Genomic DNA, 263648 nt, shown 5'->3' with positions numbered 1-263648 from the left:
CGCATGTGTTAAAACTACACAGAATGAGGCAACCAATGCAGGACTGGCTGGCTGAGTGAAAATTCTGTGTAAGTCGCACTCATGCTATGTGTTACCGATGTGTTGGCCATAGGCTGTGCGCGGATCGATGGAAATGGAACTGTCAGTCATCTCCCGCGCGGCAGCAAACAGTTGGCCATTGGTAGGATGCGAAGTTTTCCGGGATTTTTTCAGGCGAAAAGTCGGAAAATGGTCGCAAATGTGAAAGTTTTTTCCCCATTTGCTTCCGCTTCGGCTGTTCGAATGAAAAAAATCTCTGAAAACATGAAAATTTGAATGTTTTTTTCATGTTTTCAGAAGCAAAATAAAAATGGAAGCGAATTCCGCATTCCAAGCGTTCCTCCTCTGTACGCATTTTACTCATTCGGTTTGTTTACCACCGTTTACACAAAACTGTGTACAGCCCCCTTTGTACAGAATCTGTGCTGTATGAAGAGAGGCTGATTTTGTGTACTCGGCACTCATTTTTGAGCGTGGCAAGTTTAGCGTGTTTATTTTGTTGTTTGAGAGTGGGTCTTTCTCTTGGCCCATCCGCCCAGTTCTTAATATCACAATACCTTTTTTTCATAGTGGCAGCTTGCCAAGTCTGGCCAGAACAGCACAGGTCTATTATGTTGCTTCAGAAATGGTAGCAGCCGCTTTTTGAGACACTTCTAGACGTAGATCTCTTGATTGATGGTTCCCGTAGCGATGAACATGTCACTTTTGAGACTACACGTGAAAATGTAATGCCGGACAAGGTATTGTTTAGAAATTCAGATAGTTTGATGGTTTTGAAAATTTCGGCCTCCTTACCTTTTTCTGATGCGGTACAAAAATCGTGTCCTGGAAGCTGCTTGAAATCCGCCTTCACATAAGTTTCGTGCGAGAAGGTCGGATTCTCTTGCTGCGCGAGCAAAATTATGACACGCTGCTCCTCTTCATTTTTTTAAACTGCAAAACGTGAAAACACATCAGAGCGCAACCATTGTATATACACTCTCGTGCATAAGTTTGGGTTCACCCCCTCAAAAACATACAAAAGTATTCTGATCATATATCTGTGATTACACGTTTAATTGAAACCCTTTAAGATTCATTCAAAACGGCAAAGAGTTATTTTCTTACTTCGTATGTATTTTTCCAAAAACTTTTTTTGTATTTTGTATACTAAACTTGTTGCGACCAGAGCGTTAATGATTGATCATAAATTTAATCATGATTAATGATTAATGATTATGATTAATCAAAAATGTTAATCATTAATCACAAAAAATCAAAAGTTAATCATTAATCACTAATCATAATCATTGCAATTTTATGTTTTAATCATTAATCATTAATCATAATCATAAAGATCGTTAATTTTATTCAGTAATCATAATCTTAATCATAAGTCAAACATTTAATCAATCATCAATCAATCATTGAACAAAATTAAACAAATTTTACAACATTGCCTTCTAATGTATAAATAAATTTTACATTTCTTATATCTTGTGGCACGAACAATGAGAGTTTATGCCCAAGGAACGTCGATATCCAACCAGGTACAGCATGGCTTTGCTTTGTATCCGAAGACTCTTAAATATTTCCTCCATGTAAGACGGTGCATTTCTTAGTTGTATATGATCCGAATCCGAAGACGCGGTTGGAAGCTTGTGAGTTGTTTGTGAGCTTGTGAGTTGCTGTTTATAGGGGCAGATCACAACATTTCGACCTAGCACTAGTTTCTTGGCCGTTCATAAGATTGTTGTATACTTTGTATGAAAATCCGAAAATTGGCATAACATTTTCAAGATCAAAAATTAGTCCTTTTCCCCTAGTAGGTGGTATTTCTGTCAATACTTCCTCGCTGTTTTTGTTCACTTTTGATGTTTGCAATCTAACATCGCCTGCAGAAATTCACTGAATGTAGCAGTTTTCTTCAATAATGAGTAAAGCCATTCATTTTCATGTTTATGGCCCATTTGTTACACACTTCAAGGCGTGTAAGTAGCATCCATTCATTACGTAGCGCTAAAAATTGAGTTTTTGAACCCTGGAAAAATGCTTTTTGTATGAACATTTTCAAAATTCTGTTTGAGTCACACCGTATGAGCCTCCCCCTCTCCCTTCGAGCATTACGTGATTTGTGGACGGTGCCTTAGGAAGATGCCATTTAATTATTTTTTTATCTTTTTTATTTTCGACTTTTGCAGTCAGCTATTTTTACTTTTAGGGGAAAGGTATTCAATATCGGCAGATAGAGATATGTTTGCCAAATTAAGTGTAATTGTGGTAACATTGTGCTAAAAGATTAATCTATAATAATTATGTAGCCGGCGGGACTTGAACCCACAATTTCCATTCTGTACACGGACGCATTACCAATTATACTACAGCTACGCTACGGTAAACTGAAGTATTTGGCTAATGACCTTTGTAGCATCCCCAAGCCCCACAATCTTACTAGTCCAATATACCACACTTATCCCTCACCATATCTCTATCTGCCGGCATTGAATACAGTCGGTGTGAGAAAACGCAACACTATTGTACCTACATCCCCATATGATCGCACGGGTTGTCGATTCGGCTGAGGAATAGGTGCGTGGCTGCTGCCGTACACACTGACCAACGACGGCTATGATACATCCGTATCAAAGGGGTTTACTCTTCTCTTTTTTATTTTCGACTTTTGCAGTCAGCTATTTTTACTTTTAGGGGAAAGGTATTCAATATCGGCAGATAGAGATATGTTTGCCAAATTAAGTGTAATTGTGGTAACATTGTGCTAAAAGATTATGTAGCCGGCGGGACTTGAACCCACAATTTCCATTCTGTACACGGACGCATTACCAATTGGTAATGCGTCCGTGTACAGAATGGAAATTGTGGGTTCAAGTCCCGCCGGCTACATAATCTTTTAGCACAATGTTACCACAATTACACTTAATTTGGCAAACATATCTCTATCTGCCGATATTGAATACCTTTCCCCTAAAAATTATTCTTTTATTAATAATCATTGATTAGTCATCCAAAAGCTAATGAATTAATGCCCAAAAGTATGCTCTAAACGCCTTGAAGTATGCAACAGACAAGGTATACATTATATAATGATGAATTTTTCCCTTGATTAGCAATAAATCTGATATAAAATCTTTTGAACTTCGTTACAGCAATATTATTAATCGCGAACCATTTTTACTAAAAAATTATGATTCAAATCTAGGAAATTTCTTGAAAAAATATTTATCCAAGTTTTTCATAAAGATCTCGTTAGGAAATACCTGCCAAATGTTCAAACTGATTTCGCTCAAAATTTCTCCAAGAATTGGGTTGTTTAGTGATGAAATATTTGCAGTGTTTCGTAGCCTGTTCGAAAGATCACATTTTCTAAGTATATCAAGTATATCAAAAAAGATTTCAATCTGTAGATGTTTTAATTTAAACAATGACAGCTCGCGCGAAACTAAATTTGCCGGGGGTGATTCAAAAGTTATTCCCATACTAATATCGAACGCGTTATTAAAATAGTTTCAGGGCACGAACGATTTTGAAATTTTGGGTTCTGGTTCAAACTTTAATGTAGGGTAAATGAAGATTCAGAAAATACAAAAAAAAAACTGGATACTTCTGAACAAGCCAATTCTTTCGAAAAGTCCGATATCAAATATTTCGATAATTCACTTGAGAATTAATTCAATGGCTTGGTTTGTAAAATTCATGAAGTCTAATATATGGAAAGCTAGATTTCAGAACTACCTATATAGTGCTTCACTTTCATTTTGGAGGAATTTTCGGAGTATGAATAAACAACTTATTGAATTTTAACATTTCGCTTTACAAAAAGAATACTGAAAATCACTAGAAAGGCGAGCAAATACCATTAAACTTTTATATGTATAATTATAATATAATCACATGATTAGCAGTATATTAGAGTATACCGGGGTTTGCTCGCCTTACTAATGATTTTTACAACACCAATATTGTGAATACTTTTCCCGGGAAATCGACAATCCTTAACGTGAAGATGCATCGAAGCCAAACCTCAAATTTTCAAAAGCTTAAATCTAGAGAACTAAACAGCCGTTACAGCGGAAAATTTAATTGATGGGTCACCACCAACGAGTGACCAACCGATTAAGTTTTTAGCTCAAACAGCTGTCCGTTTCTCTAGATTTGTGTTCTTGAAAATTTGAGGTTTGGCTTCGATGCAACTTCACCTTAACAACCCGGCATATATTCAAGTTTATCATTAACGTCTGAAACTTCCGCTTAAAGCTTAATAATTCATGAAGTTGGATATGTAGCAAGCTACGCTCCACAGAGCCGATATATTGACCACTACCTCCAGGATACTGGCTCTTGAATCAGAGCAATTAATCACGATTTGTGAATGAAAACTGTGATTAATTTGCCATAGCGAAGTTCAGAAGATTTTTATATATGATTGTTTGTTAATCATGAGTAATATTCATTATTTTCTAGTGTTAGTATATAACCCACTGGTTGCACACTTTAAGTCGTTTAGTGCATATTTTCGGGTATTTAATCATTCGTTATTGAATGATTAATGATTAATCAAAGATTAATCATAAAAACAATAATTAAATGACATGAGATGCCCAAAAAACCTTTAAGTATGCAACGAATGATCACACTCTTTAAAATTTATCGGTACACTTATGATTAAAAAAACTGAATCAAATAGCTCTCATCATGAATTCGGAACTATCGTAATTTACGAATCGATACCCGCAGTTTCAAAGACAAACTGCAATCCTAATATTTACGGAATTTCGTTAGAAGACGACTGAAAAACATAATTTTCAAAAACAACATTACAATTACTTCGCATATGGATTAAATGAAAAAAAATATGTGAAATTGGCGATAAAATTACACGTCTTCTTGGTGAGAATCGAACTCACGACTCCCTGTTCACTAGATAGGGTGCGTTATCCATACACCACGAGAGGACTCACGGATGCAGAAGTTAACCTGAATTCGATTCCATCTCAATAATCACACACTACTCGCCAACGACTTGTTTGATGAGATTTGTATAGTGCAAGCTCACAATGAGCTCACAATATAAATACGATAAATGATAATTAAAAAAAACTATTGTTTTGAAATTGAAAATTTTGATCAAATTTGACAATGCCTAATGTAAGGGTTAATCATAATCATTAATCATAATCACTAATCATACTGAGTTTAATCATTTATCATAATCATTAATCATCTAAAATTGTAATTTAATCATCATTCATAATCAAGGGGACGGACCTGGTGTAGTGGTTAGAACACACGCCTCTCACGCCGAGGACCTGGGATCGAATCCCATCCCCGAGATAGTCACTAAAAATTTCAGTGACGACTTCCTTCGGAAGGGAAGTAAAGCCCGAGATGAACTAGCCCAGGGCTAAAAATCTCGTTAATAAATATAGAAAAAAAAAATTCATAATCATTAATCATACTCTGGCTTAAAAATCAATCACAATCATTAATCATGACTTAAGAAATTTGAATCAATGATCATAATCATTAATCATGATAAAATTGAATGTAATCATTAATCACTTAATCAATCATTGCGACCCGTTAGTCATTAACGCTCTGGTTGCGACCCCTCGGTCGGCGCGACTCATCTAGACTATTGTTCTTAGCTGTACATTTCGGCTTTTCCTCACATCGTTTTGGTACTTCGCGTTTTGGTACCCACTTTCTGGTCAGTTTGCCCTAACCAGTCTTGGGAACTGTGACCACAATTCACCACAGTTCATCGATTCTGCCATTCAACCAAAACACAAAGTAGCAGCAGCATCAATATCATCAGGCGTTGCGCTGCCAACGGTTCACACACTGCTTGACTGTTTTTGTCTCTCCACTATGACCGTTTTCGGGCAGCCATTCCAAGGTGAATGATTGAAAAAAGTGTTAAATCATTCAATCGCTAATATTTCGCTAGTGTTTTCAACTAATTGAAATCTATTAGCTCTAACAGAAAGAGCACAATCATTCCTTTGCGATACATATAAACAAGTTCAATTTCATGCTACCTTTATCGAGCAAAAATGCAAAACCCCGAAAGCAGCTAAAATCGTGTCACCACTGTGCTCGAGTCATTTCGCATTCGGGGTTGAAAAACGTTAGGAAGAAAAAGATTACAGTTTTGAAGAGCCGTGACATTTTTTGGTTTTGAACGGTCATGGTTTGCTTTGGATTTTGATGGTCTTGTAGAAAGATGTAAATGTAGAGGCGGTAAATGTTTGCTCTAGTACTTTTCTCATCACTGGCCCTAACCTTGCTCCTGATTTTCGAGTATACGGCTCATACGCTGCTAGTGCTAGATTCTGGCAATTAAACATATCGCATTAAATCGTCGTATTTTAATACGCTTTTCATTTGTTCATAATTTTGTTTATTGTTTTGTGCATCAGCGAGGTATCATTGATGTCTCCTACCCATAAAAACTTTGTTTTGTCCATCCCAAAATAATCAAAACAAGAACACTGGACGCCATGTTGAATTGGTGTTGGGTTGGTAATTATTGGCTCTTGCCACCCCCTTGGTAATCACAGTGATATGGATTGACCACTTTTGTATGTTTTTTAGGGGGTGAACCCAAACTTATGCACGGGAGTGCAGAGGCTTGATAAAATTCATCAACATCATACGAGTTCGGTGACATACTCTAGAGCAGCGTGCTGCTTTTGCCTCTTTACGAGGCACGGTGTTTTATTTTCTCGATTTCATGCGCTTTTTGAATAGCTCCCAAACCGTTAATTTTAGCGACATAGTTTGTTCGGAGAAGTTTCTTGGTATATTAAAGCGCATTTTTTTGATGCAAGAAGTTTTGTGATCAATCCACCTAGCAGTGAAATAGAAAAACTAATTTTTCAAAACATTTAGATAGACATATGGTGTCTTCGGCAAAGTTGTAGAATTGGCAATTTGAAACAACTTTGTCGAAGACACGATTTTTCTATCTCTCATTCTTTTTGAGATGTATGCCGTTGTATGTTGAATTGCCGTTGAATGGCCCCTAAAAGTCATACTTTTTATCATAACTTTTTTCCAAGATTTTTAACATTTTTTGTGTTTTCTACAAAGTTGTTTGTCATGAAAAAATCCGTGTTTTTGCTGAACATATCTTCACCCTATCTTTTGAAGTAACAAAGTTATTCATGAATTACTCTTTTTAAAGGGGTAGTTTTACCCTCTATAACTGGCTTCGGCGCATAATGGCGCAGACAACTCTTACAAATCATGAAAGTACCGTATCTACCCTTGTGGCAGTTGATAAAAACTTTTGTCTATAAGCGTCTTTGCATGCGTTTTTACTATCAAACAAATAAGCCTTATTAAAACGAATTCGACTGATAATTCTTCTCTTGTAAGAGATAGAGAGGTGCGATGTTCATCAAAAACATGCGTTTTAAGATGATTAACAATTTTGTAGAAGACATGAAAAATGTTAAAAATTTAAGTAAAAAGTTATGAACAAAAATGATTTTAAACGAGTTTTTCCATACAAATTTGTGTACTTTATGTTAAAAAATGTGTTACTCCTTTACAAGATTTTTAACATTTTTCATGTCTTCTACAAAGTTGTTGAACATCTTAAAACGCGTATTTTTGCTGAACATAGGCTGACCATAAGCCAACCAGATAAAAACGGGACAAATAATAAACAAAAACGGGACAATTTTAAAAGACATAGATTATGCGATTGTGCTACTTTTCCCCGAATGGCCCGTTTCTCTGAAGCCATTTCCCCGAATAGCCCGTTCCCTTGTAAAGCAATTCAGCTCAAAAAAGTGCAATAATAGTCTTTACCCGAGCAGCTAAGTAATAGCAAATTTTGATATGGACATACAAAAGTTATATTAACTTGAAAGATATAAGAGATAAAAGATCCGAAAATAATATCTAAAATTTACTCCTGAACTACTATTAGCATATTATATTTAGCTTTTATAAGATCTCACCAATATCAGCGAGCTTTTCCTTACATCTTCCAACATCAAATTTAGCTATGGCTCAGAAGTTCTAGGAATAAAATTTTGACATTATCATGCTTTCATCTCTTATGTCTATCAAATCAATATCTCGATTTAATGGTCAGAACTTTGCTTCTGCTCGGGTAGTGAGATAGTGTTGAGTTAGAAAGATCGATAAGCTACCAAAGAAGGAGATATTTGATCATTCTGGACTAAATACATATTACCGAACATACATATTGTTCACCACCTTGAAATGCGAAAGGTTCTGACAATTATGAATGTTATGACTTTTCGGAGAACTGAGCTGTTCGGGGTACGGGGTTACAGGGAACTAGCATTCTGAGAACTGGCGGGAGAACGACATTCAGGAAACCGCCATCCGAGGGAAAGTAGCAGAACCAGATTATGCAATCCCAAGCTACATGTCTGTATGATTCAATAAAAATCACGTAAGAACCTTGAAGCGCAATCTTTGATTTCTAAGAAGCAGTATTTTGGAAATCCTCCAAAATTTGGCATAAATATGAGTAAAGAAATGCAAAAAAAAAATAAGCAGAAGCATGTACGGATCAAGTTTAACTCTGTTTGAGAAACTAATAATTGCTTGGAAAGTAGATGAGTAAGACAATATACTCTGAAATATTTCTAAAAACTGTTTGTTATGTTTTTAATGTTATTGTTTTACTGGTGTTGAAAATTATGTGCCGATTCTCCATTTCCTAAAATACGGGACAATTCGAGCATTTTCCATAAAACGACGGGACAGCCCGTCGAGGTGATGAAAACGGTACTGTCCCGTTAAATACGGTACGTATGGTCAGCCTAGCTGAACATCGCACCTCTCTATCTCTTACAGGAGAAGAATTATCAGTCGAATTCGTTTTAATAAGGCTTATTCGTTTGATAGTAAAAACCAATGCAAAGACGCTTATAGACAAAAGTTTTTATTAACTGCCACAAGGGGAGATACGGTACTTTCATGATTTGTAAGAGTTGTCTGCGCCATTTTGCGCCGAAGCCAGTTATAGAGGGTAAAGCTACCCCTTAAAAAAGAGTAATTCATGAATAACTTTGTTACTTCAAAAGATAGGGTGAAGATTAGAGTGATGCAAATTTTGAAATGTTTGCTTCCCTATGCTTGAACGATTTTAATTATGGTAAATAGCATCCTCCGAAAGTTTGAAGTGATTCGGAAGAAATTTGACTGTGCACACGCCATTTGAAGTTTATATGGAGATTACTACAGAAAACGCCAATCTTTTGTGTTCAGCCCTCCATCTCTTCGTCATAATATTTTATGGAAAAGTGAACAAATTCTTCTAATGTGAAATCTTCTCAGTTACAACTTTGCCGAAGACCACTTTTTGATAGAACCTCAGGATAAATTGTTATTCATCATCATAAAGTTGGTTTGCATGTAGCATGCTTCACCAACTGTTCGGCAGGCAACATTGGAGCTTCTGACGGGAAGAATAGATCAAAGTAATCCAGGCTACTATGTTCTTCAGCAAAAAAGCAGTGTTGCTCTGCAAATAATTGAATGATCATCTCAGCATGATTTAGACTTTGTTATCAATAATAACAAATTATCCTTACGTCCCATCGAAATGTGGTCTTCGGCAAAGTTGTAGCTGGGAAGTTTTTACATGAGAAAAGTGTGTTCACTTTTCCATAGATTATTATGACGAGCAGTTAGAGGACTGAACACAAAAGGTTTGCCTTTTCCATAGTAATTTCCCTATAAACTTCAAATAGCGTGTGCACAACCAAATTTCTTCCAAATCACTTCAAATTTTGGAAGGATCATTTTCATGATAATTGACATCGTTTAAGCATAGGGGAACAAAAACTTCAAAATTTGCATCAGTCTAGTGAAGATATGTTCAGCAAAAACACGGGTTTTTTCATGACAAACATATTTGTAAAAAACACAAAAAATGTTAAAAATCTTGGAAAAAAGTATGATTTTTAGGGGCCATTCACATACATGTATGCATACATGAATAAGAGATAGAAAAATCGTGTCTTCGACAAAGTTGTTTCAAATTGCCAATTCTACAACTTTGCCGAAGACACCATATGTCTATCTAAATGTTTTGAAAAAAACAGTTTTTCTATTTCACTGCTAGGTGAATTGATCACAAAACTTTTTGCATCAAAAGATGCGCTTTAATACACCAAGAAACTTCTCCGAACAAACTATATCGCTAAAATTAACTGTTTGGGCGCTATTCAAAAAGCGCATGAAATCGAGAAAATAAAACACCGTGCGAGGGAACGAAACAAGGAAACCAACGAAAAACGAGGACTGTCTAGTTCGCGCGGGACACTAAGAGTTCTTTTGAAGCATCGAGAGAGAGATAGAGAGAACCTCGCATTTTTTGCACCTTCACTCGAATCGCTTGAGGATACATGACAGCGAGGGACTTAACAGAGTACACGGCAGCCCCCGATCTTGAGTTCATATTGACGGTGATGAAATCGAGCGGGTCGAAAAATGCGTGTACTTGGTGTTTTCGAACGGAAGGTGTTGCGGACCATCTACGGCGGAGTGCAAATGGAAGACGGAACATGGAGAAGGCGGATGGACCATGAATTGCACCAGCTGCTGGGAGAACCAAGCATCGTCCATCCCGCACAAATTCGAAGGTTGTGGTTGGCCGGGCATGCCACCAGAATGTCGGATAACAATCCGGTAAAAATGGTTCTCGAAAACAATCCGACCGGCACAAGACGACGTGTTGTTACTGAACAAACGAATGGATTTATGCGATACTTAACAATGCTTAGATGAAGAGAAAATCCTTCTCTATCTCCCAGTGGTTATAGTTTTTTTTCATTGATTTGCTTAAAAACGACGAGCTACACACTCGGTTACCAATGGATTTTTGGGCGAGATCAGAATGCGAAAATTATTCTACCTCCGTAACCATATACGAGAGAAGGGAATGTTTCGGATCGATTGAATACGGAAGATGATGCTCTAGAATTCATGTATTCGTTTTTATTTGTTTACGACCTGTTTCTGGGGAAAAGAAAACAAAAACAATTTTATTCACAAATACATGTTTTTTTTATGGTAGCCATTGTTTGCTTGAATGTTATTTCAGAACTCTGCGCTGGGATGTGAACGCGTCTGTCAATGTTCCAAAAAACGGAGTCTATTTTCATTGTCTCTTTTTCTTTCTTTATGGATAGCTTAAATGTGTGTGTGTCTGTTTTATATTATTATTTTTTTCAGTTTAACTCTCTGTCTCAATCAGGTTCTAAATTTAAATATTATTCGTTCTGAATTTCTGCTCGCGTTCATACTCGCACGTCTTTTTTTTTTTTGCGCGTGTTCTATTCCTTTTCACGTTATTTAGATTTTTTTTCTCCTAGAAGTTATAGTATATATATTGTATAGCTAGTTTTTTTTACTTCAATAATTCTATTTCTTGCTTTATGTATAAAAAATAATATTTCACGTGTCTTTTCGGCAACCCTCCACATTTGATAGTTCGAACTTCCCATAAAGTTATGGTGAATTTCAACCTTGAAACTACTTGTTTTTTCCCCGTTCCATTTTGCTTTTATCGGTAATATTACGCAGGTTTGCAATAATAATTATAATAAAATTGATGTTAGTCTTCAAAAATAAATAAGAGTCGGTTTCTCTCGGAACGCGGATTGTATCTCTTGTCCTCTATAGTTGTACACAACCGAACAGCACAAGGCGGTTAAAGAGAACATTTGCAGCTAAGGAAGGTTATAAATGAGGTGGTAAACATTGCTTACCAGATTATAGTACTACGGATGTTTTGTTCTGTTAGTTGCTGTAGTATGATTGCTTGGAGTTTTAGGGTTTATAAGTTAGACGAACCATTACTCTTCAAACGTTGTAGCTTTGTTCTATTTGGGAAGCGATAATTTTAAAATCAACTTGAGTAGCCCCTTTTCTTCAAAAATCAATTGGTCGTGCATCTATGAGGAATATTAAAACCTACTGCATACCCTTCGGCAACGCTGATTTGCACAAAAAACAATAAGTCCAACGAGTGATATTTTGAAGATAATAAATTTGTGTATGAAGACTGAGGCTAATGTTTCGTGTGAAACTTGAGTATTCAACTTCAACATCCTATTTCACAAATTTGATATTTGTTTCGAATTTTGAGATATGCATCTCTTTAAGTAGTACTTGAGAAGATCAGATATTGGATCACGCTTTCAAATATTAAAAGTGGTTCTTGGCGTTCAAAAACGATCAAACATTGCGAGGGACAGTTTTCATGCGAAGGGCACTGAACGCAACGTATGGAAAATAATCAATCAGAAATCAACCATCGTTTATAAAATCAATCAGCAGCTTTCCCTTCATTGCTGTTCCAGAGGAGTATATGTGTTTTATTTCGTTCAGTTAACATCCACAATTGTTGGGTCAATGTAATTATTGTAAACAATAGTAAAAAATCAAGCTGTACTTATTTTTAAATAATAGTTACTCACAAAAATAACGTACAACAGTAATTTTCTTATTTGCGACACTGTGAACAAAATGCAATTTAACATAATATACTATAAATTGATTCTTGAATTACTCTCAATCTTCAGAAGGTCCTATAAAAATAATATTGTTTCTTCCACTCCACCGAATGGACTTCTACAATTCTGGAAGTGTTGCACTTCCCCTAGCTCATTACGTTAACCTATTGCAGCTTTCGACGGATGCCTTCTTCTCTCCTACCCGCGGTTTCCATGATCCGTTCAATATCGCGTAAAAGCAAATCTAAGTGGAGTTTGGGTGTACATACTTCTATTGTTCGTTTTTTTTTTTTTTGTAGGAAACGCCTGTCTGTAGGAGCAAATAGGAATGAAACTTGCTTTCGCTGCGCAGATAATACGTAGGTCAGAACAACCTCGAGTGTCAACTATCTACACATAAAGACCGGCTTTTAGTGCAATGTTTTGCGTTACTCGTCGCTACTTTGCATCGGAAGAGGCGTTCTAGAGTTTGGTTCAAGGAGCAAATGCTGTGCCGAGGGTGGGACATTTTTTTCCGCGACTCAACTGAGAGGGGAGGGCGAGGGAAGCTGTGGAAAGGGATTTGTGTTGGGAAAAGGCTCAAGTGATTTGAAGGTATAAAAATATAGTCTGGAGAAACTAGTCAAAAATAATGATGATTTTCGATAACTTTGTATCAGTCCTCTCACCTCAGTGGTCTGAAAAGAAGGGAAAGAAATAGAATGTGAGAAAACACGGGTCTAATTTTTATTTGAAGAAATTAAGGTTGACTTAGAAGCAATCCTATCGTTATGAACAAAATCGACCAACGCGAATCCGGCACTCAATTAACTGAAGGAAATAAAAAAGATCAAATCTAGACCAACATGTGAGAATAACGAAACAACCGCTTAAAACTGAAGCTTCTTCCGTCTTTTAAAGACGCATTTGAACTAAATCATGTAAATTCTCATCATTAAACGATAGAGCTGGCTTTCCTCTAGGAAAAGTTACAGTTAACCATTTTCAATTATTTTCATTTAAATACGTATGTGGTGGACAGGAGAGGTGTTGGTTTGTAAACAATTTTTCGTTCTTTTCACACATTAATCTAGAAATATAAGGTAGGAGTGACATGATTTTGTATAAAAAATCGCGTTTCATTAACGTTGAAAACGTTGGTCTTGAAATGTTCGAAATGTATGTGGCTAATAAATAGATAGATAAGCAGGGCTGATAACTATTGAGTGTCTAAAAATGCGAACTGTAGAGACCAAGAATAGAAACCTCAAGAAGAAAGGACTCACAAAAGAGACCCAAAAGGAACCACAGAATATTCCAAAAGCAATTTTATAAAGATTTCTTAGAGAACCCCAGCATACTATTTTTAGAGGGTACTTCCTTCTAATAATTCCTCATGACATTGCGCCTGGTATTACACAAGGACTTTTTTAAAACTTGTTCAAGAATTTCATCAGATGTACATTCAGGCTTTTTGGACACAAATTTGGAAATTGGAGGAAGAATTCATGGACAATTTCTCAAAGTACTCACCAGAAGAATTTTTGAATTCGTTAAGGCCGCACGGGACGACACCCTATCCATTTCAAGAAGCAAATCCCAAGAACCACTCCATATATCGATGCGAAAATGTATCACTATGATTCTAAACATGTAGTGCACAACCCAATAAATTTTCAGCTTCATCGGTTCACTAAAACTCGAGATTTTCTTCCACAAAGTTTTGATGATAATTGTTAGAGTGAGACAAAAGATAGGGAAAATAACACGGTCTCCGGTGTCACCTTAAAGAATTCTACCAATTAGAACTCAAATTGCAGAAGTTATACCCTGAATGCCTTTAGGGATTAGTACCGAGGATTTCTATAGGATTTTTCACCACTCCTGGTAATTATTCTGGGATACCATGACTCCAGAAGTCCCACCAAAAATCCATCCCACAGATCTCTTTCTCTAGAGATTAGTAATGAAATGTATCTCCAAAATTTGTGATACCTCTAAGAATCCATCCGAGGGTTTCCTTCAAACATTACTTAAAGCATATCTTTATGCCTTTATGATGTTCTCGCATGAATCGTAGATTCTCTGAAGTTATACCTGGAGTGATTCCTGGAAGAATCCAACAAGGTATGCATGAAAAAACAATCAGGAGAAATAGCTTGCTTAAGAAATTCCAATTATATGATAAATCCTGTCAACTTCCTGTGAGAATCAAAAAGTCTCTGAAAGAATTCCTGGTGTAATTCCTCACGTTTTCACCAAGACTTTCTATACGGGATCCTTCAACAAATTGTTCAAGAGTTCGAGTAGGAAAAATAACAAGTCAAATTGTCCCATAATGAAAGGTAATCGCATATCAGTCCCACTCCAGATTGCCACACCGTGTAACACAGAAATGAACCGTGTTTTGATCATCTTAATATTTTTTTTAGATAGATACCGTAGTGAAAAGCAAATTGTGAAAGTTTCTTTAAGATTTGAACATGTTCCAACCCTCTGATTTTTTTTACTATTCGTATGAAAAACGAGTTTGGAAATTTCACACCCCATCTTCTCAATTCCTACTTTTTACAGATGGGACTGACTTGCGATTCACGGCAGCTTAGTCCTATAAAAATCTACCGGGAGAACTTCGATTGCATTGTAAGGTAGCAGTTTCAGGCAAAATATTGGGTATGAAGTGCATGAATTCAGATATGTGAACAATTTTGTAAATGAAACCACACAAGAAGGTCCATTATTAGCATTCCCAGGTGAAAAGATTCAAAGATGTTCCGAGAGATTTTTTCAGAGATTTCTTAAGGAGATTTTGTTATCTACTCCTCTTGCTCAATTGCAAATAAGGATACTTCTAGGACTTCCTTCAGAGTGTCCTGCAAAAAATTCTAAAGATTCCGAGGACCTTTTCCTTTTGGCTTTATCATATTTTTTCCAAGGATTCTCCCAGGGACCCTTTCTAGATTTTGCCCAGGAAGGTATATTAAATGATTTTTCAAGGATCCTCCATGAAATTTATTCAAGAACAATTTCATGAATTCTCACCATGCGTTCCTCAATCAAACTCTGCAGATACATAACAAATTCCCATAGTAATTTACCTAAGATTTTGTCAGTTATTTTGAGAAGTTCTATCAATGAGAAATCCTTCTTTAGAGGTTTTAACACATATTTCTCCAAGAATTGTTTCATACTTTGGTTCAAAAATACTTTTTTTTTTTCAAAATAAACAAAATTATTTTAAGGTAACCGAAGTCAGAAAGGAATTTTTAACAGACTAACAAGCTTGCACTCTGATCAAAAATATTTCTAGTATAGTTTTGTGATACATGCTTTGTTCTAAAACAAATTCTGCATTGAATTTTCAATTGATTATTCCTTATATGAAAAGATATTCAATGATAATTATTGCTCATATCATTTGATGAAAGCTCGAGTAGGAGAAAAGAAGCACGTATTCGCAACAACAAAAAAGGTCGATTATGACTTACCTCTACTCCCTGGTGATATCACTGCGATTACTACTAAACGCACAGACAATACACCACAGCACCAGGCGTTCATTTTCCGCGTCATTCTGCATCTATCCAAATTCTCTCAACTGCCCCTCCCGCGGCACCGGCTGGCAAATCCACACTGGTAGGTTAACCACCGGGGTTCTGTTGTTTTTGTTGTTGTTGTTGTCATTACTACTAAGATGGTTGTTACTACAAACTACTAGTACTACTGCATCGCACCGGCCGATTTGAGCAGGTTCAATTCTTTCTCCTTCGCTTGCACCACCGACCTCCAGTGGATGTCCTGTTCGATTACCTTCGACTCTAAGTTTTTCAGTATGATTTGCTGTATAGGAAGCGAAAGGTAAGTTAAATAGTTTGCAAAAAGGTGTTCCAATGTATAGTGGTCCAAATCGACAATTCAACAGGAAGAAAAAGCAAAAACAAAATTTATTATGAACAACTTTGACGATGACAATTTTGATCTAATTCCTCATATGAGCTTCGTTATTCTTGTCATTTTGAGGTTTTTGCCAAATTGTCGATTTGAACCATTGTGCAACGTGAAATACTTACAGTATCAGCTATAATTATCTTATATTGATCTACTGTTTTTTGCAGCTGCTCGTTCCTCAGCGCCAGTGCCTGCTGATCCTCGGCAGTGTCCGCCAACTCCGGTGCACCATTTTTGCTACTGCCCTCGTCGGTTTTCCCGTCGTGGGCATCATTTTGTTCATTTAAACTACTATTATTGTTAGCACTATTGTTACTACTCCTACTAGTGTTGTTGAAATTGTGGTGCACCGATTCGGTGCTGTTATTACTGGGGGTGGTGGTGGCCGAGAGGCGAACACATTCCTGCTGCTCCCGGATGCAGGTGACCGCCGATTCCAGCCAACTATGGAAGTTGGTGGCGTCCAGTGGCAGTGCCGAAACTATTTCCTGCGGGAGCAGTTTCACCAGCAGGTCCTTTGTTCGGTTCTGTTCCTCCAGTATTACCTTGTCGATGTCGACCTTCGGGGCTGGAGGTGCTTCTGCAACATGGTTAGACTTTTGTTGTGCTTTGCTAGCGGCCGCAGCGAGTTCCTGAACATAGGAAGAAATACACATTTGTTAAGCATTAACAATACCTAAACTAATTTAAGGATAAGGACAGTATCGAAAAGTAATTACCATCAGTGCACCAGATTCCGCTTATTTAAGGAAAGTTATGTGTTCAAATGTTGATTACAAAATCACTGTAGAGTCGATCAATACTATTTTTATGTCACGATGTAGTGTAAAGTATAGGCAATCAGCGACAAAAAAAAAATAAATTTGAAAAACATTCATAAAATACATATTTTATTGCATTTGTTACTGCATCTGTTCCTATTTTTGCTCACAATAAACAGTTTTTATGATGAACATACTAAGGTAATTTAGTTTTTTTGCATTTGCATTATTTCGAAATTATTTATTTATCCTGACATTTTTTTATGGTCAAACCATCACTACAACAGTAACACTGCATACTAAAATCGTCAGTATTTTTCATAAATTGTTTGCATGAATGGTTATTGAAACACACTAAGATTCTTACTGCTCCAATAGCTGCTCACAGAGTATTGTGCTTGTAATGTACCGTCAACGTACCAGTATCCGCTCATGTTCCAGTAGCCCGCTCACGAGTTAAAAAAGTAAGGTAATTTGAGTAAATACACAATAAAATGACCACAGTGTGATTCAATTTGTCGATTTGAACCGTATAGCGGCTATAGTTTTCAAATTAACTTTGTGTAAACTTATCTTTTTTCAGTGTGAGTGGATACTGATGCATTGATGGTAGGTAAATGATTATTCAACATGTGAAAATAATGGCAGATGACATCATTGGAAATTTGTTGATGTTACTAGACGATATCCGTGCGAAAAAGATAGCATTGTCACACGAAATGTCAGTTTTTACACTAGTGAGTGATAATAGACTCTATTAAATAGAGGCATGAGCGGCTAACTGGTGCACTAATGGTAGCAACATTCAAGACGGTCGTTCGCCAAACATAATGCATTTTTTGTACTGAAATCTCTGGAAACCAGATCCTCATCCAGATAAGGTAGAAAGTTCGTATCTTCGGCAAAGTTGTTCACTGCCCATAACTGCATAACAGTCACATTCGACATTTTTGACAAATTGGAGGTAATACCATGTAGAGTCATCAAATGATAAATACTTTCGATCAACGTACTGAAATCTGTGAGAATGTTCTAGAAAATTCGAAAAAAATACCAAGTTGTTTTGTCACATTGGTAATTATAACCGCATAACAGTCACATTAAGATTATAAATGAGCCTCGTAATGTAATAGCGATGAAATTTCTATCAGAATTATTTTCTGACTATTCATCTAGTATGCGATATGAGTTGTACAAAATATCAGCCTCAAATAAGCACTTTTGAATTCCTGGTTATTTTTAGAAATTTCAGTTTTCTCCCATACTGCCATTAAATGCAAACTTGGTATTCCATTTACTCAATGCCTACTTTTGTCGAATGTTACAAATATGCAGTTATGGGCAGTTCAGGAAGTCAAGGAAATCGGAAAGGCAAACCGTCCTTAATTTTACCGTTAAGTTGCATAAGTCAGCATATTTAATCAAATTCAATCTTGTGAACCAGATGAGATAGAAAGTTCGAGTTTTAGGCAAAGTTGTTCGGAAAATCAAGGACATCCGGGAAACAGTTTGATTAATAATTTTGGCATCAGGTGGCGCTATTGATCATGTTTAAATGGGTAGGTACTTTATTCTAGTTTTATCTCATGATTTTGACAAGAAAAAAGTTTTTTGCAAGGTTGTTCAGAGGGTCAAGGAAATCCGAAAAGCACACAGATTAGTTCATAATTTTGCACTAGGTGGCGGTAGTGAACATGTTGAATCTGTTGAATTGACAATTTTAAGCTAGTTCTGTATTGTGATCCTGATGAAATAGCAAGGACGGCAAACAGTTTGATTTGTTATTCTCCCTTTGGGTAGCGCTAATGAGCATGTGAAATTGAGCGTCTTAAGCTTGAAATTAAAGGGATGATCCCGTTATAAAACACATAATCATTGTTACTACGGTTCAATATAGCCATGAAAACCAACTTTTACTCTTGTTCTCCAACTCAATATCGAATGGAACATCCAGTTATGGAAAGTTGACCGTACCTAAAATTCATGATTTATCTACTAGTGATTCTGGTACGATTTACTTCATGTGAGAGTGGGTGAACTAACATCATATTCAAAGTCTTCAAGTCAAAACCTCCTCATATTCAAGTGATTTAGGATTGATTCCTTCATATCCACGTGATTCATGTTGATTCACTTCATGCCCAAGTGATTAATGTGTGATTCTCTTTATATTTATGTGTTTCAGGTTTGATTCACTTCATCTTTGAGTGATTTAGGTCTGACTCACTTCATATACAAGTGATTCAATTCCATTCGCTCTATACTTAAGCAATACAGGTCTGAATTACTTCATATTCACGTGATTCAGATTTGAATTACTTCATTCACATTCAAGTAATTCAGGTCTGATTCATTTCGAGTTTTATTTTTTTTTGTTCAGCTCCATTTCCTAGTGATGCATGTCTTTTAAGCAGTTTAGGACTGATTAACTTAATTTACTTATTACATAATTAAGTAATCCAGGTTTGACATCATATTCAAGAGTTTTAGGTCTGATTAACTTCATTATCAAGTGATTCAGTTCTGATAAGCACTTGAATTCCTAATGTTTCAGGTTTAAATCATTGGATATTCAAGACTCCAATTTTCTATCTTATCTAGATCAGACGATATAACTCGCTTGAAATCTTTAATTTTATTTGCTCACTAGCGACACCAAGCATTGAAAGGTCTGCTTTCTGGATGACCTTGACATCCGGTGCAACTGACTCGAACTTTCTATCTCATTTGGATCATGAGATAGATGCTTATTTTATATGTTCACTAGAGCCATCTAGCGGCAAAATTGCGAACCAAATTGTCTGCTATCCGGAAGTCCTTAACTTTTTGAACAACTTTTCCGAAGATTCGAACTTTTCATCTCATGTAGAACACAAGACAACACATGCTCAAAATGCTCAATTTGACATGCTCACTAGCGCCACCTAGCAGCGAAATTGCGAACCAAATCGTCTTTCTTCCAAATGTTCTTGGGGGTCGTCCATAAACCACGTGGACATTTATGGGGGGAGGGGGTCTCTGGCCAATGACAACGGTCAATACATTTTTTTTTTAATTGACAAATGACCACGAGAGGGAGGCGTCTGATAATTCATTTTTTTTTTATTTTCAGACCCCTCCCTCTCGTGGTCATTTGTCAATACAAAAAAAAGCCCCTTGGCTTTCTGGACAACTTAGCCGAAGACTCGAACTTTCTATGTCATGTGGATCAAAACAATGCTCAATTTTACATGCTCACTAGCGCCACCTAGCGGCAAAATTACAAACTAAATTGTTTGCCTTCCGGATTTCCTTGAGCCGTTGAAAAACTTTGCTGATTTTTCCTGTTTCCACCTCAAGGTGTTGTAATACTTATTTTTGTGAGGCCGTATTTATGACGGGTAGTGTAATTCAGAAAATTTCGCCTCAAAATGGATGAATCACCATTGTTTTTGTATTAGAGATGGGTAGTAGTATAGTACTGAGTTGTGTTTGATCCTTCGACTTTGACGCTTGCTCCTGCGGGAGCTGGCGATTGGGGCAGGATCAAACATGTCGCGCGTCGGTAAAGTGAAAGTGAAAAAAAACCGCGATCGTTTAGTTGTGTTTGATCCTTCGACCTTGACGCTTGCTCCTGCGGGGGCCGGCGATGAGGGCAGGATCAAACATGTCGCGCGTCGGTCGAGTGAAAGTGAAAAAAAAACCACGATCTCTTAGTTGTGTTTGATCCTTCGACCTTGACGCTTGCTCCTGCGGGAGCCGGCGATGAGGGCAGGATCAAATATGTCGCGCATCGGTCGAGTAAAGTGAAAAAGTGCCGCGTTCGATTAGTTCTTTTTGATCTTTCGACGGTGACGCTTGCTCCTGGGCAGTGCGTCAAGAAAACCCGAGCAGTCGACAGTTGTTTTCCCTCACGGGTCGCGCGCCTATTTTCTCTGAGTGCTTTTATATAGCCGAGCAAACGAGTGTAGCTGAAAGAGGATTGTTGTTGCTCAAGGATGACGGATCAATTGGTGAGCTCGTTTCATGCTACTATTTCTAATGTATAAAATATGTATGACTGCACCTTTAATCGTTGCAACGGTGAGACGTAAATATAATTTTTCAACAAACTTTGAAAAGTTCGTCACTGTGAGTGTCGACATAAACTCTGATTCATAAATTATTTATGTCTATTTTTTTTTTCAAAACACCTTTTTCCTTTTACCTTTATTTTTGTAATTAAAAAAAAACTTTGAATGGTTCGACACTACGAGTGTAGACTTGCGAAAGGTTCACTTTATTCAACAAACTTTGAAAGGTTCGTCACGTCAAGTGTCGGCATAATTTTTCTCTACATAGATATTGTTCATATCAAATGAGAATGTTATATTTACATATAAGCATGTTTATATCTCACCAATAATTATTTATCATGGTCTAATCGCTTATCAAAGTGAATCCTGTGACCCAACGATCCTCCCCATTAACAAACATCCCTCCCAGTAACCTTTGTGGAGATGCAGAGGCAAACACGGTCTCCAAATAGCAAAGGTTACACACTAACATTCCTTCCCCCAATCCCACCTGACTGCAAGGACGTGGCCGGCGCCGTTATTGACCATGTATAAATAGAGGCACTGAAATATGCACACTGAAGAAGATTATGGCCAATCCCAGCCGATCTTCTAGTTGATTCTTTGTGCATTTTCACTGACTTCGGTCAATCACGGAATAGCAACCATTGATATGTGTAGTCAGTCTAAGCTAAGCTAAGCTAAGCTAGAGATGGGTAGTAGTATAGTACTGGCAAGGATAAAGTATACAAAGGTAGATTTTCATACAAAATGGTCAAGTTTCGAGTTTGGCCTGTCTTCTAACTAACCGATTGACCTAAAATTTGGGCTGTTTTTTTAATAATTCAAATCCAACAGTTTTGAAGTTCTTGAAAAAAAAAATTGAGAAAAAATCTGAATTTTTTGAAAAAAAATTCTGATATGTTTGATTTGAAACATTTTTAAAATGTGTATATTTAGAAGAAAGCATGCCTTTTTTAGTTTGTTCTCTTAGATGAAATTCAAGACTTTGAAGAATGAACACTTGTGTCGATCAATACTATTTTATGTCACAATGTAGGTACATCGAAGTATAGGTAATCAGCGGCAAAATAAAAATAATTTGAAAAATGTTCATAAAAAAATATTCAATTGCATTTGTTACTGCATCTAAGTGTTCTTTCGCTCATGGTGAACAGATTTCGTGACGAACTTACTAAAATTTGTTATTTCGAATTTAGTTTTTTATCCTGATATTTTTTATAGTCAAACCATAACTACTACTGCAATAAAGAAGGCTTCATACTAAAATCGACATTTCTTTAAAATTTAGTTTAATTTTTTGCATGAGTGGTTATTGGAACACACAAAAATACCTAGCGATCCAATAACCGCTCACGAGGTCTTGTGTTTTCAATATAAAGAATTATTTTATCAAACAAAAATAATGTCAGACGACTTCATTTGAAATGTGTTAATATTTCTAGAATTGCTATATCCGTTCGAAAAATGTTGGTTTTTGACACGAGAAATCAATTTTTAAGGCGCAAGAGAAAATGGCACGAAAGTCAGAAATGAAAAAGCAGTTTTCTCCTTTTAAAACAACAAATTGATGAAAATAAAAACATACAGCCTTTTTATTTAGCAAATAAAAGAGTTGTGTTTTTATTTTTTTCGATTTGTCTATTTAAAGAGAGAAAACTGCTTTTTCAGTTTTGACTCTTGCACCATATTTACTTGGGTCTTAAACTTGTGAGCGGAAATAGGGGCTTGAGCGGATACTGGTGCACTGATGGTAGGTACAACAGTTAACATTTATATTTTGTGGTCTTGCTGATTGGAAACATGTTTGAGAATATATAATCGTAATTTACTGAAAAATGTTTAGTCATCTTTGCAGAGTTTTTGCTATTTTTAACATTTTGAGGTGTGTGCATTTTTTAAGACAAGTGGAAGTTAATTTAAAAAGCTTTTGTAACACTATATATAATGCAAAAATAGCACTTAGAGTCATAAGACAGTAGGTAGGATTGACCCAACTTTGCTGGATCAACTAAATATGTTGTCAATTACTTTTCGATACAGTTCTTAGAAAATAATAAAGGGTTGCTTGAAACTTACAACTTTACTACTTTCATTCGTGTTAGTGGTGCTCGATTTGGCGGTGTTATTTTGCGCAACTTGCAGTGCTTCTACCAACTTCCAGTTCTTCATGCGTAAATCCTGCAGCAGTTGAATCGGAACAGGCCAACGTAAGAGAGAGGACGTGGGAAGCGTGAGGGATGGTGCCGGATCCGGTTCCAGCGTTGTTTGTTGAAGGGACGCGGACAAGGGTTGGAAACAAAGAAAACAAAAGTACGCTGTAATTCCGTCTAACATAAGTCTCATACTGAGCGCGATAATTTACAAAAGCTTCCAGACGCGATTCTATAGCTGTGCATTTACAGCAAAATCAACACAAAGTTGTAAGTATCAAACATAAATCAATGGAAACAAGGAACGGTACTCACATTGTTCTTGGCCTTCTGCTCCTCGATTTGCTTCTGCAAATCTTCCTCGCGGGCACGCAGTTCCTTGGCCTGTTGCTCCTGCTCGGCCAGTTTTGTTTTATGCTCAGCAAGCTCGGAACGGCACACGGTCAGTTCGGTTTTGCTTGAATCTAAGGCATTCTGGAGATTTCGGATTTCCACCTTGCTGCACTCTTCGGCCTGGGTGTTGGCAGCGGTTGTTGCTGCCATCACAGCGGCAGCCTGCTTCTGCTTGTTCTGCAGTTCGCCGACTTGAGCCTTCACCTGTTCCAGCTCATAGCCTTGCTGTTGGCATGTCTTGACCAGTTCCTCGTTTTGGCTAGCCAGGATTCGCAGCTGCTTCACTTCGTTCTCATATGTGTTGAGCTCTAATTGAATAAACGTGTTTGTCAAATAAATGAACAATGATCAAGAAAGCATATTCCGTTTAACGTACCTTGCATGCGTTGGTTGATGATTTCGTCCTTCTGGTGTAGCAAAATTTCGTATTCAGTCTTCTTCTTGAGCAACTCCTGCAATACAAAAAAAAATCTTTGAGTTTGTACGCCAGTAACTACAACAGGGCTGGTAGTGAAAAATTATCTTCAAATAAGAACTTTAGAGACCAACAGGAGACCAAACAGGGACCAAAAAGAGGACATAGGAATTGAGAAGATACCAAACAGGAATCAAGAAAACTAAAAGAAGCAAATCAGGAGATAAGAATTTGATTTTCAAGATGTTCTGAAATATTACCCAAACCTTTTTTAAATTCCTCATGATACTCCTTTATGAATACGTTCAGTAATTGTTCCATCAATTTTAATAGGATTTCCTTCAAGATTTCTTGACAAGACCTCTTTAAGCATTTAACCAGTAATTCCTATCCATATATGATATGATATAATATGATCCAAGGAATGTCTTAGGATTTCCTCCAGAACTGTCGTTCAGGATTTCGTTCCTAGATTTCCTCCATAAATTTAAAGACAACAAAATTTCAAGGAAGTGCAGAAAGGAGTTTTTTCCAGGGATGTATCTAGCAATAGGGGGAAGTCTTTTATGGCCAGACAGTTTGAATTTTCCAAAAAACTAATCATTATATTAAGATTTCAGTATTCCAGGATGATATTCCGTGATTGACCAAGGTCAGTGAAGATGCACAAAGAATCAACTATAAGTTCGGCTGGGATTGGCCATAATCTTCTTCAGTGTGCATAATTCATTCTATTTATAAAGGATCAATAACGGCACCGGCCACGTCCTTGCAATCAGGTGGGAATAAAGGAAGTAATGTTAGTGTGTGACCTTTGCTATTCGGAGACCGTGTTTGCCTCTGCATCTCCACAAAGGTTACTGGGAGGGATGTTTGATAATGGGGAGGATCGTTGGGTCACATGATTCACTTTGATAAGACTATGGTAAACAATTATTTGTGAAATATAAACATGATTTTAAGTTTAATATTTTCAATTGTTATGAAAAATATCCAAGTAGACAGTCACCACTTGTAGACTACGGACGTGTTCAATATTTCTTCCCGCGATTTCAACGAGCTTTCTACAATGGCGAACGTTCGCAAAAATATTCTCGTCGTAGACTTTAGCGTTCTTCCAGTGCGGCCGGAAATTGCCAACATCGAGAAATTTTTGTGCGAGAATATTAAACTTGAACTGAAGGACGTCGCAACAATACAGTTTCATACCATACAGAACTGTATTTTGATCGAACTAAATAGTGCCGAATTAGCTAAACTGTATCAGAACGGTAATAATTTAAAGCATGTAATAGTTCACGAGGGAAGAAGTTTCAAGATACCGGTTTATGTTGATGATGCTGCGGTCACTGTTCGGATTCACGATCTGCCATCAGACATTCCTCATACAACTGTGAAAAAGTTTATGGAGGACAGATACGGTGTGGTACTTTCGATTGGGAGAGAGCGTTGGAAACATTATTTTCCAGGAATCCCGAATGGCGTTCGTTTGCTGAGGATGCATCTCTCCAAACCAATACCATCCTACATCGAAATCGAAAACCAGCAGACCCTGGTGACTTACGAGAATCAGGTTAAGAGTTGCCGGTTCTGCCAAAAAGAAACCCATCCGAATCGTAAGTGTTCGGAATTGGCACCAGAAACAATACCATCACTACCAGCAACCGAAACATCACTCTTCAACCAGATCGATTTCCCTGCTTTGACTGGAGCGGCAGATATCAACGGAAAAGAAATCACTCCACTAACACACAATGTCGCACCCATTGTCGCCTATCAAACTGGATCGCATTGTGCAAAAGAACCTATTGCTAATGCCAAAAAAGAGAAAACAGATACGGACAACAAAAGCGACACCGGCTCAACCTCAAGCGAAGTAACTGAAACAAAAAAACGGCGATTGTCAACTCGACCGCATAGAAACGACCCGAAGAAGATGTGTGTTCCACAGGGTTGCAAGAACGAGGGTATAACAGTTCATAGCGTTGAAAAAGTAAATCGAAAAATTGCTCAACAAAATGAAAATAATGTTGTATTATATGAAAATAATAGAGACGAACCAGCCTCTGGCTGAAATTCTCTCTAAAGCTAAGTACGCTGTTTCGCTCAAGAAAAGTAAAGAAATTCCTTGACTGAATGGGTCAAGAAATTTCCTACAGGGAGCCCCCTTTGAAGTGACATTTCTTCTCAACTGCGTACTGCGATCAGAAAAATGTGATTTTCTTGACCATTCCTTGGAAGAAATTTTCCACGCATCGAGATAGGCGATTCCTTTTCTTGTCAGTAGCAAACCAGCCTTAACAAAAAAAAAAATAAAATGTCGGCACTTGAAGTGGCGAACCATTCAAAGTTTGTTGAACAAATAGCTAAACACAATTTTCACAGCTGTCAGGAGGAAAGCATGTGTTACCATATTTTACTCATAAGAGAAGAAAAAAAATCTATTGGCTGGACCATCACAAAACACGCTTATGCCGACACTTACAGTGGTGAGCCTTTCAAAGTTTGTTGAATAAAGTGAACGTCTGGCAAGTCTCCACTTACAGTGTCGATCCATTCAGTTTTTTAAAGTACAAACATAAATGTTAAAGGAAAGGGGTGTTATGAAAAAAAAACGATCATAATTTATGAATGAGAGTTTATGGGGCCTATTTTGTAAATCGAGAAGATTCATGTGACTCGTCTATATTCATTGTCGATCAAAGCAAGCATGCATATTTCAGATGTCACCCGTCGACTCCCATAGTAATCCAGTCACATAGAGTGATAACTGTTTAAAAACTCGAGTGAAAGTGCTGAGTCGAGCAAATTTTCCGGTCGACAGTGACTCCAGTCGAGTCATTTTGATCGACTCGACTTATAAAATAGACCCCTATGCCGACACTCACAGTGACTAACCATTCATAGTTTGTTGAAAAATTATATTTAAGTCCCACCGTAATGATCAAATGTGCAACCATACATGAAACGAGCTCACCAATTGATTCTTCATCCTCGATTGAGCAGCCACAATCCACTTTCAGCTTTACTTGAAGCATATAGACAGACTAACTGAGAAACGCGATTTTTTTTTCGCACTCTTACAACGTTTCGGTACGCGTTTGGTCTTGATTCTGTCGCTCACCCTACAGGAGCATGCCATAGAATCGAACGACCACACACTACTAACCCTTTCACACTTAATTGATATTTTTTTCCAAAAATATTACATACAATCCCTGGATAATATTCTGCAGGATTTTCTGAAGGTATTTCTCGAAAAAATCGGATAAAATCCCTGAAGAAATTTGTGTAGAAATGATAAGAGGAAGTACTGAAATAACTGCTGTAGTAATTTTTAGTGTGAAACTTTTGATGAACTTTTGAAGAATCCACGAAGATGTTACTTGAGAAATGTTTGGAAAAACTACATAAGTCAGCGCTGAATCGAACGGTAGAAAACATTCTGAAGAAATGTTTGATTCCTACTTAGAGAAACTTCATGAAGAATCCCTGGTTGAAGTTATTAAGATATTCCTGGAAGATATTTTGATAGATTTCATCAAACAATGGATTTTCGGAGTGGATCCTGGGAAAAACGTGGACGTATTCTTGAACAAATCCACATGAAAATGACTAGAACTGGATTAAATCGGGTATAAACTGTGAGGAATTCTTCCTTTTAGGTACGGTTCTCCTTTAACGAATGTTATCGAAACTATGGAATAAATCATTTTTAATTTTCTTGGAAGAACTCCAAAAGAAAGATTCCTAGGGTCTCCTAGGGTATCAGCTGGAGAAATCTATATAAGAATCAATGGAAACATCTTTCGAGGAGATCCTGATACAATCCAGACATTTTTTATAAGAACACTGCGGAAATTTTTGGAAGTAGTACCGTTTTGATTCATATTACGGACAGCTTCTTATTTCGGACACTCTATTTTGTATGGGAAACATTTCACATGAAATGTTTCAATTTTTGCCGTTCAGAAACTCACACTTTCGAGGCTCATTTTAATCAAAATTTTCTATAGATATCTATAAAAATGTATAATACTCGACTACCTTAGACGCCTCTTTAGTGGTTTGTCAACTTCAAATAATGATTTTACTTGTCTTTTTATGATTTTCATGAGCTGTCCGGAATTTGAATCAAAGTGCCCGGAATATGGAGCAAGAGTAATGAAGCGCCCGGTATAAGAATCATGAACAGTCCACACATTTCTATTTATTTGAAATTATTCATGCATCAGAAACAAAATCTTCACCCACCATTCGAAAGTTAAGTGTTTTGAAGGCTCGATAGCGCCGAAGAATCATACAGATTAATTTAATTTATATGCTTCCTGATGGGTTATACTTCATTGAGGCCTTAAGTGTCCGTAATATGAATCAAAACGGTACCATTGGAGTTTTCAAGGATTTCTTGTAGCAAATTCTGAAGAAATTTCTATAAGCATTCCTTCAAAAACTAGTGGAGGAAATGATCGACGTGTTCCTGGGCGAATTGGTGGAGGAAGTCTCTGAAGGTATCCCTGAAAATATTCTAGTAGAAATCTGTGGATATGAGAATCATTAAAACTTTTCCTCGAGATATTTGAGAAGACATTTCTGAAGAACCTGTGGAATAGTAACGTAAAAGCTTTTGAAGACTCTAGCACATAAATATTCGGAGTTTTTGAAAACTTGCGTTAAAATAGAGATCAAGTCTCAACAAAGAAATTTCCTTGCAACCAGCCCTGCTACAACCCCCAGCAATCCCAACTTACCTCTTCGACCTGTAGTTTTTCATTCAACAACTGTCCCTTGGTCATCAGTTCACGTTGGAGCATTTGCATGTTCTCGTTCAATTGGGTGAGAGTGGCGGCGCTTTCCTGCGCAGCGGCATGCTTCTCGGAGAGTTGCAAATACTTAGCCTGCAGCTGTTGGAACTGGTGGGAGAGCGTTTGCTTTTCGGCAGCAAACTTTTCCGAAACGAGCTGGATCTGCTGGGTAAGGTTTTGAACTTCCAAGCGCTTAACGTTCAACTCTTCGGTGAAACTTTTCAGGGCCGCGCCATTGTGAGTTTTCTCGTTGTTCAACTCTTGGCGGAGTTCCTTCAACTTGGCATGCAATCCGGAAGCAGCATTCTGTTCTTCGAGCAATTGGTTTTCCTTTTCTTGCAACTGTTTCTTCAATTTCTGCAGCGGATCGGATGGATCGTTCCACTCGGACGGATCTTTAGTCAACGTGTCTTGCTGTTTGTTCAGCAGAAAGTCAATCAAGATTTGGATGTCATTACGAGGAAGGTCCGCTTTGCCAAGAATTCGAACCAACGATTGCACATTGGCAGCGTCCTGGACCTCAGCAGACAACTGTTGCGTGATGAGTTCATTTTTCTTTTTCTTATTGGACTTTTCCTTGTTGGATTGAACGTTGGCTGTTGCTGGTTTGGGTTCACTTACAACGGGAGCAACGGTAGCGACAGGGGCCACGACAGGAACAATGGGAATCTCTTCGACTGCACTGCCCTTCGGCGATGGCTTGACATGGTCCTTATTCTTGTTCTTGCGCTGCTCCTTGGGTGCCGGCTTGGCTCTGGATTCTTCCTCTTTCTGTATAGAATTAAAATGGAGAAATTAGGATTGTATCAAATTTGATCAGATAACATGTTTGACTACGTACATGCTGGCGGGCAATCTCGAGGGCGTCTTTGGGATGAATCTCTTCAAAATGATTGATCTCTTGAGCTGGTTCTTGCTTGACGAGAACGGGTTCCGTTTTGTTTAGAAGAATTCCTCCCTTTTGTTTGTTCTTTTTGCCTTGGTTTGGCTTGTCTTTTTTCTAGAAATAAACAGAAGAAATGTTTGTTTTTTTTTTCATTGTACTAAAGAATTATTTACTTAAAATATAAGTACTTAATAATTATTCCGCAAACATTAAATAAACGATAATGCAGCTCACAACTAAGGGTTCATGCTCGAAGAGCGACAAGACTTATTAAAGATTTGAGGTTGTGCATACACCACTGGAAATAGCTCTCAAGGATTGCAAGGGGTAAGGATTTGTTGAAGCATCTAGAGTAAAGCAACCATTGGATTCCATAGGAACGATTGGTTGGACAGGGAGTGTCAAGTCGCAATTTATCGTGTTAAGGGAGTTGATTGAAAGGTGGAAGAGCACTACCACGAACACCTGAATGGCATGACAGAAGTCATAACAGCATCGTTACGGTGAAAAAGGGCGATGTGCCGTCACCCACGTTAAGTTATCGAACAAGCAAAGTGAAACAACTTAAGGTAAAGATAAACCGAAAATAAGCTTTCAATTTAAAAACGTACGAATCTGGAAAATCAGATTCAGGTCACTCAATAGTATTCATAATTCGATCATTTTTTTATCGTCACCTCAAGAACAATAAGGTCAAAATGTATAGACAAACTTTGTTTATGAAGTCGAAAGAGACTAATATTTTATTTGACCTAAGAGTAAGGTAAGAAAGGTGGTACTGGCATGGAAATTATTAGGGTTGCAATGCTAGTAATGGACCCCTTAGTAGCTGAAATTCATTCGCGACGCTTTTCCGCAATGATATCTCAGACCGGTATACGTTTTGTGGAGTCTAACAACAAATTCAATGTCTTTACTTCATAGTACGCCTATAGAGCATACAAAATCATTCGATTTTTCCAGCGAAATATACATTTTTAAAACTGTTGTCCGAATGCCTATTATGGACCCTCCTGGGGTTCATAATAGGATTGTTTACAAATTTGACGTTTCGTATTATGGACCCTCCATTTGATTCCCATGTAATCCGGCTTGCTGCCGACGTGCCTATTGCGCCTAACCAAATATTTTGCCTGAAACTGCTGACTTACAATGCAATCGAAGTTCCCCCGGTGGATTTTCATAGGAATAAGGTTGGTTTGAGTGTTGTTTTTTTGTTTTTCTTTAGGGGGTCCATAATACGCAAAGGGTCCATAACCGGCATTGACTCCCTAGATGGGTTCGGATAAGTTGGCAATTTGTTAAATAATAAAACACGTTATAAAGTATTGTATTATTTCCAAAATAATACAATACTTTATAACGTGTTTTATTATTTAACAAGTTGCCAACTTATCCGAACCCATCTAGGGAGTCAATGCCGGTAGATGGGTTCGGATAAGTTGGCAACTTGTTAAATAATAAAACACGTTATCTGGGGGCCCAGATAGCCGTAGCGGTAAACGCGCAGCTATTCAGCAAGACCAAGCTGAGGGTCGTGGGTTCGAATCCCACCGGTCGAGGATCTTTTCGGGTTGGAAATTTTCTCGACTTCCCAGGGCATAGAGTATCTTCGTACCTGCCACACGATATACACATGCAAAAATGGTCATTGGCATAGTAAGCTCTCAGTTAATAACTGTGGAAGTGCTCATAAGAACACTAAGCTGAGAAGCAGGCTTTGTCCCAGTGGGACGTAACGCCAGGAAGAAGAAGAATTATCTCCAAAAAAAAAAAACGATCGAGATTTATCACAATCACTTATTGAACAATGCGTATTGGGTCGAGGATCTTTTTGCGTTGAAGTTGTTTTCGCAAGCAGTTGCGTTACGAAAATCTCAAATGATATGGGATCATGCTTGAGATTTTCACGCTTGATTTGTAGCTCACACAGCGCAACAGCCAAAACATCATGTATGAGACGTATGCACAGCACTTATCGTTTGTTATTCTACTAGACATATAACAAACCTTTGTAATGTGAACAACAACTTTGGGTTTTAACAGATTTTCGATGAGTTATGATTGAATCATTTTTTAAGGCCTGAGCGCAAACAAATTATTTTCCACCAATATCTCATGCGTGAGTTTCGAATAAGTTTGCTCTCGCGGGAGAACTCAATGATTAAAATTTGAGTTTGAGTCTACCAATACTACTTCTAAGGGCACAAAATATCCTCGATATGCAATGCAACAGTGGCAAAGAAAGCTCTGCTTTGGTGTTCATATAACATAACGCTATGAAGCAGACTCTGTCCCAGTTTGCTACGTAATGCCAGAAAAGAAGAGCACCTAATAAGTTTCTAAAATGAATCGTGGTATGTGGCAATCGCAACATTGATCCACAATCATTTTCAAATTTTCTTTATCTTCTTACCTTATGTTGAGAATCGGTCAGCGCAAATGCCTCGGTCTCCACATATTCCACACTGGCGTTAGTCTTCTTGCTAGCATAGGTCAACGGGTTGATCTCCTCTTCCATTTGACTCTCGGAAGAGTTCGAATCGCTTTCCGCTTCAGCCGCGTCGGATTCCTTCACAGCCGCAGCGCTCTTTTGCTTCTGCTGTTGCGGTTTCTTGTTCACTTTCTTGCCCTTCTTGTGCGCGTTGTCCTTACCGGTGGAAGCGGCCTTGGCCGTTCCGGCTGTACCCAGAATCTTTTCGCGCATCTCACGCTTCTCCTTCAGTTCCTCTTCAAACGATTTGCCCGACAGAGGCTTGAGCAGGAAGAAATGCAGTCCCAAAAGCGAGACCAGGGTCCCAACGAGGATTACGACAAAGATAGACAGATCCATATTTGCATGATTCGGTTCACGGACAACGGGTAATAGACTATTCCGGTCGAGGAATGAAGGACACTACCACACGAACACAAAATACGAAATGGCCTAAGCACTATGAACACGTTTGCCGATGCCAGTCACTGCAAAGAGATAGAAAGAGAAATAATTGATTAACTTTTATTTTTAATTTGATGATAACTTGTTACACAATTGAGCGAACATCACATGGCCCGGAAAGAAACGCGAAATTATTTGCAATCAAATAGAAAAAGCCGATGTGGGTGCGTTTAAGGCGGTAGAGAGGAATCGTTAGTAGCGGTGGTTTGATGGACATCCCAGTCGTTCGCCACTGATCAAACCAACTCTCGATCGCGAATTTTATTCATCAGTGTTTGAACCGAGATTTGGATCATTAGGCCCATTACATAATTTAAACAACACCCGAAGTGACTGAATCAATTTTTGTTACGGAGAGATTTCGAAAAGCGTAATATGTGTGTTATTTACTGCTTTCAAAAGTTTAAAAAAAAAACACAGAAAGTTAGACTGCGCCGTTTGTTCTTCATGGAACATTAACAATAATTGTCTTATATAATAAAATAAACCAAATAGAGAACAATCGTAGAGTAGAAGATACGAAACATGGCATACTCCAAGAGTAATGTTATAATAAGTATCTTTAGAGAATCTTAGCAGACTATTTTCAGAGCACACTGTTAAGGAATGCTTTGGAGATTCCTTGCGACTTAACGATTTTTATTTTAAATAAGTCATGCAGCAGGGAGTTATTTAACATATTTCGCCAGGAATTTCTTTACAAACTAATTGTGTCATTTGCACAAAATTTCATCCAGTTATTACCCCCAAGATTTGTCCAGGAATTCATCCATTCTATCACGGATTTATCTTCTTCTTGGCATTACTGGGACACACTGAAACAGATCCTACTTCTCAGTTTAGTGTATTTATGAGCACTTCCACTTTTATTAACTGATTTAAGAGATTTTCACCTTTATTAACATAATTTTGTTATTCGAAGTCCTAGAACTTTGGTGTCTTCGGCAACTTTTCTTATTTTTACACGTTCTAAAACTCTAGGACGTGAAATAAAAAAGTTTTCATCGCAGCGCCACCTATGCGTGAAAAGAAGTTTTTCCAAATTTCCAAAGCAGTTTTTCAGTGTTCTTCAGGATTTCCTTCAAAATCATTGTTCAGATGATACCTTTAGGAGTTATCCCAAAGATTTCTCCTGAGCTTCCTTCAAAAAAATCTACTAGAATAATTCATGCTTTATTTATGATCTCACCCTAAAGGAATTTTAATAGGATGTTTTCTTCTCTGGAAGAATTCTTGTAGAAATCCAATGAAAAACCAGTGCCGGTACCAATGGTTGTAATGGACTATGGAATAAAACGTATACTTTTGAGCTTGAGCGGAGGTCGTCCGTGGTTGCTACTCCAGTATCAGCTGCACTTACACAAGGAACCAATCAGATGAATGTTTGGGACTAACAGACACCCCCAGTGTATATGTGCTGGTGATCTTCTATGCTTAGGCAACAATGGCGCCTCCAACGTCCGAATGCAACCAATCAGGGGAAGGGGGAGAAATTGATGCAGCATTGTAATTATTTCATATTAGAACATTTCAACAACATTAAGGCCACGTGCATGATGGAGTATGGTCAGAGCATGAATTTAGGCAATTTTGCGCTCATTAGTATTGTGCACTTTGAAAGATTATAGGCAGTGTTCATTTAATAAGTAACGCTAAAATTTGGTAGTTTTCGACCCCTTGCCCCCAACCGTAACTCTTTTTGTATGAAAAATTTCAAATTTTTGTATGAACCATAACGCTTGAGCCTACTCTCCCCACTCCCTAGAGTGTTACGTAATTTGTAGATGGGGTCATACATAGGTTTTCGCTTTCAAATTTCGTTGAAACGTGGTTAGCCACGTAGGGTAAGTTAGTTAGACCATAAAAATTACATGCGCTATTTTGTATGGATAGATCGTCCCTAGTTTAGTCCAATTGCCAAATTTCAGCTTTTTATCTTATCAAAAAGTCATATGAATAATTCAGCTGTCGCTAGAATTTAGCTCACTTGCATCATTAGTGGCCGTCGTGTTGCAGTAGTCTAGTGGATCAAATGAGGGAAGCAGTTTTCTAAATAAAAGTATCAAAATGAAGAAATGTCACAAAGATGATTTTTAGACTCCATTCGAAAGATTTTAGTTGCTGCTCCGAGGAAAAAAATATTATGTAAAAATCAATTATTTTGTTTGAAATTCCTTGAATCATTGCCGAACGGCTATTACTGAACCTCTAGCGCGACTACTGGAGTATGTGTCCTAATAGTGGCTTAGGCGATTGTATGCTCAAAACAAAATTGGATCTCTCTTTTTATATTTTTTCCTTATAGTAGAGGTTGAAATCTTAGGATTGACACCGAAAGATCTCTTTTAGAATTTTCCGTTATTATGTCATGATTTTTTTGCTTAGATAATCCACTATTGGCACCGGCACAAATTGCTGGAGAAATCACTTGAGACTTGGATTTCTAGAGAGATCCCTACGTGTGTCCCAGAATGTATTTCTTGGGGAAACTCTGACACTGAAAAAAATATGGCTTTTCCTCGAAGCATCTGTGAAGGGGTTCTGCAGAACCGGTAGAAGAGCTATAAATGAATTTTTGTATTTTCTAGGATTTACATCAGGATTATTTTTAAGGAATCTTCGATATTTTTTTAGCAGAAATTCTGTTTTGATCAGATAACCAAGAAATTGGTCCATTATTGTATAATAGACTCTTTGAGAATTTCTTCATGAACCAACACAGCAATTTTCGTGGAATTTTCTTTAAAAAAAGATTCTGAAGGGTTCCATGGCGCAATATATGGAGGAAGCGTTCAAAAAGCTTTACCAGAAAAAAAGCTTTGAAGTTCTTTGAGAATTCCTCGGATAATATCTGGAAGTTTAATCAATCGATTCCGAAGCATTATTCCAATCAAGAGATTGAAACCGATAACTTGTCCCGCCGAGAAGGTGCACAAAAGCGAGATTTTCCAAAAATGTTGTACAAAATACAAAGGCGCGACTACAGAAGTGGTAATACCAAAAATCATGATAATCATTTAAACGCGGTTGAGAGATTAGTAAAAATTGTCTTTTTTGTTGAAATTTGTTTAAAATGCCAAATATTATATGACAATTTCTTCGGGAAATTAAAAAAAAAACTGATGTAACAAAAAACATCTTGTTATTAAAGAGACTTTAGAGTGGAAGGAGAGTTTTTGAAGAGTTGCATTAAAATCATTTGTGATCAAGTCTCTAAAATAAGACCTGCTAACACCCTAGTCTACATTGGTGAACGAGATAAAAGGGCAGTGCATGCCAGTGTTTATACAGACTGGTCAATGTTGACATGCTGTAGCTTTATTTTGTAATAATCTGAAGTTTCCACATAGAACTACAAACAATCTTCAATTTTGTAATAGCAACATTTCGATTTTCTTCAAATATCTGCCTCACTTTCAGACAGTGACTGAGAAAAAATATATGTTTGTGATCAGAAAATTAAAGATATTTGTAGTTCTGTGGACAAAGTTGTCCTCTAATGAAATAAAACTAGAGAGTGTTTAGGTTGACATTGTGTGTGAAATTTGACATACGTTGCTATTATTCCGAACAGCACTGTATATTTCTTTATCTGAGAAACCAGCATCCGGAAGTTCACTCCAGGCTATTCTTATCATTGATCTCACTACGCGTGTTAAAAACTAAGTCATGGCAAAAATACCATCGCATGACACAGAGCGGTACATATTCAAATATGTGCTTAAATTAGTCAGCAACACGTTTCTCTGGAGCATGTGAATAAATTCAATCAAAAAGCTATTTGTATTTGAAGATACAGCTGTTCCAGCGATCGTTTTGCTGTGCTCGATGAGGCAATCCAATAATTGATGTAACAGGCATGATTTTTAAAGACGATTGTGTTCAACATCCAAGCGCCACGCCAACGTAAGATTTGTTCTAAGCTTGTTCTAACGAATGTATGCGTAGGTACCCCATTGGAAATCCCGTTGCTCAATCAGTCAATGGACTGAACTGGTCAATTAATCTAGCAACTTCTCTCTCGCTGTTCTCCGCAGCTCGCTTACTGTAGGGTAACGCGGGGAAAGATGGGTCACAAGGCAAGATGGGTCAGTGACATGCTTGAGTGCAACATACCTTATTTGATGACATGAATAATTTTGTCAGCTGAGCAGCATGTTTTAATTCAACAGCCTATAAATTACTATTTTGTTTTTCGATCCGTTTCTTGCTTGTAAAATGTTTCCGAGAATAAATCTCAAAATTCGCGGTGATTTACGGAAACGTGTTGATTTCTATAGATATCTCAAACTTTGTCAATTCCACAGATGACGATCAGCGTGAGAGGAGGGGCCTCAAGGCTGGGATACAATGTTGTGAGTGGCAACGCGGCGCGGTTGGTTTTGACAGAAAATGTATAGATTAACTGTCAAAACTTGTAGCTCACATCATTGTAGCTCAATCTTTATTATATCGACTCATATTATGAATCAGAACACTATAACAGCAATTTATCTGCGAGGTAAAGGACATACCATACCACCGTTTTGGCCTTTCTTTCGAAATCATCTTATCTTTGATTAATAACAGTGGTATGGTTTTAAATGGCTCACAGTTATGGATCAACGCTTTTAGGAATTTTCATTTTCTTGGCATTACGTCCTCACTGGAAATTTTGTAAGCGGAAGCACTTCTCTAATCCCTTTTTAGTGTTGTAAAAAAAATATTTCGGAAGTATTAATTTTCGCGAAGTTATTGAGTAGAGGTAATGAGAGAATTGATGGAGTCAGATAACCCCTTATGAAGCAACAGTGTCGAAATATGCTTAAGCGTATTATAATTGATTGCGATGCTGTGTATATTTATGTTTCATGTAGGTAAAATGTGTCCTTCGTAATTGCAACTCTATTTGATGAGATATTCTCCGTTTAATCCAACTCTGATTCATAATTGTGGGTGACTACTGTTTTCAGTTACGAAGGTTCATTCCTCAAGTAACCCGCTTCGCCCCGGGTTACCCTATGTTCTTTATCGCTTTTCGCGCAACTCATCACGTCAGCCTTTTGCGTAGGACCTACCGGTCATTTCGGGGTATTGTTGGCCATAGGTTGTCTTCGTTGTCTGTTCGTACATTATACCGTTTCTTTAGCCGCAGCAAATCGCTTCGACTCTCCGGCTATTCGCGTTCTCCTTATACATACATACTTTGCTTACTTCATTTCTGTCTTGGAAGTATTTTCGTTAAAAGAGAAGACCGGTTACCGGTTACTGGGCTATAGCCTAGCTTTCTCGAAACAAGGCGACCTAGCCCAGTAGAAAAAAAATCTTGCATTTAGCTGATAACCGTTCCGAAAGGAATTTCTTATTATTTTTTGGCTATTTAAATTTTTTGAAAAGAGTGATCATTCAGAAAGTCACAATGGATAGATTTTCATACATTGATAAGTGGATCTAACTGTAAATATTTTAAATGAGTCATAGGAATAGGCTAATGACAACAAAATTCGCGATCACTATATCAGTGTTTCCGACCTATTAAGTACTATCTATGCTCGCAGTCAGTGGTTGAACTTGTAAATTTACGCTTAAACGAAATCTGATGACGACGACGGTTCTCTCTCGAGTTTTCCCAGCTCTTCCATTCACAGGCCGCACATTCAGTTCAGGCGATCCAGCTATAAGCAAGCGAATATAGCCATCGTGATGGTTGGTATACTGATTCGATTGTATGCGGCGACGACGAGGAGAGTTCATTCGCTTCTCCTGTCCGCTAACACCTCTCACTCGGTTAGTAACCGTTTTCATTGATCGGAGGTTCTCAACCGATAGGACGCTTACTGGCTCTCTACGGTTTTATTATGGTTTCATTTTCTTAAATATATTTGTATAAGGAAATAAAACATATTTTTGGCAGTGTTAGGCTATACTGTACACGTTTAGAATGAACTACACTACGAGTTTGTTAGTTTCAGTCGGAAAGAAGCGAACTATTTTTTTCTCTCATTCATCATGACCCTAACAGAGTATTTATATAATATTCTAGCCATGAGTTAATCCTCTTTGAGTGTTATTGTGAGTTAAAAACAAAATAAGTAATCATGCTGCTCAAACTGTAATTTATACATAAATACGGTGTAGATAAAGCTAACATTACTGTATAGCTACAATTAAAGTTGATTTAAAGTGGGAAAGGGCCCTAGTAGAGCCATATTGAAGTTATAATTTATACCATAACTTCGACATTTGTGGGGCCAGTCCCCAACTCAAATCAACTTGAAATGTTGTTATACAGCAATGCTTGCTTCATATATACCGTACTTATGCATAAATTGCAGCCTAAGCATCATGATTTCTTGGGATAAGCATCCCTCTGAGGGAAATAAACAAGCCAGTAGTGTACTTCATTCTAAGCGTGTACTTCTCGTGCTATTTCCTTGGTCATTAGACTGATGCAAATTTCAATAATGTTCTGTTCCCCTTCGCTTAACCCTTTCTTTCCCATTGTAACAAAAATTTACCATCGATTTTCGACGAACGCTAGCTAAATCTAATTGATGCGATTAGCTCAATAATGATTGGAATAGCTTAATACGCCTTATCAAACATCGCATTAAGTAACCTAAGGGTTAATCTATTGAAACACAATCAACTGGGAGAATTGATTTTTAGGCGTGTTCATTTGAATTGATGACATCTCTGGTGAAATTGTTTGTTCAGTCTCGGAAATCTTGTACAAGATAAAACAGAGTGACTACTAAAATAGTAAGTATAATAACTAGGCCTAAATTTTCAATTTGTTTGAAGAAGACTTTGAAAATAATCTCTTGTCAATCGAAACATTTATAAATTGATTTTCTTATACATTTTCAATCGTCGAAGATTTTTTTTAATGGGAAGAATTTCCTGAACAGTTTTAGAAGAGTGTAAAAAATGAATCATTTTCGTAAGAAAAACTCATTCTAAGATTGAGCAAGGAACCAAACGGATGAATGTTTGGGATTAACAGACACCGTCAATGTAAAAGTACTGGTGATTTTTTATTTTTAGGCAACTATGGTGCCTGCCATGTCAGAATGCAGACCAATGAGGGGAAGTGAGGGGAAATGATGATGCATTAAAATTGGCTCCCACAGTAGACCGTATATACTACTGCGTTTGCTCCAGTTCATGCGGGAAGGTGTAGGGGTGATAAATTTATGGCAGAGAGGCTTGCTAATTGGTTAGCAGACTGCCTATGTATTAGGCGTAAGAAAAGGCGTGCTATAATGATGGAGATTGGAAGCATAAGGAAACGGTTTTTTTGGCAAATGCTATGAACGAATAGATCAACTTTGATATATTAAGAGTGGGAATATAGAAGCAAGTGAAAGATACAACTACAAAGTACGAGGAAAGGGACGGGCCTGGGATTGAAACCGGTAAAGCGGTAGCAGCTTTGAAGGCATTATTTGGATAAAAAACTAGACGTAGCCCAATCAAACCCCAAAATCAAAACTCCTATACTGCCCATAACTGCATATTTGTAACATCCAACAAAAGTAGGCATTGAGTAAATGGAATACCAAGTGTAAATTTAATAACAGTATGGGAAGAAACTAAAGTTTCTAAAAATTACCAAGAATTCAAAAATGCTTATTTGAGGCTGAAATTTTATACAACTCATATCGCATACTGGGTGAACAGTCAAAAAATAATTCTGATGGAAATTTCATCGCTACTTCATTACTGGACTCATGTTTAATCTCAATGTGACAAAATAACTTGGTATTTTTTCGGGTTTTCTAGAACAAACTCACAGATTTCAGTGAGTTGATCGAAAGTATTTGTCATTTGATGACTCTCTCCGGTATTAACCCGAAAATTTCAAAAATGTCGAATGTGACAAATATGCAGTTATGAGCAGTATAGTAAATCGTGGAAAATTCACCTGTCAGGCCTTTTTTGAATGTTTCAGAACGTAAAGATATATGCTAAGAATGTACTTGTAGGGCACGTGTCTCATACTGCACATTTTCTGCCAATCAATATGCTGATGTCCAGGAGGGTGAAATGAGCCATTAATTATCTATCAAACATTGATTTAACATAGCGTCCAGTGTATTTGTTTTAATTATTTTTCGACTGACAAAACATATGATTTTTTGAATAGGAGACATACCTTACTGATGCGTAAAACATTCAACAAAATGTTGAAAAGAGGAAAAGCGTCATCAAATACGACGATTCAAAGCAATATATTTAATTGTCAAAAACTAGCACTAGCAGTACATGAGCCGTATACTAAAAAAACAGGACCAAGTAATGACAAACCGACCAGAAAGTGGGTACCAAAACGCGAAGTACCAAAACCGGTGTGAGGAAGAGCTGAAATGTGTGCAGGATGACAGCCGTGTCAGTCCTCTGCTGATGTCAGAGATTCAGCCTTACGTGTTCAGCAAAATGGACATTCAGTCTTTCGTGTTTCAGTCTTTTGTTGAAATCCCAAGAACACGAATCGGGCCATCGTCACGGCTACAGGTATTTGAATTCTATGATGTTTAACATTGCATTGAGGCAATCGCATATGAAGCATATCGGTGCCAACGATGAGCCCAATAACTAAAAAAACTGATGAAGGGATAAAAAAGAGCCCGGAATAGAAAACATTTTCCCAATGTTCTGGAAATAAATCGAGAACATTGACGTTTCCCTACTTTACTTTAATTCTGTAGAGACAAGCAGATGTACAGGCCTAGCATATAAGATTATAACTATAATTTAGTTTGTAGGAACGATACTCTGGCGATTTTTATCATTTTCAGTTCATGAAAAAATGTGTTTTAAGAAAACTACAGTTGGAAAACTATAAATCACAAAAGTAGCTACAAATAGTTCTTAAAAGTTAAAATGAATGTGATTCACTTCAACACAGGGATTTTCTAAAACATACATCTCCAACCTTTTGAACCGCGGGCTAGATTCCAACGTTTTCGTGAAATTGTACCAAAGACGAATGATGATAAAATACATAATGGAAAAAAATGTTACATGCGGATAAAACTCTGTAAGTACCTATCCCTGTATTCTGTGACAAACTTGTACAGCATTCAAAGTAAGTTGTGCTCAGAGCATTTCGTGAGCTTCTATCTATTTAAGAGTGCTTAAAAAAACAATCCAATCCAATCTCAAACTCCCTCCCTCCATAAGCCCTTACGTAATTAATGGACGACACCTGAGATCGCAACATGGAAAGTGAATGCTCAAAACGCTGTCTGAGATTTTCAAAGAATCCTTCTGAAAATGTTATCAAAATCTCGCCTTGCCTTTTCTTATTATAAAACTAGTATTATGTGAAAACCAGTCCTTGTAAGAATATTGTCCTAAATGTGTTAGTAATTCTGGTTAGGACTCTGAGGAATTCTGTTTGAGCTTCTGTGGAACCCTGTCTAAGTTTTCCACGACAATCAAACTCAGGGGTCTTTGCGTTCTGTTCCCAAGAGTTTGTGAGCAACACTCATGTAAAAATCCTGCAGAATGTTCTTTTTATGGAACTAATTCAGAAGATTAAGTTTGGCCAGTTTGTCCTTTTCAAATTTTGTCGCAACATGATAGCAATTCATTTAATTTTACTTTAAAACGCTCTATGAAGTAAGTCATAAGGAAAAAAATGCGTTGTTTATTGTTCGGCCACGTGGCCGTGCGGTTAGTGTCGTCAGGCATCTAAGCGAATCGTGTCATGGGGTGTGGGTTCGATTCCCGCTGCAGCCATTGAAACTTTTCGTCAAAAAAGTTTCTCGGCTGTGCATGATTGTCCGTTGTCTAGTGTTAAGTTACAGTCTGTGCAGCTAAATGGCTGAAGACAGTGTCCGTGTCTTTTTTTATATTATTCAAATTGATAAAAACTACTCGAATTTTCATTATCATGCGCTTCAAATCAGAAACATAAGTTAAAAATGATTCAAAAGTTGAAATTTGTGTCTTGGCATGTTATAACTGGACAACGGTCCAGATATGAGCAGTCTTCAAACTCTTCGCGGGCAGTACGTTGGGTAGGCCTGCTCTAAAACATAAACTCCATGACAGCATTAAGACAGATTTTGTTCAAAATTCAGACTAAGTAAATTATGGGTGAGTCCATTAAAAAATAAAGTATGTAATTCAAAGTCCTCATTTTTAAGCTTAGGATAAATTTATGAATGAATCTATAATTTGACATTTTCAATCACGATACACGAATCTTAATAACGATGTATGTGAATACTGGATCAAATGCTGAACTAATTCTAAATTTGCATTACAAGATCATTAAAGATTGGAAAATGACGTCGTTAGGAATTTCTTCCCTTCTGTCATGCATTTTCCAATGCCAAAAAAATACGCATTTCTGGACAAATTTCAGGAAAATTTGGAGAGCAAATCTACGATTTAGGAAGATGTTTGGCGGTATCCTTAAAAGAATGAAAATTGCTTTGGTAAAAATCTAGTGCAGTTCCTAGCAGAATGTACAATTCAAAAGTAAAGAAAGAAAATTTATTTATTTATTAAATTCATCAACAGGGTTTGTAGCCCCGATGATATTGTTTAAACTAAGGACAGCAATACAAATAAAAAAAAACTAAATCACAAACATAATCTTGGTCACGGTCTCAAACATTATCATAAACGTTGTCAGGCAATTAAAAAATAACATTTAACATATCAATACAGTACCAGAACAACGGCCTAACTGACAAATGTAAACAAATAAATTGAGTTTTGTTCACCTAACAGTTTATTTGATAAACTACAAACAATCATATAATGCACAACTGTTTCTGAAAAATAACGTTTTTCACAAAATAAGTAAGACAAACATAAAGGCGCATTTGATATTCTCTTTCGATACGAGCTCTGATGTCAATTTTGCTCACCTTCTCCCCCTGCGGTAACCGGGCGCATTTGCGATTGAGTGTTGCAGCAGGGTGCATTTAAAACTGAGTATGCAGAAGGTCGATAGTGAAGAAGGTTCGTGTGAAAGAGCGTAGCAAAACGGCGAAGCTGATGATAGTCAAACCAGAAGGATGAGGTAGAAAGCCGCAATCGCTGCTGTCAAACTGAAGAAGACGAAAAACCGAGGGGCGCAACAATCCTCAATTTTGATGAATGGCGCATGATGCTGTTTTATTTATTTTAACATGTTGTTCATAATATGAAAATAAATCAAATGGTTTGTTACAAAAGTAATATTGTAATGGATCATACAAAAATGCATCATGCGATTAAATCGATCGGAAACATAATATAGAATTGAAATTATATCCACTGAACTTCTAACCGATATTACTGACAATGTATTAGTGTTCACATTCGCCCTAATTCTGACTCTGTATTGATATAATCGTTTTCTTTATCCGCTTCTACCAGCAAAAAACTTCGAAAATCTTCGACGAAGCGATTCACGGGTGAGATGGAAGTCAAACAGTAGGGCAATTCTGTTGAAGACGCGCTGGATATCAATGATCGTCCCATGCATTCCGTAATTAGTTCTTTGTAGTGGCAAGCGTAGCATAACATTGTTCCGAAGTGATCGTGACTGGGCGTGTAAATCATTTTGTTTCCAGGATGTCCTTGTAGCGTGTCTGCAACCGTAAGAGCTCTGCAAACGTCCCTTCTGGTGCGAAGAAGCTCTAAATCAATCAGCTGGGATCGACTCTCGTAGCTTGGCAGTTGGAACGGGTTTCTGCATGGCAGTTTCCGAAGTGCAAACCGAAGAAAGCGTTGCTGCACGGACTCAATCCTTTCGGAGCCGTTGTCGTAAGCGGGGCTCCAGACCGCGGAACAGTATTTCAAAGTGGAGCGCACGAGCGAGCAATATAGGGACTTTAAGCAGTAGACGTCTGTGAAGTTCTTAGCAATCCTGAAGATGAATCCCAATGTTTTCGATGCCTTGTCGACAATGTACGAACCATGCGGCTTTAATGTCAGCTTTGATTCCAGAATCACCCCGAGATCCTTCACTTGGTTCACACGATCGATTGTAGTTTCCAGCAGACAGAGTCAAATATTATCGGTTGTCTTTTCCTCGTAAACGTTATAATGGAACACTTCTTTGGGTTAACTACCATACGGTTTAGGAAACACCAATCGGCAAAGTGATCAAGCTGTTGTTGCAAAAACCCACAGTCGGCAATGGAGTGGATCTTAAGAAACATTTTGAGATCATCTGCATATGATAGCCGAGGACTTCTGATGACCGAATGAACGTCATTAAAATAGATTAAGAAGATCAATGGCCCCAGGTGACTACCTTGGGGTATGCCAGACGTAGCATAAAAGCTACCAGATCTGCAATCTCCTTTCGCCACCTTCAACAGGCAACCGGTTAAATAAGTTTTGAACCAACTAGAGAGACTGGCACAACGTTGCGCTTGCTTCCTTTTTTTTCCACCGGAAACATGTGTGCAATCTTCCAGCTAGAAGGAAATATGCCGCTCGAGAGTGACGAACGAAATAAAAAAAGAAGGGGGGTCAGCAAGCCGGCGATGTCTTTAGAAGTGCGGACGGTACTTCATCAGATCCAGGATTGTTGGACGCTTTCAGTAGCTTTGCTGCTTCTGAGATCATTCCATCGTCTATTTCGATTGCACCTAATGCTTGGTCGTTCAAAGGAACATTTCTGGCTGCAAGTGAAACTTCATGACTGCTTAAAGTCTCGCTGCTGAAAACCATAGAGAACTTCTCTGTGAATAGCTGGCAAACCCGTTCTCCCCTTCAATTCCATTGAAGATATTGAAGATGGCAGCCCTTACGTCTTCCGCTGCTCGTTAACGTATTTCCAGAAAGATTTTGGCTTCAATTTGAATTTACGTTTGATTTCACGTTGGTATCGCATGAAACATTGACGACTTAAGCGTTGATATTCGATAATAATCATGTGAATATTGTGCCATAGTAAATAGGAAATACTAGTAAAAATCAATATATCATTCAGTACTTAAAGTACCTACAATAATCATATAACTAAAGACTAACAATTAATACTTATTTGAAATTGATTTCGAATGCTTGTTTAACCACTCTTTCGAACACCGTCTATTTGAATTAGAATTATTAACACTTCAGTCGTCGCGCTGTTGTATTGTGTACAACACAGGTGAAAAAACCTCGCTTTTCGTACACAGCAGCAGCGTGGTAGTTCTGACGGTGCATGCTATGTCTACACCAGCAGATTATGCAAATTGAATGTACCTCGGATTTTTTCTCGCTAGATATCAGTATTTGGTCTATAATTTCATAATCGAAAGGTTTCAAAATATTCTATCGGTGAAATTTTTCCCATACATTTTGTATGGGCTGAAATGTGTAAGAAAACGCGATTTTCATAGGCTGGCTGTATATGAAAAAAATAGCTAAAAAGTGGAAAAAATCAAAATTTCACCGATGGAATATTTTAAAACCTTCCGATTATGAAACTATAACCCAATTACTGAACTCTAGCGGAAAAAATCCGAGGCACATTCAATTTGCATAATCTGTTGGTTTAAACATAGCGTGCGGTGGCAAACCGCGCGTCGACTGGAAGGTTAATTCGCGAAATTTCAACAAATTGCCTGGCGCATTTGTTGATTTTTTTAGTAAAATTCTTGAATTTATTCAATTTCTGTGAGAGTTTATTGGAGAGCTAATTTATGGATAAATGTTTGGTGATTTTTTTTTAAAAATTATTGGTTGCAATGTCAAGGTTTTTTTCTTGAAAGACTTTTGTCGAGATTCCACGAAAAGGTAAGTCGAGAGATACCTTCTGGGTGTTGATTATTCCAGAAATTTCACATTTAATTCACTTAGCAGGTCTGTTCGGAATTGTTTTCTGTCAAACCACTTTCAAGTACATTCGCCAGTAAATTCAGCTAACATCAAAACATTCAAATTTTACCACAAATTCTTTCCAAAATTCAAACAAATGATTTCAGGCATTCAGTAGGAAATGTCTCGACATTTCGATATTCAAAGCAAAATAATGTACTAGAATAACAAACATCAGTAAACTGTTCTGCTACTTGAGTTTATGAGGTGATTTTTTTTTTCTGAAAAAGTGACTTTGAAGAGTTTTTGTTGCAAATAATGATTTTTTAGTGACCAGTAAAAAAGTCACTGAAAAGTGACAGCCCTGCAATACCTAAAACGATGGACGTCATTTGTGAATATTCCCTTAGTACCCTCAGGTTCAGGCAAACCAATTCATTAAGCTTTGTACGAAGCGCACGTATGTAATTATTGTACGGCGCCAGTCTAAGGCAGGTATTTTTGTCATTAGTAATACCATGGCAGCAGTTGAGCGCCTTAATCCTAATAACGACTTTTAAGGCTAAGTAGCCCGTCATTCGTTTTGATTTTGCAGCTTGGGATTCAAAGTGATAAAACTCAGTCATCATAAGTAGTATTGATTCAGAAAAGTATCCCTCATTGCGATAACATGCAGAAAGTATACTGATACTTTTTCAGGTATGTCAGTGCAAAACCAAGTGATTTTCTTTAATTCGCTCTTTAAAACTTCAATGACGGCCTAATTCGCCTTAACTGAAAAATTGCAAAACGAGCTAATATATTTGCGAATTTGAATTTTCCTAAAACGATTCTTTCATAACTTATCATAACGCCTTCAAAGTCATCGGTAATCAAAAGGGGAACTCGTTGTATCTGAGCAATTTAGATTGTTTGATAATGAAAAACTTAATTTTTGTATCTTGCTCGAAAAAGATCTTTTTTTTCTGAGTCCGATAGACTTTATTTACGCGTCAGTCTGAACTTTGCTATTGAAATAATAAAAAAAGATTTCAGTCTTCAGTTCACGTTTCGATTCACATTGACGGCTCATTCTGAAGTAAAATTTGTTGAGGGTGGGTGATTCAAATGTTTTCCATATAACCTTCAACAGCAATTAAATCCAGGGCATCAAAATTTTTGAAAACTGTGTTACTGGTTCAAATTTTTATCGTACATTCAGAAAATGTTAAAAATTAGATAACACTAAACATAATGTGAGAATTTAAATCTTCTTTCAAAAAATGAGTCGCCGATTCGGAAAAATTGCGAACCCCTGTCGATGATTATCGCGAGAGCACTCTTCTGCTTGATGAGTTTAGATCACACTTCACATGTCCAAATCGCAGATTTCCCAGAGCTCGAACCCATCGTAAAACTAATTCCCGAAAATCCCGAATGAAGCACACAGATTTCCGGTAACCGGATTTCTTCCGACAACTGCACGGATATATTTTTGTATGTCGGAACACGGCCGCCATCATGCTTCTTCCACGGTATACGGGGCTGTCTCTCTCTCCGGGATAGGCGAAAGAATTTTACCATCCGTCGTCATCAGCAAAGGCACCGTTTTCCGACGCTCGGAACTTACCCGGTTCTATGAATCGGACACTAAACTATGCAGCGAAATACGCTTCACTCGATTACGCACAATTCAATTAATCACCGGATCGCATTAATGCGAATAATTTAAAACTAAATGAGAAAAATGCTCGCAGCACACAGACCGAAAGTGGCACTGGAACTTTACATTCTCTTCTTCATTTTTTCTTTCACTGCTTGTCTTTCGGGGAGTGCTCTGAAGATGGTCAAAAACCCGGATTCATGTCGCTCACCTTCTACTGCGGATGCTTAATTAGCAGCACTTCCACGTCCTCGAAAACCACCGGCTAATCGCAATAACTATTTAAACTTGTTCTCCACCGTGGAAGCCAGGATTATTGGAACACACAGAGGAAAAAAACGGATGCGACGGATCGAACGCTAGTGACAAAATTACACTCGATTCAACTCAACTTCTCTCCTTCGTTCGCACCGCACAAGTAAATTGACCACGTAGCGCAAACACATTCACAGGCAAGTTGGTGCACGCACACAACTGAGCGTTATGGAGATGGATTCTGGAGACGTGACGTTTATGGTGGATCGTACGAAACGTACGATACGATAGCTGTCAAAGAAAGCAGATGTCTCGCATAACTTTTCAAAAAGTCTAAATTATGGACTACGGCATAAAAATTAACATGCTGTCCATGTTGTGTGATCGGGGTGAGGGCGGGACGCATACGCCACTAACGCCATCTGTTAGCTTATAGGCTAGGAGAAGTGGATGAACAAGGATGAATCTGTCATTCAAATACTTGTCAAATTTCATACAAAATCTACTTTTTCTCAGCGATAAGTTCATCCCTCATTCATGCTAGGTGAACCACTTCCCCTAGCCTATGGACCTACACTGAAACAAGCGTTGCAGTAATGAGAACCATGAACAAGTTAAATTTACTATTCCAATCATGATTGAGCTATCAAGAAAGCTTTTTATTTGCGTTTTGGTCCCTCTCAATCCAACCGCATCGATAGCGGAGCGGTAAGCGTTCGCGCTTGACAATCGCAAGATCCTCGGTTCGATTCTGGCTTGCTGCAAGTTTTTAACCATGATATAGTAATTTTTACTGTCGAAATGGTACCATGGTAAAATTGATTGCACAAAATATTAGAAATAAATGCAAATTTAGTGTGCACAAATCAAGTGGCGTTGTGTATTTAATTTAACCCTCTAATATAGTAATTTCAACTGCAACGCTGTTCTCAGTGTATGCACAGGTTCACTATTTGACGTTTTAGCGGTGCCGTGTTATTTATGTGACCATGGAAACCAGTGAATTCGGCACCGCTCAAACGTCAAATTAGTGAACTCGTGCATAGGTCCATTGCCACTTGGAGATTTGTGGCAGCCATGTTTTTACACATGTTGCTGAGTCTAACTTGAACGTCTGTCTGCTATTAAAGCATTCATTCACAATAAATTTGAAATTTGATGCCTTTCCCCATACAAAATTATATGAGAAACTTCTGCACACAATTTATACTTTTTCTCGGAATTCACTATACACTTGATTTCTAATCACTACATTTTTGATCTAATTTCCTAATTTCAAGTAATTTACGTTTTTCGTTATTTTCCATACGTTTCGACAGTTCTCCGACTACCATTCTTCCATGCGCTTGTGTTGAAAGTTTGAGAAATTTGAGAATCCAGCGTAGCGCGATCAGTGAGTGGAATACAAACAACAGTGTCGTCGCTCGGCGGCCAGTTAAAGAAACTGAATGTTCGAAAGGCTGTTGCCTGTACTTTTTCCTGCTGGCGCCAACTGTCAGCGTTTAAGAACGAAATAAACAGTCATTACCCTATTTAAAAACATAAACTATATTTCCTTCGAAAATGTACAGATCCAAGCAATGTTCATGTATGATTAATGGGATAAAATTGAAAAATTGGTGTTTGGAAACAGATGATATAAACTTCCGGATTCTTCGTTAGCGGTTAAATTGGTTGTGAAATAACGCGTATCGCAAGAATAGGGGTTTTTCACAAATTTCATAACGCCAAAAATGATAATTTTCGACACTCACCCACCCCCTCTTAACGCTTTTTATATGTAACATGCTAAGGATACCCACCCACCCCATTCAGCGTTATGAAATTTGTGAATAGGCCCATAATAGTTCAAAATGATTATGCCACTGGAAGTTTTTGGGTTGGAAAATTGAATTTTGCACGCAGACAAACATTTTCAGTGCGATTTCTCTCGTTGTTCCCCAGCGACCTCTATGATGGTGGCAAAGACAAATTAAAGACCTCGATGTCCCTTGCAGTTGCCCAAAATGTTATGACTCATAAGCTAATCTAGAATGCCGTGAAAAGTGTACTGCGATCTGTCAGACTTGGGTACCTTTTGTACTACCGAGGGACCAAATTCAGTACTAGAAGTGGTACACAATCTGAGCTCGAGTGTGACGGACCTGATGGTGGCGCATTATATTTGCCTATTGTACACGGAGAACTTTGGAAATACTATTTAGGGTATTATTTAATACAACTGTGGCATTTTAAAATTTTAAGCATTGTCCAGCGTATGAAATATGCATCATCAACATATGTTTTATACTTTACCATGCATTTTTGAAAATTATTACCTTCAATGGGTTTTGACTATTGCGTGCTATACTTGGGACTTGGTGATTTTTGTTATCAATTTCAGCTGCAACCATTCGCTTCTAAAAAACGTGTTCGTTAGTTTTTTTCTGAATTTGTCAGCATTCAGATTTACAAATCAATAATTCTTCGGACTCATAGTGTCCCAAAGTAAGTATTAAAAGCTATACTTAACAAATTGAGTACGATTAACAAACATCTGTAAAATTTCAGCCACCTGGCGCAGAAACTGTTGCAGAAACGGCGGATACAGGTGGAAATTCTATCTGACCGGGTGGGCCGCCTGGAAGACATAGTTCGACATCTTCCTCAATCGGTTGCGTGTGTTTTCGGATGGAGTAATGACGGCAATCTGCAGAATGTGACCGGACGGTACTGGTGCCAGAGCGCGTTGGCATTTAGGAGGTTGCGATGGCAGACATATCCGGAACTTTGCAAGACGTCGAAAGGATTCCGAGAATTCCGATCATACCTGGGTAAAGCAGCTGTGTTTAATTTCTAAAATGATCGGAGCACTGCATCGTCGTTCAGTTAAAAATGCGGTAATGAAGCTTGTTTTTGAATAAATGTAATATTTTTGATTAATTCTTGATTTTCCTATCTAATTTGCATATTTCTGGCCATGTGGTTTGGATGTAAACAAAAAACAACGGCCGCCAAATAATTTCGCACAATTAAGCATTATGATTGATAAAAACCGTTTATACTATGGGGGGTATAATTAAACAATATTTATTGCATGGGGTGAATAGACTGAATATGGTTTTAGTATGATCCCGCATAATCAGGAACTGTATTTCTACTGTTTCACAAACTGTTCATAACCATTTACAACAATTTTGGAACAATCCCTTTTAACATCCAAAATTACAATAAATCACCTGTACCCCAAACTGTTTTGACAGTTTGGCGAATGGTAATCCAGGAAATCACAATATGGGGAATAGGCGGTTAAGTTATGTAACAATTTGAAAACGTCGATTTTCTCGAACAAATTATTTAGTTTACAGTTTCCCAAATGATGGATATTGTCGCACCGCCACCAAACCGGATCGCGCCAGTGAGACTCGCGACGCGCCTCAACTCGCGCGATTTTGAAATCAGTTTTTTAGTGTGGCGCTGCATTCTTACGATTTTTATGAACACAGCGCACTATTCACATATTAGCTGCGACGCACGGGGCCCGAGAAAATAATAATTATAAATAAATGTTGGTCTTGATTTCTACCGGATACATAATATGTTGTTCATTTTTGCACCCATTTCACTATAACGCAAACAGTTACCTATAAAATTGGACTGAAAACGGAGAATGTTTGTGTAATTATTTAAATATGGTATGTTATAGTAATTTCACCGTATCCTGTACTGTACTGATATGTTTATATGTAGGTAAAATCCTTTTCGAATGAATCAAAATAATGAAACAATTAGATACGTGTAGAAAAATTAACTTCAATTGAAACGTACACAGATCATGCAATTTAATCACAATTTCAACTGTTTCTCTTCTGAAGTTGATTTATGCTACACGTTCTATTTGGTCCATTATTTCTGATTTGAAATAATTAAACATACTTAACTCAACTTTTTCATACCATGCTTTTATTAATTTAAAATGATTTCAATAATAAAAATAATTCTCAGTCGGAATTCAGAATTAAATAGTTAGGTGCCGTCCACATATTGCGTAACGTTCGAGGGGGGGGAGGAAATAGGCTCAAGCGTTATGACTTATTCAAAATTTTCGTACAAAAGACGTTATGAAGCGGAGGAAGGGGGTTCATCATTACGTAACAAATGGATGCTTCCTTAATCCTTGTCCCAGAAATGGTACACCACTTCAAGATCCTATATCTCATCGCTTCCCGATTAGGTTTCATATGTAGCCGAAGTTTTCCTGTTGCAGCTCTGCATTATCGCTTGTACCTCCGGTGATTTAGTAAAACTTGCGCTTGGATGACCTTCTGGTGGCGCTTGATTTTTCCTTGTGCGTAGATGAAAATCTGTTTCATTGGATCGATTACACAGCAACTGCAACATGAAAAAATCAGGTTTCACAATTGGAAATGACAATGTTCTCAAAACTTACTCGATAGTATAGAAACTATCAATGGTTCCATGGCTGTAGACTGTGGTTTGGCCGTGCCTCAGGGGGCCTGTTTTTCGTGTGGCACCAGACTGCTAGGTAATCCGGGAGCTGCAAAGGAAAAAGCGAATATGTGTATATTGTTATAAACTTAACTTACGTTTAAAAACTTAGAGCATCTTTAACGGGGGCGACTATTTGGGTGATTAAAATGATCACCCCCAGAGTTGTCATTTTAGTTTAGTCACTCATTCTCACACCGGTGGCTACCATATTTAGTAACTCGTTACCGTACCGGTCGTTGCTTTTTGGGTTAACATATGAGTTGTGAAAATAATGGTGATCAATTCAGGTTAGGAATTTTTGTAACTCTGCTGGAATATCTATTATATTCTGGTGCGGAATTATTAGAATTCCATCGGAAATTTTTGAGATTGTTTATGAATCCAACTGGATGCTAATTTGATTGGAACCCTTGCCAATTCTACCGGAATCCTTGTAAATCCTACAAGAAATATTGCAAATTTGACCGTAATTATTATTAATCTGACTGGAATCCTTGGGATTCCGACTGGAATTCCAGTCAGAATCCCGAGGACTCTAATCTGAATCCCGAGGATTCCAGCCGGAATCCCTAAGATTCCAGCCGAAATCCCGAGGATTCCAGACGATATCCCAAGGATTCCAGCCGGAATCCCGAGGATTCCAGTCGGACTTCCAAGGATTCCAGTCGGAATCCCAAGGATTCTAGTCGGAATTCGGAGGTTTCTAGTCGGAATTATAAGGATTTCAGTCGGAATTCAAAGGATTCCAGTCGGAATCCCAAGGATTCTAGTCGGAATCCCAAAAATTCCAGTCGGAATCCCAAGGATTCCAGTCGGTATTTTTATCAAAATCTCTTTCCATTCCAGTCAGAATCTCGAGGATTCCAGCCGAAATCCCGAGGATTCCAGTCGAAATCCCGAGGATTCCTGGCGGAATCCCGTGGACTCCAGTCGGAATTCTAAGGATTCCAGTCGGAATTCCGAAATCCCATAATACTCCGAAATCGATAAATTCTTACGAGGATTTTCGAATATTTCATAAACTTCTATCGGATTTCCAATAATTGCATCAGATTCCTAGTATTCTTATCAAAATCTTGAAGGTTTACCCGAATTCCCAAAATTTTGAAATTTCTACTTCATGCGCATCATGCATCAGATTTCCAAAACTTCGACCAGAATTTCATATCCCACACCGTATGCTTGAATTCAAATCGAATAGCAGCGCAACTATCGCGCTGCTAAATTTGCTCACCCGATGCTTTCCGAAGGCAGCGCTGTCATTTTGCTACCCCGGTTAGCAGCGCCCGGTACGGATCAGCGTAATGATACTGCGCTATGTAATTTAGTTTAGTCGCGCACCGTTACGGCTGCTCTTACAGTATTTCTTCTGCCAATTATGGGATCTCATCACTATTTCTCTGGAACACCGTTTCTGTCGTTTGGAAAAAACGGAGCAAACTGTCCGGAACGAAAATTCACTTTGTTTTTATTTTGATGGTTTCGGAAACGCTGCGGAAAAATGCACGCTCAAAAAACATACACCTCAGTGTCTGCATATTCATAAAAAAAAATATGTAAAAAATATGTTTTGTTCTTCTTTTTTTCTTATTTTGATACGAAAGTTTTGTAGAAATGGACACACGCATGCATCTTTTAGATAAAAAAAAATCCGTTATGTTTGACTAAAAGTTTCATTGATTCACAGATCCAGTCATTGATATTTTTCAAGCGTGCACAAGGGGGAGGTCACTCTACACACTTCAGTCGGCACAGCTGTGCCTTCAAAGCGCCAAGGTGCGCCAAACGCGCCAAACGTGCTATAATACTACATACCATAAAAAACAATGAACTGAAATTATGGAAAAACGATCTCAGCAATCTTTGACATATGTAAATTGAAAAATTCAGAATTTTTCATTACATATTCGGGAATGCATTTGACATTGTTACGAGAAGTTTACGGAATTTGCGATACAAAGCGTGAACAATTATGTACAAGGGCGTGGTGGGCGTGATATCGAGTTTGAAAAGAGGCAAGAAATGTACAGTCAGATCTCCTATAAGACGCTGCCATCATCATTCCTCCCACGGCAAGATAGCCGAGGAATTGCGGTGGGCGTAAAGTCGGTGGTAGCGTCTAATAGGAAGCCTGACTAATTCCAAGAAGATTTTGCTCATATTTGTGCATTCGCTGTAATATGGGTATTTGAACACGACGTGCAGAAGTACAGTTTTAGGACTAGGGAATGTTCAGAACCAGAGACTATCTAATGAAGGGAGAGTATGGACATTTCGCGGTCAGTGCGTTCGAGCCTTTAGACTGAAAAACCTTCGGAAATTTACTTGCTTTGTTAGGTTTCGAAAAGATGTTAAAACTTTTTGCCCATGCGATTTTTCGTGTAAAGAGTGGTATTGACTCATTTTTTTCGTTGGATTCCCCTACTTATGTTCTCCCAGTTACCCGGCTTTGATATTTACTATTAGTTGGTGTCTTGAATAGCAGAGTTAATGAAAAGTCGAACTGCTTCTTGTGACGGTATAATTGTAAGTGATCTTTATTTATTCCAATTACAGACATGATTGCTATGATTGAATATTTAACTAAAGCTACTACGATTGGTTTGCTCAGTCTTGACACCCCTCCTCAAACTGATCGTGGAAGAACTCCAATAGTTGAACGGTGTTTCCGGAACGGCGTCGTCGACAAACCTTTCGTCAGAAGATCTGCTTGCTGCTCATTCGTTGGCACATAGCGAACTTCGAGTTTCTTCATCGTTACACATTCACGCACAAAGTGAAGTTTGACGTCAGTGTGCTTTAGTCGCTTCGAAGGTCCAGCTGACTCCATTATGGCAATAGTTGATTGGTTGTCCTCGTACAACAGTGGCGGCTGCCCTTCTTGAACTCTACGATTGGTTTGCTCAGTCTTGACACCCCTCCTCAAACTGATCGTGGAAGAACTCCAATAGTTGAACGGTGTTTCCGGAACGGCGTCGTCGACAAACCTTTCGTCAGAAGATCTGCTTGCTGCTCATTCGTTGGCACATAGCGAACTTCGAGTTTCTTCATCGTTACACATTCACGCACAAAGTGAAGTTTGACGTCAGTGTGCTTTAGTCGCTTCGAAGGTCCAGCTGACTCCATTATGGCAATAGTTGATTGGTTGTCCTCGTACAACAGTGGCGGCTGCCCTTCTTGAACTCCCAACTCACCTAACACCTTTTGGATCCAGATTGCTTCGCATGCTGCATCTGCCAGAGCAGAACATTCCGCTTCGGTCGATGATAAGGACACGGTGCTTTGCTTCCGGGTACTCCAACAAACTGTGGCTCCATGCAGCTTGAACAGGATCCCAGAAACCGAACGCCTGTCATTGACATCAGTCGCCCAGTTTGCATCTGCGAAACCAATCACTTGGCGTTTTGATACGGTTGACCGTTCGTACACCAATCCGTAATCGGCTGTCCCCTGTAGGTACCGCAGAATCCTTTTGGCGTGCACCCAGTGATCTTCTGTTGGGTTACTCTGGAACTGGCTGAAGTAATTCACCGACGCGCTGAGATCCGGCCTGGATGTAACCATCAGATAGGTAAGGCACCCTATCAGCTCACGGTAGGGCTTATCCAGTTTCTCGCTAGTCTCGCTCTTCTTCAGCTGCAGACCCGCTTCCATTGGAGTTGACACGGGCTTGGACTTCTCCATCCCGAAACGCTTCAAAATGGACCGAGTGTAGTGCTCCTGGCTCAACGTCATTCGTCCCAGCAGCACGTCGCGGCTGATCTTCAAACCAAGGAACATCTTCGCTTCACCCATGTCTTGCATCGAAAATTCCGTCTTCAACATTTTCTTGATGACGCCAATCATGACAAAGGAACGTGATACGACGAGGATGTCGTCCACATACAGCAGCAGGAAAGCCTTCTCGCCACCGCGCTCACGAATATACAGACAGCTATCGCTCTCGCATCGTCGAAAACCGATCCGGGACACAAACTCGTGAAATCGGTCATTCCACGCCTTCGATGCCTGCTTCAAACCGTAGATGGATTTGTTCAACTTGCAGACTTGGTTCCCCTCCTCAAATCCTCGAGGTTGTCGCATGAATATTTCCTCCAAGAGATTTCCGTTCAGAAACGCCGTCCGAACATCCATCTGATGAACCAGCAGATTCTCCTGATTTGCTAATGCCAGCATCATCCGAACCGTCGACATTTTCACCACCGGAGCGTATGTTTCGGTGTAGTCGTATCCATATCGCTGCGAGAATCCTTTAGCGACCAGTCTCGCTTTGTACTTGTCGATGGTGCCATCCGGTTTCATCTTGAGCTTGAACACCCATTTGCAATCTACCGGTTTTCTTCCTTCCGGCAGGTCTACCAGCTCCCAGGTTTTGTTCGCCGCTAATGATTTCAACTCCTCTTCGATGGCTTCACGCCACCGTGGCCAATCCTCCCGAGACTTCATCTCCTCAACGGTATCCGGCAGGTCTTGCGCATAATTTTCAGCGTTCAGCGCGTACGCCAAACATGAATAATCGTCCAATCTTGCCGGGGGCCTCCGGACACGTGCACTGCGCCGTGGATTAACCTCTTCTTCTTCATCTTCCAGAGACACAAACCCATCATTGTCGTCATCCTGGTCGTCGATCGGTTGATCAATTTCGGCCTCCTGCTCATCACGAACTTCCACCGGCGATTCCGGTCGGATCCAAATTGATTGCTCTTCGATACCTTCAGTATTCTTGACCACTTTTGTCGATTCAAATCTTGATTCATCGACGATCACATCCCGAGCGAGGTACACCTTTTGTTTACGGCTGTCCCATAAACGGTATCCGTTGACACCGTAGCCCACGAAACAGCACGCTTGGCTACGTGAATCCAGCTTGGAACGTTTCTCCTTGGGGATGTAACTGAAGGCCTTGCTCCCCCAGATGCGGAGTTTGGACACGTCTGGTTTGTGCCCATACCACATCTCGTATGGCGTCTTCTTGTTCAACGCCACAGTCGGACTACGATTGATGATGAACACCGCCGCTTGAACGGCCTCGCTCCAGAGTTTCTTCGGAAGGCCAGAATCTTCTACCATGGCCCTCGCTTTGTCCAGGATTGTCCGGTTCAAACGCTCGCTTACGCCGTTCTGCTGTGGCGTGTACGGAACGGTGTATTCCAGCAGCATTCCTCGGTCTTTGCAGAACTGCCGAAACTCGTTGCCCACATACTCTCCGCCGTTATCACACCGGAGGCGGCAAATTTTGCTGTCGAAATGAGCTTCAGCCATGCTCGCGTACTGCTTGAATGCACCCAGTACCTCATCTTTCGCCGCAAGAATGTACACGGCGCTAAAATGAGTAAAGTCATCCGTGAAAGTAACAAAGTACCTTTTTCCGTTCCAGGATGACGGCGTGAAGGAACCGCACACGTCACTGTGCACCAGTTCCAACGGTTTGTTGGATCTCGGAACTGGGACGTCTCCAAAAGGTTGCCTTGCATGCTTTCCCAGCACACACGGTTCGCAAATGTCGTTCTCCCGGAAGGCTTCCTTGTTCAGCATCATGCCGTTGACCATCTCATCGCGCGCCAGAGTCTTCAGACCACTCTTGCCTATGTGGCCGAACCTCCGATGCCAAAGCTCGTAGTCGTTCACCGATAGAGTGACTAATGCGTCGTCCACCGGGCCACGTTCGACAATGGCGTTCAGCACGTACAACTTGCCGGATAGCTTACCAGTGGCAACGACCTCGTCGCCGCGCTTGATTTCCACTGCATCGTTTCCAAACGCCACACGCATCCCAAGCTTGCCGACACGCCGAATGGAAAACAGATTGTACTGCAGTTCCGGCACGTACAAAACGTCGTTCACCACGCTGTTAATCCGCCGGCCACCAACCATCGACACCATCTTGACGGTTCCAGAGTGCCGACCGTACACTACCTTGCCAGATGCGACTACAATCGGGACCGGTTGGTCCAACTTCACCACGTTTTGGAGGCAATTCGCTGTGTGCACCATGTGCTCCGATGCGCCCGAATCCAGAATCCATTGGAAATGATTTGCGTTCTTACCTCCGCCCGTCGCGTCACCATGCGGCTCCATCACGAATGCCACCTCGGAACCAGCAGCGTTTGCTCTTTCCTTCTTGGGCTTCCCGGACGGCTTCCGCTTCTCGGTGTCCTTCTTCGTTGGGCAACTTGCTTTCTTGTGGCCCACTTTCCCGCAGGCAAAGCATTTGAGTTTTGTTCGCTCACCATAGAACGCCGATTCGCCATCCAACGTGCTCTCCGTCTCGCCAATGTTCCGTCGCTTCACGTTCTCACTCAGCAACCGGGCCTTCACAAAGTCGAGCGTGCACTGTTCCGCCGGTAGCGTTTCGAGAACTGTCACCAGCTGTTGAAAGGATTTCGGCATGGTTTGTAGCAAATTGAACACCACCAGCCGCTCGTGCATCACGATGTCCGCCGCGGCCAACTCACGGATAATTCGCTCGAATCGCAGCAGGTGCTCTTCCATCGGTTCCGCTTCACTGTACTTCATCACGGCCAGTTGCTTCAGTAGGTAAAACTGGCCGGAAATTCCCTTCTTCGCGAACACGTTTTGTAACGTTGCCCAGATCGCCTTCGGAGTGGACTTGCCCTTGATGTACTCCAGCTGCGAATCAGCGATCTTCTCCACCAGCAACGACTTGCAACGTGCTTCCAGAAGCTTCCGCTCCGCCAGTCTTGTCTCCTTCTCAGCCTTCACCTGTGCCGTGTCTTCCTCAGCTACCTGGAACTCCGGAATTTCGTCCGCTTCCCGTCGAATGCAATCGGTCAGCTGCCGCTCCTCCAATAAAGTCTCCATCCGGAAACTCCAATTCGGGAAGTTCTTCCCGTCGAAAAGGTAGGGCTTTAATTCGGCTTGCATCTTCTTCGGTGAAAAAATTTCTTCAGCCTAACAATCTTCCGTCTCCAAGGTTACGATATCCTGGACCCATAACCTGTCTTGAATAGCAGAGTTAATGAAAAGTCGAACTGCTTCTTGTGACGGTATAATTGTAAGTGATCTTTATTTATTCCAATTACAGACATGATTGCTATGATTGAATATTTAACTAAAGCTACTACGATTGGTTTGCTCAGTCTTGACAGTTGGTGACAAGGCCACTGACGCTTTTTTATAGGTATATATTTTATCCTTTTAACTTTTTATTCACTTTAAATTTAGTAGCCATGACACAAAGCAGATGCCATCACATTCAGTTCAGTTCTATGGGCTTTGCAGGTTTGGTGCCACACGATAGCTTCATTCTGAAATAAGAAAAGTTTATAAATGTAAAATCGACACTTTTTAATTTTAGCAGGTTCTTTTGAATTCGAAACCAACTTGAAAATTTCGCGATATCCATGTTTGTCAGATAACAACAACTCAGAAAACTCAATGATTGCTGAGACGAAAATTTCAGTTCACTGCGATTTTTATAGCAACACACTATAAAACAAATCGTGCCAGTTAGTGCGCCGAAATGTGCCATAGCTGCGCAAGGCACATTGTGTAGAGTGACCACCCCCTTGAGCGTGCATAATGAAGATGAATACGTAAAACAGTTTATCAAACTGTTCCTAAATATTAATATATAGTGAAATGCACATGTGTATCTTTGTTGCGCAGAACAATTTTGGGTACAGTTGTGTTATATTTCCACCATAACCCAGGAGTCGTCATTCCTATATAATTCAACAATTTCTGTACACCTTGATGTAATGTTACTGTTTGGTGTAGATTATTGTTCGTTTTGTTGAGGAATAGATTCTCGTGCACATTTTGAACGTGGAAAAATAAATACTCACACGTCAGTTTCTATGGCACTTTCATAGAAGCACGCCACTTGCATTCAATGTACAATCCAACATAATGCGTTACATGTGCGTTACGTGTTAGTTTTGTTAGCTACGACGCCATCCAATATATGGCAAACATGGTGGGAGAATATTTTGGTGTGACAAAATTATTTCGGTGTGAGTCTATTAGAGGGCAAAATCCTCAATACATAAACGGCTTTTAATGGTATTTGACATCAGGCTTCATACTGTATCACATAATAGCGACATTTTGTGATACAGTAACCTTTACAGATAAATGAAGCTTACTGTTGGAAATGTGTGGCAAATTGTATTTTTCTATGCGGGATATTTAAGCCTTTTAGTATTGATTTATTTAAGCGTGTATAAGGGCCCATTCACATATTTCATAACGCTGAAGGGGGTGGGTGAGTGTCTTCCAGATGTTACAGGTCATACAACATTCGGAAAATATTCTTACAAAATGCGTAACGAGAAGGTGGGTGGGTGTTGAAAATTGCCATTTTGGCGTTACGAAATTTGTGAATAAACCCAAGTGCCCAATGAGCCATTTTACGAAGCAGGTCAAATGACAGGAGACCTGGGATTTTTCAATCATCGTCGTCAGTTATGGCGATGATGATGGTTGATGACTGCACTGAAATGAATTTTATTGTAGAAACTACTGAATCCATGGTAAAATTAAGAACTGCATCAACGATTTTCAACCGACTACATTAATCTGTTATCTCTACCAAAACATAGTCAACATAACTACACAAGAAAATTTTTTCTGTTGATTTAACCAGAGTTATAGTATTTTTGACTAGAAACATTCTAGATTTGAGAAGTTTAGCATCATACTTTTGACCACACTATGTTGTACGGTGGGTGTCACGGATTGAAATACAATGCTCTGAAGTGGATGCTACTATGGACATAGTCAAATTTACTGCACTGCCCGGATAAAAACGTACCATTCAGTGAATGGAATAAACCATTAATGTACAATATAACGTATTGGATACAATACAGCGTATTGTAATTGAATGTCGAAGCAACATTATTCTTGTTTGAATATACAATTCAAAAACAATATAATAAATTGTAACAGAACACTGTATTGTTTTTTATTGGTTTTATACCTTACAATTTTGGTCAAATTCCTATTTTCGCATAAAATAACTGTTGCTTTTTTCTGTGTAGCTTGTCTGAAAGAAGTAAACAAAACAAGTTCAAAAAGCAAGAAATGTTGGGTGAAAAATATTCAAAAAGTAAAAATAAGTAGTTTTAAAGAAGTCACTTGACATTAGCTGTAACGACGAATGCAACCATGATAAATATCTTTATTTCTATAGGAGTTAAATTATTTTACTACTGTTGGCACGAATATCCGGTAAGTTGGGGAACAATACATTCAAAATACATATTCTATGCTTTTCACCACTAATTGAAATACAGTTTGTTGAATTGTTTTTGTATTGTACAACAATACACGAATTGCTAATCAAGACAATACATGAACAATATATCGTATTGTATTTTCAAAATGTTTGTATGAGAAAATATCTGTATTTGTATTGTTACGATACTTAACCACCCATACATTATATTGGCAAAATCACATATACAATACAATGAACTGTTCAAAACAATATATTGTACTGTAATCGTATTGTCATTTTACAATATACTGTATTGTATTTCCAATATATTGAATGGTACTGTTTCAATACGTTATATTGTTTTTGTATTGTATTTTTTATCCGGGTGCTCAGTGATTTTCACCAGATTATAGTAAGCTTAACAGATTTTTGTAGTCGGTTGAAAATCGTTGGTGCAGTTCTTAATTCTACCATGGATTCGGTAGATTATACAACAAAATTTGTTTGCGTGTGTGCGCATTTCAAGCGTAGCTTTTCATACAGGCGAAAACTTAAATGGAGAAAAATTATTGAAATATTTCTGATCACAAAAGTGCTTTTTTATGTGCAATATGGGTAACAAAGAAGTAGCTGATACAATAACTAGGTGTAATCGCAGACAGACGTTCAAGTTAGACTCATCCACTTGTGTAAAAACATGGCCGCCACAAATCGCCAAGTGGCAATAAGCTAACAGATGGCGTTAGTGGCGTATGCGTCCCGCCACCACCCCGATCACATTTCGTTGACAGCATGACACACAACCGCTCCCACAGCCGACGTGCTCAACGCTAAAAACTATGCATCTTATTTTTGCGCTGGGTAGGTGATGTTTCCTTTTGGATAACATTTCTCATGTAAAAGTTAATTAAATCCATTGTAATTTTTACCACAAGTTGGCATTTAATTTACTCACAGTTTTATGCTAGTATAACACCCTTGAATGATCGTTACTCATGTAAAATAAATTGGCGTGAAAGTATCACAAGTGTGTAAATCATTTTTGAAGTGATTGTTTTGATAGTTTTGTTCAGTGGGTGGTGGACTGGGTGGTAAGCGAGAAGATGAAGCCACGTGCTTTTACGAACTGTCACTGTACTGTAGCAATTTGCTCCCTAGGTGACACCACGGTAGAATTTACACAGGAATTTTGAATAAATTTGTTCCTGCTTAAACGTCTGTCTGCGGTGTAATGTTGCAGTAAGGCAGCGTCCATTTATTACGTAACGCTAACATTGGAAATTTTTGACCTCCTCCCTCCCCCTAACACTTTTTGTATGAATTTTTTTGAATTTTTGTATGAGCCGTAACGCTTGAGCTTACTCCCCCCCCCCTCCCCCTAGAGCGTAATTTGTGGATGCCACCACGAACATTTTTGGATCTCATTTTTGTAATTTTCTCCATGTCCTCGTTTGGTAAGATGAGGCGTTATTGAAAATCACGCTGGATTTAATCCCAGGTCTCCTGTCAATTGACGCCGTTTCGGCGATCAGCTGTTCCGAAACGTCTCGTAAAATGGCTCATTGATTTTTTGCTTTAGTGATGATTCAAATATTACGTAACGTGAATTTTCCCCCACGTAACAGCTTCCCAATTGCGTTACGTAATATTTCAACGATTCCTTGATTGCGCTCCGCACATTGAGCTCTCGCCGAGCGGTTTCACGAACACATGCGCAAATTTGCTGGTTGAAGATATTGCCGTTTGATTTTGCTGGGAACAGCGTATCTTTGTTTATATTTTCCACCAGCACTTTTTAAGTAGTGTTGGTGACATGTAACGTGTATGTACACGAGCGCAGAAACCACTATGCCGCACATTGCACACGGAGCCACAAATTAACCCAATTTTTGTTGGGCAGAGGTGGACACACCACAACGCAGAACAGGGTCACCGAAGCGGAACGCGGAACCAGGATTTCGGTAGGAAAGAAACAACTACAACTTGACTACTGTACGCAACGAGAAAGCTTTAATAAACACGTCTGAACGGATCGAACATCACATTACGGATGAATGGCAAACTTTCCATTCTCTTTTCTTCCTTTGCTATTTGGCGCGCTCGCCGACTGCCCTACCGGCGCATGCGTCATTCGCCATTCTCTACACATCAGTGTTGCCGCTTTGCTTACGAGGCACAATCATTGCACACTCCAACACTCCTCCTCAATGTTGTCCTCGTACTCGTCCGCATCCTCTCTGCCTTCCTTGCTGGGTTGATCTCCTCCTGCTTCAAGCATCGACAACGTAATCTACCAACCGGCCGGGTCGGACTCCTCGATTGCTCCTCCTGGATCGTCTAACTTTCCTCCAGTCATCAGCATCCGTATCCGAGTTTCCACTGTGGGACTCCGCCACTTCCAGCGGCTCCACTTTCTCGCTTGAAGTGTCCGCATCGAAGTATTCTTCATCTTCTTCTGCTCTATTCGGTTCCATCTCCGAATACCAGTTCACCACACTGACTGGTGAACTTCTTAGCTTCGTTGTCTTCTTCTCTCCAATTATCGGCCGCTGGTCCTCCACTTTCTTCTCAACTTTCGCTAGCTTCAGCCGATACAATGGCCCTGACTTTTCTCCAATAACCACTTTCTTCCCGAATGTATCGCAAATGTCGCAACCATCTTTCTTAAATTTCACTGAGAACTCTTTCGCCGTCAATCTGTCCACTGACACAAGTCCACTCTTTAACGACGGAACATACAAGACGTTGGTAAGCTTCACCTCAACTCTGTTTCCATTTCCGTTTACACCATATACAACTCCTTCGCCACAACCAGCGGCGGTAACCACTTTACCATTCGCTAACACTACACTCGGGCCTTTTCTTCCTTTCAGCGATTTGAAAAAGTTTCTATCGCTCGTCATGTGCCGACTTGCTCCACTGTCAATGTACCAGCACTTTTGCTGATCCATTCCAGCCATAAAACACACACTTCTGGCACCACAATTTTCGTCCTTCGCTTGTCTCGCGTTTTGCCGCACACGCACTCTGTCGTCCGGCTTCTTCTTATCTTCGCACTCACTTTCTAGCTCCTGCTTCGCTAGCAAAAATGATCGACAGTTGCGACGCAAATGACCGGGCTTGTCGCAAAAGTAGCATCTTCTCACTGGTGTTCTATTGCCGAGTCCACCCACGCTTTGCACTTCGTTTTGCATTATCACACTTTTCATCGCTTTCGTCTCACATTGCAATTCGCCGGAACGCTCTCTCCGACGCTCGAACTCATCGATCAGCTTCGACTTCACAAGCTGCATCGTGATGTCCATATCGGCACGACTCTCTAACGCCGTGACCAAACCACCGTACGAATCAGGCAAGCTACGCAGGATCATCGCAATCCGCAGCGATTCCTCCAGCTGTTGGCCTGCATTCGTCAAACGGTCGAACAAATCGTCCAACACCACTAGATGACTCTCAAGGTCACCTTCTTCCGCGAGATTTAACGAGCACAGTTTCTTCAGCAAAGATACACGTGACGTTACCGTGTTCTTCTCGTGATATGCTTTCAAACCATCCCAGAAAGCTTTCGCACTGTCCGCTTCTTTCACCAAACCGAACTGATTGTCGTCTATACACAGTCCGATAGTGGCACGAGCTTTCCGATCGTCTTTCGTCCACTGATCGGTCACTACAGCCGGCCTCGCATCACCGACCACATACCACAGCTCCTCCCTGGTCAGGAGCATCTCCATCCGGAACTTCCATATTTGCCAATTCTGATTGTTCAGTCTGGCAAACGCAAACTTGTTCACATCCGCCATTTTGTCCTACTAAAATCACCACCGCGGAGAAACAACTCACACACACTCACACACGGCGTGATCACTTTCGCTCTCTCGGAACCTTTTTCCTACGCAATCCGGAACCTTCCCTTCGGCACTGCTGGGCCAATAACCTGTTGGGCAGAGGTGGACACACCACAACGCAGAACAGGGTCACCGAAGCGGAACGCGGAACCAGGATTTCGGTAGGAAAGAAACAACTACAACTTGACTACTGTACGCAACGAGAAAGCTTTAATAAACACGTCTGAACGGATCGAACATCACATTACGGATGAATGGCAAACTTTCCATTCTCCTTTCTTCCTTTGCTATTTGGCGCGCTCGCCGACTGCCCTACCGGCGCATGCGTCATTCGCCATTCTCTACACATCAGTGTTGCCGCTTTGCTTACGAGGCACAATCATTGCACACTCCAACAATTTTGACTTCTTTTGACACAATTCGGGAAAAAATTATGAAATTTGCGAATGAACCCTAAAGACTGATTTGCTGCTGACAAGAAAAGTCATCGCCTATCTCGATGCGTGGGAAATTACTTGCATGAAATGGTCAAGAAAATCCCATTTCTTTGATCGCAGTACGCAGTAGAGAAGAAATGACATTTCATATGGGGCTCTCTGTATGAAATTTCTTGACCCATTCGGTCAAGGATTTTTTTTTTTTTTTAATTGAGCGAAACAGCATGCTTAGCTTAAAGCCTGATTTGCTACTGAAAAGGAATCGCTAAATAAATTTCTCGCCGATTCCTTGCAGGAATTTTCTACAGCGAATCCCATTTGAACTGACATTTCTTTTCAACTGCGTACTGCGATCAGAAAAAAGCGCATTCTTGATCATTTCTCATGCTCAAGAAAAGGATTTTTCTTTGATCGCAGTACGCAGTTGAAAAGAAATGTCAATTCAAATGGAGCTCACTGTACACTGAAAATAATCCACACGTTCGATCCATATTCTTTTCAACGTGGATCTGTCGTGTCCAATGGCAAGGTGAAATAACGTGTGAAACTTGTAATTCTGTTAAGGTTCGCCTTTGGTTCGGTAGCAAAGGCTTTTACATACAAATTCAACGTGTTTTAGAATTGCGATATCAATCACTAATAGAACTAGTTGGCCTGACATGACAAGGACTTACATTTGCCATCCACGCGTGACATCTTTAATGACATGTTATTTTTGGGAAACCGTGCGCCCGTAATGGGTGCATGGTACCAGAAAACAAAGTAATCGCTAATAAATTCTACAGCAAATTTTTCGAAAATTTGTAAATTAACGTGTTTAACATTTGAATTTCGATTGCCAATAGCGACTAGTTTTACACCATCGATTGATGTGTTTTACAATTAGTGAAATTTCACGTGTAAAACACATTGATCGAGCTTGTAGAATGTTTTCAGTGTAGGAAATTTCTGAACCATTTCTTGGGCAGAAATTTTTACTTTTCTTGAGCGGAACAGCATACTTAGCTTAAAGGGTCAAACACAATGCAACGGCATTACAACGAGAACGGCAACACCGATGCGTGTGACATGCCAATGTTTTGAAGTCTCCGTATAGTGCGTTAAAACAACTTAACCAAGGTATCTAGAAGGGAGGTACCCAAATGTGTCAGATTTCCCGTTCCGCCATTTTGAAATACCAAATAACAGCTGGCTGGTTTGTTTTGATTCTGAACTAACACTACATAGAAACAACATACCACAGACAAAAACATACCATAAACATATTTGACTTGATTTATGTTTAATTTCACCGAATTCGTTTTTGTGATTCAGGGATATCAGGTGCAGGGCGTCACAAAGCAGGAATAGAATGTTACTTTCACTCTCACGGGGTACACATCACAGGTAATTCCTCACCATATTTTCAAGTTTGTGGTAGCACTCAACAGTCCATGCTTTGTCTTTCCGAATTTGAAAATAAATGGCTCTTAATCAGAACATCTTCTTCTGCGATTCATAGTACTGGAATATCACATTAATGACGACAGTTCGAGTTCCACTGTATTTATGTTTCTTGCAGTAAACAATGCTTAACAACGCCATAGACCATAAACATAGAGTGAAAAACAGTGTACACAAACCCGCCAGCTAGCCAACTCGCCAGCTATCACTTCCATCTCCCTACAGCTGACCTCACCTCGCACCCACTGACTGCTTAGATCGGTAAACCTGTCATTAGGGGTATTCACTTAAAGCTGTGTAAATTGAGTATTTGCGTAAATAGATTGATGAAACATTTCAAATGAAATGTTCCTGTTCTAACTCAGAGCAATGACAGATCAGATACTAATAATCTAGTTACCTATCACAACCTATCACAAACGACAGACATTTCAAAGATTGTATTGTCGCACCGCCACCAAACCGGATCGCGCCAGTGAGACTCGCGACGCGCCTCAACTCGCGCGATTTTGAAATCAGTTTTTTAGTGTGGCGCTGCATTCTTACGGTTTTTATGAACACAGCGCACTATTCACATATTAGCTGCGACGCACGGGGCACGAGAAAACAATAATTATAAATAAATGTTGGTCTTGATTTCTACCGGATACATAATAATTGTTTGAGCTTATTTTTTTTTCTTGGAATTTTTTGGTTTAGTTGATGACCGTTTGACCATGTCTATTGTACCTTGGCCATCATCGAAGATTGAAAACTATCTCGAATGTTAGAAAAGTTCCCCATTTATCATAAATAAAAGGACTCGATGGTTGTGTCTTGTAGTCGGATTTTATATTTTCCTTATGGTCATTGTTTTTGGATCGTTATGAAGGTCAATGATCACAAGCAGAAATATTTCACAGTTTCACATGAGTGAGTTATTTTATTCGACGGAAATCAATTGATATGAAACGATTGATGATGGTTGTTTTAAACTGGGTTGGGAATTTACTATTAGAATTAATTATCACACATAATGTTAGATACTGCACATTGATATAGGAAGGTAGCTTGAAAGTAATCCAATACGAAACTGTAGGAAAGTTTTCTAAATCAACCGTTTTTTGTAAATGAAAATGTGTTTGTTATTTTATGATGACAAGACGACATATAGCAACGAAAAACGCATTCTTGGATTGTTAGACTGCCAAACTTCAGCAACTTGAAATGTTTCGTGCGCAGTTAACACATTTCTGTGAAAGATTTAAAATACTCAGTTTAGCACGATACACGCAAAGTTTTACGCCATTTAGTGAATAGGGTCCTAAAGCCCTGTCCCAATTTTAGTGCCAAACGCTTAAGTAAAGGTCGAAAACACATATTTACTCAATTTTCTAATGTTTTACCACAGACAAACAGACGTCACACTCTCACCGATGTCCATCGACCACCTTTTTAACGGCCGATTCAAATATATGGTAGGTGGCCAATCCACCACCCGCAGCGCTCGCATCGTTTTTGTTCGCGTTTGACGTTTACACACTACCGCCATCTGTTGGCCCATGACCGATTTTAGCATTGGGCGTACATGTCATCGTGACTATGATTTTGATCGGGATTTGTTCTAAGTGTTACGTCTGTTTGTCTGTGGTTTTACGTTGGTTTAAGCCCAAAAAAAAACATTTTTTTAGAATCACATCCTTTGGCTTAAACTCAAATTTTGGGTGTATTTTGTTTTCCGTGTCCCTTACGAAATGTCAGATAGGAACAACCCCAGTGGTCGAACTAAAACCCCTGTGGTGTTTTTGTCGACTAAGCGAACGTCAAACATGATCTTAAGTGTCAAGGTTCATTTATGGATCCAATTTTTAAATTAAAGTTTCAATAAGATATCTCGCGTAACAATTCAAAAGGGCCAATCCTCAGATCGTTGACTCTGAGAAAATTCGATTTGAATATTATTCACAACATTTTCAATTCCTATTTTTCAGTATTCAATTCAATCAATGTGATTTCTTGCTAGTTGAGTGACGATTTACTATTACTACACGCTAATAATTGATTTTATTCTGAAAACTGACAAAAATGTGGAAAAAATGATAAGTTTAAATGCTTGGCCCATTTTCGATTTTCATCAAGGCATGGGCCTTTTTTATTGGCCAAAATAGAATTTTATTAGCGTGCTTGGCCCAAGGCTAGGCCTTTTCGGTTTTCAATGAATGAGCAAGAGAGAGTCATTGGCCTCTCACCATGCTAAGGCCAATGACAGTTTGCGAAATTTTCCGATTGTAGGCCCTCTTGATGGAGCGAGAACCAATCATTGGCCTTTTCGAGCGGAAGCCAATGAATGATTTGGAAAAAAGCGGTTATTGGCCGTTTTGAAAACCGAGTTTATAACGGTAAGTTTTATGATTATGTTGACAATGTTTGCATAGTTTGTGGGTGTTGGAAGATGCTATCGAATGGTATCAAAACCCGATTTGTTTACAATTTGATCATTGGCCCTTTAGAACTGTTACGCGAGATATATTTGAGCGGAAAAATTGCTAAAGTAGTTAGAGTAACATGCTTTTTCGTGTTATTAAATAAAAACAAGATTTCATTAAAAATTTCTACCGGATACATAATATTGTCGCACCGCCACCAAACCGGATCGCGCCAGTGAGACTCGCGACGCGCCTCAACTCGCGCGATTTTGAAATATGTTTTTTAGTGTGGCGCTGCATTCTTACGGTTTTTATGAACACAGCGCACTATTCACATATTAGCTGCGACGCACGGGGCACGAGAAAACAATAATTATAAATAAATGTTGGTCTTGATTTCTACCGGATACATAAAACACAGAGAAACAGACGTAACACTTAGAACAATTCGCGATCAAAATCATAGTCGCGAAAACATGTACGCCCAATGCTAAAAACACTGTAGGTGGCCGATGGACCAACAGGTGGCGGTAGTGTGTAAACGTCAAACACGAACAAAAACGACGCGAGCGCTGCGGGTGGTCGTTTAACCACCTACCATATATTTGAATCGAACGTTAAAAAGTTGGTCGATGGACATCAGTGAGAGTGTGACGTCTGTTTGTCTGTGCATAAAAGTTCTTTAACCTATTCTATTTTTTGGATAGTCTGTTTTCTACGTGCAGTGTACAGTGTTCTGGTAACCCTATTTCGCCACTGATGGATGCGTCAACTTTCTTTGTTTGCTCTCAAATCAAAACATCGCGTTGGTGTTCTGGCTTCGGGTCCACTCTGGGTGCAAAACTTGCTAGTGCAAAATACTATAAAAAAAACTGAAATTATTATCTAGTTCCAGTCTAATACACAAGGATTGATACAGATCAACATCCATTAAACTTCTGTTGCAAAAATGCCCGTAAGTATGCAGATTTTTATGTTGCTGTAAATTAGTCATCCGATTCTGTGCAGAGTAGGGTGTGTCTAAAATTTGATGATCGCTTATCTTCTTTATCTTTTATGTAGGCTTATCATTCCCAAATCAAGGACTACAGCCAATCCGTGGGTAACATGGCAATTCTGCCGCTGCGTACCCAGGCGCGTGGACCTGCACCAACAAACGCCAGCATCGAGCAGGACATCATCGATGAATCCTTGTACTACTTCAAGGCGAATGTGTTCTTCCGGACGTACGAAATCAAGTCCGAGGTCGATCGAGTGCTAATCTACATCACTCTCTACATTACCGAGTGTCTGAAGCGCCTGCAGCGGTGTTCCAACAAAAACCAAGGCCTGCAGGAAATGTACACGCTGGCCATTTCCAAGTTCGACATTCCCGGTGAGGCTGGCTTCCCGTTGAATGCCGTCTACGCCAAACCGTCCTCGACTACGGAAGCGGACTTGATGAAACAGTATTTGCAACAGCTGCGGCAGGAAATCGGCATCCGGGTTTGCGAAAAGGTGTTCTCCGGAGAGGATGGCAAACCGAGCAAGTGGTGGTTGTGCTTCGCCAAGAAGAAGTTCATGGATAAGTCGCTGTCGGGACCTGGACAGTAAATGGCCCCAAAATAAGGTATGCATGGTTCAATTAGGTATTACATACATTGTTCACTTGTCTAATAGGAACATTCTTCTATAAATGCAAACGAATGCTTAGAGTTGCTTCTTCGAAAATCCTTGCTTCAGAAGTTAGGTTCTCCGATGCTCCCAAACTGACTGACTTTGCAACAAATTATGTGAAAAAGTATTATGAAAAGGCAGCTGTAATGGACAAATCTATCTTCTATATATATACATATATATATAAATAAAAATGGAAAGGTGTTTGTATGTCACGAAATGGCTTACGAATGGGTCAATGGATTTGAATGATTCTCTCTCCATTTTGTTCGTCAAGAGTTCCGACGTGTTTGCGTGCATAAAAATCCCATGACATTCGCCGGGAAAGTTGAAAAACGAGAGAGTCATTTTGTATGGAACGATCCATAGTTTTTTCAACAGCCTACTTAATGGCAAGACGAAGTTTGCCGGGACCGCTAGTATATCATAAGACTTTTTTCCCTCTAATCAATGTTGTGAGTTTCGCGGAATATCTATTCAAGTCTACGATAGTTCTATGCGGTCGTATGCCACTTCATAATCAACGAAAAAGTGATAGGCAGGGATCTGATATTTCCGGCATTTTGAAAGATGTGTCGTACTTTATCTAATCTGATCTGTTGATGAGAACTTCTCATTGTGACTTGAGAATTTCCCACAAACTCATATGCTCAGAGCTCAGACAGACTTTAGGGCTGGTAGCAGGTCCCTTTTCAGAGACTTGATCTAATGGAAGTCTCTATTTTGATTATAGTATGCATCTTTTACAATTCTTCGATTGAATTGTCTTATGATAGTAGGCAAAACAACTTCAACAAGGCATTTTTCACAAATTTCAAGCGAAACAAACATATTTTATATTTTTCTAAGCCACCAAAAGCATTGTACAATGAACGAACAGTTCAATTTGTTGGCTGGATAATGGGGACAATAGGGGGCGTTCTCGTAGACTGAAGCCCCCACAGGAACCACGGGCGCAAGGCAGCAGTAACCCGTGGATACGAGTCGGAAAGAAGAAAGGAAAGAGAAAACTCATTATCAAAACGGAAGCAAATACGCCGAGGTTCTAAAGGCGATGGTAGGCTGGTCGGTTTGCCGATTGAGCATACAACAGCTTTCTAAAGTCTGCTTCAAGTGTTTTGGGAAGCGCCTTAAGTTGTGGAATTGCAATGGTCCCGACAGAAGTAAGATGTGCAGAAAATGCGGCACCGAAGGCCATAGGGCAAGCGATTGTAAGCAAATCGCTAAGTGCCTAATATGTGTCGGTCGACAGAGCAGACAACGGACACTCAACAGGCGGACCCAAATGTCCGAACACAAGCGGAACATCAAAGCAGCCAAAACGAATGCAACACAGTTTAATTTAAACCACTGTGAAGCAGCCCAACAGCTTTGGCAGTCAGTCTCGAAACTAAGATCGACGTGGTGTTACTATCGGACCCATACCGCATACCAGCCAATAACGGGAACTGGGTAGCATTTAGGTCTCAACAGCTAGCAGCTAGAGACGACAGGACGATACCCAATGCAAGAAGTAGTCTCTATCTCAAATGACGAAATCAACGGCGTATTCTATTGCAGTTGTTACGCGCCCCCAAGGATTGAGGAATTTTCCCACATGATCGACAGGATAATAGCCGAACTAGCTAAACAACAGCCAGTAGTGATAGCTGGTGACTTTAATGCATGAGCACTGGAGTGGGGTACTCGTTGCATCAACCAAAGAGGCCAACTATTGTTGGAATCAGGGCTGTGCATTTTCGAAAGCATTTTGTGAAACACGAAGGTTTGGTTGCGTCGTCTCGATGGTGACAAACAACTGCGTCGCTTCGTTCTTCTTTCACCATTCATTTATTTCGTTACCTGATTGAAAGCAGCGAACAAGAAAGGTGAAATGAAGGAGTAAGAACTTCGTTTCATTTGATTTCTTTGAAATCTATCAAAATGTTTCAAATTGGATTCTACCTATTTTTTGCAATAGTAATGTATATAATTTGTTGGGTAATAAATTAAGATAGAGAAAGTATGCGGGCCACCACGTCGTTCATTTGAATTAATCTGCTCCTAAAGTTAGAGACTACCGATTGAAAGACCAACTCACTGCGGTGAGGCTCTGATATATATACGCGCAACGCACAGGCAGCACGAAAGAAATGAAAGACTACGCTTGCTGCGATGAAAGGAAATGTTTGTCGGATTGAAACGAAACAGTAGAGTTTCAATCGAAAGGGAAGCTTGAGTCAGTCAGTTGGGGACTGAAAATGCTTTCAATGAATTGAAAATGGACGGCCCTGGTTGGAATCCCAGACCGCATTAAATTACAGTTGGCAAATGTGGGTAAGACGAGTACCTTTCGCAGAAATGATGCAGAATCGTTTATCGACGTGACGTTTTGTAGTCCTAACTTTTTTTTTTTAATCTAGTTCGTTTATTTGAGGCTCAATCGCGTTTAACGCTTTACGGAGCCAAAATTCATTTTTGTTTTATTTACAATGTATTGACTTTTTCAGTACCAAAAATTAGTACGGGATGGAGCCAGGGTACTCGTGGCAGCTCGAGGTTAGTGGTCACAATTTTAAAGGAATGGTAAGGATTGGTTTAGGGTTCTCTGCAGCTCATCCGGGAGGTATATCGTAATAGCTCGATTTTCGTTCTGCCGGATGGCCAGGATCCTCAATCCAACACAGAGGGGACAACACAGAAAAAAACTGGTGAAGAGAACATAAGAGAATTAAACTTTTATACCAGACAAGCGAAGGAAATCGTAAATTGCGACCATATACATGAAACCTCGGGTTCCCAACACATCTCTAACTGAAACATAGGGTTGTCTACCTCGGCCCGCAAGGGTATCCAAAAGTTGCGTTCTGGAGACGTCTATATCCGGGCACTGCCAAACTACGTGATCGGTGTCATCATAACCGGAACCACACCTATTAAAAATATCGCTCAGCACGAGTAATCCTGTCCAGATGTGCGTCTAGCGAGTAATGGTTGGACATAAGCCTTGACATCACGCGAATGAAATCTCGACTTACGTCCAAACCTTTCCACCAGGCTCGCAAAGAAACTCTAGGAATTATGGAATGTAACCACCGTCCCAGATGGCCATTTAATCAATCGCTTTGCCAACCGTGAAGAGAACTTTGACGTACTAAATGAAACAATTCATCGTGTGAAATTCTCCTACCATATATCTCAGCTTCCACCTTTCCGAGAGAGTCCGCCTTCTCATTGCCATGAACTAAGAAATGTGAGGGGACCCATACAAAGGTAATATGATCTTTCGACCAGTGCACACATTTGCTTTCTTATTTATGTAAGAAAGTAAGACGCATGCTTAACAGATTTCATCGACCAGAATGCCTCAATTGAACTGAGGCTATCCGAGAATATGAAGCAATGGTCTGCGGGCATGTTTGAGATTATCTCCAAAGCGAAGTTGATTGCTGCCAGCTCAGCAACATAAACTGTGCATGGTTACTGAAGTTTTCGGAAGGCTGACGAGTTTTCATTGAAGACACCGAAGCCAGTGGATCCAATAATACGAAACCCGTCAGTTGAAATATGTCCTGGTCATTTGCGTACTTTGCCGTAAAAATACGTTGGATAGTAATACATCGAAGTTGATCTGGAATTCCATGAAATGAATAGCTTGTTCCATGGTCAGATCGTATTTAACAGAGGAACTGTCATTGGTGAAGCGTCCACGTAGAGGGTTATAACATGGAAGGCTAATGTTAGATGACATGTAGTAGAGATAAACTCTCGTGAAGTTTGACTGAGTATTCAGTTTGAGCAATTCTTCGAAGTGTCCTAACCTTTTAGGTACCATGAACTGGCGCGTTGATGACGGTTATACTCAGCGATCACCAATCGATTCGCTATAGTATAATACCAGGCGGGCGGAAGGCAGCGCGATGTAACTCGAGCCAAGCACGAGGTTGGAAAATAGCGCGCTTCGACGGCGAAATATTCACTGAAGCCCTGAGGTGTGAACAGAACACTCTGGACCTAAACGGTGAAGAGCTAGTTGCTGTGATATCACGAGTGTGTGATGCTTCCATGCCGAGAAAAGCCCCTCCTAGAGAGAACAGGCCGCCGGTGTACTGGTGATGCGAATCAACTGCAAATTTTTGAGCAAGAATGCAACGCGTACGCACAGAGAAGAACGCGGTGCAACATGAATGCATGACAGGCAAAGTTGGCTCTCAAAAAGGAAATCAAGAGTCGAAAACGGACATGCTTTGATAATCTATGCGAGAGTACCAATTCGAGTCCGTGGGGTGACGCCTACAGAGTGGTAATGGCTAAGACCAAAGGTGTGATAGCGCCCCTGCGATCGATAATCGATGTACTCTTCCCGCATCATCCCACAAGCCCATGGCCCCCAGCGCCGTATGCGGCAGATGATGGAAAAGAAGTGGGGACGGTGACGAACGTAAACTGGCAGAAGTCCTGAAAAACAAGACACCGGGACCCGATGGTATCCCAAATGTTGCCTTAAAAGCGGCAGTGAATGCGGATCCAGATATGTTCAGAACCACGACGCAACGCTGCATAGATCAAGGAATCTTCCCGGATGTATGGAAGCGACAGAAATTGGAGCTACTACCAAAGGCGGGGAAACCACCAGGTGACCCGTCGGCATGTAGACTTATCTGTCTACTAGATACGATGGGCATGTTATTGAATAGGTTGATCCTAAACAGGCTAGTACCGTATACGGAAGGTGCGGACAGGCCAACAACCAGTTTGTATGCAGGAAAGGTAAATCTACTCTGGATGCTATCTAGTCGGTGAGATGACAATCGAGCATAAAAGGAACGGCTTCCGTTACTGCGCGGTTGTCAATCTGAATGTGAAGAATTTGTACAACAGCGCAAGTCGGGAAATGATAGCCCACGCACTTCACCGTCTCAAGGTACCGGTGCAGTTGTGTAAGCTATTCTGATGGTAGGATTCTACTGTATGATACAGAGGAGCGGCAGTAAAGCGTTTGAATTACCGCGGGAGTACCTCAAGTTTCAATTCTGGGCCTGCTGTTGCTGTTATGAAATGCGACGTACGATGACGTACTGAGGCTGCCCCTTCCGACTGTTGTTAAGATTTTTGGCTACGCCGACGATATCACCCTAGTGGTCTATGGTGAATCGATGGAGGAAGTAGAGTTGACAGCAGCGCACTCTATTTCCATAGTTGAGGAATGGATGAAGTCTAGGAAACTAGGACTGGCCCTTCACAAGATTGAGGTGGTCAACAATCGCAAGTCCGAGCAACGGGATGCACCATAGAGTCCAAGCGATCCCTTAGGCATCTTGGGTCATGTCAAGCTTAGCTTCGCTAGCCACGTTGAATATGCCTGTAAAAAGGCATCTATGGCTATAGCGGTGCTTTCGAGTATGATGTCTAACAGCTCTGCTGTAATTGCAAGCAAACGTGGCGCTATACATACTAAGGTATGGAGGACCAATCTGGTCAAAAGCGCTTAGAACGAGCAGAAACGTACAGGATAATGTAAGAGTACCAAGTGCATATCGGACGATATGTGCATCATTGCCGGGATGACGCCCATCGGGCTCATCATCAAAGAAAATGTTCAATGCATGAACCAAAGAGGTACCAGGGGAATCCGCAACACGTGTAAAGAGGAAACGCTCAGAAGTTGGCAGCAGGAATGGGATTACTCCACTAAGGGTAGATGAACCCATCGGCTAATACCAAATGTGTCAGATTGGTATGGAAGAAACCATGGGGAAATGAACTTTTACCTGACGCAGTTTCTGTCAGAACATGATTGCTATAGACAGTATCTGCATAGGTTCGGGCACTCAGAATCTCCTGCGTGCCCCAATTGTGCTGGTGTGGAGGAAACAGCGGAGCATATCGTGTTCGATTGCCCCCGTTTCATTGATGTGAGAGCTCGCATGCTCGCTACATGCGGAGGGGACACGTCCCCCGACAATATTATAAGAGAGAGTGTGTGCGGATGCTGAGTGCAGGAATGCAGTAACTACGCCTGTCACTCAAAATATGTTAGAATTGCAACGCCTATGGCGCGCCGACCAAGAGTTGGCTGCAGAGAATTAGCACTGCCGATGCTGGTCCCTTGTAACATTGTTAAAGTCGGCTAGGAGAAGCAGTTTGCCTAGGCTACTTCTGCTACATGTGTTGTTCTATATGCACTGGCCCCTCCCCGAAGAAATACCGTAAGGTGGTCCCGGGGAGATAAGGGTCTATGACCAAGGGTAATATCGGTGCAATGTACACCACTTGAGCAATTCAATAAGAATTGCTCAAGTACAAGTACATCGGCTGGTTTTAGTGGGTCGTCGTTGGTGCGACATCCCCATAGTCCCTGAGTTACCTTTTCAGGGGGTCTGTTTGCTGATTTCCCCCTTGTAAAAAAACAAAAAAAAACGACGTTCGTCCCATCCTTGCGTGGCACAGCTGTTCTATCTCCTCGACTCCGTCTCCTCCAGGCGAACTTTTTTCTCCCGAAAGAGGCGGGTCTGCTGTTGCCGTTTCCATGTCATTTTCCTCCTCCAGAATCTACATTCCTCATTGAACCAATCGTTCCGTCAACTCCGTCCTATGTACCCTACGTTGCCCTCAGCTGCATCGTTGATGGCTGCTTTCACTGTACTGCAGCAGTCCTCAAGAACGGCTTCATCCAGCTTACTCTCTTCCTTCTTGATAAATTAAGCAAAGGAAACTGAAATGCATTGTTATTATAGGTATAATTAAATAATTTTATTTTGTATGGGAAAAGACATCTAACATCAAATTTGCCGAAAATGAGAGTATTAAACGAAAAAAATATTTGGTAATTAGGAATGATAGCCATCATTATAATGCATACTCGGAACCAAATATGAAAAAAAGTTTAGAGAAAGAATTTTTCAGATACATTTCGGTTTGCAAATATTTTCCGCGTTACGTTTTAACTATTTTTCGTGCATAGACACTTGCGCTGTGCATTACCATGTAATGAGAAGTGAATTCGGCGATGCAACCCAACCCATTACAAATATATGAAATGGCTAGATATTTCTTTAGTTCAGCAAGATAATTGTACCCCCATACGAGAAAACATAGGTGTTTATGTTAAAATTTTAAATTTAAAAAATTTTGATTTTTAGTCAAAATTGCATAGGTGTTGATAAGAAACGACCTAATAAATATGGCTACCGAAGGCTAAGCAGCGCCTTAAATGTTCAATAGTGAGACGATCAGACAGGGCTGAGATAGGAAGTGCTGGAAACAAACTACAGTGTGTTATCTATTTGTTACATTTATTGCCTCTTGTGATTTTGTTGTCCTTAGAAGCTAGTTTCCTCCTAGACTAAGTGTTGTTCATCAATGTTCAGTCCTTAGGGTTCGATTAATAAAAATCGACGCTTTTTATTTTTTGTTTTTCTTCAAAAGAGTACACATTCAGGTTATTTTTCAATAAATAGTTTAGAATCAATTAAAATAAATTAAACAAATTTCACATCCACATTGAATTTTGACTCGTTCCACAAGAACGAGGGAATTTTCCTAAGATCTCTACAAGAAACATGCTTTGTTTTGCTAATTTGACCTACAGGCTGTTTCTTCTAAATTAGATAGAATTCGCAAAGAATGTTGGCATTTTTTTGTTTTCGATTGGGAGATCGCTTCTATATAATATGTATAATACTTTTTCGCTCTAGCGACAACCATTCTAGAGGGACTGCTGGAAATATGGGTGCTTCAGAGCTTCCTCGGCGGAGATGCGGTTATGCGGATTGATCTCCAACAGTTTGTAGAGTAGATCGTAGGCACTGTCGGAATATTCGTCTTCCGAAAAGTCCCTGTTGGCTTCGGAATGCTCGCAAAGACACTCGTCCAAACGTTGCTGGCAGTTGTCGCAACTGTTGGCAAATGTGGCCGCAGATTCCTCCTCCGGTTGTTGTTGTTGCCGGGCACGCAGACGCCGAAAACGGAACCGTAGGCGTAAGCAGAGCTTACGGAGATCCAAAGGTTGCTTTCGTTGGGCCGTCTTGACGTGACGGCCTAAAATGTTTGCAGTCTTTTTGATGCGTTGGTCGCCGAAAATACTGACAATTTCGGCCAGAGAGTGAAAATCGTCCGAATTCTGGAAGAACGGATAGCACCTCGAGAGGATACTAGCGAGCATCACACCCGCAGCCCAAACATCTACAGCGGTGGTTTGATCCGGATACTTCAAAAGAACCTCCGGTGGACGATATCCCGGTGTACCAGCACGTGATGCCTGTATCTCTTTCTTCACCATGCAAATGTTGCATACTTGGCTCTTGCCAAAGCACTTGCACACAGCGTCCTGCTTGGCCGCAGGACTGGCCGATGAAGGGGTGTTGTATTGGTGGGTTCTTGTGCCACCGGTGACCGTTTTCGGTGGAATTGGTGACAAGGCCGTCGTGTTGCTACTCTTTCCTTGTTGTAGGCGTTGCGCTGCCTTCAAGTTGCTGCTAATCCCTAGCACTGTGGATTTGATTTGCCGAACTAGCGGCGGGCTGTACAGATCTTTCGTTATATTCGAGAGTTTCATCGGTGAGATGATTTGGTTCGATTGTTTCAATGGCGTTTTGAACACCGGTGGGGGTAGCTGTTCTTGTTCCTCGCCACTTGCGAGGGTTGTACTATTTTCCATGTTATCATCATGTAGTTTCGCCTTTTTCTGAACCTGCATTGCGGCATCCGAGCTTGGATGATTACCATCAGCCACACTGCCGGAAAGCCGTCTTTTTCCAGTCTTGTCCTCTGCTTCAGTTGCTGCTTCCTTGATGACCCGACTGCTAATGTCCTGAGCCAATCCAAAATCGACCAACAGGAACGTTTGCTTCTTACGGTTGTACAGGAAGTTGCTCGGTTTTACATCCCGATGGATTACGTTGAACTCATGAACCCGTTTCAATGCGATCAGCAGATTCTTCATGTACAGCTGAGTTTCGGTCGGGGTCATTTTGTCGTAGTACACGTGGAACTGATCGTGGGCAATGAACGGCATCACGAATGCCACCGATTCCTGCCGGCGAAGACACAGATCAACTCCCACCACATTGCTAGCACCGCCAATCAGCATCATGCATCTCAGTTCCCGTTCGATACGACTCGGATGACTAGTGGGGACCAGGTGCTTGATGGCAAACAGCTTGCGCTTCTCCGCCGGTAGTCGCTCGTGGCATTTCAGGGTACCGAGAAATACCGAGCTGAACGTGCCGTGACCGATCTTTCGGTGGATGTTGAAGATGTTGTCGATGTCCGGAATCTGCTGACGCAGATTGGCCACCAGTTCTGCAAGGGGAAGAAACAATAAAGGGATATTAATTGCGTGCATTATTTTATTTATTTGGAAACTATAAAAGAACAGATGATTTTTTTTTTACGTAGGAGAAACATCGGAGCACCATTATCGACATAGGGAAGTGGAAATCTATCACAAAATTGGTAGCAGTCTTCTTTTTGAAGACTTGGTCACTGTTTGGTTACAAGTCTTAAAACACTCCCTATTTTTGGTTTAAGGTCTCTAAGTTGTTTGTTTAACCTTTACAGTGTTGTATGGCGACATCGAAGTTTTAAAATTCCATTGGCGTCTCGTCCTAAGGTGCACTTGGTGCACTGCACAGTCAAAGTTTTCATACTAACAAATGAAATATATGTATTATAATTCTCAATACTTCCAACATCCATAATGTATAGTTGCTTGAAAATGTTGTTTGATTTCTTCACCTTCAATTGGTGCATCGCCCTCAGTGAACAAACCGTTTGATTCTCCCTCCCATGGTCTTGATCAACCAGCAAGCGAAAACAGCAAAGCGAACAAGACAAACTGCCATGCGTCTCCATCGTATTGCAGAGAATGTTCATTTCAGCCGTGCACTCTTTCTTGTGCACGAAAATAGCTTGTATGGACACAGCAGGAATGTGCATTTGTATTGGCATTTCTAGAGCAACAGTGGCATTGTATAGGTAAAATCTGGTTCACTCCAATTTATGCACCCGAGAGAGAAATTGCCCATGACGCTCGCATAGGCCAGGAGAAGTGGTTCACCTAGAATAAATTTATAGCAGAGAAAAAGTAGATTTTGTATGAAATTTGACAGGAAAATGAATGACAAGTTCATCCACTTCTTCTGGCCTATGGACCGATGCACGAGTTCACTAATTTGACGTTTGAGCGGTGCCAAATTCACTCGTTGCCATGGTCACGTAAATAACACGGCACCGCTCAAACGTCAAATAGTGAACTCGTGCATCGGTCCATTGGTTTGCAAGAATTGAGAAAGCGCGCGCAACTGGCGTCACGACGTCTGCTGTTGGAAGAGAAAGCGTCAACGCCATACATGCTTTGTGTGTATGTATGTTGCATGGAGCTTCCAGGTGTCGCGCGATACTAGGCGCAATATTGATTGGAATCAAAACTAGATGTTATAAACATATTGGCCACATTGATTATGTTTTATCTTATTATATAAACCAAATTCATGTGGCTTTGAATTGATTTATAAACTATGTGTGAATATAGCTTTCTTGCTCAACAGACCGACAACTGATAAATTGCGGTGGGCGTAAAGTGGGTTTCAGCGTTCAACAGTCAGTCATCATTTCACTTAAAAGCTTTGATGTATCAACAAAAGTATACAAGGAGATGTACCAGCGCTGGACATCGTCAAAAAGCTAAGATATCGTGATACAATTAACAAGCTGTAAATAATAATAAATATTATATAGAATAACAACGTTAGGAATAATGGAGATTCGGAATTTTGCAAAAACCACGAAATCCACGGAATTTATCCTTCATCGCGAAACTTGGAAAATGACGCATAAATAGTTGAATTCTGAATGTTTATATGATAATCTCAGAAAAGTTCAGATTTGTGCTCATAAGAATGGTTTATTTATTTGTAAGCCGAGTTTCATATAAAAAATGTGCTAATCGTTTAGTTTCAAGTTAAAAGTCTTTCTTCTTGCTTTAAATTTTGCATTGATATGATATATTAAACTTATTATCTCAGTTCGCCAAATACGAAAAATGCTTGAAATTTACGCATATAAAGGACATTTTTACTGTAAATAAATATTTTTATGTGCAGGGGCCCAGATAGCCGTAGCGGTAAACGCGCAGCTTTTCAGCATGACCATGCTGAGGGTCGTGGGTTCGAATCCCACCAGTCGAGGATCTTTTCGTAAAGGAAATTTTCTCGATTCCCAGGGCATACAAGTATCTTCGTACCTGCCACACGATATACACATGCAAAAATGGTCAATTGGCAAAGAAAGCTCTCAGTTAATAACTGTGGAAGTGGTCATAAGAACACTAATCTGAGAAGCAGGCTATGTCCCAGTTGGGACGTAACACCAGAAAGAAGAAGAAGATATATTTTTATGTCAAATATGATCAAACTATGGGACCGCGATTAATACGCAAAATTTTTCTTGCATCGCCTTGGTATCAGCGAAATTTTGAGAATTTTCCTTGTCCCTAAACATTGTATAAGGAATCATCCGAAATTCTTAAAACTTACAACTAGTGATTGAAACGCAGAAAACAAACAAAAAATACGTCCAATGAGCAACAAATATAATAGCTTCCAGACACTTCCAGATTGCATACAGTATTGGAAATTACATTTTAAGGTGTTAATAATAACAAATTACATATTAAGCTGAAATACATTTTACAAAATCAATTAAAAAAATCGTATTCATAATTCAAAATAAACGGTTTGTTCGTGTCAGTGCACAAGTAATCAAATTCCTCACGGGACGCCTCTGTAAAATTCTGTATCTTCGCCATCGTTTGATCGATTTTGGTGAGATTTTTTAGGAAAAAAAGTTATGAGTTTGTTGCATGTTTCTTCTTCTTTCTGGCGTTACGTCCCAACTGGGACAAAACCTGTTCAGATTAGTGTTCTTATGAGCACTTCCACAGTTATTAATTATTTCTTTGACGATTGATCATTTTTGCATGTGTATATCGTGTGCAGGTACGCGAAGATACTCTGTGCCCTGGGAATCGAGAAAATTTCCTTTACGAAACGATACTCGACCAGCGGGATTTAAATCCACGACCCTCAGCATGGTCATGCTGATTAGCTGCGCGTTTACCGCTACGGCTATCTGGTCCCCATGAGTTCATTGCTTCACCAAACTATCCAGAATATTGTTGTATGAGAACTAATTTGGTTACATGATGAAATTGGCTCCGTAATGCCTTATAGCACTTGAGCCTATGAAAAGTCAGTTTTGGGACTTTTGCGGCATTGAAGAGCAATGTGTCATTGAAAACATTGGAACATGCTTGACGTTATTATAATGCCTAATTAATATATTGAAAATTAGTGTCTTCAATGGTTACACCTCCAAAAGGGCGTAACTCCATATTTTGTTGATCTTCTCATTCAAAATTCCACCTAGAGGTTACAAAAACTTAAAACACCTACTTCGAAGTTGAAATTTAGCGTGACATAATTTGTGTACCATCCCTTAGAGCCAACGGTAAACAAGTCTGTAGCTTGTTGTTACTGAGCGAACGAATGGATTTACACGTTATTTAACCTTCGGGCTATCGCGCTGTTGTACTTTGTACAACAGCTGTGATTTAAATGCTATCATTTTACAACAAAGATATCTTTCAACACCAAACTAAAATGTATTCCTCAAGAATCTTCTTAAGAACAACGGTCCTATAACACTTTCCCGAATACCATTACCCCGAAAACCGTTACCCCGATTGGCAAATTACCCCGAAAACCAATTCCCCGAAAGTCTCGAATTTGAGCCTGAAATTCCATCTTTCTTGTTTTATGTACGACAAGCGAGGTTTTCTTGGCAGTGTTAGAATAATTGTCGACGTAATAACTACTAACATTGCTATCAGTGATGTTTTTATTCTTTCAATTATCGGCTGTTCTTTCGAGATTGTATAGGTATACGTTTTGACCAATGATTTTCCCTTCTTTAAATTATAGGCTGTTCTTTCGAGTTGTACTGTTTGATTTAAAGTTTGAGCGATAGCTGTCAAAAAATTCGACTGACACAATTATCTTGAGCGAAATTAAAAGTTGACAATGACTTCAGACGAGCAACCTTGAATATAAGCACCTGCATTACTTGTCTGTATTACATCTTGTAGGTAGTACAACTTCCAACAAGAGATTTGTCCTTCTTTTAATTATCGGCTATTCTTTCAAAAGTTGCACTTGTAATAAAGTGATTATCCGCATCATAATTTTCAACGTTTTCATTAATTGACTTTTTCTTCTTATATCATCGGCTGTTCTTTAGCGATGCACTTGTTAAATAGTTGTCAGTATAATATCAGTAAACGTTTTCATCTGAGATTTTTCGAACCATAGTCTAGTGTCATTCCAGAATATTGTGAACATCAATCATGCATTACCATCAAATAATATAATGCTTTTGAAAGAGGGCGGTAGAGGTCTAACATTAACATGTGAAAACGAAATCGGTATCAGCATTATCAGCAGTTTGAAAAATGTAGCAATGAATCTGTGAACATAACCATCCTCACAAAATTAAATGCACACCTGTGAGTGAGATTTTGGTTCTCACTTGACCCTTAAAGAACAGCTGTTTATTAAAAGAAGAATAAATCTTCGATAACAAGAACACGAATTCAAATAAAAATCAAGTAGTAATACTCCATTGACGACTTCCAGGCTAGCACCGTTATTTAGTATTATTGAGTATTGAGAAAAAGTTTTCTACTTTCAAATCTTTATATTTTTTGCCATGTATATTAGCGACAATTTGATAGACAATGACCTCCAACGAACAAGAGAAGACGTGCTTAGCCTCAACAAATTATTTTATAAGGCGGCATCCACAAATTACGTAACGCTCTAGGGGGAGGGGAGAATAGGCTCAAGCGTTACGGCTCATACAAAAATAAAAATAAAAATCATACAAAAAGCGTTACGGAGGGGGGGGGGGAGTGTGTCAAAAATTTCCAATTTTAGCGTTACGTAATAAATGGACGCCGCCTAAAATGTATGGTGTTCATTTGTCGAATCTTCATTTTGAATTTTTCGGGGCAAACAAATTCGGGGTTATGGTCCATTCGGGGAATTGGTATTCGGGGTAACATACTATTCGGGGTAAGGCAGCGTCCATTTATTACGTAACGCTAAAATTGGAAATTTTCGACCCCCTCCCACCCGTCCGTAACGCTTTTTGTATGAAAAATTTAGAATTTTTGTATGAGTCGTAACGCTTGAGCCTATTCCCCTCCCCCCTGGAGCGTTACGTAATTTGTGGATGCCGCCTAATGGATTTAGGGGTATTGGTTTTCGGGGTACTTGACCATTCGGGGTATTGACTTTCGGGGAAGTGTTATAGGATCTACTCAACAGTGTTTGTTTACAGTATGGCCCTTTAAAATCAACAAATATACATAGAAGTCATAGACTATAATTTGAAATCGTTATATCTCAAAATCAAAATATTTTCGATACATGGGGTTCTGGAGGTGAAGCGCAGTCTAATAGTACAGGTTGGATTCGATTATCCGGAGTATAGATTTTTTTTCACTCCGGATAATCGAATCACTAGAAAAGAATGAAATATTCGATAAAAGAACTTAAATATTACCTTTTTTGTTGTTTTATTCATATGATGGGGTAATGCCAGAAATTATTTCTAGAAACAGTAGGGGTATTTACGAGTGGGGCCCAGATAGCCGTAGCGGTAAACGCGCAGCTATTCAGCAAGACCATGCTGAGGGTCGTGGGTTCGAATCCCGCTGGTCGAGGATCTTTTCGTAAAGGAAATTTTCTCGATTCCCAGGGCATAGAGTATCATCGTACCTGCCACACGATATACACATGCAAAAATGGTCAATCGGCAAAGAAAGCTCTCAGTTAATAACTGTGGAAGTGCTCATAAGAACACTAATCTGAGAAGCAGGCTCTGTCCCAGTGGGGACGTAACGCCAGAAAGAAGAAGAAGAAGGGGTATTTACGAGACAAAAAAAAATTTAAGCACTTTTTCAAACCCCCTTTTTCTTTTTCCCCTTATCTCAGATTTATGCATAAAATTGAAAAACAAGAACATCAAAAAACAAATTCCGGAAAATCGAGTTTTAAATTCCGGATAATCGAATCCCGGATAATCGAGTCTCCGGATTATCGAGTCCGACCTGCACCTCATTTAACTCAGAATTTGACCGCTAGGTGGCACTAGTGTGCATACAACTAGTTTGTTTTGCAGATATTGTCGCGCGCCCACCAAATCGGAACGCGCATGTGAGACACGCGACGTGTGACTCGTTCCCGACATAACTGTCATAATGACATGTGTGGCGCTGCATTCTTACGATGTTTATGAACACAGCGCACTATTCAAATATTAGTCGCGACGCTTGGAGATTGAGAAAAAATATATTAAAAAAAAATGTTTGTCCTTATTTCTGTCGGATCCATAATATCTCATACGGCGTTTTCGATAAAGTTGTTCAGTAACTCAAAGGTCATCATTGTTTGAGCAAACTGATTTAACATTTTGCAACCAGGCGGCGCTAGTGAGCATGAACCTTTGGTTTGCAGATATTTCAGGAGCTTCAGTAGCTCAAGGGCTACCTATCATTATTTTAGTCAATTTCCAATTTCAAGGCCTAATAAAGATAGCCTTTGAGTTACTGAACGACTCTGCCGAAGACGCCATCTTTATAAGTGATCGGGCTGATAAAATAGTTGCATAACAATTGATTCATACTCATTCGTGTCACCTGGTGGGAAAATTTAGAATCAACTAGCTCGATCAATGATTGCTCATGGCTTAATAAATAACTTTGCCGAAGACGTCATATTTTTAAGTGGACAGAATTCTGAGATATTTGCAAAACAAAAATTTCATGCACACTAGCACCGCAAGGTGGAAACATTTTGATATTTTGGCTATAATAATGAGATATCTGAAAACGTTTCTTGCTCACTAGCGCTGCCTGGTGGCAACATTTTGAATCAACTGTTTCTGACAATGGTAGTCCTTGAACTACTGAACAACTTTGCCGAAGACGCCATCTTTCTAAGTGGTAAGGTTCCTGCAAAACAGTTTCATGTGCATTAGCACCGTCTGGTGGCAGAATTTTTAATTTCTTGGCCCAACTAATCATATAGCCTTTGAGCTACTGAACAAATTTGCCGAAGACGGCATCCTTCTAATTTTTCAGGGTCCTAAAATATCCACAAAACAAAAGTGTCATGCTCACAAGCGCCACGAGGTGGCAAAATCTCGAATTTCTTGGCTCAAATAATGATAGCCCAACTGAACAACTTTGCCATCTTTCTAGATTTAAGTGTCAACAATACTCTGTCACACGGTGTCCATTTTGGCCCAACAGGAGAAGATGTTTTTACATAAGATTTTTAATGTTCTGAAGTAACAGAAACAAAACCAACTGAATGTTTTAATACAACATAAATAAACAAAGATTCAATTCAAAGCTACATTATCGGACAACTGGAAGTTATTCGCTTCACAAACCTTATTTGGTGAGGCGTGAAAGTTATAATTTCCGAGCCTGATATAATCATGTTCAGTATTTCGATTAAAAATCAATGACATTTACATTTTCAATTCAACAATGACAATTTACTGAAATTTTCGTGCATGACTTAATTTTTTTTATTGATAACTGCTATATTGTTTGCTTCGAAAGTGAAATTTAATCCACATGTGCAAAGATACAGGAAATTACCATTCTGGCCCGGGTGTTCATACTGCCCCCGGTGTCCCTACAACGCTCGGCTACTCGCGTGTCAACCGAGAGATTAACAATTTTATGATGAAGAGACGATAATAAAATCATTTATCTTAGTCAATTAATTTGCTTAGAAACAACGAGCCACACACTCGGTTACCAACGGCTTTTAGGGCGAGATCATAAGCTATACGAGAAATGAGCGTACATCATGATTGAACTAATCGTACCAATCCGATTTGCCTAGCGTTTGTCAAAATTCTGTATTCATCTGCGCTACCATGAGAGAGAGAGGATCAATTGAGAGTTTACTTAGCCATTTTTTACATTCGTACATAATATAGCACGACCCTCAGCTTGGTCTTGCTTAATAGTTTCACAATGGGTATGTGCCAAAAATATAGCTATCCAGGGATTATTAAAAAAATCGATGGGGTTAGTGGTCTGATGGCTACCGCTTCTGCTTCATAAGCAGAAGGTGATGGGTTCAATCCCAGGCCCGTCCCTTGTACTTTGTAGTTGTATCTTTCACTTGCTTCTATCTACCACTCCTAATATATCTATCACAGTTCATAGCATTTGCTAGGACCCGATACGGACAGAAATAAACCGTTTCCCTTCGCTTCTATTCCTTCATCATTATAGCGCACGCCTTTCCTTACGCTTGATACATAGGTAGTCTGTTAACCAAACAGCAAGCCTCTCTGCCATAAAAATTACCCCACTCCTTCACCCTTCCCGCATGAACTGGCGTAAACGCAGTGGTATATACGGTCTACCGTGGGAGCCAGTTTAATGCACCATCAATTCCTCCCCCTTCCCCTCATTGGTTTGCATTCTGACGTGGCAGGCACCATTATCGCTTAAAATAGAAGATCACCAGCACTTATACACCGAGGGTGTCTGTTAGTCCCAAGCAGTCATCTGGTTGGTTCCTTGTGTAAATGCAGGTGATCTGGCGATACTGGAGTAGCAACCACGGGCGGCCAATCAAGCTCAAGCTCAAGCTATCCAGGGAAGCGATTATAAAAAAAAATAATACCGATGTGGTCTTAAAGTTTTGCCCTTACTGTATGTTGTCATAGAAAAGAGAGCATTGCAATCAAGAAAAGTAGGTTTCCTTGTAATCATTGGTCATCTCTGGACCAATGGTTTTACTCTCTTTCCGAAGGGCAACATCCCTGTAACCATCTTAGGAGAGACATCCCTGTAACTATCTTAGGAATGGGATTCGGTTCCAGCTCTTAGACGTTATAGCGAGTGTTCTAACCACTACAAAACTTATTTCTTAATTTCTTCAATTTATAAACTATTCCAAAGAAATTTATTTTTTATTTGAAAACTCCTAAAATTGTTATTTTTATCATTAGATATTATATTAGTCTCTATATTATCGAGACTTTCAGCCGATGGCTGGTTCGTCTCCACCATTCCTTGAATTTTAATTGCGTTTTGGGGGCAGCTAATATTGTTGTTGATGTTGTTTTAACCCGTATAGGCCTGAGTGAAAGAAAAACTACTAAAACTCTCACCGCTCAATGAATACATAACGGATTTCAATCATTTTTTGTCAGCATACTCGTTCATATATCTAGTTACGAAAAGTGGCCAGAGGATCTCGGGAATGTTCCTGTGACCGGAGTTATTCCGGTGGGTCACTGGGTCAGGTTAGGTGAAAAGGGTGCTGTGCGTTTGTGCCCCTGAAAGTAGGCAAATTTCAAGTCACATATAATTTCTGGAATCGGCTACAATGTGGCCACTATATCAAGTAATTTTAAGAAAATCGCATCAGTGTAAACCTTTTGAGAAACGATTGATTTGGATAACCATGTTTCCTGCAGTTGATTGATCCTACAAATGTCCATTTTCGGGTCCCGGGACACGTCAAATTTACGATAAAATGGCCAATTTGCATGTAAACATCTGTGTCAAGCTTACAGGAACGCATTTTAGTGAGCTATTGTGTTTGATTTCTACTTTTCGAGGATTGAAACGGTTTAGTATCCAACAAATCTATAGCCGGTTCTTCAGGGCCACATCCGGTACATTCCAAACGGTCCAGAGCTCTTTATTGATAATGTTGAATATCAGATCATAATGATTTATGTAAATTTTTATGGATGCCATTGCAAATCAATAAAGATTACTTGGCGTATCCCAAAAAATAGCCGTTTTTTACCCGACTTGGCCCAGTAACCCACCAGAATAACTCCGGCCACAAGAAATTTCCGAAGTTCTGGCCACTTCCAACAACTAAAAATGTGTGCCAGTATACTGACAAAAAATCATTTGAATCCGTTTAGATTTCGCTGAGCGGAGAGGGTTTTAGTATTTTTGCTTTCACTCAGGCCTGTACGGGTTAAACTTGGGTTTTTTTTTATTAAAACTTTGAAAGAGGAAGAGAAGAAAAAAATGCTTTAAGTCCCTTACTGAAACCTTTCTCAAAGAGGCACCAAACCTCTTCATATTTTCTAAAAACATCATGAAATGAACAATGTTGTTGGGCATTCTATCTTTTTTTTTTAAATTTCGAACGAGAAGCATACATTCTTACAGTAGCCATTCAGAATGGTTCGACGGATGCAGATAAGGGGTCATTCAGGTTTGTCACGAATTCAAAAGGAACAAAAACACTATGAAAACATCATGATGTCCGCTTATTGCATCTTCAAGTGATCCTTACAAACTACACATTTCATTCTGGCATTTTAGAGCTTCAATGTAATAGCTTGTTCACACAAGAAATCTGCCTCGACCGAGTTGGCAGAACGCGCCCGTACCCCTTTCTGAACCGAAGGGCAGGGAGAGGAAAAAGGGGCATAGATAACATTATATCACATCTACAAAATGAAAAAGAAATTTGAAATTTGTTACGTACCATACAATTCAATTTACATACAAAAACTTCCAAAAAATGTCCAAATGTCGAGGTCGAAATACGCGTGTATGTTAAAGGATATAAACCCTAATGGAATTAAATGGTATTGTACTAAATTCGGTTTTCATTTAATTACTCGCTGAATAGCTACCGCTATGACCCCTAGGAGTCGGGTAGCATTCCGGAACAAATCGCTGGAGAATTCCTGAAGCCTTCCCTCGAGGAAACTTGAAAAAAAAAACTATGGAATAGTCTCAACGGAATGTCTGGAGCATCAAGAACTTACACCAGGAGAAAATGAAAAATAGTGACCTGGAATTCAAAGAGGCCTGCTACCAGCACTGTGATAGATCCAAATCCAAGTTTCTTTCTGAATACGTAGACTTATTTGGATAATTATGAATAAAATCGTTCACTAGGTACTTGGAAATGTGCTTCAGAAACCATGTACGAAGAATAGGTAATTTACTGAATTCCCCACATTTGCCAAATAACAATCAGAAACCCTTATGTAAAACCACCTGCTTTTGCAACTTGGTGCAAAATAGATCATTATGGAATCAGAAAAATAAATACAAAATCGATCGAATTGGTGCGGTACTCACTCTCATCCTTTTCCGGAGCCTCGGTCGTCGCGGACACGTCCGTTCGTTCGGCGGCCGGCTGCCGATCCTCAGCCGCTTTGGCAGGCATCTTGTCCCCGTTCTTTTGATTCTCGTTGCTAACCTCCATGACGTTGTTTCTGCTGCTACTTCCCTAACAAAACACGCGTCTCGTATGAAAATCTGAAACTATCCTTCGTAAAGGTACTTTTGCTGGAAAATCTTTAACTAGCACATAAGTTTTCCTATTCGATACTTAAAAACTCCAATATTTTAGCTACAATTTTGTACTTGTGGAAAATTGATACTAAAAACTGCGACGATGAAAATTTAGATGTAGGGCAGCGATCAGAAAAATTGCGTTTCTTTGTTTCCTCGTGTGTGGTTGCAGGGGGACGGTAGTAATCTTCCCCACTGATGAGGAAGAGTGCAAGGAGGCTGGTTGCGACGCGCTGAAATGCACACACAGACGTCGCGGAGTGAAAAAGTGACAGCCAGCGGTGAAATGGAAAAACAAACTCCCCTATCTGTCCTGGCTGGTCCTGATGCTTTCCCGTTATGAATGAACCAGGAGCAACGTTGGCAGGCAAGGCCCTTTGCTGGACAGAGATAGTGATATGTGTGGCGAGACGACGGCCCACAGCGTGTTGTTTTTGTTCGTGGAGTTATGAATGGGGAAACGAGCTGTGCAATGCAGTCAGCGAAGGTCACGTCGGAAACGTGAAAAACAGAACGGCGCGGTGTGTTTTGACATTTCGTAACGCGCCGTTATTTGACATTCGTGACAACCCTGCATGCACGGAACCACAAATCGAACTAAAATTTGACCTCAAACCAAGTACGGACCTGAAACGTAAATCGCTCAAGTAAAATTTCTCCTTTTTACCAAAGTAATTTTGACAGCTGATTCAGTATGAGCGAAATGTCACTTTTACTTGCGGAATAATTGAGCGGCACATTTTTCCGTCCGGAAAAGTGACAGCTCCCTTTGGTTTGTACGGCAGGCGTTACCGACGTTATGAAATCAGCTCTACTTCTCAGCTGCGTACAGCTCAAGTAATTTCGGTAGCGGAATCATTCCTTGACCGTTTCTTGTCCTATCCTTTTGCACAGTACTTATGATCAGCGTACCGGCCATCACGGAGAAAAAAGTTTGTTAAGGAGACACGGGAGACCGTGTTATTTTCCCCTATTTTCCCTATCTTTTGTCTCACTCTAACAATTCTAGCGTAACATTTGAAAAGGGCCTAACTGCAAAATGTAAACAAACTTGATTATTCATTATTCGTATCATTTTTTACGTAAATTACTCCTACATACTCTTACGGGCATGCAAAATGCATTATTAATGGTAATTTTATTCAAATTTAAAAGGGCCTATCTGAAAATGATAAAACTAAGAGGGCCTAACTGGTCATAAAAGGGCCTAACTGAAAATTTCCATCAAAATCAGATTGGCCCTTCCGTGCATTTTTAATTTTCCTCCATATTTTTCAATATTTAGCCATTGTATAGTGTTTTTCTCACATAATGGAACTTAGTGAAATATTTGAAAAGGGTCTATCAGCATAACTTCAAAATTGAGAAATGCTCGATTGAAGATTCTGTAACATATTGATTGTTACTATTTTGAACTCATTGCTATCTAATAGTTTTAAACTTTTGTTCGACACTCATAGTCTATTACTGGGCCACGTAACGTTTTAAATCTAACATAACATAAAAACTAGTAAAAAATGTTGAATTCAAACATCATCGGCAGATAGGCCCTTTTACGAGCCTTCAAACCAGTTAGGCCCTTTCAATTAGGCCCTTTAATTGAACATGGTTTCAGTTAGGCCCCTCCAGTTAGGCCCTTTTATTTAACATAGTTCCAGTTAGGCCCTTTTGGAATTTGTTAATTTTATTGATTATTGAATAGATTTTCAAAGTTTTAGAACAAAATCAATCGATTATGTGAGAAAATCAACATTGAATATTGAAAATTCTTTATTGAAGATTCAGTACTATATTGATTATTCATATTTCAAACCCTTTCTCCTATTTACTAGTTTTATACTTGTGTTCGACACTCATAATAGTCTACTAGGTGGCCCATAACGTTTAAAATCTTAAATAACAAAACAATTCGTGAAAATGTTTGAATTCAAACATCATCGGCAGATTGGCCCTTCTACGAGTCTGTAAACCAGTTAGGCCCTTTCAGTTAGGCCCTTTGATTGAACATGGTTTCAGTTAGGCCCCTCCAGTTAGGCCCTTTTATTAAACTTAATTCCAGTTAGGCCCTTTTGGAATTTGTTAATTTTATTGATTATTGAAGTGATTTTCAAAGTTTTAGATCAAAATCAATCGATTAGGTATGTGAGAAAATCAACTTTGAATATTAAAAATTCTTTATTGAAGATTCAGTACTATATTGATTCCTATTTCAAGACCATTCTCTTTTTTACTAGTTTTATCATAATCTTAATGCGAAGTTAGTTGAAAAACAGATTTTTTATTCTGAAAAAAATCAATTACATTAAAAATGTTGAATAATTTTTATTTGTTAATTTTTATTTGTTGGCTCTAGTTGTGGATCGAGTTCCAAAAGTCGCGATTTTCACAAAAACAAATTCGTTTGTTTTTGTAACAGCCCTGCAAGAATTCTTCTTATACTTCTTCTTGGCATTACGTCCTCACTGGGACAGAGCCTGCTTCTAAGCTTTGTGTTCAATGAGTACTTCCTCAGTTATAAACTGAGAGCTTTTTTTTTGACAAGTTGCCATTTTCGCATTCGTATATCGTGTGACAAGTACGAAGGTACTCTATATTCAGGAAAGTAAAGGAAATTTCCATTACGAAAAAACCTGGACCGACCGGGAATGGAACTCAGATACCTTCAGAATGGCTTTGCTTTGTAGCCGCGGGCTTAAACTGCTCTGCTAAGGAAGGCCCTCAAGTATAAAACAAGTAAAAAAATGAATGGGTTTGAAATAGATATAATCAATAAGGTACTGAACCTTCAACCGAGAATATCCAACATTTAGCTATTACATTGTTTTTCTCTCGCTTTATTTTATTTAAAAACTATGAAAATCACTTCAATAAGCAAAAAAATCAATAAATTCCACAAGGGCCTAACTGGAACTATGTTTAATAAAAGGGCCTAACTGGAGGGGCCTAACTGAAACCATGTTCAATTGAAGGGCCTAACTGAAAGGGCCTAACTGGTTTGAAGATTCATTGAAGGGCCTAACTGCTGATGATATTTGAATGCAACCATTTTCACGAGTCGTTATGCTATTTGAGATTACTAACGTTCTGGGCCACGTAATAAACCATAATGAGTGTCTAACACAAGTTTAAAACTAGTAAAAAAAAAGTAAATGGGTTTGAAATATCAATAATCAATATGTTGCTGATTTTGTATAGAATAGTTTCCAATATGTAGCTTGTATGATATTGTGTTGTTTTCTCACATAATCATTAAATGTTGTCGAACAATTATGCAAATCACTTCAATAATCAATAAAATTAGCAAATTCAAAAAGGGCCTAACTGGTTTGAAAATTTGTAAAAGGGCCTATCTGCGAATGATGTTTGAATTGAACTATTTTTACAAGTTGTTGTGCTATTTCAAATTCAAATCGTTGTGAGCCACGTAATAGACCATTATAAGTGTCAAACACAAGGGGTTATCCGAAAATGACGTCCATCAATTGGGGCCTCCTCCAATGGGGGGATGTACGAAAATGTGACAGTGCATGGATTGGGTATTAGAAAAAGCGTGACAGAGGGGGTAGAAAGGTTCTAGAAAACCCGAAAAACGATGGACGTCATTTTTGGATCTTCCCCAAGTATGAAACTAGTAAAAAGCGAATGGGTTTGAAATAGGAATAATCAATATGGTACTGAATCTTCAACCGAAAATTTCCAATATATAGCTATTATATAGTGTTTTTTTTCACATAATCGCTAAATTTTGTTCAAGATTTATGCAAACCAATTCAAAAATCAATAAAATTAGCAAATTATAAAAGGGCCTAACTGAAACCATGTTCAATCAAAGGGCCTAACTGAAAGGGCCTAACTGGTTTGAAGATTCATAAAAGGGCCTATCTGCCGATTATGTTTGAATTCAACAATTTTTACGAGTTGTTGTGTTATTTGAGATTAGAAACATAATGGGCCACGCAACAGACTTTAATGGGTGTCGAACACAGGTATGAAACTAGTAAAAATGCGAATGGGTTTAAAATAGGAATTATAAATATGGTACGGAATCTTCAATTGAGAATTTCTCAATGTTTACGTTTTGCAGATAGGCCCTTTTCAAATGTTACGCTAGAATTATCATCAAAACTTTGGGAAAGCAAATCTCGAGTTTTAGTGAACCGATGAAGCTGATAATTTATTGGGTTTTGCACTGTATGTATAAAATCATAGTGATACATTTTTCGATATATGGAGTGGTTCTTGAGATTTGCTTCTTGAAATGGACAAGGTGATTATGATGACGTCCCGTGCCACAATGGGGCAGATCGCTGTTTTCGACGGCCAAAACCTCTAGTAGTCTAGATATGCACCCTAGAGGTTTGGTGTCTTCGACAAAGTGTTTTGGAATAACTTGTACTATATTTTGACACATTCAGATTTGATCTAGATAAGTGAAAACTGATCTAGATCAGTTTTATCTTTTGATAGGAGCGTCCTAGCAAAAAACTTTCTTTTGCAAAGTTGTTCATTGAGGCATTTTTGACATTTCTTCGGAAGACACTTACACTCTATCACTGACGTGGATTACGATATATGACAATTTAATAAAAACAGTCAAAAAATCGATTTTGACCATTTTTTCATACAAAAATAAATGTAAAAAAATATTTTGTCATCAAGTATCAGAAGCTTAACTATAACAAAGTAAATTTACATCATTTACTAGCAAAATTTTCAGATTTTATTGTGTTTTTGATAAAAACAGTCTAAAAATAGTGTTTTACAAAATCCAGGATAACTCATGAAGCGGCAGATGGCGGCAGCTAATTTTTTGTATACGACTAGTCAAGAACATAAGTTTCATTGTTCCGAAGAAAGAAAAGTGGGGCCACGTGGGGCTTTTTTGTTGTGGTGGTTTGAAAATTTGATGAAAATATGTTAAAAAATGCTTATATTTGAGAAACTTTTCATGAATTTATATTTTTGAAATGTATTTCTAAAACATATTGCATGTTGACGAAATGATTCGAAAAAGTCATCACCAAACTGGTATCGTATAATATGGCTTTTATTAAACACAATACTATTACTCTAATAAAAATCAAAGGAAAGATAGATAGGTAGATACACATATGGGATAAATTATCTTGAATTCCGTTTAAAAGTTTATTGGAATACCAGTTTAGAGATGACTTCTTCAAAACACTTCGTCAACATGCAATATGTTTGAGAAATACATTTGGAAAATATAAATTCATGAAAAGTTTCACAAATATAAGCATTTTTTAACATATTTTCATCAAATTTTGAACCACAACAACAAAAAAGCCCCACGTGGCCCCACTTTTCTTTCTTCGCGACAATGAAACTTATGCTCTTGGCTAGTCATATACAAAAAATTAGCTTCCGCCATCTGCCGCTTCATGAGTTATCATGGATTTTGTAAAACACTATTTTTAGACTGTTTTTACCAAAAATATAATTAAATCTGAAAATTTTGCTAGTGAATGATATAAATTTACTTTGTTATAGTTAAGCTTCTAATACTTGATGACAAAAAATGTTTTAATATTTTTTTATGAAAAAATGGTCAAAATCGATTTTTTGACTGTTTTTACTAAATTGTCATATATCGTAATCCACGTCAGTGATAGAGTGTAAGTGTCTTCTGAAGAAATGTCAAAAATGACTCAATGAACAACTTTTCAGAAGAAAGTTTTTTGCTAGGACGCTCCTATCAAAAGATAAAACTGATCTAGATCAGTTTTCACTTATCTATATCAAATCTGAATGTGTCAAAATATAGTACAAGTTATTCCAAAACACATTGTCGAAGACACCAAACCTCTAGGGTGCATATCTAGAGTACTAGAGGTTTTGGCCGTCGAAAACAGCGATCTGCCCCAGTGTGCGTGCGGCCTTAATGCTAAGTAGTCCGTCATTCGTTTCGGCAGCCATGTTGATTTTGCAGCTTACAATCTCAAAGTAATGAAACTCATGTGTTTTCGTTTTTAGGAACTGGGTCGCTGATCAACACATAAATAAACCAACGTAAAGCAAATTATTACATGTATAGGCTCATTTTTAATGCAAGAGATGGTTGAAAAAAATAACTTTTATTCGTCATCAATATAACTATGAAACATGGTAGTTTTGACTGTTTTAGTCTTGCGTTGCCGCCATGGTAAAAACAACGACACAAGGTGTTTGAAATGAATGCATTGGGAAGTCTGCACAAATAAAGTGGTGCTGTGCTGGGAGGGAGGCACAGATACTACACACGAAATAAAGAACAACGTTTGTTTGAACTGCAAGATAGCTCCAGCTTGCCAACAACAATCAAGGTAGGCTTGGGGAAAATCGTTAGTTTTCTTTTGCTGTGTACTTTCGATCTTTCCTGACAAACATGGAAAAAGGGCCACAGTTTTCTATGCACTAAATATTCATTTTCATTGGAAAAAGTAAAACGATGCGTTTTTCAATGCTTTATATTCAATCAGATTGAAAGGTGCTCACGTGACATTACTTGCATTGTGTGCACACACTCAATCACGATTTGCTTGTTCGGTAATTTTTAACTGGGTACGAATTGTAAATCATAAAAAATACCGAACTTTCAGCTTTTTGATTGAAAACTTCTGATGTTCAATAATAATTTTTACTTTTTACTGAACTACGGTAGCTGTCAGACCCAATTTTGCTATATTACCGAACAGGCCGAAAAGTCAGTAAAAACAATTACCGACTATTCAGTAGGTAATGTTTTTTACTGACTTGGTGTTAAAATCAAATCAAAACAAACAGATGCGCATGCGGGAAAGTGTCAAATGAGAATCTCCTGCTGTAAAATCGTCCGGCGCCGGGAGACACGGCTATGGCAACCAAACTGTTCCTGCACCTATTTTGCGCTTTCTCGTGGTAAGTAGTCGAATTTTAGTGAGAAACTTAATCATTTTAGGCAACCAAAAGACTCCGCTAAGGACGATTTAACTGCTTACGTTGGTAAATTCGGTTGGTTTCCATACAAGAGGTAAATTCATCTGCATTATTGAGTTTGTCTCTTGTATGCAAACCAACCAAATAATGATTTTGTCACTCATTTTTCGATTGCTTCCACTGAGATATGAGCATACCGTAGGGGTTTGTTCACAAATTTCATAACGCTGAAAATGGCCATTTTCGATACCCACCCACCCCCTCGTAACACATTTTGTATGAATATTTTTCAAATTTTATATAAGCCGTAACAGCCTTACGACACCCACCCACCCCCTCTAGCGTTATGAAATTTGTGAATGGGCCCTAGATGTTTATTCGCACGAAAAATGCATGTCGATGTCCATGTTCATGTCGGTTAGGTTTTAATTTGTATTGATTTCTGAAAAAAAAAACAGAATCCGGAGAAGCAAAGCATGAAGCACTGGAAACTGGAAAGCCAGTAAAAACGCTCTACAGTTTTACTGACTAAGTCAGTAATTTCCATATTGCGCAGTTCCCACCTTGTTGGACCCCGCACTTCAGAAGTGCGGGCGGGTTCCTAAGTGCGGAAACGTCAAACCCTTTGTTTTCGCCGTTGGCGGGCAAGAAAAGGCAGTGAATCGGTTTCGCGCCAACGAAAATTGTTTACGTTTTATCAAAAGCATGTGCTCTCAGCAGGGTTGCTAGTTTGTTTGTTTTATTTGTTTCACGAAAACTTGCTTGTAAAACATTTGTAAAAGTATGTCAGCCATTTGAAATAGGCTTGTTCGATATTAATTAATTTTGGCAATGATGCAGTCAAGTGCAAATCTGCATTTGGATAGAAAAACCAGTGTAATTTGTCGCGTAAATGTACATTTGAAGAATTTCGGGTATGAATTCATTTGTATGGATACATATTTGGAACCACTGCTTGGTGACCTTCGAAGTGCGATACACAACTTTCCCAATAATCCATTTATCAAAGCAAAGCACAATATTTTGGTTTACTGAGTTTTTTCGGTAATCGTAAAAATTACCGAAAAAACCGTAGTTCCAAAACCCAGTAAAATTTTACTGGGGTCGGTAATCTGAATTGGCTGTGCATGAATTGATTTTCATTCGATTTTTGTCACTTTTGATGAAATGCGAAAATGTGTTTTAATCAGTTACGCGCTTTTTCCATTTTAGTCCAATGTTTGAGATTTGGGCTCACAGTTAAGCTCCACGCACAATGTGAGCGGCAGCGCGGTACAACGGCATTACGGCAAGCCCATCTTGAGCTACACTCTACTTGTCAAGTCAATGTTGAAAAGGATTTAGTCAACATGGGATTGATAACTAAAGGGCCCATTCACAAATTTCATAACGCTGAAGGGGGTGGGTGGGTGTCTAGAAAATGTTACGGCTCATACGAAATTTGAAAAATGGTCATACAAAATGCGTTACGAGGGGGTGGGTGAGTGTCAAAAATGACCATTTTTAGCGTTATGAAATATATGAATGAACCCAAAGTGTAGATCAAGATGGGCATGCCGTTTTGCCGTTGTACCGCGTTGCCGTTCACATTGTGCTTGGGGCCTTACAGTTCGTGACAGCGGAAACCCGGCTCACTATAGACCCGTGCACGCGTTCACTATTTGACGTTTGAGCGGTGCCGTGTTATTTACGTGACCATGGTAACGAGTGAATTCGGCACCGCTCAAACGTCAAATCAGTGAACTCTTGCATTGGTCCATGACGTACAGAAATTTTGTATGGACCAATGCACGAGTTTACTAGTTGACGTTTGAGCGGTGCCGTGTTATTTACGTGACCATGGCAACGAGTGAATTCGACACCGCTCAAACGTCAAATTAGTGAACACGTGCATTGGTTCATTGGTTTCTCCCTCCCAGGTGCTGTGCATTTAATTTAAGGGGAAGTAGGCCATCATTGAAATTTGTACGTGTCGTTGATGATTGTTGCTAATTCGTCTCACTATTTCGAATCAAAGAAAATCAGTTGGTTTTGCACTGACACAGTTGAAAAAAGTATCAGCATACTTTATGTATGTTAGCGCGTTCGGTGATAATTTTTCAAACTATCAAGATTGAGTTTTATCACTTTGAAATGCAAGCTTAAAATTCATCATTGTTGCCAAAACAAATGACGAGCTACAGCGTTAAATCATTAATGTGTAGTATGCACCTGAAACGTAAAGCGCTCAAGTAAAATTTCTCCTTTTTACCGAAGTAATTTTGACAGCTGATCCAATATAAGCGAAATGTCACTTTTACTTGCGGAATAATTGTGCGGCACATTTTTCCGTACGGAAAAGTGACAGCTCCATTTGATTTGTACAGCAGGCGTTACCGATGTTATGAAATCAGCTCTACTTCTCAGCAGCGTACAGCTCAAATAATTTCGGTAGCGGAATCATTCCTTGACCGTTTCTTGTCCTATCCTTTTGCACAGTACTTATGCGTAGTATGCACCTGAAACGTAAAGCGCTCAAGTAAAATTTCTCTTTTTTACCAAAGTAATTTTGACAGCTGATCCAGTATCAGCGAAGTGTCACTTTTACTTGCGGAATAATTGAGCGGCACATTTTTCCGTAAGGAAAAGTGACAGCTCCATTTGATTTGTACAGCAGGCGTTACCAACGTTATGAAATCAGCTCTACTTCTCAGCAGCGTACAGCTCAAGTAATTTCGGTAGCGGAATCATTCCTTGACCGTTTCTTGTCCTATCCTTATGTACAGTACTTATGATCAGCGTACCGGCCATAACATGGTATTTTTTACCACAATGCTGTTTTCAGTGTAGCCAAAAACATTGTACGTAATGAAATACGTTCACACGAAAAATTACTCCTGAACCACTGACATCAGCTTTGTTTACGCAAATTTGGGCCATTCATCATCAATCAATGATCCATTCATAAAAAAAATTGTAGGTCGAGTAAATAAAACTCAAATTAGATTTAGGAAATAACTTGGAATATAGGTATTAAATTAAAAATGCCTACAACGAATAAGGCTGGTCCGGTGTCCGATGACGATGATGATTTCTTCAAACCAACCTCCAAGTAAGTAATTTATAGAGATCAATAGCCTAGAACCTACCTACAACTAACAGCAACTCTAGTTCCACTTTAGCAAAAATCTTTGGTGTTCCGAAGGGTGGCGCAGCTGTGAACAAAAAGTCCTCACCGGAAAAAGACTCCAGGTCGATACAGTCCACGCCCAGCAGTAAGGTATCCGATCGCTACGGGGCTTCTTCCTTTCGTTACGTCCCACCATCGGAAGCAGTCGATTCCACTACGGATGGGGAACAACCCGGGAGTAAGCCGTCGTCGGATTGGAACCTAGTGCAAGCCAGTGTGGTAACTGCCTACAAGCTGTTAGTCATATTGATGATTTCTAACTCGAAGAAGTACACTGTTTAATATGAGATCACCATTTCAGTGTCGGGAACGAGAACACCCCGCAAGGGAAGCTAGGATTGGCATTGCTCCGTTCGCAAGCTGAATTCCGGATTCTGATCTATCGGACCAAAACCGATGCCCTTGCTACCCTTAATTTAGACGCTGCAACAAAACTGTTTTTGAAAAATGAATATCTCCAATTTCGAAGTGACGACGACGACTTTTGGAGCGTCTTGTTTGAAAATCCAGTTGATCGTGATCGTTTACTTGCGGCCATTGAAGGCGTATGTCTATTAGAATTAGAACGCCAACCCCACAAGCAACGTGTTCCTCCAATTCCGGCATCCAGAACCATTCCCAATGTGGAGGAGCCGGATTCTGATGCGGAAAAAGGCAAAGCAAATCTCATCTCACGGATGGCTCGAGTTGGCCAACCGATTCTTCCGCAAGCCAAGCCCGTATCAACTACGGAAGTGAGCGATTCTTCCGATACGGATGCACGCTTTGAGACAATAGCTCGTCCTAGCATTCCTCCCCATCGACGGCCAGGTAATGGAGGCGTTGGCAAAATACAGCCCGTAACGATGGGCATGCAGATAATTCCCTCAGCAGCGAATGCCCTCACAACCGCCATAGCTGGACAAAATTTGCTCCACACTGCGACCGATGTTAACTTCAATCTATTCATGACGGAAAGCAGAATGCAAGGCACCGAAGTGCGAATGAATTTGTCGAAATTGGAGTCCAAGCTGGATCGTGTCTTGGACAAAATCGATTTGATGAATTTGAACAGCACTGGTGAAGCAAAATCGAACACCGATAAAGATGATGATATATTGGCTTTGGAAGAGAAAATTTTAGAGCTGAAGAAGGACAATCATGCATTGAAAGGAAAGGTTCGCTCTTTGGAAGCAGAAGTTAGTACCCGAAATGAAGATGTGCACCTGAAGCAACAATTGGCCGAATCGGAAAAACGTTACTCAGATCTCCAGTTAACAGTAGCAGCCATTCAGAAAGATTTAACATCTAGTCGTGATAAAAGCGAAGTAGATCTCAGAGAAATGGAACGAATTAGACTAGAGCAAGATGCAACCAAACAATCATTGCATGAAAAAGCCAAAGAAATTGAACTGCTGACTGAACAACTAAAAGATGCTCACAATAGTCAATCGTCACTGAGAGAGGAGAATTCCAAACTGGTAAAACAAAATGAGGATTTGCAAAGCACTTTAAATAATATGGAACAACAGCTGAAAAGTTTAAACGAAAAGGTAACTGGATCTGAGCCGGTGGATGAGCTGATCAAAACCATTATGAACAACTGTTTCCAACGAATGTGCGACCAGATTGACGATGCCAGAACTTTGAAGATTGTAGGGCAAACGATCAAACATGAAACCAAAGCTGCTTTGGCGCGGCGGCAGAAAAAATAAATTGAGGAAAAATGTTAGCTTGTTACGATAGGTATGTATGTCGTTCATTTTTTGTACTGAAAGAATCTCCTCGAAAAAAATTGGCACAGTAAGTACCTATGCTGAGTAACATTATTGCATAATTTTAGAAAGTACTCTCACTTTACTCAGTATCTCTCTTTCAATTTGTTAAAGGTGACACATCTCGGAATCTGAAGATGGTCGCCACAATGGCCGAGTTGCGCCCCTGATCACAAGCCTGATCTATAGAGTCGAGTTCAAAATGTATGTCATCACCAACAAGTAACATCTCCCTTTTCTTATCTCAGTTATGCATTGCATTGTTTTATTCCATTCCTAAAATACTGTCATTTTACGTTTATCATTTCGTAACTGTTGCTCTCGGGAGATTGAATATTCGGTCTTTTTGATTTCAGAAATCTCCCGCCGTTTCTCTGCGATCTGCTTCTGTAGATTTGAATGCATCTTTGATCCCGGCTGATGACGCGTCAGGGAATGAGACAACCGGTCTATATCTAACTCCAGCCTTCGCATCTGCTCGGAGAGCTTCAGACTGGCGATGTTCAAATTCTTCGATGAACAGCTGGGTAGGTCCATCTGGTTGTCTTTCGCTGCGGGTTTCTTACTTCCCGATGAACTTGAGGAACCATTGCTGGAACCAAAAATTTCACTGTTGAGGAAGTTGAACACGTCCTTTTTGCTTTTATTTGCAGCATAGTTCTTTGCATCCCTTTTCTCTTGAATCCTCTTCTCCCGTTGAAGCTTCTTTTCAACGCTGAATAAATTCTTGTCTCCATTGGCCTGTTCCCGAAGTTGCATACAATAGTCCAGCGATCTGCCTTGGGGAAGTACCTGTGCACTCACGGGCACTACAATTCCTTCGCCTTTGCTTCCGAGACCGGCTCCGACTACATAGCCCATTTTAAGCATGATTTTCGAGCCTATACCTTTAGTATGCTTTTCCCAATCCCCCAACCGTTGGTCAGGAGCGGGATTCAAAAGACTTCGCTCGATAATTTGTGCCTGTTGAAGTGAGACAACATCGTCCTCGTTTTCCTCATCACTATCTGAATTTGACTCCGAATCAGAACTGGGCACATCATCGCCCTCTAATGGTAGCACGTTCTCAAATTGCAATTCAACCTCGTGCCGGCCTTCATCCATTTGTATCTTGCACGTTTTAGTTTCAAAATCCGCTGTCTGAATCGTCCCTTTACTCCAAATGCGATTTCTGTTCTTGGCCAAAACTTTACAACCTTTCTTCCTCAGCAGTTCAAATCTCGGTTCGCGATACTCTTTGAGTTCGTTGATAGAGATTAGTTCACCATGCGAGAAGCGGCACATTTCATCGTTGAATTTGCAGTCTCCTTCCAAGAAATAGGCGCACGGAACCATCTCCTGATGGGTCGGATTGATGAACAGCACCTTGGCTGCAACATCATCCAGATCAGAAGCATCCAAACTGCATATCAAAGCATTGTGATAGGACTTCGATCCCCACTTATGGATATGCGGAGCGGAGCACTTACTACCGACCAGATCTTTGAACGGTTCTTGTTCATCCACGCTGACTTCATCCGGTTTGGGAGGCTTTGCATCTACACTCCCTGGGTCATCCAATGCATTTATTTCCCGCATGAACAGAGCGAACTCATCGTCTTCGTTGCTGCCGGAAGCTGCGGCATTCAAGTCATCTCCATTCTCGTGCTGGACCGTTTCGAGAGTGAGCTTCACCAGCTCCTCGAGATCACTTTTCAAATTAATCAAAGATTCCCGTTCTGGGCCAGAGCTTGTGCCCTCCAAAGCTTGTTCCACCTGGGCAAGCTAGAAAATAAAAAAATAAAAATGGAAATTATTGTCGATGATGAATACACTGTATTTTCAATGTTTATCTTACCTGCTCATTGTATATTCGAATTGAATCGTTCAAGTCTTGGCTGCCGCTCATTGTGATGGTTTTTGATTTGAAAAACCATTAAAATATTGAATGAAAATTTTGCGTGAATGAAACAAGATTGGATGAGGGTGTTTATTTTTTCAATCAGTAGCTGGCACTGTCAAGTCAAGGCCGCAAACATAAACAATCATCAATTTCAATGATGTTTTTCGTGCCTGCGTTATGTTATCACTGTGAAACAAAGTTACACAAGATTTTCGTAACAAACAGTACGAAAACGCAGTTAGGGTAACCAATATATTTTGGACCTCTATATATTTTGGACCCCCTGGGCCGTTTTCCTACAAATTTCCTAGATTAAATCAAAAGGCCAAATCAATAGGGTCCTAAAGGCCTGTCCCAATTTTAATGCCAAACGCTTAAGTTTAGGCCAAAAACACATGTTTACTCAATTTTTAAATGTTTTTCTTTTGTTTAAGTCCACACTTCTTGGCTTAAACTCAAATTTTGGGTGTATTTTGCTTTCCGTGTCCCTTCCGAAATGTCAGATAGGAACAACCCCAGTGTTAAAACTAAAAGCCCTGTGGTGTTTTTGTCGATTAAGCGAACGTCAAACATGATCTTTAGTGTCAAGGTTCATTTATGGACCCAATTTTTAAATTAAAGTTTAAATATGATGTAGCCGTTATTTGAGCAGGAAAAATTGCTGAAGTAGTTGCGATAACATGCTCTTTCGTGTCAATAAATAAAAACAAGATTTCAATAAACATTTTAGGACCCAATTCGCAAGTCATTCAGAAAGATAGGACTATTTCGCACTTGCATCAACCGTGTGTACATGGAAAATGTATTTATTTTATCTGAAATTAATTAAAATGAATCAGTCCATCCGTCCATCCAGGTCCATCCATGCAACCGTTACAACACGTTACATACAGAAAAAGAAGCCGTCAGAAATTTTTCAAATGTACTACTACTTATTATTGATGACCATTTTCATAACAATTACAAATTGGCTTCAAAAATATCGAAATTGTAAATTGTATCAACAGAACATCTGTGAAGAACATACATTAAATGCAATAATTGCGCTCAAAATGGGCATTCATAAAAAGTTAAAAAGTGGCAATATGATAAAATATGTCTAAAATTGATGCTTAGTTTATCTAAAATCTTAACATGAGTATAGAAGGCATAAATCAGATGATGTCCAAAATAGATTATGGTTTTTGCTCAGTTGATATAATTTGGCCATCTCTCGAAAACTTATTCATATAGACTCAAGTCAAAAAAGTATACAAACTTACTTTATCGATCCTACGAGTTTCGCAGACGAAATTCTACACGTTTCGCTCTGAACCAACTCGATTTTTCACTTTTAGAACGTTTAATTTTCGGATTTACAAAACGACGAAAGTAAGATTATCAACTTTCGCAACCTAACCACAACTTTCGCCGCCCCGCTGTATGGAGAGACAAAGTGACTTAACCACGAATCAAAACAAAACACTGCTTGAGCCGTTTTTACACTGATACAAAAACGTCGCAAGTAACTTAATAAAACGGCTTATCATTTTGTCATAAAATTCCTGTGTGAAATCATAGGAATCCCATAGTTTTTCAACGCGAGCTCATTGTATGCAAAATTTAAGCAATGTACACGTTGAAAAAATGTTTAAAAGGTGGTTTATTTTAAAACAGTTTTAGAAGACAGGCTGTGATTCTTCTGAATTAATTTTCTCAAAACCCTATGGAAGTTACTTACGTCGATTTGAAAAAGTCATCGAGATCTGATGAAACACTCTGGATTGTCGCATGGATGCATACTTGCAGGCGTATTCCGTGGATCTGATGATATTTGCTTGCATTAAATTAAATTATTGATTATCACTAATGTACACATCCAATAAGCGAAAAATTATATAAGTCACATGTATACTCTTAAAACTTCGTTATATGAGCGTTTTTTTAGCAACCATTGTATGGATATTGAGATAACGCCCCTGTCCAAATTATATTCACATGAGAGTGTCCAAAATATATATTTGGTGTCCGAAATATATAACAGACAGGCCGCAGAAAAACGCTTTCTTGGCAGCTAATGCTACAGTTTGTAAGCTTTTTCTACCAGAAACGCAAAGTTCAATGAGACATTGAGCATATGAGTAACATTACGTAAAAAAATATTAGTACTTAATGCAGTTGATCGCAAAATATTATTGGAATCCTAGCCTAACTCTATTCGCATTCAAAATTGGTCAAACTATCTGATTTCTGATCTGAATTTTTTGAATCTACAAATTTACCTATAATCAGAATACTTCCAAAATTCTGGTAGAAATAAAAATCCAAGCCATCGAAAATTTATTTTTTCATTATTTTTGCAATAAACAATAAGAAAGTGTATACAACGCCTGTTCAATTTTGGTTGCATTACCGTTCAATTTTGTTTCAGTAGGCTCTTTTGAAGCATACCACGTTCAAAATAGGTAAATTCAATTCATATTTTTTACAGTGATAAAAGTTTTAATGAAATCAATTGTTCGTTTTTTTCACGTTTCGATTTAGGAAACATGAAAATTTTTGTCATGTTGCCGAAATTGAACGAGCTTTGTACTTTTTAATATTCCTTACAATAAATTTGAAAAGTTTACCATTTTTGTCCCGCTTTGAAGTCAAACATATCTGGTCACTTTATATTGGTGTGTCCAAAATAATGAAAAACACTGCTTCGCAATTCTATTATTTTCGACGTATTTTGGATCCTACATGACCGTGTGGGCATTTTTATCTCGTAAAGGTAGTTTTTCTCTACATTGTAGCAAGTTTTTTGACTTGGTTACGCTGTGAAATTAATTAATTAAACAACCAAAATCACTTCCAAAATACGACTGTTACCCTTAATGGTGTTTGAAAATGTTCCATCAGTACATTATTGGCAGCTTCTCAATTTCGTCATGAAAGTCTAATCATTTGTGAAAATTACAATAAAAAGCTGGAATAATCGATCTACAATCGTTTACATTAGCATGGATCGGCTTTGGGATCGATAGCAGGAAACTTCTTCTTTTTCTTCTTGGAATCAACGTCCCGACTGGAACAGAGCCTGCTTCTCAATGTTGTGTTCTTATGAGCACTTCCATAGTTATAAACTGAGCTTTCTTTGCCAATGTTGCCATTTTCGCATTCGTATATCATGTGGCAGGTACGATGATACTCTATGCCCTGGGAAGTCAATGAAATTTCCATTACGAAAAGATCCTGGACCGACTGGGAATCGAACCCATACATCGAACCATGGGAATCGAACCCATGGCTTTGCTTGGTAGCCGCGGACTCTAATCACTCGGTTATGGAAGGCCCCTGTTAGCAGGAAACACGGAAGAGAAAATGGAAGTGGCCAAAGATTTCCTAACCGTCATCATTCTCCGCTAATACACTGAAAGTATTCAGTACAAAAAAAATGTGAGCTACTATTAAAAAGCGTTGAAAGATTTTTGCAAACCGGCAATAGGCATCACCCTTGAACTCCTACAGAAGTAAAGATCTTCAACATTATTTATTGCATTCCTCTTTTGAAAACTCACAGCTAAACTCACTTAAGGCGAAGTAGGCCGTCATTGAAATTTGTACGCGTTGGTGATGATTCTTGCTAATTCATCTCACGATTTCGAATCAAAGAAAATCAGTTGGTTTTGCACTGACACAGCTGAAAAAGTATCAGCATACTTTATGCATGTTAGCGCGTACAGTGATACTTTTTCAAGTCAATATAAACTATCAAGGCTGAGTTTTATCACTTTGAAATTCAAGCTAAAAAGTCATAATTTTCGCCAAAACGAATGACGGGCTACTTAGTCTTAAGGTACCCCGGGGTAAGTGAGAATCCGGGGTAAGTGGGGCGTATCGTCATAGCTCAACTAGGAAAAGTTTTTCATGGGGGTATTCTTCTAGAAAGTTGAAGATACAATGACAAGGAATGTATTTAGTACTAAACATATTGTTATTTTTATTACCATGTGGTTCATGTAACAGTTGTTAGTTCAGCACCATTTTCAACTTGCATGACAAATTGTGACACGTTTCACGTCTTGCATTGACTCGCAAAAAATAAATGTGTTTTAAATCGAATTTCCATCAGTAAGCTATAATTTTTAGTATTATTACAAGCTGCTAACGATAAACCAGTATTTTGTTTTCATTTCATATGAAATTTTCGATGGTCTATCTTACCCCAAAATATATTTGTACCTGGGGTAAGTGGGACCTATCAAAACAAAAACCAGAATCAAAACTTTTCGTACACGTTCCATACATTTTGCTAGAGAGTAGCACCAAAACATTCAAACAAATGATTTTTATCAAAAAAAGATCAACCTCAAATTACGTAATTGCATAAAAGGGAGAAGAAAAGTGATATAATTCTTTATTTTTTAATTAATTTTTTATTTTTGAAATACGACTTCAAAATTGAACAAACACACAGCTGAAATTTGAAATGCATCATGAGAACGATTACTTTTCTATGTTATTTGAACTTTATTTGTTATTTCTACCAAATTAAGTAGTGATGGAAAACAATTCCATCCCATAAGGTGGTTTTCTGCCATGCATATAAATAATAACAAAACATATTTATTATTTCGTCAATTATTGATTGTTTATGTGCTACATTTTAATTAACAACTTATAAATGATATATTTTGAACATGTTCAATTCCTCTTTATGCTTTTATTGAGGAATTTTCAGTTAATATTAAATGTGAGGTGACATTTAATAGTTTAAATAAAGGGTTTCTTCCTAAAACGTAACGTATTTTATGATTGATCCCTTATGTACATCAAATATGTACATAAAATTCAAAATCTATGACTTATCAATCCTATTATTGTAATGGTTGACTTACTGATGTGGATTTACGCATGAAACTGGATGTGTCCCACTTGCCCCGCTTAGCGAGGTAACTGCGTCCATTGGCTCATTCTAAAACTTTCTTCCAAGGTTTTCACAATTTCGAAATTATTCGATTAGTTTCATGCACACACCAGCAAATATGTTGCCAAAACGTGATTGTGTTGTTGGATTTGAAAGATATTGACATTTGAAAATTATATTGAACAATTTGTTTGAACTATCGTTTTTTTCGTTCCCACTTGCCCCGCGGTACCTTAATAGACCATTCCTGTGAAAAATTTTTATTGGCTTATATGCTTTCTGTCAATTTACTGAACAAACTTTCTTAAGGAACCGATATGTTTTGGAGCCTTTAACTGTTAGAAAACAATGAAAAACTTGCGGCACGTTAGTTCACCCCTCGGTCCATTACAATTTGTTTCACCTTGAAAAAAAGCAGACCCCTTTTTCCCCTATGGCTTTGCCCCCACGTTGTGGTGAATTTACGATCAGCTGGCATGACCAGATGATTTTTGTTTATGTTTTCATTCATCATAATGGGCTCCGTTGCGGTTTCGCTCCCTCCTTCCTTCACGGCTCCTGAAGTCTCCGTAATCACGGTTATGACCGCACCCGGCGAACACTACACGGTTCTGTAACGCAGGGATTGTAGTCGACAGATGCCTGAACTCTCTGCTTTGTACCGAGGAGGATTGAAGGGATTGAATATGCCGGAAGATTCCCGCCTAGAGGCAGCAACAGCCGCTCAAAATTTCCTTGCGCGGCTGTTGCTGCCTCAAGGCGGAAATTTTCCGGATCAACAGCCAACAGACAGATTAAGGCATTTGTAGGCATGAATAGTAAAAAATAGCCTTCTAATTGACTGTTTAACGAGAAACTTGCGACGATCGACGCGCCACCATAATTCATATAACGGTGGGTATTACAACTAACTTGGAGGTGATGATTTCGCAATTTGGAGGTTAAAATCACCTCCAAACACTAGCGATTTTGCGGTGGGATGTTGACGTTTGATCACGAATAGAACTAGCGGTACCGTAACTGCTGGGTGGGTGAGAGATTTGTTGTTAGGGGATGGTTTTGAATTTTGAATCTGTGGAGGAAAATATATTTTCCTAAAGGAAGACTTGAATCGGGTTGGAGTTGGAACTGTGATCAGAGCGGGTTACGCCAGTTCCAACCTGGTTTAAAAACGTTTGTTTGAGTAGTTTCGGTGGCGCTCCTGTTAGGGGCGCCCTGACCGGAATCACGGTCAGTTTGAGCGCGCACCTGATTTGACGTTTGCAAATGTAAACAAGCATCCCAATGCAGGGGTGGAATCGAAAAATTGTTGCATAATCACCACGCTGATACCCATAGGGTTGAACAAACTGTGCCGCATCTCGAATTATTTTTCAAAATGTGGTGAGTATCCATGTTTTCAAAAATTTGTAAGAAAATCAGGAATGCATATAAACAAAATCTGAGAGCGTTAATATTCATTAAAAATGATTGTCTTTCGAAAAAAAAAATACAAAAACTGGGGGTTAGATCTGACGGAAATGGTCTATTTTAAACATTTTTCACTCAAATTTCTTGGTCTCTGAACTTGTTTTATTCACTTCTGTCAGTCGGATTTTTAATTGTATCCACAAATTTCATAACGCTAGAGGGGGTGGGTAGGTGTCCCAACGATGTTACGGCACATACAAAAATTGAATAATATTCATACAAAAAGCGTTATAAGGGGGTGGGTGGGTGTCCAAAAAGGCCAATTTCAGCGTTATGAAATAAATGAATGAGCCCTAATGTTACCACAATGTTACTTCGATATTCAATTACAATACGCTGTATTGTATCCAATACCATTCAATGAATGGTACGTTTTTATTCGGGCCACGCCACCCTCCTGCGCTTCTCTGGCTACGCCCATATTTTGCTTCCCGTCCCCGTCACTCTTATCGTTTATCGCTTAACTTGCTTTCTAAACGTCATCCGCGAGGTTCCCGCACCGTCACTGTCACAACTGCTACTCGCTTTCATTTTTCAGTTTCGATTATTCAGCGCTCGCAACAGGTGTGTGGTCTTCTTCCGGATAGACTAAACTCTACATCAAACTTCCATCGTTGTGACTGCCATTTCGTGCACGATTTAACGCAAATTCGTTTTAGTGCACGCAACAAGTTTAGATCCAGAATCTCCGGAAATGGCTGCATTGAAGCAATACTCGTACGCCGAAGTGGCAAAGCACAACACCCCCGCAGACCTGTGGATGGTCATCGACGACAAAGTCTACGACGTCACCAAATTCCAAAACGAGGTAAGTGGTCAAACTGCTATCAATCGCACTGATGACCATTAACTTTTATCTATCCATTATGATCGTGAAGGTCAATATGTATTTCTCATTGAAATCTTCTCTTTATCACCCACAGCATCCCGGAGGGGAGGAAGTTCTGATTGAGATGGCTGGAAAGGATGCCACCAACGAGTTCAACGATGTTGGCCACAGTACCGATGCAAAGTAAGCTTGTTTTATTGGGTAGATTAAATCAGAATTGATAAGGAACCTAAATGGGTCTTCCTTGGCTTTGTTTGCATCTATCGAGCCAAAGTCTCGCTTGAAGGTGACTTTATTGGGGTTCGATGTCTGGGACTGTCTATCTTTGTATCTGCATGGGTGGTAATATAAGTCTCTAAAAGGCTAAGTTTTTACTAGAAGGTCTCTAAAGACTATCTAATCAAAATGGTCTCAAAACTGACTATTTTCCTCTTTCTCCTTGTATTGAATCCTGTTTTTTATTCTAGAAGATCCAGGGAAATAGTCAGATATATTTACGCGATTAATCTCCGTAACTTTCTTTTCAGATTCCTCGGGGATAAACTTAAGGAATTCTTCTAGTTATTTCTCCAAGATTGCTTACTTTCAATACTGAGTTTTTAAGACATTCGTTAGTCCTCCGATTCTCATGGTAGCTACAGAGCTCGATATTCCACAAACTTGAGACAAACCCCAAAATACTAAAATACTTTGTTACAATAATTGTTTCAATAGTAACAATTGACAAACATCTATTTTGTTGAAATAATTCCGAGAAAATATAATAACAATACCTGGATATGTTTCTGATGATATTTCTGAAAAAATCACTTGTAGTGTGACGAGCAATAAGAGTCAAGTAATCAGAAATTAATATCTGTAGAGAAATGTCTGAAAAATTCTCATGAAAACTCATGAATGTCCTGTTTTCTGGTTGATTTCTCTTTGCAAGCATCTAACGAAAGATTTGAAAAGGGCCTTCCTGCAAAACGTAAACATTGAAAAATTCTTTATTGAAGAGTCAGCACCATATCGTTTAATTATATTTCAACCCCATTCACTTTCCGGAACAGATAAGCTAAGGAAATCTAAATAGGTCTTCCTTGGCTTTGTTCGCGGCTATCAAGCCAAAGCCTCGCTTCATTAGGGTTGGATATCTGGGGGCTATCTATCATTGTACCTGCAAGGCTAGTGAAAGGTCTCGTAGTTAACGTCAAAACTAGATGAGTCAGGAACCAGAGAATCTTGAGAGAGTGATATTATAAGTTTTTTTTAAGATTCCTCAAGAATGCAACTAGACATTTTGTTAATAAGGCACTTCTTCGAGTGTTTGTGGGATTCGTGAAATTACGCCAGGCATTACTCTATAAATACATTGAGGCAGTTGCCCAAAATTACTTCAAAAAATCATTCAGTAAATATTTTGCGGATTTACTTAGGATACTTCAGTTTACTGCAAAGATTATTCCTAAAATTTCTCAAAAAAGTCGTCTGATTTCCATATACATTCAATGATTTTTCCATTGAATTACTCATTATAACCTAGAATATCTCCAGAAATTATCCCAAAGATTTCTTGTATTTCTCAAGGCAATGCATTTGAAGGTCTTCGAAGAGTTTCTCCAGTGATCTTTCCGTCAATTTTTCTAGCATTTTCGTCAAGATTTACATTCAGAACTTCTTCAAAACCCTGTAATTTGTCCTACGACATTTCCATAATTTACTCCAACAATTCTTTCAAGAATTTCTACAGTGATTCTTTCAGAAAAAGTGTTCTTATTTTTTTCCAAGTTTTATTTATGGGATTTTTTCCAAAAAAATGTAGGATTATCCGGAAGAGTTCTTATAGAAATCTTTAGGAAATATGGATAAATCTATGGAATCATTTCTGGAGGAATTTCTAGAGCAAATCGTAAGAGAATTCCTGGGAGAATTTTTGAAACAATACCTAGAGGTATCAGTGTTGGAATCCCTAGGTATGTCCCTGAGCTTATTGTTTGAAGGAATCTTTGGAAGAATCACTAAAATCATTCCTGAAGTGTTTGTCCGTGGGATCTGTGAACTCGTGCTTTGAATCCTTTTGAGTTTATACCAGGATTCTGTGCAAGTGATCTCTCACGATTTTTTCGGAAGTTCCGTCTTTATTAATTTCAAGTTTTTTTTATAAGTTCTCATGAAATCCTTTGAGAATTTCGCTAAGATCCTTTAGTAGTTCCTGGAGGTTTTCTTGCAGCAGAACATTGAGGAATTGTATGCGAAGCTCCATCAGCAAAAATGTAGCTCTTTCTAGATATATTCCTTGATAATTATTTACCATTCCCAACTCAGGTTTATTTCGAGACCATTATTTGATTCTTGCTAATGGAACCACTACCGATCGATTCAGCTATTTTATTTCAATCCATGCCAATTTTGGCCAACCAAATTTCAGAGGCAAATTATATCGAAAAATTGAAGAAAGTGACATCGTTTTGCCTAAATACAGTCGAACTTCGTTCGTTGCACTATCTTTAGGTGGGCTTCGTATTAATTGAGCTCCCGTTAGGTGGGCTATTATAGTTATAATAATTATTATAGCTATAATAGTCCACTTAAAACACAAACGTCACTTTTTGACATGAAACTCGATTTATCAATGTTGGTATCCCTGAATTTCCATTGCATTCAATATTTTGACAGCTAAAATTTCAGCTCGATTAGTGAAAGTCTTTCACTAGGTGGGCTACAGGTTTAGTGCAACGAACGAAAGTTGACTGTAGCGGCTTTAGAGATCTTTCATTGAAAATAGAAACTTGCATTGAAAACAAAAGTATGTCTGCTACCAGTCCTGTCACTTTACAAAGAATTCTGATATGAAATATCTACCTAACCAAGTATTTCCACATAAATCATTTGGAAAAAATCCAAAATACATTGGAATTTTTCCCCAGAATTATTTTCCACATTTTTCCCTGTAGTTCTACAGGATTCCTCAAAAGTTAAAAAAAAAAAAAAATCCAAACATTCACATACCAGATAAAGATTGTTTCCAGGAGTACCAGTATTGCCGCTTTGATCGCATAACAATTTTCTTTTCCTACTTACAGAGCACAAATGAAGCAATTCGTCGTGGGAGAGATCATTGAAGCCGAGCGGAAAAAGAATGTTTCGAAACAAGAGTAAGTATTTCCCCTTTTTCTACTAATCACTGAAAAATCAATTGGCGTCTCATCTGCTCTTTGTGCGCACGCCGCATGTGTTTATCAGTAGTAGTACTAGTACATTTGTAGCTTTTTGTTTAGTTAACATTTTTGTTTTCCCCTTTCCAATTTAGTTCCGATTCTCCGTCCTCGTCATCCGGATCCTGGTTTGGAGCCTTGAAGGCTAAGCTTTTTGGATAGGATTTAACGCATTAGTTGCTGTTATTAATACTTGTATCGAATACAATAGCTAAGGCATTCTGCTTAACTATCTTAAAGTAACTTTATTCAAACTACCTGTGGTGCTATGTTTAAAACATTCTATCCGAGATAATAAAAGTTTACTATTATACACTTTACTATCAAGCAATTTCTGTTTTCCGTTTGAATCATCCGATCACTCAATACACTTGAACGTTGTCTTGCAAAATAGTTGAGTAATAGTTGAATGTCAGCTTATCAACATGCGCTGCATGATGTTACATTTTTAGACTTGATAAGACACCAGCTCAATTAGGAATAAGCTTCATTTTCTCAACCCCCTCTACTATCATTTCAGCTGGCAGCAAACGGCAATCATTGCAGGATCAGCGTTAGCTCTCGGGCTTGGATTGGTCTTGCTTTATAAAGCCTTGAAGAAGTAAATAATCCACTGTTGAATAGTATTATGAAAAGCATTCTCATCGAGGACCATACCAGTGCATGATGTCACATTAAAGAAAAAGCACAATAAATGTTATATTAGTTGTAAACTGATGTTAGCACAGGCTTGCATCGATACCACGTACTTCAGTATTATACTACATATACGGGCTTTGAAGATGTTGGATGTATGTAACGTGTTACCGATGTATATCTGTATATCAATATATTCGCACGCATCTTCGAAAATAAAGTATATTTCTATATAAATAAAATGTAGATATTTAATATTGCTAATGTTCAATTTTCTATCAAAATTCGACAAATAAATGTCGGATTATCTTAAGGCGAAGTAGGCCGTCATTGAAATTTGTACGCGTCGTTGATGATTGTTGCAAATTCATTTCACGATTTCGAATCAAAGAAATTCAGTAGGTTTTGCACTGACTCAACTGAAAAAGTATCAGCATACTTTATGCATGTTAGCGCGTACAGTGATACATTTTCAAGTCAATATAAACTATCAAGACTGAATTTTACCACTTTGAAATGCAAGCTGAAAAGTCATCATTGTTGCCAAAACGAATGACGGGCTACTTAGCCTTAACCCTCTCTTTCCCATGGTAGCACAGGTGATCCACCGATTTTCGTCGAACGCTAGCTAAACCGAATTGGTACTATTAGCTCAATAATGATTGGAATAAATGTATGCGCTCATTTGTCTCATCAAACATCAAACAATTGAAAAACAATCAACTAACTTTTGAAAAACAATCAAAAAATTTTAAAGTGATTTTGCATAATTGTTGATTTTGCACTTTTTTTAGTAACGCCATTTCGACAGTTAAATTGTCGAACAAAGCTGTGGGAAAGAAAGGGTTAAAAAAAGGTGTCCATCTAAGTTATTTCTAACATTCTATCGCCAGAATTATGTGACACTCATCAGAATGATAATAACGATCAATATTCCTAAATTTTATTTATTCGTTTTGGTACCGGTAGAACCGACAAATTTTTGGCAAAAATCAAATAATAGATTGAATAAAATAAACTGCTTTAAAATAAATGGTACCTAAGTTTGATAAAGTTTTTTGATGGCGAACTTGTTCAAGGAACGTATTGACACATTCCAGCGTAACACGACACCACGAGGAACCGACTTTCATTATCAAATTAGACCTGTTCTCGGAAATATGCCTTTTGACCATGTGATCAAACTGTTTTTATATCTTGCATATTAAATGTACTTGATGTTGTGACATTCATTTTTAAACATAACACTGTATATATGGTAACTAAAAGCAGTTGCATTTCGTAACGCGACACCATCGCTGAAATGCACTTTTTTAAACATCACTCTATAATCGCCTATATCTGCTCTGCTTTAATTTTTACAATCCGGGTTTGTTCTAGGCAATCCTTTTATGTATTGATAAGAATCAGAGTGTGACTTCAAACTGGAAGGAAATATTGAATAATTGCAGAAATCATTGATTTCATTTTATGAGCGCCGCGTTACGTTTATCTTCCAACAGGGTTTTGCGTTACACAAAACGCATTTTTTATTTTTAATGATAAAATCGGTAATGTTGCTTCCAGGTTTCAGAAAAAAAGTAAATCTAGTATTGTTATTTGTTTAGTACATTCGACATTCTGTCTCACAGTGGGTTAATTTGATCCGACACTGGTTAAAATTAATTTAATGTTTCTGTGAAACCTTTTGAGAAAGTCATGCTTTGTAAAAGCGTAGATGGCGCTTGTGGTCACCATATAAATTTGACTTAATTATTTGCAATTGAATCAGATATTGGGCCAATAAAATTTCAACGTAGCCATGTAGTATTTTGAGGATCATGTATTAGCAAAATTGTCAAGGACGTTTATGGTCTCAAAATAGTGACCTGAATATCATGGAATTCTGCCGCACAGAAGAGTTATTAAATCAGATTATTAGGCGAAACTGTGAATACATGTTAACTCATAAAATTCAGTTCCTCAATTATTCAACCGATTGTTTGAGCTTTCATTGAAAGGAAATAGTTGTACCAGATTTAAGCGTTGGCGCAATTCTTCTGAAACCTTCCACGTTTTTGTGAGAAGTAAATAGGGTAGGTGTACCAGTTGTGGATATAGTGGTTCCCTATTTCGCCATACGTGATTACTTTAATGCCTTCAAATTTTGAAAATGTTTGTGCGTTGATGTAAAAACATTCAAAAAGATTTAAAATGTGAAAGTTATTAAAATTTTACATATAGCCAAATAGGGAACCACTATGGCCATAACTGGTACAGTTTCTCCATGTTTCTTTTTTCTAATCAAAAAGCTCTGGTTTTAGGTCTGATTTTAAGAAGCGATCCAAATCTTTTCAGAAAGGTGCCGGTCAGTGAAAAGATAGCTTAACACATGTTGGGGACTGCTTGGCTTCAATGGTAAACAACCTGGATCACTGGAAAATCTGCAATATTCAAAAAAATTATCAATTTTTAAAATCATCCAATCAGGACTGCCCATGGATCACTTCAACTCCCTTTGGAAGATCCGCAAAACTGGTCGTAAAAATCATCCTAGACCACTGTGCGTTTTTTAAACACGTAAAAAATCATAATTATAGAACATATAAAATTTGTAATACACGTATAATTGGGGGCCTTTCTTAGCCGAGTGGTTCGAGTCCGCGGCTACAAAGCAAAGTCATTCTGAAGGTGTCTGCGTTCGATTCCCGGTCGGTCCAGGATCTTTTCGTAAAGGAAATTTCCTTGACTTCCCTGGGCATAGAGTATAATCGTACCTGCCACACGATATACGAATTTGAAAATGGCAACTTTGGCAAAGAAAGCTCTCAGTTAATAACTGAGTTAAACCTGAGAAGCAGGCTCTGTCCCAGTGAGGACGTAACGCCAGGAAGAAGAAGAAGAAGTATAATTTGTATTGAAATTAAAGACCACCTTGATCACCGAAGTTTATTGCAAAATAATCAAATTCATTATATCCAAGAATAAACCCAATCATCCGTTATGTTAAGTAATTGATTTATGATATGTTTTGAAAAAAGCGCAGTGATATAGGATGATTTTCACGAAATGACCATTTTACGGATGTTCAGGATCTTCAGGAGGCCATTATTTGTGACCGCCTAGGTCCATGAACAATACAAATAATCTATTGCGTTCTATAATGAGTTCTGATGAGTTTGCAAAAAAAAAAACTGTCTTGGATTATTTTCATGAATTTACCATTTTTACGGATATTCCGGATTATCCGCTGGAGAACCACGTTGTTTACTATCGAAGCCAAGTATACCACAACATGTAAGAGACTATTCCTGTAGTAAACGGTACCTGTCTGATAAGATTTGAGTCACTAGCCAACGAGTTCATTAAAAACCAGAGCTACTTGATCAGATTTGAGTGAAAAACAAGAGAAAACAGACATACCCACATTTTACAAAAACGGGGAGGGTTTTAGTGGGGTGGCACCAACGCTGAAAGCTAGTATAACTATTTCCATCTACTAAAAATTAAAAAAAATCGAAAATCGGTTGTAGCATTGCTGAGAACGAGCATTTTGAAATTTGTAGTTTTATCCTGAAAATTTACGGTTAAAATTAACGTCACGCGACACCAAAACTTTGCACTTAGTGTAACTTTTCAAAGAATGGTTCGATTGGAAACACGTATCTTGACGAGTAGGAAGAGAATCCGAAATATAAGAGTTCTATAAGAAGTATTTATTTTACAATGTCAAAATTAAGCCATTTTTGTAACGCGACACCTAATAATGTGACTACAGTCAACTCTCCCTTACTCGATGTTCCTTATCTCGATATCGAGTTAGAGAACCATAGTAAAAGTTGGTTTTCATGGCTAACTCGATGGTCCCTTGGATCGCAGTTGCACTGATTTTGTGTTCTGTAACTCGATACCTCCCTAACTCGATGGTCCCTTCAATATCGAGTAAGGGAGAGATGACTGTATTTGAAAACATACATTTTCAAAGATCCAATAATTCGTTTCAAAAAATTAAACCCGCACATAACAATGTTATTTAATATCCTTCTAGTTAACGGATAAGACAGTTATATTACACTTGATATATTATGATACAGGGCTTTTATTAAAAAGTTGTTTAATGTCTCAATTTCTCACCAATAAATTATATAAACTTTATATAACTTTTCAGGTATGTTTTTCACTGTATTTTCTATCAAATTTATGTTTTTTATACAATTCAACATATTGTCTTTCATGTTCTGCATAGCTTTGGAAATATTTCAGAGTTTGAATTTTTGATATCTTGGCGTAGATGTGCGTGGAATGTGTCTAAAACAAAACTACGTAATACCAATCTCATTTTATAGTTTAATTCTCACATGGAATCTGTAGTCGAAACGGGAGAAACAAGTTGAATTGGAGTCAGATTTATACCAATTTGTTGTGTAAATATTCACGTCATTGTTGCGGTCATTTTCAGAAATTTCAATGATCATCGAAAAACTAGACATCCATTCAAATCATTTGTCGATTTGATGAGCGGATATGTTTCAAAAGGGCTTTTTGGAAATTGGCATTGGAAAAGTAAACAATTTTTAAATGAAGAGACTTGCTACCACCAACATTGAATACATAATCCCTAGTTTTCTATCTACAACGAAAGTCATATCACATTAGTTAGAAATACGGTACAATAGACCGACCCAAAATGCATTGAATCAGGAAATCCTAATCTTAATGCTTCAAATGTTAGTTAAATTACCTCGTCGTCCCAACTGGGACTGAACCTGCTTGTCAGGTTAGTGTTCTTATGAGCACTTCAACAGTTGATAACTGAGAGCTTTCTTCACCAATGAGAGAAGTCGAGAAAATTCTCATTACGACAAGATCCTCGCCCGGTGGGATTCGAATCCACGACCCTCAGTTTGGTCTTGCTGAATAGTTGCGCATTCTCCGCTCGCTGCTGCTATCTTGGTGATATTATCATATACAGTAGGCAATAGTGATGTTCTCAACATTTTCCCGACGATGAAATAACAAAGCGTATAGTTTTAAAAGTGTGTATTTCGTCTATCTCAAGAACACAAATTTTTGTCGCATCGATAGCCGACTCCTCCAAATAATCCAAAATGACAAATTTTGCGGGAATTCGAATGATTCCATCTTATCGGGTTATAGCAACACGTTTTATTGTTGGTAGTATCTTGGTGCGGCATTTTAAATAATATTAGTACTTTCTCTGTAAACGCGCATGCAACGTTTATGTTTTGTTTTGAATTATTAGTTACGCAACATACAGTAGTCACGAATGTAAAAGTTATTAGACGGCTTAACGTACTATTTACAAGATAAAACATAATCAACAACAATGAACGATTATTACCGGTAAAGATTTCAGTAATAACCCTTGAGAAGGTCATTTAGTGAAATGATTTCCCGAAATAATCGTTAGACAGTACGATAAAATAAAGAACCTATAAAAAGCAGAAAACGGCACGAAGCATTTCGTCAAGCTGGTGTAGCTTGATGAAAGATTTCGATTACGTTTACTTTGGATGGTTTGAAAAATTAGCTATATTTCAAAAATACACTTTGCAGTTATGTTTTAGCAAAATGGATTCAAGGGTTTGTAAATTTTGGTTGTGTTGTTTCATCCATCCATATCTATGCTTTAAACAAACTTTTTTTTTTCAGTTGGTAAACCTAAATCGAACAGTAACATATAAATCAGTACTACATTCATTCAAACTCCAAGTGGTATTGATTTGAATTTTTCTTCTGATCCAATTTATAAATCGAATCAAGCGAAAAATTCAATGCCCACGCGCCACTCAAAAAACCGTTCAAATGTTCTTTAAATAATCTAATGATACTTGCGACTACATCACTTTGCATTTCGAAAAATGCTGATGCATAACAAGCACCACATGGAATAGAAACACTAAGCAATGAAGTCAAAGTTCTCCAATATAAAAGAACTAAATAATTTGTTTGCCAAAATCCTTTTTTTTAACTTAGTTTTAAAATACACTTTGCTGTATCCATATTAATTCTACCAAAAAAACTCACAAATATCAATCTTTTCATTCAAAAATATAACTCTTTACTACGAATTCGTATTCTATTTCTTCTAAAAAGAAAAATATAATTATACAAATATACACTAGCGTAATAAATTAATGACAGTGGATGATTTACGCCTAAAAACGATGGAAAGTCTGAAGAAGTGTGGTTCGAAAAGTGAGTGGTTATGAGTTAAATTTTGCCATCGACTTAGAACTACACTCTAGTTTATGGAAGCATGGAACAATTCGTATCCCTCTCTCAAGCCTGCTTCTAAGTTCCTAAAATGTCTGCTTTTATCGAATGTTTGTAAATAGATTTAGAACACTTTTATTCTCCTTTTGACTGCGTGCTTTGCTGAAAACGTTCCAGAAGCGTAGGGTTTCGTCCCCGGCACCGGTCACAATGGCCTCACCGTCGGGACTAAGTGCCAAGTAAAGCACCCGATAGGAATGCCCCGTTAGCTTGGCGACCTGTGTCAACGATGGATATTTCCATACCAAGATCTGGTTTTGCGAATAGCCATGGGTGGACACCAGTTCCGACGAATGCTTTGACCAGGCAAGATTACATACCTGCGAGCCAGTGTCCACGCATTGCATCGGTTGCCCGGTCAGGGTATTCCAGAAGCGTATACAACGATCTGCCGTACCGCCTCCACTAGCCAGCAATCCGTGGTGATGAGGTGACCACGCGATCGCCTTCACTGCGGCCATGTGCTCCGAATATGATTGCACGGGATTGGTCGAGTGCTGGTTCCACACGTAGAGCCGATTGTCGTTGCCACCGCTGGCCAGGTATTGATTATCGGGGGACCACTTGAGGCCGCACACCTCCTGCCTGTGGCCGGCCAACCTCCGCTCGGAAACCTGGGCCGGGGTGCGCGTATCCCGCTGCATAATCAAGCGATCTCGAGACCCGCTCGAGAGGACGTCACCGTTCCAAGCCAGGGCTCCTACGCGGGCCGAGTGGCCTTGCAATTTGTTGACCTGTGATCGAGGCGACAAAAAAAAAAGAACAAATAAATAAGTGGGCAACGCACTTCACGCAATATAAAAACGGACGATTACGAATCGAATTAGTGAGGTGTCACTGTTTGGTCAAGTCACGTTTTGCAATATCTACAGTGTTGCACAATACATTTGCAACTTTTTCGATTTTCCATAAAAGTCGATCAACTGATCAACTTAGCATATCAGACAGCAGTTGACATATATTTTTAAGTATTTTTCCAATTTCGAGTTAATAAACAAAGATTTAACTGAGATGAAATTTTGAAGGAAATTGGAAAACTATTTGTCTGACAATTATTAAAATTTGTAAAAAATAACACTGTGGTCAAACCGTAGTTGCTTTTCAACTCATGATTGGATAAATCATTCAAAAATGTATGTTGGATTTCAAGGAAATGAAAATGTTAATCAATTCGGTCCAGATCTTATCCTTCAACGTTGACCATTGTGTATAGAAAATCGAAAAAGTTGCAAATATATTGTCCAACACTGTATATAAAAAGAGGTGCGTATGAAGAGTGTGCGTTATTATTTTTTCTGCAAACACTAATTGGTGTCATCGTCGTTGGATAGTGCGTAGAGACGCCTTTCTTGCGGAGCTGCCATCCAGCAGCGTGTTTGTCGACTTAATAGATGCGCATTCATCACTTCAGTTGGTGATCGGGATGTGAACAAACAAACAAAAAACGACAAAAGGTGAATTTTATTGATCATTGCAATCTTCTTAGGTACGTGTGAAACGTTTTATGGAATATATTCGATTTGATAGGGCATTGTTTCTTAATGAGGGAAAATCCTTTCATAACGTTCGATACGCGTTACACGATGTGAAAAGGTATATTGCAAATAGTTTTTCAAAGAATTCCTCCGCAGAATCTATCATGATTTTATCTTGGGATTCCTGTATCTAGAAATTTCTTCAGTAACAGTAGATTCTTGTTGTAAAACAATCCTCAATTTATTCCATCAATGTAATTACTCATTAGGTTTACAGACATTTTAGCAAGATCTGTCCACTAAGTACTTAAAGGATTTCTCCAGAAATTCTCGGAAGTTCCTTCAACTCTAGCCTTTAAATATATATTTCTTTGGACATTATTCCTGATGATTATTCTAAGATTCTACAAAAATCACTCATAATTTCATCTTCGGATTCCTTCCCAGGGGAATTGCTCGGGATATTTTTTATAAAACGTATCCAATGATTCATTCAAAGTTACCCCTGCGAACATATTTTCATATATTTAGGGTTTTCTTAATCTTTTTTTTAATAATTACAACAAGAAACTACTCCAGTACCATAGATACTTTTTCCAGATCGCTCATATTCTCTAAATATTAATTGGTGAATTTCTCCAAGCAAACTCTTTTTCAATCAACCTGGTAGAAACCGTTAATAAACTTCTGGAAGAATTTTCTTTGGAAGAATCAGTGGTGAATTTATCAAGGAATATTGAAGTATTACTTTCTTCTCCTCCATACGCCGTTCTCACATACTCCGCCGTAGATCGTCCTAAGCACACGTCGTTCAAAAACTCCTAGTCCACGTCTCATGCCCGTAGAGGACGACCGGTCTTATCAGCGTCTTGTACATGGTACACTTGATACGGAAGTGAAGTTTACCAGACCGCAAGGTCTTGTGGAGTCCGTAGTAAGTACGACTTCCGGCAATGGTACGCCTTCGAATTTCTCTGCTGCAGTTGTTATCCGACGTTATCAATGATCAGAGGTAGACAAATTCGTCCACCACCTCGAACTCATCCCCGTCAATCATCACGCGTCTGCCAATGCGAGCTCTATCGCGCTCGGTACCTCCAGCCAGCAGATATTTCATCTTCGACGTATTTACCTTCAATCCAACCCGATCTGCTTCACGTTTCAGCCTGGTATACTGTTCAGAAATCACCTGGAACGTTTTTCCGACAATGTCCACGTCGTCAGCAAAGCAGATGATCTGGCTGGATTTATTGAAGATCGTGCCCCGCATGTTGAAGCCCCCCCTTTCATAACACCTTCTAGCGCAATATTGAACAGGAGGCAGGAAAGACCATCTCCAATGCGTGTTTCAAACGGGTCCGATAATGCACTCGATATCTTCACACAGCACTGTACACTATCCATCGTTGCTTTGATCAGTCTAGTCAGTTTCCCGGGGGAAAATCATTCTTGTCCATAATCTTCCATAGCTCTTCGCGGTCGATGGCATCATAGGACGCTTTGAAATCGTAGGGACTTGATATTCGCGACACTTTTGGAGGATCTGCCGCAACATAAAGATTTGGTCTGTTGTCGATCGCCCGTCCACAAAACCGGCTTGATAACTTCCCACAAATCTGCCTGCCAGTGGCGATAGACGGCGGAAGATGATCTGGAAAAGCACTTTATAGGCTGCATTAAGAATGGTGATCGCTCGATAGTTCTCAAATTCTAACTTTTTTTGTATATTTGGTTGTTGTAAATTGTTACCCTTTTTGTATATTTGGTATATTATTCCCTCCTTCCACTCCTCCGGTAGCTGTTCTGTATCCCAGATCCTGGCTATCAATCGGTGCAGACAAGTGGCCAACCTGTCCGGGCCCATTTTAATAAGTTCCGCTCCAATACCATCCTTTCCAGCTGCTTTGTTATTCTTGAGCTGTTTGATAGCATCCTTAACTTCACCTATTGTAGGAGTTGGCACGTCTCCCTCATCCGCCGTACCGTAAGGACGCCATTCACCGCTCATGCTCCATTCACCGCTGAAATATTTTGAAAAATCTAAACAAATTTTTGCAATAAAAGTCATCAACATGTATTAGTATACCAGAATGGATTGTATCAGAATGAAATTCATATGATTTAATATTATATACTATTTATAAAAAATAATTTTAGGCTGTTTAAGGCGGTAAGCTTGAGGTGAACAATGATTTTATTATGGCAGGTCGAAAAATGCTTCTTAGCTGCCACGCTTTAATATGTTGTTGTACTATAGTACAATGATAACAACCAGCTAATGAAACTAAATTAATTCCAACTAGTTGTGTATATACAGCCTCATACTTAGGATAAGCGGTGAATGGCACCCTACACATGTATCGTTGGCATACATGTTATTCGGTACCATTATACGTTGTTCACATTTCAACTTCTTTCCAGCAAAAACAAAGGTTTTATCTTGCGTTTAGCGCAAAAAGTTTTGAAAAATATCGAAAAACCGATTTTTGACAGAATTTAATGTGTTGAAATGCTGTTAAATGAGCGGTGAATGGCGTCCTTACGGTACTGATGAAGCCATTCCTCATGCTGTCTTGATCTACCTCGGCGCCGTTTAGGTGTTCATCGTAGTGCTGCTTCCACCTTTCAATCACTTCACATTCGTCCGTCAAGATATCTCCATTCTTATCCCGGCACATTTCGGCTCGCGGCACAAAGCCTTTGCGGGATGCATTGAGTTTTTTTTGTAGAACTTACATACGTGTTTCTTGAGAACGATACAGCTGCTCCATTTCTTCGCACTCCAACTCTTCCAGGCGGCGCTTTTTATCCCGGAATAGATGGGTTTGCTGTCTTCGCTTCTGTTTGTATGCGTTGTTAATGGCTGCTTTGAGACTACTCCAGCAGTCCTCAAGAGGGGCTTCGGTAAGCTCTCCCTTTTCCGGCAACGCTGCTTCAAGGCTTTGCGCGTAATCAGTTGCGACTTCGGGTAGCTTGAGCCGTTCCAGATTGTACCGTGGCGGGCGTCGGTACTGAATGTTGTTCACAACGGAAAGTCGTTGGCGCACTTTAACCGTCACTAGGTAGTGGTTCGAATCGACGTTTGCGCCGCGATAGGTTCTGACGTCGATAATGTCCGAGAAGTGTCTTCCATCAATCAAACCGTGGTCGATTTGCGATTCAGTCTATTGGGATGATCTCCAGGTGTACCGATACGGGAGGCTGTGCTGGAAGTAGGTACTACGTATGGCCATGCTTTTGGAGGCGGCGAAATCAATCAGTCTAAGGCCGTTTTCGTTCGTAAGCTGGTGAGCGCTAAACTTCCATATAATCGGTCTAAATTCCTCCTCCTGGCCAAACTGAGCGTTGAGATCTCCGATAACGATTTTGACATCATGGCTTGGGCAGCCGTCGTCTTCACGTTCCAGCTGCGCGTAGAAAGCGTCCTTATCGTCATCGTCACTTGCTAGGCGAGGGCTGTGCACGTTGATTATGCTGATATTGAAGAAACGGCCTTTGATCCTCAACTTGCACATTTTGTTGTCATTTCAAAGAACTAACCGCAAAAAAAATATCCGTTCTAAATACATACAACACACAACCCACGAAAAAAATGAAATAATTGTGATTTTGTTTCAATTTCTTGAGCTTGAGCTTGAGCTTGATTGGCCGCCCGTGGATACTACTCCAGTATAGCCAGATCAGCTGCACTTACACAAGGAACCAACCGAATGACTGTTTGGGACTAACAGACACCCTCAGTGTATAGGTGCTGATGATCTTCTATTTTTAGACTATAATGGCGCCTGCCACGTCAGAATGATGGGGGAGGAAATGATGTTGCACTTATACTAGCCCACTGTAGACCGTGGAGTCCGACTGCATCTACGCCAGTTCATGCGGAGTGTATGGATTGGGGGAAAAGGTATGGCAGAGAGGTGATTAGCAGACTGCCTATGTATCAGGCGTGAGGAAAGGCATGCGCGTGGAAGAATGGAAGCGTTAGGAAAACGGTTTCTTGTCCATCTCTGGTTCTAGCGTTTGCTATGAACGAATAGTTTGAGTGTGATAGATTTAGAATGGAAGATAGAAGCAAGTGAGAGATATACAACTACAAAGTACGAGGAAAGGGACGGGCCTGGGATTGAATCCATGACCTTCTGCTTGTGAAGCAGAAGCGGTAGCCATCAGACCACCAACCCCGTTTATTGTGATTTTGTTTCAATTTTCACGAAAAACAAATACCAAATGATCTGAAGATGCCTTCAACCATCAAAGTCAAACATGTAGAAAATAGTCCAATCGAGCTTGAGGAAAAAAAGCCTTTCCCTCAATATGGGATTCAGATTTATGGACATCAGCGACGTACCCAGAAAATTTCTCTGAAGGCCTTTTTTTTATTTTTTTCGCAGATGATATCTTGGGGTAGGGTTGATAGAGGCTGATCGTCTTGAAAATAACGTCTTTAGAGACCTCTTATCTGAAAAATAAACACACAAAAAGAAACCTAACAGGAACCACAAGAGAATTAATTCTCTCAATTGAAAAGTAATTTCTCTAAGAATTTTAACAAGTATTACTGCTGTGAAAGTGCTCATAAAAACATTAAACTGAGAAGCAGACTCTGTCCCAGTGGGGACGTAACGCCAGAAAGAAGAAGAAGAAGAAGAAGATATTTTGGGAGAATTGAAGGATATTGCTGCAATTTTCAGAGCGATCCCTGTAGATATTACTCGGAGGTATCAACGTTGATTTGCTAAAGAATTTCTTATAGGCGTTTCTTGCAGCGTCGCTTGTTGTCAATGGACGAATCCCTGGGAGCATTTCTGGAGGAATCTGTGAAGAAATGATGGGATCTCTAGAGGAAGTAATGAACAAATTCCTTAATCTCAATCTTTCGAGGAATGCCTGCATAAACTGCAAAGGAGTAGCGTAGGAACTTATGGAGCCTCTAGTATTTGAACGAACCATCTTTACATGAAATTCCCTTTTGATTACTCAAGGGATTTTCCAAGATTTTTTATGGAAAAAGTTGTCCAAAAATATTTAAAATCTAGTCTTCTAAAGTTGACCGTTTTATCTGGAAAATCGAAAAGTTGCAAATGTGTTGTCCAACACTGCATTGTTCACTTTATTGACAGATTATCAAGAAAGTTCATGAACAGCTTCAATCGAGTCCATTGACTCATATGCAAATGGAATTGCTAAATCATCCATTTAGAAGGAGAATTGAGTGCAAACAAATGCCAAATAAAAGCCATTGCTCCTGCTCCGGTTTTATGCAATGTTTGCCTACAAAGAACTCATTTTGTCAGAGTGCATTAAAATCCGCTTTGGTCAACAAGTGCCCGGCGATGAATGCGCTACTTGTCAGTGTCCACTGTCCACCAAGAGGCTACTTATTTCGTGCTTTGTTTGTCTCTGTTTTTTTTTGCCCAATCCGACGGACGTCTCCCGCGGGACTGTTTGCACACTTCGGGAAGTCAATATTTGCTTCGCTATCTGTGTTTCATTTCACCGCGATTGCCTTACATTATAGCATGTCGGGTCGGGTCGGAATCGAACGTTACCTGTTTGCTAGCGGCCACGTCCCACACGGTGACGTAGCCATGGTGTGTCCCCACTGCAAGCTGGTGGCCTCGTTCGCTCCACGACACCGATGTGACCGTGTTCGCGTCGGAGCTCAAATCGCAAAGTCGCGTCACCTGAAAGTGCAAATAAACGATTTAGTAGTAATTTAGTTCAGTATTTCGAAACCGGAAAAGCGGGCTGATAAGCACGTGCACGGTGCCACGCCTGACCGTTATTATGGGAAAAAATGTCTGTCTGAAGTACGTTTTTTGCATGGCTTCAACCAAGGGTAAGTTTAATGGGATAAAAGGTAAACAATAATAACTTGTTGATATTATGTTGAATAAAAATGAAGTATTCTTTGGGAATATCATTAGTTTACAGCTTTCTTTTCGATTTTCATACTAAGTATCCAGCCCACTAAAGTCTGCCATATTTATTTTTCTTAAAAATTTCAGATAAAGGTTTCTTTAGATTGTTCCTAGGGATTTTTTTAACTTGTTCCAGAGGTGTGGCATGACCTCAGAAATCGAACATTACACCCAGTGTTTAGTGGACATTTTTTCCATAATAACGGTCTGGCGGGGCACCGTGGCTTGAATTATGTCTAACTCACCTGACTGGTGCAAGCACTCCATAGATAAACGCAGCTACCCAGCCCCACCGCCAGTACATTCTGGGCGGACCAATCGACCAGGTTTAGGTAGAAGTCATCCTGCAGTTCAGGTGCGTCCAGCACTTTGAAGGGGATTTTCGATATTTTACGGGTGGCCTTCCGCGGCGATCGCAACAGCTTTTGACTTTTGATGCTAACCGGAGACAGCGAGTACGGACATTGCTCGTTGTAGTCCTGTAGAGGGAAGATACGAAGAGATGAGAAATGAATGTATAATTGATAATATAAGTGTTCAATGCACTTTGATCTGGATGCATTCAGGTCGGTGCACTGTTTACTGTTGTGTGAACGCTGGAGCCTCGAGGACGGAGAATGCATATCAAATCGAACTGGTGTCCGGGCGTTTTGTAAAGCAAATGAGCTGCAGTCTGCGTGCGGAGGAAATGCCGGTTTGCATTCTGACAGTATGAACTATTCTAATATACATATTCAAAGTGCCCGTTAAGTAACTGTACGTATTGAGCATGTGATTCAAGTAACCCTTTAAATGCGTTCCAAGTCATGACTTGTTACAAAGTACATGTAATAGAGCATAGAGTTTCTTTGTACTTACCAAACGATGTACAAATGCAAATATGGTCGAATTGTCAAATATAGCCCTCAGTTAATATTAACTGTAGAATTGTTCATAACAACACTGAACTGAGAAGCAGGCTCTAACCCAGTTGGAACTTAACGTCAGCAAAAAAGAAGAAGCGCTAGAAGTAACTGGGTTTGATTTTTGGTACGGCACAGAATTTTTTTCGTTCATCGAATTTCTATGACTTCTCCGGGCGTAAAGTACCGTAAGGACGCCATTCACCGCTCATGCTCCATTCACCGCTCATTGGATTATTTTGAAAAATCTATACAAATTTTTGCAATAAAAGGCATCAACATGTATTAGTATACCTAAATGGATTGTATCAGAATGAAATTCATATGATTTAATATTATACACTTTTTATAAAAAATAGCTTTAGGCTGTTTAAGGCGGTAAACATGAGCTGAACAATGATTTTATTATGACAGATCGAAAAATGCATCTTAGCTGCCACGCTTTAATATGTTGTTGTGCTATAGTACAAAGATAACAATCTGCTTATGAAAGTAAATTAATTCCAACTAGTTGTGTATATACAGCCTCATACTTAAGATGAGCGGTGAATGGCGCCCTACACATGTATCATTGGCATACATGTTATTTGTTACCATTATTCGTTGTTCACATTTCATCTTCTTTCCTACATAAACAAATGTTTTATCTTGCATCTAGCGCAAAAAGTTGCGAAAAATATCTAAAAACCGATTTTTGACAGAATTTAATGTGTTGAAATGCTGTTAAATGAGCGGTGAATGGCGTCCTTACGGTATGACCTTGCTTGACGAATCAAAGATTGTCCGATCACGGACAGTAGTTGACGAGGGCAATCCTTTCGGTTGAAGGATCCCTGCTTCGGCGGCCAATTCCTCTTCGGAATGCCAGGGATGATCGGCCAATTCCTTCCCTGAAGGAATGCCTGGGGTGTCGATAGCTCAGACTGTGAATATGATTTCTAGCAACAGTCCTGAAAAGGACTACTAGGTTGGGCTGCTTTCGGTGAGGGAAACACTTTTGTATCGGTTTTCGAACTACGACGGTTTATTACGCGTGCCATACAACGGCTAAATACTGAATGAAACTGAATGAATTTCTTGCACATGCAATCTCCTTATATAGGTTGCAGGTAGCCAAGAACATTGCATGCGCAGCGGTGGGTTTGCGATGGAAATTTCCACTGTCTTATGTACTGGATGCTGCAATCGGTGGTCCGGGTGGTGTGATGATGGAGAGCTCAAGTTTGTCGATAGGGTTGCGTGAAGTAGTGTGTGTGTGTTTGTGAGGTTCAGGTAGGAAAGGGTGCTTGTTAGTTGTGGTAGCCGAAATACTCGCGGCGACTCGAGGTTAGCTATGTGGTTTGTTTTACATGAATGGGAATATGGGGGAATGGATTACATAGAGAGGATCAACAAGATGGTGAAAACGATGACTGAACTGATCAGGGTTGAAATGTTGCACACCGTTCGCGTTGTGCGTGAACATTCTCCCGCCAGCGAAAAGTGTGAAACCGGTGGATTTAAAGGCATTGATTCTACAGCGATTTTGGGATTCATTACGGGTTGGGTATCTGACAGATTAGCGGAATCACTTACATTAACGGAAAGCGGACGTTGTTGACCTGGATTGATTACGATGGGTTTGGTTGTAACGGTTTGATTCTGGTTAACGAGTAGTGTGGACGAACTAGACGTACGGTTTGAGTTACTGGGGGAAGAACGAAAATTCACTAAAGACTGTTGGGATTCTAGCAGAAGATCGTAAAGCGGGTTTTCAGCACATGCGGTTGGACGATTTTGTGACTGTTTGGATTTCAGGGGCTCATTTACTTGGATTGGTAACTGACAACTTTGTGGGTTTGTTGATTGACGAATCTGTTTCATGAATTGAGTATCTTCAAGGTTTTGGGAAACAAAAGGATAAACAGGGCTTCTTTTTCGTGCGATCGATCGTTTTGGGAAAGACGGAATATCAGGCGAATCGATAGGGAAATCATCTGTGGAACTATACACTGTACGACGGGGCGGACGGTTTTGACAGGAGGGATTCACTTGACCGGTTAACGACTGTACACCAACTATGTATTTGTCTGGCTTAGCACGAGCAGAATTAACAGCTCCAGCGACCACCCATCCAAGACGGGTTTCTTGGAGGATAGGAAGATCGTCGGAGAGTTTGATTTGTCCTGGCATCATCAGCTTGAAGAAGTGCTGAATGCCAATGAGGAGATCGATTTCACCGGGAATGTGGAAATTTGGATCGGCAAGGGCAAATCCGGGCGGAATGTCCCATGATTTGATATCGATGGGAGCTGACGGTATTGGGCCAGTGACTTGATCAGTAACAAGACACTCTAACTGTGCACTGTAGTCGGAATAACGAGATTGGATTCTGAGCTTCGCTACTTCTGATAGGGATGATTTTTGATTGTTGGCTCCAACAATATCAACCTTTGTTGCGAGCCGAGGGAGTTTCAGGGATTGGACAAGTTTACGTGAAACAATGTTTGCCTGGGAACCACTATCGAGGAAGACTCGACAAGGCTGAAGTTTACCATTGGCATCGAACACTTGAACCATTGCGGTCATCAAGAGACTGTTGCACATATGGAGGACTTTCTTGGCGGGATAGACGGCAGAAGTAGACTGTATTAAATGGGATTTGATTTCGGAATCCGAATCATCGGATTTGGATTTGGGCGGAGACACATCAGATTCGTTAGGGTGGAGAAGGGTGTGGTGTCGACCTTCACATTTCCAACAGTTAAAGAGGGATTTACACGCACTACTCCTATGACCCGTTCGCAAACAGTTAAAGCAAGACTTGAGCTCTCTTACCTTGGCTTCTCGTTCTGGAACGGACATCTTGCGGAGGGCGTCGCACTTGAAGATCGGGTGGCTTCCGCTGCCACACACTTGGCAGGTCGGTTCTGCTCTCTCGGTGACAGCAAAAGTCTTCATTTGGCTGGAATTCTTCGCTGGAATCGGCTTCACGGTGGGCTTCTCGATTGCGTCTTCACATCGCTCGAGGATTGAACAACGCTTCTTCAGGAAGTCCATGGTCTCGTTGTAGGTGGGAATTTGCTTGTGGGGCACCGTGGATTCCCACTCCATCCGGGTTCGGTTGTCCAACGCTGTCGCAACCAGGTTCACGACGAAACGCTCGGACATTCCAAGCATTTGCTCCTCCATCAGGGTCAGACCGTCGATGTGCCGGGTTACATCGTCGATCAGTTCACGGAGCTCCTTGGCGCTGGGTCGGGACATTTTCTTCAGATGTAGCATACCCAAGATGTGAGTATCTACGATGAGGCGCTTGTCTTCGAATCGTTCTTCCAGCAGCTTCCATGCGTGGGCGTAATTGTTGGATTGCATGGTGCAATCATCGATGATTCCCGCTGCACTGCCGATCAAAGCTCGATCAAGGTGGTAGAGCTTGATGGCGTCGGAATCGGTGGAGGTTCTCATCACATCGAGAAACATGGCCTTGAAGCGTGGCCAGTTCTCTGGTTTCCCATCGAACGAGGGGATGGGTGCTTTCAGTGGCTGCTGCTGGACGATGATGCGAGGTGCTTCTTCTTGCTGGCTTCTTCGTTGCAATCTCATGTCGGTGGTGTCGGTCATGGATTGGATGAGCGTTTCGACCAGCATACAGGTTTCGTTGTGCTGGGCTTCGAACACGATGTAGGCTTCATCTTGCTCGATCAGCTTCTCGGCGGGCGTCAGAGTCACAATTTGGCGATGCAACTCACAGTACTCTCTGTAGTGGGTTTCCAAATTCCGCTGGTACAGCTTCAGCTGGATCAAATCTAACTGCACTGCTCCTGCTCCGGATGCTTCTTCGACGGTTTTGCGGATGCGCGTCACTTTCGCTTTCACCTGTCCGCGTAGGTGAACAAGCGATTTCAGCTCCGCCATCCTCTCCTTCTGGTCGGTTTTCGTTGGTGTGTACTCGATCAGCATCGAACACGGCGATGGTGCGTTTCGCTTCCGCACGACGACGACAGGTACGAACGTGTTTCGACACCTTCAACAAGATGCACACGTGGCAACTTTTCTCACTGGTGGATCGATTTTCACTTCCGCGGCGATGATTCCACGCACTCTCGGAACAGTTTTTCACTCACATCTTACTTTTGCACTTACGTTTTTCACTCGCGACTTACTTTCGCACTTACGGAAGGCAATTTCCCTCATCGAAGCAGCGAGGAATATTTTTCTTAACAACTCTGCTGAGCATCGACGGGAACAACGGGAACGATGGGCAATCGGTTGATTGCCAAGCCACGGTTGCGGGTGCAACACGCTGGATCCGGATCACTCAGATCCGGCTCGAAGGACCAAAATGTCCGATCACGGACAGTAGTTGACGAGGGCAATCCTTTCGGTTGAAGGATCCCTGCTTCGGCGGCCAATTCCTCTTCGGAATGCCAGGGATGATCGGCCAATTCCTTCCCCTGAAGGAATGCCTGGGGTGTCGATAGCTCAGACTGTGAATATGATTTCTAGCAACAGTCCTGAAAAGGACTACTAGGTTGGGCTGCTTTCGGTGAGGGAAACACTTTTGTATCGGTTTTCGAACTACGACGGTTTATTACGCGTGCCATACAACGGCTAAATACTGAATGAAACTGAATGAATTTCTTGCACATGCAATCTCCTTATATAGGTTGCAGGTAGCCAAGAACATTGCATGCGCAGCGGTGGGTTTGCGATGGAAATTTCCACTGTCTTATGTACTGGATGCTGCAATCGGTGGTCCGGGTGGTGTGATGATGGAGAGCTCAAGTTTGTCGATAGGGTTGCGTGAAGTAGTGTGTGTGTGTTTGTGAGGTTCAGGTAGGAAAGGGTGCTTGTTAGTTGTGGTAGCCGAAATACTCGCGGCGACTCGAGGTTAGCTATGTGGTTTGTTTTACATGAATGGGAATATGGGGGAATGGATTACATAGAGAGGATCAACAAGATGGTGAAAACGATGACTGAACTGATCAGGGTTGAAATGTTGCACACCGTTCGCGTTGTGCGTGAACAAAGATAACACAGCGAAATAAGTTTTTGTCTCAAGCGCTATTTACAGTCAACACTCCATTACTCGATATTTTCGATATCTCAATATCGAGTTAGAGAATTATAGTAAAAATTGGTTTTCATGGTTAAGGTGAAACAGTTTGGAGTCAACTTCTAAGATTGCATTAAAACTTCAAAGGCATAAATCTAGCGAAAAAAGCATCCAACAACCGTGCCCTTCTTATTTTGGCTTTGTGCACTAGCAACTATTTCTCCAGTTTAGTGCCTTTGAAACGTGAGTAGGGGCACAAGTCAGCCATTGTGCCGGCCAGCTTTGGATTCCCAGACATTTCACCTTAACTCGATGTTCCCATGCATCGCAGTTGCACTGGTTTTTGTGTTCTGTACGTCCCTAACTCGATGGTCCCTTCAATATCGAACTATGGAGAGTTGAATGCACTTAATTTGAAGTCACTGAATCCATTGTCGTTTTCAAAAATGTCACAGCACTTGATGTTTTTGAGATATTGATTGGTGAAAACGCGTTATTGATAGCTGCATGCAAATTTAGAAAGCTTATATGCTGATTTATGTGCTCACCCGACCAGTGGATTACAACAACATTATAGAACATTTATATCAAGATTTGTTACAAATAACAAATTGTGTTTGATTTTTTTTAGAAGTAGTTTGAGTTGATAGAGGAAATTATAACATAATTAAAAAAATCAGTTATTACAACAAAGGCTGTTTCAAATTTGTTTCAATTCAACACATATTTATAACAGAATTTGTTAAAAAATTGAGAGCCATTGCTTATAACAAATGTTGTTATAGTTCTGTTATGGAAAATAACAAAATGAGTTATATTTTTGTTTGATTTGAAACATAATGAGCAGTGTTGGTCAGACTCATTTCCCCGAAATTTGAATTGTGAAGCCATGAACTGTTATAACTGTGCGTTGTATTCCTGAGATGGAGGGGGAGGTGGTTGGGCTTGAGTGTTGCACATGGGATCCGACAGTTGCGATCTCGGTGGGCCGCAATTCAAGTTTCGGTGAAATGATTCGCACTCACTCACTCACTCATTTCATTTCACCGAAACTTGAATTGTGGCTCTCCGGGATCAAAATTGAACGATTTTGTGTGCAGTACTCAAGCTTAACCATCTGCTTTTCTATCTTAGGAGGATACAGCATGGCTGTAGTAGTTCGTGGCTTCGTAGTTCGGAAAATGTTATTTTCGGGGAAATGAGTCTGAACAACACTGATAATGAGTTACATTTGTGTTTAGATTATAACATATTTTGTTGCAATTTTGTTTAGTGTAGAGGAAAATGTGTTATGATGTTTGCTATTTTAACTAGGGGAACTTACGTATTCTCGGCAGCTTTAGCCGATACCGTTCTCCTTTTGTAATTTTCTCGGACATCAGCAGTCAAATTCCGTGTTTGTCTATTTACATTTATGCGTTGCTCAATCCTCTATCGATTCACACCGACAGACTTGTCAAAATGCTTTTGGAAACGTTTTTTACAACGCTGCGAACATCCCTTGTCAGTGTGACTATTGTCGGCAGCCTCAATCTCTTCGGCAACTTTCCCGTAACAACAGCTGGTGAATCTCTTCGGCAGCTCCAAATCAGTCGCATTTTGAGGCGTGCTCATTTGAATTGATGACATCTCCGGCGATATCGTTTGTTTAGTCTCGGAAATCTCGCCAGCGGGAAGCGGGCAGAACAAAGAATCATCTGATGTTTCCACTGAAGTGTTTTGATAAAAAAATACTGTATATTTGGCGTTTGAAATTTGGTTGCCGATAATAGTCGAATGGTGCCGAAGCCGTAAGTCTCCCTACTAACTAGCCAAAATTATAACATATTTTGTTAGAAAAAACGCGCTAACTGAATAACACAATCTGTTACAACTCTGCTGTAATCCATTGGTCGGGATGCCACTGACGGTGTAAGATGCTTCTTTTGCCAGAATTCAAAGTCGAAAAGAATCTTCGATATGCTGCCTGGCATATTTGACAAGTTTCGGTGACGATCCCTACATTTCGTTCACTCAGAGGCATCCCGTGAGGAATTTGAATATCTGTGCACTGATTTGCACAATCTGTTACAATTAATTATGAATACGAATTTTGCAATTGTGTTTTAAAATATATTTCAGTAAAAAAATGATCCACCATATAATGTAATTTTCAATACTGGGACGCAATCTTCAAGTAGTGTCTCGTATTTATTATATTTGTTTGTCATTGAACATTTTTATTTTTATTTCGTTTTGCGATGAAGGCCAAAATTCGTGGGTTTCTGGGCTTCCGCGAAATTGTGAATTTCCATTGTCTTTGACGATGTTGTCCTAAACGATAGTACTTATTTTGAAGTTTGTTATTTCTAACACTATATCTTAGTTTGTGGACGATGTCCAGAACTGTGACATATCTTTGTACACTATTTTTGATACCTACATAATAGTTATTTATGCAACAAGTTGCAAAATGATGATTTTTTCAGCACGAGTTGTACATTTATCCAACGAGGCTTGATGAGTTGGATAAATACGACGAGTGCTGAAAAAATCGATTTTTGCAACGCGTTGCATAAAACATTTTTTGCAATTACAAAAAATGCCGCTCTAGTTGGATTATTTCTAGAAACAGAAGGCAAACCACATGGACAAATATCCAATTGTAGTATCTCAGAGTTTTTAATCACGTAGGCTCTGATACTGTTCACACAGGACTGTCACAAATTTTCACTCTTCCATAGGCTAGGGGAAGTGGTTCACCTAGCATGAATGAGGGATGAACTTATCGCTGAGAAAAAGTAGATTTTGTATGAAATTTGACAAGTATTTGAATGACAGATTCATCCTTGTTCATCCACTTCTCCTAGCCTATTGGCATTACATTTGAACTACATTCGGAACAGGTAAGACGCTGAATTCACATGCAATTTCCTGCCATATATTACAAACAGTTGTTCCTCATGTTGGCAGATGAGGCCCGTACAAACCGCCGCAGAAAGATCCGGATTTTTTTTGGGAGTTAACTTGCTAACTTAATCCATCTTCTACGCCTGCCAGACGATCCTGTTCTCAATCAGAACAGCTCTTCTGACTCGGATTTGAATCGCCCAACGGATGTAGAATCAGTAATTAGTTTTTAAATAATTCCGAGCAATTAGAGAAGATATCACACGTATCGACTTATTCAATAGTTGACGACTAGAACTGAGTAGAACTCTTCAGTACTGTTTTATCTGATAGGAAAAGTAGGCCATTATATTGTTCATCTCCTAGATGAAATGTAGGTTCATATACAACTGAATTGAAAAAAGGCTTCTAAGTCAAATGATGACTGACTGTTGAACGCTGAAACCCGCCTATGGACCGATGCACGAGTTCACTATCTGACGTTTGAGCGGTGCCGTGTTATTTACGTGACCATGGCAAACTAATGAATTCGGCACCGCTCAAACGTCAAATTAGTGAACTCGTGCATTGATCCATTACACAATGAACTTATCTACGATGAAGTCACGCCGCAACTTCCAGCGGGAAGAAAACCTTTACTGCGGGCCGTGTTTACGAAAAATGAACAATTTCGCTGTTCATCCGGTGAACATTCATTCACTGGATGGTGGTCCGGATGTCATTTTATGTAAACACGGCCCGCATTTACAGCGGAAAAGGAAAAGAAAGTCGACAATAAACAAGACCGTGGATATGTCCATAAGAATATATTATCATTGCCTATTACGCTCACCGCAGTTCATTAGCTGTCAGTCTGTCGAGCAAAAAAGTCGCCTAGTATAGCGCGACACCTGAAAGCTCCATATTCATACGAATGTATGGCGTTGACGCTTTCTCTTCCAATAGCAGATGTCGTGACGCCAGTTGCGCGCGCTTTCTCAATTCTCGCAAATCGCGCCATGGGCAATTTCTCTGTTTGAAGTGAACCAGATTTTACCTATACAACGCCACTCTTGGTCTACAAATGCACATTCCTGCTGTGTCCATACAAGCTATTTTCGTGCACAAGAGAGTGCACGGCTGAAATGGACATTCTCTGCATTGCGATAGAGACGCATGACAGTTTTTCTTATTTGCTTTGCTGTTTTCGCTTGCTGGTTGAGCGAGACCATGGGAGGGAGAATCAAACGGTGGAGACTGGCTTTGTTCACTGAGAGCGATGCACCAATTAAAGGTGAAGAAACCAAAGAACATTTTTAAGCAACTGCACATTATGAATGTTGCAAGTATTGAGAATTATAATATATATTTTAAATTCGTTAGTTTGAAATCTTTGACTGTGCAGTAGAGTGATGCAAATTTTAAAATTTTTGCTCCCCTATGTTTGAATAATTTCTCTTATGGTAAATAGCATTCTCCCAAAGTTTGAAATGATTTGGATGAAATTTGGCTGTGTACACGCCATTTGAAGTTTACATGGAGATTACTATGGAAAATGCCAACATTTTGTGTTCAGCCCTCTATCATTATATTTATGGAAAAGTGAACACACTCTTCTCATATGAATTCCTTCTAGCTACAACTTTGTCCAAGACCACATTTGATTGGACGTCTGGACAAATTGTTATTCATCATCATAAAGTGGGTTTGCATTTTGCATGCTTCACCAACTGTTCGGCAGGCAACAGTGGTGCTCCCGGCGGAATGAATAGATCAAAGCAATCCAGGCTACTATGTTCTACAGCAAAAAGGCAGTGTTGCTCTGAAAGTAATGGAATGATCATCTCAGCATGGTTTAGACTTTATTATCATTATTAGCAAATTATCCTTACGTCCCATCAAAATGTGGTCTTTGGCAAAGTTGTAGCTGGGAAGATTTCACATTATAAGAGTTTGTTCACTTTTTCATAGGTTATGGTGACAAGCACTAGGAGGACGGGTCACAAAATGTTTGCATTTTCCATAGTAATTCCCATATAAACTTCAAATGGCATGTGCACAACCAAATCTCTTCCATTTTTTTCAAATTTTGGAAGAATGATTTTCATCGTACTTCGCACCGATTAAGCATAGGGGAGCAAAAACTTCAAAATTTGCATCAGTCTACTGTGCAGTGCACCAAGTGCATCTTAGGGCGAGACGCCACTGGGTTCACAAAAGCTAATCCTGTTCCAGAACTTACAAAACGTCATACGAAGGCCCGTTTGGTCTTTGCCCAGGAATATCAAATTAGTAATTCCGAATGTTTATAAATTCTCTTCAATGACAAAAAATCAATCCAGTCTGGATGGATTACATGGATTCAGTAGCCATTGGCACGTGAAAAAACAATCGAAGGATAAGCGATACTTTGGAGGATTCAGTAATCTGTGTTAGATTCAGCTTAGTAGGAAAAACTCCATTTTTTTACACTCGGAATTGTATAGCCAATTGTTAGAAAAGGTTCTCATGTCGTTTGCCAAGGAAGGTTTGGAAGAAAATTTGATCTTCTAGCAAGACAATGCTTTCCGTTACTTCTAAAAATGTTCAATTTTAGTAAAATTTCAGTCAAAGATAACGAAAATATATTAGAGACATGTTTTGGACCACCCAAGAAATCCCAGTATTGCACTTTTTAAGAATTCATCCAATCAATATTTTAGAAAACTCCAGGAACTCTTGATGAGAGAGAACCCTCAGGTGCAGTGAATCAATAGGCAACAAATACACAACAACAAAGACAGGACAATGTCACATCCTCCTATTCTTGTTGCAATAATTCAATTCTGCAACAACAGTGTATCATCACTTGAACAGATTATGACAATTATCGCTCACACTGAAAACATCTCTTCGTATTTTATCCAAAATCTATTTCGTAAAACAAGATTTCGTACATATAACGCTATTTTCGTTCATTGTACGAATTATTTGTACTTGACATAATTTCGCGATTCAGTGACTTTACGAAATATTCGTAAGATGTACGATAAGTATACAATTCGTAGATGGGCGTTATCGTGTTGTTCGTGTTACGAATTGTTTTGTATTACGAAACTGATCGTTTGTAGATCGTTGTTTTCTGCAACGAAATGTTTCAAAGACACATTTCGTAAAATACAACATGACATGACCGCAGCCGAGGGAGGTGAGAAGAAGCGCGTATAAATGTTCGTTCTGAATACGAAACAAACGAATTTCAATTACGAAATGTTTAGTACATTATAACAATCATTGATTGTTTTGATTTCGAGCTTGAATCATATTACGAAGCTGGTTGCATACATTTTACGAAACTGTTTCGTTGCAGAAAACAACGAATAATTTCGTAATTCAAACGAACGATTTCGTAATATAAAACAATATATATTTTCAGTGCACCAGGTGCCCAGCGATTTTCTAGCCTTTCATTGCAATTTTCGAGAACTTTCTCCGTGTTGGTAAATATTGCCACATCATCGAACAGCATCCATACAAAAATCGATTTTGTGTTTGAAATAACTGTGATTGTCATGACAATGTTTCTATTGATTGTATCGCAATCCGCAAAAGTTGAGAAAAACGGTTGTGAGAGCGCCTGCTTTGTTGTTTGCTTACTAAGTATCCTGTATTCCTGTTGCCAAAAAATATAATATTTTGTGTTTCAATCAATTGACTTCTGCCCCACCGGTGAGGCGTAAAAACAAAGACAAATTAAAGACCTCCATGTCCCTTGCAGTTGCACAAAATTTTATGGCTCATAAGGTAATCTAGGATGCCGTGAAAAGTGTACTGTGATCTGTCAAACTTGGGTACCTTTTGCACTACCAAAGGACCAAATGCAGTACTAGAAGCGTTACCCAATCTGAGCCCGAGTGGGACGGACCTGGTAAAAATTTGTTTTATAAAATCAATTTCAAAACTGTTATAACGAAAAACGTTATAAATAGTCTCATATTAGAAATTGTAAACCCTAAGTTTAACAAGTACCGTAAAATGGGGTGAAGTTGATCACTTTTGAACAATTCTGTTCTGTAAATCCAAGTAGGATACATGTATTATCATCCAAATATTTTTAAAATCTGTACTGGTTGAATGTTTATCGAATTATACAAACGAAATTTTTACGAAATGTTATCGTGATAACAAAAACATTTTTTTAGAAATCAAAAAGTGGAGTTTTTGATTCCGGGGTGAAGTTGATCAATCAAGTGATAGGTTTCCTAAAATAAAGATATATGCTATTGACTTAATTTGGGGTCACTGAATCTGAAATAATTATCAAAAATCTTACAACTTGTTGAAATATCAATCAATTTTAGATTTGAAAGTCGTGAATTACAGAATAAACCAAAATAAACGCCTGAGGGTATGCAATTTTCTTAAAAATTAGCAGCTCATTCGCAAAAAATAAATATTTACCTCGGAAAATGATTTTTTTATCCACATTGCAAATTTAAAACTGGATTCACAGAACATATCTGGTATATAAAAAACAGGTTTTTTTAAATGGTGTCTTTATATAGCCTTGACAATAATCGATTGTTTGGGGAAGAACCTTTCTACAGTTCATCAAACATTTTCTAAAAATCAATTTTTCCATGGTATAATTGTCTTAAATGTCAAACCGACTTTAGGAACAAGAGCAGCTATCAGGTAATGCGACATCGAAGAAATTGTGCAATTTGGAATCGAATCATAGTTCTCTTGACAGTTTTTACATGTTGGTACGTGAATGATCAACTTCTCCCCACTGATCAACTACACTCAGAATTACGGTATTGCAATTTTAAGAATTCTGCAAGTAGTCAGCGTCTACAAGGACACCATTACTATTAATTAAGTTCAATATGCCACATATTCCTGGGGCAGCAGGGACGACAGTCCAGGGGCTTAACGGACCCCCCCCCAGGACCTCTGCGAGTTGGGGAGTTGCCCAGGATGTGGTGAAGTTCGCAGTGGGCTCTGATGAACCTTCATAAAAACCACAAAAATCCGAATGCAACTCTGTCACAGCGACCGGTGCCGCTTAAAGTACCCTAGCCCAAACTAACAGGAGTGCCAACCGGCACATCAGGATTGATACCAGTGAGATCCTGATTATGGCATACTGGTCGCGATACAAACGGACAAGACATGGAATTACGAGTAGGAGTGCTTCGAGCACATTGGGACCAACGCCAGTACGGCCCCAATTATGTATACTGGCAGCGCACGACAAAGGACAAGTAACGGTATATGTACTGGATAATATGCTTTGAGGCTGACAGCGGCGACATTCTACTCCCTTAGTAGGGTCGGGTGACACTGGCCCGAAACGGCGAGTGGGTTAATGGCGCAGGCTGCCCCCGTCCCGTAAAACCATGGCAGGCCTTAGAGTACGTTCCAAATCCGTCGCCTGGTTGTTCCAACTGGGCGGGAGTAGGCTTAGATGCCATTACCTGACCTGCGCCGATCCGGCTCTGAACATAGTACCCCATAAAGGACTATGTCAACCCTAGCATGGCCTCCCTGCTTGCATAGATAACCATGGGATTATAAAGGCGACTATTCCAGCGGAGATGGATAGCGGCTCTTAGGGGGACCCATAAGAGATGATCAACCAAAACAAACAACTAGCGGAATGTGAAGGAGAGGCTTCTGGACCTATCAGTAACCGGCTAAGGTTCCCGCCAAGGAAGGAGGCGAACAACTTTATTGAAAACAGTGTGGGCAAAAGCATAGATACTGTGACGACGGCAGGCACTGGCCGCTCCAGTGCAACATGTGTGGTGACCGATGGCCCGGGACTAATCGAGGCCATGGATCGCAATAGGGAGTACCTCCCTAAAATGCAGGTAGCTGCTGAGCAACTTGATGTCATCATCGAATATGTTAAAAGCAAAACAAATATCAGCAAAGACTTGAAAACAAGTCTACTGAAATTGCGACAATCAGTCCTAGCTGCAAAGCAGGACTACGAGAAAGCCAAGGAACAACTGGGCAATGTAGAAGGCCAAAAAGACACTAGGTCGTGTCAGACCGAAGTGTTTTCCTTCACAGGCAAAGCGAATATATCTGATGATATTATTCGATACGCGATGCGGAAGAGAGAAGCTTCCGGGGATGAATACGTGGCGAAAAGACGTATGGTTGCTAAGGGAAAAGTGACCTGCGCGGCCGTCCTCCAAAGCGGAAAAGCTGGCACGAGCCAAGCCCCGCGATCAAGAGTACATGGCAACAAAGGAGAGGCCAACACCAATCCTAAGGCCAAGAAAGCCAAGAAAAAAGAGCCACGGGTTAACCGGAGCCAGGCAGTGCATCCACAGGAACCACGGGCGCAAGGCAACAGCAACCCGTGGATACGAGTTGGAAATAAGAAAAAACAGAGGAAACCGAAAACGGAGCCCAAGGAGAGCGCTAAACCGAAAACAGCGAAACGTAGGAATTTAGGCGAAGCCCTCGTTATCAAAACAGAGGAAGCAAAATACGCCGAGGTTCTGAAGGCGATGCGAAGCACAGAGAAGCTATCGCCATTGGGCGCAGACGGACACTTAACGGGCGGACCCAAATGTCCGGGCACAAGCGGAGTATCAAAGCAGCCAAAACGGAAGTAACACAGTTAAATTTAAACCACTGTGATGCAGCCCAGCAGCTGCTTTGGCAGTCAGTCTCGGAAACCAAGACTGACGTGGTGTTATTATCGGACCCATACCGCATACCAGCCAACAACGGGAACTGGGTGGCGGATAGGTCTCAACAGCTAGCAGCTATAGGACGACAGGACGATACCCAATCCAAGAAATAGTCTCTAGCTCAAATGACGGTTTTGCGATAGCAAAAATCAACGGCGTGTTCTATTGCAGTTGTTACGCGCCCCCAAGGTGGTCGATTGAGGAATTTTGCCTCATGGTTGACAGGATGATGGTCGAACTAGCTAATCGGCAGCCAGTAGTGATAGCTGGCGACTTTAATGCATGGGCAGTGGAGTGGGGTAGCCGCTGCACCAATCAAAGAGGCCAGCTATTGTTGGAATCCCTGGCCGCATTAAATGTAGAGCTGGCAAATGTGGGTACAGTGAGTACCTTCCGCAGAAAATGGTGCAGAATCGATCATCGACGTGACGTTTTGTAGTCCTAACCTTTTAGGTACCATGAACTGGCGCGTTGATGACGGTTATACTCATAGCGATCATCAATCGATTCGCTATAGTATAATACCAGGCGGGCAGAAGGCAGCGCGATGTAACTCGACCCAAGCCCGAGGATGGAAAACAGCGCGCTTCGACGGCGAAGTATTCACTGAAGCCCTGAGGCGCGAACGAAACACTCTGGACCTAAACGGTGAAGAGCTAGTTGCTATGATATCACGAGCGTGTGATGCTTCCATGCCGAGAAAAGCCCCTCCTAGAGAGAACAGGCCGCCAGTGTATTGGTGGTGCGAATCAATTGCAAATCTTCGAGCAATCTGCCTTCGGGCTAGACGAAGAATGCAACGCGCACGCACAGAAGCACAAAGAGAGGAACGCGGTGCAGCATTCAGAGAGGCAAAGTTGGCTCTCAAAAAGGAAATCAAGAGTCGAAAACGGGCATGCTTTGAAAGTCTATGCGAGAGTGCCAATTCTAGTCCATGGGGTGACGCCTACAGAGTGGTAATGGCTAAGACCAAAGGAGCCATAGCGCCCCAAGAGAAATCGCCCGAGTTGCTGCGATCGATAATCGATGTACTCTTCCCGCACCATCCCATAAGCCCATGGCCCCCAGCGCCGTATGCGGCAGATGAAGGAGAAGAAGTGGCGAGAGTGACGAACGAAGAGCTGGCAGAAGTCGTGAAATCATTCGCGTCAAACAAGGCACCGGGACCCGATGGTATCCCGAATGTTGCCTTAAAAGCGGCAGTGAACACGGATCCGGACATGTTCAGAACCACGATGCAACGCTGCATTGATCAAGGAATCTTCCCGGATGTATGGAAGCGACAGAAATTGGTGCTACTACCAAAGGCGGGGAAACCACCAGGTGACCCGTCGGCGTATAGACCTATCTGTCTACTAGATACGACGGGCAAGTTATTGGAGAGGTTGATTCTCAACAGACTAGTACCGTATACGGAGAGTGCGGACGGCCTGTCCAACAACCAGTTTGGATTCAGAAAAGGTAAATCTACTCTGGACGCCATCCAGTCGGTCGTTCAAACAGCTGAGGTGGCAATCGAGCATAAAAGGAGCGGCATCCGTTACTGCGCGGTTGTCACTCTGGATGTGAAGAATGCGTTCAACAGCGCAAGCTGGGAAGCAATAGCACACGCGCTTCACCGCCTCAAGGTACCGGTGCAGTTGTGTAAGCTTCTAGAAAGCTATTTTGATGGTAGGATTCTACTGTATGACACAGAGGAGGGGCAGAAAAAGCGTTCGAATTACCGCGGGAGTACCTCAAGGTTCAATCCTGGGCCCGCTGTTATGGAATGCGATGTACGATGACGTACTGAGGCTGCCCCTTCCGACGGGTGTTAAGGTTGTTGGCTTCGCCGACGATATCACCCTAGTGGTCTATGGTGAATCGATGGAGGAAGTAGAGTTGACAGCAGCGCACTCTATTTCCCTGGTTGAGGAATGGATGAAGTCTAGGAAACTAGGACTGGCCCCGTCACAAGACTGAGGTGGTGGTGGTCAACAACCGCAAGTCCGAGCAACGGGCGCTTATCTCGGTAGGTGATTGCACCATAGAGTCCAAGCGATCCCTTAGGCATCTTGGGGTAATGATCGATGACAAGCTGAGCTTCGCTAGCCACGTTGAATATGCCTGTAAAAGGGCATCTACGGCTATAGCGGCGCTTTCGAGGATGATGTCTAACAGCTCTGCTGTAATTGCCAGCAAACGCAAGCTGCTGGCAAGCGTGGCGCTATCCATACTAAGGTATGGAGGACCAATCTGGTCAAAAGCGCTTAGAACGAACAGAAACCTTAAGCGGTTGGAAAGCACGTACAGGATAATGTGCTTAAGAGTAGCAAGTGCATACCGGACGGTATCTAAAGAGGCCGTGTGCATCATAGCCGGGATGACGCCCATCGGGCTCATCATCAAGGAAGATGTTCAATGCTTCAACCAAAGGGGTACCAGAGGAGTCCGCGACACGTGTAAAGAGGAAACGCTCAGAAGCTGGCAGCAGGAATGGGATAATTCCACTAAGGGTAGATGGACCCATCGACTAATACCAAATGTGTCAGATTGGTATGGTAGAAGCCATGGGGAAGTGAACTTCCACCTGACGCAGTTTCTGTCAGGACATGGTTGCTATAGACAGTACCTGCATAGGTTCGGGCACTCAGAATCTCCTGCGTGCCCCAATTGTGCTGGTGTAGAGGAAACAGCGGAGCATGTCGTGTTCGATTGCCCCCGTTTCATTGTTGTGAGAGGTCGCATGCTCACTACATGCGGAGGGGACACGTCCCCCGACAATATTATAGAGAGAATGTGTGCGGATGCCGAGTGCTGGAATGCAGTAACTACGGCTGTCACTCACATTATGTTAGAATTGCAGCGTCTATGGCGCGCCGACCAAGAGTTGGCTGCAGAGGATTAGCCCTGCCGAGGCTGGTCCCTTGTAACATTGTTTAAGTCGGCTAGGAGAAGCAGTTTGCCTAGGCTACTTCTGCTACACGTGTTGTGCTATATGCACTGGTCCCTTCCCGAAGAAATACCGTAAGGTGGTTCCGGGGAGATGAGGGTCTGAGTCCAAGGGTCATGTCGATGCACTGTTCACCACTTGAGCAATTCTAAATGAATTGCTCATGCACAGTGCATAGGCTGGTTTTAGCGGGTCGTCGTTGGTGCGTCATCCCCGCATTCCCTGAGTTATCTTCTCAGGGGATCTGTTTGCAGATTTCCCCCTTGTAAAAAACAAAAAAAAAATATGCCACAGTAGAACCCAACCCAACGGCTAATGTTTCCAATGTCATTGTCAGCAACTAACAGGACATAAACAAACTTCTAATTCAAATTAGTTTAGAAATTCAAATCTGTTGCTGATCTAATTGACCTTTGTTTTGCCGCTGCTGGCTACTCCAATCGAGAGTCGGGCTGGGAAGCTCAGCACTCTACCCAAAAAGTTAAACGTTTTCATTCAATTAGCGTTGGCCGTCGTTCACCAGCCATGCAATACGGACCTACCTTTGTCAAAAGTCACGGTCAATTATATTTTATTGTTAAAGTTGTCATACATTTGATAACAAATCTGTAAAGCTACGCACGATACAGATAAAGTAGTCTATTACCGTTCCATGTTCCTAAGTGGAAATTAATGAAGCATTCAAGTTGGTCGGTGCAGTTTGGATTAGTGTGTTTCAAGGGCTTCACGTTTGTGCTATCTTGCATATAGGTAACCGGAAGCGTGGGCTCAACGATGCATTGGTTTCATTCCAACGGGACCCATAAAGCAGATAAGTTGATAAACGGTATTGTTATGTTTTTCAATGCACTCTTCGGAACGAAAAGATTTCCTTGTGATTTATCATTGCTTTTAACGCACCCATAGTGAAATGTTGAAAACTTTTACTTAACGTTCATAAAATAAAATAGCAAAAATATGTTGATCGCATGAAACTTCAAGGGATTGTTATCACGTCATGCGAGAACATGAAAGGCTTTCAATTTCTATGAACTGCATCAAAACATTGACTCATTTAAATTTTATTTATATTCTCCCTCAATAAGGGAGAAATTTGAAACGCTATTGAAGCAAAACAGAAGCCACGACACAACACAACGTACTGGAGTCAACAACCGCGCTTACTATACCTGCTTATGTAGACGTAGAGTACTACATGCTGGCAATGCTGCCGATGCACTTTTTGCGGTTTTATTGAACTTTAGAACTACTTTCGATGTTAGCTGCTCAAAATACACAATTGAGTGAATGTGCATTTTTTTTGCTGTTGTTGATGTCGCAAATAATATATGAATACCTAAACGAGGTGCTCGTATGATGAAACGCGATGACTAGAGTTTCCGTTTGTAGTACTCTAAAATAAAGTTGCACAAAATCGGGCTCTTCTGAACCGATATATGTGTGTTATTTTCAGACATCCTGAAAAATAATGTGCTGATTTCTGCATTCCAAGAGTTAATTTTTTAGCATGTGCTCAAAATACACACCTGAGAGCTCGATTTTGTTGAGTAAAACCAACAAATAGTCGTATTTTTTCCAAATCTTATTCAATTTCTGTGATATTTGGAGTGGAAGTCTCCCACTTGAGCAATATTTGAGCCAGCATGACATGTGATGTGTGCTGAGTTGAAGCCCAAGTATTGATTTGAAGCTTCACTCAGAACTTAGAAATTGGAATAGCTGGATCAAGACTAATGAAGTCATGCCATGCTCCATTACGAGCTAATCGATCAGCCAAACAATATTCAGCGATTGAAGAATGGCCAGGTACCAGGTATTGAATGCTGCAAAAAAATTAGAGTATCTTCCACGTATCGCTCTCTGTAACAATCATGATGCGCAATACATTATGAGAGTATGTTTATCGTCTACTGCTATAGTTCCGATTATATCGGGGCGATAAAAGTGCATAATAAAACCCATCTACAGCTCCAATCCTGGGGGACACTATTGGTATAGGATGTTCGGGAATTGTTTATCATGCCAGTAAAGTAAAACACCTACCTAGAGCTAGAAAAATGCTTTCTTCGCTTGCTTTGATCGTGCTTCTATAAGCGACAATAATTCCCCAATCTTTCTGTGTTATTTTATAATGGAATCCCCAAAGCATAAGTTTTCATCTGAACATATGGTTTTGATATGTCTATCCACTGTTTGTGCTCAACTAGTTCGAACATCACAAAATGTGAGTTGGTCCAATCCGGACCTTTTGGTATGGTTCAATACGGACCTCTTGATTTTTAACGTGTATTCAGTCTATTCCAAAAGCTCCATCCCGTGAAAGTCTTCTCCACTAGAATGAAAATTACAAAAGTTTAAATATTGATCGATGGTGCATTTAGTTTATGTTGTGGTTAAGATTTTTTTTCGAAAAAATCTAAGAAATAAGGAAAATCATCAAAAACTAAAAGAATCAATAAATCAGCTACCTGATAAGCATCTCCATCAATACTACAGCCCAGATAGTTTGACAATACGTTATAAAAATATGCTGGGAACAATACTCGATATAATAAAAAATCTTCGGATTGTACTCATGTTTTTTTTAATTAAATTCACATTTTACTTGAGCTAGTTCTGACTCCAAAAATATAGAAATTTGTCACGCATTGAGTTTAGTTTTTATGCTTGTGCTTACAGAAAAAGTTCAATAAGTGTTAATGCCAAACAAATCGGAGTTGTATTTTATTACTACCATTGGAAAAAAACAATAAAATACAGGGTGGTCCGAGTTAGAACATGGGGGTCCGAATTGAAACAGGGTAGGTCCAATTTTTACCTTCTGAAGAATTTTGTTCAAACATGTCTAGTCATGTCCTGGTAGGAGATATTGCAAAACTCTCTGAATGAAAAGTGTGCTCGCTGAATCAGGCTTTCGTGAAAACATAATACTTTTCATAATACCGCTATCATTGCGTTACTGCAAAAGTGTATCTGCTATGAGACAACACAAAAGTGGTGATAAGAAGCCTTCCTTTTGTAGGCATCCGCAAAAACTCAATTTCCGAATCGCAGCTTGTGATGTAGAGAAAATATATCGATTTTGAGGTAGCCCTTGATTCCAAAATGAGACTGATATTACAACAAAAAGCATAAAAAGGCATGTTATCATAAGCATCTTCAAAATTCACGAAAACACTCAAGCAGGATTGCTTCTGAGCAAGTACACTCCATAGGACGGAATCTAAAATGACTCCGGATTGGTACGCATGTTGATTTACATTGATTGATTCACGGATGTGATAATCGAGTATGCGTTTTCGACATTTCAAAAGAAAGTGATAAATTCTCGCATTAAGTATCATAAGGGCGTAACTGCAATGATCGGTTTCTCTTCATCGATTTTCTCTTCAGCAAATTTATTTTGTAATTTAATAAATGCCAAAGTTAGTACGAGATGGAGCCAGATTACTCGTGGATATCAGTTTTGCTTATAAATCATGTAGATACTTTTACTATTGATACCGTAAAACGGGGTATCGTTGATAATGCAGGTAGCTTCGATAGTGGGAGACTCACAACCTACTAAACGAAATAACATACATATTTACAGATTTGAAAGAAAAAAAAACATGAAACGAGCTCACCAATATTATCCTTGACTGAGCAGCCACAATCCACTTTCAGCTTAACTTACAGCCAGTGTAGTGAAAAACTCAATTTCTCATAAGTCACGCTTGAGATTTTTCATGCGTGAGTTGTCAATCACGCAACTCAGCAGTCAAAAAATCATGGATGAGTTGGCTCACCTTTTTGTCTCATTGTCTCGTATTTCCACAGTTTACTCACACACGGCAATAATTTCTTGTTAGTCTGGTAAAATTATAGTAATATTGAATGATTTTGCATCAAAATCTCAAGCGTGAGATTTGCGAAGCAGATCTCTAATGAGTTTGCTCTCACGGGAGAGCGTATTGATTAAGATTTGAGTGTGAGAGTTGATAGTCTCTATCTGCTTACAGCATACAGACTTGTTCGGAAACAAAGTGCAAACCAAAAAAAAAAAAACAGATCACACGTAAACTCGAGCGCTTGGTGCTTTGAACCGACTCGTTTGCTCGGGCTCTTTCGACGCACCACCTCGAGTACATTTGAAGCTTTATATTCGAATAATTAAAATCGATGTAATTTTACCATTTTTGAAACCCTTACCAACAATCGGCTCTCTCAGTTATAGTAGAACATGACATCTCTTAGCGAAAATCATTTTTATAACTTGGGGCCATTTTTGTAATCGAGGTAAGAAATTACCATATAATGTCAAACGCCTAGAGGTATGCAACGCCCTATTTGCTGTAAGTAATGCATTGGGTTTTGTTCGAAATATACTTATTTTCTGAACAAAATCTAATTCACTTCAACTACAGAGCGCAGTGATGTCAAAAAGTAGTTTTGTTGTCGATTTTCATGTGTTTACATACCCATTATCAAATTTACCCCAATAATATTAGAACCCCAATAATTATTTGAAAAATTATCGGTTCATTCAAAATACATCGTTATGCAATCTTTTAACTGCAATTGATAACTGAAATACCAGTACTTGTTTTAAAGATATAAAATAAAAATCATTCAAACTGAATGCAGATATTTTCAGATTTTGTTCCAAAAACATGAGTTGCCCTGTTTTACAGTACACAATTCATTTGAAAAGAGTGTATTTTCCAATCAAACCAAGAAGTATTAGAATCTATAATATTTATGATTTGATCAGTCTAACCAAAACGTTTCCTCAAGGGCAAATTCCACTAATCCAGAATCAAATGTATCGCATTGGAAATTGAAACGAGTTTTTAAGTGGAACTTTAATCATAGAACACATTTCTTACGTAGAGATTTCTCTAGTAAAGTATTATCCTCTTCTATTTCTTATTCTCTTGAAAATACTTTAATATCGTAAGGATTTTGTTCAACCGACTGACTACACAGATCGAAAAGTCTTCTTATAAGCCGAACGAGTCTGATCTAGTTGAACAGCGTCTGTTCAACATTCTTTACATTATTCCCTGAATCTGGTCAGATCGGAATTACAACATGGGGTCCCTCTTGTAGACTTCACCGATAGCACAGGACAAGCTTCTGCAAAAGATTCTATAATGTGAGACGTTGTATCAACGGCATCATTCGAATCACTTGAATTTTCAATTGGCGTCGTAGAGTATCCATGAAATGTGGTTGCAATAAATCCAAAATACAGTTCCCAGTTTGTTGACCGGGGATTCCTAACACCTAAACTGTGTGTCCCAATATCAGAAAATTTAAATAATCCTTATCATAATAATAATTGTTTTGCATTTAATTCTTTAGAAGATACACGATAATTTTATAAACCTGTCGTAAAGTTCACACCTGCAATTGCAGACTTTCTATATAACGGAATAATCGACAGAAGCGGATATGACTTGAACATTCCATGGATGTTGAAAAGTGTTGCAAGATACTCCGTTCGACGGTAATTCAGCCTAAAGGGAAGTTCGGCTGACCTGTCCCATTTATGAACTGCCCAATTCCGCATGATGCATCCAACCAACTACATTGTTCTCCAACCAACCGGGGATTCCGTTCTGTGTCAGATGACGGCGGCCAGCCTGCTAAAATGCAGCAATCCCATTAACACACTTTTTCACAGCTCGGACAAACCGTCATCAGATTTCCATGGTACAGTGGCCAAAATGAATGCACTTGTTCATAACCGCCCATTGGATGCAACTAACGGTCGACACGGGATGGCTTACCAGCCATATGAACACCTACCTAGATAGTTGTTGATGGCTAACTGTTGATTAGCACGTTCACGTATGTTTTCCAAACATATAAAGCGGCCGGTGGCGGTTTGTTTTGTTTTGATTACACCGCATCGGCACTGTGCGCTATCTGTGCAAAGATTTTCTGCAGTCGTAAAACTGGCATGAAGTTTTGGAATGCATCTTTCTCTTCGCGTGCTGGCGGGCGATGGACTCGAGAAATTAAGTATGTCTCACCGCAGTAAGTGATCGCATGATGGTCTAAGTCAGTGTTTCCCTAACATCTCTGAAAAAATAAAAAATTCCGTTGTCAATTTTTTCATAAGTATGTTCAATTCGTCAAAATTTACAAATTTACATAAACTCAAAATTTCATTCGGAATTTGCCTACTTATGGCATATTCTGTAGTTCAAGAAGTTTAGAAATTAAAATGACTCAAAAAGTAAATGACATGTAAAAGTTTTTCTCTCATTTGCGGTGTGAGGGGCCACGAATTTAGTATGCATCGGTATTTTTAATATTATTGAAAATGGTTTACATGGGAGATCAATGTTAGCAAAAATCATCTAAATAAAAATCCCGTTCTCTGGGCAAATGTATCGGTCAATATACCTAATTTACAAATTAATTAGTACAACAATCAACATACATGGAAGCCGAATGGTGTTTGTATGTCACAAGTTGGCTCGAGAATAGGTCAGCGGATTTGAATCATTCTCACTGTTGTATATGCTCAGAACACCAACGTATTTTCTACCCTTTTTCAACAGCCTAAGTGTTTGGAAGGACCACTAGTGAGAGATAAAAAATTAGGCATTTATAATAATAATCAAGGAAAACCGGTGGAATCTCAAAGTGTTAGAGTGGTTTTATACTCTTATTTCATTTTATTTGATTATAATTGAAAATCAGGATTCATTTTAATGTTTTAAGCTTCAGAAAATAAATTAGGTGAATACAGTTTTTTACTTTGAATGCTTAAAAGGGCAAACTAACATAAATAAAAACGTGAGAAAACGATTCTTCTGCAGATTGTAATGGTTAAGTACTCCCAAAATTATTAACTGAGAGCTATCATTGCAAGTTGATCATTTTTATGTGTGTATATCCCATGTCAAGCACGAATATTATTTTAGTCGAGATCATTTCCATTACGAAAACATTCTCGATCGGCGAGATTTGAACCCACGACCCTGAGCTTGGCCTGGAAATCTTCCCCAGGGGACGATTTCGTCCACTTTGGAAATCACTGGTCTAAGTGCTCCGCGGGCCATAAAGCCGCCGGCTCGAGATTCGTTGGAACAGTAATAAAATTTGCATTTCGCGAAGTGAATGAAGCTCAAATAAAAAGTACAATAAAATTAAGCTTTAACTACCGAGGACAATATGGGGGCTCGCAAATGCACAAATATGCAGCTCTAAGTGAGTGAGTACAGTACAATATAAAAGTCCGACTCGATTGTTTGTTGGGTGAGTTGAAAACGCTGACCGGTAGTAGTAGAACAACGACGCCACATTACCCATTCGGGTACTCCATATATAGGGAAATGCGGTTGACTGAACTCTACACACCCCTATGTGTCTGTCTCATGGAAGTTAAGGTACGTGGGAGTGGAAGCAACACTCCAGAATGGAACGACAGTTTTATGACGCTCATTGCCATAGTGTAAGATTTGGCTAAAGTTTCTTTTCAAGAAGCTCAATTCAGAACGAATGTTATAACTGTCCTGGTGTTTGAAATACTATTCAAGTGAGAGTCTTTCATTCAAAATATTATAGAAATCGGTTGAGATTTGGAAAAGTTATGACTATTTGATTTTTTTTGTTGCGACATAACAATTGTAGTTTTCGATCGAACTTCCATTGCATGAAACAAAAAAAAAAATACACATTATTTTTTATGTAAGAGGACGATCAATTTTAAAATTGTTACAACTAAAATTGGGTAAACATTTTATTACAGTTTGTTCAGCAAAATCATAGCCAATATATTGAAGGTCTATTTTGTGATATTTGTTTCTTTTCAACTGTTATAATTTTTCTGGAAACATTAATTATACCAATAAGAACGCACTTTTGCCCCACCTTACTCTACACACTTTTCGAGCAATTTACATTTCGGCAGACTGTTACCCGAAGACTGTTCACACTTGTGCGTGGTGTGTCAAGTCCAAAAATTAGGAATGGTGAAAGCTAAAACCTCCTCCGTTAAGTATTCTTGTCGACTTTGTCACTGCCCGATGGAAGTTGATTTGAAACAATTTAGCAAACATCCGAATGACGAAGCATTCACGCAAAAAAGCACAACTCGCGAATAATGGTCTGCGAAATAGATTTTCTGCGGAATCGTTACTCATACAGATGTGCTAATTAGCTATGCAGAGCCACCTCGAGATCGGTGGTGTAGATCGTTTGGAAAGCGGTAATTTGCCATTTTCCTGACTTTTACTGGTATCGGTGATCGACGGGAGAATACGCAAGTAGATGATCGAAAGGAAATATTTGACACTGATTGAAATACCATAAAATGTGATACATGACTAGATACATTAAGTTTACTGAACATGCATTTCATGTATCGTTCTGATTCAAATTCCGGACAGCTTCAAATTCCGGACACGCAACTTTGTATGAGAAAGGTTTCACTTGAAACATTTCAAAATTTTCCGTTTAAAAGTTCCCAACTTCCAGGCGCGTTTTAATAAGCATTTTTCATAGCAATCCATGAAAATTTGTAATGTGCAACTAGTTTTGACGTTGCTCTTACGGCTGGGAAGCCTAATTAATAATTGAATTATTTTAATTTTGCTTTTCGTGAGCTGTCCGGAGTTTGAAACAAAGTGTCCGTAATATGAAGCAAAAGTGAGGTTGCGTCCGGAATAAGGATCATGGAAAGGTTACTAATTTCTGTTTATTTTAGGTAATTCAAGCAGTGGAATCCAAATATTCACCCAACATTCGAAAGTAAAGAGCTTTAGTAGATTGATAACGCACAGGTATCATAAATAATTATTCAATTTATATCCTTTCCGATCGGTTATACTTCACCGGAGCCTTAAGTGTCCGTAATATGAATCAAAACGGTACATCTAAGTTCGATCGAGATGGGGAAAATCCGTCAACTAGAGTAAAGTGGAGGGAGTTCCAATAGTGGATGTACTATTAGTATGATACTAAAATCATGCACCTAAAATGGTGCATCAGTGCCTGTAGTAGAGGGTCCCGTAAGAATTCAATGGTTAGTTGGAGATAAGAGATAAAATATCAAAAATAATATCAAAAATTAATATGGAAAAGTATTAAACAATATCTTATTAAGATATTGTAAGATCAAAACAATATCTGTCAAACTCTTGATTGACCAACAAATCAATATCAAAATATGATCTGATAGATAGCGAAGAATAAAAATAATCAAACAGTTGGCAATAAGGATCGAAATCTCGACCTTTGCATCTACACACAGAGATGCTACCCATTCTGCTAAGCCTCTCAGATGGAAGGTTAGGCGGCATCCACAAATTACGTAACGCTCAAGGGGGAGGGGGGGGAGTATGCTCACGCGTTACGGCTCATACTAAAATTTCAAATTTTTCGTACAAAAAGCGTTACAGAGAGGGGGAAGAGGTCAAAAAATTTCAATTTTAGCGTTACGTAATAAATGGACGCTGCCTTAGGGAAATAAGAGCATCAGCTTTTTCGCCTTCTGAGACTACTCTTTCCTCCTAGAGGTTGCAACCACGTCTCACTGTTCAGTCCAGCCATTTTGTATTTTGTTCCACGTCAAAGAACTAATTTTGATCTTGTTTACATATTTTCAGATGTTGAGCTATAGCACTGAGATTTTTAAAATTTTCGAACATCTTTTCAATATCAAATTGAGATATGCGATCAGAAATTGTTCTTTTCAAGATGTGATTTTGATTTTTTCGTCTGCCCGGGTTGCGCCATTGTATTGAAGGACCATATTTAAAATATAACTTTGACATAATTAAATTTCTTAATTAAAGCTAGCGGCACTTTTTTACGTCATCTAAAAGCTATTTATCTTGGTTTTGTGGAAAAATATGGAAACTACGAAAAATCATATGTTTGCACTTAATATCGCTTGTATCACACTATAGGAGCCAATTTGTTATTTCTGTTCCTATAGAAGTAGGTACTATTTCCACGGCGTAGGAAAATCACAAATCAAAATCGTATTTTCACAAAAAGTTTACATTTTTGCTTTAAAATGGATCAATGTTTTTCGATTGATAAAAAATTTCTTAATTCTTCTTTTATTTTGTTTAATAAATAACATTTTTTCTTAGTGATTCTATTATAGCTGCTTTAGGTGCAAGGGAGCTTTGGTTTTACCCAAAACTATTTATTTCGATCATTTTTTGAACAAAAACGAGAATTGAGTCTGTTGGGGATTATCTACTAAAGGTACACCAACCCTTAAAGATAATAATAATGAGTATTTTAGTTGCTCAACTACATTTTGTACACTTGTCTTATTCGTCATGTAATGGCGTCCGGGGCAGATGTTAGCTGATCAATAAACATAAACATCTCCCAGTAATCCCCCAGTCAACAACGTATCAATTTAATCGTGATTGCATCTTACACTCAGTGACATTGAATCTAACGCCACATCATGATTTTCATACACAATAAAATTGCATTGCGTTTGCATTCGACATGGAGGTGAATCTGTATGGTTCAATCAGGTGAGTTTGATTTCCCTATTCGAGCTTGAACTCGAACTAGAACGACATCGAAAAGAAGTAATTTTTCAACTAGCTTACTACACGAGAGGAACAACAAAGCTAGAAGCTGCCCTATCAATGACATTACCCTTTTTTGTCAAATTAGATCATTAGAATTCGGGAAACGATTCGACCCACATTTGATAGGCTTATCCTATACATACGATTAGTGGGCCGAAATTCGAAGTATTAGAGAGAAGCAAATGCGTGGATGATTGATTAGGTGAATTACGGGCCGGAGTACAGCTTGCATACGCTGCGACAGATAGTGTTCGAACGTGATTTTTCGGAATTGATTAGGCTTCTGCGCGTAATGCTGGACGGCTTGAACCAAGTGTTCTGATTATAGAAAAGATGTGTTAATAGGGTGTTTCTAATTTTGAAAATGTTTGAAAATCCAATCTCCCATATGCTCCTTACTATCCTTACCATAAAAATAGTGTTCTGTGAAATTTTCAGCTTTCTAGGTGATGATTTAAAGGTGGCCCAAAGACAGTGTAGGTTTATATGAAAATTACTATGGAGAAATTTTGAGAAATGTTTCAAACACGCTAGTACTGTAAGTAATGTAAGCAGAAATTTATCATCCCATATTGAAAACTCATCCTTCAAACCTTCATGAAGGATGTTGCTGAAGAAACAAATCCACGGTGTCTTTGTGGAGCAATTTTATTACAAAAAAATAGGTAAGTCTGAAATTTCATACTAAAAACAATTAGATTTTTCTCTTTCATTTGCGACCAAAATCAAAATAATCGGTCGGGGGGTCCAGAACATTTTTTTTAATTTTGTGTAAAGTGTTTATGGATATGTGTTGTTGTACCGACGCACATTGCGTGGAACGTATGGAGGTACGGGACAAACTGCAAGATCAAACCATTTGAATACCTTGACATGGAAATTGAAGTTGTTCTTGGTCAAAAGAGCTGTAATAAGCATAAATGACATATGATATACGCATAATCGCAAAACTGTCTCAAGCATCATTTTAATTATTTTCCACGAAAACCCTTGAAAATCGTACCTAAATTGATCATAATGATGTAAGAAGTTATTAGGAAATATTTCTCGCATAACTTATGATCTCGTCCTAAGGTGAAGATGCATCGAAGTCAAACCTCGAATTTTCAAGAGCACAAATCTAGAGAACCAGACAACCTTTTACGTCGAACATTTTATTGATTTGTCGCCACCAGCGAGTGACCAGTGAGTTACCGGTTGTCTGCTTCTCTAGACTTGTGCTTTTGAAAATTCGAGGTTTGGCCTCTATGTCTTCACCCTTAAAACCATTGGTAACTGAGTATGTAGCTCGTTGTTATTACGCAGATAAACGGACCAAAATAAAAACTGTCACCACTGGGAGACAGAGGAGGATCTTCTATTCATCGTAGGATTGTGAAATAAAGTGTAAATCCATTCGTTTGCTCAGTTATAACAAGCTACACACTTGGTCACCTATGGCTTTTAGGACGAGATCATACATTATGCGAATTTTCTCTTTTTTTCTCGTAGATACAAAAGTGAAATATCGGAATCTTTTCAAATGTATTACATACTTGCACATAAATTACAAATCTTGATATATTGTTTTTATTGGAAATAGTTGCTTTATTTGTTATTCCAATAGGTGAATACTTATAGATGGATAACAGTTTTATAAAATGACCGGTCGCATTTGAAAAAAAGCGCTAAAATCTTTACTAATATCCATTTTCCAGTAATCCTAGTATACTTAAATATTTACTTACAGATATACATACGTACATTCATTTAAATATACATCCAAACATATGTAATTTAGGGCGATTCAAATTTGAAAACTGTTTGAAAATCCAATCTTCCATATGCTCCTTAGCAACGTTACCATAAAAATAGTGTTCTGTGAAATTTTCAGCTTTCTAGGTGGTGATTTCAAGGTGGTCCAAAGACAATGTAGGTCTATATGGAAATTACTATGGAGAATTTTTGAGAAATGTTCCAAACACGCTATTACTGTAATGTAAGAAAAAACTTATCATCCCATATTGAAAACTCATTCTTCAAATCTTAATGAAGGATGTTGCTGAAGAAACAGAATTTCTCTCTTGGGCAAATTTCTTTGTTATGGTAAAAGAATGAGTTTTTATAATGGGATAATAAGTTTGTACTTATATTACATTACAAGCGTGTTTGGAACATATCTCAAAATTTCTTTATAGTAATTTCCATATAAACCTACATTTTCTTTGGGCCACTATTAAATCACCTATTAGAAAGCTGAAAATTTCACAGAACACTATTTACATAGTAAGGATGACAAGGAACATATGGAAGATTGGATTCTCAAACATTTTCAAATTTTGAATCACCCCAATGTACATAAACACACGGATACGCAAATACAAACATACGTGCAAGTCTCTCGAAATCAAACAAAAAAAAATTTATTCTAGACCCCCCGACCGATTATTTTGGTTTTTGCAGCAAATGAACGCGAGAGACCTAAATTTTATTGTGGCGAAGTTTCAGACTTACCTATTTTTTTGTAATAAAGTTGTTCTACGAAACACACCGTGAATCCCTTTGAGCTAATTTTGTTTGGGATTTTTGTACAGGTTTGCAGGGCTATAATCCCATATTAAGCTAAATAATAGCAAACAAACTCAATATCTCTTCTGCTATCCGTCGGATTGAATTACTCTCTTCAGCAAATTTCTTTAGTATGGTTTTACTAAGGGATAATAAGTTTGTACTTACATGACACTTAGTGTTGTGAAAAATTCAATTTCTCACAACTCACGCTTGAAATTTTTCATGCGTGAGTTGTCAATCATGCAACTCAGCAGTCAAAAAATCATGGATGATTTAGCTCACCTTTTTAACTCATTGTCTCGTATTTCCATAGTTTACTCGCACACGGCAATAATTTCTTGTTAGTCTGGTAAAATCATGTCAATCCTTTCTAACGTAAACAACAACATTCGGGTTTCACGAGGTTTTGCCGGGTTTTGCGACTGAATCATTTTTTACGGTTTGAGTTAATTGAGTTGATTTTGCATCAAAATCTCAAGCGTGAGATTTGCGAAGCAGATCTCTAATGAGTTTGCTCTCACGGGAGATTGATTGAGATTTTGAGTGTGAGTTTATCAACACTGATGACACTAATAGCGTGTTTGGAACATAATTCAAAATTTCTCCATAGTAATTTTCATATAAACCGACATTGTCTTTGGGCCACCTTTAAATCACCATCTAGAAAACTGAAAATTTCACAGAACACTATTTTTTTGGTAAGGATGATAAGGAACATATGGGAGATGAGATTCTCAAACATTTTTAAATTTTGAGCTGCCCTAATGTGTTAACTTCGATTTAGATTAGACGGATTGGAAAAGAGAAATGCATCTCATCATGTTTTTCAAATCCTGTAAGTACCATTGAAAAGTGCCTTTTAAATTTTGAAAAAGATTCGGAAAAATGCAGTACGCTCGAAGTAATTTTGTGTATGGAGTTCTAAATCCCATATCTTTCGCAACGTTCAATAGCAAAAAAACTGGGAATCGTGATTTTTACTGTTTCCCATGTCATTAAACGTCACAAAGAACGTCTGAATAGCGATCGGGAAAAAGAAGTGGACAAAAATCATCCCGCTAGTGCACTAAAGGCGACAGGAGAGTAGTTGAAGCTTTCAGACACCAACCGAACACTTCGGTTCGGGATATTGCAAAAAAGGTACCGTTTACCAAAATGTTTAGGCAAAAAGTCGAGCATCGGACTGGACTACGCCTGTTTTAAGTTCAGAAGGCTTTGAATCGTAATGTCCAGTAGAAGGTGGTAGCAAAATCACGGATAAAAAGTTTACGCAAATTGTAAAAACATCTTGCTGCGTAATGAAGCTGACTTTAATCTTCCAAAAACCCCACAGTGGAGACCGTTCGAAAAATGTTGAGGTGTTATGAAGCAGGAATTACGCAAACATCCCAAGATAGTCAAAATAAACTAAGAATCGGAGAATGCATGGGTCGATGCACAAAAACTTGTCGATTCTATGGTTGTACAAAATCTCATGAAGGGTCATAAAAGAAAACTAAGGACATCGAAGTCTACCATACGAGTTGCTTGCGGTAAACATGTTCCTTACGACAATCGCAAAGTCAGATTATAAGATACAGTTTCTATGAGAAATTTCTAAGAAAATATAGTGTACATTCACTCCGTATTAAAATAAATCTTTGTATTCTTCAAGAAATTTTACGTAAGAAAACCAGCATTTATCAAAGAACATAATAACACAATTCTTCAAGTGATCAATAATTTTGTAGTTTTTATCGAGAATGTATCCAATTTTGGTTTCTTAGGACATCTAGCGTTTCAAGGATTTTGCGCTCAGGGCTAGTAGCGACTATGTGTCTTAAAAATATAACTCTTGAAACTTTATGCCTGAAAAACGAGATCAAAGAATGGCTAATTAGGAACCAAAAAAAGACCAAACAGAAACCAAGAAATACTTGTTCAATAAAATTCCTAATTTCTGTGGGGAGCCTACTCGACGCCTCTCAGTGGGCATCTCTATGATTTTTATTAATTCCTTGTGACCTTAAGCTAAGTATAACAGGGTGGCCAGTGAATTTCTGATTTCAAAATCCCGGTTTTTTCCCGGTTATTTCCCGGTATTTTAAAAATTTTCCCGGTCGTAAATAGTGGATAAAAATCCTTATTTTGAAAAAAGAAACCGAAACAGATAATTTGAAAACTGTAAAATCTGACCTGCAGAAATGGTCATTTGCAATTTTTCGATTTTTCAAACAACTGATTGTAATAAAGTCTTTTCGACATGTGGTTCCTCAAGCGATTAATAACCACGTTTTTCAGACTAAGTTTGAATTAAAGGGATTTGTTGTAATTCTGGTGTTATAGCTCAGTACCTGAAGGTTTATTTTTGTATTACCAAGCAGTAAATTGAACTTCAGAACATATTTTCTGATAGGTTCAAAAATTAAAACGGTTCAACAAAGGCGATGATTAAAGCAAGAAATCAACAATTTATACCTAGTCTAAAGGAGTCAAAAAATGCTCTGCAAACTTCTACATTATGTTAAAATCTACAAACTTTTTCAGAACACATATTGTTATATATAAGTTCTAGTGACTTTTGTACGGTACACCATACAGAGTTATAAAATTTCAATATTTATGTATGATTACAATATCTTTTCAAGTCGTAAAAAATAGATTCAGGTTATGTCTGAAAAATATTACATACACAAGAACAACGCTAGTAAAGAAATTGACTAACTGCCAATTTAAAAAAAAATCCTGATAAATGCCAGAAAATTAATGCGTAACAGGGACATTGTAGGGAAAATAACTACTTGGTCACTTAGATTTTTTTCTCGGCCGAATTGTCTGAAATTTTGCAATAAGTAGTTCAATATGACGCATATTGTGGCCGAATATGAGCTCAGTAGCTTTTCAAAATCAAAAAAATAATGAAAAGTGCCAAGAATGTGAACCAGCTCCCTACCTGACTGATTTCATATCCAGTTCAAATCTAAAGATTAATGTTAATTTTAGTTGCTTCATATAGGATTATGATATCAATAGATTTTTTGATGAAATCAGTTGATTATACTTGAGATCCTCAAGCAAACTATTTTTCCAGTTGCAAGGACATGGTCAAAGTATTTCTCGGCCATACACCAATATGAAGCATTTTCCCGGTAGTAATTGAAATTCCCGTATATTTCCCGGTTTTCTCCCGGTGATATGAAATTCCCGCATATTTCCCGGTTTTCCCGATTTCCCGGTTCGCTGGTCACCCTGGTATAACCACAGAGAAACAAACGTAACACTTAGAACAAATCGCGATCGAAATCATAGTCACGAAAACATGTACGCCCAATGCTAAATGTCCAACACGAACAAAAACGACGCGAGCACTGCGGGTGGTCGATATATTCGGATAGATCGTTGAAAAGTTGGTCGATGGACAGCGATGAGAGTGTGACGTCTGTTTGTCTGTGGTTTAACTCTGTGTATTTTGTATGATTTTCTTCAGGAAACAACCAGGAATCGTTACGATATCTCCAGTAATTGATACAGAGATTCGTTCAAGACCTGTTATAAAGATTCTTCCAGAAATGTCTTCAGGAAGTCCTCAGTCCTCACAGAATTAGTCCTAGGACTGGGATTTCCTTCAAAAATTTTCATTTAGGACTTCCAGTACCTAATTGCTTTTAGCACATCTTCAGAAATTACTCAGCGATTCCGGTGTTTGTCTGCACAACTGCCTTTCGAAAAATCGATGAACAATTGCATGAAAAAAATATTCCAGGAATATTTATACGGGACTGCAGGAATAATGGATGAAATGCAGGAGAAATTGTTGGAGGACATTTCTGAATAAACTTCATGAGGAATTCCTGGTCTAAATTATTCAGGAATTTATAGAAGAGTCTGTAAAAGATTTTGTAAAACAATCGAAGCAATCCGTGTGAAAACAACTTGAAGAATTATTAAAACAAATCGCCGTCGGAACTCCTTGAGGAATAAACGAATTTCTTTAACTCTAGACGGAACCTTTGTCGATTTTCCAGGAAAAAAATCTGTGCGAATATTTAGAAGTCTTAGATTAACAACTGGAGAGATCGATAGAATTTGTAAAAGAAATCCTAGGAGAAGTTTTGGAGTAATCCCTTTGAAAATTACTGCAAGTATCGACGTTGGACCGATGAAGAAATTTCTGAAGAAAATTCATCTGAGAATATCTCGAAAAATCACTGAATGAATTTGAGGAAGCATTCCTAAGAGAATTGCTAGAAGTATCTGAAGGAATTTCTGGACGTATTTCTGAACAAATCCCTGGAGATTTTTTAAGGGGTTTCATCGATAAATCTTTAGACAAATCCATAGAGAAACTATCATTGCAGAGAGAAAAAATGAAAAAGGGACTGTTTCGTCCAGGGTTGACCCTGGATGTGTATTCCCATAGTGAATGGGAGAGTCGTTGCGGTGTGACCGAACAGGGACTTTAGAGACCTTTCACTAAAAATAGAGATTTTGCATTAAAATAGTAATCAGCCTCGTGCAATGAATAAACTAATTTCAAAATTTCACTGATTTAATTCCTAAGCAATGTCTCTAGGGTTACTCGATAAGACACATTATCTTTCAGAGAGTTTTCCAGAGTTTTTGGGGAATTTGTTGTAGGTATTTTCAGACAATTTTCGAATAATTGATGAAAAAATCATAAAAAACATATTGATGAAATGGAGGTACTATGTATTAAAATAATTTCTGCAGCTTGTAGAAGTTAGTAAAATATCTTCGGGTTAATTCATTCCAGACATTCTGGTGACACTCTAAAATAAGTTTCAGATTCCTTGCAGAAAACTATCTGGAGTAGTTTTTGTAATTTCTTTTTATACTTCTGGTGGAGCCCAAATAGCCGTAGCGGAAAATGCGCAGCAAGACCATGCTGAGGGTGGTGAATTCAAATCTTGCCGGTTGGGGATCTTTTTCAGTTCGAAATTTACTTAAAGCATCTTGAAGCATAGAGTTTCTTCGAGCTTGCCCAACAAAATGCAAATGCAGAAAAATGGCAAAAACAAAAGAAAACTTTCAATTAATGACTGTGGAAGATCTCATAGAACACTAAATTAAGAATCAGGCTCTGATTTAGCAGCGATTTTCTTCTTTTTGAAGTTACGTCCAAACTGAGACAAAGCTTGCTTGTCAGCTTAGTGTTCTTACGAGCACTTTAACAGTTGTTGTCTGAGAGCTTTCTTTGCCAATTGACCTTTTTAGCATGTGTATATCGTGTGGCTGGTACGAATATGCGCTGGGGTGTAGACAAAATTTCTTTTGCGAAAAGATCCTCGAACGGCGTAAATCGAACCCACGACCCTCTGGTCATTAGCGTGGGACAAAATTTAGATTCTTGCTCCAGTCCACCTTTTGGATTGCATTTGGGTCCCATAACAACTGTGCAAAATTTCAGCTCGATTGGTGAAACTATATTTTAGCGCCAGCCGTTCAAAGTTTGTGTGGGATTTACAATGGGAAAACTTACTTTTGCAAGGAAAAATCGCCAGAGGTCGTCCATTGACTTCTATAAAAATTCCGAACGCAGACCTCGATAGGTAATTTTACCATGAAAAATATTGCCGAAGACCGCGAAACAATCCGACACTTGTGAAGAAAGTTATTCAATGAAAACCTATTGGCGACGTTGATTAACACTAAAGGAATAACAATAATAACAATATTGGGCGAAATTTCCGAATAGTTGATGCCTAATAACTTTTTGCACGAGAATCTTCTACACAACACAGACTGAAAAAACGCATGATTATTTGATGCTCTACGGATTGAAGAACTGATAAAACATATTATTCACGCGACCTTCACGCATTGCAAAACTGGAGCAATTAAAATTTCTTCGCGAAAAGTCAACCGTTTCGTAATTAAGCCAACCGAATTGCAAAAACCGTCACCAAGTGTGCGATAATATTCGCGAAAAGAAAAAAAAAACGGCGTCACATCCATTTGGCGAAATTGCCCTACTGCCAATCAAATACGGATCGTTTGCATGGGAATTGTCTTCAATGCATACGCACAAATGAAAAAAACGCACCCAAATGCGTGGCCAAATTAATATTAGCAAACGCATCTGCCGCCCCACTGTCAACCCGATCGATCGATAAAGCAACAGGAGTCGGTTGCAGGCAAACGCATTAGGATCGTAGGTTCCCAAACTTTTCGGTTACACGACCCACCTAGTCATCGATCCACCAGAGGAAAACAGAAGATAAAATTACCCGTGGACTTTAATTAAACTTAAATTTATCTATGAAAAACAATATTTTTTTTTTTGAGACAGTGTTGGATATTTTTTTATTAGGACTACTTAGGACTTCCTAGAGATTCCAGTTGTAAATTCTGAGATTATTTTTGATTTTTTTCTAACGCTTTGCATTTGATGTAAAAAGCTAGAGAACCTATATTGATTATGATGGGACCTAGAAAATTTTGCCCCCATTCCATTAAACTCAACAAAGGGGTCGCAATCCAAAGTTTGGGAATCGATGAATTAGATTTTGCGAATTTCAATTTTTGCAAACCTGCACGGAAAAGCCAACAAAACGAAGCCATTAGTATGCAAAGAAGCCGGCCGGGTTTCCTTTTGTCTTAGGAGCTTTATCGGACAAGAAGCAGCGCAGTGCGTTACGCATTCACGCACCCTCGATGCGCTACCGTGCGATTTTTGCAAATTTCGCGAATGACAAAACGTTTGCGAATTTAAAAAAAAAAGCCGGCGTTTTGATTGTGACAAAATTTGCGAGCTCCCTCCGGAGTGACGATGATTTGATAGCTCGCCGCCCCCCAAAGCTAGGTGGTTGCAATTAATTATGAAATTTATCGCTTATCGCTTCCAAATGACAGCCATCAGCATGCTAATGAGTTTTATCTCTGACGGACGTCAGTGCTTCGAACGATGATATTTCAATTATGCTGTGTCGCTACTACTCAGCAGGGGTCACTCGGAAGAATTAATCGTGGGTTTACGAAGTGGGCGGAATTTGTCATACAGGGAGGAGGATGAAGCAATGATACGCATCGATCCCCAATAATACGCGTACGGAACAGGGGGAACAGCTAAAGCCGGTCCAAATAAGTACTTCCTTTATCCATATTGTTTTCCTATTTCGTGACTTCCTATTTTAAGAACGTGAAACAAGTCGGAAGCTTTCACTCTGCGCTGAATTGTAATGCCTCGGCAAAATAAGTAGTTATAGCACAATGCTACTTACTCATGAAATGTTTTTTTTTTTAGTTGAAACTAGTGGGAGCCAAGTTCATTTTAATTTAATTCAATTGAAATCCTATCCTGAATCTGATTCATCTGTACTTAAAGTTGGTTGACGTTATATTTGAACTATAATGTAGCACACTACAATCTCGCAATCATACTCCAGTGATAAGAGTGTTCGCGTGGGTTTAATCTCTCGCAGAGATTGGAATACAATATAAGTTTTGTGATACAAATTTGATGTTTTGTTTTTATAAATAAATTTTCGAGACAACCTTATGAATAGGGCATACACGGGTAGAAATCAGAATACCAAAATCATGATTATGCACCCGGATATCATGATTCCAGTGTGTTTTCATCTTATGATTACACCATGATTTGGACTCACGATATCATGAGTCATATTGTCGTAACGCAACATAAGTGTTATGTTTTTGTAGCTGATTGCCCGAAATCATGCATTGAATGCTCGAAAGTCATGACTCGCGCATCCATTTATGCTCTATTTATAGTTCTGTCAGTCAAACCGATAAAGTGAAAAAAAACAAAATATGCTAGAGCGAGATCCGAACCAAGAACCTTCTGATTGAGAGCCACACACTTTACCAATTTATCGTGTTAAACTATGAGTGATCGATGCGAATGAGTCGAAGCAAAGTGCACCGCTTAGTGTTGTCACTCTGGATGTTTATTTGTCGTCCTGATATCACGACCTAACCAATTTATGAATTTCATGACATGTAAATCATGATGTGGGAATCAGATTTTTATCCGGGTATAGTGGAATGAAGAATATTGTTACTTATGATGCATATAAGCCACTTATGCGATCAACATCGAGAAAACTTTTATATATATTAGAACATACATAACAATGATTATATGAATCATTTCGCGATGTTAAATTATTTTATTAAATAATATTTAACTGTTAATAAAGGAAAATTGTCAAAAATATTGAAAAAAGTCAAAATGCACAAACATTTTTGATTTCAAAAGTGCAAACATGAGCAACTAAAATCTTCACGATTATTTAGTTTACATCCTAAAATACCATTGGAAACAAAATTGAGACTGGGACAACTTGGGACAGAAAAGTATAGGATGTCTATCTGATATTTCAAGAATATGTCCAAGAACCTGTCATAAAAGGTCATTTTTTCGATTATTGGCCACCTCATAGTCCATAGTGCGCAGGTCTGGTAGCGACGGAGTGTTTAGAAAATAGGAACATAAGAGTCTCTAAATGATCACATGCCTAAAATAACCAAGTAATGACTAAACAAGGACCAAAATTAGGCCAAACAAGAACTAGGAAATATTTCAATATCAATCAGTGTTACATCAAAGATTTATTCAGGAATTGCTTTAAAAATTCTCCAGAAAATTCTCAAAAAAATTCTACGGGAATTCATCAAGTGAGTATTCCAAGAATTTCTCAGGACTTCTTCAACAATTCAACCAACACACTGAAGTTTTGTTTTGTCAAAAACACGTTAGGGGCAAAAGTTCGACCTTAGTGGTATAATCAAATTTTTCAGGAAACCAATAGCAGTTGAAGCAAAACAAGTACCATACAATGAATCTTCAACATATTGGCTATAGTTTTGCTGAACAAACTTGTGTCGAAATATTTACCCATTTTTAGTTTAAACAGTTTTAAAATTGATTGCTTTAAACGAACCCCACCAGTGGGGCAAGAGTTCGAATCTAGTGTGGGGCAAAAGTCCGCTGTCTAAAACACAAAATATCGATACTTTTATGACAGGCATACTTTATACAAGCCGTAAATTTAAGTTTGCCCAAAAATACACACTAAATTTTCATCAAAAAATTGCCTAAAATAGGGTTAATTGAATTATATTCAAAAATAGCCGTTTTTTCACAAAACTAAGTGGAAACGTGAAATTTTGGTGACATTTTTCGTACGATTAGTAAAATTTTGCTAAATTTAAAGATAATATGTGGATTTTAGGCGATTTGCCAATTTTTCCGTGAGTTTATACATGGGTCGAACTTTTACCCCGCTGATTCGGACTTTTGCCCCACTATGAGCCAAAATTTTTTTTTTTTTTTTTTTTTTTTTTTTTTTTTTTTTTTTTTTTTTTTTTTTTTTTTTTTTTTTTTTTTCTGCATTAACGAGATTTTTAGCCCTAGGCTAGTTCATCTCGGGACCAACGGCTTTACTTCCCTTCCGAAGGAAGTCCAAGCATTTATGCAAAAACTAATACACTTCAAAGCATCCTTATGATAGGCCTAGAAACGCTATTACATAAAATATTAAAAAAGATTGTATCTTCATTTGGCTCCATGCAACGAAAGTTTAACAAAAAATAACAATATTCACGTCGAAAAACAACAAATAGCCATAACTTTTCCAAATCTCAATCGATTTTCATAATATTTGGAGTGAAAGTCTCTTACTTGAATAGCATTCGAACCACCATGACATTTATAAGTTTTGTTCTGAATTGAGCTAGAAATCTTAAAAAGAAACTCTTGCCCCACTCGAACTTTTGCCCAAGTTTACTATATTTCAAAAAACGACGTAAAAACACGTTATTTCAAAAACGGACGTAAAAAAAATAGTATTTTTTTTCTATGCAAAACAATGTTCTTCATTATGATTTGTGTGGTCATGGAACGTCAAATAACGTAAGGTCTGTTCTTTCGTCTTTTATTTTAATAGTGTTTTTTACGTCGTTTTTTTTAAATAACGCGTTTTTTTTTGCGCAGTCCGTCGACCGACGTGAAAAAAACTTAGTGTATATCATACACGCAAAGAATTATCAGCTATTCAAAATAATAATATTATTTGTTGTTTAAAAAAAAATACGCTATTCAATACAACTGGATGTACTGAGTTGAAATAATTTTAATTATTTTTGAATCAACAATAATCTACATCACTTTGAATGTAACATGCATTCATGTCAATGATAATTCTTGTTGTTCCTAATGTTTAGTTTTGCTCAATGTCAAGTATTGAACATGTGAAACGCCATGTTTTTTTTCTTTTGTGAAGTGAAAACGTGTTAAATAACTGAAACTGAAACTGAAATAGCCTAACATACCGGGTGTATACAAGTAAGTTTTTTCTTTGTTTCTCCATTTTTTATAAAAAATCTTTCTTAGTTATAGTCCACCCACAAACATTGTGAATGGAAACAAATTTGCAGAACTGAAGTTTGAAGGATTGCGAAGGTAAATCCGTCAATTAATATTCCATAAAGCCATATAAACAATGAAACACATATTTGTTTCAGGTGTAATCATCAGCAAAATCTGAACGCTAAATAAGCCAATTGCAGCTAATCACTTTGAAATGTTAGACATGCAGAAATGTTAGACATGCAGAAAAGTTATATTTGTTAAAACAAAAATTATATTTTTTGAAACAAAAACTGTTTTGTACGCGGTTGTCAAAATCAACAAAAAAAAATGTTGAACCAAATTCGCAGTGTTGTTGAAACAATAAAAACCAATTATAGACTGGCAAACAATACATATTTTTTATTGAAATCATACAAAATTCATTTATATTTAAAATTGTTTTCTCTGCGTGTATTTTCTCAAAAATCTGTCCATCATTTTCATTTTAAGGACTTCTTTAAGTAATTTTTTAAAGAATATATACGAAATTTCTAAGATAATCACTGATGAAACTCCTTCCGAAATACCTGATCAACTCCTGCAAGCATCTCTAAACTTCAGAACCCTTGAAGATGGATTGGAGTAGATATTTCTACAACAATTATTGGGAAAATTACAAAAACGTAGTACTGGAGAAAAACCCGCCAGATTTTATCGGGAGGAATTTGTATGAGAATAATTGGAAAAGTTACTTCATGGAAAATTCATTTGAGAAATTATAAAATAAATGATTGGAAGCAGTAGTTGCATCAAAGACGAAATAAAGACCTAACGCGACTAATATGTCTCTATTCGTCTCTGGTTGCATTCTGCGAAAATTGAGAGTTTCTTTCACTTATCGCTCTCTATTGTCATGTCTATTGTCATGATCCACAACACATCATAAGAGTCTATTTATCGCCTACTTGTACATTTCTGATTATATCGGAGGGGGATGAAAGTGAACGACAAAACCCATCTAAACATGATCTAAGCCAAGAGGGTACTATTGCTATAGGATGTTCGGGGACTGTTTCTCATGTCAGTGAAGTAAAACACGTACTCCCAATGGTAAAAATAAGCGAAAAAAATGGACTTTATCATTTTTCTTTTTTGGGGGATATTAAAATTTATCTAATGTATCATCATGTCGTTTCCTCTGCACATCACTGGCGTGGTGATTATTGCATAAAATTAAAATTGAATGATTGTAAGTTCAATCATACTTGTCACCTTTATTAACGAAAGAGCGAACCGAGGAAGATAAAATACAATCAAATTACTAATTCGCTCTTGACATTTTTTGGTGTTTTTTCGAATTTGCAACTGAAGCAAACTTGTCCATTGTCTAGTGTTAAATAGTTTTTAAATTGAAAAAATCCATTATTTTTTATCCTAATTTCTCCAAATTGGACACACAAGAAAAACTACTCCAATTTTGAAAATATGAGGGATCGAAGTGACGAGATAAAACCGAAGAGTCAATGGATAAGTCGGGTGAAAAAGCTTGTGACGGATGTTTGGAATTACGAAGAATTTGATTTGAAAATAAACTCTTCTGCTATGGATACACCTGAACCACTCCAGTCGACAATGACTTTTTCAAGTTTCCAATCGTTTGAAAATGACATATTGGTCACCCAATAACTCCAAATGCTATAAACCATACCCATAACAATTTCCACTTCTTACAATTCTTAGAAAATAAAATTGTAGTCTTTGAACTCAAAGTTTGACAGATAATATTGTATGGGACTAGGGCCAGTGCTGTTAAATGTCTAAATTTTGGAAAAAATAAAAGGCTTATAGCTCCCTTGCATACGAAATCTCGCATAAGCAAATATTGGCAACCGATAGTAATTCGGAAAAGGTCACCGGGAAAAACATTTTCCGATGACTTTTTCCCATAGGAGCGATGATATTAGCAATATTCAAATGTCAAAGTCACATGAAATTCATGACATTTAACAGCCCTGACTAGGGGCCCATTCACAAATTTCATAACGCTAAAGGGGGTGGGTGGGCGTCCTTAAGGTGTTACAGCTCATACAAAATTCGAAAAATATTCATACAAAGTGTGTTACGAGGGGGTGGGTGGGTGTCAAAAATGACCATTTTTGGCGTTATGAAATTTGTGAATAAACCCTAGGGCACTTCAAAATTTAAAAAAGTTTGAAAATCCCATACCTATCTTACTATCCATACTATAAAAATAGTGTGCTGTGAAATTTTCAGTAATCTCTACTTAGGTGATTTGAAGATGGCCCAAAGACGATATAGGTTTATATGGAAATTACTATGAAGAAATATAAAAAAAATGTTCCGAACACGTTTGTACTGAAATTTGAGCACATATGTATCATTCCATTCAGCTCCATATACGATTATATTACGGTTGTTAAGAAAATTTTCCGTTTTGCGGTAGCCGCCGAGTTCTGCCGCAGCTGTAAAAGTTCTACCGCAGGCTTCGAAATCATTCTATCATTGAAGCAAACCATTCAACCATAGTATGCGTAAAAGAGAAAGAGCTATGAAAAACACCATCAAACAACAATCATCAAGACGGTATTCAAGGTATCATTGAAGCCTACTGATGCTTTACCAATGCAAATCAGTGATCCGACAGCTGCGGTAGCTTTCCGTTGAACCGTAAAACGGAAAGTTTTCTCTGAAATTGCAATAACGCTGCAAACATCTGCAAAAATCTCAAACAAAATTAGCTCAAAAGTCAAAATTAAATTGTTTTTTTCAGCAACACCCTTGATTAAGATTTGAAGAATGAGTTTTCACTATGGGATGATAAGTTTTTACTTAAATTATCGTACTAACGTGCTCGTAACCTTTTTAAAAAAAAAATCCATAGTAATTTTCTTAAACACCTACATCGTCTTTGGGCCACCTTCAAATCACCACCTAGTAAGCTGAAAATTTCACAGAACACCATTTTTATGGTAAAGATGGTGAGGAAGACATGGGAGATTGGATTCTCATTTTTAAATTTTAAATCACCCTCGTATGAGACTGTATGTACGTGTTTGATATGTATCGTATTTGTTTTATCTTGTATGAATTATACTATCTTCAATCAATCGTATGAGATGCCCAGGAATGATTGTATTTGGAAAATATATTACAGAACGATGTAAAAATATTTTATATAAACCCTAAGAAGTAATTGTAATTGGAATTTATCTGGAATTAAATTACCTTAAGGCGTTTTAAATAAATAGCAAAGTGAAAAAAGAAATTGGTATGGGGATATGATCAATGGCATTTGAGTTGTTGAGTGACAAATATGTCATATTCTAAACGGCATGAAATTTGAAGCAATCTAGGTTCAGATATATTGAATGTTTTACTTATAAATAACAATAACATGATAGGTCGAACTACTAAAAAACCGTCAGTAATTGAACGTGCATATTTCTACTGAAATTCTCTGTATATTTCAATGTTTTGATGATGCAAAACGTTCTTGACCATTTTTTATACTTGACCAAGGAACTCATAAACTTGATTCCGTCTAGGTGTTCGATTTCGCATTGGTTGCTTACGTCATCCGAATTAGAAGAGTTTATAAGTTTGTATGTCAAATTTGGTGCGATTCGGTTGAGAAAAGGAATGCTGGCGAAAATTGGAAGAATGTTGTTAAATCGCATTCGATTTGTTTAGAAATTTTCAGGCAAGCTAAAAAATATCGGACTTTCCCCTTTTAGTGCTAGATTTTTGTTGTATTCAAACCGTCTCTATCGACTACTAAATCAATTTTAAAGCCTAACTTCTGTTTTAAGTTTTAACGTGCAACATAATCACAATTTATTTTTACCGTTTAGTCTATCAATGGACAGTTTAATTTATAACTTCCAGAACAATACGTGATTCACCTTAACGACCGTAATGTCTGCCACTGGTTGGTGATAATGGTTAACACTGAGGCTGCCAACGACAGCCCAATGTGGATCCAATAAATCAAACCAATCCCAAATTGGCCCAGTTTGCAATTGTTATTCATGCACGTCCGACTCGTCAAATTGAGGCAACTGACCGAATCATGCTACTGCGACTCACAACAGTTTGGAGCCCCGAGCTCGAAATCTCTCATTTCATGTGTGTTTTTTATTGCTTTATTGAACGCCTGGAAAAACGCGTTAATGATATCAGCAAGAAGCATTCTCTCGGACTGAGACGATCGCGTTGCGTAGCCGTACTACTAACTCTGATTGTGTACTTACGTATGTTAGACGCGCAATGGTAAGTGCAATTTATAGAGCTGGAGATTATACGTGCTTTAGGATTTATTTTTATGGCAAACTTTATTCGTAAAATTCTATATCCTCATACACGGGTAATGGGGCTTCTGGTTTTTGCTAATATATTTTAAACAAGTGACGAGCATTCTTTTAGACTGGTTCAGACCCAGAAAATATCTTTTTTTTTTCAATGAAGAAAATGTTCATCAGAATTTCATCCAGTTCGTCTTTTAAAACCATATAAAACGTACACCAGTGGTTCTCAAACTACAGAATATTGCAAAGGGTTTCCAATTTATCCGGAATTTGTTGAGTCGAGTCTAGTACACGACACTGAAGACGGCCTTCCAGTTGAGGTCGAAATAAGCGTATCTATCAAAATATACAAACTCTAGTGGAGTGGAGTATAGTACCAAATTCGGGTTTTCATTTACTAAAGTCTTAACGATTGCTAAACCCCGATTATCAGCAGTTGGCGGCTGGTTTGTATACGTTTGAAAGATGTAATTGTACACCATATTCATGATGGAACTGATGAGCAGTTAAAATGACGTGATATTAAAATTTATTTTTTACCGTGTACATTGTAAATGCATATTTTTAACATTTTTATCTTGATAAGATTTATCATTTATAATTTTATGTCATTCCTCTTCTTCTGTATACTTGATTCGTACAACTTGGATCAGCCTACCGTCGTACGCACTTCACTATTTTTGCGAGTAGAGTGGATATAAGTTTAATTTACGACTTGACAGAAACTTAATGTTTGCAAGATGAACCTTTTAGCCAATTACACACTTTGTTGGCTTTACCGGTATGGTTTTTGGCAAAAAGCCAATGCACGTGTTTCTTCTGTAACGGTGAGATACGCACCCCAGCCGTCATCGGTAAACGATAGCGAAAGCAAACCTTGGAAAAGGAGTGGCCCCGTCACCAAAGGTGGTTTAAAGTCAATCCTATTATGAAATCGTGGACGATAGAATAAACAGCAGTAGCCACCGAATGCGTCTGCCAAGTGCGAAATGAAGAAGCAATACAGCACCGTAATTTCTTCGAACTGAGGAGGGGATCAACCAGCAAGCAATTAGCCCGTTTGGGAGATTGATAAATCGATTTCGGTGCGTTTCCAAAACACACTTATGTGCACAACCGGTTGTTACGCACCTGACAGTATGTATTAACTACCTTTTAGTATGCTGTTTGTCAATGGTTGGTTGGATGCACACATTTCGAACGCACTGACATTTTATTGCCAAGTTGATAATAGATATATTGAGTTAAAAGCAAAGTAGAAGCACTACGCGCTCTAATGATCTTGATATAACAGATCAATCAAAGTAAAGAGGGATGCTGTTAGTGTTGATTATCGCCTGATTGTTGGATCACTTTACTTTCACAGTGAACGATGATAAGGAAATGCAATTCGAAATTTAGAATGATATGAATAATACATTTTCCATCATAAAATTGCCAACTGATAACTCTCGCTGACTTTGGTTCTAATCATGTCTGTTACATGTCAAATTTTCCATAAAGCGATTATCATCTTCATTTATCAAAGAGCCCGATTGAAATGCACATAAAACATATATATAGCAATCTTGACGTTTCTCCGCAAACGAAAGTTGAGATTGGCAATGCTCTCGAAATTATAACGATTCCATTGTTGAAGTAAGAGGAATTGCAATACCAAAATTTGAAGTAAATTTCTACACAAGCAAGTGAACTTTATTTGTCTTAAAAAATCTGAACTGCTGCGTTATACTAAAAGTTATGTGTTTTTACCCAATTCTTAATCAGTGTTGAGAAAAACTCAAATTCTCATAACTCACGATTGAGAATTTTCATGCATGAGTTGTCAACCACGCAACTCAGCAGTCAAAAACTCATGTCTGAGTTAGCTCATCTGTTTGACTCATTGGGTGGTGTGAATAAAAAACGCATAACTTTACTTCTGGTAGCCAGTGTTGATAGACTCACACTCAAAATCTCAATCAATACGCTCTCCCGTGAGAGCAAACTCATTAGAGATCGGCTTCGTAAATCTCACACGGATAAAAATCTGATCCCCACACCATGATTTACAAGTCATGAAATTCATAAATTGGTTAGGTCATAATATCAGGATCACAAATCATGGTTCCTGGAGTCATAATCATGATTCTTCATAACCGTAACATCCAGGGTGAAAACACTAAGCGGTGCGCTTTGCTTCAACTCATTTGTTTCGATCACCACGACCTCAACATGTTTCAATGGTAGTGTGGTATGATATAGGACTCTTAATCGTAAGGTTCGTGGTTCGATTCTCGGTTTTTGTTTTTTATTTTTTTTTTTTATTTTGTCGATCATAAACGGATGCGCGACTCAGCTTTTTTGGCATTGGAATCATGATTCCGAGCAACCAGCAACAGCGTGTGTTGCGTTACGGCAATCTGACTCATGATATCATGAGTCCAAATCATGGTGTATTTTCATAAGATGAAAACACGCCGGAATCATGATATCATGAGCCATAATCTTGTTTTTGGATTCTGATTTCTACCCGTGCAAGCTCGAGATTTTGATGCAAAATCAACTCAATCAACTCAAACCGTAAAAAATGATTCAGTCGCAAAACCCGGCAAAACCTCGTGAAACCCGAATGTTGTTGTTTACGTTAGAAAGGATTCACATAATTTTTCAAGACTAAGAAGAAATCATTGCCGTGTGTGAGTAAACTGTGGAAATACGAGACAATGAGTTAAAAAGGTGAGCCAACTCATCCATGATTTTTTGACTGCTGAGTTGCATGATTGACAACTCACACATGATAAATCTCAAGCGTGAGTTGTGAGAAATTGAGTTTTTCACAACACTGCTGGTAGCATCTACTCAAAAAAAAATCTACGGAGTTTACTGTATTTTCGGTATGAATAAAGAACCGTTTTGAACATGTAGTACGTACTAATTTCGAACATGAGCGTTTACTACATACGGGTAGCAGTGAATTGTCAACTGATGCTGAATAGAAAGAAAAATCCATGTAAAATGCAACAGGAATGCCAAGGATTGTACAAAATTTTCGTTAAAGATTTTCACTTTTGATTTTTTTGAGGAATCATATTCTGAATTTATTTAAGAATTATATCAGACATATCACCTACGATACCATGTGGTATTTTTTCAGGAATCATCGTAATTTTTTTCAAGAATATCTATCAAAATTCATATACTACTTGTTTTAATATATCGTCAGGATATTTTACTCCATTAATCTTTCATTTTATCTCTTTCCTGAGTAATCCTTCTAGAATACATCCAAACGTTAGAACATCCAAAGATGTTCTCATATGTTACTTCTTGCAGTGATAAATCTTTCAGGTATCTTAAATTCCTCCTGAGATTCCTTCCAGAATTTCTTCAATCATAACTTAAGGTCTTCCAAAAACTTGCTTAGAAGCTCCTCTTATGATTTTTTCAAGCGAACTTTTAGAAAGTCCAAACAACAATTTCTACATAAACTTACCCAAGAACTCTTAGAAAAATCACAGAGCTTTTTGAGGAATTTATTTCAGAATTACTCCAGAATTTCTGAAGCATTATTTTATGAAATCTAAAAATCTCCTTCGCTAGGTTTGATTCTAATGCATCTTTGAGGAATTTCCTGTTGAATTCTTTGTTATTTGTTTTTTTTTTTGTTATCGTTAAAAAATGTGCCATGAATTCCTAGAGAAATCGATGGATTAATTCGTCTTCTGCATAAATTTACGAAAAAAGTCAATATAAATTCTGAATGAAATCAAGAAACAATTCTCCGAATAATACCAGATAAGAATCATCTAAACAAATTACTGGAACTACTATTCAAACAGGAACACTTTAAAAAATACTTGATCGAATTTCTTGGAAAATCCCTGCCTAGAGAAAGGCTTGAAAGTTTCCTTGGTGAATAGAATATTTAATGATATTCCCAGAATTTCTTAAGGATTTATTGCAAAATGCTATTGTAATTATTATTGGCCTTACTAAATTTGTGTTTTCTGTTACAAGCTAAAAAAATATATATTCAAAAATTCTCGTAAAAATATTTAATGAAACTTTTCAGAAAACTCTTGAAAACTCCAGGAGCAAAACAAATTTTTGAAAATTCTCTAGAGGCTGTTTTGAGATTTTCCGAGTCTATTCTGGACTAGGGTGTTTACTCATTTCTTCTTCTTTCTTCTTTCTGGCGTTACGTCCCAACTGGGACAAAGCCTGCTTCTCATATGAGTGTTCTTATGAGCACTTCCACAGTTATTAACTGAGAGCTTTCTTTGCCGATTGACCATTTTTGCATGTGTATATCGTGTGGCAGGTACGAAGATACTCTATGCCCTGGGAATCGAGAAAATTTCCTTTACGAAAAGATCCTCGACCAGCGGGATTCGAACCCACGACCCTCAGCATGGTCATGCTGAATAGCTGCGCGTTTACCGCTACGGCTATCTGGTTTACTCATTTACAGAAATGAACTTCCCTGATATTTCCAGGTTTTTCCAGGCTTTAAAATATAATTCCAGGTTCCAGTAGAAATTATCCAAATTACATATATGATTGACGAATATTTAATTTAAGGCAACTAAGATTTTTTTATTCTTTGAAAAAAAAAATCTAACGATAAATAAAAACAAATTTCCCTTTTGTCAAAACGTGTAAACAACATAGAAAAAAAAAACAAAAATATTAGTGATTTTCATCTTATTTCCATTAAAAACAAGAATGTTTATCAAATGATCTGAAAGTGCCTTTAATCATCAAAGTCAGATATAAAAACAGTCTATTCGTTCTTAAGGAAAAATAGCCTTTCCCTTAAAATGGAATTCAGGACCACGACATAAGAGTTCGATTCCTAAGTTAAACAGACTTTTTTTAAGATCATTTCTAAAACAATGTTTTGGGATTCCTCGTGTCATTGCAAGTATCACTGCTCGTTTTACTTTATTTACTGTATTTAATTCACTTATTATTCTAAAGATCTCTTCAGCAGTTTGTTATGAGGTTTTACACGAACTTTCTAAGTAATCCTTTCGAGAAATTCGTTTTAAATGCCTTCAAAAATTCAATTTCGATTTTTCATAGAAATTACTTTGGAGATTTCATAAAAACTCCTTTTGTAGATCGCTTCAGACATTTTTCAATAAGGTTTCAAATTCTCTAAAAAATATTTCATTGATTTCTTTAGAACTCCAACATTCACCTTCAAGTATTCAAAAATCCTTCAAGTGTACAAAAAAAAATGCAATATCTGATTAATGAAGTTTTACGTTTTGAATAAATTCTTTAATGAAATCTATCTATGAATAATCGAAGCAATAATTGTAATAAATGCTGTAGTATTAACTGCTGTGGAACCTTAACTAAAATGTGTAAGAATACATGGAGATTTGGATTTTTTTAGAGAATTGTTTGAATCGCAACAATAATGTTTTGATTAAAGGCTGGGGGCCGTGAGAAAGTTCTGGAGGTACTTAATGAGGAATCCCAGATCAAATTTATCTAGAAATTCTTGAAGAAGTTTATAATAGATTTCATTGAACAATGCCTGAATGATTTTTGGAGAAATTCCTGAGGGTAATCGTGGATTAACATTAAAAAAAATCCTAATAGGAATTATTGTAGCTTTTTTTCGAAAAAAAAAAATGAAACGATATTCAACAAAAATTCTGTAATAAACTTTTGTGGAAGAGCCCCTCTAGGATTCAAGAAATAACAACTGGAGAAATCGGTATAAGAATCAGTGCAAAAACATCTAGAGGAAATCCTGGGATAGCCACTAAGATTTTTTTTACAGGGTATTCTCACTTAGGATTTTTTAACTCTGAAATAAACCTTTGTGGAAGCGCTAGAGTGCTTTTAAATTTTATGATCCAACTTCTAACGAAATTCTTCGAAGCATCCATTGAAAAATCGGGTACTATTTCTGAAAGTATTCCATAAGAAATCACTGAAAAAATTACTAGAACTACTGGTATTGTTAAGAACTTGTGGAATAGTCTCTGAGGTTTCTCATGAGTCTAGAATTACGCACCAGGATTCACTGCAAGCAGATTATTTCATCATTTAAATTGATGAATAGAGACTTGCAATAAAATAGTGACCAACTCTTAAAAATGTACTATTTTTTTACCTTTTGTGTTTTTTGCTCTCTCACTTCCTTTGGAATGTTTTAAACTATGTTGCATATGAACGACACCCAACTGGAACTGTACTTGCCTTCACCAACATGACTAATCTTAAGTTATGCTTCCTCATCTAAACATGTTTTATGCTGAATAAATTAAAATCATTAAAAGGACTAAATATGCCAATAATACTGTTTTGATTTTTTGATTGTAAAGATTTTGTGCTACAAAAACGACATATTTTACCATATTCTACCATGTACTACTGCTTCAAAATAATTTCCCTGAGTGTAGCCGAAATTCCCTAAGAATTCCAGATTTTTTCCAGGTTGAAGGTTTCGGGACGCCAAGAAGTTTTGCTGTTCGCACTGTGTGAGATATTTGTGTTCAGTCGAGGATGGATTACTAACTGGTGAGTTCGTTTCATGCTTATGATAACACATTTTTTTCTTGAATGCGTAACTTTTATGTAATATTAAAACAAACTTTGTATGGTTCGTCACTTAGGGGGCCAGATAGCCGTAGCGGTAAACGCGCAGCTATTCAGCAAGACCAAGCTGAGGGTCGTGGGTTCGAATCCCACCGGTCGAGGATCTTTTCGGGTTGGGAATTTTCTCGACTTCCCAGGGCATAGAGTATCTTCGTACTTGCCACACGATATACGCATGCAAAATGGTCATTGGCACAGTAAGCTCTCAGTTAATAACTGTGGAAGTGCTCATAAGAACACTAAGCTGAGCAGCAGGCTCTGTCCCAGTGGGGACGTAATGCCCGAAAGAAGAAGAAGATGGTTCGTCACTAGAAGTGTCGGCATTATGCTTTTTTTATACAATTTCAATATACATATATTTTTCTCTTTTTGACATTATTAAAAATATCTTTTGAAGTGTTCGACATTGTGAATGTTGACGTATTTTTTAAAACTTCTACCATCTCGAGACAAAAAATGCACAGTAATACTCATATGTAATTTTCAAACAAACTATGTATGGTTCGTCACTACAAGTGTCGGCATTATTCCTGTTTCATGTAATTTATAATATATAGATGTAATTTTCAGTTTTCGCCTTTAATAAAAACTTATTTTGAATTGCTCGACATTATAGATGTTGACGAGTTTTTTTAAATCTTCTACCAAAAACTTCTTGAGACAAAAATACAAAACTAGCTCTAAATATAAGTTGTATATTTCCCCCTTGTCCATGGATCGCATCACCGACCAAAGGTGACTCCCAGATCTTTTCCTCCCTCACTAATAAACACCCTTCCCGTGGTGATTGTGGGGATGCAGAGGTATTTTCGGTCTCTATAAGCAACATTCATCATTCAACATCATTACACCCTAACATTCCTTCCCCATCCCACCTGACTGTAAGGACTTGGCCGGCGCCGTTATTGATCAACAATATTAGACCTGCTAAAATTGCACTTCGAGAGTAAGCGGAAACTCCCATCCCTTATTCATTTGGATCGTAGTGCAATTCTTACCAATTCCGATCAATCACGGAGTAGCAATCATTGACAGGTACAGTCAGTCTATGCCCACGTTTCTCAACAGGGGGTCCGCGGACCCCCGACCAAGTTAAAAGCACGCTGAAACGAACACCTCACAGCGAGCCGTTTTTTCGCTGTTACCAATGTTGAGAAACAGTGGTCTATGCTATGCTATGCTGATTAGTAACATGCCTATTAGCCTGGGACACGGTTATATGAAAAATTTAGATTCTCGCTCCAGTCCACTTTTTGGATTGCATTTAGGCCCCATGACAACTGTGAAAAATTTCAGCTCGATCGGAGAAACTATATTTTAGCGCCAGTCGTTTAAAGTTTGTATGGGATTTACTATGCACGCAAATAAAACCGTTCCCAAAAATAAGCACTATCAGTCACGAATCCTGGAACAAGCTTATTTTCGGTTTACGAAAATACACAATGAATATAAATCACAGATTTGGGAACAAAGTTCTACAAATCATCCGTAACGCCTGCTGATCTTATCACAGACCGCTTAAAGAAATCATAGAAACGTGAAATTTGTTCTAGATCGCGTTCGGCGTTCTGCGATCCGTGATTTTAATGACCAATTTTGAGTTCCCTTCCACTGCCCATTTTATGGAAGATTATTTTAGGACATTTACTTCAAATTAGCACAAAATTTACCATTATGGCACAATATTTGTAAATAAACAGGTTGTATAACTTTTAACAGCCCAGAAAACTGCATAATTTGAAGGGGTAGCATCAAAAAATGTACGTCGATTGTCCCATTGAACAGGCAGCAACGCACTCGAAATGAAACGTATCAGCTACGAAATCGTTCCATTTTAGCAGCAGGTTTCTTTTTTAGCAGGAACAACGTCTGAATAAGTCATATTTAAATAATATTCCAGCCGAATCTAAACATTTAGCTGAAATAAAGAAAGTTTCTGCCAAAAAATGAACTGCAGTTTCGCACTCGGGTCTGTTTTGTTGACTACTAGGTTTTGCGCATGCGTTATTATGTTTGACAGCGCGCGTGAACAGAATTCGCGCTGCCAGGAACCAAATCACAAATATTAATTTTTGGGTTTACGGTATCATGATTTTAAAATCATGGTGTTGGGAGTGTACGAAACAATGATGCCAGAATGCAGACAAGAAGTTTGTTCCCGAACTAGTGAAAACAGTTCATGAAAATCAAATGTGTTGAATCACGATGACAGGATCTAAATCACGAATCTGCATAAGGTGTGCGTTCTGTTTCCTATGATATTTTGTTCACGAATATCAGAACGGATTTTTTTACGTGTGGGAAAACTTACTTTTGCAAAGAAAAATCGCTAGAGGTCGCCCTTTGCTCTTTATAAAAATTCTGAGCATAGATCTCAGTAGGTATATCTACGATGAACAACATTGCCGAAGACCGCAAAGCAATCCGATGCTTGTGAAAAAAGTTATTAGGCATAGACTATTTGGAAATATTGCCTGATTTTGTTATTATTGTTATTCCTTTACGTGTTAATCAACGTCTCCTTACCAATAAGTTTTCATTGAATAACTTTTTTCACAAGTGTCGAATTGCTTAGCGGTCTTCGGCAATATTCTTCATCATAAAAATATCTATTGAGATAAAAAGCTTTCAGATGACGTAAAAATAATGTCGCTCGCTTTATTTTTCGAATTTATACGAATATTTGTTATTAGCTATGCGGCCATTGGTACTCCGCCGACATTAACACTGTTTCAGTAACATTAACACTGAAATGATAACTTATTTTATTACAAAAACACCATATTTTTTCAACAACACTTGTCGGACAGCAATCTACTATTACAGTGACTCAATTTCAGGATAAACCAAGCGGTGTTCATAAAAATCTTTACTGTTTCATATGTCGGGTTCAAACTAACAACACAAACACAGAATACATAACGGAGGTAGGAATAGCTACCTATTTATCAACAAGCATTATCAGTAACTATTATAAGGAATGACTGTATGGACAACCATATATCTTATTGTATGATTACAGTCCTAAATAAACAATGAAGAAACCACTACTGATAGTATATCTGTAAAAGTCTGTCTCATACAACATAATCCGTTTGTGCAAACCTGTCGCAACTTCCAGAACGGCACACGACTTCTCAACAAAATGCATGGAATGACTCAAAATGTTGCGCCCGTAAAGGAATTGCATTTTAATTGCATTTTCCGTTTGTTTTTGTTGGCTCCTTGCTTTCATATCTGCTTCTTTGGGTCGCAATTAGCTAATCAATTTCGGAAGAAAACATTCCACCTACCTGCTTCGTCGGTGACTGATACTTGAACAGCCCCGGTCGATTGCTGTTCGACAGGAGTCCAACCTTGTCTTCTGCTACGGATTTGACGTCCTCGATCCCGGTCCCGAGCAGCTCGTTCTTCAGCAAACAGCTGTAGGCTATGCTGTCCCGTGCCGTTTCACCGCAGTCACGCTGCTTCTTGCTGGATTGTGGCGAGTTTTCGTTTGATTTTGTGCTAAGCGAGGCGAAATTGGTCTGCCAGTTGTTGTTGGCCCTGCGTTAATGAGAGGAGGGAAACCATATTAGCGCGGTCAGAACATTAGCGATTTTGCCTTGGCCTAGATTTGGGCGGGGGCGAGGTGAAATTGAAAAAAAAAGAGCTTGGATAACCGTGAAAGCAGAAGCTCCTGTATGTGGGATGCACACGGGCACTACTCATTTGTGAGTTGATTTAACGCAATACGGTAGTTCAGTCAAGTTTGATATTGAGCAAATCCATTCAATAGTTTGAGTAGATGGGATATTTGGTTACGTGATGCATTTTACACAGTGTAGGGTAACGGTCGTATTTTGGACCCCCTAAGGAAGTGATTTTAGTTTTTTGTCCCAATTAATTAATTGCACAGCGTAACCAAGTCTAAGAACATGCTAAAATGTAGAGAAAAACTTCCCCTATGAGATAAAAATGCCCCTACGATCATGTAGGATCCAAAATATGTCGAAAATAATTGAATTGTGCAGCGCTGTTTTTCATTATTTTGGACACACCAATACATTTTGGGCCCTCAAAGTATATATTTTGGACCCCCGGCATTTTTATCGTTTGGCGACAAAGTCCACGACACTGGTTGTATAATATGCTTGCCCATAGTCTAATCAATCGATTGACAATGGAAAACCGAAGAAATTCTACGCTTCTAGTGCAGAAATATGAAAAATGTTTTTGTTTACATTTGAAAATTTTCTGACGGCTTCAATTTCTGTGTGTAACGTGTTGTAACGGTTGCATGGATGAACCGATTAAATTAAATTAATTTCAGATAAAATAAACACATTATCTATGTACAAACGGTTGATGCGAGTGCGGAATAGTCCTATCTTTCCAAATGGCATGCGAATTGAGTTGGTCTTTCGATTTAAACTGGGAAATTTGTAGGAAAATGGCCCAGGGGGTCCAAAATATATAGGGGTCCAAAATATATAGGGGTCCAAAATATATTGGTTACCCTATTCTGTGCTTTTCCGTCTTTATTTACGTGTAATATATAGCTATGTATTTTTTTTTGTAACCGATCTTTTTCGTTCCTGCCTAGAATGGGTAACGGCTACGGTTAGGATAGATCATATCAATCTCCAACAGAAAGGGACGGTAACGATCATTCTTTGCAGACTTATACAGAATGGTACAGACGACTCATGCCAAAACTACTTAACCTTAAGTAATTTACTGTTTAAGAGGAAAATAACCATTATCGTTTTACAAAATTTCGACATCAGCTTTCTTGCTCAAAATTGAAACAAAGCTCATGAAAGTCTATCATTCCATTGCACTTGATATCTGTAATGCAATGATAGATTTTCATGAGGATTTCTTCTAGCATTCTGGATACTGGAAAAATTCTGATTAAGATTCTTATAAAGTCCTGGGCATTTTGTTCATAAGGTACAAAACTCCTGGAGAAGACTTTTCAAAATTTCTATTCCAGGTTAGAGAGCTTGACAGAAATTATCTTTTTTTTTTTTTTTTTTTAATTTTTGCATAAGAAATTTGCTTTTAATTTTAATTGGCCCGCGATTAAAAAATGGCTGGGGCAGGCTGGTAACCCTCAAAGATACGATCGATGGGATGAGTTAGACTTCCTTCGAGTTGGGTTTTCGAACCGGAAGTTCTCGTCTGGGCATTTTTTTTTTCATCCGGAAAGAAGTGTTTCCTAGTCACATTTTTTCATCTCTAACTAAAAAACCCATATTTAAAAATAGGTTTTAGTCATTTTTTGACTTTAAGTATCGGCCCAATGCAAGAATACATCATTTGCTTTATTTTCTGGTATGGGGCGAAAGTCGGAGCGGAAGTACTTTCCGGTTAGGAGCCGAGGCCAAGAAACACATGTAAATTTTACCCAAAGCAACAATGCGGCTAGGGTCGTGGGTTCGAATCCCACCGGTCGAGGATCTTTTCGGGTTGGAAATTTTCTCGACTTCCCAGGGCATAGAGTATCTTCGTACCTGCCACACGATATACACATGCAAAAATGGTTATTGGCATAGTAAGCTCTCAGTTAATAACTGTGGAAGTGCTCATAAGGACACTAAGCTGAGAAGCAGGCTCTGTCCCAGTGGGGACGTAACGCCAGAAAGAAGAAGAACAATTCGGCTAGCTAAACGTCATAAAATTATCTCAGAAACCCTATGCAAGACATCAACTCTCAATATTATCAATTTTACCACATGGTCAAGGCTGCACAAGTAACCACTATTTCAGCCAACTTGCATGCAACTTTTCCCGCTTGTATAGCAATTTATTTGGTTAACCCTCTAATTTGGGTATTTTTATTTTCTATCTAAATATTATTCGTCGCTACCTAAAATCGTACTAAACATTTAAACATTTATTTTTATTCGCGAATTTTTGAATTTTAGTTTTTGATTTTTATAATTTTCATTTTTTAACATCCCTATCTTTTTTCATTTTTTCTTGGAGCCTCTTCTGGTTGTTAATTTTTCGGCAATATTAAACATTTAAATTATTGCGGTACTTTTGAATATATTAAATTTTTATTTTATTTTTCAGAGCATATTTTGTTTTCCGTGTTACTAAAGGAAAAACTGATTTGAAATTATTTTCATAGCACCAGGCTTTTCTTGTGTAGGTTGGTTGTAGTCAAATATAAAAGGTATGATTGTTTGTATTACACGTTAAATGAGCCCCAGGCATCTGTAAGTTATAAAAAAAAAACAATTTTTCAAACATTTTTCAAAAATACTAAAAAGTTTCGAAAGTCATAAAAACTTACTTTATAAGCGTGTTATGAGCCAAGGTTTAGCCCAAAAATAAAATCATTTTGATTTTTGAGCTACGAAAAAGTATACAAAATTCCAAAGTGTACCCCGTCTAAAGGCGGAGTTGGGTATTAGAGGGATAATTTGTCACGTACAGAGGGATTCTGTTTTTGGCATGCTCCCTTTTTGGCATGCTCCGTTTTTAGCATTTTTGAATACCACTAAAATATGTAAATTTTTGTAAGTACCGTCGGACGGGACTACTTTTGATTCCAGGGGCTACTTTGGACACTCACCTATTAGTATTTATTAGCAGCGTAAATATTAATCTGAGCAATTTTGTGTTTGTATTTATCATCGCAGTACCTAGTAGTTACGTCGTTCGTTTATGTCAACTTGAAAATCGAGCATTTGTAACTGATAGTTAAATTTAAGAGGAAGATGAAAATTTAAGTTTAATACTGCAAACTGAGAATAGTGAATGGCATGTTTCGTTGAAATTTGTTATATATGTGTAATTGATTGTAGCTTTGCAATTTTCTACATTAAGTTTATCAATGAAAAACGTTCCATAACATCACGGTGGACGACAATTTATTGAATCAGTTTGAAAGGTATAAGGGAAAATCCTTTCATAAGCAAATTGTGAAAATGTCCAAAGTAGCCCCTTTTTTATCTTGAAGGACACACTTGTTTCGCTCTTCAAGCATTTTTGTTACTTCTTGATGGATTTGCCTCATATTTTGCACATTTGTTACGTACATATACAACTTAAATATAAGCAAAAATTATCAACATATATCCATAATTCTAAGAGTTACAAATCCTCAAAGTTAAAGAATGTGGAAATAATGTCAAAAGAAGCCCCGTTTGACGGTATTATCGTGTCTTTTACTTAAGTCATTTAAACAGCAGGTCAACTACACACCGACTACTTTCGTGAGCTCCATCGTTTACGCTATTCCCAAATCTCACCATCTACTTACTATGAGCTCACGCGCTTATTTTCTTCGGAATGGTCATTGGTCATGTAACGTTTCATGGGTTCATTAATCTCCACCAGTATTTCAAGTAGATACCAAACTCTTCTTTCATGCGTTCATATTGTATAACCAGCCCACTTGAGTCTACCAGTAGGTAATACACTTAATAATAACCGCTTTTCTTAGATTTGGCAACTGCTATTTTGAACAAAGCACAAGCACTGACAGAAGAGCTACATGAAGTGTATGACTCACACAGAGTTTTAATCAATTTTGTCACACGTTTATAGCTCGCTGTTTTTATTTTTATGGAATTACATACATACACGGGAAAAAAAATCTGTAGGAAATTTTACTATTGTAGCTGACTACGCCCATTTTCAAAACTATCATGGAATTTCTGAACAAATTACTATGTTTATGGTATATCCCATCATATTACTGGTACATTTGACAGAGCTCATTTTCATCCATCTGGTTTCGACTACAGACATGGTAAAATCATGCGCATTTCTGGTCTGCTGAAAATTACCAGTGCGAGCGCTTGAGTTAACCCCCTAAAATGATAGTTTTTACCGCACATTTTTGTTTGCGTGTAGCGTGTGTAAAAATATTGTTTATTGCGAGTCATGAGAATGTGTAACTGGTTATTGGGAATGCGGTGCGAAATCTGGCGATTTCTAAAAAAAAACTCTTATAGATTTCAGGATCTTGTGAATTCCTATCGGGATATTTTAGATTTCTGGCAAAATTTTGGGTATGTTTAAAAGCTTTCCAGTGAAAGTTGGAGAGTATTAGTGGTAGCCTGGGAATAATGAAATCCTATCGGAATACTAAGTGAGATCCTGAGAATTATAGATGGGATCCTGTGAATTCCTAGTAATATGCTTCAGAGTGTTGTAAATTTACGTAGCTTTATAACATATATTGAGCACAACTTCTAAAATACAACTAATGCTCATTTTACATAAAAATGATAATAGGCTTATTTGCGTATACTACGAAATAACGAGCCATATTGCCCTTTTGACTGCAGTAAATTATTCGTTGCTTTGCTAAAAAAGAGCCATTTTTGACTCATCGATTTTTTTTTCAAATTTTACGCTTGGGGCTTAAATTTAAACTTATTTTCAACGTTCAATTAATCAAAAAACTTACAGTTTGTAACATCCAGAGTCGTGAGGAATACAGTAATATATTTCATTGTTTATTTTTGCATCCTAACACAGTTTTAAGGAAATATTCAGTTATTGAAAAAAGGTCGCTTATGCGATTATTAATTTCACATGGCCCACACATATAAGTAGTGTGCATTGATCTTTAAGACATTTAAGCGATTAAAATTATGTAGACCGTACGTCACAATTAACATTACGGGGCTATAGATTCATAGCATAGTCCAATACTATAGGAATCTGCTTCGAAGTGGACCGTTCCGATGTCTGGATGTTATAAGATTCCATAAAGATGCTGTAATAACATTCTCATGATGTTTTAAAAGCAATAATTGGAAAAAAAAATAAAAAATGGGTTCTGACTTTGGCACGTTTTAGTTTTTGGCAACTGAAACTTTCGACTTTGTTGTCAAAAACGGAATCCTACTGTAATTCAAACTTCATGTGTATAACAATACTTATCAACAAAGTTTATATAACTTTCGTTGCTCAAACGTTAGTTTTTGATGGTTCAGAAAAGTATTGTATTTTGTCATATAAGAGAAACGAATAATTTTATGTGGGGACTGCTAGCTTGTTGAAAAAAAAATCGATTCCATCTAAATTTAAACGAGCAATTTAAACCAAATAATATCTGATGTGGAAGTTAAAGTGGAAGTATAAAGGATTAAATAAAAAATAAATAAATCATACCTTAAATTTTATGTAAACATCAATGAAAACAGTGTTTTATACAACTTTGGTGACCTGTAGCTAAAAATTGTAACGTGCTGGAACATTTCTGAGAACGGCATCAGATACAGCAACCCCAAATCTACTAGAGACACATCATTCGATCCTTGAGACAAAAGTGTCATTTTTCTCACGCTGTGTAATAGGGTAACGACTGTTTATTTCGTTCTTAACCAACAGTTCGCGCCAGCGGCAAAAAGTACAGGCAACAACCTTTAGAACATTCAGTTTCTTTCACTGCCGACGAGCGACGACACTGTTATTTGTATTCCTCCCACTGATCGCGCTACGGTGGATTCTCAAATTTCTCAAACTTTCAACACAAGCGCATGGAAGAATGGTAGTCGAGAGCTGTCAAAACGTATGGAAAATAATGAAAAAGGTAAATTACTTGCAATTAGGAAACTGGATCAGAAAAGTAGTGATTAGAAATAAAATGTAAAGTGAATACATAACTTTTTGTGTTTAGTTTATCTTCTGTGGTGTTTTCTTTGCTTCAGGATTTCGTTTTTACTACCACTGAAAAAGAGCCATCTATTGGCTTTTCAGTTTTGAATATCGCCCTATTGATAAAAACAGGCATGCGATTGCTCAAACTTCATGAAACAACCACATCATTGCATTAAGAACATGCTTTTTGTCTGTATTGACACTTCGGCTGGATGACCAGACAATACTTGGTAAAATTGGACATGCGACTACTCAAACGTCATAGAATAACGTTTTTAATCTTAAACAACAAAAGAATTCGTGACAATGGTTAACTTCAAAACTCATCGGCAGATTGGCCCATTAACGAATCTCCAAACTTGTTAGGCCCTTCGATTGAACATTGTTTCAGTTAGACCTCTCCGGTTTGGCCCTATGATTAAACAAACGTACTTCTAGTTATGCTCTTTTGCAATTTTATTGAGTATGCAGTGATTTGCATAATTCTTGAACAAAATCAAATGATAATGCGAGAAAAACACAATATAATGGCTGAATATCGAAAAAATAGAAACAATGAAAAATATACGAAAAGGCCAATCTGACCACCGGTGGGGCAAAAGTTCGAATCTAGTGTGGGGCAAAAGTTCGTTGGTTAAAACACAAAATATCAATACTTTTATGCCAGGCATACTTTATACCAGCCGTAAACTTATGTTCGCCGAAAAATACACACTAAATTTTCATCAAAAATGCCCAAAACAGGTTTAATTGTAGTACACCCAAAAATTAGTATTTTTTCGCAAAACTAAGTGAAAATGTAAAATTTTTGTGACATTTTTCGCACGATCAGGCACATTTCGCTAAATTTGAAGATAATATGTAGATTTCAGGAAACTTGAAAAATTTTCCGTGGGTTTATACATGGGTCGAACTTTTGCCCCGCAGATTCGAACTTTTGCCCCACTATGGGGCAAAAATTGATTCCAACTATTTATGGAAAAACTAATACACGTTAAAGCATCCTTATGATAAGCCTAGAAACGCCCTTACATAAAATATTGAAAAATATTTTATCTTCATTTGGTTCCATGCATCGAAAGTTTGACCAAATATTACAATATTTACGTCGAAAAACAACAAATAGCCATAACTTTTCCAAATCTCAATCGATTTTTATGATATTTGAAGTGAAAGTCTCTTATTTGAATAGCATTCGAACCACCATGACATTTCTAAGTTTTGATTTTATCTGAGCTAGAAATCTTAAAAAGAAACTCTTGCCCCACTTTACTCTATTGTTCGTCAAAAGGCTAAATAGGCAAATACCGGTATATGACAAGATATGATAATCTTTGCTTAAATTCTTGCACATTCTCATCTTACAGGTTGACATGTTGACTGTACGTACAAGAAGAACGACAAAGTTAATAAACTTTGCAACCTGTGTATACAGTACAGTGGAAGAACATTATTATTTTCCTAAACATAGGAAAGTATAACAATTTGCTCATAGTTTTTTTACTCTATATTTCAAATCTATGTAGTATAAAATGTTTAGAAACGTTGTGCTTGGCTATTTTGACCCCTTGATCATTTCTGACGCAAAATCGATTTCAAAATAGGTAAACACTGTGATGCGTAAAAAATATCCAAAGGCAACATTTTAGCAGAACATTAGCAACAATTAGTAATAACGATCGGAGCAGAAAACGTGCTCAAACACTGCGAAATATATGAGTCTTTTAGCTCAGCTAGCGAAAATACACTTGAACAAACAATAAATTTGGCCAACTCTGCCATACGTATACGGGTACATACCTATACCTAATTCGTTTTACTCTCTCGTTACCCACCCATACACAACTTCCTTCCAATCCAGTAGGGATTTGTGAAGGGCACAGTATCATCTAACGAATTTATTAATGACCAAGTTTAGCGCTTATCAGATCAGCGATCTAAAGATTGTACATTTTTAATGCTCTTCCCCAAAAAGGGTTTTGCTCAACCGTAAACGAAGTGATAATTACACACTGCTCTACACTTTGGCACACGTGACGTGAAATGATTAGATACATTAATTTCAATTGAAGGTACATCTTAGAAGGGTATTAATAATATATTACAATTGATTCTTGCAATTAAGTTTAATACAATAGGAAGATTTAAAACTTGTGTCAACTTCCGTGTTATTAACAATTATCATTATCACTTGCAATTCTTGTTCTTTGTCTAGTGAATTTTCCAATCGGGACAGAGTCTGCTTCTTCTTCTTTTTGGCGTTACGTCCCACCTGGGACAAAGCCTGCTTCTCAGCTTAGTGTTCTTATGAGCACTTCCACAGTTATTAACTGAGAGCTTTCTTTGCCGAATGACCATGTTTGCATGTGTATATCGTGTGGCAGGTACGAAGATACTCTATGCCCTGGGAATCGAGAAAATTTCCTTTACGAAAAGATCCTCGACCAGCGGGATTCGAACCCACGACCCTCAGCATGGTCATGCTGAATAGCTGCGCGCTTACCGCTACTGCTATTTGGGCCCCAGAGTCTGCTTCTCAGCTTTAATTAGCACTTCTACAGTTATTAACCAAGACATTTTTCTAATATCATATGGCAAGCACGAAGACACTCGATTGTACGACATTTTCCAGAAAGTCATTCCCCAGAATGGGACATTCCGCAGAAATCCATTTCCCAGAATAAGACATTCCCCAGAAAAAATGAAAATAATCAGAGACTTTTAGGTTGTTGAAATTCAGGTAAATGGTAAATAGTAAATAGTGCACACTTTTAACTGGAGAATTTTGGGAAACCCAAATTTTAGTTTTCATAGGAAAACATTTTTTTTAACGGCTAACCTTCCTGTTTGTTGCAGGTTTTAATTTATTAAATAGAAAATCTTTAAATTAAGAAATTTATCAAATATAGCGTCACCTATGGTCGAAAATGTAATTAGAACTGTTTGGATATTTTTTTTTTAATTTAGATTACTTTCTCCTTACAAACTTCAAGCTCGTTTGATTCTTCTTAGAGCTCAAGTTTTCACAGCACTAGTTTGCTGTAAAAGGAAATTATCAAAGACAAGTGAAATTTTCTCGTGTATTTATGTTTTATTAATCTTCTTAATTACAAAGATAACAAAGCTAAGAAGAACAGCCATTGTCCAAAAGAAGGGAGAATATGCTATGAAAGCAACAAAAAATCCATCAACTTATTTTACGAATATAAAGAATATTACACTAATGCAAATCACCTTTGGAAAATACAATTATAAAGAACAGCCAATTTTAAAAGAAGGAATAATAACTATGAATACAAAACAAATAATTTTTCGAATAACTTGGGTCAAGTTTAATCATAAAACATTAACATATGTATGTATATAACATATGTAAAAGCAGCTGATCTTAAACATTTTTGCTACTTTTCCCCGGAAATCCCGTTTCCCCCAATAGCCCAGTTCCCCGAAAAGTTTTTAGCTCTTTTAATTGTTATAACTTTTTGTGTTTCAAGGTGGAGAACGAACCGGTTATCTGATATGCACCCTTCTTTACTTGATTGGTGATTCTTCCGAGTATCACCGTCCTCCGCATTTTCGGCAAGATGTGTTTAGTCTAGAGTGACCTTATAATCTATAAAATCGCCTTCTTTTGATTACTTATCATTCTTGCTAGTTCAGCACCCAGTCCCTAAGGTCTATTATTGTACATGTTTAAACTGCATCGCTTTTCGAGGAAACGGGTCATTCTAGGAAATGGCTTTCGGTGAAACCGGTCATTCGGAGATCTAGCATTCGGAGAATTGACATTCGGGGAAAAGTAACACAATCATGTTAAACAGTTTTTAAACAGCATTTTCCCCTTAATATTTTGGTTGGGTCTGGCCATGAATCACGTATAGTCATTTATTGCCATTTTCGAGACCACCTCATTCCCCCTGCGTGATCTTTTGTCCATACAAACGTTTTGAAATTTGTATGGGCCGTAGTCTTTGGCCAAAACTTTCTAACTTTCATATATGACCAAGTGGTTTATGGGCGGATCCTTAGATGGTTTGCCCAAGTCAAATAAACCAAATATTTCTTCCCGCTCTTTATAAATGTATAAAAAACGGTTCTGGGGAATGTCCTATTCTGGAGAATGTCCCATTCTGGGGAATGTCTCATTCTGGGGAATGGGATTCTGGGGAACGTCATTTTGGGGAATGGCGTTCTAGGGAATGTCATTCTGGGAAATGTCCTACAACCAGACACTCGATGCCCTTATCAGATAAACTTTTGTTCAGTAAATTTAGACTCCTCCTAGTTCATATGACGTATCATGGAAATAATGAGGCTGGTAACAAACCAAAATGAGACCGAACAAGAACTAAGAAATAAAAATAGATTCAGGAGATAGAAGTGTAATGAGGACAAACACAAATTACATTATGATTTGCCATGGTTTTCTCGAGGAATTGTATCAGCAATTAATACAGATATTCGCCCAAATTTTCCTTCACATGTTACTACGAAGATATTTTCAGGAGTATCGATTCCATCATTCCATCGATTTTCCTAGAATGTGCTTCAATATACCTGTTTAGGACTTCTTGAAATGTTCAATAAGAAATTACGCTGGAGACAGAATAGCTTAAGATTTCCTCCTAAATTTAGAATAACTGCTTAAGTATTTGCTTGTGTGATACCATCCATGGAAATTATTTTAGAAATGCACCACAGGAGTAAACCCTAGAAAAAATACTGAAGATTTCGGGAGGAACTTGGTCAACTTTATAAAGAGATTTTTGAAAGAGTTGACAGATTTCCTTGAATATTCTCCGGAGAAATTTTCAAACCAATACTTAGGAGAAACCGTGAAAGAATCCTTGATAGAATTTCCATTCAAATGTATTAAACAATAACTGAAAACATCTGTGAAAACTCCCGGAGAAATTCTTGTAGGGTTTTCTGGAAAAAATCTTTAATCTAATTTCCTCCTTCTGAAAAAAATCGAAGGGAATTTTCTTGAAATAACTTCTAGGAGTTTTTGGAAGATCTCCTGAAGCAGCAACTGGAAACATTTAGATACTAAAATAATTCTGCGTCAGTCTCTTGAATAAGTTTCAGAGTAATCTCTGTAGAAATTATTGAAGGTAGTAGCGTTGGAGTGCTATTTTCCGGTCGAATTTTTCGAAAATTGGTAGGAGAAACACTCGAGACAAACCTATGGAGGTAATTTCTGAAAGTTTTTCACAAGAAGTCTGAAAAGACACAACTAACTAATATCATTGAAATTTACAGGAGCTCAAATAGACAAGTAGGTAAACGCGCAGTTATTCAACAGTACCATCAGGGCTGGTACTGAGCATCTTAAATATAAGAACTTCAACGACCTCTGGTCTGTAAAAAGGAACCAAAAAGGAGCCAAGAAGAGACTGAAAAGGAGTCACAAAGAAAACAAACAAGAATCAAGTAAACAAAAAGAAGCCAAGTTCAATACAGATATTTTCCCAAAGTTGTCCCCACTCCAAAAATTTTATATTTCAAAATTTCGTTAAGTGTTTTTTTTAAGGATTTTCTGAGAAATTCTTTTGAAAAAAAAAATGTTTTAGGTATCTTAAAAAATTAATCTTGTATTTTTTCTACGAATAAACACAAAATATCTCAGAAAAAAAAATCATGAATTTCATCAAAGATTTCTTCAGAAATTTTCCCAAAAGTATTTTGTGCTTCATATCCAGTGATACATGTCTCCATTTTCTTATGACTTCTTCAAAGATTTCCGGTTAGAACATCTTCAAAATATATAACTAATAATTTATCCATAGATGCCTCTAGGAATTTCCTGGAAAATTGTTGTTAAGGATATCTTTAAGATTTTTATCAGGATTGTCTATAAGGATACCTTCTGGAATTACTCCAGGGATTCCTCATGAGATACCTTCAGATTTTTTTTTGAAAAAAAATTAAATTATTTTTCCAGGCATGTCTTTAAGTGTTCTTCAATAAAATTTTTAAGAAATTTTTGAAGAGATCTTTGGAAAAAAATCATCTTATAAAAATAAAATATCTTCAAAATATATAACTAATAATTTATCCAGAGATGCCTCTAGGGATTTCCTGGAAAATTGTCGTATAAGATTTTTTAAAGCTCCATCAGGATTGTCTCTAAGGATACCTTCTGGAATTACTTCAGAGAATCCTCATAAGACTCATCGAGATTTTTTTTTTAAATTTTGATGAATGTCTCCAGGTAAGTCAATACAATTTTTAAAGAATTTTGAAAGAGATAGAGATCTTTGAAAAAAAAAAAATTGAGAGGTATTTTTGAAGAAAAACCTCAAAATCATCTATGATGAAACTTGTGTAGATTCTAAAGTAACACTTGATCTCTGAAGCCACTCCTGAAATCTTGCGGAACTCTTTCAGGATTTCCTAGATAAATTTCAAAAACAATAAAAAAATCAATCGAATCTCTGGTTTCAATCCCGCTGGATTTTTGAACGGATTCTTTAAAAAATATCGGCAGGAATTTCTGAAACAATTTGTTTGGGAATTTCTGGAATAGTATGGAATTTATGGAGAGTTCGCTTGGGAAATATTTGGAAGAATTGTGTAAGTAACCCTTGGAGGAAATGTTGGAGACAACTTCATAAGGTATCCCAGGTCATCAAGAGTTCTAGATAGATTTTCTCGAATAATCCCTTAAGAAATGTTTGAATAACCGTGGATAAATGCATATGAAATAAAACTAATTATCGGGATTTTTTTATCCAAAGATTCATTCAGGAATTTCTCAGAAAAATTAATACTCATTCATACTGTAGTGGAACCTTGAACATCTTTTGAGAATCGATGGAGATTTATATTGACAAATTACTCGAGAAAAGTTTAAAGGAGCTGCAGGTATTCAAAAAAAAATCTTAGAAGAATTCTTTGAATCTTTGAAGAAGTCCTAAAGCTTTTTTTGGAATTTGAAAAGTAATTCTATAAAAAAATCGTGTAAGAGTCTCTGAAGGTTGCTCACCACCAAAACTCATTGCAAGCAGAATAAGGACTTTAGAGACCATTTTGGTTAAAATAGAAACTTAGGGGAGTTTCCATCAGAATAGTTTTTAGAGACTTGCACTAAACTAGTAACCAAGTCTCTTCAAAAAAGACTTGCTACGTTTACATAGTTCTAGCGAAGTTTTAAGTCGTTCTACTTACCGGCATGGTATGAAGCGGTCCAACGATGACGACGACTCGCCACTGTTGTTGAAAAGGCTCCGGGCTACCGGGCTGCAGTGCTTCAGAATCCGTTTCTCATAGTCTGGGCTGAACATTGTACACACACTTTCTTTGATGATGTGGTTAGAGGCTTTGCAAGTTTTCACTGGAGCCACCAATCTTCGCTACTCGCTCTATCACAATAATTATTAACCACAGATTCAACCCACCGCAGAACTGAACCAACACTGCCCAAATTTGATATCGCTCTTCTTGTTTGTTTTCGCTTGTAGTCACCGACTCTGATCTCAGATTTCAGCTGCTGGACAGATTTCCGCGTGTGGGAGAAAGAACACTTCGTTTCACTACGGCTTCAAGGCAGGACGTGTTTTATTGGACCACTCTGTGGGAAACCATTAGTGGGTGGTGGCTGCTCCGGGCTGATTTGTTTAATTCAATTCACTTTCTTCACAGTGTTTTCTTTTTGCCTTTAGCTTTTCTAGGATGAATCAAACATTGATTAATTAGTGAAACACTTGACATGAACTAAATCTGCTACTAATTAGCAATATAATAATCCCCTGACGAATTACGCTGACTAACCAGACACCGGACAAATCCGACCAACCAACCACTGCCGACGAGTTTTGGTTCTGAAGTGAGGTAACTTCTCACTTAGGGAGCGTTATGTTTTGGTCTCTTGCTGTGCTGCAACTATCAGTAATGAAACAGCACTCTGTCGTCAAATTCCAAACCAACACATTCGAACAGTAACAACACTGAACGAAACCTCCGGTCGCACATTGAATGATTTGTAATTCACATGGTTATAAAACTTCATATTCTTCATTTTGAATGACTATGAAAGAATATGATGCATCCACTATTTATTGAACAAAAATCATCCAAATTAGAGATGAAAATTAGAACATAATAGAATTACATTCTGCAGAAAATCGAATGATGATAACACAAATGATTATCATGCAATTTATGACGGATTATTAGTTCTCCCATGTCCCATACCGAAAATCATTCAATTATTGTCTGATATATCAGACGAAAAGGGAATGCTCCTAAACGTCAAATTAATCTTGTAAATCTTAACGTAAACATCATGGTGGCGGCAGCGTGGTTTGGAAAACATTGCTGCGTGTAAATAACAGGTAATTTCACTTGGAATCTTATCTTATCCTCATTTGCGGTTTATTTTCAGACTTCTTAAGAGTGCCTAATAATCACAGGTCGCTAACATCCGAGTATTAAGGTTCCATGGAGCAATTAATTACGTTCGTTGCAACACGGCATCTGTTCATGAAAACTTAAGACGTAGAATAATGAGTTTAAATCACATTTAAGAAATATAAAGCAATGCCAACAACGTTTTGTAGTGCTTAACTATTGATTTGATTTATTATCAATTAATAACTAACATGGAAAAGGGATGGTTTACATGTATATATGATAATCATTCAATTAGAGGCATCTGTTTGAAGGATAAAAATCATTCCACGACTGGATGATTTTCATTCGGAGTGGTTTGTAAACAGCTGATTTTCGCGAAGATGAAAATCATCCTGATTGTGTCTGAAAATTGGTATGGGGCTTGGATGAGTCAATAATCATTCAATTCGAGGCGGGGGATTTCGTTCAGTGAACCTAACAACTGCCTGACAGCTGAGCTTTGACTGATCGATGATGATGATTATCAACGATTCTCCTTTCGGACGTTACAAGCGTTACGAGTCAGGCATCCCACTCTAACAGTTGTCTTGTTCATCGATCGACAAGCGGAGTTTAGTTGAATCGACGAAAGTGTAACAAAATAAACTGAAATGTGCATAGTCCATGAAAATGTTTCAATGAGAATTTTATACAAAAAACATGTAGGTAAGGGCTTATTCATTTATGTCAGTTGTGAAGTACCCCCGTTCTACGAATATGGGACAAGTATGCATAGAAGCGTAGTATAGGGCTCTGCACAAAACTTAACCTCTCTCTTTCACTCTTCTATAAGTTGTGTAAACAACAAGGCCAGTAAACGTCAGAATCCCATACAAAATCAAAACAATGCAGAGGCCTATGGGGCTCTGCACTGTTTTGATTTTGCATAGGATTTTGACGTTTACTGGCCTTGTTGTTTACTTATTTCATGGCAGAGTGAAAGAGAGCAGACGATTTTTGTGCAGGGCTCTGTACAAAAATCATCCCATCTCTTTTACTCTTCCATGGAATTTGTAAACAACAAGGCCCGGAAACGTCAAAATTCCATACAAAATCAAAACAGTGCAGAGGCCTATAGGTACTCCACTTTGATCACCTACAATTTGAAACTTGTTAGCATTATTGTGAGCAAGATACTACCAGCGTTGAAGGTCAATGGACAGTTTACATAGAGGAATCGGCGGTAAACGCGCAATCAGCTAAAACCTTTTAGCGCATTTGGTCCATCCACGCTTCCAACTGGAGTCGCGATATAAATATTCAGCGAGGCCATGTTGAGGGTAGTAGTTTCGAATACCGAAACATGTTTTTGGGATGGAAAGATATTCGAATTCCCAGGGCATAAAGAAGTTTCGTACTGGACACACGATATTCGAATGCAAAAATGCTCAATTGGCAAAATAAAGCTCTCGGTCAATAATAGGGTCCTAAAGCCCAGTTCAAATTTAGTCCTTCTTCTTGGCATTACGTCCTCACTGGGGCAGAGCATGCTTCTCAGCTTAGTGTTCAATGAGCACTTTCACAGTTATTAATTGAGAGCTTTCTTTGCCAAAGTTGCCATTTTCGCATTCGTACATCGTGTGGCAGGTACGACGATACTCTATGTCCAGGGAAGTAAACGAAATTTCAATTATGAAAGATGGCTTTACTTTGCAGCCGCGGACCCTAGCCACTCGGCTAAGAAAAGTTTCAAATTTTATACCAAACGCTTAAGTTTAGGCCAAAAACACATATTTACTGACTTTTCAACTGTTTTTTGTTGGTTTAAGCCCCAAAATATAAACATTTTTTTCTGTTTAATTTTTTATTGAGATTTTGTTACACCTTTTTATTTAAAATCAAACTTTGGGTGTATTTTGTTTTCCGTGCCCCTCCTGAAATGTCAGTTAACACTGTTAGCACTTTTCAAAATAATAAAACCCCAATGGAAGGCGAAGTGAACGTCAAACATGATCAAATGTGAGGTTAAATTTTGCAAAATTTATTTTGAACACTCAAACATGGTGTTTGTCAGACAACATTAGGCGACAGCAAGTCAGAATGGATCATTGAAGGTAACTTTTTCGGCACTCGCCTTTTTCGTTATTTGAGTGATCACATTTTTACAGCTCACTCAGTTTACCCAATACGAAACCCAACTATTATTCGCCGATTCAAATTATCTGAGTATATTCACTTGACGGAGATCTGACTGTTTGAATAAGGGGCAGTCCATTTACGTACCGCAATTTTAATTTTGGGGATTTTTAAACCACAACCCCCCGCCCCCCCATGATAAGGTTTTTTGTATAAAATAAAGCTTTAAGCTTTTTGGGCTTTACATTTTTACGAACTGTTTGTACATCTACATTACTACAGGTTCTGCGTAAATCATGGCGTGCACAGAGGCCAAAACTGTTCTCAATAATCTTGGGAAATCGTATTTTAATGAATTTAAAGTTTGTAATTATAAGAATGTCCAAAGCATTGAATTATAATAGATAATAGTTCAAAACTGAGAGTTCGAAATTAGAAATAATTTCACTGTTTTGCAACGAAGAACTTGCATCTGGTTCCAGTTACCTAACACTATCGAACATGAATCTACATCTACGGTATTTTTTGTATCTTCCGGAGTAAGCTACGCTTGCACAATTTCCTTTGGAAGTATTTTTAGATAAAACATACAATCAATAACTTCGCACTGAAATGCAACCCCGCATAAACTGAGCAGCCTTGTTCACAGCTTTTCTTCCACTCCAAACTTCAGCACCCCCATCGAAGTCATTCCTCGTTTTTGAAACGCTATTATCACTTCGGCGCAACGATTCCGTACGAATATTTCACATGCCCGTTAATTTCCACAACCGAAATAAATCGTCGCACATAAAATCGATCCCGAAAATGCTCAATTTTCCGAAGAAAATGCGACTTTTTCGTCAAACTATTATCAAACTCACACGTCCACTGTTTCGAAAAAATAACTCACTCGAAGAAAAACAGCACCAAAGCGAAAGGTGAAAGAAAAACGGTGCGCATGCAAAAGGAAAAAAAAAGTTTTCGTCGATTTTTGTGTAACGTCAACCCGTTTCTGTATTGGCCAGAACGAGAGGCAACATGCAAAGTTGCAAAACAAAAACACTCCTTCTTTGTCGCACTAGCACCTAAGGGTGTACCCTGCGCATTTCGATGACCGTTAGCTTTTTCGTTTCATTTTCGCATGGCAGCACTATATGCACGGGGAAAATAATTAATCTAGCGTATCATTCGTATCATTTGAAAGGAACCTATCTACAAACCTGAGGGGTGCGGTCTCGAACATTTTGGTCATTCAATTTGAACTCAATTTTTTCCACCAGTGCTAACCGCTGTTTGTTTGCTTGTATAGCAGGAAACCATTTTCAAGGTGTACACTTAAAATGCTTCACACTAAGCTTCTGCAATTTGATGAAGACAATAAGGGCTTATTCACAAATTTCATAACGCTGAAGCGGGTGGGTATCCTAACAATGTTACAGCTCCTACAAAAATTCAAAAATGTTCGTACAAAAAGCGTTACAAGGGGGTGGGTGAGTATCAGAAATAGCTTTAGCGTTATGAAATATGTGAATGAGCCCTAAGTCCAATGAATCAACTGAAATAGATAGTTTCTGACTGAATGGTAGTATTAATATATTTTACAAAAGTTCTGCAAATATTACGCATCAATAAGACGAAGTAAAACGTTTCTTCAACAGTTGATTGTTTCAAAATAAAATTTTGAAAATGATTCTGAGGCTTCCTCCCTGGTATAGTACCAATGAGTTACATAGAATATCCAATGTTGAAACATTGGAACAAATGTCAAACACAATCATTAATAATTTCAGGCAAAAATCGTTACAATCTTCTATTGCCACGATTAATGCGTTATATGTTTAGGTTAAGTTAGGTTAAGTATATTAAAAACGTTTTTTTTTTCTCTTATAAGCAGGTGAAATCAACTCACCTGTAAAAAAACTGAACTGCTACGGCAAATGAAATGTAATATGTTGTTAACAAAATGTTAATTAAATCTTAAATTTGTTTTACCAAATTAGGATGATAGTGTTGTTAAATAACACAGAACACCTAGATATAAGAAATGAATGTAATGTTTGGAATGATACTAATAAAGAAATTAAAAAAAAAAAAAAAAAACAGTTGATTGTTCCTGTGACACATAAAATGTATATCACGGTTATAAAGAAAATTTTCCGGTTTACGGTAGCCGCAGAGTTTTACCGCAGCTGTCAAAGTTCTACCGCAGGCTTCGAAATTATTCTATCATTGAAATAAACAGTTCAATCATAGTATGCGGTATCTAAGGTATCATTGAAGCCTACTGATGATTTGCAAGTGCAAATCAGTGATGCGATTGCTGCGGTAGCTTTTCGTTGAACCGTAAAACGGAAAGTTTTCCCTAAAATTGCAATAACATTTTTCAGCGTGATGAAATAGGGACCGCAAACTTCTACACTGAGAATAATCCGCACCTAGTTTATATGTGCGGCACCCATAGATTTTTGCAATCAAGCTTTGCACATAAATTCTAATACCGATGCAGATAAAACCAGTGAAACTGGAACCCTTAATTTGTACATGCGACGCACACCCAAAATAAGGGTGGATTCAATAGGGTCCTAAAGCTCTGTCTCAATTTCAGTACCAAACGCTTACACTCAAGATAAAGTCCTCATTTGATCCATGTGCAAACCCACATGGATTTTTGCAATGGGGGTTCGCATATGCATAGTATGTGCGAACTCAATGGATTACCTCCAATCACTGTTTTCATTAAGATCATGATGAATTCAAATTGACTCCATACTTCACGCACATACTTTTTAAGGGTCGCATCAATCGTACTTATTGACGTTTCACATCAATTCAGGATGTGGTTTTAAACGTTTCTTTTCTTTGAAAGTACACGGTATTCATTTTTGTATTCTGAATCAGAAATATGTCGATTAAGTTCACGAACAATTTCTAAACCAGTCAGCAATGGAGTATTAGCGAAGGATGGAACAGTTTATGAATTTAATGAAACATCACTGATCCAGAGAACAAAATATTGTTTACCAGGTGTTCCAAGGAATATCCAATGGTGAATAGTTAGATGCAACATGTTTATTATACAGATCTATTTAAATTTATTACAAACACGTATCACATTCAAATTTCTTTCTTATATACATAAATAATAAGTATTGTACAGACCATGACACTGGTTACTTACAGATTCCTGGCACCACTCGACAATTCGCCGGAAAATTTCATCGATGTTCCAAGCAATTTTTTCGCTGGCTGCTGATCCGGCACCCGTCAATGCGTCTTCCAGTTCGTCTTTTGAAGTTCGCGAAAGACAATCAAAATCTATGTTTGCACCTTAAAAAACATGCATAACGTTGAAACTTCATGTTGAACCATGTTTATTGTTCAATCTATAGGCAATTACCTTCAAATGTAACCGAAATTTCGGCAGGCAGCTGTAATTCGTATAGCATGATTTCGCGGAAACTTATTTCGGTAGCCATCTTTGTTTTCACTGTGTGGTTCGAGATGCGAACGAGTTCAAAGTCTGCACATACTATAAATGTGACTCAAATGACATGCATGCATTACACAAATTAAAGGTATTTGTTAAACATGTGATAAATATATAGTACACATTAGGTCGTATGAATAAACTGAGCAAAAGCTTTTACTTTACTCAAATCCACCTGTCAAATTATTTTCTTGAGCATTTACTCAAGTTGGTATGATAAAACTGAGCATTTGAGCATTTACTTTTCGAACATCCGAATTCGTATGAATAAAGTGGTAAAAGCTGAGTAAATGCTCAGAAAATTCTGAGTCACCTACTGACCATGCTCAGTTCAAAAGTTTAGTATGAAAATTGAATTGAAAATTGCAATAAGATGCATGTAATCAGCATCATTATGAATTTATGGTTTTCGATCGTTGCGGACGTTGGCAGAATTCAGTTAGTCGGATTTTATAAGGCCAGGCACTACGACAGACAACTGCGCACCTACAGCAATGTGAATCGCGTGATGTTTTTGGCTGTTGACCAATATTCACTACGTAAGACAATTTTGGAGGGTTCTCTCCCCATCGTAATATATTTGTATGAAAGTTAAAAACAATTTGTATGACGCGTAATAACTCCCAAACCCCCCTCCTCTCATAAAACCAACCCTTACGTGTTTAATGGACTGCACTTTAGGAACTTAAATAGTCATGATTGGCGAAATACAAGCTTTCTCCCAATTTGAATTGTGGTAAATAATTTTCAAATTCTGCAAGCCGGTGTACGAACGAGCTCGAAAGAAAATTCGAGAACCTGATGATATATGTCTTGAAATACCAATTTGGATTTCGATAAACTCGGCATATAAAATTGACGCAAGGTTTGGAATCGAAGCTGAGACAACACTGACCACAAATAACACAAAAAATCCTTCAGAGATTCTTCCAAGTATTTCTCTAGATGTTCAACAAAATCTTGATTTTTCAAATGGTTTAGGGTTTACCTTCAGAAACTTTTTAGGGAATAAATCCAAAGTTTTCATTTAGTTTTTCATCCAAGCTCAAATTAGCAATCCGCAAAGAATTCCTTCATTATTTATTAACATCTTTAGTAAATTAGCCAATTTGTAAATGATCCCTTACTTTGTCAGAGACGGATTTCATATTACAGATGCTAGCGATTGATATACAACTAAAAAATCGATAGATTTGAGTATTGCATGCATCAACATAAAAAAACGTCACAAAAAAAATTGTAAAATAATAATGAATATACATATTTTGCGTTTTTTTATTATTTAATAATTACCATTTCTCCACAACTCTCGTAAAAATGACGTGCTAACATAATTTTGTTAGATTTAAGGAATACATTGTAAAATATTACAAAACTGAAACTTCAGCGAAAATATTCTAAAAGAATAAGCCGAAGCTTTTGTGATGAAATTTATTGAACAAACTTCGAAACTTCAATTTGGCGAATTTTACATTTATTTATCAACATCTGCTGCAGCGTTGATGTAAAATAAACATCATATTTGTTCAAGTAATTCAAAATGATAAGTTGAATTGTAAGCGAACGAATTAAATTGTTTAACTGTTGAAAGACAACTTAGGTTAGAAGCTGCTGGCGGTTCGGATTCTAAGGAAGGCCTTCTAAAAAAATATTGTTGAATTATTTGAAGAATCATTTGCTGAATATCGGACGAAATTTGTGGAGAATACTTACTCTTGGATTTTTTATGAAGATCTTTCTGTTTTAAGACGAATTCTTCAAAATATTATGAATTAGATTATTTTGAGATAACTAGCAGTTTATCTGATCAGGTCTTTTAAGGATATTCCATACGGATTTTGGCGGATAAGGGCCAGATAGTCGTAGCATTAAATTCGCAGCTATTCAGCAACTTCAAGATGAGGGTCGTGGTTTCAAATCCTACCGGGTTGGCATTTTTCTTTACTTTCCAGGGCATAGAGTATCTTCGTACCAGCCACACGATATACACATGATAAATTGGTCAGTTGGTAAAGAAAGTCCTCACCAAAAGTAGGCTCTTACTCATCTTTACTGGTAGGATGATGTTACGTGTTACGAAAGAAGAAGCAGATTTTGGCAGATTCTTACAAAATCTGTGGTGGGTTTTGGGCAAAACCAATAGATATCAGCTGGTGAAAAATGTTGACGAACATACGGTTAATTTTCGTAACGACGTTTATTTCTTTAAATTTCAATCTTGTTTCCAATGCCTGCGTTAACTACGATGCACTTCCCTAGTCCTATAGTTTCTCATTCACTAGTGCCAATCCGGTCACCTGTGGCATCTTGAATTAACATATAACACACAGACGTGTTGGATTCAATGCAATTTCCTTTTGTTGCTGATGCTGCTAATGCTGGTTGGTTGTTAATGAAGATGCTGCCGGTTTAACTTCATTCTTACGATAATCCTGGTGCTGTTACATATCGACCCTACAGGAACTAAGCTCGACGTTATCGTTCAGTGGAATTTAGCTTGTTCTGGGAGGGTACGGTCACCGTTTGATTGGTAAGATCTGTTTGCGAGGGATACGAATAAATTATTTGCAGAATAACAAAAGTGCATCTAGAGACGAACCAGCCAAGGGCTGAAAGTCTCTCTAATAAAGAAAATTCATTTCAACAAAAGTGCAAATCACTTACCTTTGTGGACGAACCGGCAGCCGTCACATGAGAAAAACTGCAGCAACATCCTTCATGTATCAAATGCAGTCTTTGCAGGCGGCACACGATGGTTGCAGTTTCTTGCGCTCACTGACTTATTCCCGGCAGACGTGATTGAATAGCTTCGCCGGGGTGTGTGAGTTCATCAGAAGCCGGCACAGGCGGTTGATTTCTTTCTCAAGCAAAATTTATGCTTGAGATCTTCAAAGGAACTGTTGGCTGCTGCGCAAAAATCGGATAGCCAAAACAAAAACAAAAATTTTGACAGAGTAAAAGCTAAGTTCGAAATTCGAACTTACTCTGAGCAAAGTACCGTTTTATTCATACGGTTTTGAGTAAATGCTCAGAGACTTTACTTTTCTCAAGTCGGGTTGAGTATGAGCAAGTACTCGGTTTTATTCATACGACCTATTAAATCAATGAAACCACAAAATTAAGCAACGTATGTGCAAATGCACCTGTTTTTCAGGGGGCGGTTTTTTTGAGTGTAAGTTTAGGGCAGAAACACATGTTTACTCAATTTTTAAATGATTTTCTTTGGTTTAAGTACAAAAAACATTTTTTTATGATTTTTGAGATTATGTCACACCCTTTGGTTTAAACCAGGCCCATGACAACCATATATCGATACACAGTGTCCTTCGTAGCCAGGATGTCCCGGGCGATAAGTGAATATCGCCCACTGTCAGTTGTAAGAACTGTGAAAATAAAGACCATTGTTTTGTTTAATTGTTTGTTATGGTTTGATTATCAATTTTTGATATTGTTAAATCAGCTAATAATGTGCCAAAAAGTAGAAGCACATTCATCATTTTGATGACTTTGGAGGGAGAGCAAACATTAAAAGGCATCCTGCAAGCCTCCAAGCAAGCAATCAGTGATTTGATAGCGACTCTTACTCAATTATGGATCATAAACATTAAACAAAACTTTGCATTCTGATTGCACTCTCGATTCAAATTACCCGAAAATGAGTAAACACATGGAGATGTTGACTACGCTAAAAGTCGTCCCGTGCCATGGGCCTGGTTTAAACTCAAATGTTGGGTATATTTTGTTTTCCGTGTTCCTTCCGAAATGTCAGATAGGAACAACCCAAGTATTAAAACTATATGCCCTGTGTCATTTTTGTCGAAAAAGTGAATGTCAAACAAGATCATAAGTGTCAATGTTCATATTTGGAACCATTTTTAAAATTGAAGTTTAAAAATGTTATAGCCGTTATTTGAGCTGGAAAACTTGCTAAAGTAGTTGCAATAACATGCTCTTTCGTATTATTAAATAAAAACAAGAATTCATTTAACATTTTAGGACCCAATTGCATCCATATAAACCTACTTTTATAATTTATGTGCGGTAACAAGTAATGAACCAATGGCTTACTTTTATCATTATTTTCTATTTGTTTGCTTTTCTTCGATGATTTAAAAAAAAAAAGAAAAGCAAAAGAGTAGATTTATCTTTAAACTGAATTACCCGCATAAAAAATACATTTTGCCAAATGTTGCAAACACTACGATGCCATTAACTGATAAGGTTAATGCATCGCAAACTGTTGAACAATATCAAACCTGAATCTTGGGATAATTAAAAACTGTTTGTGTCATCTATACCAAATAATGACAGTATAATTTAATTTTCAGATATTGTTGAACTATATGGAGATGAAAAATTGTGGGAAATTGTAGTACCACATGATTAGGGCTCATTCACAAATTTCATAACGCTAAAGGGGGTGGGTGGGTGTCCTCATGATGTTACGACTCATACAAAATTTGTAGAATATTAATACAAAAAGCGTTACGAGGGGGTGGGTGGGTGTTGAAAATGGCCATTTCCGGCGTTATGAAATAAATGAATGAACCCTTACCTATCCGCAAACCGTTGATATTTATTATCATACACGCTAATACCACAGAGAAACAGATGTAACACTTAGAACAAATCGCGATCAAAATCATGGTCACGAAAACATGTACGCCCAATGCTAAAAACACTGTAGGTGGCCGATGGACCAACAGGAGGCGGTAGTGTGTAAACGTCAAATACGAACAAAAACGACGCGAGCGCTGCGGGTGATCGATTGACCACCTACCATATATTCGAATCGATCGTTAAAAAGTTGGTCGATGGATATTAGTGAGAGTGTGACGTCTGTTTGTCTGTGCTAATACCAAAGACAAACAGACGTCACACTCTCACCATTGTCCATTGACCACCTTTTTAACGGTCGATTCAAAAATATGTTAGGTGGCCAATCCGCCACCCGCAGCGCTCGCATCGTTTTTGTTCGTGTTTGACGTTTACACGCTACCGCCATCTGTTGGCCCGTCGGCCAAACACACCGATTTTAGCATTGGGCGTACATTTAGAGTGGTTCAAAAAATATTTTTTGCTCCACACCGCTCATTCGATTCTAGCTCAAATTCTGAGTGTCCTCCCAAAATTTGAGCTCATTTGGATGAAAACTGAGACTGCACAAGTCCTTTAAAGTTTATATGGGAATTACTATGGGAAAAGCAAGCAATTGTTCATAGTGTTTGCCCATGTGCTCTTGGGGACTGAAACTATGTTGATACTGTGAGATACATTCATCAGCTACAACTTTGCCGAAGACCGTTTTTAAATCGGACGCCCGGCTAATTAGTTATTGATTTTTGAATGAGTTGTAAAACTTTGGCTATAATTATTGGGCTGCTCTGCAGGCATCACTGGATATATGTAGTAAAACATAGTAGCCATGATTTGTGCGTGCTATCTTTCGCGCCAGGTGCAGCAATGTTGCCTGTTCAGAAGTTAAATGAGCACTGCTGAAGAATTTGCGACTGGATATATTGTGTATTTCTTTCACTACTGGACTGCGAAGTGCGGCCTCATAAGTGCGAAAGTGTGAATAAAAGTGCGGGATTGCATTGAATCCTGTTGATGTCTTCGGAGCACTTATTCTTTGATTTACGTAGAATAAGTCCCCCGAAGACACCTATGCGATTTGATGCAATTGCGCACTTTTATTAGCGTTTCCGCACTTGTAAAAACTTCTGCGATAGTCCAGTGGTGAAAGAAATGCGCAATATATCAATGACTAATTACTGAGGCGTCCGATTTTAAAACGGTCTTCGGCAAAGTTGTAGCTGATGAATGTATCTTACAGTATCAACGTAGCTCTATTCCCCAAGAGCACATGGGAAAACACTATGACCGATTGAATGAATTGGTTGCTTTTCTCATAGTAATTCCCATATAAACTTCAAAGGGCTTGTGCAGTCTCAGTTTTCATCCAAATGAGCTCAAATTTTGGGAGGACACTCAGAATTTGATCTTGAATCGAATGAGCGGTGTGGAGCAAAAACGATTTTTTGAACCACTCTAGCGTACATGTCCTCGTGATTATGATTTTGATCGAGATTTGTTCTAAGTGTTACGTCTGTTTGTCTGTGATTCTACCATGGATTCGGTAGATTATACAAGAAAATTTGTTTGCGTGTATGATAATGGTAAATTCCTATGCGGGAAGTTAACCCCCAAAAATGGTATTTTTGACGCACATTTTTTTTTTGCGTGTAAAGATGTTAAATGAGCCAGGATGATCGTTGACCGACTGTTCTTCCTACCTTGAATATGTACCGTGATTCGAGCAAGACTTCGAAAACCCCCTCCTCAGCAAAGCAAAAACTAACGGTAAAAAGCGAAGGTTTGACGACATGAGAGAATGTGTTTTATTGTTGTACCATTTCCCGGTGAAATTACAGTCAAATTTGAAACAAAATAAGCCAACTCAATTCGAATAGTCGTTCCTCCGGTTGCTCCACGTCGAAAATGGTATGTACGGGTAAATTTGTCACCTTTTCGTCGAATTTTAAATTGGCACTTCCCAAATTGCAGCAGCCACAAGAAGACCCAAATATGGCCGAAAACAACATGGTGGAAAGAAGACACGACGAACCGTGTAAACTTGCCGAACCGGTAGGCCAGAAAGAACACATGCCGGACAACCACGAAGTGGACCACACGGAAACGGTGAATTCCACGGAGAAAATGTCAGAAAATGACGATTTGACGGAAGAGGAAGAGAACAAGCTGCTGCAAGCGGAAGAGGACGACTTGGATGTGATCGATTGCTACACGGAAGATTTTGACAGCGACATGGAGAACGACTTCTGCCGGAAGGAAAAGCAGAAAAATGAGGAAACGACGAAGGAAAAGGAGAAAACCAAAGAAGCGATGCAAGAAAAGGAGAAAAACAAGAAAACGGTTACGAACAGTAAGAATATGGATAAGATAGAGGAGAAACCCCAAAACAAAACGACAACAGAGGAAGAAGTCAATCAGCAGAAACCGTCCCCGAAGAAAGTTGCCGCGGAGCTGGAAGATGATGATGACGAAGATGTAATCCAGCTTTGTGACGATATTTCGGACACATTTCTTGAAGATGATGCCATCGGCAGTTCGGCAGGTCCGACAAAACCGGAAATTTCCTCTCAGGCAAAGATTGAATCCGAGAAAGCACGAATTCTCAGTGAACCACTGGTCAAACAGTTGGTCATACCGGAGATTTGCGTGTCTGATGAAGAGGACGACAGATCGGTAGGTAGCCAGGAATCGCTGAGCTTGCAAATTGATCACTGTGTGGAAAAGGCTGCGGAATTGATCAGTGAAGTGGTGGAGAATGGGCGAGGCAAAACCGATCCGTCAAAAGCTGGCGGAACGGTTCCGGCGGGTAAAAATGGATCGGCGTTGAACGGAAGCAACGCTAGCGAGGGCGGCCTCTACGGGTGTCATGTAAGTAATGTTTGAGTACTTTTTTATTTATTAACCTCTCTACCGGCAGCTTAATTTTTTACCGCAAAATTCAAATTCAAATCGTTATGACTGTTTTGTTTTTCAATATTTTTGCACCATTTTTTCACAAGTTCTCAAACAACTCTTCTAGTTTAGGAATCCGTGTCGATATTCATTATTGGTGATCTGGTTTTAAAGTTATTCCGATGTTCCTTGCGGGACCGACATTTTCCATATAAAATGTCTTTGGCGGCCATTTTGTTTTTGATCAATTTATCAAAAAAATAAAATATGGGCTATATAATGCCAGGTAATAAGGAGCTTCTCAGAAAAAATCATACAAATCGGTTCAGTATTCTTGGAGATATCTGAAAATTACGATATGATGTTTTTTGAAGTTTTTAAGATCTTTATTTGGCCAGCGTGGTTCCAGAAACTTAAATGGTCATTACTTAAAGACGGCTGCACGAAATTGCTTCATTTTTTCACAACATACTCTCATTAATGTATTGTTTTGAAGAGTGAATATCCGAATACGATTAAAATTCTGTAGGCTGAGAAATTAACGAAGGGTTCTAGTTACGGCTCGGTCCCCCAAGGAATTTGGGAATATCTTCAAAACCAGATGACCAATGATCAATATCGACACTGATCCTAAAACTCGAAGAGTTTTTTGAGAGCTTGTGAAAAAATGGTGCACAAGTATTGAAAAACAAAAAAGTTATAACTATTTGAATTTGAATTTTGCGGGAAAAAATGAAGCTGCCGGTAGAGGGGTTAATACAGTAATACCTCCATGAGTCGATGTTGCATGACTCGATATCGACCCATGGATCCATACTAGAAATTTCATGGTTACTATGATGGTCCCTTGAAACAGCATTCCAAAGGATTTCTGCTCCATGACTCGATATTTCCATGAGTCGATGGTCCCTTCAATGTCGACTCATGGAGGTTTCACTGTAGTAGTTATAAGAACGAATTGCACACTAAATAACACACTCAAGCAAATACGAACAATTCTAAAATTTTTAGATTTATGTGATTACCTAAACCGTTCATGTTGGATTATTGCGCTATTTTGAACACATTGTTTCTTAAGCTGGAATTCTTTCAGGATCCTAGGAACTATTCCAGAATCCTTAGAGGATTTCCAGTATTCTTCAAGAATCCATAGGGGATTTTTAGGAACCGTTTCAGTATCGTTTAGGAATCCTTGCAGGATCCATTAGGAATCCTTCCAGAATTTTTCCAGTACCCTTCGGATATCCTTTCAGGATCCATCGGGAATCCTTGCAGGATCCTTTGCGAATCCCAGGGTCAGTATTTTTTTTTGGGAATTCTTTAAGGATTCTTCAGACAGTCTTCCAAAACTCTCCGGGAATCCATCGAGAGTCTTTAATGGATTGTTTGGTAACAGTTCCAGGATCTTTTGGGAATCCTTACATAATCTTTAGTGAATCCTTGCAGGAGTGATCCTTTGCTAATGCTTCCAGCATTTTTCATAATTCCTTCGGGAATCCTTTCAGGATTTTCTTGGTAATTTGAGCAGGATGCTTTGGAAATCTTTATTTCAGAATCCTACGGTTTCCTTCCTTCAGGATCCGTCGGAAGTCCTTCTCTAGGTCCCTCGAAATTCCTTCGGAAATCTCCAGAATCCTTTAGAAACCTTCCGAAATCCTTCGGGAATCCTTCCGAAATATTAAATATTTTTACGAAATTCTTCATAAATCCTTCGATAGATGCGCTCCAATTGTCAAGGCAAATTCGAAACGAAATCATGTTTGAAGGATGACACTGTATTCTTACCATTTCAAGACTAACAATTCAAAAGGCCTCATCTCCAAAAAGTAAACAATGAGAAAAATGCAATCTTGTTTTGTCAAACAATAAATCAAATTTAAATTATGAATTTAAGGTTATAAATACGCTCAATCAATATTTTAGGTGGGGATTGCTTATCAAACCTTCCGGTCCGCCTCATAGTTACGTACTATTTGGTGCTGGGTGTAGTTCTTGTTTTTCCAGCTGTATTGAAAAGCATGAGCCATAGTCTTTGGCATACAATCGGGTCTTTCTTTAGCAGAAAAGAACCGAAATGTCTATCGACGACCGGTGATTGCTAGCAGATATAGTGGAGAGCTTGTCTTGATACGTTCATCGCTTCAAGCTAGTTGAAAAACTGAATACACTGATTGCCTGTCGATCAGAGCCGAACTAGGCATAGATCGTCTACATACATCTGAATCTACATGTCTCCGATGTATTACATCGTTCCAGGTGGGAGTTATCTGATATGTGAATATGGTACCATAACAGAATTTTCCATCTGAACGAAGTGATAAATCATAATATTCCGCAAACTGTATCACACATCTACAGAATGTATTGCGTGAAGTTAAGACACAGCAGAGTATTGGGTACATAGGACCAAGTCCCTGCCGGGTGGCGCGAAACTGATGAGCGATAGACAATAGAATCAACAACACTGCCATAAGGGATAGTAAGCATGTGACTATTGTCGAAACTATGATTAGGAGGCAAATCAACATCCCAAGATCAAATTTTTGTTACAACCCAATGTAGGTATTATTAAATTAGGCTGTAGAAAATGATAAATATCTGATCACTTAGGAATCTTGCAACAGGTAATAAATGCCCGTAGTCTGTTTTATTCGAATACACATGTATAAATTGTTAAAATTGCCGAATCATACGCGGAATTTATTAAACGGATCATGAAATTAGGACTGAAATCATAATGATGATAGATTATCAACTTTCCTTTCGTCTTGCTATTTGTTACCGTTAGAATCACCAAACTGATTGGTTTCCCACTACTTACACCAATACAACAGCACGAAAACTGAAGTATTATAATCGCGCGTTGGAACTTTCAATATCCATATATTACATCAATAGTGAATTCTTGTATGTAGCCAGTATAAATAACAGAATCATCAACTTCTTGAACATTCTTCAACTGAAAACAGGATGCTTGTTTTATCAAACATGCTCAATCTGCACCTAAAATCTCGGATCCAAATAGTTTTCTAAATAAAAATTGTATCTAAATAAAACGTGTAGGCCAACAAAACATAATTGAGTAGGAGTTTACAAGTTACTTAGCACATGAAAAGCAGTTTAAATTAATCTATTACTAGATCAACACTAATGCTCACATTTTTATATTCTCATTTCATCATGGTCCTCATTGCTCGAGCGGAGACGAACACCCTGGAGATGGAAAAATCGACAGCGCTACGATAAGGAAACGTAACAGATGAGAAACTATCGATACATTTATCAATTATAAAACCCCGTTTTAATGTTAACACTTTGTTTCTGTTTTTTCTGTTTTTTTTTTCGTTTCAGCAATCAAATAACCGAACCAACTCTACTATCTTTTCGTTTCTTCTTCGTTATACTTATAGTCCTTCTGGCACTGAACCGAGTGGTGCGCCTTCCGCTTTCTTACTGGTGCTGTTTTTCCTGTACATTTGGCATAGTGTCGGAGGTGGTGTACTGTATTTGCTATACAACGCACTACTTTCGATATTGTGCTTGGCGTGTGGGGAAGCAGTACTAGTGGTGAAGCGGAGGGCGCCATTCGGTTTAGTGCCAGAGGGACTAAATCTATTTAATGTATCTGAAGCTTGTGGGACCGCTTTAATTCCGGCGCCTGCTTGTGGAAGATCCCGGTGTGCTAAACGGTATAGGACATGTTAACGGGGGAGGCTTGGTAGGTCCTCACCCAGCCCGTGTCTAGATGGGCGGATAATTGTCTGCCAGGGTGTGGATTGAGCAATTACAAATTACAATTACAATAAATACGCTCAATCAATATTTTAGTTTGTGTCAACATTGAAAAAAAGTATGGAAAGGAGTGCGTGTAGTTAATATTCACGAAAAACGAAGTTGGGAAAATTTTCGGACCTTCTAGTAGAATCGCACGGTTGATGTCCTTGTGCCGAGTTCTTTAAGCTAAGGAGAATTTTATTAGTAATTGAGAGAGGTTAGGTTTAACTAGCTACTTACAAACTGGTCTCCTTAGTTCTTCTATCCCAACAATATGCTTCCAGTGGTACTCCAGTGGTATAAAACCCTATAGAACAACATACGTAACTATCTTGGCATTAAGGGTAGAATAACTATTAACTTACAACCGATATAATAATCACCAGCAAACGTGAAATTCACTTTATAACAGGCTGGTTCTGATTGTGCTAACCTATGCGAAAACAATTCATTTGTATTTCAGGACTGCATTCAATAATTAATAATCTACTACAACTTACAGTGCAGCAAACCGGGTATTTTAGTCCAATAAAATGCAGAACAATCCAAATACTTTTGTAAGCTTACTATTAACTTCGAGAAATAAATTTAGTTTCAATACAATATTCCTTCACCTATGACTTGCGAAAAACATCTTATCTTCCTCATTCCCTGGCATTGACGTATGTCACGCATAGAGACTTACGCATGACTCGAGACATTTCACGGTCGGATATTGTATTCAAATCCGCAGTGCTGCTAGCGTTGGCAACAAACGACATAAAACGTCCGTAAAACCTTATTTTCAGTTGGGTCAAAATTATAAGAATTTTACCATATGACACACAAAATTGAATTTTCAGCATTTTTCGTTTATTTCCTTATTATAATAATTGTATCATGTAAAAATAGATGAAAGGGTAGTTTCTTAACAGTTCTGCATATTACAATTTACTTGAAATTGAATGGTTTGTGTTAAAATATGGGTGTCCATTTCGCCCCGTATGTTCATTATGCCCCCAATCCCCCTATGTTATTTTATCGTCCAGAAAGTCGATAGATAAACTAATTTATAGCTATGAATATTCATTACTATCATTTTAGCAAAAAATCCTGCTAAAAAAACGAGTCAAAGGAAATGAGGCTTTTATTTCACCAAAAGCTGTGCAGCCCTTTTCATTTGTGGCCATAGACGCCGGCCGACGCTGATGAGGCCTGTGAGTTGACGCCTTTGTTTACTCTAAAATGTGTTGAGGCCTTCTAGTTGTGGCTTGGTTTTTCATCATCTTCTGATGTGGCCTTTTGAAAATCATTTAAAATTGATGATGAAATAAAAAATTTGAAGTGTAGAAGAGTGTTAAGTGGTGAAGTAAAGTACATGGAGAAACCTACAGCAAGAGAAGATTCGTGCGGTCGATTAAATATGTGATTGATTGAACCCTTCGTCATCCATGAACATTATGTATGTGCTACGCGAGTTTGTCGTCGAGAAAATGTGTGGAAATATTGGTTCAATTGAAATAATATTACAATTGAACGTTATTTTTCATGCAATTGAAACCAAATCGTGTTTTTGTTGATTGTCTGTGAAGTACAGACAGGCTGACACAGGTATTATTAGGTAGTATGATACAAAATACATCAGTCTACAGGAACCCGATAATGTTCGCCGTTTAGACAACCACTGTATAAAATAATACAAGGAGCAGTCGCTCCGTAGTATTACCTGCATCTACTTAGTGAGTTTGGAACGTTTTTTCGCAATCTACATTGCAATTTTGATGTTTGTTTAACAGGCCTCAACTCGGTTTCCGTCAGATATAGAAATGAGGCCTTTTTGAGAAAAGGCCGCATTTGCGATGAATATCCTGGTTAGCGGAAAATGATATGGGGCCTTTTAAAAAAATGTTATTTTTTCAACTTTTATGCATATTTTTGAATAACTATTGTATGTTTTAGTAAGAATAGGCTCTTATACACTGAAATCAGCAGAAAACCTATTTGTTTACATTTTAGACGTGAGGCCTTTTCAATTGTTGGTCTTGATTTTTGTCAAATTCACAATTAGCCTAATAATATAATTGCCCCTTTTAGAGTCCTCCTGGCTACACCACTGGTCCATCACCCGAAAGGCTTTGGGGTTTTTCATATTTTGACACGTAGAATCTACACTCAAAAAAATCCAAACGTCATTGCTACGTGAAAAATCACGTAGATCATTCCAAATTCATTTTACCTCCACTTCACCTGACCAAGATAAAGATCACTAAACCATTCATAACCATCAAATAGTGACTCGGTAATGTTTACTGAGGTTACCTATCGCGCTTACGTGGAATTCACGTAGGTGCCTGAGTTCATTTTGACATCTGCATAGTGTACGTACATTCGGTGTTGAGCTCAAATCCTAAGATGGCGCCCGCTTGATTTTAGAAGAACTTCAGAAGCTGCTGCTGCTTTAAACCCTGTGTAAGATTGATTTCAAGGTAAATATGCTTTGAATACCGAAGAATCCGTGCATTACTTCATATTTTATACGTTATTTATAACCTCTATCAATTATAGCACGCGAAGGCTACAACAAGACAGACCAAACTTACAACATTGGGGAAACGAACAGGAATCAAAATGCTCAGATTGGCAATAAAAATATCACAATTTTTTAAGTTTGTTTACATTTTCCAATTGGGAATTAGTTTTCTTCCAAAGCCTATTAGAAATAAGATCGGTCTTTATTACAGTTAAATTTAATGCAAAACCATCTAAGTCCTATTGAAACGCTTCGTAAAGGCTACCGGAAAATCCACGTAGCTCTTACGTTTAGCGACGGTGGAATGGACGAAGTTCAAAAGTTCATGCGTTCATTCTGGGCTACCTATGATTAACGTAAGAGCTACGTGAAAAGTGCGATGGAAAAAAACCACGTATGTTTTCACGTAACAATGACGTTTGGATTATTTTGAGTGTAATAAAAATAGTCCGGTTGGAAACCCCGTGTAACACCATCGTGACCTTCCCTTGTAAGCTTAGTGATCTTATGAGCGCTTCTACAGTTATCAACTGAGAGCTTTCTTTGTCAAATTGACCTCTTTTCATTCCTATATCGTGTGGCAAGAACAAAGATATTCTATGCCCTGGAAAGTCGAGAAAATTCCGTTAAGAGAAAATATTCTCGACCAGCGGGATTAGAATCCACAACCCTCAGCTTGGTCTTGCTGAATAGCTGCACATTTACCGCTACAGTTATCTGGGCCCTACACTAGCGGTGTCTAATGTCGAATTCGTTTTTGAACCTAGATTGGAGCTGGCGCAACCCGTTCTGAATCAAAGTTTCGACCCCAACTCGGTGTAGGTTCGACCGAACCACAATTTGCTTGACGTTGGTTTGTTTATGTGTTGATCACCGCCTCAGTCTCTAAAAACGAAAACGCAAGCTTCTCATTTCGCGCGAAATCCACAATTTTTTTTTTTAATATTTTAAACCTTCAACGAAACAAACTAGTATTTACCGTTGATGCTATACTTATTTCAATTTCCAGCAGGAGGATCCGGACGTGTTGAAGTTAAAGCTGGACCTTTACCAAGACATGGGAGGTATGGATTACGAGGCCGAAGATAAAACGGAAGACGGTGAAAAGTTGACAGTGATAAGGATCAAGGAAGAGCCTTGTTCGCCGAGAAATCTTTTCTCGGAAAATGAAATCCCCACCATTGAATTGACCTCGACGGACGACGAAGTAGTAACGATTTCCATCAGTCCGAAATCGAAGGTAAAAACCAAACAGAACAAGAAAAGCAAGAAACGGAAGTCTAAGAAGAAAGGATCCACGGAATATGTGGACCTCAGAATGGATTCATCGGAAGATTCCTTTCCAATTGTGGTGGATTCATCAACGGTTTCGATTGATTCCCGGAATACCGAGATGCATTCTGAAGAGTCTGAAAAGGCAAAAGCTTTGCATAATCGTAAGGTCACCACAACTCCGGAGGTGAACGGTGTTGGTAAGAAATCCAAAACTGCGCGAAAGAGATCTGTAGATGCTGATTTGATCGAACCGCCAGTCAAAAAGAAGAAGAAAGTTGATCCAGCCATGATGGGATACCAAAAGCGCCGCAGATCCGTTGGTCGATCGGCATCGAAATCGAGTATGCTTTCGGTCACGTCGGTTTTGTCATCGATTCCGGATGAGGATATGGTTGTGATTTCGGCGAATGACGTCTTGCTCGCTGATCCATCCATGATTGTTACAGGTGAAACGACCAATATTGAGAACGATAAACGACAGAGTGAATCAACTGACGAGATAACCGATGGTAAGTTAGCAAACGATTCGAAAGAGGAATTAATGCACTCGCTAGATTTGAAGGAAGCTATTACAAAAGAATTGGTGCAAGAGGTCTCGCTGAACGGCGACAAGAATGAGAATGAGTCGGATGAGCATAGCTTCCCATTGCCAACAACGGATATAGCGCTAGAGGACATGCTTGAGTCATTTATCGATAAAGAAGCGAACAGCAAACATTCCGAACTAGTTTTCCACTCCATTTCCCCGGAGGAAAAGTTTTTGATGGATTCGCTGTTTGCAGATTGCGAGAAGCAGTCGCAACAAGTCCCCAGCGAGGATCACCTGGAATCCCTCAAAACCATCATGGATGACGGAAAGCCTCTAGTTGAGCCCCAGAAAGTAACGGAACCAATCGCTATAAGTTACACAATTTGCGATGAAAGTATTCAGCCGGAAACTGTTCACATGCAACTGGAGACTTATGCTCCCGAAGGCGAATCTGTACCGGATATGGCCAAAGGACCAAAAGCTCCGAACATCAAAATCATCCAGAACTACCAGAAATATCCATTCCAATCTAAACCTCCGAAAAAACAGAAGCTCAAAGATAACAATTCCAATGGCCAACAGCGTAAGGGGCGAGGACGTAAAAAGCGAGAAGTCAAAGATGACACCGACGAAGAATATCTTCCATCAAAGGTACGCACTCGCAATCGCGGCTCAAAACCACGAAAGCGTAAAAATTCAAAACCCCAATTGGAAGAAGAGGAGCTCAACGTCGTGGATCAACAACAACACCCGGAGGATGGACCTCTCATTTCGGAGCATTCTCTTCCCAAATTCGACAACGGAGACGATGACGACGACGGAACGGCAACTACGTCCACGGTGTGCCGTAACATGCCAACCCTGGAGGAGGATTTGGCAATGACCAGTTCGGATGAGGGTGAAACGTTCGAGGCTACCAGCAAGGAATTGATTACGACGTCGCCGTCGAAAATTAGCTCATCCAGTACCGAAGGAAGTGGTGGTGGTACAAAGCTGAACGATGATGGGAAAAAGGAGAGAGACGAACGACAACCAATTCGGATCACGAAGGGTAAGTGTTGCTCTATCTTAATGACAGGTAACTAACCGGAGGTTTGGGCATATTTGATGTGATTAATATTCACTTCCTTTTCCCTATCAGCCTAGATAGTGTTGGTAGCGCTTGTTTCAATTGACTAATGTCGAATTCGTTTTTGAACCTAGGTTGGAACTGGCGCAACCCGTTCTGAATCACAGTTTCAACCCCAACCCGATTCAGGTTCGACTGTACTACAATTTATTTGACATTGGTTTCTTTATGCGTTGATCACCGACCCAGTTCCTAAAAACGAAAACGACATAAGAATCCGCGACTGCCTGTTCTGGTGAGAAAAGTCTACCTAACAGGTGACCCCTACTTTTCCAAGATATTCAGCTGCTCTTCTTCAGTCTCAAGTCTAAGTAGTGTGGGATTAGAAATATGTTAGTTTAAATTGTCACCTTTATGGTTTCGCATTACATATGCGTTTTACACAGTGTATTCTGTTCTTTTTTGCCTTTGGCAATTTTTAATAGATACCTAAGTGTTTTTTTTTTGCTGCTAGTCTTTTTTGGTGATGTGATTGCAAAAATTTTAATCCTACCTACTTTTGGTAATGGCTATGGTTAGTTGTGCAAGAAAACAACAAACGGTAAGAAAAAATCAAGAGAGTCGAGCCCAGATGGAAACGTCGGCTTCCGCTATGATCGACCTCATGTAATATCATAGGTATGCACACGAAACGAAAAGCAAGCCATTTTTCCAAACTATTGTTCCGAGAATTATTCAGTTTTCGCTACATAATTTCATCGGTTTTCTTCAGTCATTGGCTTTGTCCGCTCTTGCATGTTGCTCCGTCGATTAACATTTTGGTCTTTCTGCTCCGGATAACAGAGAATCCGCGTCTGGTCCGGGACAATGGAAACGCTTTTGAAGAAGCGAAATGATGCGTTCCAACGGCTGAAATGGGAACATGCAGGTGCGAGTCAAGTGACGCAAGAAACACTAACCTTCGAAATAAATGATCGGCTTCAAAAGTTGGCTGGTTGATCGAAGAACTGCCGTCGGTGCTTAATGTACGAGAAGATTACGAGAAATTATTCTACATTAATAATTCAGAGATGAACCAGCCTCTGGCTGAAAAAGATAAAATAAATAAAAATTCTACATTAATAAACCCTTAAAACCTGGAACGAATCTTGAATTTTCAAATGGCCACAATTCAGAGACCAGTAGATCAATCAATTAGAAATAAATTTTGAAGTAAATGCGGTTAGTTGGTCTTACAATCCTTGGGTAAGACATCCTCCCTGACCCCTTCCCCTTTTCTAGGTAACGAAAACGTGGACATGAGGGTTCCAAAATTGGCCTTAAACGGATATCTCAACATCCGAATTGGCTAGAAGGTTGGTGTCTTCGGCAAAGCTGTGCAGCAGATCAAGGGGTATCTGGCGGTGAAAAGTCAGATTGAATATTCATCCGCTAGGTGGCGCTTGCGACAAGTTTTCTTCAATCGCGTGTATTTCAAGATCCGTATCAGCTAGAAAATTGGTGTTTTCGATAAACTTTTCATCAGGTCATCAAGGGCTATCTGGTGGTTAAGAGTCTGATTGAACATTTATCCGGTAGGTGGCACTAGTAACAAGGATTCTGCAATCTTCACTACCTCAAGATGTCTTCGGTAATGATATTCAGCTGATTGAAAGTTATCTGGAGGTGACAAATATTGGCGCCAATGTATGGCAGATCAGAAATTGTTACCAATGCTTTATTCAAACAGTTACGACCATTAGGGTGGTTCAAAAAATGGTTTTTGCTCCACACCGCTCATTCGATTTCAGATCGAATTCTGAGTGTCCTCCAAAAATTTGAGTTATTTGTCATAAAAACTGAGACTGCACAAGCCCTTTAAAGTTTGTATGAGAATTAGTATGGAAAAATCAAGCAAGTCATACAATCGGTCATAGTAATTGCATAAGGTACCGTGGGGCAAGTGGGTAATGGAATTCCCATAGTTGAGATTCTTCAAATTCTAGAGACTTTAAATTGAAACAAATGAGGTCGTGTATATTTTTTAGCTTGATTCCCACCAAATATAAGCAGCATACTAAAATTGATTTTTATGAAAAATTGAAGAAAAAAATACAGAAAAAGTTTTTGAAAAATGTCTCCTTACTTTTCACTTGCCCCAAAAGTGGGGCAAGTGAAAAGTTTACCGTTTTGAACAATAAATTCAAAAACAAACAGTTATATTCAAGATTTCTGTTAGCTTTAACATTTGATAAGGCTTCCCAATGAACAATTATATAAATAACATGTAAACAAAGAAAATGTTATTCTTTTCACTTGAATTTTCTTCTCTTCAGTTATGTTAGTTGAAATGATTCGACAACATTATAACTGCAACATTTCCAATGTTAGTTCTTACATTATAGGACAGCAATTGCATTTCTGCTCTGTAGAAATTCCACCGCTCGTTATTTGTTTTTGAGAAAGTCGGATATGACGTCGGATAACTCTTCGGGAGAAATCGAACGGAATCCTTCAATAACGTATTTAGAATCTTTTTTATGTGGATAGACCTATACCCCATTTTTATGTTTTGAACTAGCTTTACAAAGACATTCCACGAGGTTTCCGTGTGTTGTCTAATATTGCAATTTTTAGTCAACGTCTTCCTTTTAATTGGCTGCCCGAAGTAGACATTGTAATTTATTTATTTGTTTATTTGTTACATCAACAGGCAAAGTGAGGCCCCAATGATGTTGGTAGTTAAAAACATACAAATCGAGACAAGAAAGGTCAAATCTACAAATAACACATATGGAAGTCAAGAGCTAAAACTTAATCTGAAGCACATTCAAAGCCGTTGTCAGTTGTTTCGTCCAGCAAAAAAGGATGAAAATCTTCGACGTAAGAACTCACGAGTGAGATGAAAGTCGAAGATTGATGCGACTCGGTTGAAAAGTTTCAGTAATCCGTTGATCCCACCGTTAGTACTGTAGTTCGTCCGTCGGAGCGAACTATTGCGGAGCAGTCGTGGTCGAGCATTCAAGTCAATTTGTTCGAGGATTGATGCGCAGTCTATTCGTCCCTGAAGCGTATCGGCGATCGTCAAAGCTCTGATTGTGTCTCTTCGCGTGCGGAGTAGCTCGAGATCTATTAGTTGGCATCTGCTCTCGTAACTAGGTAGGCGGAACGGATTCGTCCACGGTAGTTTGCGAAGCGCAAAACGTAGAAAGCGGCGTTGAACCGACTCGATTCGCTCGGCGCCGTTGTTGTATGCAGGACACCAGACTGCAGAACAATATTCCAGAGTGGAACGAACGAGGGAGCAATAAAGCGACTTTAGGCAGTAGATGTCCGTGAAGTTTTTGGCGATCCTGAAGATAAATCCAAGGGTTCTGGACGCCTTGTCTACGGTGTACGACACATGCTGCCTGAAAGACAATTGTGAGTGTATGATGACACCCAGATCTTTCACGTGGTTAACGCGTTCGATAATCGTCCCATACAGACTGTAGGCGAATAGGGTCGGCTGCTTCAGTCGTGAGAACGTTATAATTGAACATTTGACTGGGTTAACTACCATCCTATTAAGAGAGCACCAGTTAGCGAAAGCGTCAATCTGTTGTTGCAAAAAGTGGCAGTCGGTTGTAGAGCGGATCTGTAGGAACATTTTTAGGTCGTCGGCGTAAGACAAACGAGGACCTTTGATTAGCAGATGAACATCGTTGAAATACAACAGAAAGATCAACGGACCCAAATGGCTACCTTGTGGGATGCCAGAAGAAGCAGAAAAGCTACTGGATTTGAAATCGCCAATTGAAACCAATAATTGACGACCGGTGAGGTACGTCCGGAACCAACATAACAAATTGCCGCTGACACCAAGTCTGTCGAGTTTTGCGATCGCGATAGCGTGGTCCAGCTTGTCGAATGCAGCAGAGAGATCGGTGTATATGACATCCGTCTGCGTACGTTCCGTCATGCTATAAGTGATGTAGGATGTGAGGCACAGTAAATTAGTGGTAGTTGACCGGCCCGCAGTGAAACCATGCTGGTCGGGGCTGAGATACTGCTGACAGTGTGAGAGCAAAGGTTCCATAACGACAAGCTCAAAAAGTTTCGAGACGGAACACAACGCCGCAATTCCTCGGTAGTTATTCACGTCGTGTTTACTTCCTTTTTTATGTACTGGGAACATGTATGCGGTTTTCCAGCAGGACGGAAAAGTGCCACTGGAAAGCGACATTTGAAAAAGATGACGGAGAGGAACTAGCAAGTTGTCGATGTGTTTTTTCAGGAGTGCGGAGGGGACACCGTCTGGCCCCGGATTATTTGAGGATTTGAGCTTTGAAGTGGCCTTGGTGATCGCGTCGAATTGTACGTCGATAGCACTCAACGATTCACCATTCAGAGGAACATAACTGGCTGCGCGGCTTACTTGGTCCTCGGTGATGCCCTCATCGTTGAAAACGTTGGCAAATTTTTCAGCGAACAGCTGACAGATTTCTTGCGTGGTAGATGCGATTTCTCCGTTCAGCTCCATAGACGACGGAAGGCCAGATTCCTTACGTTGTTCATTTACAAATTTCCAGAAGGATTTGGGCTTATTTTTAAGTTTAAGCTCTATATCTCGCTGGTGCTGAGAGTAACATAAGCGACTTAATCTTTTATATTCGTTATTGATCCTCATTCCTTAAAGCGGCTCTCTTCTGCGACTTAAGTTGGCGAAGCTCTTTTGTTTGCCAGGGAGGATGTGCGTCTTGAAGATGTATGCGCTTTGGTACATGCCTGTCGATGACATATGAGAGAACATTTGAAAAAGTAGTTGCAGCGACTTCAACATCGCGGGGGTCAAGAATAGTTGCCCAATCGATACTTGACAGGACATCTGCAATGCTACGATGATCGGCTTTCACAAAGTTGTACGAAACAGAGGCGGGGCGATCGTCGAATTCGGATATCTGGTAGCCTTCAATAGATATCATCAACGCAGGATGATGAGCGACATCTTTTACTAAGGCGCACGGAGCCTCGGAAATTATTGGTGCTTTTTCTTGGAAACTCACGAAACATAGATCCAGACTACGGTTATTTTCATTGACAACGTGATTGATTTGAGTCAATGTGGCGGCACTGTAGCTATCCAACAGATTAATCGCACAGGCATGGAACGACGAGCACTCGGGGTCCGGGTAGAGGAAACCGCTGTGAGACGGTTTCCACGAAACACCAGCAAGATTGAAGTCACCGACAATGATTATTTCGTCCGTCGGGGATGCTGACTCCATCATAGAGAACACAGATTGACAGTGAGCATTAATAAGTTCGACGTCGCACTATGGCTTATCAGGTGGCCAATAATCAAAAAAGTAATGTGCCCGAAATTTCAATTCTTGTTCGCCATTTCATTTTAAACATGTCTGCTAAGAAATCCCCAAAATATTAGGGCATGATTTGCATTGCACACTCAGATATGAGGTGCCAAAGTTGAGCCTATGGAGAAAAACTTGTTTTTATTAACAACAACTATGGTTTGCTCAAATTAATATAACTTTTTTTCTATAATACTTACGTGAAATGTTTTTACACCATTTGAAAGCTTACAATAAAGGCTTCCTAGAACAATAAAAAAATAAAAAAAGCTTCAAAATAGTGGCTTCTATGATGTTTTTTATGAAGCGGTTAAAAAATCGAACAAGCTTATAGTTAACACATCGAGTACTTTTTTGTCCCAAGTTGTCCCAGGCTTAAATTCAGTTTCAAGGGTACTTTGAGATGTAAACTAAAGGATCGTGAAGAATTTAGCTGCACAAATTTGCACTTTTTTATTTTTAGACTTTTTGAATTTTTCCAATATTTTTAACCATTTCCTATTGAAAACAGCTAAAAACTAATTCAGAAAATAAGTGAATTTTGCTAAATCATTCAAATTATAATTTCTATGTAAGTTTTAATATTTATAATGGTTTGCACAACGTTAATCGCATAAATGGCTTATATGCATTACAAGTACCAAAGTTTAATATTTCGCTATAGGCCCTATTCAAAAGTTAGTCTCGAAAACTTGTTTTTGAAAATAAAACATCAAATTTGTATCATAAAACTCATAAATACGACATGAGATGGAAAAAATATTTTTGGCCGCCAGTCTGTATGGAAACCGCCCATAGTGCGTCGCGCACCCGATCGGGTGCAATGTACAAGGCGCACAAAAACAATGTACGACCGTCGAACTGGATAGATACCCAGACTTGTTCCAAGCACCTCCACAGGCCGTTGTCAAGAGCTTTCACTCTCAGTCCAGAGCGAACCGCCACAAGAACACCGCCTCCGGTGCGTTTGCAGCTATTGTTTGGATTCCGATCGCAACGAAATACCTCGTAACCGGATCCGAATACCTGATTAGAAAGCGTTTTAGAGTCAAGCCAAGTCTCGGTTAAGACGATAATATCGTAGCAGGCATCCGAGACGGCTAAGCGATAATCGTCGATACTTGTATTCATGCCGCCGACATTTTGGTAGTACAGAACGATGTCTAGTTTCGAAGTCGCTGCCGAAGGTTCGCTTATTCTGGAATGCAATAGTGCGTCAGGTGTCGAATGAGTGCATGTTGAAACAGGTGAATACTCGCCAGAGTCGGGTTGTTGGAAGACCCTCTCTCCGTTACCGACTACAGGACCAGAACGACTGTGATGAACGTGGGCAGCAAGAGGCAGGACTGTAGCGGAGGGATCGAGGGCTTCCATGAAGCTTTCTACGATGCGTTCTGGTTGTCCAGCAGCAGATGAAGTTGAAATATCGTCGTTGACACTAAAAATTGAGGGCGCATCAGGCGACGAAGGAACAGAGGCTTGAATGTACTTGCCTGTGAGTGCGCGATGGAAGACCCCTGATCCGCATCTAGCTAAAGGACCAGGACGACTGTGCTGAGCGATGGCGGGAGATGGCACGACTTCGCTAGAGGAATCAGGGGCTTCCAAAAAGCTGTATACAGTGCGTCCTGGTTGTGAAAATAGCTGGGTTGCGCAGTGAGCTTCTATTGAAGGGCCGTCGATGGAAATGAGATAATTGTCGGCGGACTCCAGATATGAGGAGGCCATGGTCGCAGCGATTTGACTATACAAGCGATTACTCGTGGTGGCAGAGGGATCCACAGCGCTAGAACGTGAGAACTGATCAAGCGGAGAAGAGCTACTAAACGATGAATACTTGCCTGTGTGAGAGGGTTGGGAGACCCTGTTACCATACTCGACAACAGGACCAGAACGGCTGAGATGGCGGGAAGCAGCTTGCGCGACTGTGTCGAGAGGTTCGAGGGCTCCCATAATGCGACAGGCAGTGCGTTCTGGTTTACAGCATTCAGGTGTTAACAGCTCGGTACAATGCCGGATACCGGAGTTGAAAATGGCGAGCTGGCTGGATCTGGGGAAATCAGGATAGCAGGCGTGTTTTGGCGTGGCAGCCACAAGTTTTTTGATGTGCTGTCTTCAAACTCGCGAAACAGTATTCCTTTCGGCCATGTGTCCGCGTTGAGCGCAGCTTCGCGAAGGCTAGGGTCAATGCCGACTTTGAATGAGATGAAGTTCAGGCGATTGGTATCGATTCCCCGCTTAACAAGCGGAATCGCTTTGATGATTCCTTCACAGTGCAAGCAATCCTTAACCAGTTGTTCAACCGCATCCGGTTTAACACTAGGGTGAATACGAGAGAGATACACCCAGAAAAGCTCGATGGGCTCAGGCACGGTAAGCACGTTTGCATCAGCCACTATTTTAGTGCCCCCGACGAGAGGTTTGTTGGAAACCGAACCGTCATCACGGCGTCTTTTCAAGGGCGGTTGTCGTGAGGAAGTACCAGGTTCTTGGGAAAGAATTGGAGTTAACGGGGTGATGCGCATGGATAGCTGCGCGATTTGCTGTCCTTGTTTGGCTAGTTCTTTCTTGATCTCAGCATGCACAGATTCTTGTTTTTCGGTAATAGCGTTAATAGCTTCACCAAATGAAGAAACCGTCGATTTGAACCTCGCAATTTTCATTAATTTGGCGCACTCATCGCACATCCACATTAGGTTCGGATTTTCATGAACGATTCTCACAAACGCCTTGTTGAGTTTTGCGACCGTACATTTCAGATGAACCATCCTCTCGCAAAAAGCTATACAAGTTACGCAATCCTCTTCGCATTTGATAGGCTTTGCGCAATGATCGCAAGCAGCGGACGATGACATGGTAAGGTGGAGATGCTCTAATTTGAAAGTACGGTGGTCGAGAAAGTGCACTGAGCGTACAGGTACGTAAACAGCAAAACAAAAGTACGGTTGCTTGAAAAGTGTAGTAAGCGCACAAACAACAAGATCGCGCGAGAGAAGTGTACCACTGTTTCACAGAATCTTAAAAGTGATTTCTCAATCTTATCACCAACTAAACCGGATCTTCCACGGAATTAATGTTCACAGACGGGCAATTCAACGGTTGACACAGAAAGGATTCGATTAAATACGATTAAATAACGGAATAACACTATAATTTCCGGAGCGATACATAAACCAACCAAGTTTCGTACAGTGATGTTTGGCAACATCTTTTAGAGAAGTTTCATGATTTCTAATAGCTTTTAACGTATAGTGTTTCTTGAATTATCAGCATTATGTTATTCTATGATAATTGCGAACCATGTTTACTTATGGCTACTTAAAGAGAAAACACAAATTCAATCTTCAATGATAAACTTTTCACTTGCCCCACCTGACAAGAAAATTGACGGTGTTTAAATTTAGTTATTTTTAAGTCTACGTCGAATTAATTCTCAAACTTTTTTTATTGCACACGGGAAAAAAATCTGTAGTAAAAATAACTATTATAGCTGACTACGCTCATTCTCAAAACTACTATGGAAATTCAGACCAATTTACTATGTAAACGGTACACCCCACCGCATTACTGGTACATTTGACAGAAATAATTTACAACAATCTGATTCCAACTACAGACATGGTAAAATCAAGCGCATTTCTAGTCTGCTGAAATTTGCCGGTGCGAGCGCTTAAGTTAACCCCCTAAAATGGTAGTTTTTACCGCACATTTTTTTGCGTGCAGTTTGAAACTGTCACAGAGGACAACTAAGAAGTGGTACAGAAAATTATTTTCCGCAACTTTTTTCCACTGAAAATATTAAAATAAGATTGTACGCCGCCAACTTGTTACGGAGTAACAGTTGACAAGTTAACAATTTTTCGCTCTATTATGCAATAATGGCTGGAAAATCTCAGAAATCTCTTACCTATCGTAATGTTCTCAATGGCCTCAAAGGTTTACGCATGAGTTTAAAACGTTAATTCACATATTCAGTAAAATATATCAATTGTTTTCACTTACCCCATTTACCCACTTGCCCCGCGGTACCTTATGTGATCTTAAGGGTTAGAGCTGCCGATACTGTTAGACACATTCGTCAGCTAAAACTTTGCCGAAGATCGTACTCAAATCGGATGCCTCAGTAATTAGTTTTTGATTTTTGTATGAGTTGAAAATCTACGGCTATAAGAATTTAACTACGAAAGTGTGTTATTTTCTTACAGCGTCTTGAAGCACAGTTGCATTGTTTTTGTGTTTTATTATGTATGTGGCACATTTCATAGCTATTTAAATAACGCATTAGTAATAATTTCTGGTTGGCCATACATTGGCGCCAATATTTTTCACCTCAATCTGCTGAAGACACCAACCTTTTAGCTGATAAGGATCTTGAGATAGAGAAGATAGTAGATTTATTTTTAAGAGCCGCCTAGCGGATGAATTCCCAATCAGACTCTTCACCGCTAGACAGACCATGATCTGCTGAACAGCTGATACAGACGATTGAAGAAAATATGGTACTTGCGCCACCTATCGGGAAACTTCTCAATCAGACCTCCAGAGAGCCCTTGATCCGCTGAACAGCTTTCCGAAGAAACCAACATTTTAGCTGATGAGGATTTTGAGATACAGATGATTGAATAAAATTAGTCACTAGCGCCACCTAGTGGATGAATTCCCAATTTTTCTTCGCCAGATAGCCCTTGATCTGCTGAATATCTTTGCCGATGAGACCAACCTCTTAGCTGACAAGGATCTTAAAGAAGAGAAGATTGACGATTTCTTGTTACTAGCGCAGCCTAGCGGGAGATTTCTCAATCATACTCTTCATCGCCAAATAGTCCTTGACCTGTTGAACAGCTTTGCCGAAGACACCAACCTTCTAGCTGATAAAGATTTTGAGATATACGCAATTGAAGAAAATTTGTCACTTGCCGAAAATACCAACATTCTAGGTGATAAGGATTTTGAGATACAGATGATTGAATGAAAATATTCACTTGTTCGAAGAAACCAACCTGGTAGCTGATTTAGATTTTGAGATATCCGTTTGAAGCCAATTTCGAACCCCTCGTGCCCACGTTTTTTTCGTTAGGGGCGATCCATTAATTACGTAAGACAATTTTCGGGGTTTTTCAACCCCCCTCCCCCCATGGTAAGATTTTTTTAATGAAAATTAAAAATAAATTGTATGGCGCGTAAGAAATGTCAAACAGGGGGGGTAAACCCTTACATAATTAATGGACAGCCTCTTACCTAGAAAAAGGGGAGGGGTCAGGGGGATGTCTTACCCAAGACCAACTAATCGCATTTATTTCAAATTAATTGATCTACTGGTCTCCGAATTGTGGTCATTGAAAATTCAAGGTTCTTCTCGGGCTTTTAAGGCTTAAAGGAATGTTTGCTCGTATGCTGGAAGTAGAGGGGCCAAGAAGTATCTTTTTGCAGAAGTAACGACGGTACGTGCATTGAACCAGATAGATAGAACCAGCTGACGGAAGCTGTTCGTGTGCTATTGGAAACACAAAGGGCGTTGATAACAAAACAAGCTGCAGCTTCAACTACCGTAGAGGAGTTAGCTGGCCAGTTTCGTAATATGCGCTCAAATCCAAGCGACACACAACTACCACGATTCAATCTTCCGACGTTCAACGGCGACAGGAAATATTGGGCATTATTCAAGGACAACTTTGTCAGCAGTGTAGACAAGGAAACTTAAGAATGCGCTCAAATTATTATTGGTTATTAGTAATGCAATTATAAAGAGGTATGGGATACTCTGGTCGAACAGTACGGCAAGCCGAAGTTTACAGTTTCGGCGCTTGTCCACGAGTTTTGTAACCAACCAGTAATCAAAACAGCGAATCGTGAGAATCTGGCATGTTGTAAAAAAAAGTAGATGACAACGTAAGATCGCAATGGACAGCGCATATCGTGGATATCGACAACCCTACTTACGAAGAATTGCTCAAATTTCTCAAGCGAAAATGTGACACCTTCGAAACCTGTGCTGCTTTTAGTAGCAAACAATCGGGTCACGAACACATTCAAGTACCACATCTACTACAGCGGCGGCGACAGAGAAGAACGTGAAGTTGGCTTCATAGTGATTGTGAAGCAGATGAAGCGAATAACTCGCTTGAAAACCGGTAAGGGACCGAATCTGTGTGTTGAGCATGAACTTCTGACGGAATGTTTCAATGGCTGAAGCGGGAATCGAACCCACATCCCATGAAACGATGCGCTTACTGCCAAACGACACTAACCGCTCTGCCACGAAGCTCAGGAAATGCGCAGATTGTAAAAGAAGATTCCTTCCGACCCGTCATTGGAACGGAAAGCCTCCAATACGTTATCAGTGATAATGGCCTGCGGCTAGTAACCTTCGCTACTGCTTCGAATAAACATCCGCAAATACATCTGGCGATACCCGAGTGGCGATGCCTGCTTCCAAATAGACCACGTGATGTTTGATGGGCGACATTTCTCAGATGTCATGGAAGTCAGAACCTTCCGAGGCCCTAGTATCGACAACAACGTCGCGGGAAGTGATTCGCACTGGTCAACGACGAAAATGAAACGACTGGTTCGATGAAGAGTGACAGACATGAAGAATGTCACCAGATGCCGTATGCTTGTGGCCGGTACCCGAAAGCACAGAGAGCGGTACAGGACAGCGAGAGCCGAAGAAAAGCGAATCCACCTCTTTATTTATGATTTTATGATGATGCTACATCAAAGAATTTTCTGGGTGGTTTTCGGTCTTCGCCAACGCCAATTTTTATGTTTTTTTGATATTAGCTTAATATCTATGAGGAGATCTTGAGATTACAGCTATCAAATTAGGAACCACATATTTTCTAGCACCAGTACTGAGATTCTGGTCAGATTGCGGTAGAATTTTGATGCTCCCCGTTTGTGTTCTTAACAGCATGTTGAATTTCGGAAGTTCTAAGTGTTTCTGTGATATTCTCGTTATTTTGGTGGGGTTTCTGATAGTATCCTTGGAATTTCTAGAACTTAGAATGTAGAGATTTTTATGGGAATTGTAGTGATTCCATTGGTAGTCGTTAGAATTCAATGAGGATCTCCCCTAAAACACCTGGGTTACCTTTGAAATAATTAAAATTCTTATCGATTTCACAAAAAATCCCATTGAAATCTTTAAAATATTTACCGACATTCAAAAGGTTTATATTAAAGCTTTGCTTGGAAATTCCAACGGAACTGGAAATCCGACATCCCTATCGGAATCCCAAAGTTCCTACAGGAATTCCGGAATTCCAAAGGAAATCTGAGAATCTGAGATGTCAGTATTTACACGTAAAATTCAGAATTACATTATAAATATATGAATTCCTACCAACATCCTAAAATTCCTAGAAAATAACATAATTATCGTATTGCCAGAATTCACACGGATATTACAAATTGCTACTGCCGGTAATCATACCGGAATCTCAGCATTGGCGGGGCGAATGTTTTCGTAACCTCAAAATTCCTAAGCAAAACTCAAAATACCTTCCGAAATAACAAAACTCATATCGTTTTCCCATGATTTGTACTCAAAATTAAATTATTCCATTCAATTCCGCAATCTCAAAGCATGTGTAGCAACCTCTGAAGCTAACTACCAGTAGGTTTGTAGTAATTGCTACCTTTATTCATAGCAATGCGTTGTTTGTAGTATGTTCGAAAGGTGTAGAAACGAAAATGACACAAACATGTTCCACTCGTGTTCCACATATAGCGTTTACTACCGAGAATGTAGTAAACTCAACTTTACTACATTTTATTCATACGGCCCAGTGTGTCTCGCGGCACAAGTTCCCGCCATGTGTAATGATCGAGTAGGGAATTTGCTGACCGATAAAACGGCAGTGGTTGTCAGGTGGAAGAAGCACCTTCAACAATTTTTGAACGGTGGAAATGGAAATGTAGCGAGAAACAGGATGAACATTGATGATTACGATCAAGCTGTGGACCTATCGACCATAATAAAAGTTAAGAAGGTAATCAGCGAGCTGAAGATGGATGGATGGACTCATACGCCCAATCAACAACAAAGGGCATAGACTGGAGTGCGTCAATTACAGAGGGATTACCCTGCTGAATTCAGCGTACAAAATTCTGTCGCGCATCCTGTTTAACGGACTAAGGAGTCCTTCGTCGGCGAATACAAAGCTGGATCTTAGATCATTTCCGAGAGTATCACTTGCAAACTCACCATCTGTTCATTGATTTCAAGGCGGCGTACGATTCAGTGAAATTAAACAAGCTGTGGCAGATAATGTCTGAACATGATTTTCCGGCGAAACTAATTAGGCTGATACGTGCTACGCTGAATGCTTCGAAATCAAGTGTTTGGATCGCAGGCGAGGTGTCAATCTCGTGCGTGACTAGCCGATCCCCATTTCGAGAAACCAAGAAAAATTGACGTAATTCTAGAAGTGGATGTTTTTTGTCCTTCGTTCAAGATGGAAAAAGTGAAGCTCCATATTTCCAGCAGCATGGAATCTCGCGTTCGGTTGGATTGTTGCTGTCCAAGTTAGGGCTACTACTGATCTAATATGCAACACTGCTATTGTCACTATGTGCACCGAATTCAATATTGATATAATGCTACGACAGTTTTGGGGAAGTCGGGGAGGTGAACAAATCGAAGCCGATAACACCGGAGAAACAAAAAGCTGTCGAAGTATTCCAAACCACCCAACGTGACGAACTTTTCATCGACTCAAGTCAATGCACCGGAAATTTGCAAGCGATCCTGTTTTCAAGTAGCTGTACTATGATTATATGGCAGCGTATTTGCATCTAGGTCACAGGGGTCTTGGAACGTAAAGTGCTGCGAACAATACTGGCGGCGTCGTATAAATCACGCGTTATACCGTGTACGCACCTAACTTTGCGCAGTTCCAAACTTTGCGCATTTTAACCAAGCATGAAAAAATATAATTTATCAATGATTTTTTCAACAATTCTGTTTCACTAACATGTTCGTTTATGTGAAATAAGTATTTGACATACATTTGTTTACTAAGAAACCCTTGTTAATGTTAGTAAATAACCAAAAAACCTTATCGTCACACGTATTATCCTCAACTTTTACACCGTCTTAGCACAAGCACTAAGGAGTGACTCTTCCAAAAATCAACATTTTTCTGAACAAAACTGTGTTATGAGAAGTATATTTGCGGTGTATTTGCAAAAACGGTAATATTCTAGTAATTCAATCAATGTTCCATATAATATGTCGAATTTTTATTTAAAAAAAAGCGATGCGCAATGTTAGGAACCATTTTTTACATGAGGGTCTTAATGTTTGCGCACTTCTAACAATTCAAAATGGATCTTAAATACATGTACGTCATAGCAAATGCTAAAAGCTGTCGATCTTACCAGGAGTCACTCAATCCATAAGGCAACGGCTACATATAATATTCCTGATAGTACTTTTTTATGAAGCTTAAGGCAAGGTGTGCATCGAAAAATCTCGGAAAACCCACTGTATTGACGCAGGAGGAGACTTTTACTGTAAACATAAATAATAATTAGCGGTTGGCTTCCCAGTTGATGGACAATGATTCACTTTCCAGTTGTCTAGCAAAAAAGCCCGTTCAATTATGGAATATTCGGTACGTATGGCAAAAAAATGAATCGCTTGAACAACGATATATCACTTAATTAATTGATGCTTTCTATGGATTTGATTTCAGTGGAAAGTAAGGGTCCGTCCATTAAGGGACAGCCCCTAAGCAACCTTCAGCTTGAAATACTAATTGACATTACTGCAAACGAGAAAATTTTCGAGCATAGCTCACCTGAGCTTCAGTTGAAGCACATCACTGCTAAAGACTCGTCAAGTTCATCTGGCAATCCTCCACTTCCAGCTGATGACATGTACAACAGAGAAGAATTTTCTTTAAAAAAGCTTCCAAATTGTGCGAAATCAAATCGTTCACGACCATTAGCAGTGAATACGAACGTCGAATTTGGATAGTTATTCAAAGAGATGGAATAAAATAAGACAAACGAGAAACAGATACAACAAGTAAATAAAGAAGGTTAAGAATTAAAAAAAAAACAAGAGAATAAATTGTATAAGCAAGGTACGAAAACAAATAAGCATAAACTACAGCTGTAAACTATATTGTTCAGATTGTAATCTTGTGAATATATAATAAAAAACGAAGAACAGAGTAAGTCACTATTCGTGGCCACTCTATGTTTGGGGTGGATGAACATTGAATTATATTGAAATTCATGGAAAAACTCCTGATGAAACTCATATTAGTTGTACCCTTTTTATTTCATACAAAACCAGTAAAAAAGTAACATTATTTGGAGCAAACGAGCATTTTAAGGCATGCGCAAAGTTAGGCACATCATGCGCAAAGTTAGGAACAATTCAAATTTTGTGCGCAATGTTAGGCACAAGATATTGCATCACGTTTTGCATATTTTTATTTTTTATGAATTATTTCTATTCTTTTTAAATCATGTGTTCTACTGAAGGGTTAAATGCCTATCGTTGGCAGAAGTTTGAATAAAAAAATACATATTTTAGCATTATTTGAAGCAAAAATAGGATGATGATTTCTTAACTGCGCAAAGTTTGGTGCGTACACGGTACAACAGCAAACGGCGTGCCGTTGAATGATCGTTTGTTAGATGGACTAAAAGTCCCGGTGGTTGTTACCCAAATTTAATGACAGGTTAAGATGCGCAAGGAAGGGACGGGAACGAGGCAACTCTCATACAATGATCTAGGACTGTACCACCACCCAAATTTAGCTAAATTAAAAAAAAACATAACAAATTATTTAATTGTATTTGTTACTGCATCAAAGTGTTCCTATTTCCGCTCATCGTTAGCAGATTTTATGACGAACATACTGAAATATATATCATTTAGAATTTCGTTATTTATCTTGATATTTTTATATTCAACAGCAACAAAGAATTAAATAATTAAAATAATATCAGACAACTTAATTTGAAAGTTGTTGATGTTGCTAGAAGATATCCGTGCGAAAAAGTTTTTAGTTTTTACACTAGTGAGCGGTAATAGAGGCATGAGAGGCTACTGGTAGGTACACTGATGGTTTGTCATATCCAAGAAATGGGAGCTCATGAAATAATTATATCAAGACAAGAGCATACTAACATTTTGTACTTCCATTGTAGGTATTTTTAGCGAATGTTTTATTAACTCTTCTCTTTCGTTTTGCCCCCAAAAATTCGCCCTGAAGAATCGTTTAAAGTGATAAGAACTGATGGCGATAATTTGAAGCTCACTCTTTCGGTGCCCAAACGTTGTCGACCTAAGCTGAAAGGTTCCGGTAGTTCTCACCCAGAGTCAAGTGTGTTTCAATTGTGATTGACGCTGTTTTACAAGCTATTAAATTGAACCATTCTATTGCTCTTCTTTACTAACAATCAAGGTAACGCCAAGAACCCCAAGACAGCTGGTGGTGTGGCCAAACGAGGTCGACCGAAGGGCAGTAAGAATAGAAAGATTTCTGATTTCTATCCTTCAACCAACGATCGCAAAGAAACAATTGAACCGATAGAGGAATCACACAAAGAATCTGCCTCACAACAATCACTATCGACGATTGGAAAAGGTAAAGCGTTGTATTTACCACAACTTATATAATACAACCTTTCATTCACAGGGGACAAAGTATCCACCAAGCCGTCACAAAAGCGCAAGCGTAAACGTGTGATTAGCAGCAGCAACAGTGAAGTTAGTACCGCTACTATCAGTAACAGCGTGGATACTGAACCAGAACTACAACTGAGCGCATCCACTATCGGGTCGGACACTGAACAAACTGCAGAAGGAGCTAGTTTGGAAACAACCCAAGTCGCTGCCGACAAGATGGACAATCTTCAGATTGTAATATCGCCACTTACCGAGGATAAGATACGTAAAATAAACACCCCGCAAAAGTCTAAAGGGCTTACCAAAGCTAGCCAAACGGAAATTTCCGGCTTGACGTGGTCCATCGATCTACACCAGATAGACTTCCGATCGGAATACTTTGAGAAGCTTCGAATCCTGTTGAACAACGGGGCACGGACCGGTGGTGACCGTTCCTTCAATGGCGTGGACATTCCGAGTCGATCTTCGCTGCAGCGATGTCTGGTAATGTCACCTAACCCGAGACAACAACCGGCCCGACCTGTTCCAGATGGTCACAACAGGAGCTCTGCAGAGGATTTGTTGTTCCAACGCGCCCTCAATGAAGTCGAATTGGGTGCCAACAATACGGAGGACCGGTCGGCTCGTCAAAGATTGGTAATGAAAGATTGACATCTAGTGGAGTTTGAAACAAATGTAACGTATTTCTATATTTTACAGGAGCGAGTAGTTAACAGCGTACGGTCTACTTTCCGTATACCGAAGGTGAAGAAGCAGGCTTCTTCATCACCGCAGGATGTAACTTCATCGACGCCGCATGTTGCGGAACCAGTCTACAGAGATGATGATCTTGGCGTTGAACAGCTTCCCTCAACTTCTCGCTCCGTAGATCGATCTCAACAAAGCAACGGGCCGTCCAGCAGTCTGAGACCTCCGGAAACAGCTGGCGTAGTGCAACGGACCATTACAAACGACTACGTAGATGAGAATAGCGAGAACTCGGATAATGTCAGCGCCATGTCGAGAGAACGACAACAAATCAGACAAAACATCATGTTGCAGGACAGATTTGAGGTGCCGGCAAACCTAAACATGAATGCAGGCCGAGTGTAAGTATGCAACGGCTTTTTAAAATTATTCCCAATGATTTTGAACGAAACGTGTCTCTTAATTCCATTGAATGGTAGAATGTTTTTTTAAAGGAATTTGTGATTTTCGTTGTAGTCCTAGAATTTTGGTGGAAAATTTGGAGTTTGAATGGAAAATCTCAATGTTCCGGAATTTCGGGATATTTTAATTCGGGATATATTAGTTCCCCCAATTGCCGTGGGTAGCAGACAGAGCCAAGACGACAGATATCCAAACCCGGTGATCATCGGACGAGACTTCAATGCTTGTGTCGGGGAGTGGGTCCCAGACTAACATTCTGACAGTTTGTTGGAAGCTTAAGCGAAGCTCGACGTAAGGTTGTGAAACGACGGTCTCGTCAGCACATTTCGCAAAGACGGTAGGGAATCCATTATCGACGTAACCTTTTGCAGCCCGTCGCTGAGCACCAATATGAACTGGAGAGTTAGCGAAGAATATACCCACAGTGTAAACCAAGCGATCCACTACTGCGTTGGCCAGAGAAGTTGTATTTTGATAAGAATCTTGTCGTCGAAACACTCCGAGCAGTAAGCGGAGCGTGTGACGTAACTATTCCGAGAAAATTGGAGCCAAGGAACCAGCGGCGTCCTGCATATTGGTGGAATGACAGACTCAGCACCCTCCGTGCAGCGTGCTTAAGAGACAGAAGACGCTTGCAGAGAGCTAGATCGGAAGCCAGCATGGAAGAGCGAAAAGTGAACTACCGTCTGGCCAAAGCTTTCAAACGGGAGCGTTCAAGCAGGTCCGTCCCACTCGGGTTCAGATTGGGTACCACTTCTAGTACTGCATATGGTCCCTTGATACCGTAATCCGGGGGCAAATTGATCACTATTTCACAATTTTTTGTCATGTTATCCTTTAGAATTCAAATATTGTCAAATTATTTCGGTAAAATAAGTACTTCATTGATCTCTATCAGTTTATGTAATCGTTTTTTTTATGAAATTAAATTTAACATTTCATAAAATTAGTAATAATGTCAAAAATTTAAAATGACACATTGAGGCGAAATTGATCACTATTTAATAAAAGCATATTTTGGAAAGTAAAATTTCCCTATCTACTAAATTTGGGTCTCTTGAATCTGAAAATGATTTAAAAACTCTTACAACTCATGTATACCATTTAAGCGAAAAATTAAACTTTGTAAATCTGCATAATACGCCTAAATGTATGCAATTTCACTTTAAATAAGCAGGTTACTCAACAATAAACGGTTTTATGAGCAAAAACACTATTCTTGTAATGCTATACGAGTTCAGCTCTTCACACTGAACCTTACACAACATTTTTAATACTCAAAGTTAGCAGGTTAGCATGCAGGCTTAGCAGCAGCGGACATTTCCGACATTTCCAACATTATTAACACCTTCAAAAACTGTGAATATTTCCATGCAAAACTGACCTTAATGAAAACGAAATAGTTAAAAATCATCATTAGACATCTAGGAAACATGAAATCTCTTTGATGCCAACGAAGTATTAAGCATCCTTGAAAGGATATGGTATTTGGTATCGACCTGATCATATTTACCCCAGTGATCAATTTGCCCCCGGATTACGGTACTGTTGTTGTATTTTGTACAACACTATTGAAAAAACCTCGCTTTTCGTTCACAACACCAGCGTGGTGGAACTGACGGTGGCAAACCGCGCGAGGACTGGAAGGTTAAGGGCTCAATAATACCAGTTGAATTCATTCTACTAAAACGAAGTACATGGTTGCAGGTAGAGATAGAGTCAGGCATGGTGGTGTAGGTGCTGAGGTAGTGTTTGATGGGGATGTGTTTGAAGTTGTTGAAGAATTTGTTTACCTTGGAACACTTGTGACATGTGACAACGACGTTTCCCGCGAAGTGAAAAGACATGTTACGGCTGCGAATAGGGCCTTTTACGGACTACGTAACCAGCTTAGGTCCCGCAGCTTGCAAACGGAAACAAAATTCGCATTGATTCTTCCGGTGGCTCTCTACGGGCACGAAGCGTGGACGTTGACAGAGTCAGACCGGAAAGCTCTCGGTGTTTTCGAGCGTAAAGTGCTGCGGACAATACTCGGTGGGAAACTCGAAAATGGTGTGTGGCGCAGACGCATGAATCACGAGTTGTATCAAGTGTACAAAGATGCGAATATTATCAAGCGTGTAAAATACGGCAGACTTCAGTGGGCTGGTCACTTAGTGCGAATGTCGGAAGAAAGAATTGCGAAAATAATATTCAGCAGGGAACCAGGTAGAGGTCGGCGGCTTCGGGGAAGACCACGAATACGCTGGCTGTTCGCAGTGGAAGAGGACCTGGCGACCCTAAACGTTCGGGGCAACTGGAGAAGTTTAGCCCAAGACCGACGAAGATGGAGCTCTACAATACGCCCGGCAATGGCGTGACGCTACGCTGTAGCCATCAAGGTATGGTAATACCAGCTGAAATGTGCCCGACAAACTGAAGTTGATAGTGGACGGCCTCTTTTCTAAGCATGCTCCCACCGCGTGTCCGCCCACACGGTACGCTGACGTAGATGAAGAAAACACCGGTATCCAAGTTTCTAACCCCGAGCTTATAACGGTTGCGAAAGCATTGAAGCTGAACAAGGATCCCGGTCGTAGCGCTAAAGATAGCAACCTTGGCGTTTTCAGATATATTTAGGACAGCGTTGCAGAAGTGTCTAGAGCAAGGCTGCTTCCCAGACAGATGGAAGATGTAGAAGCTGATGTTGCTGAAATAACCGGGAAAACCGCCAAGAGATCCTGCTTCATATAGACCAACATGCTTGCTGGATATTCTTGGTAAACTTCTGGAGAAGATCATCCTCGACAGGTTGACGATCTACATGGAAGGCGAGAACGGATTGTCGAAAGGGCAGTTTGGATTCCGCAAAAAGACTTCGACGGTGGATGCTATTCGGACAGTCATTGCGTGCGCGGAGAAAGCATCAAAGCAGAAGAGAAGAGGCAATCAATACTGCGCAGTGGTAACGAAAGATGTTAAGGTGACACTGGAGACCGTGTTATTTCCCTTATCTTTGTCTCACTCTAACAATTATCATCAAAACTTTGTGGAAGCAAATCTCGAGTTTTAGTGAACCGATGAAGCTGAAAATTTATTGGGTTGTGCACTACATATATAAAATCATAGAATACATAGAATACTTTTTTCGCATCGATATATGGAGTGGTTTTTGGGATTTACTTCTTGAAATGGATAGGGTGATTATGATGACATCCCGTGCGGCCTTAAGAACGCGTTGAACAGTGGCAGTTGGGAGGCTATCGCCGTAGCCTTACACAAAATGCGAGTCCCGGAATACCGGGTACTGGTTTACGACACAAACCAGGGACGGATGTCAACCAAAGTAATGGCGTTAGTTCCACAGAAATCCATACTTGGTACAACGCTGTGGAGTATGACGTACGATGGAATGCTTACCTTGACACTGTCAAATGGAGTCGAGATCGTCGGGTTCGCAAATGACGTCGTTCTTGCGATAACTGGCGCGACTGCGGAGGAGGTGGAGATGCTGACGAAGTCGCTAGACATCATTGAGTCGTGGATGACTGAAGTCTAGTTGCAGTTGGCTCATCACAAAACGGAGAAGGTAATGGTCATAAACTGCAAGACGGTACAGCAGTTCGAGATCAACATCGGAGGAAACGCAATCTTATCGAAGCGCTCTCTATAGCACCTTGGAGTAGGGTAAATTATGTAATTTGAACAGGCCAAGGATATGTCTGGAAACAGCGATCGATTAACTGCATTAAATACAAATATCTTATTACGCAATCTTACTTATATGCTTGATGTCCCATTGTACCTTGAGTTTCTGGGGAGAAAAAGCTTACAAACTGTAGTATTAGCTTCCAAAATAGCGTTTTTTTTGGCAGCCTGTCTGTCATACATTTTCGACACCCTAATGTGAATATAATTTGGACAGTGGCGTTATCTGAATATCCATACAATGGTTTCTTGAAAAGACGATCATATCACAATACTGTAAGAGTTTACATCTGTGTTATGCATTTTTTCGCTTATCGGATGTGTATATTTGTGAAAATCAATAATTTCATTAAATGCAAGCAAATATCATCAGATCCACGAAAAACGCCTGCAAGTATGCATGCATGCGACATTCCAGTGTGCTTCATCAGATGGCCAAATTATATCAACTGAACAAAAACCATCTATTTCGGACAACGGATTTTTCGGACAACACCTGATTTATGCCTTATATACTCATATTAAGATTTTAGATGAACTTAGCTTAAATTTAAGACATATTTAATTATGTTTCCACTTTCAAGCTTTTTATGAATGCTAATTCAGAGCACAATTATTGCATTTAATGTATGTTCTTGAAATGCACATCCTCTTGCATTCGTAGGTTTTACTGATGTTCTGTAGACACAATTTACAATTTTTATATTTTTGAAGCCAATTTGTAATTGTTATGCAAATGGTCATCATTAATAAGTAGCATAGTCTATTAATAATGTAATACATGATTTCCCGTACATGTATTCCTCGCCATCTCATTGGGAATAAGCAAAGAACGACTAGCCTGTCCAAATTATATACGTTACCCTAATAGTCGATTACAGGCTAAACTTCAGCAGTCACGTAGATCATACCTGCGAAAAGTTTCATCGTATACCGTACGAGAAAAGTATACCTTATCATCGTCCATATTGAAATACGAAGTCTCGGCTTGGGTTGCAGCGTTGATAAACAATTAATAACTGTGGAAGTGCTAATAAGAACACTAAGCAAAGAAGCAGGCACTATCCCAGTGAGAACGCAATGCCAAGAAAAAAGAAGAAGAACAGTCAATTTCAATGAAGGAACATTACAATTTCAAATCGTGGAACACTACAACAGCTATTTGACAGAAGAGTCTAGAGTTCTCTGGAAATTGTTCTTTCCAATTTGTAGAATATTCTCGAACTTTTCATCATTGTGATTTGGAACTTGGTCGGTTATTAAACAAATCAACTTCAAGCAAATTGTTGTTCGTTTGAACTTGAATCGTTTTGGGGTTGAAAATGTGATTCAGAGCGGGTTTCGCAGCTTCATAAGCGTAAGCATTCTTAAGCAAGTTTAATAAATATTAATGAGAAGAATGTGCGCCAAAATTCGAGTTTTATTATTTTGTACTGGGTCTTATTCTTACTATGATGGTCCTGTTCCATGAATCGATGGTCCCTTCATCACAACTGTGATTTTGAAAGATGACAACAAATTATAGTACACTGCAATAGCTATTCAGCAGAATGTTCTAGAATTTGCGTTAAGATTCTACTCTCTAATTCATAGAATATACTGGAACTTTTGAAATGTTTCACAACAGAAGGAACAGTACAACATCATATGAGGCTGTAATTATTTCAGATTAGAACATTACAACAGTATTAGGGCACGTGGTTGATGAAGTATGGTCAGAGCATAAATTTAGGTGATTTAACGAAATATCAATATCATGCGCTTTAAAAGAGTGTACATAGTTTTTCGTCCTAAAATTTCGTTGGAATGTGGCTAGCCACGTTGGGTAATCTAGTATGATATATAAAATCCCAGAGTTGTCTGTCAGTAACGCTTTGAAATGTTTCGTTGAGCACTACAACAGAAATTTAAGAACAATTTCAATGTAAGAACATTACAATTGCAAATTGTGGAGCACTACAATAGCTCTTTGACAGAATATTCTGGAGTTCTCTGGAACTTTGTTCATTCAAATTTGTAGAATATTCTCGAACCCTTCGTCATTGTCGGCTGTTTAAAAATTTGGTTGGTGACTAAAACGTGAACAAATCAACTTCAAGCAAATTGTAATTCGGTCGAACTTGAATCGGGTTGGAGTTGAAAATGTGAAATAGGTTTCCACAGTTCCAACTTAGGTTCAAAAACGGGCACGACACGTGTAAAAGCAAGATAAACATGGATGAGATGAATGTACGCCGAATATTCGAGATTTATTAATTTACAGTGAAACCTCTATGAGTCGATGTTCAATGACTCGCTATCGACTCATGGATGTATACCGTCAAACGGGGTGACTTGCAACGGCGGGGTGACTTGCAACACATTGTAATTTACAACTAAATTTCACTATAAAACACAAATTGCAAAAGAAAATTTGTTTTAAATCGGTGCTTCAATACATGTGACTTACAATTCAAGTAGGGGCCATGAATAAAGCTGTTATTATAAATATGTTTATACAATAAACATAATTCTTTTGAATGTCTTGAAAACTGATACTTGATGGAGGTTCAAAATCGTGACCTGAAAACATGAGATAGATTTAATTTACAAAAGTTATACTCTACATGTTGTTTCTATAACTAATAAGTGATAATATGACGAATTTTATTTTACGAAAATGTAGCAACAACTTTTTAATATTTTTTTTAATATAATTGTACCTATGCGGGGTGATTTGCAACACTTTATTCAAAGTTCTACAAGGAATTTAGATTTTTAGATGACGTTTAGATCATGGTTATGGTTGATTGAAGTTGAAAAGTGTTGCAAGTCACCCCGTTTGACGGTACTAAAAAAAATATTTTATGCTTACTATGATGATCCCTTAAAACAGCTTTCCAAAACATTCCTGTTCCATGACTCGATATTTCCTTGAGTCGATAGTCTTTTCACCACAACTGTAATTTTGGAAAATGATAGTGAATCATACTACACTGCAGCAGCTATTCGGGAGAACATGCTAGAATTTTTGGTAAGATTCTACTCTCTAAATCATAGAATTTTCTGGAACTTTTCAAATATTTCACAACAGAAGAAACACTACAACAGCATATAAGGCTATACTTATTTCAGATTAGAACACTACAACAGTTTGTAGGCCACGTGCTCTACACGGAGAAAATGAAGTACTCAAAAGTGAGTTCATTCCACTCAATTCCGGGGGTTCGTGCGTTAACCTAATTTTGAGTTGATGGGGTAGAAGTTGTTTTCATTTGCAGCCATTCGAAAAAATACCTACTGGCTAAGTTCTTTTCACTCAACCGGCAGATCAAATAACTCAACTTCCAGTACTATGTCGCTTACTCTAATTTGAGGTAACGCACAAAGGTTTGGTTTTTGGGTTGTTTTGCTCTTCGCTCTCTGACAACAATAGAAAGAGCGAATGAAATAGGGAGAGAAAAATAACTCAAAAGTAAGTTTAAAAAATCTCAAATATGTGTTTTCCGTTTTCTCCGTGTATGGAGTATGGCCAGTGCATAAATTTAGCCGATTTTGCACTCCTCAATACCATGCGATTTGAAAGATTTAATCGTACGTATAATATACGTAGCTTTTAACTTTAAAATTTCGTTGGAACGTGGCTAGCCACGTCGGGTAAGCTAGTATAGTAAACTCTGCTAACTAGTACCTGAAGTTACTCACCACTCATGTCGACTATTTGCATTATTTTTGCAGGAACGTGGGCTATATGCCTCCATCAAGCGCAGAAAACGGACAGCTGGAAACCGGGCGCCCCCTTCCTAATCCTGACCCTCGACCGGCCCGCGTACCCCCGATTTCGCTGGAAACCCAGTCCGGACTGCCGAGTCGTGCTGAGTTACTCAACGTCCGACGAACGATTCGCAACGACGCACCACCGCCGCTACAACAACCCCCGCAGCTTGTTCTGCCCGAAGTTCCGCCACCCATGGTCCAACAGTTCCTTCCGGAAGCGAAGTACAATCCTCCTCAGGCGAATGCTCCTTTTACGATGTTTGGTGGCTTCCAACCGGCGCAATTTGCTGTAAGTAGCAATTCATTTAACAGAACGGGTTCGTTACTCGGTTATTCTGGGTTGGAAACGCCTTCGATGTTTAGTGGTGATATGATGAGCCTGCAGCAGCAACAGCAGCTTAGGGGTAACCCCAGCAATATCAATGATTTCCTGACCATGCTGTGGGAACAGTTTAGGCAGCAACAGCAACCTATTCGTCAGCAACCGTTGATCCAGCCTCCATTGCAGCCTCCTGTTGCACCGTTAGCCCAACCACAGGTTGTCTCGATGCCGCCGAGTAGTTCGAATCAGCAACCAATTCTCAGCCAGATGTTGTCTCAGATGAATCAGATCTCAATGCAACCATCAGTCCCGCAAGCCACGCCATTCGAACCTCAACGCGCCAACGAACAGGTGGAAATCATATGCTCCATTTTCGGGTGTTTCGATTTCCTAAACGACAGATGCATCAAAACTCACTGTCGTTATCCGCATATCCTGCCGAGAGAAGAGGAGGTCTTCCAGAAACTCCTGATGCAAAGTCGTGACGTTATCATGGCGAGTTATCGATTTGTGGCCGGCAGAGATGATTTGTTCATCAAGTACTTCCCGGCGTACGCCAGCGTCATGGGACGCAACAACATGCGCCATCAGCTTGTGAATACTATCACGGATTGCGAGCAGTCGAAACGACCGATTCAGTACTACAAATATATCGTGGAAGGTCTCAAAGTTAGTGGCACCAGTGCGGTACAAGCTGTACAGCTGATTCTGGAGAAACACACGAAGAAAAGCTTCAACCAGATCAACGTTTTGATCGAACTGATTCTGGACACCGGTGAGGGTATACCAACTTTCCTCCGCATACTGGAGGAGTTTTTCCACGTGAAAGATTACTACTACGAAATCCCATCCGTTAATCGTTTGCTCGAGTTCAGCGTGATATCCACCCTTCCAATCAACGAGTTGGCCACGTTCGTTTCCAAACTGATCCTGAAGGTTCCCGCTGGAGCGGAACAGTTCGTAAACACCCGGATGTTGTTGGAGTTTATTCAGAAGGTAAGACTAGATCCGGCATTGGCTCTGGACGTAGAAGATATCGTTAAGAAGTACGGCAGTGTTGTGATGAGGCCGTAACCGTAAGATTCGTTATATTCCGATTTATATGAGGTGGTGGGAAAGCTTTCCTGCATATTTGATTTTTTATGCCATGCAGTCGGTACCCATGTTGAGTACACTTGACAAGAAGTCTGTATTGTTTTTTTTGTTTTCATTTTTGGGAAACGATTACTTGTAAGATGGAAACCTGTTGATCATTATGTGATGATTTCGAAGAGAGAAATAAAGTGCGTAGTCCGGAACATATGTGTATCCTACTTGATATTTCACAAATCCACCTAGGTTTGTTTCTTTTCGTAACCTGTCGAAGCTTTTCCAAAATCTGAACAATAAGGTACACTAAGGCGAGTTTGGTACTACTAGCAAGTTTTTCTTTGTTCAAACTAAGGAAATGTTGGCAAGCTCTCAAGAGCGTTTTGATTCCAGAGTAGAACTTCTACAAATATCGGTATATGCCTTCAGAGATCCCTCCAGTAATTCCTGTTGAGATTGCTCCACCAATTCTACCAGCGACATGTCAAAGGATGCTTTGAGGAATTTCTGAAGAATTTGCTCCAAATAAACCCTTCATGGATCTTTTTAATAATTCTGGAGGATTCTTGAATCTCTAAAGTAAGTTCTGAATATCCTTAGAGAAATTACAGGCTAAAATCTTGAAGAAATCCAGAACGACAATTTTGCAAGAAATCCTATGAAATCTCTGGAGGCATCTCTCAAGAAATTATTGGTAGAATTCTTGTTCTAAGCTAGAATCTTGAAGAATGTCCTGAGAAAATTGATGTAAGAATCATTGGATAAATCCATAAATACTTGACACTTTCCTGAAAAACAAATCTGAAATAATCTTTGTAGGAATTCCTGATGGAATCTCTAAGGTAATCCCGTGCTACAATATCTATGTCGTCGGCGAAACCAAGTAGCTGAACGGACTTTCTGAAGATCGTGCCACTCGTGGCTATCCCGCTCTTCTTAGCATACCCTCAAACGCAATGTTGAACAGTAAACACGAAAGGCCATGTCGTAACCCTCTGCGAGGTTCGAAGGGACTCGGAGAGTGTCCCTGATAACCGAACTACGCACATCACTCGTTCCATCGTCACCTTGTTCAATAGACTGATACAAATTTTGAAGTTTTTGCTCCCCTATGCTTAAACGATGACAATTATCATGAAAATGATCCTCCCAAAATTTGAAGTGATTCGGAAGAAATTTGGTTGTGCACACGCTATTTAAAGTTTGTATGGAAATTACTATGGAAAAGGCAAACTTTTTGTGCTCAGTCCTCTAACTTCTCGTCATAAGGCAGCGTCCATTTATTACGTAACGCTAAAATTGGAAATTTTTGATTCCCCCTCCCCCCTCCGTAACGCTTTTTGTATGAAAAAAAATCAAATTTGTGTATGAGCCGTAACGCTTGAGCCTACTCCTCCCCTCCCCATAGAGCGTTACGTAATTTGTGGATGCCGCCTAATAATCTGTGGAAAAGTGAACACACTCATCTCATGTGGAAACTTCCCAGCTACAACTTTGCCAAAGACCACATTTTGATGGGACGTAAGGATAATTTGTTATTATTGATTACAAAGTCTATATCATGCTGAGATGATCATTCAGTTAATTTCAGAGCAACACTGCTTTTTTGCTATAGAACATAGTAGCCTGGATTACTTTGATTTATTCTTCCCGCCAGGAGCATCACTGTTGCCTGCCGAACAGTTGGTGAAACACACTACATGCAAACCAACTTTATGATGATCAATAACGATTTATCCTGACGTCCAATCAAAAAGTGATCCTCGGCAAAGTTTGAGCTGGGAGGATTTTACATTAGAAGAATTTTATCACTTTTCCATAAAATTTTATGACGAAGAGATAGAGGACTGAACACAAAAGGTTGGCGTTTTCCATAGTAATCTCCATATGAACTCCAAAAGGCTTGTGCTCAGTCAAATTTCTTCCGAATCACTTCAAACTTTGAGAGGATGCTATTTAGCATAATTTTAATCGTTTAAGCATAGGGGAGCTGAAATTTCAAAATTTGCATCACTCTATTGTTCAATCTTAAGTTTGTCCAGGAAACCGTATTCGGGCTTAATCTGCCATAGCTGATCTCGACCAATTATATCATTGACCGATTATAAATCGGCGAATAAATGATGTGTGGGTACATCGTATTCGCGACATTTCTGTAGCACCTGGCGGATGGCGAATCTCTGGTCCGTTGATGCACGTTCGCCCATAAATCCTGCCTAATATTGCCCAACGAATCCTCTAGCAATTGGTGATAGACGGCGGCATAAAATTTGGGAGAGTACCTTGTAGGTGGTGCTCAAAATTGTGATCGCACTACGATTGGCGCAATCCAACTTGTCACCCTTTTTGTAGATAGGAATACGACACATTCCATCCACTCCTCTGGTAATACTTCCTCCCAATGCAGCGTTCTTACCAGTGCATCACCACCGTAATTTAGCAGCTGGCTCGTTAGTTGGTGCACCCCAGCGGCTATGTTATTTTTCAACCGTCCAATCTTCGTTTCTACTTTTTGAAGATCTGAAAGCAGAAGTCTGTCGTCCTCCGCGCGTGCTTCCAAAGGTATTTTCGTGCCACCTTTGCTACTGGTCACATCACCATTAAGATGCTCGTCGTAGTGCTGCCACCACCTTTCGAAGACTCCGTTCGTGAAAAGATTTCCAGCACGGTTCCTGCACATGTCGGGTTGTGACACAAAGCATTTGCACGAACGGTTCAGCTTCTCGTAGAACTTCCGTGTGTCCTTAGCGCGGAACAGCTCTTTCATCGCTTCGCGATCTCGTTCTTCTCACCGGCGCTTTTTTTGTTCGGAATATAGTTGCCTGTTCCGTGCGTTTATACCGTGCCTCGTTTGCTCTCGTGCGATGTTGCACTTCTCCGATATAACCGACGTCAGAACCAATCGTGGTGCATTGACATTGACTCTGATAACGGTGAAACTGCGCCCAAAACTTTTCGTCATCAACGATGTACGTTACCTTCCTTAGCCTAGTGGTTAGAGGCCGCGGCTGCAAAGCAAATAAAGAAGAATTTCTTTCGGATTTTCGATGACGTGCCTTCATTACAATTAGGGATTGTTCAAATATTACGTAACGCAACAGGGGGAGGGAGGGGGTCTTGCATAGTTGTACGATCCATACAAAAATTTAAAATTTTCCATACAAAAGCTGTTACGTGGGGGTGGGAGGGGGTCTAAAATTGACAAATTTTGCGTTACGTAATATTTGAATGAACCCTTACCTTGATGCAGCACTTATCCTTATACCGTAAAGTGCCGCAATAGGGCGATATTCAAAACTGAAAAGCCAATAGATGGCTCTTTTTAAGTAGTAGTAAAAACGAAATCCTGAAGCAAAGAAAGCACCACGGAAGATGAACTAAACACAAAAAGTTATGTATTCATTTTATACTTGATTTCTAATCACTACTTTTTTGATCCAGTTTCCTAATTGCTTGTAATTTACGTTTTCCATTATTTTCCATACGTTTTGACAGTTCTCCGACTACCATTCTTCCATGCGCTTGTGTTGAAAGTTTGAGAAATTTGAGAATCAAGCGTAGCGCGATCAGTGGTTGGAATACAAACAACAGTGTCGTCGCTCGGCGGCCAGCACAAGAAACTGAATGTTCGAAAGATTGTTGTCTGTACTTTTTGCCGCTGGCGCCAACTGTTAGCGTTCAAGAACGAAATAAACAGTCGTTACCCTATTCAGCGCAGTTAACGAATAAAACATTTCAAATGCTTAATTAAATTAGTATTTCATCAACAAAAAAGCTTTATGGGTGGATCGCTAGCAAATCTGTTTTAGATTATGGCAAAAATATAAACTAGACTGTATTCACACGTTACAATTTTGAAATAGTGCACTCGTTGAAATTGCTTAATTCCGCGCATTTTTTTAACGCTTTTCCATATTCCGCGCAGAAGAATGCCTAATTCCGCGCACTTGCAAAGCAATCAAATTAACATTAATTTTGTATAAGGCAGCATCCATTCATTACGTAACGCTGAAATTGAACATTTTCAACCCAACACTTTTTGTATGAAAAAAAAGTAGAGTTTTGTATGAGCCGTAACGTAGACTTTTTTATAATTTTTTGACTATCACATGAAATAAGGATAAACATTTGTTATAGTCTTTTCCTGAGACGATACTCGCGAAGACGGTCTTCTTATTCTGTCATTGCTGAGTTTTTTACTTATTCCTCTGTGTTTGTATCAATCATGCGCAAACCCTCACATGAACATCCCAGAAAATATGCAATTGCGATTGCATCACACCGAAACATAAAAAGCCTTTGAAGTGAAATTTTATGCCAGAAAAAGTTGCAGACATTTGAAATAACTATAGTCTTGTGTTTAGATTTATCAGCAGCTTTGGAAAAATTGCTCCGAACACTGAGGTTTTTATAACAGTTTATTTTGAATACAATACTTTTCAATTTTTCAGCATTTGGACGTTTCGCGACTGCGGAGACGTTGATATTTTTTCCTTTTCCTTGTCAGCTTTGGGGTTGCATGTTATTCCAGAAGAAATTTCAAAAAAATATGCAGTTTGGCAAAATCGCCCCGACTACGTCTACACACTTAAATTATTTTACCGTAATCCGTGAATTTTACCGTAATCTCAACAGCTGATCAGTTTGGTAAAATAAAACACCGTAATTCCGTCGAAATTCAACGGATTGCGGTGAAATTTTACCGAAAATTGTAAAAATTTATCGTACTCCGTTAATTTATTTCACCGAAATTTTCAGCTGTTGCGATTACGTTGAAATTCACGGATTCCTGTAAAATAATTTAAGTCTGTATATTCGTATTCTGCACTGTTCATACAATAACAAATGTTTATGGACCTTGGTTTTGGACAAACTTTTCCTCCCACCATGAATGACCACGTGGTTTCTGAACGGCCGCTAGTTTCCCTGTAAGTGGACTTTCCCGATATTCCGGTTGTTTGCGAAACGTATTTATGCATGAAAATACTTCCTCAGATAAATATGCAGCTGTGAAGACCAATATAGCATGTTTTACTTGTTTGTTGTTCTGTAAATAGCAGTGCGCGGAATTAGGGACTTATGAAAAATGACGTGCCCTAATACCGCGCAATACTTTTTGGGATAAATCTCAATAATTATGCTAATATTTGATAAGATTTCATAGAAGCATCATGGAACACATCTGTAGCAAGTAGTTTCATAGAATATTGCATAAATAACAAAACATTTTCAATATAGAAATCACGTTTGTTTGTGTCCTACAGTCTTAGCACGGACGCTAAGGAAATTGAAAAAATGGCGTCTACTCAGACGGGCCTCCACTGATTATTTTTTTACGCCGCGAAAAATTGCTCTATTTGCTTTTATTTGTGATTCAAACTTATTCTAAATCAAAGTAGCATCAAATGGCGTTAGAAGTTGCTGCAGTATTGATGTGTATTTCCATTTGTAAATAATTTTGTATGAAATGCGCGGAATTAGGCAATGCGCTGAATTAGGGCACTTTACGGTACATGCAATTATAAATGAGTAGCGCAAAAAAAAAATGATGATTGAAATGAAAGCACTCAACAACGGAAGCTATTTCGAATTCAAACTTTTTCGCAAACATGGCCAATACAACAGATTTTTTTGTGTAAATTTCGGTATATGACGAAAAGATTGATTTTCACCGAACTTTAAGTTAGTTTTCTACAGACTTTTGTTAAATTTTAACTTCGTGTGTTATATTCTTTGGAGAACTCTTTATTTTCATCAAGAAAAAATCAAAAGATTAGAAGTTTAGCTGAAATATCTTCAATTTGCTAAATTAAAAACCGGGAAAATTTTGATGATTTACCGGGAAAAAAGCGGGAATTTCAAAATGGAAATTTAGTGGCCACCCTGACACCGGCACAGACGGTCAGAACAGCGAAGGTGATGACTACGTCAGCACAGCGGACAGTGAAAACCAACCAGCTTCCGCGATGGGGAAAGTTAAGGATGTTATTCACCAGCTCAAGAACAACAAGGCGGCGGGCAAGGGTGGTATCGGTGCCGAACTCGTCAAGATGAGCCCGGAGAGGTTGGCCGCTTGTCTGCATCGGCTGATAGTCAGAATCTGGCAGACGGAACAGCTACCGGAGGAGTGGAAGCAAGGCGTTATATGCCCCATCAACAAAAAGGGCGACAAAACGTACTTAACAGTCAAGGCACAATACTTTCGAGGTGGTTGATGAGTTCGTTTACCTCGGATTTTTACTGACGGCTGACAACAACGTTAGTCGGGAAATACGAAGATTCACCCCCGCACCAAATGCACGATGTACATACAAAACGCTCATAAGACCGGTAGTCCTCTTTTTTTTTTTTTGTTTTTTACAAGGGGGAAATCTGCAAACAGATCCCCTGAGAAGATAACTCAGGGAATGCGGGGATGACGCACCAACGACGACCCGCTAAAACCGGCCTATGCACTGTGCATGAGCAATTCATTTAGAATTGCTCAAGTGGTGAACAGTGCATCGACATGACCCTTGGACTCAGACCCTCATCTCCCCGGAACCTTACGGTATTTCTTCGGGAAGGGACCAGTGCATATAGCACAACACGTGTAGCAGAAGTAGCCTAGGCAAACTGCTTCTCCTAGCCGACTTAAACAATGTTACAAGGGACCAGCCTCGGCAGGGCTAATCCTCTGCAGCCAACTCTTGGTCGGCGCGCCATAGACGCTGCAATTCTAACATAATGTGAGTGACAGCCGTAGTTACTGCATTCCAGCACTCGGCATCCGCACACATTCTCTCTATAATATTGTCGGGGGACGTGTCCCCTCCGCATGTAGTGAGCATGCGACCTCTCACAACAATGAAACGGGGGCAATCGAACACGACATGCTCCGCTGTTTCCTCTACACCAGCACAATTGGGGCACGCAGGAGATTCTGAGTGCCCGAACCTATGCAGGTACTGTCTATAGCAACCATGTCCTGACAGAAACTGCGTCAGGTGGAAGTTCACTTCCCCATGGCTTCTACCATACCAATCTGACACATTTGGTATTAGTCGATGGGTCCATCTACCCTTAGTGGAGTTATCCCATTCCTGCTGCCAGCTTCTGAGCGTTTCCTCTCTACACGTGTCGCGGACTCCTCTGGTACCCCTTTGGTTGAAGCATTGAACATCTTCCTTGATGATGAGCCCGATGGGCGTCATCCCGGCTATGATGCACACGGCCTCTTTAGATACCGTCCGGTATGCACTTGCTACTCTTAAGCACATTATCCTGTACGTGCTTTCCAACCGCTTTAGGTTTCTGTTCGTTCTAAGCGCTTTTGACCAGATTGGTCCTCCATACCTTAGTATGGATAGCGCCACGCTTGCCAGCAGCTTGCGTTTGCTGGCAATTACAGCAGAGCTGTTAGACATCATCCTCGAAAGCGCCGCTATAGCCGTAGATGCCCTTTTACAGGCATATTCAACATGGCTAGCGAAGCTCAGCTTGTCATCGATCATTACCCCAAGATGCCTAAGGGATCGCTTGGACTCTATGGTGCAATCACCTACCGAGATAAGCGCCCGTTGCTCGGACTTGCGGTTGTTGACCACCACCACCTCAGTCTTGTGACGGGCCAGTCCTAGTTTCCTAGACTTCATCCATTCCTCAACCAGGGAAATAGAGTGCGCTGCTGTCAACTCTACTTCCTCCATTGATTCACCATAGACCACTAGGGTGATATCGTCGGCGAAGCCAACAATCTTAACACCCGTCGGAAGGGTCAGCCTCAGTACGTCATCGTACATCGCATTCCATAACAGCGGGCCCAGGATTGAACCTTGAGGTACTCCCGCGGTAATTCGAACGCTTTTCTGCCCCTCCTCTGTGTCATACAGTAGAATCCTACCATCAAAATAGCTTTCTAGAAGCTTACACAACTGCACCGGTACCTTGAGGCGGTGAAGCGCGTGTGCTATTGCTTCCCAGCTTGCGCTGTTGAACGCATTCTTCACATCCAGAGTGACAACCGCGCAGTAACGGATGGCGGCGAAGGATGAACCACGAGCTCGATCAACTCTACGGCGAACCCAGTATCCAGAAGGTGGCCAAAGCTGGAAGGATACGCAGGGCAGGGCACGTTGCAAGAATGACGTACAACAGCCCTGTAAAAATGGTGTTCGCTTCGAATCCGGGCGGAACCAGACGGCGTGAGGCGCAGCGAGCTAGGTGGATTGGCCAGGAGCACCACGACCTGAAGAGCGTGGGTCGAGGATGGAGAGGGCGGCCATGAACTGAGTGAATTAGCGAAATATTATTGGCAAGGTTTTAACAAATTAATTGATGTAAAACCAAATAAATAATCAAGTGTAGTAAATCAAATTGCTACAAAGAGCAGTTACGAGAATCAGAATCGCAATATGTATTTCGATGTCAGCTGAGATGTGCCTGGACAAGCCGAAGCTAATCGTGAAAGATCTTTTCCCGAAGCACGATCCAACGACGCACAGTGCTTCGAACGTATGGCACTTGGGGACAAAAGTCAGAACTGGATGTTTTATGTGGTTTTGCCCTACGAAGTTGAGGAGAAAGTCGTTATACACAAAAAATCTCATTATTGGCATGAATGACACATATTATATCAGTAATGGCATAAGTGGCTTATACGCCACGTTTTACTTTTGACACCATAGAACAGTGCTCGATTTTGAATAAATGTTTAGAATAAAAACGCATGAAAAAGTACTTGAGTCGTTTGCATAAACGATGTATGTGGTATGCGTAAACGTAAAAGTGTCTCAATAACCAAATTTTAATAAACATATTAAAGCAAGATTATTCCAACGACTAAAATCAAACCCAATAAAAAAGGTTGTATAAAATTTATTTTTATTAGCAATACAATTCATTTACCAGCTATTAATTATCCAAAAACATAACAATCGAATCATTATCTTCTTTTCTACAAAGAAAGTTGAAATGTCGTGGGTTTCTATTTGATGATTATTAGAAACAATTTGATACATAGGCTACGAACTCGAGCTCTTCAGGTTCATTATTGTTGATAAGGTATATATAGGTTTTTCATGAACATTCATTGAACGGTATGAAAGGCCTTCCCATGCCAGCCTTTACAGCCGAATTGGAAAACTCTGCATCTTCAATTTTCTGTTTGCGCGGAAGCAAAACTGGCTTTGCTAATCAGTAGGAGGTTTGCTTCACAAAAATATCGTATGATCTTCTATATTCAGCCCATTTTTTGGTGTATTTTGCAGCAATAAAATTTGCTAATCGTATTTAGCTTGTTTTCAAATACCTGGGAGAAAGAATCAGTGCTATAACAACCGTACATGAAATCTACAACATGATTTTTTCGAATACGTGGATTGGCAGAATACCATTGCTTGAAACAATCTTTATTGATGATTGTGGCAGCATAACCTAAAAATCATAAAATGACATACAATCGGCAAACATATGCAGCTGGAATCACTTTCAGAATTTGAAAAATACTTCAAATTTTATTTTAAAGTGGATTGCAAAAAGGTACTTTGAGGTACTTTTTTGTATGGGCTAGAAGAAGATAGAAGTTTTAATTTTCTTCTGTATTAAAGAGCTTATTGTTCAGAAGCATCTTTTTCTACAATTTTTAAAATATATCACAGAAAATCAAATGAATTGACTCCTACTTACTAGTTTCAACACGATCCTTAACGGCTTTCACTTTGAAAATGCGATTAGTATGGAAATGAAGCGAATTAAAAAGGGATTTGATTGACACAAAAACAATGAATTATATATAACGATGAAGCAACTTGTCAACACGTGGTGTTTTGGTTTGTTTTGATAAGCGCACGAACTTTCTAGTATCTGTATTACACGCTCAAAACATATGTCAACATCATGGCCTACTTGATTCTTTCGAATATGAAAGTTGATTTTTTGACTTTTGTCCAAGGGACGAAGCACTGTGCGACGCAATCACCATCACCGTACGGTGAGGATGTACAAGCAACCGTAAATCGACGAAGAAAGTCCCCGATCCGGATGGAACGTGAAAGCTGCAGATCTGGTTTGTTCGGACAAGTTCATGAACGTGCTGCAGATTTATGTTGACGAAGGTAATTTTCCAGAAATACAAAACATCCAGAAGCTGGTGCTGCTACCAAAGGCACTACGAGATCCAACGTTGTTCAAGCATATATGCCTGGATACGCTTGGAAAGTTGGTAGGAATCAACCTTAACAGGCTGATGAAATGTACGGAGCGTTGTACGCGGATTGTCAAAGATGCAGTCTGGAATCCGTATAGTCGTATCGACGGTTAGTGCAATCGGACAGTGCTCGACAACACTGGAAAGACGACGGAGCAGAAACAAATCGATACTGTGCCGTGGTCACGATAGACGTGAAAATGTATTCAACAGCAATAGCTAGATGGCCAGTGTCACAGCTCTGCACAGAATGCAGGTCTCCGACTAAAAGAGAGACTTCCAGAGCAGAGTCTTGGAGTATGATACTTCATTCTCACTACTTTATGTAATGCGACCGGAAATTTTCCTCCACAAGAATACCAGAGATGATATCGGCACCTGACCGATTAAAATCGCGTTGCTCCGGTTGCGAAAGAACTTCCGTCGTCGGAGTAGGCTAGGTCCACCTTCTAAGGCTAGTCGAATAGATCGCGATGTAGGGTAAACAGGTATAATACGCCCCCCTAACGAAAAACTGCTCTATCGCAGTGGAAAATGCATTACTTCACGCAGAGAAAACAATTTTAAATATAAATGAATTCTGTATGATGTCAATAAAAAATATGTATTGTTTGCCGGCCTATAATTGGTTTTTATTGTTTCAACAACACTGCGAATTTGGTTCAACAATTTTTTTTGTTGATTTTGACAACCGCGTACAAAACAGTATGAAAAATATTCTTTTTTGTTTCAAAAAATATAATTTTTGTTTTAACGAATATAACTTTTGTTTTAAAAAAGTATAATTTTTGTTTTAAAAAATATGTTTTTATAACAACAAATTTTTCTATTTGAAATAAAAATTTTGTTTTTGAAACAACGCAATGTTATTTTTTGAATAAAAGATTATTTTATCCGTTTAAATAATAAATCCATTTGCATTATTTGACATTTCTATTTGTTTGAAGCTTCGAAAATTTTTATTATTTTTCTAAAAAAACATTTCAAAGAAAAAAACGTTATTCAATCACATATTGCTGCATGTCTAACATTTCAAAGTGATTAGCTTCAATTGGCTTATTTAGCGTTCAGATTTTGCTGATGACTACACCTGAAACAAATATGTGTTTCATTATTTATACCGTGCCATGCTCTATTACCGTGAGGTTAAAAAAAACTCAAGTTTCAATCGATCAGATAAAAATAACGTATGATAGTTTTCAAGTCTTTCATGTTTTATACAGTAGACCGTTTTATATACTTTTCATAAAAAATATGATTTGAACCATTTTGAAAATTTTAACCATAGTTACAATTGGTGTTGTTAAACATACCAGTGTTCCAAATACCGTGCATCTGACTCCGACTGTCGGGTCACATTTTGAAACATCTCTCAATTGAACAAACGAAGCGCATCAAAAATAAAACTTTTGTATCAAACAACGTATTGAGGTTTGCATGATTGATCCGGGAAATAAAATATATATTTCACTCCGCCATTTTGAAATTATAACTGAAACACGGTATTTGGAACACATAAGCAACCGTGCCCTAATACCGTGTGTTGGCACCAGGCGATTACATTCTAACATTATTTTTGTTTGTTATGTTAGTTCAAGTTTGTCACGGCTTTCTAAATACTACTTAATGTGCTAACGTTTGTGACAATCATTTAGAAAAATAAATAATATAATATGCTAGAAATCCACATAATTCCCAAATACACGGTATTAGGCAACACACGGAATTAGAGCAGGTCACGGTATGGCTTAATGGAATATTAATAGACGGAATTACCTTCGCAATCCTTCAACCTTCAGTTCTGCAAATTTGTTTCCATTCACAATGTTTGTGGGTGGACTATAACTAAAAAAGATTTTTATAAAAAATGGAGAAACAAAGAAAAAACTTACTAGTATACACCCGGTATGTTAGGCTCACAGTTATTTAACACGTTTTCACTTCACAAAAGAAAAAAAAAACATGGCGTTTCACATGTTCAATATTAGACATTAAGCAAAACTAAACATTAGGAACAACAAGAATTATCATTGACATGTTACATTCAAAGTGATGTAGATTATTGTTGATTCAAAAAAAAAAAAATTAAAATTATTTCAACTCAGTACATCCAGTTGTATTGAATTGCGTATCTTTTTTGAAACAACAAAGAATATTATTGGGGGTGACCCATTTCGCATAAAGACGTTTCGCATAAGGACATTTCGCATACGGACGTTTGGCACAATGGAAATTTGGTATAATCCGAATTATACGCCTTCTTTAAAATGCTACCTGTTCTTTTATGAAACTGCTTTATGCGAAACGTTCATTATGCCAAATGTCCGTATACGAAATGTCCTTATGCGAAACGTCTTTATGCGAAATGGGTCACCCCCAATATTATTATTTTGAATAGCTGATAATTCTTTGCGTGTTCTATGGGGCTCTGCACAAAAATCGTTCTTTCTCTTTTGCTCTGCCATGAAATTAGTAAACAACAAGGCCAGTAAACGTCAAAATCCCATACAAAACCAAAACAGTGCAGAGCCCCATAGTTGTTGGTGTCAAAGTGTTGCTTACTTAGTTGATCATGCTCTGCATGCAACTTTCTCTTGCCTCTTAACTTCTAAAAAGAGTACAAGACGTTTTCTGTAAACGGTCCAAATCTTGACGTTTCAAAACAAACCGGGCAATATGCCCCTCCCGTAGAAAAA

At 38.9% G+C, this 263648-nt stretch overlaps 8 protein-coding genes and 1 long non-coding RNA gene across 23 annotated transcripts; 4 read left to right on the top strand and 5 right to left on the bottom strand.

Moving 5' to 3' along the window:
- Nucleotides 1–11204: 11204 nt before the first annotated feature.
- On the bottom strand, nt 11205–48711 carry LOC5564865 (ribosome-binding protein 1). 3 transcript variants are annotated; one of them, XM_021851647.1, is made up of 10 exons: nt 48472–48711; nt 32357–32901; nt 29896–30054; nt 29001–29825; nt 24211–24286; nt 23757–24142; nt 23368–23469; nt 16595–17104; nt 16013–16364; nt 11205–13222 (listed from the first exon to the last, which is right to left on the bottom strand). In XM_021851647.1, the coding sequence occupies exons 2-9, from the start codon at nt 32771–32773 to the stop codon at nt 16245–16247; spliced, it is 2595 nt and encodes an 864-aa protein (XP_021707339.1). In that variant the 5' UTR covers nt 32774–32901; nt 48472–48711; the 3' UTR covers nt 11205–13222; nt 16013–16244. The 3 variants fall into 3 exon arrangements, with proteins under 3 accessions (XP_021707339.1, XP_021707340.1, XP_001649213.2); XM_021851648.1 differs by lacking the exon at nt 48472–48711 and adding an exon at nt 48228–48403; XM_001649163.2 differs by lacking the exon at nt 23368–23469.
- Nucleotides 48712–71060: 22349 nt separating this feature from the next.
- Nucleotides 71061–72002, top strand: LOC5564890 (actin-related protein 2/3 complex subunit 3). 2 transcript variants are annotated; one of them, XM_001649165.2, is made up of 3 exons: nt 71061–71155; nt 71210–71275; nt 71383–72002. In XM_001649165.2, the coding sequence occupies exons 2-3, from the start codon at nt 71270–71272 to the stop codon at nt 71911–71913; spliced, it is 537 nt and encodes a 178-aa protein (XP_001649215.1). In that variant the 5' UTR covers nt 71061–71155; nt 71210–71269; the 3' UTR covers nt 71914–72002. The 2 variants fall into 2 exon arrangements, with proteins under 2 accessions (XP_001649215.1, XP_011493247.1); XM_011494945.2 differs by having other exon boundaries at nt 71091–71275.
- A 7229-nt stretch (nt 72003–79231) lies between these two features.
- LOC110677898 (cell division cycle 7-related protein kinase-like) lies at nt 79232–92882 on the bottom strand. The gene is made up of 2 exons (XM_021849777.1): nt 92174–92882; nt 79232–81258 (listed from the first exon to the last, which is right to left on the bottom strand). The coding sequence occupies exons 1-2, from the start codon at nt 92298–92300 to the stop codon at nt 79664–79666; spliced, it is 1722 nt and encodes a 573-aa protein (XP_021705469.1). The 5' UTR covers nt 92301–92882; the 3' UTR covers nt 79232–79663.
- A 9288-nt stretch (nt 92883–102170) lies between these two features.
- LOC5564883 (FK506-binding protein 15) lies at nt 102171–104201 on the top strand. Its single transcript, XM_021851629.1, has 3 exons — nt 102171–102395; nt 102455–102709; nt 102775–104201. The coding sequence occupies exons 1-3, from the start codon at nt 102328–102330 to the stop codon at nt 104165–104167; spliced, it is 1716 nt and encodes a 571-aa protein (XP_021707321.1). The 5' UTR covers nt 102171–102327; the 3' UTR covers nt 104168–104201.
- A 260-nt stretch (nt 104202–104461) lies between these two features.
- On the bottom strand, nt 104462–106270 carry LOC110678601 (zinc finger CCCH-type with G patch domain-containing protein). The gene is made up of 2 exons (XM_021851700.1): nt 106065–106270; nt 104462–105991 (listed from the first exon to the last, which is right to left on the bottom strand). The coding sequence occupies exons 1-2, from the start codon at nt 106113–106115 to the stop codon at nt 104504–104506; spliced, it is 1539 nt and encodes a 512-aa protein (XP_021707392.1). The 5' UTR covers nt 106116–106270; the 3' UTR covers nt 104462–104503.
- A 6717-nt stretch (nt 106271–112987) lies between these two features.
- On the top strand, nt 112988–117213 carry LOC110678485 (cytochrome b5-like). Of its 2 annotated transcripts, none has more exons than XM_021851438.1 (4): nt 112988–113278; nt 113394–113482; nt 116365–116436; nt 117017–117213. In XM_021851438.1, exons 1-4 carry the CDS (start codon nt 113165–113167, stop codon nt 117099–117101), a joined length of 360 nt encoding a protein of 119 aa, XP_021707130.1. In that variant the 5' UTR covers nt 112988–113164; the 3' UTR covers nt 117102–117213. The 2 variants fall into 2 exon arrangements, with proteins under 2 accessions (XP_021707130.1, XP_021707131.1); XM_021851439.1 differs by lacking the exon at nt 117017–117213 and adding an exon at nt 116592–116827.
- Nucleotides 117214–122139: 4926 nt separating this feature from the next.
- On the bottom strand, nt 122140–204594 carry LOC5564880 (fizzy-related protein homolog). Of its 7 annotated transcripts, none has more exons than XM_021854899.1 (6): nt 204531–204594; nt 200368–200866; nt 186879–187131; nt 131050–131283; nt 130433–130567; nt 122140–124142 (listed from the first exon to the last, which is right to left on the bottom strand). In XM_021854899.1, the coding sequence occupies exons 2-6, from the start codon at nt 200481–200483 to the stop codon at nt 123450–123452; spliced, it is 1431 nt and encodes a 476-aa protein (XP_021710591.1). In that variant the 5' UTR covers nt 200484–200866; nt 204531–204594; the 3' UTR covers nt 122140–123449. The 7 variants fall into 7 exon arrangements, with proteins under 7 accessions (XP_021710591.1, XP_021710593.1, XP_021710587.1 ...); XM_021854901.1 differs by having other exon boundaries at nt 200368–200861; nt 204531–204553; XM_021854895.1 differs by having other exon boundaries at nt 204259–204551.
- A 2219-nt stretch (nt 204595–206813) lies between these two features.
- LOC110678803 lies at nt 206814–210232 on the bottom strand. 2 transcript variants are annotated; one of them, XR_002501952.1, is made up of 4 exons: nt 209801–210231; nt 208850–209673; nt 207047–208776; nt 206815–206976 (listed from the first exon to the last, which is right to left on the bottom strand). It is a non-coding gene; the product is annotated as an uncharacterized LOC110678803 (long non-coding RNA). The 2 variants fall into 2 exon arrangements; XR_002501951.1 differs by having other exon boundaries at nt 206814–206976; nt 207047–209673; nt 209801–210232.
- Nucleotides 210233–213474: 3242 nt separating this feature from the next.
- Nucleotides 213475–250975, top strand: LOC5564875 (microtubule-associated protein futsch). Of its 4 annotated transcripts, none has more exons than XM_021850456.1 (8): nt 213475–213640; nt 213704–214600; nt 221920–223762; nt 240348–240458; nt 240540–240722; nt 240774–241399; nt 241463–241851; nt 249317–250975. In XM_021850456.1, the coding sequence occupies exons 1-8, from the start codon at nt 213638–213640 to the stop codon at nt 250749–250751; spliced, it is 5487 nt and encodes a 1828-aa protein (XP_021706148.1). In that variant the 5' UTR covers nt 213475–213637; the 3' UTR covers nt 250752–250975. The 4 variants fall into 4 exon arrangements, with proteins under 4 accessions (XP_021706148.1, XP_021706147.1, XP_001649223.2 ...); XM_021850455.1 differs by having other exon boundaries at nt 213476–213640; nt 221917–223762; XM_001649173.2 differs by lacking the exon at nt 240348–240458 and having other exon boundaries at nt 213476–213640; nt 221917–223762.
- Nucleotides 250976–263648: the final 12673 nt, after the last annotated feature.

This window comes from Aedes aegypti, chromosome 3 (genome assembly GCF_002204515.2).
Source record: "Aedes aegypti strain LVP_AGWG chromosome 3, AaegL5.0 Primary Assembly, whole genome shotgun sequence".
Classification (NCBI taxonomy): Eukaryota; Metazoa; Arthropoda; class Insecta; order Diptera; family Culicidae; genus Aedes; species Aedes aegypti.
Note: the sequence above shows the minus strand (reverse complement) of the source record. Positions and strands in the feature narration are given on the sequence as shown.

Coding starts and splice junctions, on each gene's coding strand:
- LOC5564883 (XM_021851629.1), top strand. CDS start 102,328: ATGCCTACAACGAATAAGGCTGGTCCGGTGTCCGATGACGATGATGAT. Junction 102,396..102,454: donor TTCTTCAAACCAACCTCCAA/GTAAGTAATTTA, acceptor CAGCAACTCTAG/TTCCACTTTAGCAAAAATCT. Junction 102,710..102,774: donor GTGGTAACTGCCTACAAGCT/GTTAGTCATATT, acceptor TCACCATTTCAG/TGTCGGGAACGAGAACACCC.
- LOC110677898 (XM_021849777.1), bottom strand. CDS start 92,300: ATGGAGGTTAGCAACGAGAATCAAAAGAACGGGGACAAGATGCCTGCC. Junction 81,259..92,173: donor GGCTCCGGAAAAGGATGAGA/GTGAGTACCGCA, acceptor TTCCCCTTGCAG/AACTGGTGGCCAATCTGCGT.
- LOC5564875 (XM_021850455.1), top strand. Junction 223,763..240,347: donor ACCAATTCGGATCACGAAGG/GTAAGTGTTGCT, acceptor TTCGCCCTGAAG/AATCGTTTAAAGTGATAAGA. Junction 241,400..241,462: donor GGTCGGCTCGTCAAAGATTG/GTAATGAAAGAT, acceptor TATATTTTACAG/GAGCGAGTAGTTAACAGCGT.
- LOC110678601 (XM_021851700.1), bottom strand. CDS start 106,115: ATGAGCGGCAGCCAAGACTTGAACGATTCAATTCGAATATACAATGAG. Junction 105,992..106,064: donor TTCGAATATACAATGAGCAG/GTAAGATAAACA, acceptor TTTATTTTCTAG/CTTGCCCAGGTGGAACAAGC.
- LOC5564865 (XM_021851647.1), bottom strand. CDS start 32,773: ATGGATCTGTCTATCTTTGTCGTAATCCTCGTTGGGACCCTGGTCTCG. Junction 29,826..29,895: donor TCGAGATTGCCCGCCAGCAT/GTACGTAGTCAA, acceptor AATTCTATACAG/AAAGAGGAAGAATCCAGAGC. Junction 23,470..23,756: donor AGCAGAAGGCCAAGAACAAT/GTGAGTACCGTT, acceptor CAACTGCTGCAG/GATTTACGCATGAAGAACTG.
- LOC5564880 (XM_021854899.1), bottom strand. CDS start 200,483: ATGTTCAGCCCAGACTATGAGAAACGGATTCTGAAGCACTGCAGCCCG. Junction 131,284..186,878: donor ATCAGTCACCGACGAAGCAG/GTAGGTGGAATG, acceptor TTCCCTCTACAG/GACTACAACGAGCAATGTCC. Junction 124,143..130,432: donor ACGTGGCCGCTAGCAAACAG/GTAACGTTCGAT, acceptor CCTCGATCACAG/GTCAACAAATTGCAAGGCCA.
- LOC110678485 (XM_021851438.1), top strand. CDS start 113,165: ATGGCTGCATTGAAGCAATACTCGTACGCCGAAGTGGCAAAGCACAAC. Junction 113,483..116,364: donor GGCCACAGTACCGATGCAAA/GTAAGCTTGTTT, acceptor TCCTACTTACAG/AGCACAAATGAAGCAATTCG. Junction 116,437..117,016: donor AAGAATGTTTCGAAACAAGA/GTAAGTATTTCC, acceptor CTATCATTTCAG/CTGGCAGCAAACGGCAATCA.